This window comes from Hemiscyllium ocellatum, chromosome 15 (genome assembly GCF_020745735.1).
Source record: "Hemiscyllium ocellatum isolate sHemOce1 chromosome 15, sHemOce1.pat.X.cur, whole genome shotgun sequence".
NCBI lineage: Eukaryota > Metazoa > Chordata > Chondrichthyes > Orectolobiformes > Hemiscylliidae > Hemiscyllium > Hemiscyllium ocellatum.
The window spans coordinates 59,934,242-60,215,852 of NC_083415.1; the positions used below are offsets into that span (position 1 = coordinate 59,934,242).

Sequence of the window (281,611 nt, forward strand, 5' to 3'; positions counted from 1 at the left end):
GGAATATAATTCGTAGGATATATTGTCACTTTGATGAGGTAGTTAGATTATCTATTTATTTGAATTCACTCCTCTGAAATGTCATTAGCTTCCTACATAATGCAACATTCCAGGGGGCCTTGCAGAACATCCCAGTGAATTTCATTCTCAGAAGTTACATTACAGCCAGTAATGTAACTTGCAGTCTTTGCCTTATTGAAATTTTGGACAAGTCATTTTTTTATGTCCATAAGTAATTCGGCGCCTGATCCATTATCGCGAAACTACCCGTTCACCTCTGTCCTATGTCCTATTGAAATCCTGCACTGACCCCTGGACAGATCACAATGCTTCCAAGTTTTGTATCATTTACAAATTTTGAAATTGTGCCTATACACCAAATTCTAGGTGATTAATATGAAGAGGGAGATGGTATGGGGCAGAGTAACACTAGGCACATGAACACACAAGATGGCCGCTGAGCCATCAGTTGGCCAACTTGACACCAATCACAATATATAGCAAATAGCAGAGCAGATACAGACACGCTGCTTCAGGCCACCAGACTGCCAGCACAATGCATTCACAACCCAGTTGACTAGTTTAAGGCAGGTGGGGGAAGAGAATACATATGAGTAATGAACACTGCTGGCCGAAGTGTCTGGTCCAGCCAACATCTCTTATAGAAATGCTAACAGCTTGATACAGACTTCATATGAAATGCTAATATCCAGAGCTGCAGTAATCATCCTTAGGAAGAGCAATTAGCGCCCATTACTATAGCAATGGATTTCCATGCAGACATTGAAACTGACAACAACCACGCGGAAATGAACAAAGGCTGCTTTGGAACTGACAAAGACTGTATTGAAATTATCAATGATTCTGCAATGATTGCCATAAACAAACTATGTTACAAAGATAATAATCTCATCGCTGACCTATTGTATCACAAGATGTATAAAGGTTTCTTGACTTGTGCTCCAGGCCGAGAGAAGACATGCAGCTGACCACTGTGCTGTTGGGGTCTTTCTCTCCCCAGAGCTCCGGTTTTTCCCTATCATTGAACCCCGATTCTGACTCCGAGACTGGTGTTTTTCCCACAACAAATATATATCAGGAAGAGGCAAACTATTTCTTCTGATGTGGTATAGCCTAGAATAAAAGATTACTTGGTTCAATGTCCATTGTGAATATAATCCCTTTCCTGCTTTAGCTAATTTCTCTGGATTTAGGTTTTTTGTACATATATGGGAACACATCCTCTATCTTAAATTCATGAATGGCCAAAAATGTTTTCTCTGACCTTATCACACAAATCAAATTATGATTCATAATGCTTTGTAAGTCATTTTGATATTTTTGTGGAAGTTATTATGTTAACAAATCTTTTAAGCACTTCAACATTATCCAACATTGCTAAAAGATCAACTTGCGAACCTTTGTGATTTAAATTGGATTAATGAATATTATACTTGTGTTTGGTAACAGGAGGAGGAGAATCTAGGACAGAGAGATTGTACTGAGATGACCCACATCAAAGGGCAAAGTACCACAGAGCAATGGAAGTAAGGGCTCTGTATTTGAAAGATTGAAGGAAGCAAATTCAGGATTTTCTTTTGGAAAGTAATTGGATAAATAATTAAGAAAGCAAATAATGTAGGACGATGAAGGAAAGAGCAGGAAGTGATATAATCCAAAAGTCAGTACAAATCATCAAATCCTTACAGGCCCTTCGACCTAACAAGTCCACACTGACTCTTCGAAGAGTAACCCACCCAGACCCATTCCCCTAACCTATTATCTTATATTTACCCCTGACCAATACACTTAACCTACACATCCATGAACATGATTGGCAATTTAGCACAGCCAATTCACCTAACCTGCACATCTTTGGATTGTGGGAGGACATCCATATAGAGATGAGGAAAATATGCAAAATCCACACAGACAGTTGCCTGAGGCTGGAACTTAATCCGGGTCCCTGGTACACTGAGCCACCGTGCCTCAGATGATGATCTGAGTGACCATTTTCTTAGACTTTTAAAAATTCTCACTTCTGCAGAGTGAGGACAGACTAAAATTCCAGCATTTGGAGAAGTCAGGACAATTCTCCAAGAGGAATTTGTCAAAGGTATTCAAAGTCATGAGGGGTTGACCATGAGCCCATAAGACATAGGAGTAGAAATTAGGCCATTCAGCCCAGCCATTCAATCATGGCTGATAAGTTTCTCAACCCCATTCTCCCACTTTCTCCCCATAACCCTTGATCCCCTTGACACAGTAGACAGGGACAAACTTTGCACTTGCATAGGTGATTGACCAAAGAGGTAGCAGTGACAAAGGGAAAAAAAATTTTCTATACAGTGAATGGAATGCCCTGTTTGACATTTCTTGGTAATAGGGATCAATTCAGTTGAGATTTTTAAGAGGGATCATTATCTGAGAATAAAAGGTATGCAGAGCTAGACGAATGGGGGGTGGGGATGGAGAGGATGGCACTCCCTGGGGAATTTACCAAGCCTGTCAGATCAATTCCTTTCAGAAACCGATAGTTTCATTAACTCCCCTACTTTTTCTGATAGAGGGAAGGGACATGATTAGAGAATTAGAGCCATGCCATTCAGGATATGGGACAAATGAACATAAAATACTGTAGATGCTGGGAATCTGAAATAAAACAAAGTGCTGGAGAAACTCTATAGAGTGAGAAATAGAGTTAACGCTCTGAATGTAATATGGTCAAATGGTACTGGTCCCACTGTATGATTCGTTGCCCCTTTGATACAGTGCTGGAAGAGGGATCCGGTCAATTCACTGACACATGGACTGAGGCTAGAACAATGCACATTTGTAGACAAGATAAAGAAAAGGCTATTCGGCCCGTCCACATGATGCTGTGTCTGTTGCGTTCGAATGGCAATGAAAACAACGTTTAATTGAAAGAGAACTGAAGTTGAAAAAGTAGGGGAAAACAACGGAAAGACAAAGGAAATAGAGGGGAGAATGTGGTTGCGAACATCTATTTTTGTAGGAAAACAACCTCCCATACGCTTCGGTGTCATTGCGACTGCAAAGAAACTACACTTCCGCCCCGCAATAGACGGGAATCATTTCCGCCCCGCACGGGGTCAACAATCACTTCGGGTTCACTGGTAGCCTTTAGCTGAATGTCACGTCCGCCCCGCTGACGCGTCACACGGTGGGGTGTCTGACAGGGGATTTCCGGTCTGAGGCGGAAGTGAACGGTGCAGCGGCGAGACATGGAGGAGGTGCAGCGGCGGCACCCGAGGCGGTAAGAGCACCGGAGAGGGAGAAAGGGTTTGTGTGTCCGGGACGGTGGAGACAGGAAAGGGGAAGGGAAAGGGGAAGGGGAAGGGGAAATGGTCGACGGCAGTGGTGGGTCAGGGCAGAGATAGCCCTCTTGCGGTTCCTCAGTTTCCTCACACTCCCCCCTCTCCCCCCGTCCCCCTCCCCCCATCCCCCTTCCCCTCTCCCCCCCATCCCCTCTCCCCCCCCATCCCCCTTCCCCTCTCCCCCCCCATCCCCCTTCCCCTCTCCCCCCCCATCCCCCTTCCCCTCTCCCCCCCATCCCCCTTCCCCTCTCCCCCCCATCCCCCTTCCCCTCTCCCCCCCCCCCCCATTCCCCCTCCCAGCACCTCACTCCCCTTCCTTCCTCCCCCCCCCCACCACCCCCAAATAGGACAGATAGAGTCTGGATGGGCAGAGTGGTCTCCTATGCTAAAATGTGATTCTAGCAAAATGACAACACTGCAAATAGTTTTGTAAAGCCTGTGTCGTCGAAGAAGAATATGCACAAGTGCTGTAGAATCCCAACAAGTTTGGCAGCATATCTGGAGACAGCAGCAGTTAACGTTTTGATTCTTCTTCAGAACCCGGTTCCCAAGAAGAGAATCATTTGTCCTGAATCATTAACTGTGTCTTTCTGTAGTTGCTGCCAGATTTGCTGAGTACTTCCAGCGCTTTCTCTTTCTGTTAGATTTTCAGCGCCCAGAATGTTTTGCTTTAATTAAGATTATGTGCTGTCTGACCTGACACCGCAAAAAAAAATTCCTTTCCCAACCAAGAAATTTCCCGAAGGAAGTTGGGGGGAGAACCTATCTGAGTCATGAAGGAGACCTGATAAATGTCAATAAAACACACTGACTGGATGAAACGTCCCTGGACATTCTGGGGACTTATTCACTTCCCTTTCGACAACTCCTTGTGAATCCACTTTCATTCAACAACTAACTCTGCAAAAGGGAATGATTCCTCACATCTTTTAAACAAAACATTAATAGTTCAGACTGATGGGCACTGTACCAAATTCAAACAGTCAAAGAAAATTTAGCAACATTTCATCAAAGCATTGTTATCAGCTCCTGCTGTGCCCACTACACCCTTAGTGTTTCTTCTGTGCTAGTGAGCACCGTAGCACATCTGGTTCTGGTCTAACGTGGCGTTTCAGTAACTTGTTTGAATTCTTTTGAAGTCAGAGGGTGGCTGCAAATGTGGGGTAGTCACTTGGAAGGAGAAGATGCTTGGTCATAGCAATAAATAAGTGTTAATTTAAATTCTCTTAATATGAGGGCGAGGATGTTGTGCTACATGGATTTTTGAAAAAAAAGTTGACAAGATACCACATAACAGACTTCTTAGTGAGATTAAAAGGACAGTGGCAGCATGGAGCAGAAAATAGGGATGATTGTTTATCAGACTGGTCAGACACACAGCGCTATTCCCAAAGATTAGTTTTAGAATATAGTCCTTTTTTTTAAAACAAGTCTTGACACCTGTACTTGGTTATGCTGGGGAAAATTTCAAAGCTGCAATTGAAATGTAACTTGAGGATAGTAATAGACTTGAGAGAATAAACAGGCAGATATGGCAGATGTAATTTATTCCAAAGAAAAGTGTAGACAGATTGGTTTTGGTGGAAAGAATGAGAAGTGTTGTAAACAAAATGGTAAAATCTTCAAATTGGTGCAGGGACAGAGAATCCTTGGGTGTGCTTTTGGACATGTTGACAAGGCAGTTGTGACAAACCTTTACAAACCGATTAAGCTGCAGCTGGAGTGGTGTGTCCAATTCTTGGCATCATATATGAGAGAGGATGCCCAGGCATCTGAGAATGTACAGGTGGGATTTACTGGCAAGTTGCTGAGGGGGTCTCTGTTATGGTTAAGAGATTGTAGAATTGTTTGTATTGCAGAAGGTTTGGCGGAGATTTGATAGATGTGCTCAAAATTGGGGGCAATTAGGAGAAAGTGTTCACTGGCAGGTATGTTGACGGTAAATAGAAAGCACAGATTTGAGGTGAACGTCAAAAGAAATAGTCTGAAGGTCTGGGGAGGTAGAGTCAATAGTAACTTTTTAAAGGAAAATTGGATAAATGCTTGAAGACAGTAGTATACAGAGCAATGGGGAAAGAACAGGCAGAAAAATTAAATGGATGAACCAAAGAACATCAGATTTTGGTGAATTGAAGCAAAATAGAAATTGCTGGAGAAACTCATTAGGTCTGGCATCATCTGTGGAGAGAAAGCGTTAATGTTTTGAACCTGGTGACTCTTCACTGATAGCTTAAGAAAGATGACGTTATGCTGAAGATGGTGGTGGGGGGGGCGCAGTGAGTGGGGGTGTGTATGGAGGAGGAATTGGAGAAGGTGAGTTGATAGGTTGCACTGGAACTCAGAGAGATATGAAATGGCTAGGTGAACAAGGGGATTGTTGATAGTAAGCCAGGACAGAAGAGAAGCTGAATGAGTAATAATGAGAGCTGAAAGAAAGCTTCCAACCCTTAGCACTCATTATCACTTATTCAGCTTCTCTTCTGGCTTACTGTCAACATTCGAGTAAAAAGTGAGGTCTGCAGATGCTGGAGATCAGAGCTGAAAATGTGTTGCTGGTTAAAGCGCAGCAGGTCTGGCAGCATCCAAGGAACAGGAAATTCGACGTTTCGGGCATAAGCCCTTCATCAGGAATCTGTCAACATTCCCCTTGTCTGTCTACTCCTTTCATGTCTCTGTCTGTTTCCATCTATCTGTGCACCTCTTTTCTTTCTCTCACTCGCTCTTGCACTGCTGGACCTGCTAAGATTAAATGGATAGTTTTACCAAAGTACTGTCGGAGGTACGATCGGCTGAGTGGCTTCCTCCTTTGAATCATTCTAGTTAATTAATGTGATAGACTCCTAACTGTACCCCTCAGCTCAAACAATCTACACGTGGACAAGAATTTACTTGTATGAATCAAATTTCTGCAAATCTAACAGTTGTTTTGGAGTTCAATTTCCCCAGCCCTCTGTCTCATGGCAACTCAGGCTCTTAATATTATGAGATGGCTCAGGTACCAAGGTGACTGGTACATGTAGTTGCAGGAACCTTCTTTATGGAAGAGGGAACTCTGACTAAGTGGGCTTTGTTTGTAATTGTGTGAGAATTACAGTCTCCTGTGGAATACAGGAATGCAAGTAGGCCAGCCAGTCCTTCCAGCGCATTCTGCTTTTCAGTTAGATCCCAGCCCATCTGTATCTCCATTAATCCATAATTATAACTCCATTTGGGAGTTAGCTGTATTTTGGAAAGTCCAATAAGAAAAGGGTATACACAGTGAATGGTAGGTCCCTCGTAGTACTGAGAAACCAAGGGACCTTAGTATGCAAGTCGATAGTTCCCTAAAGGTGTTAGCACAGGTAGACAGGGTGGTGAAAAAGGCAGACTGAGAACTTGTCTTCATTAGCTGGGGCGTTGAACATAGGAGCAAGAACGTCTTGTTACAACTTTATAAAACATTGCTAAGGCCACAGATGGAGTACTGTGTGCAATCCTGATTGCCATACTACCAGAAGAATGTGATTGCTTGGAGAGGGTGCAGAGAAGATTCACCAGGATGTTGCCTGTTGAAAGTCTGATATGGAGTGAGATTGGATAGGCTGGGTTTGTTTGCCGTAGAGACAAAAGACTTGCTGAAGAGGTGTTATACCCAAAATGATGACTTCTCACCTGCTGCTTGGCTTACTATGTTCATGCAGCCTCCTGCCTGTCTACCTTGTTTTCCTTGGAGCAGAGGAGGCTGGGTGAGGTATACAAAATGATGAGAGGCACAACCAGTGGATCTTGAGGATCCTTTCCTCACGGCATTATGTCTAAGACCAGAGGAGTGAAAGCTTAAGGTGAGGAGTAAGTGCTTTAGAGGGGATCTGAGGAATTTCTTTTCACCCAGAGGGTGGTAGATATATGGAAAGTACTACCTGAGGGGGTAGTGGAGGCAGGTGCTCTCACAGTATTTAAGGAGCTTCTGGATAAGTAATTAAAATGCTCGGGTATAGTAGGCTATGGATGAAGTGCAGGTGAATGGGATTAGTGTAGTTTGGTGTTTGATCAGTATAGATGTGCTGGGCTGATGGGCCTGGTTTAATGCTGTTTGACATTCCCACTCTCTTTCATTTACCCATTTTGATTGTGTAGCCCTTAATATTCTTTGCTAACAAATCCATTAACCTCGGTCTTGGAATTTTCAGTTCCTCCACAGCTTTGCGGGGAAAGAGTTCCAGATTTCTGCCTTTCTGTGAAGAGCTGCTTCCAAGCATCTCTCCTGAATGGCCTGGCTCTAATTCTCACACATCACGTCACTTCTCTGCATCAGAAGGAGTAGGGGAGTTAGTGAAACTCTTCGAAGAGAAAGTGAGGACTGCAGATGCTGGAGATCAGAGCTGAAAATGTGTTGCTGGAAAAGCTCAGCAGGTCAGGCAGCATCGAAACAACAGGAGATTCGACGTTTCGGGCATAAACCCTTCTTCAGGAAGGGCTTATTCCTGAAGAAGGGCTTATGCCTGAAACGTCAAATCTCCTGTTCCTTGGATGTTGCCTGAGTTAGTGAAACTGTCAGTTTCTGAAAGGAATTGATCTGACAGGCTTGGTAAATGTGTCACAGTGCTATGATTGCTAATCTGGGACAGTAAAAGGGTAAAATGGCTTTCTATTCTGCAACATTAGCAGTGACGCAGATGTCCTTAACTTCCTGTTCTTAAAAAAAGAGGAAGAATAGCTGCTGTTGCTGTCATTGATTCATGAGGTGAACAGTGTCACTGCTGAAATGTTGGTTAATATTTAATCTGTATCTGAAGTGTTGGTGTGATATTCACTTGTGTCTTTATAAATCATCATTATTTAGCTCCTTTCCTCATGAATATAGGGTCCAGTTGGAAAGAGGATTTTTGAGCTATTTTAAATAAGGAACAAACATTTATTAAAGTGGCTCCATCCGGGGTGTCACAGAGCACTCCATGCCCAAAGATGTACTTCAAGAGTGGAGTCATTGTTGTAATGCAGGAAGCATAACAGTACAAGGCTCCACCAACAGCTGTGAGATAAATGATTTTGAATAGTAATTTGGCACAGATATTGTCCAGGGCAGTGTTGCAATCTCCTGTATTCTTGATGAAAAATTACATAGGAATTTTTTTTAATATCCACTTGGTCAGATTGGATACTCAAATCTGGCATCTATTACAGTGCAATAGTCCCTCAGTGCTACACCAGGAGTCTGTGTTTCCTTTTAAACAGGGTATTTGTAAGATGGTATGCAGTTAATTACAGTGGATGTCTAGAGAGACTTAGGGCGTTCAGGTGTATAGATATTTAAAATGTGCAGAAAATAATCAAGAAGTCTAATGGAATGCTGGTGTAGAGAATTGGTGTGTGAGAGCACAGGTTATGCTGCAGCTATACAAAACCCTGATTAGAGTCCTCTTGGAGAACTGAGAGAAAATCTGGGCATCACACCTTAAGGATATACTAGACTTGGAAACAGTGCAAAGTAGGTTTACAATAATATCTCAACTTCAGTGGCTATGAGGCATGTTTTATCTGGAATTTAGAAGGTTAAGGAGTGATTCGATCAAAGTCTTCAACATATTAACAAGAAACGATAGGGTAGATAAAGATAAATTATTTCCACTGGTTGGACATAGTCTGAGAATTAGGACCAGACTAACATCCGGAAGAGATGTTACTTCGGAAGCACTTCTGCAGACACAGGCACACGCACCTCTCCACAAGTGGCAGTGGACGTTGGATCAGTTGTTAATTTTAATTCTGAGATGGATAAAGTTTTGTTAAGCAAATGGGTATGGACCTAAGGCAGGTATGTGGAGTTAAATCAGAGATCAACCATACTCGTTGAATGATGGAACAGGCTTGAGGGGCTGCAGAGTCTACTCATGTTCCTAAATGTTATTGGGTCAATGTCTTCAATGCGCATATCTTTAAACCTTCCTCAATGAATTGTGGCTGACATACCTATAGACGGGACAAACCTTTCTGTGGTATGTAGGTTGCTGTGTGTCCCCAAAGGCAGATTGCTGTCAGCAGCAATTTAGCAGTCTCATTAGCTTGTCTTTGAATTGCAACTCTATACAAACTGGTAGTGGTGTTTTGTCACTACATCTCTGTGGAGCCTTTGCAGTTGAGAGGAATGGTTTACTCATGATGCCCAAGTTGCGGTTTGTCATTTGCACTCATTCTCCTTGCAGTAGATATTCCTGTGTTTTAATATTGCTATAAACATCTATGTACGGACAAATCTTGTACTTGTTCAACACACTCAATTCCAAATCAGTGAGGTTTATTATAGTTAATTTACAGAGTCTGAGGTACTTTAGTGACATTCACTTTAACATTGTTGTAGTTTAGAGGTATGAATCGTGATGGTAGCACCTCTAATGTTCTTTCCATCACATGACCTGCTCTTAAGGTCTGACATTAGTTATTGACAGGCACATGCTTCTAACACAGTCTGTTTGACTGTGTTGTGAATGCACATTCCTTGACCATCGAATTCTTGTGTGAGAACTCCCAAGTTCAAAACTAGAGGGCATAATTTTAAGGTGAGAGGAGAAAGATTTCAAAGGGACCTGAGGGGCAACCTGTTCAAACACAGGCTGGTCGTATGTGGAATGAACAGTCAGAGGAAGTGGTGGATGCAGGTACAATTACAACCTTTTAAAAGAAATTCTGACATGTACATGAAAATGAAAGATTTACAGGGATATGGGTCAAACACAGGCAAATGGGGCCAGTTTGGTGAGGGAAGCCTGGTTAGCATGGACGAGTCGAACCGATGGATCTGTTTCTGTGCTTTAAGACTCAACTCTGGCCTGGCAGGGATGTAACCCAATATGTCAGAAGATTCCGGTTCTCACGTGTACAGAAGAACTCATAACTGGCCCTGAAAGGGTATTGTCAGTGGCCTTTGCTATTGCCATCATCAGTTCATTATTATGAGCCTTTTTTATTCATCAGTTAGGAGTAACATCACAATAGCTTGGAGTTCAGACCTTGTATCTTTAACATGACAGCTGACACAGAATTCAGTGACCTATTATATTCAATTCTGAGTGAATGTTGTGGTTTTGGGAAGAGACATTTGTGGCTAGGCATTGCCTATCTCATCCAAGATTCTTATTTTAGTCAATAGCATATGTAACTAGTCAATGATTATAACAGAATGAATATATATTGTAATTGGCTATGCCATTGTCCAAAACCACAGAGGTTTTATTGGATTCAATTAGGATAAATTAGAAAGGTCACTGATCAGAAAGAGTTTAAATGAGGTTGAATCAGATTTTTTAAAATCTTGGTGTTTTTTTTTCCCAAAATGAGCTTCTTGGCTTATATCAACACTGTCATTAAGATCAGCCTTTGTTATTCCTAGACTTGACTATTCCAATGCACTCTGATTGGCCTTTCTCAAATCTTATTGTTATCAAAACTCCCTTGCTTGTGTTCTTACTATCACCTAGTCCCAATCTGCTATTGTCCCTATGTATGCCGATCTACGTTGGATCCTGGTTCAGGGACAACTCTGTTTTAAAGCTGTTGTCCTTGTTTACAAATCCTCCTCGCCCCTCCCTTTCTCTGTAATCTTCTCAGCTGCAGAACACTCCCACATTATCTGTGCTCCTCCAATTCTGACCTCTTGACCGTCCCCAATTTAAATGGTTCCACCATCGGTTTCTGTTACTTCAGATACGCAGGTTCTAAGCTCTGTAGTTAACTCCCTAACTTTCTCTGTCTCACTCACACTCTTCCTTTATGACGTTCCTTTAAACTATCTATTTTGACAAAGACTTTGGTTAGTGTCCTAAAACTGTCATATGGGGCTACGTGTCAAATTTTAATTTATAATGCTTCTGTTAAGTAGTTGCTTGATTATCCCAAGCACACGGGCGGGCAGTATTTTGTTCGGTTAATCGAATTCCGGATAATCGAATGCCAGATGACATCATCTAGCCAAGAATCGGGACTTTGCAGTCTTCCTGGATAATCAAATGCCATAGAGTCATAGAGATGTACAGCACAGAAAGAGACCCTTCGGTCCAACTCATCCATGCCAACCAGTTATCCCAACTCAACCTAGTCCCACTTGCCAGCACCCGGCCCATATCCCTGAAAACCCTTCCTATTCCTATACTCATCCAGATGCCTTTTAAATGCTGTAATTGTACAAGCCTCCACCATTTCGTCTGGCAGCTCATTCCATATACGTACCACCCTCTGTGAGAAAATGTTGCCCTTTAGGTCTCTCTTTTTTTTTTAATCTTTCCCCTCTCACCCTAAACCTATGCCTTCTAGTTCGGGACTCTCCTACCCTAGAGAAAAGACTTTGTCTCTTTATCCTATCCATGTCCCTCATAATTTTGTAAACCTCTATAAGGTCACCCCTCAGCCTCGACGCTCCAGGGAAAACATCCCCAGCCTGTTCAGCCTCTCCCTGTAGCTCAAATCCTCCAACCCCGGCAACATCCTTGTAAATCCTTTCTGAACCCTTTCATGTTTCACAACATCTTTCCAATAGGAAGGAGACCAGAATTGCATGCAATATTTCAACAGTGGTTTAACCAATGTCCTGTACAGCCACAACATGATCTCTCAATGCCTATACTCAAAACTCTGACCAATAAAGGGAAGCGTACAAAACGCTGCCTTCATTATCTTATCCACCTGCCACCCTACTTTCAAGGAGCTATGAACCTGCACTTCAAAGTCTCTTTGTTCAGCAACACTCCCTAGGTCCTTACCATTAAGTGTTTAAGTCCTGCTAAGATTTACTTTCCCAAAATTCACTACCTCTCATTTATCTAAATTTAAACTCCATCTGCCACTCCTCAGCCCATTGGCCCATCTGGTCAAGATCCTGTTGTACTCTGAGGTAACCTTATTTGCTGTCCACTACACCTCCAATTTTGGTGTCATCTACAAACTTATTAACTATACCTCTTATGCTCACGTCCAAATTATTTATATAAATGACGGAAAGAGGTGGACCCATCACTGATCCTTTTGGCGCTCCACTGGTCACAGGCCTCGTCTGAAAAACCGCCCTCCCCCACCACCTACTTTGAGCCAGTTCTGTATCCAAATGGTGAGTTTTCCTTGCATTCCATGAGATCTAAGCTTGCTAACAAGTGTCCCATGAGGAATCTTGTCGAACGCCTTACTGAAGTCCATATAGATCACTTCCAACGCTCTGCCCTCATTCCTCTGTACCTTGGGAGGTTTTAGTTTGCTTAAGGCACTGTGTAAATGTAATTTGTTATTGGAGGATAATGTTTATACATCATGTTGTCATGTGGGACATACTGTCTGAAAAAGCAGTGGGAATGGGGAGATCCTAGAATAATAACATGCACAGTAGGATTGGATAAATACTTGAAGGGAAAGAATTTGTAAGGACATGGAACAGAGCAGCAAATGTGATTAATTGGTACTTCACTCGAAGACTAGGCGCAAGCTCACTGGGTTGAAGGGTCTCCTGTACTGGATAATTCTTAGATTTTTATGATACATAGTTTTAAAAGTGGCATGAGATTTGAATAGGAAAGTACCAAGACTTCAATTAACATAAATGCACCTCCTGTTCCCCAACAGTGTCCTTTCAGGAATGTGATTGGGTACTGTGATGTATGGAATTTTGAGATGGGCGATCCTGGAGCGTTTCAAAGTGTTTCCCTCCAGGAATATGGCTAAGAAATTTCTTTCCACTCCCCCAGGCCTTAACATTGGGTACATTAACATTGAGTACAATATGAACTGTGACCAGAATATTGCTGCATGTTCTGTCCATTGTTCCTGTAGAAAACAAAATGTTTGCATTATGACATAAATGACTAAAAGCTAGAGTTAATTGTCAATATCATGAAGCCCATCTGAATTGTTAACTCTTACTTAACCAGGTTCTTAATTTATTTAAGTTCCCTCTCTTTTCCTAAGGGTCCAAAATCAGTTCCAACAACAGCTTGCATTTCTATCAGCACTTTAACAGAACCATTACACTGAGCTACATCTGACATGAGTGCAGGTGACTAAAAGCTTAGTTGAAACAAGCTGATTCAAGGAGGACTTTAAGGGCAAAGATGCAGGGATATTTTGGTAGGGAATCTAAGTGCTTAGAGTCTAGCATCTGAAGCCATGTGTATCCGGAATGGAGTGATGAAAATTGGGAATGTGCAAGAGAGCTGAAGGAGGAGCAATTAGATGTTGGAAAGCTTTAAAGCTGGAGGTGGTTACAAAAATAGAGAGGGAGAGAAAACAGAAGAATTTAGAAATCAGGAGGAGATCTCCAAACTGAAGTGCTATGGTGATGGGTGAACAAGATATATAAGTCCTCAGCAGGGGCCTCACCTTCATTCCCCTACGCCCTCGGATCAATGAGTTCAACACGCGGCGAGATATTGAACAATTCTTCCGCCGCCTTCGCCTCCGTGCCTACTTTCACAACCAAGACTCCCGCCCACCCTCTGACGACCCCTTCTCCCGCCTCCAACACACCCCATCCACCTGGACACCCCGTGCTGGCCTCTTACCCGCACTCGACCTATTTATAGCCAACTGCCGCTGCGACATTAACCGACTCAACCTGTCCACCCCTCTCACCCACTCCAACCTCTCACCCTCAGAACGTGCAGCCCTCCACTCCCTCCGCTCCAATCCCAACCTCACCATCAAACCGGCAGACAAGGGAGGCGCGGTAGTAGTTTGGCGCACTGACCTGTACACCGCTGAAGCCAAACGCCAGCTCGCGGACGCCTCCTCTTATCGCCCCCTTGACCACGACCCCACCTTCCACCACCAAACCATCATCTCCCAGACCATCCAGGACCTCATCACCTCAGGGGATCTCTCATCCACCGCCTCCAACCTCATAGTCCCACAACCCCGCACCGCCCGTTTCTACCTCCTGCCCAAAATCCACAAACCTGCCTGCCCCGGCCGACCCATTGTCTCAGCCTGCTCCTGCCCCACCGAACTCATCTCCGCGTACCTCGACACGGGTTCTGTCCCCTTTAGTCCAAGAACTCCCCACCTACGTTCGGGACACCACCCATGCCCTCCACCTCCTCCATGATTTTCGCTTCCCCGGTCCCCAACGCCTTATTTTCACGATGGACATCCAGTCCCTGTACACCTCCATCCCCCATCACGAAGGACTCAAAGCACTCCGCTTCTTCCTTTCCCGCCGCACCAACCAGTACCCTTCCACTGACACCCTCCTTCGACTGACTGAACTGGTCCTCACCCTGAATAACTTCTCTTTTCAATCCTCCCACTTCCTCCAAACTAAAGGAGATGCCATGGGCACCCGCATGGGCCCCAGCTATGCCTGTCTCTTCGTAGGATATGTGGAACAGTCCATCTTCCGCAACTACACTGGCACCACCCCCCACCTTTTCCTCCGCTACATCGATGACTGTATCGGCGCTGCCTCGTGCTCCCACGAGGAGGTTGAACAGTTCATCAACTTTACTAACACCTTCCATCCCGACCTCAAATTCACCTGGACTGTCTCAGACTCCTCCCTCCCGTTCCTAGACCTTTCCATTTCTATCTCGGGCGACCGACTCAACACAGACATCTACTATAAACCGACTGACTCCCACAGCTACCTGGACTACACCTCCTCCCACCCTGCCCCCTGTAAAAACTCCATCCCATATTCCCAATTCCTTCGTCTCCGCTGCATCTGCTCCCAGGAGGACCAGTTCCAACACCGCACAGCCCAGATGGCCTCCTTCTTCAAGGACCGCAGATTCCCCCCAGACGTGATAGACGATGCCCTCCACCGCATCTCCTCCACTTCCCGCTCCTCCGCCCTTGAGCCCCGCTCCTCCAACCGCCACCAAGACAGAACCCCACTGGTTCTTACCTACCACCCCACCAACCTCCGTATACAACGTATCATCCGCCGTCATTTCCGCCACCTCCAAACGGACCCCACCACCAGGGATATATTTCCCTCCCCTCCCCTATCAGCGTTCCGCAAAGACCACTCCCTTCGTGACTCCCTCGTCAGGTCCACACCCCCCACCAACCCAACCTCCACTCCCGGCACCTTCCCCTGCAACCGCAGGAAATGTAAAACTTGCGCCCACACCTCCTCCCTCACTTCCCTCCAAGGCCCCAAGGGATCCTTCCATATCCGCCACAAGTTCACCTGTACCTCCACACCCATCATCTATTGCATCCGCTGCACCCGATGTGGCCTCCTCTATATTGGGGAGATGGGCCGCTTACTTGCGGAACGCTTCAGAGAACACCTCAGGGACACTCGGACCAACCAACCCAACCACCCCGTGGCTCAACACTTTAACTCTCCCTCCCACTCCACCAAGGACATGCAGGTCCTTGGACTCCTCCACCGGCAGAACATAACAACACGATGGCTGGAGGAAGAGCGCCTCATCTTCCGCCTGGGAACCCTCCAACCACAAGGAATGAATTCAGATTTCTCCAGTTTCCTCATTTCCCCTCCCCCCACCTTGTCTCAGTCGGTTCCCTCAACTCAGTACCGCCCTCCTAACCTGCAATCTTCTTCCTGACCTCTCCGCCCCCACCCCACTCCGGCCTATCACCCTCACCTTGACCTCCTTCCACCTATCACATCTCCAATGCCCCTCCCCCAAGTCCCTCCTCCCTACCTTTTATCTTAGCCTGCTTGGCACACTCTCCTCATTCCTGATGAAGGGCTTATGCCCGAAACGTCGAATTTCCTATTCCTTGGATGCTGCCTAACCTGCTGTGCTTTAACCAGCAACACATTTTCAGCTGAACAGGATATATAGCCTTGCAAGGTCACTACTCAATATTTTTGTCTGCATTGTAGACTGAATATGTGAATAACTGTTGATAAATTGGAACTGCTGGGCTCCTTTACAGCATGATTACCCCTGTATAATTGAGGGGTTTGAATGCCATAATTAACTCTAAACTTATCTGACTATTAATAGTGCCACTGATTCATGCTTACTCAAAATGTTGGACTCTGCAGAGGGTGATGGGAGTCTAGAATGCACTGCCTGGGCGGTTGGTAGAAACAGGAATCCTCATAATCGTTTAAAACATACGTGGATGAGCACTTGAAATGCCATAACATTCAGGGTTATGGGCCAAGTACTGAAGAGTAGGATTAATGTAGGTGGATTCACACACAATTGATGGGTCAAAGGGCCTCTTCTGTGCTTAATGAAACTATGCCTCATCTTTTTCTGACACTGACCTTTGAGTTATGTGTTGAGGGGCACAGAGGCACTTCCTCTCCGCTGCGTTGCCTAAGTGAAGCTGTCTGTAGTAAAGTGTCATGGAGACAAGTGTCCAAAACACTGGTTACAGTTGTTTTTAAGGAGTGGCTAGGCAGTGAATGTTAGTGGGCTATCTGGGGGGTGTGGGCCAACATTTTTTGGATGGCATTTGGATATTTGCAATGGTACTGATTCAGCAGGAATCATGGATAGTTGGATGTGGTAATGTTATGATATTGGACACTCACATGAGTGGTCATTCTTTGTTCGTTTGTGGGATCTGAATGTCTTTGGCTGGGCCAGCATTTATCGTCCATCCCTCGATGCAGTTGAGAAGGTGGTGTTGCGTTGCTGCCTTAAACTGCTGCACTTCATTTTGTTGAGGTAAACTGACAATGCAGTAAGGGAGGGAATTCCAATATTTTGACCCAGCGACATGGAAGTACATTGTCATTTCTTCCAAGTTAAGATATTGGGTGGCTTGGAGGGGAACTTACTGGTGGTGGTCTCATGAATCTGCTCTCCTTGACCTTCTCAATGGTAGGAACAATGAGGTTAGGAGGTGCTGTTGAAGGAGACTTGGTGAATTCCTGCAGCACATCCTGTAGGAAATACACCCTGCCACTGCTGAATGTTGATGATGCAGGGAATGGATGTTTATGGATGTGGAGCCAGTCAAACAGATTGCTTTGTCCTGGATTGTGTCGAGCTTTTTGAAAGTTGTTGGAGCTGTGCTTATCCAGGCAAGTAGCAGGAATTCCATCACATTCCTGACTTGTGCCTTATAGGTGATGTACAGGCTTGGGAATCAATTGGTGAGTTTCTTGTTGCAGGATTCCCATCCTGATCTAATGGCCACTGTCCCATTCAGTTGCTGGTCAGTGGTAACCCTACATATGTTGATAATGTGGGATTCAGTGATGGTAATGCCACTGAATGTCAAGGAGTGATGGTTAAATTCTCTTTCATTGGAGATGCTGATTGCTTGGCATTTGTGTGGTCAGTTTGATACGTACCATTTGTCGTCCCAAGTGTGAATGTTGTCCAGCTCTGAAGAGTCGCAGGAGTTGCTGGAAGTTGTGCTGTCGTCAGTGAGCATCCTCATGTCTGACCTTAGGATGGAGGGAAGGTCATTGGTGAAGCTGCTGCAAGTACTGGTGCAATTCCTGCAGAGATGTCTGCAGCTGAGATGACTGACCTCCACCAACCACAGCCATCGTCTTTTGTACCTGGTATGACTCCAATCAGCAAAGAGTTGCCACCAATTCCGATTCACTGCAGTTTTGATAGGGCTGCTTAATGCACAGGCGGATGTGGCTTTGATGTTAAAGTTGGTCACTCTTGGCTCATCTCTGGAATTCAGCTCTCTTGTCCATGTTTGATCTGAGGCTGCAGTGAGGTCAGGAGCAATGTTCCCTCTAAACTGCTAGGAGTGTGTGCTTGCCAATTGATGTGCATACATATATCGGAGGTCAGCACAGCAGCAAGAGAGATCAGAGGAAACTTAGGTTAGGAGGGTGGTCAATCTGACATCACCCAAACTCTGCATCTGTGAGCAGTGTGCTGCCTGATAGCATTGTTGATGGCACCTTCCATCTCTCTTTCAATGGTGGGAATTTGTGATCTAACTCTAGGATGATTGAATAAATCTTGCTGGATTGTGATTTTAAAGAAAATATCCACTGTGGCTTTGGAAGTTCCACCATTAGTCTTCATGCAGCCGGTGACCAACTCATGCACACTGGCCACTGCCAGCAATAATCCCCCGAGTGCTGAGGGCCATTTAATTCCTGTGGTCAGCCCAGTTGCATTATTACTGTAAGTTTATCAACAGAACCAGTGGCTGATTAATGGCAAATTCTGTGCCTTTGTCTTCTGCAATAGCGCATATGAGGTTTCGTTTTGTAAAAAAAAATCTATTCTTTGGATTCTTAAATTATCAGCATTAACTGACATTTGTAGAGCACCTTTTCTGTCTTCATATAGCATAGAAACTGGCCTTTGGACCACTATATCTGTTCTGTGTGCCGACAAACAAAACTAGACTAATTCCATTTAACTGCACCTGGCTCATAGCCTAGTATGGTAAAAACAATGACTGCAGATGCTGGAAACCAGATTCTGGATCAGTGGTGCTGGAAGAGCACAGCAGTTCAGGCAGCATCCAACGAGCAGCGAAATCGACGTTTCGGGCAAAAGCCCTTCATCAGGAATAAAAGCGAGAGGAAGAAAACTTCTTCAAGGCAGGCATCCTTGCAAGAGGAGCCTAGTATGCCCTAGCATTTTCGGTGCTTATCCAGATGCTTGTTAAAGGTTGTGAGAGAACCTGTCTCACAACGCCCTCAGGCAGTAAGTTCCATATTTCTACTACCCTGTGGGTGAACACTTCTTATTTCTCAGATCTCTAAGCCGCTCTTATTCTTCATCTTAAACTTATGGCCCCTGGTTTCAGACACTTCTCCCATTGGACAAAGATTCTCATGAGCTGATTGGCGAACGTTTCCCCAAAGTAAGTGGGAACAGTAGAAGTAAGCAGAACTGGAGGAGATTGCAGAGGGCTGAGGGTAACGGAGAAATTTGAATATAGCAATGAGCAAGTTAAAGCAAAGCTGTAGCTGGTCTTTGGTAGGGCTGAATGGTAAGGAGTGAAACGATATGATGCGTCGGTGGGAATGTGTAGTAATCAGATTGGTCAGGATCTTATTGAATGGTGGAGCAGACTCGAGGGGTTCAGGGGCCTACTTCTCTCTTAATTAGTATGTTGAGATGTAATTTTGAGCAACATGCTGTTTGCCTTTGTTTTTCGGAGGGCTTGCAGCCAAATAAACAAAAAGAATTCTCAACTGCTGCAGCTATTAGGTGCCATCACTTCCTCTTTTGACACTTCAGATTTGAGGAGTGCTACAAAGGTTATATGTTGGTCAATACTTATCCTGTTTTCAGCTCAGTGCTGCTCTTTGTAAGCAGAGTTCAAGAGAATAATTGGATTTGCAAAACTGTTAGATAAATATTAAACCTGACCGATTTTGTATCTGTGTCATAACTGCTGCAGTACTCAATGTCAGTCTTCAATAATTAGTCGGGTTAACTATGGAAATGAGCCACGAGGCAAATAAGAGAGAGACTTGCATTCACATGGTTCTAGTCAAAACATCAGGACTGTCCAAAGTGCATTGCAGCCATTACGCACTTTGAAAATGTGATCACTGTTGTAATGTAAGAAACTTGACAGACAAATTCTCGCAGACTCCAGGGAGATTGAGCAGACCCTCTTTCCTACCGATATTGTTGCAAAGGACAACCATTGGTTATGAGTGGGTGAGTTCCCTCCTTTTCAGGTAGTGTTAACTGCATGCTTATTATATTGAATTGTATGCAGATTATTGGACTTAAATGGGGATCCACTTGTGTCTCCCATATGTAGGATTGAACAACTATGATTATTGGATTAATAATATGCATCTGTGGACATAAATCACTATAAAATGTTCAAGACTGACTCCAGTTCTATCCTAGAGACTGGTGCTGGAAAAACACAACAGGTCAGGCAGCATCCAAGGAGCAGGAAAATCGACATTTTTGGCAAAAGCCCTTCATCAGGAATCCTGATGAAGGGCTTTTGCCCAAAATGCAGATTTTCCTGCTCCTTGGTTGCTGCCTGACCTGCTGTGCTTTTCCAGCATCACACTCTTGACTCTAATCCTCAACATCTGCAGTCCTCACTTTTGTCCAGTTTTATCCTAACTACATGGTGTTCTGGAGTGTAACACCTGGATCCAGAGGATCTTTTATGTCCACTGTGAGAGCAGGTTGGGCCTCAAGTTAATGTTTGATCCGAAAGGTGGCATCTTTGTCTGTACAGCCTCCTTCAGTGCTGGGCTGGAATATCAGCTGGGACTTACATATTCAAGACTCCGGAGTAGGGCTTACACACTCAAACTTTACACCCAAGGTAGACAATGCCGTTCTGGTACTAAGGCAGGCAACCTGGGGATAGCTAGGTAAAGAGACCAAGAAACTGCAGATGCTGGAATCCAAAGTAGGCAAGCAAGAGGCTGGAAGAACACAGCAAGCCAGGCAGCATCAGGAGATGGAGAAGTTAATGTTTCATGCATGATCCTTCTAACTTCTGCCCTCGCCCCCCCACCTCTACCTCTATCTGCAGCTCCCTCTATACCCACCCCCATTCCTGAAGAAGGGTTATGTCCGAAACGTGGACTTCTCCACCTCCTGATGCTGCCTGGCTTGCTGTGTTCTTCCAGCCTCCTGCCTGTCTGCTACAGCTAGGTAAACGACTGAGAGTATAAAGAGAAATTCAATTTTTGCCGATTTGGGATATTGATTCTAGCACTGCTTTGTTGAGACCATTAAGGTTTTGCTGGTCAATGACAAAACTGTACTTGCTAACAGGACAAAAATTGGACTGAAATAGCAAGTACAGTCAGTTGCTTTGAAATGATGCCAGTTTGTGGGCATTTTAGGTGGAGTGGGTGGAGGTTGAATTTAAAAATAAACAGGAATAATTAAATGAATTCCATTTGCACTGTGCCTTAACTTGGTATAGTTTTGCATCACTGTGTACAGCCAGATAAAACGTTTAGTTTTGCTTAACATGTAATTACGTCTAGTTTGGCGTTCCACAGGGACTGGGAGGTTTATAGGGAGTAAAGTATGATTCATGTCATTGTGGTTTAGCCTCTGCATTATCTCCAAGTAAGGGTGGGAGATCATAGGAAGAGCTCTGTGATGTCCGCCTGCTTGATGGGAGTGTACACTACTGATAGAGTTCTGGAATCCTCACTTGAAGCCCAGTTTCCAGGGTTTGTAACTGTCAGAAGCAGTGTCATTCTCATGTGGGGCTGGCTGATAAGCAACTGACTACATTTCCTTAATGTCTTCCCTCAGCCTCCAGAGGAGGCTATGGCCATCAGGCTTGCCAGCTGTTGACGCCTCTGGGCAGTTGATAAAATAAGCAGCATCAAAAAGAAATGTACTGTCCTCTTGTCACGTGCAACCTTTGACAGCAATTTCCACACGTAGGAGCTCTGTAATGACCTCGACTTGTGTACAATTTGTGCGGCAATATTTTGGGACATGAAGCAAGAGGTAGATGTGTGCCAGGATGTGCAAATGTAGAAGCATGTGAAGAGCAGATCATGTCAGTGAAGATTGAATGAACAATAAATGGTCTACTCAAGTATACTGTGATCTGGTCTGCTACTTATGTTCTGAGCTGCAGAAACACCATTTTTGGTTGCAGACAAATATCAGGTGACATCTCTATTCACAGGTTCAGTATCCCAAGAGACAGCAGATGGTCTGTAATCTGTTCATTGTAAGCGAATTGTATGATCAAAGTAGAAGGCTGTCAGAAGCAGCATGCATGTACTGAATAACATTGAAATAATGGCTGTTGCTGTCTGGGAAACCAAGGTGAAGAGTCTCGGCCCATTTTTATATTTAAAAAAAATGCAGAATTGTAACCAAAGAATTGTGAAAAAACGACAGCGCAGAAACAGTCCCTTCTGCCCAGCTGGTCTGTGATAGTGCCTCTGTAATACATGAACTTCATCTAACCCTATCAACATATCCTCTCATTTCTTTGTCTATCATGTTTTGTTGAGCTTCCCCTTATGTGCTATTCACCATAGCTACTCCATGTTGTTGCCAGTTCCACATTCTAAACACTCTTTAGACAAAAATCTTTTTCTCCTAAATTCCCCTTTAGAAGATAGTCACTGATAAATCAATTTATGGCCGTTCGTTTTGGTCTCCTAACAAATTGAAGTTCCTTATTTATTTCCCACCCACCAACTGATCCCTTAAAGGCTTCTATCAGTCACTTTTCAGCAGATTATTTTATAAAGCGAAGAGCCACAGCTTGTTTGAAATTCAGTCAAAGTATTGGTGATGCAAAAGGAACAGGATATTTGATTTGTTTCCTTGCTGTTTCTGTGACCTCACTGTTGGTAGTGTTTTGTTGCACTACCCCAGTTATTGCACTTCAGTGCTGCAAGCTGTCTTGCGTTGCTGTGAAGTTATGAACCACAAGATCAAAAGTTGACAGTTAAATGTGATTTGATTGGGCACCATAGCTGAGCAGTCAAATGTAGGCGATTTAGATGAAGAGTCGAAGTGTGATAACTCAAACTTTGCTGATGGTGCAACTGGATTGAAGAGTGAGCTGTGAGGAGGGTGCAGAGGTGCTGGTGTGATCTGGACCTGCTGAGTGAGTAGGCAACTGCAGTGTCATGTGGATAAATGTGAAGGTATCCACTTTGGTAGCAGGAATTAGAAGGCACATTATTGTTTGGCTGTAAACTGAGAGGGGGGATTGTTCAATGACACCTAGATGTACTCGTGCACAGATTGCTGAAAGCAAGTGAAGTGAAAGAAAGCAAATTGTATGTTTGTCTTTATAGCAAGGGAGTTCAAGTACAGGAACGAAAATGTCTTGCTGCAATTATACATGGCATTAGTGAGGCCTCACCTGGAATATTGCATGCAGTTTTAGATTAGATTAGATTACTTATAGTATGGAAACAGACCCTTCGGCCCAATAAGTCCACACCGACCCTCCGAAGAGCAACCCACCCAGACACCTAACACTACAGGCAATTTAGCATGGCCAATTCACTTAACCTGCACATTTTTTTTGGACTGTGGGAGGAACCTGGAGCACCCGGAGGAAACTCACGCAGAAACGGTGAGAATGTGTAAACTTTGAACCTGGGTCTCTGGCACTGTGAGGCAGCAGTACTAACCACTGTGCCACCATGCTGCCCTGAGGAAGGATGCTCTTGCTATTACAAAGGTCCGCCAAATTGATTCCTAAGATGGCAGGACTGACATATAAGGAGAGGTTGGATTGGTCAGGATTGTATTCACCAAAATTTAGAAGAATGAGGGATCTAAAACCCATAAAATTCTAACAGGACTAGACTGGTAGATGCAGTAAGGATGTTCCTGAGGGTGGAGGAGTTCAGAACCAGGCATCCTAGTTTAAGGAGAAGTAGTAAACCTTTTTAGGACTGAGATGAAAAATTGCTTCACCCAGAGAGTGGATGTCAAAACATTATTTTTCATATATGCCTATAGCTCTTGTGGCTGAAGGGATCAGGGGATATTGGGCAAGGGTAGGATTAGGGTATTGAATTCAATTCGCCATGATCATCATGAACGTTGGAGAAGGATGAAGGGGTCTGATGGCCTACTCCTGACCCTATCTTTTATATTTCTTTAAATCCTGTGTGTGCGCTAATGTTAACCAATTGAGCCACCAGTGTGGCTCACGTGTTACTGGAAATGACATCTAACACAGTGACTCATTCTCTGCAAATAAGAGGAACTTGTTCAAGCCTAGCCTTTTTTTGAATTACTTGAGGAACTTGCAGTTCCCTGTTACTTCCTTCATGGCAATACCTCAGCCAGTGAGAGTTGACTTGCCAACCTATCAGCATTCTACTCTCCTGCAGTATAAATGGTTGTGATCTTTTTGAAACTTAACGTTCTTGTTTCTTATTTGCCCTGATAACTACAAGATGTAAAGCTTTTGCAGCATGTCTTATCTTTTCATCAATATTCCCAGACAAGAATGTTGTCTTTCTAGAATAGTGCACTCAGTCAGTGAAGATTCAGTTGCATAAATTGCTGTGAGGTGTTTTAGCATGTCATCCTCTGTGCTCGGCTCTTGCCAGATTTGAGTCTGGAATTCTTTCACGTTTTAGGAGATTTGAATGGAGGGAATTTTTCCATCAAATAAATAGAACTGTAGGACAAAAACCTTAAAAGGCAGTCCTTTAATCATGATCACAGTGATGACTGATTTTTTTTAAAAAAATCACCTTTTTTAGAGTAATTTTGCCATAGCTATCCAATTTGGAAGCTAAATTATTGAACCAAATATTTAAACGTGACTGATAGTTAAATTGTCAGCTTCAGTTTATTGTTATTTCTAAATTTTGAATAGATCTGAACTTTAAGGTCAAAAAACACTTGATGAATGGATGTCCAGGAATTTTCAGTCCTTGTAAAGAATGGATCTAATGGGAATGAAGGGGTATGAGAGATCTGACAAGAAAGTCAGGGGCGGCACGGTAGCACATTGGTTAGCACTGCTGCCTCACAGCGCCAGAGACCCAGGTTCAATTCAGTTCCACACAGACATTCTCCCCCTGTCTGCGTGGGTTTCCTCCAGATGCTCAGGTTCCCTCCCACAGACCAAAAAATGTGCAGGTTAGGTGAATTGGCCATGCTAAATTGCCCGTAGTGTTAGGTGAAGGGGTAAATGTAGGGGAATGGGTCTGGAGGAGTTGCACTTCAGTGGGTCAGTGTGGACTTATCGAGCCGAAGGGCCTGTTTCCACACTAAGTAATCTAATCTTAAAAAAAAAAGTGAGATTGAAGTTAAGCAGAAGATAAGGCATTCATCACAGCAATGCCAATATAAAATGGGATGACCAGAGTTGTGACTAAAGAAGGATTGGGTACTGACATTAAATTTACTTCTGTGTTCCTTCCAAAAATTGATTTTTAAAATGTTTATTTTTTTCCACACTCGTGACAACAGGTCTCTGAAAAAATTAAGCGAAGACAGTTTGACTAAGCAGCCAGAAGAAGTCTTTGATGTGTTGGAGAAACTTGGTGAAGGGTAAGTACTGAACGTTTGTTGAGACGTTGGGCTATGTCATAATTTGAGGCTGAACTGCAAGGATTCGTTTTGAGCTTTTGAAGCAGATTAACAATTAAAACGAATAAGATATGGGAGAAGCCTTGGAGAAAGTGAGTCATTTCAGATAAGTTGGGTTAGTTAGAATCATAGAGTCATAGAGATGTACAGCACAGAAACGGACCCTTTGGTTCGACACTTCCATGCTGACCAGATATCCTAAATTAATCTAGTCCCACTTCCCAGCACTTGGCCCATATCCGGCTAAACCCTTCCTATTCATATACCCATCCAGGTGTCTTTTAAATGCTGTAATTGTGCCAGCCTCCTCCACTTCCTCTGGCAGGTTGTTTCACACACGCACCTCCGTTTGCATGAAAAAGTTGCCCCTTAGGTTCCTTTGAAATCTTTCCCCGCTCACTCTAAACCTATGCCCTCTAGTTCAGGATTCCCCCAACCCAGGGAAAGGACTTTGTCTATTTACCCTATCCATGCCCCTCATGATTTTATAATCTGTAAGGTCACCTCTCAGCCTCTGACACTCTAGGGAAAATAGCCCAAGTGTATTCAGCCTTTCCCTATAGCTCAAACCCTCCAACCATGGCAACACATTTGCAAATCTTTTCTGAACCCTTTCAAGTTTCACAACATCTTTCCTATAGGAGAGAGATGAGAACTGCCCACAATATTCTAAAAGTAGCCTAACCAATATCCTGCAGCACCGCAACATGACCTCCCAACTCCTATATGCAATTCTCTGACCGATAAAGGAAAACATACTAAACACCTGCTTTGCTATCCTATCTATTTGCGACTCCTCTTTCAAGGAACTATGAACCTGCACTCCAAGGTCTCTTTGTTCAGCAACACTCCCTCAGGACCTTACCATTAAGTTGTGATAGATGCAAATTAAGCAATGGATTCAATCTTATAGTAATTGGAAGAGTATAGTAGTGTGTTAGGGTAAGGTATTGCTGAAACTGAAAGAATGTACAAGACAATTGAGACAAGCTGACCTGTACAATACAAAAACTTGGGCAACTTTAAGATGATACAATGAATGGATACGAATGTGATGCAGATGCTGAGGTGCATGTAAGGAGTAATGGGAAGGAATAAGTTCAGGAACCAGCACAGCATGCGTCAGTGAAGATTGAGGGAGCATTGAAGGAAGAAGTTGAAAAGATATTGAAATGACATTGTCTGGCGAAAACAGAGGGGAAACCTGGTGAGAGAAGTGCTGGGAAGAAGGAGCAGTTGAAGACCGGAGACCAGACAGAAAGGTACACTTGCCATATGACGCTGATGCAGGAGGCTATTTGTCCCATCAAGTCTGTTTCACTATTCTTGGAGATCATGTTGTATGATCTGATTATCCTTAAATCCACTTTCCTGCCTTAACTCTGCAACCTTTGATAGCCTTAATTGTTAAAAATTGTCTATCTCAGTCTTGACAATACATAACAACTCAGCTTTGACAATCCTCTGTTGTAATGAACTCTTCCAATTCAGTGAGATTATGCCGTCTTGGCAAGTTTTGAGAAGATTTGTAGCTCAGGTTGAGGTTCTGGATGTAGGTTTGTTCGCTGAGCTGGAAGGTTCATTTCCAGACGTTTTGTCACCCTATTGGGTAATATTTTCAGTGGGCCTCTGGGCGAAGCACTTGATAATTCCTGCTTTCTATTTATATGTTTGGGTTGGTGGTGGCATTTCCTGTGGTGACATCATTTCCTGTTCTTTTTCTCCAAGAGTGGTAGATGGGGGTCTAACTCGATGTGTTTGTTGATAGATAGAGTTCCAACTGGAACTCTATCAACAACACATAGAGTTAGATGCCATCTGCCACCCCTGTATTGTCATCCTGATTTCCCTCTTAAGTATACTCCTATTGCCTTTATACTCTTCTAAGTATTCACTCGATCTATCCTGTCTATACCTGACATATACTTCCTCCTTTTTCTTAACCAAACCCTCAATTTCTTCTGTCATCCAGCATTTCCTATACCTATCAGCCTTCCTTTTCACCCTAACAGGAATATGCTTTCTCTGGACTCTCATTTCTGAAGGCTTCCCATTTTCCAGCTGTCCCTTTACCTGCGAACATCTGCCCCCAGTCAGCTTTTGAAAGTTCTTGCTTAATACTGTCAAAATTGGCCTTTCTCCAATTTAGAACTTCAAATTTTAGATCTGGTCCACTCTGTTCCATCATGTAGTCCCAACATGTTCAACTGCTCCTCATAAGAAAATTCACCCGTTTCCTGAATCAACCTTCTCCCAACTATCTCCAATGCCAAAATACCTTTCGCAGTGCAGGCAGTCCCTGGCTTGTGAAGGGGTTCCACTCTGGAGCTGAGCTTAAGACAATTTGAATATAAGACGGAACTCAATACAAGACCATGTAAAGTAGCTTTTTGTAAGTACAGGAAATGCTAGTCTGTTGGGTGTTCAAAATTGCACCCATGTGTGGGACCTTTCTTTTAAGTATGAATGTTTGTAAATTGCGGACAGTCAATTTGCTTCTGCATTTCCTGCTGAAAGGATGCTTGCTTTTTGTGACTCATGCACGAGGACTCTCAAATCTTTGTGTGCACTTTCTCCATTGAAGTAAGATTTATTCTTTGTGTCAAAGTTACATTTTTCAACATTATTTCAAATACCACATTTTTGTCTACTCAACCTGCCTATGTCCCTCTGTAGACTCGTGTCATCGTCATTACTTGCCTTCTCACCTACTTTTCTGTCATTCATAAACGTGATAGTAAATTTATTTTCTCCATCTGTCATTAATTTATGTTACAAGTAATTGTGGCCCTGGCTACGATCCATGTGACACTGCACAAATTAAAGGTTGCTTTGGAAAATGCTCCCTTACTCCAACTGTGTAACATCCACGATGCTGAGGAGGTCGTAGATAGCACGTCTAGTGAATTGGTCACACCACAGATGAGAATTGTTGAGGGAGATGGTGAATGGGTGACCAAAAGCCAGAGAAAGAGTAGGGAGATGTCCCCTGCGGTTATCTCCCTCCAAAACAGGTGTATCGTTGGGGATGATGGTTCACCAGGGGAGGGCAGCAGTTGCCAGGATCATGGCACTGTGGCGGGCTCTGCTGTTCAGAAGGGCAGGAAAAAGACTCGTAGGGCCATAGTCATAGGGGGTTCTATTGTAAGGGGAGTAGATAGGCAGTTCTGTGGCTGAAAACCAGATTCTCACACGGTATGTCACCTCCCAGGTGCTCAGGTCAGGGATGTCACTGATCAGCTGCAGAGCTTTCTGAAAGGGGATGGTGAACAGCCAGTTGTCGTGGTGCATGTAGGCACCAATGATATAAGTAAAAAATGACATGAGGTCCTGAAAGCAGAATTCAGGGAGCTAGGAGAGAAGTTAAAGAGGAGGACCTCAAAGGTATTGAAATCAAGATTGCTACCAGTGCCATGTGCTAACCAGTGTAGAAATGAATGTATAGACAGGGTGAACACGTGGCTTAAGGGATGGTGTAAGACAGAAGCGTTCAGATTTGTCGGACATTTGGTCCAGTTCTGGGGAAGGTGGGACTATTACAAATTGAATGGTCTACACCTGAACCAGACTGAAACTAATGTCCTTAGAGGAGTTTTTGCTACTGCTGTTGGGGAGGGTTTAAACTAATGTAGCAGGCGGCTGGGAACCAGAAGAGAAGACTAGGAGACAGTGAGGTGGAAACTAGAGATTGTAAGGATCATGAAGTTAGCATTACCAAGGGGAAGAGTAGGCAGAGAGCAGATGAACGCAAAGGAACTGGTGGTCTGAAGTGCATTTACTTTAATGCAAAGAGTATAGTGGGTAAGGCAGATGAACTTAGGGCTTCTTTGGTGCCTGGGAATATGACGTTATTGTGATCACAGAGAATTTGTTGAAGGAAGGGTATGAATGGCAACTAAATGTTCCAGGATATAGATGCTTCAGACAGGACAGGGAGGGAAGTAAAAGGGGGACGAGTTGCATTGCTGGTCGGGGATGTTATCTCCGCTGTGCTAAAGGAAGACACGATGGAGTTCTTGAGCAGTGAGGCATTATGGGTAGAGCTGAGAAATAAGAAGGATGCAGCTGCATTGGTCGGGCCTCCCAACAGTGAGCGTGAGGTAGAAGAACAAATAGGTCAACAGTTTATGGAAAGATGTCGGGGCAACAGGGTGGTGGTGATGGGAGACTTTAATTTTCCCAAAGTTGACTGGGCTATACTTAGCGTCAGAGGTCTGGATCGGGCAGAACTTGTAAGGAGCAGCCAGCAAAGTTTTCTAGAGCAGTATGTCAATAGTCCAACTAGGGAAGGGGGCTGTATTGGACCTGGTGTTGGGGAATGAGCCAGGCCAGGTGGTAGAGGTTGTGGTGGGAGATTCCTTTGGAAATAGTGACCACAAATCTGTTTTACAATACTCGTATTCCCATTCTGAGTAAATAGAAATACTTGCCAATCCTACTCAGCAATCACCAGTTATATTTAGCAAAAGCAGTCAAATACCCCTCCTCTTCCTCCATTGTATAACTTCAAACATTCAACTCTGGCTCTACTCTGTAGTAGGTCACACTGAGTTGCCTCCTATATATTCCCAACACAGAGGGTCTGTCTGAGTCGGTTATTGTGGATCTGCTTTCAGTGGTCCTTAATAAGGCTGTAAGGTCTAGGATCAGAGGCCATTGAGCTCATTGAGTCTGCTCTCTCATTTAATGAGATCATGGCAGATTGAACACCCCTCAACTCCACCTTCCTGTTTTTTTCCCCTATAATTCTTGATTCCATTAGGCTGTTCTTTCAGTACATCACTTGAAAGTCGACGTCCTCAAACCTTGCAGCTGCAGAATGTTAAGGTGCAGGTTTCAGTTTATTATCTACAAATTACAATCTGAAGTAGGTTTGCACAAATTCAAGACTTAGACATGTTGCTAGCCAGCAAATGCACACAATTGGTCCGAGGAGAGATTTAAAAGCAACGTGTTTGGCAGAGGAATGTATGGATAACTGAGAAGACGTGATGGAGAAGAGTCATATAACCAATATTGCGGTGACTCCAGGTAAATTGGTAGCAGACAAAAGATGGTGATAATGTTTGGGCTGCTGTAGGCCGGAAAAGGTTCATTCAATTCAAGTACTGTAAATTATTCCTTCTGTGACCTTGCTTGCTGTGACAAATAGAGTCATAGAGACGTTGACACAGAAACAGTCTCTTGGTCCAACTCGTCCACGCCGACCAGATATCCATCTATCCAAACCCTTCCTATTCTTATACCCATCCAGATGCCTTTTAAATGTTGCAATTCACCATTCCTCTGGCAGGCCAGTCCACCCCGCCCTATAGCTCAAATCCTCCAACCCGGGCAACATGCTCATCGACTGTTTTCAAAATGCTCCAGCTGGAGCATTCCTTTTGCTTATTTTTAGTATGTATGTGTTTTTCTTTGCTTATTTTTAGTATGTATGTGTTTTTTTTTCCTTGGTGAAGGGATCAGTGGCCAGGGAGCATTGATTTCAGATAAGGGGCAGGAGGTTTGGAGGATACATGAGGAAAGATTCTTTTCCACCCTGAGGGCAGTGGGAATCTGGAACTCTGTCTGTAAGTGTGTCAGAGGTGGAACACCTCATAACATTTCAAGTATTTGGATGTGCACTTGCAATGCCAAGGCACTCAACGCTATAGCCAAATGCTGGAAAATGGGATAGAATAGTTCTGCGCTTGTTTTGACGGGAATAGGCTTGATGGGCTGAAGGATACTTTTCTGTGTTGTCGACCTCTGATTTTTGTTTCAATTAATGAGTATGTTTTATAATTGTATGTATTTCACACAGGCACGGAAGGTTGAGTATTTTGAACAAGAATTATCTAAGTCCTGATCAGTGGCTTTGGCTTGAATAGTGAGCTATTTCCTCTTAGCTGCAAAATCCTTAAACTTATTTTACTAATAAGTAACGAATGAGAGGCATGGTTTCACCAGATGGATTTGATCCCCTCCTTAACTGTCGTCTATGACCCACAGTGACTGATGAAATTATTTCATGATCAAATTTGGGGAAAGGTTAAATGATAACAATGAAAACATTTAAAAGACATTTGGGCAGGTACATGAATGGGAAAGGTTTAGAGGGATATGGGCCAATCACAGGGAAATGGGACTTGTTCAGTTTAAAAGACCTGGTTGGCATGGACAGGTTGGGCCGAAGGGCCATTTTCCATGCTGTATGACTTTAATATCAATGCTAAACTAACTACGCATCTTTTTCCATCAATTGAGTTTGTCTGTCTTCCAGCACAGAGACTGAAGCTAAAAGCTCCTATGGTCTAAATTATTTTTGTAAATACATGTCTCACCTATTTTGATTTTGTCCGTTCTTCCTGTTACATTGGGAAGAGGTTAGAGACTTGCAATGCCTTTCACCACTTCAGGGTGTTCAGTGTTTTACAGCCAGTTAAGTATATTAGATGCATTGTCACTGTTGTGATGTAGCTAATGAGGCAACCAATTCATGCACAGCAAGCCCCAATAAACAGCAATGTGATAATGGCCAGATCATATTTTAAAACAAAATTGTCTTTGTTGAGAAACAGAGAGGCCCGGTCACTGGAACAGCGACTTTATTTCTCTCATTAACATTACAGGAGCATCTTGATCTGCCTGAGAAAGCTGGCAGGGTCAATGTTAAATGACTTTCTCCAGTGCAGCATTCGCTCTGCAGCACACATGGGTGTCAGGCTAAGCTCTGTGGTCACATCCCTGGGATGAGCCTGGAAAGCATGCCCTTCTGGTTTGGTAGTGGGAGCGCTACATGTGCAATTTCACAGTGATTGACTTAATTGAAGTCTTAATCCATGTTGGATGTGAACTTTGTCTGGAAAAATAAATGCCAAGAGATGTGTTGCAGTAAATGTTTCCAGATCATTTTAAATTACAGAAAGCCCTCCCAGAACATGTGATGTCTGGAATGTCTGCAACTTTTGAATTTAAAACCACTTTCTTTTCAACCCTCAGATGAATGCTTCAGTTTTAAATGGCTTTGCGTTTTATATTGATTCAAACTACTTCATTCCAAAAGAAATGCATATTTACAGTGACTTTATAGAAAAGAATGGGTTTACCTTAATACAATAATCTCCCTGTGTCCCTTCTCTTCCCTACTTAGGAGCATCAACTTTTGCTACTTGTCGTCTTAGTGTGATGAGGTTTGATGTAATTTCTGGATATGCTATGTAAACAAGGGTTTGTCATGCAAATAGTACCATTTGTTTTTTAAAAAATATATCATTATCACATTGCTGGCTGTGGGACCATACTGTGTACAATTTGACGACTGTATTTCCTGCCATCCCACAGTGGGTTTAATTCAAAACACTTGATTGACTTAGCTGATTGAGCTTAGTGATATCATAGAAAGTGCTGCCTGAATGCAAATCTTTGTTTCAGTGTTGTTTATTTGACCACCTGGCTCTAGTCTCCAACTACGTAGCTATTTCCTGTCTTTCTCTCAGCCTATTGGTAGTGAAGCCCTCATTTGTGCTGCTGTTACTGTCGAGTTTGATTACTTCAATATTTTCCAGCCCAGAATCACAGTCTGCTATCTTGATTGTATTCAAACCTCAGGCACCCGCACATTAATTCGACAACCAAGGGGTTGACTCTTGCCTTCGATCATCTACAATCCAATTAATCATGTATTTTGAGAATAGGCGTAGACATTAAGACCAAAACATACATACATACATACATACATACATACACACACACACACACACACACACACACACACACACACACACACACACACACACACACACACACACCACCAATGGACCAAGTCTTCATTTCAGCTGTTCTTGTTTCAAGGGAATTTTAATACCCGGGTGCAGGTAGATGGGACTAGATTGGGTAGGGATATTTAGTCGGCATGTACAAGTTGGACTGAAGGATCTGTTTCTGTGCTGTATATCTCTATGACAGTATAACCATCAATTGCCCACTGTGTTTCCTGACCTACAGGATCTCCTAATTTAAACAGTACCTTGAACTTAAAATTCACTCTTGTATTCAAATGCTCCATGGTCTCATCCCTTCCCTTTCTCTCTAACTTCCCTCAGCCCTCCACTCCACAGCCTCTGCGCTCCTCTAGTTCTGGCTTCTTGAGCATTTCCAATATCTTTCATTCTATAATTGGCAGCCATGCTGTCACCTGCTTGGGTCCTGAACTCTGGAATTTCCTCCAAACTCTGCCTCCCTGTCTACCTCTCCTCACTTGAGGTATCTCTTAAAGCTAACCTCTTTGATCTGTCTTTTGATCACTTATGCTAACTTGGGGATCAGTGCCATTTAAAAAAAAACATCTATGAAGAGCCTTGTGACATTGTATTAAAGGAGCTTTATAAATGCAGATTGTTATAGTGAAATGCCTCACTGGGTTAGCAAGCAAGAAATAAGCCCCACTATTCCTAGAGTTGGAATAAAAGTTTTTGCAATTCTCTGGTTAACTTGGTTTTCAGACTCAGGTCAGAAAGCATGGGCCAGGTTTCTACACTTAACAAGTATTATTATTTATTACAAATGAATAGATTCTGGCTACAAATAAACAAGTATGAGGCGTTAACAAAGAAGTCTAGTACTTAAAATTCCAATCCCATATAAACACCCCGCTGTACACACATATCAATGCACACAAAATATGTGTTCTGGGCAGAAGGAAAGACTGGGAAGGTAGTTCCGAGCGCCCTGTCAGCAGGATTTGCTGAGATGATCCTTGTACTTAGCAGAATGCTGCTTTTTGATCTTTCTTCCTTTAGTACTTTTCACTTGTTTAAAGAAGACACAGGGTGACTGGCCACTGCTTAATGTCATTTAAAAGTTCTCATCAACTGGAATGGGAAAATAAACTGTCTATTTTCAGGCCTACTATAGGGAAAGAGGTACCTTCTGCCTTTGTGGAGATCCATTTGCTTCTGATTATCCCATTCATACCTGCAAGCTGTTTAATTATCTGGGTGCCAATCACAAGCTGAAAGCCTTTTCATCAAAAACTAGCCATTAGTTGACAGATCAGCCAGCTTTTTGTTGCCAGCCAAAGATCCATTTGTACACACCCTTTGGCTCTAATTTATCTGCACGTTCAGCTCCCACTACTGCTTAAATCAGCAGCTACTTATGATGAGTATCATGTGACTTGCTTTTAAAAGGCACAGCAATCTTTAGCCTTAAAACAGTCATAAATACAGAAACTAAAAAGATAGTCTTTCGGGGTCAGACTGAGGGACAGGGCTGGGAGCATGTTGTTTTTAATTCGTGAAGCATTATGAAGGCTGTACAGCCTTAGCAGAACTGAACGGGAGACTAGATGAATAATTTCAATTGTCATTGAAGTTTATTAAGCTTATTGACTGAGTTGTGTCTGATTGCTCTTACTTGTATCCATGCTGGCAGGACTGCATTACCGGTGTTGACACTATTTGCTGTGTTGATGAGACTTGAAAGCTGAGAGGAGGAGAGCTTTCCCAATTTGCCTCAGAGCACCTGAGGGGGCTAAGTTTTAAGCATCTCCTGACACTCCAGCACAGTAACAAGGGAGTGTTGAACTATCAGCCTAGATTTTGTGTTGAATGTTTTTGGAGTGGTACTCAAGCTGGACCTCTTTCACTGAGCTCTGGCTGGCACCTACCAAAACATTGAGTGTCTGCCCACATCAGGTTAAGGGAGGGAGTGGGTTAACTAAAACTGATAGTTATAAAACTGATTTAAACCCACAACGTTTTTTGTGGCCTCTTCCTTAATATGTAGCTTCACAGCAGAATTGCAGAGAACTTCCTAGGGCAAATTAAAAACAACATGCTCCCAGCCCTGTCCCTCAGTCTGACCCCGAAAGACTATCTTTTTAGTTTCTGTATTTATGACTGTTTTAAGGCTAAAGATTGCTGTGCCTTTTAAAAGCAAGTCACATGACACTCATCATAAGTAGCTGCTGATTTAAGCAGTAGTGGGAGCTGAACGTGCAGATAAATTAGAGCCAAAGGGGGTGTACAAATGGATCTTTGGCTGGCAACAAAAAGCTGGCTGATCTGTCAACTAATGGCTAGTTTTTGATGAAAAGGCTTTCAGCTTGTGATTGGCACCCAGATTCATTAATTGAAAATGAAGGGACATTATTCTGAAGAGTATATTCAGATCATGGCTGGACTCGCCCTGATGAATTCCAGTGTTTGTTAATGGCTTTTCAGGGGTTGCTTCTGTTTTCACTGTGTAACACAGTTGCACTTGGAGAAGGCACAGTCAGACAGCTTCCCTTAAACTGTAGCTAGATTTGGCTTGCGGGTTTCCTGTTGCAGAGGAAAGATCAGGGGTTTTGCAGAGAGGCTGTGCTGACAAACCCTGCAATGGACACCCTCTGCGCTTTTCAGCAAGTGCGTTTTGCAGCAAGCTTTTGATTCTGTTGGTACTATTGCAAAAGTTATCAGCAGGCCCATAATGTTTTAATCAAAACTGCTTCCTTTAGACGAGTGCAGAAGTAATATTGTATAAGGAGCCGTTGTGTTTATTTTAAACATGTTTTCGATTGTGATCTGCAGTGCTTTGCTTGAAAAGGCAGTAGAAATGCATTCAGCAGTAACTGTCAAAAGACAAATTCATAAATATGCAAAGGGGAAAAGCAAAATGGCAGGCTAAGGGCAGAGGCTGACACTATTGGAGAGCTCTTTCAAAAAGCCAGTGCAGGCAAGGTGGGCTGAATAGCAGTCTGTGTGCTATGGTTCTACACAGACCTCTCTCAAACAGCAAAGTGATAGCCAGATGATCATTTTTGCTGGTGTTAGTTAAGGGATAAAAATTTTATGTCCACTGTAGTGTGCAGACAAGGTCGCATCCACAAAATGTCACCTCTGGCAGTACAAACCACCTTCATCATTGCACTGGAGTGTCATTCCAGACATTCAGCTCAGTCTCTTGGCTGAGAGTTCTACTCTGAGCCAGGGACTGAAATATGTTAAGTACCTGTTATCTGCAGCTGCTTTGACCCCTGCAGGTCCACATGCTGTAGGTTGATCCACAGTATCCTTACGGAGGGAATTCCAGGATTTTGACCCAGTGATAGTGAAGGAACAGCAACTAATTTCCAAGTCAGGATGATGACAGACTTGGAGGGAACTTGAAGGTGGGAGTGTTCCCGTATATCTGTTGCCCTGGTTCTTCTATATGGAAGTGATCGTGGGTTTGGAAGGTACTGTCCAAGGAAATTTGGTGAATTTCTGCAGTATGTCTTGTAGATACTGCACACTACTGTGACTGAGCATTGGTGATGGAGGGAGTGAATGCTTGTGGATGTAGTGCCAATCAAGCCGGCTGCTTTGTTCTGGACTACTGCAGTGCTGTTGTTGGGGGTATACACACTTCTATAATCCCAATGTGATCATTGAACATGTCAGATCCCAGACTGAAACATAGGAACCAAGTTAGGCCATTCAGTTTCTCGAGTCTATTCTGCAGTCCAATGCGATCATGGCTGCTCTGTGGCCTAACTAATTTACCTGCCTTTGACCTATACCCCTTAATACCTTACTTGGTAAAAATTTATTCATCTCCAATTTAAAAGTAACATTGCCCTTTGTGGCAGAGAGTTCTGAACCTCCATGTGTTGAAGTGCTTCCTAGATTGTTTTGTTTGCTTTTAACAAGGTAGTCTCTCACTGAAACAAATGCACGCAATGTTGCAGGTTTTGTTTTAACAATGAAACAGAAGTTTATTAACCAAAAGAAATGAAGATAAAATTGAATAAGCCAAACAATTTACCATGGCACAGATTCAAAGATCTAGCATAGTGAAAGTATAATCCAAAGCACCCTTGTACAGTACCCACTCCAGGAAAAACAAAATTCATACACTTCAATAAGCTTATGGTAATTGTGACTAACTCCTGGACAGGAAATGCTGATAGCTGCTTCCTGGAGCTTTTAGGTACTTGACCTTAAATGTACTTAGTTTTAAGTAACTTCTTCAGGGTTTCATGCCAATGCTTCTGTCTGGGGACTAAAGTAATCTAAATGTGATAACTTTGGATGGAGTCTGATGGATGCATACAAGGCTTTGAGCTAACTGTGGGAAAATGGGAGTAGAATAGCTTTTGGCTCGTATAGACTCGATGGGCCACAACCTGTACTCTAGCTCTCTATAACTCTGTGACTATATTCTCGCCTCGTCAGGCTCATTACTCTATGCAACCATCCCCATCCAAGAACTGTCCAAACTACAGCAAACAGTAACAGGCACCTATGGGACCAGGAAAGTGCCAGTTGATCAAGTATTCCTGCAAATTTATAAATTTTTAAAAACTTAAAATGGCAAGTACAGAGTTCTGGATGTAGGTTTGCTGGAAAATGAACCTTCCCGCTCAGCAAGCAAACCTACATCCAGAACCTCAACCTACGCTACAAATCTTCTCAAAACTCACTAGTACAGAGAAGTAAATAATTACTGGTATCACCCCCTAACATGATGCTACAGACTTACCGAATGATCAAAAACATGAGCAAGGTGATTTCTGTGCAATCGATTCCCAAGATGGCTCAGGGAAATGGCCCAGTAAAGATAGTTGCTCACCAAAGCAAGGAGAGGATAAGCAGTATGGACAGTGAATCAGAGCGGTGAAACAAGGAGGGAGGGAGGGAGGTCATTCAGCTGATTGTGCCTGCACTTGCCCTTTAAAAGGAGCTATTCAAATAGTTCCACTCACTCCTGTCCTTTTCCCCAAGTAGTCTTCCACTTCTCTTTTGGATCACTGATCACCTATCCAGGTCATCATAAGTCACCGCATCAAAATATTTCTCATCTTCTTTGGCATTTTGGTTAATTACCTTAAACTCTTGTTACTGAACTTCTTGTCACTGGCAACTGCTCCTTTTTTCTCGTTTTCATATACTTGGAACAGCTGCTTTTTGTAATATCTACAAGTGCTCTTACAAACAACTGAACGGGAACAGTTTTCTCTATCTATCTTCATTTGAACAGCTGTATTCAACCTCTCCCTAATCTCCGCCTGCTCTCAGGGAAAAGGGCTCTTGTGACACAGTGGTAGTGCTCCTACTCTGAATCAGAAGATCCAGGTCCAAGTCATATCTACAACAGAGATGTCACAATGAATCTGAATGGGTCCATTAAAATATCTACTTGCTCTGAGGATTCTCTTATGGCACAATGGTAGTGTTCCTACTCCTGGACCAGGATGGTCATTGCTCCAGAGTTATGTATTAACAAACCTAATCAGGTTAATTGGAAAATATTTACTCAGTCTAAGGAAGGGCTGTTGTGGTGTAGTGGTAATGTACCTACTTCTGAACCTAGAGGTCTGGGTTCAAGTCCCACCTGCTCCAGAGGTGTATAACAACATTGTTGTGGTTCTGTTCGCCGAGCTGGAAGTTTTTGTTGCAAACGTTTCGTCCCCGGCTAGGCAACATCATCAGTGCTTTGGAGCCTCCTGCGAAGCGCTTCTTTGATGTTTCTTCCGGTATTTATAGTGGTCTGTCCTTGCCGCTTCCGGTTGTCAGTTTCAGCTGTCCGCTGTAGTGGTTGGTATATTGGGTCCAGGTCGATGTGTTTGTTGATGGAGTTTGTGGATGATTCATCCACAAACACATCGACCTGGATCCAATATACCAGCCACTACAGCGGGCAGCTGAAACTGACAACCGGAAGCGGCAAGGACAGACCACTATAAATACCGGAAGAAACATCAAAGAAGCGCTTCGCAGGAGGCTCCAAAGCACTGATGATGTCGCCTAGCCAGGGGAAGAAACGTTTGCAACAAAAACTTCCAGCTCGGCGAAGAGAACCACAACAACGAGCACCCGAGCTACAAATCTTCGCACAAACTTTGTACAACAACATCTTTAAACAGGTTGGTTATAAAATAAACCTGATCCACAGGAGGGGCACTTATGGTACAGTGATAGTGTCCTTTCCTCTTAGGGGAAGATGTGCTCAAGTCCCACCTGCTCCAGAGGTCTGTAATGAGGTCTGTAATAAGACCTCTGAACAGGTTGATCAGAAAATAACCCTGACATAGTTAGGGGGCTTGTAGTGCAGTGGCACAGCCCATAATCACTGAGCCAGGAGGTCTGGGTTCATGTCTGACCTTCGCCAGAAGGGTGCGATAGCAACTCTGATCAGGTTGATTAGAAAATTTTTTTTTAAACCTGCTCTAAGGAAGAGATCCTTATGTCTGGAGGCCTGGGTTTGAGTCCAGCCCACTCCAGAGATCTCTGAATGGAAGGCTTATTAGAAAAAATAGACCTGCTGGAATGACAATAACCTCAGTTTCCCTAATTGCTTCGTATCACTGAAGTCCGTTATTTGTGAACCTGTTATAACATCACAGGCCTCCTATGGTGCCTAGTATTAGGCATAATACTTCAACCGACACCTCGCACTGATTCATAAAGATTTACGATAACTTCCTTGTTTTAGGTCTCTATTTATAAAGCGATGAACCTCCTTTCCAAAGAGAATCTCTACTGTCTTGGCATCCAACCTTGAAAAATGTCTAATGTCTGCCTCTTCTCCCTGCAATCCCTTTAACAGTTGACATTGATGCCCACTGCAGCATCTGAATTGGTTTTAGCCAATGCCACGGTTCTGGTATATTCACCCATTCTGATGTGACACAACAATGGTCACCCATGAGCCAATCATCATAGTAAAAGAACAAGCAAGTTGCTGGAATGACTGAGGGTTCACAATGAGATGTCAAGGGCAGCATGGTGGCTCAGTAGTTAGCACTGCTGGCTCTCAGCACCAGGGAACCATGTTCAATTCCATCCTTGGGTGACTGTCTATGTGGAGTTTGCATGTTCTCCCCGTGTCTGCGTGGGTTTCCTCCCGGTGCTCCGGTTTCCTTCCACAGTCCAAAGATGTGCAGGTTAGATGGATTAGCCTTGGTAAACGTGCGGGGTGTGATGGCAGAAAAGTACAACAGGTCAGGCAGCATCCGAGGAGCAGGAGGGGCAATGTTTCGGCCAGAAGTCCTTTATCAGGAATGAAGAAGAAGGGCTTTTGCCCGAAATGTTGATTCTCCTGCTCCTTGTATGCTGCCTGACCTGCTGCGCTTTTCCAGCTCCACACTTTCAACTCTATTCTTCAGCATCAGCAGTCCTTGCTTTCACCTTGGTAAATGTGAGGTTGAGGGGTAAGGTGGTGGTGTGGGTCTGGGTGTGATGCTCTTCTGAGGGTTGGTGCAGACTCAGTGGGCCAAATGGCCTCTTTCTGCACTGTATGGATTCTATGATTTGATACTAAATAAAGCCATGCCTGGTGTAAGCGCTCCCTTTCATTCTGTTTCTCAGATTTGTGGCAATGTCAATACCTGTGTCTGCTCATTTTACTGTCAATAATCACTGAATTACAAGATACCACTGAGACGACTTTGATACAGGACAGTGATGCCAACAGTTCGGCTTTTGTGAAATGCTTACAACCTCTGGATGAGTTACGAATTGTTGGGATTAAAAGAGTTAAACATGGAAACATAGCAGCTAGGAGCAAGGTTTGGCCCTTTGGCCTTTTGAGCATCTCTACCATTCAGTAAGTTTTCCTAACTGCACCCCATACCTGTTAGTAAGGGACATTGGGCTCTGCTAGTTTTATCATCAGTCGCCGACAGCAAATTGATCTTGTTAACACCAGTGTGCTGATTATTTGGACTGTGGACTCTCATTCGTTGATTCATAATAGAGTTAACTGTCTACTTTGTATATAAACAGAAACAGTCGAAAGGTGGGAGGGGTGGGGGGCTTGCTAGGTCTGTATTGTCTGCACTTCTCTATGTAACTGTGTTGTTTAATGTACAAATGTCATTGTCACTGTCTTGTTAAATGTGGAGCTGGGATTTGAGGTTTGTCCTCATCTCCCTGTAAAATGGTCAAATGGTAGGGTTTGGGGCTTAGCTTTGCTGCTCCTCTCCCTTGTAAAATTGCTGTCTCTTGTACAGCTGTAAATGTTTATTGTAAACTGTTTTGTAATTTGTTTAATAAAAAAAAATAAACAGAAACAGTGAGTGTTGCAAAGCTGCTACCTGTTGGAAGGAGCTTTACTGAAGACTCATGGTTGTCTTTGGCATTTCCTGTTTACTGCACAGATTGCGTTTAAATAATCTGAGGGTTGTAAAATATTTTGTTCTGAGACCTTGGAGGATTCTTTTCAACTGCAATTTATTTATTTTTGGAGCATAAAAATAATGGATGATTGAAATATGAACACAATCGTGAGAATGTGTGTAATAACAAATCTCATTGAGCACTGTAGTTAGATGTGTGGTTTTCCCCTGTTTCCTCTTGTGTCAGATTCTGAAGTGAAAGTTGTACTAAGCTCTGAGAAAAGAGAATCATAGAATCTCTAGTGTGGAAGCAGGCCATTTGGCCCATCAGTTTCTCACCAACCCTCCGAAGAACATCCCACCCAGACCCCAATCTCCTCAATCCCTCTAACCCTGCATTTCCCACAGCTAATTCTCGCTATGGCCCATTTAGCATGGCCAATGCACCTAACCTGCACATCTTTGACTTTGAAACCAGAGCACCAGAGGAAACCCATTCCTCCCCAGAGAGAATGTGTAACCTCCACACAGACAGTTGCCTGAGGCTGAAATCGAATCAGTGTCCCTGGTGCTGTGAGGTAGCAGTGCTAACCACTGAGCCACCCTGTTGCCCTATTGGAAAGCAGGTTGCATGTAACAGTGACAGAGACCTATGTAATTGTCTGATCACCTGTTATGACTGAGAGGTGGGGGAAATGTAATGATCAAGGACCCTGAGAAAGACTGGTATCAAAGATTGTTGCAATCATTCCCTCTTATTGGAGGCTGAGAGCTGATAGGATGGCCTAAATCTGTACTGCTGGATTAATATTAATGCTTTATGTTCCCTCCCTTAGGTCCTATGGCAGTGTATTCAAAGCCATTCATAAAGAATCAGGCCAAGTGGTTGCAATCAAGCAGGTCCCAGTGGAATCGGACCTGCAGGAGATTATTAAAGAGATTTCCATCATGCAGCAGTGTGACAGGTGAGGCGCAAAGTGTTGCCAGTGGCTCCGCGCCTTGATTGATACTTTTTAAAAGTGGAAAACCTAATTGCAGTGACGGAGCACAACAAGAGATTTTGTTCTGAGGGAACGAAAAAAAGCATTATAGTCTATTCTTGATCAGCTGCATCAGTTGTTTCCTTGTGTTGCACCATTCCATGTGAAGCACAGAAACAGGAGTAGGCCTTTCAACCCATTAACTAGGAGAAAATGAGGACTGCAGATGCTGATATCAGAGTCAAGAGTGTGGTGCTGGAAAAGCACAGCCAGTCAAGGCAGCATCCGAGGAGCAGGAGAATCAATGTTTCGAGCATAAGCTCTTCGTCCTAATCATTAGAACTGCTGACTCTTCACTGTACTAACTATTCTTTAGTTATGTGTAGCATCCTGTGACTTTTAACAGTCTTTCTCTTTCTCCACAGCCCTCATGTGGTGAAGTATTATGGAAGTTATTTTAAGAACACAGACCTATGGATAGTCATGGAATACTGTGGAGCCGGTTCAGTATCAGATCTTATTCGAATAAGGAATAAAACGGTAATTTCATGCACCTGCCTCTATCCCAGGGAAATAAGGATTGTGTCTGCCTTTATAAGCAGGACCTGTACTATCCCAAGTTTGTTACAAAGGATAAATGCCTTTGAGGTAGTTCAGTGTCATAGGATTGAGTATCCTGCTATCTTTCCTCTTCTAACTCTATACTATTGTTACCATCTATTCCCTCCTCCCTAAAGTGCTCGTCAGGCCTCCTATTAAATACCATTGGTGGTCGACATTGTTCTGTCCGTGTTTTTTAAAGCAGGTGAGTGAAAAAGAGAAACCACAGGCAAAAGAATCAGTCCCGTGTAATTATGTTGCAATGTGTCTTTCATTTAAGATAAATAATTAAATACAGGCCAGATTAATTGACTTTGTTCTTGATGCAAAATGTGGGGGAGAAATTGATAGCCAATTCTGCTCTCTCAATAGGCTGTTTGTTTGATCAGAAATAAATTAGTGTCCCCTATGACAATAGCACATGATCAAAACCATGTGACCCATACACTTCACAGCTTTCTTTTTACAACTGCTTATTTCTTTAAGAGCTGGGAGAAAATTGCACTCTGCATGCACAGATAGTAACCTTATTCATGGAATGCAGTTTGAGATGTCTGTCGACAATAACTGTGTCACGTGGTTTGTTTTGCCATTCGCAGCTGGCGATTTTTGATAGCCATGTTTGCATTTGGGTCAATTACTCTGTAAACAAGGCAGCAGGCTTCTGAATGAATAGATTTCCAGGGTGGTGCTGAGGTGCTTTATTGGTCTCCAAGATGTTAGCTGGCTGTGTTCTTTGAAAACATGTTGTAAATAGAGTATATATTGACACCATACTAATAATGTGTGTATGTGTGCAATGTCACTCCATTACTGTCAGTCCTTTGTTGTACTGATGTGCAATATGTTGTGAATTCAGAATTTAGGCAACAGTGTAATGCAGTCAGTCCACAGCCTGACTACTTCAAGTCATACCCCTCCATTAGTTTTACATTCAGTGTAACAGAAACAGCTAGCTCTGTACATGGGAGCTTTCTCATACTTCATCCTGAAAGCTTACTTGATTGGTTAGTCAATGTTACGGCCAGTTCGGGTGGAGTGATTCAATTCCCCATTTAAAATCCTCTAATGATCAAAACAAAGATTTTGAAATCTTTTTGGGAGGCAGCGGTGTGGCATTTTAATTAAAGAATAATCTCTATGAAAATTAAGGAGCCAGTTACAGGTTTTCTCTGTTGAAAGAAAGAGCAATTTTATTACTTGCTCTGAGAAGAATAATAAAACATGACATCAAGTACACATACAAACACAAGTATAAAGTTTAAAAAGGGAAGAGTATCTTGTATTAAAAAAAATCTCAAAAGCAGTTTTTAAAAAAAGATTGTTGAGGCTTAAGCTGCGACAGTGGTTGTTTGATTTGTGTATCTTCTGCAATAATGAAATCTATTCATATCTTTGAGTTCTTGGCAAAGGAGTGGTACTCTGAGATGCTTTTCATCAGCTGTTGTTTTGAGCAGGTGAAAGAATCTAAAGGAGAGAAAGCCATCTAAGTTCTGCTCTCATGAATCCATCATTTGCTCTCTCTGCTTTTCTCTCCCCTCTCCCTTTTTCTCTCCCCTCTCCCTTTTTCTCTCTCTCCCTCTTTTTCTCTCTCTCCCTCTTTTTCTCTCTCTCCCTCTTTTTCTCTCTCTCTCTCTCTCTCCCTCTTTTTCTCTCTCTCCCTCTTTTTTTCTCTCTCTCTCTCCCTCTTTTTCTCTCTCTCTCTCTCCCTCTTTCTTTCTCTCTCTCTCTCTCTCTACCCCCCTCTCTCTCTCTCTCTACCCCCCTCTCTCTCTCTCCCCCCCCTCTTTTTCTTTCTCTCTCTCTCTCTCTCTCTCTCTCTCTCTCTCTCTGCCAACCCGACGCCTGCACCCCCTCACACACAGTCTTCTAAAATACTTGTCACTTGTTTATTCCATTCCTGGCTTCATTGTTTCATTTAATCTAGGTTTTTTTCCTTCCTTCATGGTAGCTCAACATTTATTGCCCTTGTGAAAGTGGTAGTGAGACATTGTTTTCAACAATTGGAGTCCACGTGGTGTAGGTTTATCTACTGCTAGGAAAGGAGTTCCTGGATTTTTACTTAGCAACATTGAAAGCCGGTGTGTTGACCGATACCAGGTAGTCCGTTAGATTTTAATTCTTTCATCAAACCTTGTAACAGTAATATACAACTGACATAAGGTATTTCACCAGGCTTTAACAGTCCACCATGTTACTGGTCTCACAGGTTGAGAGTGGCACTTTCCCTAAACTAACCAGGAAACCAGCTGCCAACAATGGCTTCATGGTCAACATTGCAATTTTCTGATTTTCGCAGTGTTTTTATTAATTGAATTCTGATTTCTCCAATCTACCATAGTGAGATTTGAACCATGTCCATGGGTCATTAAAATAGGTCCCTGGATTTCTGGTCCGGTGACAAAACAACTACCCTATACCTCTCAGCCTAAATATACAGATGCCCTTCATTCTGTGAACATCCAGAAAGATGTGTATCAAACACCAACTACAGACCTGTGTTTTAATACCTTTTTATAATGGTGATAACTTTAGCTTAGTAGTGGTGGTGTTGATAGCGAGGAAGGTTATCTCAATGATCCAATGGGCCGAGGTGTGGCAGATGGAGTTTAAGTTAGATAAATGTGAGGTGTTTGCATTTTGGAAAGGCAAATCAGGGCAGGACTTATACACTTAATAGTAAGGTTCTGGGGAGTGTTGCTGAACAAAGGGACGTAGAGGTGCAGATTCATAGTTCTTTGAAAGGGCAGTCTCAGGTAAACAGGATAGTGAAGGAGTTTGGTGTGCTTGGCTTCATTGGTCAGTGCATTGAATACAGGAGTTGGGATGTCATGTTGTGGTGTGCAGGACATTGGTGAGGCCAATTTTAGAACACTGCATTCAATTCTGGTTTCTCTGCCATAGTATAGATGTTGTGAAACTTGAATGAGCTCATAAAAAATTTACAAGCATGTTGACAGGGTTGGAGAGATACAGGGAGAAGCTGAATAGGCTGAGGCTTTTCTCTCTGGAGCTTTGGAGGCTGATGGGTGAACTAATAGAGGTTTATAAAATCATGAGGGGCATGGATAGGTTAAATAGACAAGGTCTTTTTCCCCAAGGTAAAGAAGCCCAAAACTAGAGGGCATAAATTTAAGGTGAAGAGGGGAAAGATTTAAAAGGGACCTAAGGGGCAATTTTTTTCATGCAAAGGGTGGTGTGTGTATGGAATGAGCTGCCAGAGGAAGTGGTGGAAGCTAGTACAATTACAGCCTTTTAAAGACACCTGCATGGGTATATGAATAGGAAGGGTTTAGAGGGATATGGGCCAAATGCTGGCAAATTAGAATAGATTTATTTAAGATATCTGGTCAGCATGGATGATTTGGACCGAAGGGTCTGTTTTCAAGCTGTACATCTGTAAGATTCTAACTATAGCTTATTGATGGTTTCATGAGCTTGCCTCAACTTGGTCAAGTGATCACTGTTGCCAAATTAAATTAGTGTTTTTCCTCCTTTGAAATCATCTTCGTCTCAATTGTTTAAATATCTTGCTCAACACAAAATTTGTCTTAATACCTGGTGCAAGACTATTCTTGGAACCATAGTCTAGATTAGAGTGGTGCTGGAAAAGCATAGCAGGTCGGGCAGCATCTGAGGAGCAGGAAAATCGACGTTTCGGACAAAAGCCCTTCACCTGGAATCACTTTGCCTATTCTTGGAACCGTTCTTAGCATCAAAATAAAACAAAATAAAACTCTTTGTTTAATTGGAGATGGCAAGCTAAGTTCTACTGACAAGTTAATTTAATTTTATTGTGAAGTCTGAGATGCCATGCTTTGAAAATGTAAGAGAAGCTGAAATAGACCAAGAAAAACTGTTTGATGCTGTGTATTTGAATAAATACTGTGGCTTGAAAGGAGACCTGATAATATGAGACAAATGATTTGTGTGGGAAACTCTCCCTCTGTGAATTGTCAGTGAGATATGAATTAAAAAGCAAAGTACTGTGATTGCTGCAAAACTGAAATAGAAACAATGTTAGAGACAGAGACAGGTTTACATTCTGGATCATCAGAATTGGGAAAACTCCGATATAATAGACTTTAAGGGATAGGTAGGACAAGGATTAAAACAAAAGTCTGATAGGCTGGAAGAAACAAGAGCTGAAATGACTGACTAATTTTACTGGGTCAAAGGGAATAATGGGGAAAGAAATAAAAAGAGATGTGCCTACAGTAGTTGTGCAACTGACCAAGGTTGTATGATTTGTAAAGAACTAGGAACTAATTGTTCAGTGAATATATATTCTGCAGTATCACTCTTACTCCTGTTTGGGAGTCATGTGCGAGCCAGTTGTGGCTTAGATCTTCTGGTCCTTGCATAGTAGGAGACTAGACGTTTTACTCAAGACGTTTCGGAACCCAGTGGAAGTTCTGATGCAGTGACTCTGTTGGAATTGCTAAGAAGTTTAAACTTCTCACTGGCAACTCCCTTGATCCTGGAAGCTTCTGAAAATGTCTCAGATTCAAAGCTCAATTTGAAAACTTTAGAGTTTTGACGTGCTTTCCTGAATAGTTACCCAGGAGATGTTAGATAGAAAAAAACAGATTTAACTCCTAGTTAACTACGTAAATATAGAACTGACCCTGTGGCCATGAACTGCCCTAACCCAACTTAGCTGTTCACCACCACCTGGATTCCACACCTCCCAATGTTCCCTTAACTTTCCCCATGACCCTCTGAATCCCTCCTCCACCCATCACCTGACTGCCCATCCTGTCTTGCCACCTTATGCATTCACCTATTCACTCGTATGCTCCCTTACTAATGTGCTGAGAAACTTTAATTGTCCCAAAATGTTTTTAACACAATCCAGAATATAGCAACTAGTGCAGTTAAAAGGGACTTGACTTGACCCAACAGTACGAGAAAACAATTTAAAAGAAGACTTTTCTGAAATTCTAAGAGTTGTCCAGAAATCTGGAGTTTGGTCATGCCACAGTAAAGTAGGAGCAGAGCAGTAATTCGACAGTGATTGCTGTGTTCAGGCCAGTCTTATGGCGAGCTGAGGGAAATGTACAGTTGATAAAAGCCACAGCATTATTAAACTAAAATGCGATTATTTCTAATTTAAAGCAATACTTCTGAAAATAAAAATCAGAGGGAATTGAAGTGAAAAACTGACAAGCATAACAAAATAAGTTTACATCCCGAAAATGTCAATCTCATAATTGCTTTCCACCTTTCTTGTTGCTCCTTCTGATTTTCTACTTGTTTCATCTGTAACCCAACTCAAAATGTGCTTATAAGTTGGACAATTGGTTCTGTTTCTCCTATTTCAATGTGTTGCTGTGGAAAGTGGGTAATTACCGAAACATTTTCCTGTGCTCAGATTTAATCTTGCAGTATAAACCAGAAAAATCTGACTGGAATTAATCTTGATGTGAAGGTGCTGGTGTTGGACTGGGGTGGACAAAGTTTAAAAAGCATACAACACCAGGTTATAGTTGTAGACACAATTGTGTCTTATGATCCTGCTCCACAGCTACATATGAATGAGCAGTGCTTCAAAAGCTAAGTACTTCCAAATAAACCTGTTGGACTATAACCTAATGTTGTGGAATTAATCTTGGCGCCTTTGTGCTATAGTTTTGAAACATAGGTTAAATGGTAGCTAGTGTATGAGAGGTCAGAGAAATAAGATACTTGGACAACAAATCCACTTGTGTATTTGTCGAATTTGTATGAGAGTGGATTGCACGCTGGAATATCTGCTGCAGTCTATTTCCTCTTTTTGTGGTATTCTGTTCATTGGCCAGAACAAACCAAAATGGTCAATTTCTTTGCCCCAACCCCAATGAGAATGTTAGATACTTATGATCTCAACATCTTAGCCCTACTCAGCCCATCTGATTGGGTAGCTGATTAAAGATTTGGTGCTTGTCCTAACGCCACCGCAATTACTATTTGCATTTTCACAAGACCATGGAGAGATTAGAAAACAAGGATTACTGACTAATAGGAGTGAATAATGAAAGGCGCGGCTTCATCAGCAAAGTCTTACTCCTTGATTATGTCACTTGGTGATCTATTGTTCCAGTTATGTGTTAGTTCTTGAGCTAATTCAGAGGAAGCGCTTCACGCCAGAACACTGTTGTCAAAACCAATCCCAACTTGCATAAATAGTGTAAATAGTGACAGCTGGCAGGCCGAGTAGATGTTTTAGCTACACAGGTTATTAATGTTTGTTTTCAAACGGCTTTGACACGTGACCAGAGAAATTCCAACTACGTGAATGATATTCAGAACACCAGCGACATGAAAACATTACAGAATTACTTCATCATAAGGAATCAAAGAATCCTTAGTGTGCAAGTAAGCAGTTCAGTCCATTGAGTTCACACCAACCCTCTGAAGAACTTCCCACCCCCTGCCCTATCCTTGTAACCTTGCATGTAATTTGCACAAGACCGTGGAGGGATTTAGAAAGCCAGGACTGTTGACTTAGTTATGAAAGGCATGGCTTCTTCAGAGAAGTTTTATCTCCTTGATTATGCCACCAAGTGATCTATTGTTCCTCTTCTACCCTAATGTCAGACTATTTTGGTATAGGGTTGAGAGAAAACACATTTGGTGATGTAGATTAGTGCTGTTGTTCTCAGGAGCAGTGTGCATTTAAGGGCAAATTGTCAGCATAATGGAAATTTAACCTAAATCCGTACTTGGGATGGAAACTCTTGGAAGATGTCACTTAACCTTTAAAATGAGTTAATGGCTTAGTTTTTAAATGAGAAAAGTAGTTAAAGGCCTAATCAAAAGCCACCATCAGAATTGGAAAGGCGAGATATATCAAGGGCCTGTTTTGTAACAGTCTCAGGATGTTGAAGGAGAACAAAACTGAAAAGCGAAAGGAGTTCTGGTTTTACAGAGATGTTGAATTGTGGAGGAAATTGGTATGGATTGAGCTACCAGAGGATGTGGTTACAGCATTTAAAAGGCATCTGGATGGGTATGTGAATAAGAAGGGTTTGGAGGGACATGGGCCAAATACTGGCAAATGGGACTGGATTTATTTAGGATATCTGGTCGGCATGGAAGAGTCGGAGCAAAGAGTGTGTTTGTGCTGTATATCTTTATGACTATGAAACAGCATAAAATGTTTTCAGTTCAAAAGTAAAATGCAGGGAGGAGAAAGGAAAACTTTCTAAGAATGTTGGAATAGGAGTAGGCCATTTAGCCCCTCAAGCCTGATCCATCCTTCTGGGAGATCAGGGTTTGTCTGTGGTCTGACTCTATATATTTGCCTTGAATAGTCTTTGCCAAACAAATTATCTCCGATTTTAAAAATAACTGATCCAGATTCCTCTGCTGTTTGTGCACCAAACAACATCTCCCTTTTGTGTATAGAAGTACTTCCTAAAATCTCTCCTAAATGGTCTGGCCTTAATTCTCAAACTATGCTCCCTAATTCTAGAATCCCCAACCAGTGGAAATGGTCTTTCCATATTTGCCCTGTTGTCTCCTCTTAATATCTTGAAGACTTCGATCAGATCACTCGTAGTTCATCTCATTAGTTTGTATCTGTTTGAAAGAAGCCGAGAGCTGAGAGGATCATTGACTGTGGTACTCATAAAAGTAGAGAAAAAGACACTGTTGCGATGGGGTGTTTAGAAGTTACAGGTAACCAGGATGACTGTGATCCCAAGTGCCTGAGGCTAGTGAGAACTACCTTAGAATGGCCTTCAGTATTTAAGTGAAGTATTTGCCACAGAAGGGGCAGCAACTTCCTGGAAGCAGTTTTAAGAATGTTGGCAATGTGGGAGTTTCAAAAAGGTGGTCTGAGTAAATGTTGAGGTAAAGCTAGGTCAAAGATGAAAATATAGAAGGTGGTTTCTGTTGGTTAAATGCAAAACGGAAATAATATGTCTGCATCGAAGTGTTATCATCTCCTTTCCCTATTCAAGAGCTTCAAGGAGATGTGGGTGTTGTTTTCCAACCATTGCACTTGAGATTGTAGTCTTGGAATTCTGGAGGAAACATCAAAGCAGAGCAAATTGGGTTTTCCTATGTTACAGTGGTGACTATAATTCAAAAATGCATTGTTGGCTGTTAAACATCCTATGATATAAATGAAAGTATTTTGATAAAGATAATATGTGCTTACAGTACAGATTGGGAGAGAGGGTAGAGTACAGGGAACCTATGAAGGTAATTCAATAGGATGAAGCATAGATGATAGATTCAGAGAGAAAGCCAGGAGATATGCATCTTGCAGTGGGATAAAATGTGATTATTGTGTATATTTGTGAGAATTACCTAGAAGCTAAATCTTATCAAGAACTTTGAAAGAAGGAAACAATGGTTTTTATAGAACTCATCAAAACTGTAGCACTTACCACGGCATTTGAAAGGCAGTGAAGTAATTGTGAGGTGTAATCATTGTTGTAATATAGCAAATACGGCAGTAAACTTGCTGCGGTTACCCAGTAAACCATAGCTAACAATGAAAAACCGTTGAAGTGTCCAACAGTTGCCGTAAAACTGTTGTTTTTTTTTGTTCAGTTAACAGAGGACGAGATCGCCACAATCTTGCAGTCCACATTGAAAGGACTAGAGTATCTACACTTCATGAGAAAAATCCACAGGGATATCAAAGCTGGAAACATCTTACTCAACAATGAGGGCCACGCCAAACTGGCTGATTTTGGAGTTGCTGGTCAGCTTACTGTAAGTAATCTCTGAACTGAAGCATGGTAACAGCACATGACAGTTTTGTAAGCAAGTTATTTCCCCATGGCAAGTTTGTTTTTGCTTTGTCTATCTTACTAGGACAGTAAAGGAGCAAAGCTCCAAAGTTAAAGAAGTACTGACCAGAATCAAGACCATTTTCATGCCTAAAAGGGTGCAGGGACTGCCCTCCCCAGGATGGATTAATTGGAGAGTATGAGTAAATTCAGTGTTCCCATGTTTGAGGATAACATGATCTGGAGATGGAGCCATTATAGCACACATTCTTTGACCTTTGATGAACCTAGGGTTGGTAGCTGATGAGAGGGTGTAATTTCTTCCAAAGCACTGGCCATTGCAGCTTAAGAGTATGAGTTAGAAGCTTCAGAAAAGCAAAGTAAAACATGATGTTTTTATATATTTATAAGCTAATCTCCAGCTATTTAGGTGTAACTGTTTTATAGATTAGATCCAATCCAGGCAGACTTTAGGAATTATGTTATGAGAATACTTACACAAGTTTGTATCCCCTTCAATATCGATGGTTGAGGGTAGTCTCATTGAAGTAGTTAAAACATTACAAGACTTTGATAAAGCAGATGCAGAAAATCTCTGGGGGTGTCACGAAGAAATAAAATAAAATGTAAATAATTAAGCAAGACTCTGGAAATCTGGAACTCTTTCCATAAGACACATTTGTGGCCCCATCAAAAGACTATGATGAATAGATTACCTATTATTCGATGAAGATATCATGGGAATCTGGAACAAAGGTGGGTAAGTGGAATTGAGATGCGGATTACTCAATGCTATTAAATGGTCAAACTGACTGTAAGGGTCTAGTGAACTCCTGCTGTTCCTGTACTTGTCATGGTATTGATATTATCATTTTTCACAGAAGGTAGTGGTTTGAGTACCACACTAGGACTTGAGAACATAACTTTAGTGTGGGCTCTTTAGTACAGTGTGGAGTAAGTGCTATAATACATGAATAATTAGAAAATTGTGGGAAGTATAGCATACTTGGGAGGGACAGATGGCTTTAGATTTACCTACCTTCAACGGTGGGGACTTCCTTGCAAATTGTCTATCTATTATAGATTATTCAATCGTGCTTGATTTAGAGAGACTATTGACAATGATATTGTTCTATGATGCAGCGACGACGATGTTAGGAAGTGAAGTAGATATGCTTTAGACTTTTTTGATTGTGGTTTCAGAATATAATACAGAGCAGTATCTCACCCAAATGACTATCATTTGAAAGGGAATACAGTCTTAGATTGCACAGAAAACATGATTTCCTTCCCATGTATTTTTGTGAGCCTACTGAGTGCATGCAGACAGATAATTTCCCCCATGCTACTGGAATGAATCAACCATGTCTGTATGCTACTGCACTTACAAAAACAAACCGGAGTGATTTTCTTTCATGAAGATCCTACCCAGTTAAAAGGTAAGTTTACTACTTGGTAAACCTAGCTCATGCCAGTTAATTCAACCAATCAAAGCAATCAAACCTGGATCTTTGCTAATCAGTAACTATCAAACGGGCACTGGTTACCTGAGCTCTTTGTCATTGATGAGCAAGTTACATGAAACAACTTGGTTAATTCACAAGAAATAACACAATCTGTGAATCGTGTCAATCTATTAATGTTCTGGAACAATATCTAATTTAGAGTCAGAGTCCTACAGCACGGAGACAGGCCCTTTGGCCCAAACTGGTCCATGCCGACCAAAATGTCCGTCCACACTAACTCCATTTCCCTGGATTTGGTCCATATCCTTCTAATCCTTTCCTGTCAGAGTATTTGTCCAAATGCCTTTTAAGTGTTGATGTATCTGACTCAACCGTTTCTGCTGGCAGCTCATTCCATATGCGTATCACCCCCTGTGTTTAAAAAAACGTTGCCCCTCGGGTTCTGTTTTATTCTTTCCCCTCTAACCCTAGACTGATGTCCTCTTGTCCTTGATTCCCCAATCCTGAGTGCATTCACCCTATCCATGCCCCTCATGATCTAATATGCCTCTATAAGGTGCCCCCTCAGTCTCTAACACTTTAAAGAAAAATGTCCTAGCTTGTTCAACCTCTCCCTATAACTCTGACCATTGTGTCCAGACAGCATCCTTGTAATTTTCTTCTGCAGTCTTTCCAGTTTAATAACATCCTTCCTACAACAAGGTGACCAAAACTGAACTCAGCACTCCAAGTGCAGCCTCAGCAACACCCTGTATAACTACAACATAACTTCCAAACTTCTATACTCAGTGCCCTGACTGATAGAGGTCAATGTTCCAAAAGCCTCCTTCACTGCCCTGTCTGCCTGTGACTTCACTTTCAGAGAGCCATACACCTGAACTCCAAGGTCCCTCTTAGGTCCTACCATTCATCATGCAACTTTGACTTTGCAAAATGCCAGACCTCACACATTTATATCAAATTCTTTTGGGCTGTTTGTGTTGTCTGTCTATATTCTCCACTTGGCCACAAGGTGATGCTAAACCAAAGTATTTTCAGTCAGGGACCAAGCGATCTTTAAAATTGAGATTAGTTTGTTTGGGTGGATGTAGTATAAATATTTTCAGTTGTCTAGCTGTCAGACTTTGGATATAATCACACAATAACCACTACGAATTCAGGAAATTCAAAGGAAGATGTGGAACTCTGTTTTTGGGGAGTACTTGTGTAGATGCATTTCATTAGAAGCCAGAGCAATGCACAGTGAGAAATGAACAGAAGGTAACAGTAGAGTGTGATGAATAGAAGAGAAGTGAGTCAAGACTCTTAAGTATGAGCATTGATGTAGGCTGGTTAGACTGAGTAGTCTGTATCTGTGCTGTAAATTTTGTGCAATTCTACGAATCTGCCCGAAACATCCTGCACTACTACATTTCCTAACAAAGATCTCTGAATAATAATTGGGCACTGTTATTATGACTTATTTCCACCCCCTCCACCCATCAGGGTGTGAAGCTAATTGTTGGCCTCTACTTTAACTCCAGGTCTGCAGTTAATGCATTTATTGGAAATTTGGATTAAATTCAGCCCTTTTAATAAATAATTAATCAATCCATTGTTTCAAAAATGACAGCAATGTATATCTGCCTATAGCAGTTCTGCACAGAGTTTATTTTCAATAACCTGGAAATCACTGCACAGTGGAAGCATATTGAATAGTACATTTCAATAGGAAATTGAATATTTAATTAGAAATGAGTTTTTTATGTTTATGGGAAAGAGCAGGCGAGTGAGACTAATTGAACCACTCATCCAGAATGTAATGGATATAACGAGTCAAATGGCCCTGTCTTGTGTTGTGCACTTCTATGATTTTAAACTCTGATGTAACACACCATTTGGAAAAATTCTCTTTAATAAATTATCTGTCTTTATTCAGGATACAATGGCCAAAAGGAACACGGTGATTGGAACTCCATTCTGGATGGCACCTGAAGTGATTCAAGAAATTGGTTATAACTGCGTGGCAGACATCTGGTCTTTAGGGATTTCAGCAATAGAAATGGCTGAAGGAAAACCGCCATATGCCGACATTCATCCAATGCGGGCAAGTAATGGCAAAGCATTCAGCCACATTGGGATACTTAAGAACTATATGCGCTGCTGTCATGACTGAAGTGTTCACGTCCCATCCTACACTGTTTAGTTTACACTATTCTCCACAGCACGTAGTCCGAAAACACACTCCCAAGTGGGAAGAAAGTAATGTGACTTTCAAAGTTAAGGATACTATTCAGCTCCTCCAACTTGTTCCACAGTTTAACTCGATCATGGCTGATTGGATTTACTTACAGTACTGAGCTGGCATTGGGGCCAGTAGAAAGCAATGCTACAATGTGACCTCTTTGCCCCAAATAATGTTTTGACATTTGCAGAGAGCACAAATGAGAAATCTTAAATTAATTAAATGCTCTTGTTTACAACGTGGTTAGTAATTCTAACAGAGTGCCCTTATCATTGTTAGAATGGAAAAGGAAACAAGAAAAGTTGAAATAAAAGGTGCAGGAAGTGTGTTGCGAGTCTGCATCTGTTAAAGGAGGTGTCAGCTGTGGCTCAGTCTGCAGCATTCATATTTCTGAACTAACAGGTTGCATATTCAGTCCCATTCTAAGCCCTAGAGCACAAGTATCTAGGCTGGTACTGCATCACAGTACAGAGGGATTGTTGCACTACTTGAGTTGTCACCTGCACTTAAGACTAAGATCCTATCTTCCCTCTAAGATGGATGTTAACGATGCTATGGCACCATTCAGAGATGATTGGATGTCTCTGCATCACAAATTCATCCCTCAGTCAACCTAGCAAAACAATTTTCTGGTTGTTAATCTATCAGAAGTCTTGCTATGGGCAAATTGACTAGCAGATTTCCTACATTACATAAGTTCAAGATTATTCCAATTGGTAATAAAGAATTTGGGATATCTGATGTGAAAGGTGCTAAAGAAACAGCACTTTTTTTTTTGAAAGAGTAAACAACACCTCAACATTTTGTCCAAGGGTCCCCAACTTTCAGTCCTCATGGACATTATACAGGATTCTGAGTGTTACTGAGATGTTTCCACTGTTGGGCAAATCTTGAGCTAGGGGATATAGTTTCAGAATAAGGGGACATTCATTTAAAACTGAAATGTTAGGAATTTTATCTGAGGGTAGGGATGCCTGAAATTCTCTACTCCAAAGAATTGTGAAGCCTCGATCATTTGAAAGTATTTAAAATTAAGTTAGTGTTTTGAAATATCAGGGAGTTGAGGGTTATGAACTGGCACAAAAAAGGAGTTTTGAGACCTCGGATAGTTCAGCACTGTGCCTCACAGCACCGGGGACCCAGGTTCAATTGCAGTCTCAGGCAACTATCTGAGTGGAGTTTGCATGTTCTCCCAGTGTCTGCATTTGTTTCCTCTGGGTGTTCCGGTTTCCTCCTACAGCCTAAAGATGTGGAGTTTAGGTGGATTGGCCATGCGAATTTGCCTTGTAGTGTCTAGGGATGTACAGACTATGTGGATTAGCCATGGGAATGCAGAGTTATAGGAGTAAGGTAAAAGAGGTGGATATGGGTGGAATACTCTTAGGTGGAGTTGGTGTGGCTTAATGGGCGAAATGGCCTATTTACATACTGTAGGGATTCTGTCATTTGAAAAACCATCATTTTATTGAATGGCTGGGCTGGCTTGAGGAACTGATTGGCCTCCCCTTCCTAACTCTTATGATAAAAGCTGGAATCGTAGAAAAACTTTTTTGCTTTTGCTACAATAGCTGACCACTTTGTGTGTTTGCTGAACTTTCTTCATTTCACATTTTAAAATTTGTTTTTGGGATGTGGCCATTGCCATTTATTGTCCATCTGTAATCACCCTGGAGAAAGTGGTAGTGAGCTACCTTCTTGAACTGCTGCAGTTCATGTCCTGTCGCTTGACCCGCAATGCCCTTAAGGAAGGAGTTCCAGGATTTTGACCCAGCAATACTTAAGGAATGGTGTTATCGTCCAAATCAGGATTGTGTACCTCTTGGAGGACAGCTCGCAGATTGTGGTGCTCCCGTGTATCTACTGCCCTTACCTTTCTTAGTGGAGGCCAGAGTTTGGAAGGCTGTACTAGGGGAGCCTCGGGGAGTTGTCATAATGCATTTTATAGGTGGCACACACTAAACCTTTTTGGAGGGAGTGAATGTTTAAGGTGGTAGATGAGGGTTCCAATCAAGTTGGCTCTTTTTGTCTTGCTTGGTTTTGAGCTTCTTGAATGTTGGCCTGTAAATAAAGACCTAGCTTCACATCTACATCAGTTGAGCTTCATATGCCCCAAGTCTTTTGGTTAGGGATTCACATAACTTTCCAGAGTTAGAACATGTGCAAACTTTTTAAGTTTGAATCTTTAGAAATGTTCACTGCAAATGTTCTGTAGCACTCGAGGCTGTAATTGGTGAGAAATTATCTTCACAAAGCGTTATAAAATAATGTATAAGTTATAAATATCACATTAAAGTAGCTAGTTACTGGATGTGACACCAGAGAGCTGACCTTTAGATCTTCTACAGTGGCATTTTTCTTCAACGAAGCTCAGCTTTGCATATTTAATGAGATGTTGCAAGTGACCTGAATATATATTCTTCCCCTATTCTGCAGGCTATTTTCATGATTCCCACAAACCCACCGCCAACATTCCGGAAACCAGAACTCTGGACGGATGAATTTACAGATTTTGTAAAGCAGTGTTTAGTTAAAAACCCAGAACAAAGGGCTGCTGCCACACAGCTGCTGCAGGTACGTTGTAATTGAAATAACATTCTCGCAGCAAGCATGTTAGCTGTTGCTCAGTCAGTAGAGCTCATTCAGAATGTTGTAGACTCATGCTTATATTAATTCATGGAATGCGGGCATCAAAGTGGATTCACTGGTTCGATTGAAAGCTTGTTATAATAGAAGTCTTTGCTCAACTGAGGAATTTTGCACAGGACAGTATCACAATGTTGAGAAACAGTCTGTTATTGTTGAAATAGGAAAGACTGGGAATGACTGGTAGGTCTTTGCTGGAGGCATGCAAGGTCTGATTGGGAGAATAGACTGCAGACCACTCCAACATGAAGCTGCAGAGGAACCTGATGATTCTTGAAATTGATTTTTGGGAGTGTCACTGGGAACCTCATGAGAGCTATGTTAATTGAAGTGCTGAGCTAGAGCACCTATGAGCAGGGATATGGCATTCTGAAAGAGCTTCAATGTATCGTGCATTATGATGGATTCTGATGCCAATAACAAGGTGTATTCAAACAGTTTAATTTGGCTCCACCTGGGAGCTGTCGAATAGAGGGTATTTTCAATATGCTGAACTTGATTTATATGCAATTCTAGGCTTTTCTTTAAAAAGCAGCTTTTGTGATGGGGATTGGATCCAGGTGCTGGATGGGAGGCAGGTAAGGGCAGAGATCATGATGGTTTAAATTAGGCCTGTAGTGATGTGGTTTGTGTTGATGTTGTTGTATGTTGGGCAGGTTACTCGCTGTGTTGCAACATTCTGTTGGTTGGTCACTTGCTGCTCGAATACTGCGCTGGAGGTGTTGAAAGTACCAGTCCATGAAGAGTAAATCATTGCCTTAGCTATAAACAACTGCATGTTGTTAATTGCATGTTTCTTTGGAGCTTTTACAATACAGCACACGTTATAAAACTGTCCGTCTGTGTTGCCTGTTCTCTCGATATTGAGAGACTTGTATGGATTTATTTTGGTCCCACTGTGTCTCCAACTTGGCTGGAATTCTAATCAAGCACTTTAGATTAATCCACTCTGCCATTCATCATCTCTCTATCGATGAATTAGCTAGCTTGAAAGGGTTAGTGATGGATGGGACATAGAATGTCATTACTTCATGAAGCAACTTGCAGAACTAGCTATTCAGTATTGATTCACAAGGCAACGAAAGCACATCTTCCATTGATAACCTGATCTGACACCTTGTGCACAGTAGGGAATATTGACCTAAGTTGGAGTTTCAGGTATCCAGATGGTGTAGGTGCATTTTCCCAGTATTTCAGGTGCATTTTGATCATATGGGTCACTGCACATTCCTGGTGTTAATGAATTGGCACTTCAACTCGGATGACTTCAGCGGTGGGAAGACCCAGGATTAAAACCAAACTTAAAAACTGGATTTGGAAACACAAACTGAGCAAGAATGTTCAAACATCATTAAAGCATAATATTTGGTTGTTATTGTTTGGTAGTTAGTGGGACTTTGCCGTGTGCAAAACAGCTGCTGCATTTTCTACATTTCAACACTGACCTTCATTAACTGTAAAGCGCTTTGGGGCATACTGAAGTTGTGAAAGACGTCGAGAGCAGCTTATCTTTTTCCTGCCCTTGACAGGAGTGCAGCTCATCTTCTAAGGGCCAGGGCACTGAGGCAGCACGATTCTAATTATCAGAGTCAGTGGGATATTTTCAAGTGAACTCTGCTTAGTGGAAAAATTCAGTTGTTTGATTGTGGGACATCTGCTGCACTAACTCTGACAGTAGGACCAGGGATGAAATGCAGTTTCAACATTAAGTGCATTTACAGGATAAATGGTTGTTTCTTGACAGTTGTAATTTATGGGAGTAGGGTGAAGTAGCAGATGATTTCTAAACTCATTTTGATTGTCACGTGTACTGAAGTAGAGTGAAAAACTTTGTTTGCGAGCAGTGCAGGCAGATCATAGTAAGCGAGGATGTACAGCTCAGAGGATTAGACAGGCATAAAGATTACATTGCAAAGGGTGTAAAAGAGAGATCAACATTATTGGAGGCTAGAGAGTCCATTCGATAGTCTAATAATGGCTGGGCAGAAGCTTTGATGTTAGAACTGAGGAAACCATACTGTAAACTCTGGGATCATTTTGAGATGTCCTGAGATTGTGAAAAATTCTGTAGAAGTTTGTGTCTTTATTTTCTTCAAGTGTAAATTTATTGCTGAAAAAGGAGACATGTTATCAAAGCTTTTCATCTTGCACTCATCAGGACAGAGGCAAGAATGCCAGAGTTCAAAGAGAGCAGCAATTTATACTTCAGGAGAAATGGATGTTAGTTGGTGAGTAAGTTGATTCTGATTGGTTGAGGCATTACCATAGAGAGAGTGCATTGGAGCTAATGTCTCCCATTTTTTTATTTAATTTTAAAAAGATTAAATGCCTGGACATTTTTTTTGCTGCAGTGGAAAGGTCCTGCATGTGAAGATACAAAGCTTCCAGCAAATGTTGTGATCATCCTATATTGGTTATTAGTGTAACTCTTAGTACGTCTGGGTATGAACAGCTTGTCATGTGAGGAGTGGTTGAGGAATCCGTACTCAATGGAGTTTAGAAGGTTAAGGGGGGTGGATCTGATTGAAAGTTAGAGTACTGAGAGGCCGAGATAGTGGATAAGGAGATGGTTTCCACTCATAGGAGAGATGAGGGCACAGCCTCAGAATGCAGGGACGACTCTTTGGAACCCAGATGAGGAATTTCTTCAGCCAGAGGGTGATGAATCTGTGGAACTCTTTTCCTCAGAAGTCTGTGAAGGCCAAGTCACGATGTATTCTACAACAGAGGTTCCTGCTTAGTAAGAGATCAAGGTTTACGGGGAGAAGACAGGAGAATGGGATTAAGAAATGTATCTGCTGTGATCGAACGGTGGAGCAGTCTAGCTTGGCCCAGTGGCCTCATTCTGCTCCTGTATGTTGTGGTTTTGTGTTCAGCAACTGCTGCCCAACAAGTACAAACCATTGTATGTAAAATTATAAGTAATTAACAATGCATATTAATAACTGACAATACATATTAATGAAAAATGTTTGCACTTGTGCTTAAAAACCATTAAAACTATTGAGTGCGCCTGATGACTCATCAATATTAGGAAAAATATGGACTTGGGGCTCTAGAGAAAAGGTAAAGCTGAGTAGTGCTGAAAATGTGTTGCTGGTTAAAGCACAGCAGGTCAGGCAGCATCCAAGGAACAGGAAATCCTGATGAAGGACTCTGGCCCGAAACGTCGAATTTCCTGTTCCTTGGATGCTGCCTGACCTGCTGTGCTTTAACCAGCAACACATTTTCAGCTCTGATCTCCAGCATCTGCAGACCTCACTTTTTTCTTAAAGCTGAGTAGTGACCTATTCAAGGTGTTTCAAGTTAAGAAAGTGTTTGAGAGGCAGCTTTCACTTGGGGAGACTAACACTAATGGTCACAAATATAACACAGTCACTATTTCAGGTACTATGTTTTATATTGTTGATCATTCCTCTCCAAATTTCATGGTCCTTGATAGTGGTTAATATTTTACATCTATTCTGCTTGTGCAACTGTTGGAAAATCTCCTCTTTCTTGCTCTGCTCGCCTCAATTTTACCAATCACTCCCAGTTGTTCAAGCTTCTCCCTTCTAAGTATCTGCCCAAAGAATTGGTTTTTTTTGTCTACAAAAATTCTTATTTGCTTACTACTTCAAAGTTTTCACATGAGTTGGGTGTAGTCAATAAGGAATCCGGAAGCAACTACTTTTCCCAGAGGGAGAGAGAGGTGAGCACTAATTGGAGTCATTGAGGAAGATAACAGGTTTAAGGAGAAATTGGATAACTGCATGATGGAGAAATAAATAAAAGGATATATGAAGTGGGGGTAAGACAAAATAATGTGGAGGATTTTGTAGAGCATAAACACTGCATTTGGGCCAAATGGCCCATTTCTGTACTGTTTAAATTATGTTTGTATTGACTATTCCTAATGGACTTGTGTAACATTTAGAAGTTTCCAAACTCATAGTTGAATGGTAGTTAAAGAATATTCACACTCCAACTTTGCAATACTCACTTCTGTGCTGCATTTTGAGATGCCAAACCACCATACTCTTATTTGATTGGCTGGGCAAATTTTTCTTCTGTCAGAATTTTTCAAATGCATCTTTTTTTTACCTTCCAGCATCCCTTCATTAAAAGTGCCAAACCTGTGTCAATATTGCGGGATCTCATCAATGATATGATGGAAATTAAGCTCAAGCGTCAGGAGGAGCAACAGCGAGACTTGGATCAGGACGATGAGGAGAACTCGGTAAGTCTCTGCCAGATTTCTATTGATTCATCTTTGCTCAAGTTGTACTAAAAGTGTCAGCTTGTTTCAGTGAGTGGTACTCTTGCCTTTGGTCAGAAGGTGAGAGTCTGAGCCACATGCCAGAATTTTAGTCTTGCACTCGAGGGGGTTGGACTAATGGTTAGTTGTAAAAGCAGTCAGGCATTTGTTAGTGGTAGAGTTCAACAAATCATGAGACTGTAATGCAAGGCCCACTTGGTGGTTCTTGTAGCATCAGTGGGGTCCACCAATGTGATATTTTTCTTGCTTTTTCAAAGTAATATCGTACTTGGAACCACGATAGATAAGTGATCAGCCATGAGCTGAAAATGTGTTGCTGGAAAAGCGCAGCAGGTCAGGCAGCATCCAAAGAGCAGGAGCTTGATTCTGCTCCTTGGATGCTGCCTGACCTGCTGTGCTTTTCCAGCAACACATTTTCAGCTCTGATCTACAGTCCTCACTTTCTCCTCCAAGTGATCAGCCATGGTCTAATTTGAATGTTAGATCAAGCTTAAAGAGTTGAATGATCCACCTCTCCTCCTATTTGATAATTAATCCATGGTGAGCACTATCTGTCATAGGACATGCCCCAGTTAGCTAGTAGTAATGGACAAAACAGCACCGTTGAATTTCTATAAAGTCTACAATAGGAAAAGATCTATGAGCACTTTTGAGTGTTTCAAGTTAACACAGAACCGCATGAGGAGATGTCAGAATAGATGACCAAAAAAGGAGGAGCATCTTGAAGAAAAAGGAGATAGTGTTTTAAGAATTGAGTTTTGGAACTTTGGGCTTTGGCATCTGGAAACATAACCAACAGTGGTGGAGCATTTTAATTTGGGGATGCTCAGGGACCAAAGTTGGAGTAGTACAGGTATCTTTGGGGGATTATCGAGCTGCAGAAGATTCGAGGTTGAGAGATGAAGTCATGGAAGGATTTGAAAGCAAGATGGGTTTTTAAGATGTTGCTTAGCTGGAAGCTAGTGTGATCAATGAGCTGCATAAGATATTTGCTGGATGCTCAAGTTTCATCCTGAGTCGATCCAGTCTCCCAGTGCTCTAATATTTACTCTTGACTATGTTTGAATTATCTTTGGCTGTTCATGGTGTCAGGCAACCTCAGAACCTGATCCAGAGTCTAGTCGTAAATGCAAGCTCCCATTAAATGTAAACGAGGGCCCTACCCAATACTTGATATTGCTCAAAAAGCCTTGGAGATTCGCAGATGTGGACAATGTCAGTGTCCAGGAGCCAAAGAATATCTTATTATGCAGTAATTCCATTTTAAACTGGAGGAAGACTATAACCCAGGAAGCAATCTCAGACAGGAAGACACCACTTAGCCTCTTGATCCTCTTCCACCATTTATTCTAATCATGGCTGATGATCTTAGCTATTTCTGATTGGCCTGGTTCCATGTCTATTATTATCTCATGCCTCTCAAAAATCTGTTGATCGCAATGTTGAAATTTTCAGTTGGATTCCCCCAACCTCTAATCTACACCCCCATACTCAGGCAAATTGAAGAGTTCCAGATTTCTACTGCCAGCTCCAAATGTAAGGCTATTCCTCCCCTCCCCCATTGCACCCCCAACCACACCCTGTCTCATCCCACCAAAGGAAATAGTTTCTCCCTACCTATTTGACTAAATCCTTTCATCTTAAACACCTGGGTTTTAGGGCTCCATGATATCCTGTACTCAAAAAAAAAACAAATGCTCCTAACAGATTTACACATTGCCCCTTCAGATCAGTATTGTAGTGTGACTCCCAGCACTGAAGACAGGTCTCCACATGTAAGATTAGATTAGACTTACAGTGTGGAAACAGGCCCTTCGGCCCAACAAGTCCACACCGACCCGCCGAAGCGCAACCCACCCATACCCCTACATTTACCCCTTACCTAACACTACGGGCAATTTAACATGGCCAATTCACCTGACCCGCACATCTTTGTGACTGTGGGAGGAAACCGGAGCACCCGGAGGAAACCCACGCAGACACGGGGAGAACGTGCAAACTCCACACAGTCAGTCGCCTGAGTCGGGAATTGAACCCAGGTCTACAGGCGCTTTAAAGGTCTGGCTAGATCACCCAGACTGTTCTCTTGTGGACGTAATTGTGTTAGCTGTTATTCTGGTTGCTTTTGCTTAATGAGTTTGTAATTCTTCTTTTGTATAGAGACCAATATATAGAAAATTTGTGTTACTGAGTAAAAATAGGCATAAGATGGAGGTGAGGATAGCCTGTTGGTTGTCTTGTGTGAAGTTTTGCATGAGGTTTTACAGTGCTTTTAAAAATGAAAGTTGCATGTTGGTTTTTGAAGGAAGGAATGTTGTGCAAGAGATGTGTGTGATAATGCATAGTTTTTGTTGTATTGTCAAATCATCTTGAAGCACTTTGCACAACAAATTAGTTTTACCATGCAGCAATTGTTTGATAAATGCAGCAGTTCAGCTGTACATTAATATTGCTGTTGTTTGGTGTGTTTGGATTTGGTTTTGTGCAAATGTGTGCATGCATATTGACGGTGGTGGTGTGTGAGCGAACCTTCACTTGCCAAGGTAAAATAGCAGTGCTGGAGAATGAATGTTTTCCATTTTATATACCATGTGCCAGCGTCTCACACTCTTTCATCAGATGTAGAATACTTACTTAGCCAGAGAAAGAGGTTCCCCATTAATGCTGGCTCCCCACCAGTGTAATATTTATCATTTTCAACACCACTCATCTGTGATCTACTGAGTTTGAACTTTCAGTTGAAACTGCTCAGACTAATTTCACAAATTGTTTTGCCTTTGCATTTTAAAGTGAATGGTAATGCACGTGTCTTAGATCCTATTAACTCAAACTATTGTTTCTTTGCTAATGTCTCTATCGAACATCAAATTGTGATGAGGAATTAAAGTTTAATATTCATTTCCACAATTTTTATTTGTGGTCATGATGATGTTGAATGTATGGTTATGAAAAAAGCAGTCTTGGATAGTTCATCTAGGTGGTATTTTTATGGAGGGGGGCATTACAATAATATTTCCTTTTGATTGCTAGATATAGATATAACTTTAATTCTATTTCCTAATGTATTATTCAATTTTACAACAAAACGATGTTAATTTTCAAGAACTGTTGACTGATACAGCACAAAAGAGGGCTGATTGGTCCATCATGCCTATGCTAACTCTTTGAAAGTGCTATCAAATTAAATTCAGTCCCCTACATTCTCTCCATTTTGAGTATTTAGCCAATTGCCTTCAGAAAGTTCCTAATAAATCTGCTTTCTCAACTTTTTCAGGTAGCATATTCCAGTTCAAAATGGCTTATGTTTTCTTAAAAAAAAAATCCCCGTGTTTTTCGTTTTTTTTCCCTGATTAATCCTGTGCCCACAGGTCACCAATCCACTGCCAGCTGGATATCATTGTCCCCTTTTCTCCCCTTAAAATTTGACTTGAACTGCTATAAAGAGAACGCATTGAATTTCTCCAATCTTTGCAGTCAACTGTGGCCAGTCGCATTTCGACTATTAAGAATGAACAAAATTGAATTTAGTTAGGAATTTTTTTCTCTGTCTGAGAAGGCTTCAGCATTAGGATGGTGTACGCGTATGATATTGTCTAATTGTTTTTCCGTTTATGTTCTCTTAAATTCATGGTCAGGATGTTTCATGCTGTTGCCCAGATAGCTACTGAATGAAAGACCAATATTTGTTGAGTCTGACGTGTATTTGCAGAATTAAACGTCACAAGTATATGTCTCTGAACTTAACCACACCACAATTTTCAATACCTGGTCCTCTGTGGGTATTTTCTAATTAACTTGTTCAGAGATATATTCACACACCCCTGAAGCAGGTGGGACAAAACTCAAGCCTGCTGGCTCTGAGGTAGGGATACTACTACTAGACCACAAGAGTCCACCTTGAGCCATTGTATATGGAACCCTGAGTAATGCCCACCACCTGCCTCCAAATAAATAATTTAGATATGATTAACAATGCAATTGTGACAATACAAGAATTTAAGAGGTGCATTTTGTCCTGGGGTTTTTGTTTGTGAAGTAAGGTTGGGAGAGAGGTGCCAAGCAGTTTACTCAGAGCCTTGTGTTTGTGAGATCTTGTTTATTTTCTTTAAAGATGGAACACTAGAAGCATCCTGAATGGGCGGGTAAGCTCTCTCAGAACCAGGGTTTTAGTTTTTCAGTTGTTGCTGGGGTCCTGAAGCTCCCTGCTACTCTTTTTTTTTCTCACAGTTTTCTCTTGTTTTATTTCCCTCTTGGACTAGAGAATTGTCTGAGAGACAATCTATTTTGTTGAATTTGCCTTTTCCACGGGTGCGTTTATTGGATGTTACTGTATTAGATCAGTTACTATTTAATTGTTAAATAATTTATTATTCTGTTAAGGTTTGTGATTGGTTATTTCAATTTCTTCTTTCTTTTGTTGTATTTTATCTATAGTGTATGAATAAAGTGTGTTTTACTTAACGTCAAGTAGTTTGACCTATATCTGGAATTCAATGCCTTACACTTAACTTTAATCTACAGCCTAATCATTTCCTTTCTTCTATAAAAATTTGAAGGGTTTGGTCTGGACGATAACACAATTATGATTACAATATCAAGCTGCTTTTTGTATATTTGACACAGGAAGAGGATGATGTAGACTCAGGTACCATGGTTCGAGCAAGTGCAGAGGACTCTGGGACCATGAGAGCGGCCAGCACAATGAGTGAAGGTGCGCGGACAATGATTGAGCATGACAGCTCGACGCTGGACTCTCAGATGGGGACCATGGTAATTAACAGTGGAGAGGACGAAGAGGATGGAACAATGAAAAGTAAGACTGAGTGTTTCTTTTTGAGGTTTATTATTAATCGTTGCCTGCTTATGTGCACCAAAGTACGAACTAAAAACTTATGAAAACACTAACTGGATTCCTTCTGTAATTATGTTAAAAGTTCTCTTTTAAAAGAGAACATTGTGTCATTATCATGAAGCACTATCAGATGTAGCCAGTAATGCTATTGACCCTCGGTCAGACATTTGTGGGTTGAAACCCTACTTCTGAGCACCAAATCCAGCCAACACCTCAGAGGTTAAGGCACAAGGAAAGTGCAATAAGCCCCACCAACCTGACTGCTTTAACTGAACTCTGCTTCCCCATTTTAACTGCCTTCTAACTGGGCTCCTCGATCCATTTCGCCTCAAATCAAGCTAAGTGTTACACTTTGGTGCTGTTTATTTCAGTGTCCTTCCCTGCCAATCTTCCACTAAGATTTGTAGGAATTGTAGAAGTCGTTTAGTTGTACTTTGGAAAATCTGAACTGGAGAGAGCACAAGTGTTTTTCATCTCAATAAAGAGCTTGATTTTAGTAAATTATTCATTTATGGGAAGTGTGCATTAGTAGAGAGGGCAGCATTTATTACCCATCTTGATTGGTTTTGGGAAAGTGGCTGAGAAGGTCAGTTCCAAGCTAGCCACATTGATGTTGATGCTTATAGGTCATGATTCAGGCTTCCTTCCTCAATGGATGTCAGTGAATCATCTGGGCCTTTACAAAAGTCGGCTCGCCCTACAATCATCGTCACTTATGTTATTCCTGTTTAAAATTTTAGGTGTGTTTAATTAATAGAACTCAATGTGCATACTGCCAGGTCTTGGGATTACTAATTCAATAACATAACCTTTGTGGCCCTTCACTTTGTCAGGATATTCCAAAGTGTCAGTCAGGGAATTACTTTCTACAACGTAGTTACTGTTGCTGTGGACCCGACCATAGCCAGTTTGGTGACAGCTAGCAGTGTCAGAGTCAAAAAGTGAATCTAATTACAAGCATTAATTGAGAGTTCATTGTTGTCCCAAATATTGGGACACAGATATTTGGTCTCTTGGGAATCAAAGGATATGGGAGCGGTTAGGTAAATGTAGCTGTCAATCATTTACAGTTCTGTTGCATGTTGGAGCAAGGGGCTTCTTTTTTTTCTTGTGTTCCTGTGAGGGCCTGAAAGGGGATGAGGTAATGTATGGGGTTTGATGTGACCAATCTGTTTACCTTCCTTATCAGAGTACAATAAAATACTGTAGAGTAATCGCACTTTACATTGACATGCAGGCATCTAGAATGAAGTATTCCTTACTCTCCTGAAAATCATATATAAATATTAATAAGCTCTCTGCCTGACATTCAGCTCTGATCTGAGAGGCTACATTTCATTCTGACAAATGTGTGCAGTGTACTTTATGTTGGAAACTAAACGTTCTGGAGCTGAATGGTAGTGTTTTAACACTCATTGATCATGGTGAGAGCTGAGAAAATAACAGCTTGCATTTATGCAGCACCTTGAATGTGGTAAAACACCCCAACCAGCTGCAGAGAAGCGTTATCAAGTAATATTTTACATGGAGCCATGCCAAGTGATAGTGGGACAAATGACCAAAGGTCTGTCAAAGAGAGGTTTTAAGAAGCATGTTAAAAGGAAGGGAGGCAGAGTGTTCAGGAAGGGAATTTGAATTAAGGGCCGAACTCGCTGAAAGAGAGGATTGTAAGGCTCAAGAACGCAGGCGATAGGGAGGTTCTGGCTCATGAAGTGATTTCAGGAGTGTTTTTACTACCTCAGCAGTGAAAGATTTTCTATTACTTGATGGGATGTTGGTGTCTCTTAAAAGACTATTTGTTGCCCATCCTTAATACCCTTAAACTAAGTGGCTTGCTAAGTCATTTCAAAGGACAGTTCAAACCCACATTTGTGGGTTTGGAGTCACGTTTCAGTGCGTACATAGGAGATATGGCTAGTATGTTTGCAGGTGACACCAAAATTGGTGGTGTAGTGGACAGCAAAGAAAGTTACCTCAGTGTACAAAGGGATCTTGAACAGATGGGCCAAGGAGTGGAAGATGGAGTTTAATTTAGAGAAATGGGAGGTTCTACTTTTTGGAAAGGTAAATCAGGGCAGGGCTTATACACTTAATGGTAAGGTCGTGGGAAGTGTTGCTGAGCAGAGGACTTGGAGTGCGGGTGCATAGTTACTTCAAAGTGGAGTTGCAGGTAGATATGATAGAGAAGAAAGCGTTTGGTACGCTTTCCTTTATTGGTCAATGCATTGAGTATAGGAGTTGGGAAGTCATAATGCAGCTGTACAAGACATTTGTTAGGCCACTTTTGAAATACTGTGTACAATTCTGTTCGTCTTGTTATAGGAAGGATGTTCAGACAAGATTTACAAGGATGTTGCCAGATTTGGAGGATTTGAGCTATAGGGAGAGGCTGAATAGACTAAGGCTGTTTCCCTAGAGTGTCAGAGGCAGAGGGGTGAACTTCGAGGTTTATAAAATCAAGAGGGGTATGGATAGGGTAAAAAGACAAGGTCTTTTCCTTGTGGTATGGAGTCCCCACACACAAAGCCATGGTGACTACCCCTAATCATCCTTACCTTTCCATTTACATGTAAATCCTGTCCGCCAGGATTCCCTCCAACAACTCTTCCTCCACCAATGTCAGACTCACCGGATCGATAGTTCCCTGGCTTTTTTTTTACCACCTTTCTTAAATAGTAGCACCACGTTAGCCAACCTTCAGTCTTCTGGCACCTCACCTGTCACTATGGATGATACAAATATCTCAGCAAGGGGCCCAACCATCACTTCCCTAGCTTCCCACAGAGTTCTAGGGTAGATTAGATTAGACTTACAGTGTGGAAACAGGCCCTTCGGCCCAACAAGTCCACACCGACCCGCCGAAGCGCAACCCACCCATACCCCTACATTTACCCCTTACCTAACACTACGGGCAATTTAGCATGGCCAATTCACCTGAACCGCACATCTTTGGACAGTGGGAGGAAACCGGAGCACCCGGAGGAAACCCACGCAGACACGGGGAGAACGTGCAAACTCCACACAGTCTGTCGCCTGAGTCGGGAATTGAACCCGGGTCTCAGGCGCTGTGAGGCAGCAGTGCTAACCACTGTGCCACCGTGCCGCCCACGACTTGATCCACTTTTATGTATTTTAAGACATCCAGCACCACCACCTCTGTAATATGGACATTTTTCAAGATGTCACTTATACCCCACATTCTATATCTTTCTTGTCCTGCTACACAGTAAACACTGATGCAAAATACTCATTATCTCCCCCATCTCCTGCATTTCACACACAGACTGCCTTACTGATCTTTGAGGGGTCCTCTATCTCCCTAGTTCCCCCTCTGTCCTTAATGCATTTGGATTCTCCTTAACCCTATTTGTCAAAGCTATCTCATGTCCCCTTTTTGCCCTCTGGATTTCCCTCTTAAGTATACTTCTACTGTCTTTATACTCTTCTAAGGATTCACTCAATCTCTGCTGTCTATACCTGACATATGCTTGCTTCTTTTTCTTAAACAAAACCTCAATTTCTCTAGTCATCCAGCGCTCCCTACGCCTTACCAGCCTTTCCTTTCACCCTAACAGGAATGTACTGTCTCTGGACTCTTGATATCTCATTTTTGAAGGCTTCCCATTTTCCCACCATCCCATTACCGTGAACATATGCCCCCATCAATTTTTGAAAGTTCTTTCCTAATACTGTCAAAATTGGCCTTCCTCCAATTTAGAACTTCAACTTTTAGATCTGGTCTATCTTTTTCCATCACTACTTTTAAACTAATAGAATTATGGTCACTGGCCCCAAAGTGCTCCCCCACTGACCCCTCAGTCACCTGCCCTGCCTTATTTCCCAAGAGTAGGTCAGGTTTTGCACCTTTTCTAGTAGGTACTTCCACATACTGAATCAGAAAATTTTCTTGTACACACTTAACATATTCCTCTCCATCTAAACCCATAATACTATGGCAGTCCCAGTCTATGTTTGGAAAGTTAAAATCCCCTACCATAACTACCCTATTATTCTTAGATAGCTGAGATCTCCTTACAGATTTGTTTCTCAATTTCTTGCTGACTATTAGGGGGTCTATAATACAATCCCAATAAGATGATCACCCCTTTCTTATCTCCCAAGGCACCCAAATAACTTCTGGATGTATTCCCAGGAATATTCAACCTAAGTGCTGTCATAATGCTATCCCTGATCAAAAACACCACTCCCCTCCCTTCTCGCCTTCCTTTCTATCCTTCCTTTAGCGTTTGTATCCTGGAACATTTAAGCTGCCAGTCCTGTCCGTCCCTGAGCCATGTTACTGTAATTGCTATGACATCCCAGTCCCATGTGGAGAAAGATATGGTTTGGGTTGAAAACCTCATTAGAAGTAGGTGAAGTCAGAGTATTACCTGTTTAGAAGCAAGATGAGGACCAGTTTAGCAAAAGGGGGAGTGGAGGAATTGGGAAGGTTGCGGGGGTGGGGTGGGGGTGGGGGGGGGTGGGATGGAATATGTAGAATTATCAGGAAAGAAGGAAATGGAAAGGGTGTGATGTAGAAGGATGGAGTAATTAAAGGACAAGGGATGACAGTGCAAGGGCAACAAGGGGATAGTTATGGAACGAGTAAAGAATCAAAACATCTCTGTTGGAGATGTCAGAAATTAAATTCTGTCTTGAAATATTTTCAGTGTTTAAAAATAAAAACTGACATTGTAAGGCTGTTACCCTTTAATTTTGCTTCTATATTATTCAGAACAGTACTTAATAGTTCCTTTCAGGCATGAGTTAAATAAATACTGGAAGGAGAACAAAAAGAACGACTGAGTAGGGGAGAGGAATGACTTGGATTGTTCCACCAGAAGCGTTTGCATGGAGTGTCCTCATTTTGTACCTTAGTACTCTATCTGAGTGCAGTTACATTACTCCACGTCTGTGAATTATGCACCATTCTATGTATATCTAAATGAGCATTGTGAAGCTTTGTGATGCAAGGAGACTGTGAAATGTGCAGATACAAGTTTAGATTTTTGACCACACAGTGGCGCCAGATCTCAATGATGGACTCCAGTCTTCAATGCAAGAGAAACTGAATCTCACGCATCGTATTATAGTCATATGGCATGAAACCAAACCCCTCGGTCCCACACTCCCATGCTGTCCAAGCATCCCAAACTAAACTAGTCCCAACTGGTCCATATCCTCCTCAAACCGTTCCTATTTGTGTACCTGTCCAAATGTTTTTTTTAAATGTTGTAACTGTACCTGCCTCCACCACTTATTGCATAAAAATGATTTTTTTTCTTCCTTTTGTTTCCCTTCTCTCTCCTGAAGTTGCATTTCACTCATTGTTGGAGTTAGAGTTCATTAAGGATCAGATTGTGGAGTACTTAGAGATGCATGGTAAAATAGACCCAAGTCGGCTCAGCTTCATCAAGGGGTGGTCATGCGTGACAAACATGTTAGAATTCTTTGAGGAGGTAATGAGCAAGTTAGAGAAAGAAGAGCCAATGATCCATTTGGATTTCCAGAAGGCCTTTGACAAGGTGTCAGGAGGCTGCTAAATAAGATAAGAGCTCATTGTGTTAGGGGGAAGTTACTGGCATGGATAGAGGATTGGCTGACTGGCAGAAGGCAGAGAGCAGGGATAAAAAGGATCTTTTTTAGGATGCTGTTTTCAGGATGGTAACTAGGGGAGCTCTGCAATCTGGATGAAGAGACGTTGTTGCTAAGTTTGCAGATGACACAACGATAGGTGGAGGGGCGGATAGTATTGCGGAAGGACTTGGACAGTGTGGAGAGTGGGCAAAAAAATGGCAGATTGTATTCAATGTGGGAAAGTGAGAGGTTATGCACTTTGGAAGAATAGAAGCATAGACTTATTTTCTGAATGGACAAAGGGATTGGGACTCCTAGTTCAGGATTCTTAAGGTTAACATGCAGGTTCAGTTGGCAGTTAGGAAAGCAAATGCAATGTTAGCATTCATTTCAAGAATACTAAAGCAGACATGTACAACTGAGATTGTATAAAGCTCTGGTCAGACCTCATTTGGAGTATTGTGAGCAGTTTCAGCTCCCATATCTAAGGAAGGATATGCTGGCCTTGGAGGGGTTCCAGAGAATGTTTACAAGAATGATCCTGAGGAACAGTTGAAGAAGACTCTGGATCTGTATATGATGGAAATTAGGATGGGAAGGGATCTCACTGGAACTCTGGGAATACTGCAAAACCTGGATAGTGTCTGGTAGGAGAGACTAAGGTCTGAGGGCACAGTGTCAGAATGAAGGTATGGCTCTTGAGAACGGAGATGAATAATTTCTGCACCTTTCAGAGGGTGGTGAATCTGTAGAACTCATTGCCGCAGAAGGATGTGAAGCCAAGTCATTGAATGTCTTTAAGACAGAGATCGGTAGGATCTTGATTAGTAAGGGGATCAAGGGTTATGGGGGGGAAGGCAGGAGAATACAGTTGAGAAACATCAGCCTTAATTGAATGGCAGAGCAAACTCGATGGGCCAAATGGCTTAATTTTACTCTCATCATCTTCTATCATATCTATCAAGGCTGCTCTGTTTGCATCTACTTAATATTGCAGTCCCTCATTTGTTTCCTTTTCTGTAGCTCAGCTCTTGCATTAAAGTTTATCATCTCCATTTCATGCACTTACTGACCTCCCAGACCATCCTGCAACTTCATTAGATACTGCCCACACAAGTCCTATTAAGCAGGACCTTTACAAACACCCCATCTCATTCTGGACAGGAAAAGACCCTGGTTCATGCACTCTGTAAACAGATGTTGCACATTACTATTCACAATGTGTGTGCTCTCCATCCCATTGACAAGCCACTGAACCTTCTGGGAGAGACTGAAATGTAACACAGTTTTGAAGGGTATAAATGTGGAATTCAACATTCCATATGGGCATTCAATCTTTTTTTTTTGGAAATCAATCCATCCTTGATAATTCACTGCAGTACCCACCTAAGAGGTGATCTCTGCCCTTGTGTGTCCTATTTCATTCTTTCATTTGTCCAACCTCAACCATGACATTTTTTTCAGAACCCATCCTTTTAATACTTTCCAGTCAGCATCCAGCTTATAATGACTGCCTTCCTGAGTGCACTTTATGATGAAGCTTAAAGTTGCATTCTTTTGAAGAATACGACAGTGAAATAACCACTGCACTGCAGTCCTCTGAATGTTCTTCCTCCTTTTAAAAGCAGAGTTCTCCTCTTGGGGAAGCTGCTAATCTCTGGGGCAGGAGTTCACTGCGCACAAACTCACAGCTACTGTACAACAATTGCAATGAAACCAGAAATTACCATTGATCCCTCCTGCAAAACCTTGATTAACAAATCATTCTCTTTCACGGAATGTGTGTTTGTTTACCTGAACTGCTACAGAGAATGTCAACTTTCGCCTCCATGTTTATCTGAGGTAACTTTAATTTATATCATGCGACTGTTCGACAGCAGGTGCACTCTGCTTCTTGCATTGTGAAAATGCAACATGCTGACAGATCATATGAAGCAATTACTTTTAGACATTGATTAATTTGTAGAGTTATAATTGCCTGATAACACATTACTATGGCTGATCAAGACTCGAGCAATCCAGATGCCAAAAGTTAAATGAAAGTCATGGTATTTTTCTAGATTAGTAATGTGTATTTGTACAGTTGTTTTTAAAAGTGACTTTTAACATAGGAAGAGTTCCCAATGAGTATTATCAGACAATATCAGACTGAGCCACATGATGAAATATTAGGACAGGAGAGTCAAACCTCAATCAATGAACCAAGTTTTCAGGAACATCTTACATGAGGGTAGCGAGATGCAGAGTTATACAGAGGGAATTCCAGAGATGGGGTCCTTGGTGATTTGAAGATGATTAGGAGTGCATGAGGTGCCTTCAAGATGGTTGTTGGGTTTGAAGGAAATTAGCAAGATGGGGACAATTGAGGCCATGGAAGAGAGGGAATCTGAAAGCAAGACTGAGGAGAGTTTTGTTTTAACCTGGAGCTGTTGCATGCATGGGGGATAATTAAAGAATTTTACAATACAGGACAGAATAACAGATTTGAATGAACTCGGGTTCAGGTCGAGATGGTGGCTGGAGAGGCAGTCATCATTATCATCCAACTGGATTTAAATCACCTTAACTAATACGAATTTATTTCATAACTTTGTTAAATCTAGCACAGTGCACACTTAAATTCATTTTTCTCCTGATTAATTTATTTTCATCTTTCATTTTGGAGTCCTCTGTGACTGCACCCTCATGACTCAAGCCATAGCCCAGTCTGACGTAGTTTTCCCTCTAACATCCTTACCCGTTATCAGTTATCAGTTGGATATGGGATCCCTCAGACAGGATAGTTTCTGCTCTAGATGCATCACACTCATTCTCCCTGCCAGAGTCTCAAACAAAACTCTGGAATTGTTGGCTTGATTTGCAGCCAGTCTCCTCGAGGTCTTTCCATGCAAGGGTGTGGATATTGGTGCACACTGAAACGGCGGAATCAAATCAGACTTGTTCTGTTGAGAATTCTCAATCTGCAGTCACTCCATCAATAATGCAGCAGATCAGATCACGACTCCACTTTAGTATCCGTAATGGGAGCATTTGATTTCACCTTTGGGGAAAGCTGCCTGTGCTGAGTTAGCCACAGGATGTACAGGGGATCCTGAATTTATACCTTATTTACCATTAATTGGTTTTCTAACCAGCCCTACTAGGCATTTCCATAAGGAAATATCGATTCCTGCGGAAAAGCACCTGTGATTTGATGAGAAACTGACCCCTCCCCATCACCTCAGCTCTAGCTTCCAATCTCTTTTCTCCGGCTCTGACATGACCTGCTGTGACTACTTTGTCAATACTCTTCTTATGAACTTTCCCCTCCTGGACCTAGTGCTGTGATCATTCCATCCTCCACATTTGTCATGTTGCTGATAGCCTTCAAGTGTTGAAGTCAAGACCCATCCTATCATTTCATGCTATTCAGTCTGGCCTTTGTAAGGGTTTCAATGCTGACAGTCAAAGCAACCAATTGTATAGCACAGATAGAGACCACTCATCTCATCGTGCCTATTCTAATTTTCTGACAGAATTATGCAATTAGTCACACTTCCCCTACTCTTTTTTTCAGAACCCTGCGATTTAAAAAAAAATTTCAAGTATATATCCAGTGTCCCTTTGAATGTTATTATTAAATCTGTCTCCACTGTTCTTCCAGGCAGTGATTTCAAGAATACTACGTACAGGACTGCTTTTGGCAGTTGTACATTACTTTTATTTTTGAAATGATGTATTTGAGGGAGAATAAAATATTTATTAATCGAATTCAAACGAGATTCTAAACAACTGCACTAAGCCTAGAAGTGGAGCTGACACTGATAAATACGGGGTAGAGCCTGATTAGCTTTGTTGGCCTGGTGTGAAGACAGCCCAGAAACCAGTAGCTGTCTTTGCTATTCTGTAATTCTGTGTAGAAGGAAGTGTAGTTGTCTGAGAGGACAAGGGCAAATTCTTGGAATTTCACAACTGGTCCATGTCAACAGTGTCCATAGAATCTGAGTTCTTAGTGTAACCTGAGGTTATTTGGCTCATTGTGCCTGCACTGGCTCTGTTATCTCATCTCCTGAAATTATCCCCATATCCCTGCACACCATTACAATCCAAAATAAAATCCAGTGAGAGTTTTGAGAAGATTTGTAACTCGGGTTGAGGTTCTGGATGTAGGTTTGCATGCTGAGCTGGAAGGTTTATTTCCAGAAAATTCATCACCCTATTAGGTAACATCTTCAGTGGGCCTCCGGGTGAAGCACTGTCGACAATTCTTGCTTTCTATTTTTATGTTTGGTTTTCTTTGGGTTGGTGATGTCATTTCCTGTTCCTGTTCTCGGGGTGTGGTAAATTGGGTCTAACTCGATATGTTTGTTGATAGAGTTCCAGTTGGAATGCCATGCATCTAGTAATTCTCGTGCGTGTCTTTGTTTGGCTTGTCATAGAATGGATGTGTTATCCCAGTCAAAGTGGTGTCCTTCCTTATCTGTATGTAAGGATACTAGTGAGAGAGGGTCATGTCGTTTTGTAGCTAGTTGATGTTCATGTATCCTGGTGGCTAGTGTTTGCCTTGTTTGGCCCACTGAAGATGTTACCCAGCAGAGTGACGAACCTACATCTAAAATCCAATGCCTCTCTCGAATGCCTCAGTTAAACAGGCTTCCGGCACATTTCCGGGCAGTGCATTCCAGACCCTAACTGCTTGATGCGTGTAAACATTTTTTCTCTCATCCCTCTTGCTTCATTCACACAGGATGGCCTGGTGGCTCAGTGGTTGGCCCTGCTGCCTTACGGCTCCAGGGACCTGGATTTGATTCCACCCTCTGGTGACTGTGTGGAGTTTGCATGTTCTTCCCGTGTCTGTGTAGATTTCGTCCAAGTTCTCTGATTTCCTCCTACAGTCCAAAGATGTGCAAGTTGGGTGGATTGGCCATGCTAAGTTGCCTGTAGTGTCCAGGAATGTGCAGGCTAGGTGGGTTAGCTGTGGGAAATGCAAGATCACAGGGATAGGTTAGGGGTGTGTGTCTGGGTGGAATGTTCTTCAGAGGGTCTGAATGGCCTGCTTTCACACTGTAGGGGATTCAATGATCACATTAAATCTGTCACCTCATTCTTGTTTCTTTCACAAATTGAAATAGCTTCACCCTATTTACTCTGTTCAACCCAGTCATGAATTTGAAAGCCTCAAACAGATCTCCTCTTTCAGCTTTCTTCTCTTCAAGGAGAATAGTCCCAACTATGTTTATGCTCTATCCTTTTTATCTAACTCTGCCATCAAAACTTTTCCTCCTTTTTTCCCTCATGCGTTTGCCTAGTTTCCCTTTAACTATCGTCTTTGTGTTGTAAAGTTGTACACTGTAACCACTCTCTCGATAGAGGTTTCTCCAAAGTTCTGTATATATTGAATTTATCAATGGCTATTTTATAGTCTCATTAGCTTTTGACTGTCCCACACATCAGATGTGTAGAAGGTAGTGTGATGGGTATGTCATTACGTTAGCAATCTGTGTAGACCCAGGCATTTCCTCTGGGCTATGCGTTCGAAGCCTACATGGCAGCTGGTAGAATTTAAATTCATGATATGCTGCTTGCCTTGTAATTTACTTCCCTTTTTCTCATTGTGTTTTCAGCCCTGACTCTGTAGAGGTTGTTTCATCTCATTATGGTTATAAAAACAGTCAATCATTTGACTAATCACTATCTTGACTATAGTTTATGCCTGGTTTGAGCAACACATGAAGTAGATCACCTTGCTTTCTGTGTGTGTACTTTAATTGTTATATTACTTCATGAGGTGTGCTAGACCAGCATTTGCTGCCTGTCTCTAATTGCTTGGAGGACAGTTAAGAGTTTCCTCCTGTCCCTACATTACATTGCACTGCCTGGAGTCTCTCAGTCCAAATTGAGTGAGCACAGTAGATTTCCATTCCTGAAGGACATCAGTGCGCCATTTGCATTTTTAATCAACCACTGATTGCGTGGTCTTTTTAAAGCCGTTTATTTTTATTCCAATATTGAATTCAAATTCAAATATAACACTCCGCTGTGGTGGGATTTGAGCCCGGTCTCCAGAACGTTACCCCGAGGATCTGAATTACTACTCCAGTGACACTGCCACTTTGCCATTACCTCCCTCTAGTTGAAGAAGACATTTATTAATCGGATGTTTTTCACACTAGTTTTGTAGTCTAATAATCTTGTGATAGCGAAAAGAGACCTGCATTTACAATGGCTTATATCTGTCCTTAATGCTGAAAACAGCTGCAGCAATTAGCAGCAGCGTCAAATCTTCTGCCCATCATAGGGTCAGATGTCGGGATGTTTGCTGATGATTGTATATTCTTCAGGACCATTCACAACACCTCATTCTGAATCAGTCCATGCTGCATGTGGTAAGACTTGGACTATATTCAGGCTTTGCCTGATAAGTGGCAAGTAACATTTGTACCATTAAACTGCCAGACATGCACCATTGTACAGTGAATCTAACCCCTGTCCCCTTGACTTCCATGCATTTCCATCACAGAATCATCATTTCCATCACCATTGACTAGAAGCTGAAGTTGACCAGTCATATAAATGCAGTGGCAACAAGGGCAAGTCAGGGGCTAAGATTTCTGAGGCACTACTTCAAGCCTACCCACTGTTTACAGGACACAAGTTAGGAGTGTGGCTGAGCTGTCCAATCACAGCAACAGACAAGCTCATTGTTGGAGACTCCGGTTAAGACAACCTTTGATGTTGACACAGAATTACAAAGAAGTTACAATGTAGAAAGAGGCCACTTGGCCTATCATCTCTGCACCAGGCTGCTTGTTAGACAGCTGCTTTTGCTGTTGTTGTCGTCTTGCACTACTTCAGTCAATGCTTGTGTTGGTGATTAGTCACTCCAGCTCTTCTGCATGGATAACATTATCAAAGCAGTCCATCTGTATGTAGAGAGGAAATTGAGCTGCTGGCAGGTGATTCTAGAGCAAGGGACAATCCCTTAAAATCAGACAAGCCATTCAGGAGAGAAATTAGCACTTTACATCAAAGTTAGAAGAATTGTGACATTCTCTCTCACCACAAGACAAGATGCTAGATCAATTAATTTTAAATCTGAGGTCCACATATTTTGCCATAGTCAAGGGTATTAAAGAATATAAAGTCACAATGGAGTTAGGATAAAGATCAGTCATGACCTTGCTAAAAGGTCGAACAGGTTTAAGGGACTGAAAAGTAACAAAACCTTGTGTTTAAACAGCATGTTTCACCAACCTGAGATTTCCAAACCACTTTACACCTCAGCAAGTAACTTTTTAACTGGATGCACTGCAATAATATAGGAAATGCAGTCGGCCATTTGTATGCAGCATGCTCCTCCTAACATCAGTATGATGACGGTCAGATAATCTGCATTTGTGATGTTGATACAAATAAAGATTTGACCCGGCAGTAGCTCAAAAATATTGGAAATCTGAAATAGTCAGAGAAAATGCTGGAAATACTCAGGTCAGGCAGGTGATGTGGAAAGAAATAATTAAAATTTCAGGTCAGTCATGCTTCACCAGAAGTGAGGGGGAGGTTGAGAAGAGTTAAGAAGAACATAAGGGACAGTATGTGATATGGTATAGAGTAGGTGTCTTTGTGACAAAAGGAGTAAAGGAATAATTAAAAGCATGGATAATTTTCTAGTTCTTCAGGAATGTTCTATGGAATCTTTCGTGTGTACTCCGGACAACAAATGTGGTGTTGGTTTAATGTTTCATCCAAAAGAGGGCACCTCTAATAATTCAGTCTTCCTGTACGTAGTACTATACTCAAGTGACAGGATCAATCACTGTGTTCAGATTGTGAAATGGGACTTGAACCCATTCTGATTCAGAGGGAGTACTAGCACTGAGCCACGTGTCACGCTTAATGAATGACCTCCTCCTACGTTTCTACATTTACCTGCAATTGCAATTCATCTTGAAGTAATTGAATGTGTGTAAAATGTGGGTGACATTTAAGAGATGTGGTTTGGAGTTGAGAAGCTATTTAAATACCGTACAAACCTTTTGATGTCCAGGCTTTCTTTGTATGCATCTCTGAGACTGCAGTAGGGAATCATTTTTTAAAACAAATTAGCCAGTTCAGTGATTTGCTAATTTGGAAATATATAAAAAAGCTACTTTCATCTGCACGATCTTCACTACTTCATGAGCCTGTAATTAGTGTTTTGCAGATGTTGCAGTAAGCACAGGCATTCAGTTAATGAAGGTCATTAATGAACAAGATTATCTCTCTGTCACAGTTTTGTATAAAGTAGAGATATTTGTGTTATTCCAAAGGCATCCAACAGGGACCAATTTTCAGCATCAGAAACTCCCTGGAAATTATTCTCAGTCTAGTCTTTTTTGGTATGGCTGTTTATAGACCAATTTTATAATGTGTTTTATCACGATCCATAGAGTGCAGTGTAATAACGATCAGAACTCATTAATCTGAAGGCAATCTGGATTTTAGCAAATGGTCTGTAAAGATCTTAAGGAAATCCTGATTATTTGCAGAGAAAACTATCGGACCGTCTGGAGCAATATCTTTGTTTTTGACTGTGGATTAAGTTGTGCATGGCTGCAGCAGGAGAATGGTGTGCCAGGAATAGCCCAGTGATGAAGAAGAGCGACCTTTCTTTTATCTATTGGCTATCTTGTCAATGCTGCTAATTGAACTTAATGTACACAGTTTTTTATTTTCTTGACCAGTGAGGGTCACTGCTTTTGTGTAATCGCTAAACAACTGATGTTTCTGTGTCCTTGTGCTTGAAATCTCCAAACTTACCGATTCAAACAATAATGTTTCAAGTCCAAAGTGATTCTTCTCTCAAGTTAACTGTATTTCTGTCTTGCATTTGCTGTCCGACCTGTTCAGTTTATCCAGAGAACAATAACAGACTCCCCTTCCTAGATGTCACAGTAGAACGAAAAGCCAATGGAGAGCTGCAGACCAGCATCTACAGGAAAGGCACACACGTTGACCAGATACTCAACTACAGGAGCAATCATTCCAATATCCACAAATGAAGCTGCATCAGCACATAACGTAAACGAGCCACAACACACTACAGCACCCGGGGCACGAAAAGAATCCGAGGAGAAAAACATGTACAGTGTATTCAAGAAAATTGCAGTCTGCCAATTCCTGCTCAGCACACCTAAACGAGACACAACAGGTCCAGAGACTCTAGCCACCTGCCATACATTAAAGACATCTCCGAGATGACGACCGGACATCTCTGGCCTCAAGGCATCATGGTAGCCCACAAACCTATCACCATACTGAAACCACTCCTGATGAATTTAAAGGACCCTGTACCAAGAACCAGCAGAATAAACATCACATACAAAATACCCTGCAAGGACCACAACCAATATTACATTGGACAAACAGCCGGAAGAGAGCCACCAGGATACATGAGCATCAACTAAAAGACATGACCAACTATCACTGATACCCAGAGATACAAACGAAGAGGGACACCAGTTTGACAGGGACAATACATCCATCCTGGGACAAGCTAAACAAAGAGACACATGGGAATTCCTGGAGGCAGAGTATTCAGGTTGGAACTCCATTAACAAACCGATAGATTTGGACCCCGTTTACCAATCTCTCAGAAACAGAACCGAAAATTATTTCACCCCTCGCAACAAAGAGTCAGAAAAACAGCAAGCAGGACAGAGCACCAGTGTTTCACTGGAGACTCCCTGATGATATTACCTAGCATGGTGACGAAACATCTGAGAACACATCTACCAGCTCAGTGAGCATGCTTACAACCTGAGCCACTATTTGAGCTCCAAATCTTCTCCAAAATCTCAAAGGACAATGTAAAGCAGCCGTTCATAAGTTTGGGAAGTGTTTGCGTGTTGGGCCTTTAAAACTGTATCCCTGTGGGAGATAACATTACTAAGTTGACATTTGGAAACAGAAGAGATCCGTACTTTTTATAAAATGAATGGAGTGTATTGCCACTTTGAGCTGGTGTTAGTTGTCTCCTCTGGGGATCTGTCTGACTCTTCCTGCTTTCTCCTTTCAGCATGATTTAAATAGCTTTCTTGTTTTGTCTCAACTGAAAAATGTGTTGCTGGAAAAGCGCAGCAGGTCAGGCAGCATCCAAAGAGCAGGAGAATCGACGTTTCAGGCATGAGCCCTTCTTATATTGTCTCAAGCCTGACTCGTGTTTAGTGGCAGAAGATGCACCCCATTGAATATCTACAGAAGAGGCACAGTTCTTGGCTATCAACAAGAATTATTGCATGATAGCAATAAGTACAACTACATTTGGTCAGGCATGATTACTTAGACCTTCAGGAGCTACTACAGATATCTCCCTCTGAACACTAGAGTAGAACCCCTTGTCTCCAACCACAGACTGAGGCACATCAGTAGAATGTAAAATGGTGCCATTTTCTATACAACAGGCTGTTATTTCCTGTACATGAGTGGACTGCTTCGCTGTTGCCAAGGGTGTTGAAAATTTGGTGTGGGACTGAAGCCATGCATTGGCTGAGCCCCATGAGAGGACTGGGTTTCCTTTCTCAAAGGTTGCCAGTGGACTAATGCCAGTTGAGCATCACCTTACTGTGTGGTTATGTTGGTGAACTTCAAACTCACCTTCACTGGATTTTTAATTCTTTAACTTGGTTTTGCTTGGGACTGGGGTTATACTGCCGGATACAAATTTATTGCAGTGTTTGGCTTATGTTTGCATACTTTGTGCATTCATGATGCTGAGAATTTAAATACGGGAAAATAAATTGGTGAAAATAGATAACTGAATTTCATGATCCACAGCAATCTCTTTGATTGTAGTCATGCCTCTTTCCAAAGCTCTTTGGCTCATTGTGACTGTACTAGTCACCACGTATCTGTGCCTTCAAGCACCCCATCTTGACAATTCTGTTTGTGTCTGATCATGTTATTTTAGAAGGGATAAGGAGCAGAAGTAGACCATTCATCCCCTTGAGGAGAAAGTGAGGACTGCAGATGCTGGAGATCAGTGTCGAGAGTGCGGCGCTGGAAAAACACAGCAGGTCAGGCAGTATCCGAGGAGCAGGAGAATTGACATTTCGGGCATAAGCTCTTCATCAGGAATTCCTGATTGGAAGGCTTATGTCCAAAATGTCGATTTCTCCTGCTCATTGGATGCTGCCTGACCACCTGTGCTTTTCCAGCAACACACACTCGATTCATCCCCTTGAATCTGCTCTGCCATTCCTAAAGATCCTTTGGCTGATCTGATTGTAGCCGCAAATCTGCATTCCCACCTGTCCTTTATAGTCTTCCCCGCCAACACTTGATAATCTCTCGCCCCCTCTGGATGATGATCCCTTCTCTTCCACCACCCTCCAATTGCAGGGCTGTGCTTCCACCACCTTCTCAGGAGAAAGGTTCTAAAGAAATAATGTGCTGTCTTAAGTAGAAATTGTCTGAGGTTTGAGTTCTTGTTTAATTTCCTACCTTTCAAGTGCTTCAAATTCTGTGGTACGTGTGTATGATTTAGAAAGAAAAATAATTACTGTTTAATTGCCATCAAAGAGAAAAGCTCAAACTAAGCCAAAAGTCTATTTTTCAAGGTTAATAATCCTTGTTCAAAGGGAAAGAGGTTAAGATGCTTTTTAGTGACTAAAGAGACTGTCCAATAATACTACCATCGCAGTTATTCACTTTACATGGCATTTCTACCAGACCGTTTCGATTTTGAAACACTTTCATCCTTAAAGCATTTATCTACAATGCGTTGTTGCTGCTGCACTATCAAAGAGCAATTGCATTGTGATTTTTCTTCTTAAAGCACGAGTGGTTCAATTTATTTCTGAGAGAAGGTTTAATTGCAGCTGGCAGCATTGAAGGATGAACAATTTGTTAAAAATATCAAATAGTTTTGGAGGTCAGCGCACACTGAAGCAGTTAGTCATGTTGCTGTGTCTGTATGGAAAATGGTTGAGTATTAATACTTTGAAGGTTTTCTTCTTCAGCTTCCTTTGCACTGTTAAATGATGCTAAATGACACCAGTCAGGAGCAAGAGAGCTGCTTAAAGCAGGGCAAACAGCAGTTACTTAACAGTTTTGTGTCTGATGTTTGTGTGCAGATTACTACTTTTTTTAGAAAAAAAATACATTTTAAAAAGCATAGGATTTTCAACCAGCATCACCAGACTAACGGCTTGTTTTTGTTTCTGTGTGATCCTTTGTGCGCAAAAGGGTTTTTGTATTTGCCTACAATCCACTTCAAAGCAATGCATTATATATGATGTTTCATGAAATTTTACCAAGCAGTGTATTATTTGCGTAGAAGTCAACCATGTGAGATAGCTTCTATTTAATTTCTAGTTGTGCAATGAAGTCTCAACCTAGATTTTATGTGCTACAAAAGCTTGCAATTATACAGTAAGTTTTGTTGTAGTAAAACATGCTATGTTATTGAACAAAATTTGCCACAAGGAGCATTTTGGGGCAAATGCTCAAAAATTTGATAAGAGGTCCGTTTTACCAGAAAAAATATTGCATTTATTTAACACTTTTCAAGACCATGGGATATCCCAAAATGCTTTACAAATAACAAAGCACTTCTGAAGTGTAGACATGTTGTAATATTGAAAATGAGGCACCTAATTTGTATGCAGCAAATTCACACAAAACAGCAATGTGATCATGACTGGATAATCTATTATTGTGATAGTGTCTGAGGAATAAATATTGGCCAGGGCATTAGGGAGAAAGTCACTTGTTCTTTTGAAGTAGTGTCAGGCAATCTTTCATGCCCATCTGAGGGGGCAGATGAAGGCTTATTTTAATGTTTCATGCCAAAAGTGGCACATCCAACAATGCAACACTTCATCAGTACTGCAATTTGAATGTCAACTTTGATTTTACATTCAAGTCCTGGAATGGGACTTGAGTCCAGAATCCTTTGATTCAGAGATGAGCCATCCACTGAGGCATCTCTGACACAGAGTACTTTGAAGAGGAAGCAGAGATCATGTGGCCTCATTTCCCGAAGGCATAGCTGCTAATGGTGGAGCAACTAAAATCAGAGCCGCTCAAGACAATTAGAGGATCCCAGCTAACACACAGATTTGTTAAGCTGGTGGTTGGGGAGGGGTGAAGTCATGAAATGATTTGAAAGTACAAGTGACAACTTTTTTAAAGGAAGGGATGTTGTTCAGTCAGCATCCTGTGTAGTCAGCAAGTACTGAGGCGATAGGTCAGCATTACTAGAGCTAAGATGTCAGAGGCTAACCAAGAATGCTTTGGAAAAGACGTAACAGGAATGGGCAAGGTTTTGAGCATATCAGCTGAGGATGAGCTAAGTTAGGCAATAGTTGGAAGCAAATGTTGTTGTCTTGGATATGTGGTCAGAAACTCTTCCTGGGGTCAGGTAGGTCACGAAGGTTACAAGCGACCTTTGGATTCGGATTCAGACCCATAATCTTCTAACTCAGATGAGAGTGCAACTTACCAAAGAATTATCTGTTATCCTCAAAGAAGAAACTAGAAAATCACCTAAAGATGATCATTGTTTATTGCTTAAAAACTCTAGAGATGAAGAAGTGCTTTTGATGAGTACAGGTGGACCAAGGCAATGGGTTGTCTTGTGCCCTTCTCTATTGGATGATGCAATCATTGTTTTCAATATTCTGATAACTGGAATCAGTTAATAGAATGATAAAGAGCAGAAAGAGACCATTCAGTCCATGGTTTGGAGCTAGAAACTTTAGTTCCCAATGTGAGGGAGCTGTAGTTTCTGCAGTTAGCCAGGCAAGGTGATGACTATGAAGATTTACATCCAAATTGAAATGTGCCTTAAGGGAAACAGTGATTGAAATTATTGAAATTAAATACCTTCATTCTTCATATCAGCATGACAACTAATTTAGTACCATGTTAAAAAGGGATTGGTAGACATCCTTGTACTGCAATATATTACTAAATTACCCACTTCAGTACAAGCTGTGCCATAGCCAAATGCTCATGTTAGGTTTACATAATTTATAATTATTTCAGATTTCATTATCGGTGCATGAAAATTCAGAGTGCAGTTCCATCATTTCGAATCAGAAATGTAATTATTGCTGACCTGTTTAAAAAGATCCTCCATTCTATGGTCCAGATTTTTCTTATAGTTGCATAAGCCACTTTTTTCCACCCAAGCCCAAATACACTTAATTATTCCTTGTTGTTAAGATTTGATAATGTTTTTCAGTACACTTCAGACACACCATCAAGGTGAAGCAGTGCTTTCCCTGCATGTCATTCAATCCAGTCTACTGTATTCGCTGTTCACAATGTAGTTTCCTGTACATTGGGGAAGCAAAGCATTGTCTGGGTGACCACTTTGCAGAACACCTACGTTTTCGGTCTGTAAAAATGATCTTCCAGTTGCCTGCCACTTCAACACATGACCATATTCCAATATCACTGTCTCAGGCTTGCTGCAGTGCTCCAGTGAAGCTCAACTCAAGCTGAAAGGACAGCACATCATTTTCCTTTTGGATGCCGTGCAGCCTTCATGACTCCATATAGGGTTCAACAATTTTAGGGCCTGAGAACCTTCCCTATGTCCTAACCCCAACCCCCCCACACCAGACCTTGCCATCACGTGGGCTGCTACCACACACAACCCATTTTCGGCAATTAATAGTCCCCATTAGCAGTTATTCATTCTCCCACACTGACCTTTACCCAACCTTTTGTGTGTCCAACTGGTTTACTCTCTCTTTGGGCTCTAGCTCCACGTATCGTTTACTCCTCTATGCTCCCTCCTACCCTCGCCACCACCCCATCTTCTGCATAACCTGTATAAGGAAGGGTCACTGGACCTGAAACATTAACTCTGCTTTCTCTCCACAGATACTGCCAGATCTGTTGAATTTTTCCAGCAATTTCTGTTTTTGTTTTTTACTTAGAAACAGTTCGTTCAATTTTTTGAAATTGATCATCTTTGTCGTTTAATAGGTTGGTTGCATGTTTGTGTTGGCATGTGGAATAGTGCAGTTCAATTATCAGTATTCCAATTGTGTTGTGACATTACCCTACCATGTACTTTTGGTATTTTTAAAGATCCCTTCGGTCAACATTCAGCATTCTCTTTTCTAGGACATAAAACCTTTGTATTAGGTGGTATAACTTCTCAATTCTGGTACCATTCTTGTAATTTATTTTTCATTTGCTCCACTGCCTTTATAATATTATTACAATACGGGGACCAAAATGGTGACTAGTTCATGTGCAAGCCATGTTGGTGTGGATCAGGCAGGTGATGATATCAGTTCCAGGTTGTTGCTTTGGCTGTTTTTAATGGTAAAAGCTGTGAAGCCAGGTGGTGCTCAGTCATACAGGGTGAGACCATATCAGGCATATTATTGGTCTCCTTATTCAAGGAATATCATTAAACATTTACAAAGCAGTGCAAAGAAGATTTACTAGACTAATACATAGTATGGGCAAGTTGTCTTCAAGGAAAAGTTAAAGTCCAAAGTCATATGACACCCGCTTATAGTCCTTCAGGTTTATTTGGGATCACAACCTTTCAGAATGGTGTTTCAATGTCAGGTAAAGCTTGGCTTGCACCCCTCCATCAAAGAAAAATTAGATGTGCTCGTTTTGTATCCTCTGGAGTGTTGAAGGATTATAGGCACCTGATTGAAATATGTAAAATCTCAAGTGGTCTTGATTGGCTGTGGAAAGGGTCATACTGCTAGTGATGAAATGTTGAACTAGGAGTCACTGTTTAAAAATCAGTGGTTGCCATTTAAGACAGATGAGAATTTTTTTTCTGAGAGCCTGAGTCTTTGGAGCTCTCTTCCTTTTCCTGTGGATACAAACTATTTTGAAAGCGGAGGTAGACAGATTATTGGTAAGCAAGGGGTGAAAGGTTATCAAGTTGGGCAGCAATGTGAAGCTGAGGTTACCATGATCTTATTAAACGGCAGAGCAGCTCTTCGCTGCCTGCCATAAGGATTAGAGATAAATTGGTTTATGATTTTAAAATGAGACATTGTAACAAGTAATGAAGGTGCCCTAGTGTTTTCCATTTCACAATTTCTTTTGAAGTGATGGCTTGGATTTTTATCTTTAGCGATAAGGCAGCTGCTGTTAAGGGCTGTGAAGCTAATTCATTGTTTTGCTTCATGGCTTCTAGGGAAACATTATGGAATATTTTGCGAATCTACAACTGAGAAATAAAAACAAACTCTCCTTTGTAACTTTGAGGCCCTACAAGGCTCAGCAACAAAATGATGATAATCATAATACAGGAGGAAATAGTGACAGCTAGCCAAGGCATTGTCAAATTATGAATTATTTTATGAAAGAGGATTTAATAAAATATATGCATGATAGAAGTATTTAAAACTATATTAATGACTTAAGTGGGATAAATGAGCATACAAAGCCAATATTTGTAGATGATGTAAAATAGGTGGCTAAGGATGGCACAGTCTACGGATTCCTGAAGAAGGGCTTATGCCCGAAACGTCGATTCTCCTGCTCCTCGGATGCTGTCTGGCCTGCTGCGCTTTTCCAGCACCACACCTTTCAACTCTGATCTCCAGCATCTGCAGTCCTCACTTTCTCACTGTCTACAGAGGGGCGTAGACAGTTTACGCGAGGGGGCAAAAGCTGGGTAAATGAAATATAATATGGGGAAATCTGAGGGTATGCACTTGGAAAGAATTGAGGGACTGAGTGTTATTACAATAGAGAAAAACTGTTGTAGCAGAAAGGGACTTGGAAGCCCTTGTGCATAAATCACAAAGGGCTAGCATACAAGTTCAAGTAGTCGGGAAGGCATGTTGAATGTTTGCCTTTAGTTTAAAGGAAATGGAATATTAAAAAAAATTCTAAAACTGTACAAAGGACTAGTCAGACCGCAGCTCAAATACTGTGAACAGTTTAGGTACCTTTTTAAAGGAAAGATGTATTGGCATTGGCAGTTGTTTACAGAAGATCCCAGGTATATAGGGATTGATTATTTTTGAGCACAGGTTGAGTAGATTGGGGTCTGTACTCATTGGAGTTTATAAGAATGAGAGACCTTCATTGAAACATACAAGATACTTACGGCAGTTAACAGGATAGATGAGGAGAGTGGGCAGAATCTCAGAATGAGGGTCCGCTCACTAAATTCACAGATGAGGATTTTGTTATCTCAGATGGTAGTGAACCTGTAGAATTCTTTATCACAGAGGGTGATAGAGGCTGGATTGTTAAGTTTATTCAAAGCTGAGATAACAGATTATTAATTAATAAGGGATTCAAGAATTATAAAGAAATAGTAGAGATTAGATTACTTAGTGTGGAAAATGGCCCTTCAGCCCAACAAGTCCACACTGACCCTCTGAAGGGCAACCCACCCAGACCCATTTACCTACATTTACCCCTTCACCTAACACTATGGGCAATTTAGCATGGCCAATTCACCTAACCGACACATTTTTGGACTGTGGGAGGAAACCGGAGCACCCGAAGGAAACCCACACAGACACGGGGAGAATGTGCAAACTCCATGTGGAGAATGATTAGCTCAGCCATGATCAGATTGAGTAACAGCAGACTTGGTAGGCTGAATGGCCTACGTATGCTCCAATGCCTTATAAACTTTGCAATGTATTTAAGTTTGTGATCAGACAGTGCTTTTAGGAATTTGCAACAAATAATGCAATAAGATGGCACAGTGGCTCAGTGGTTAGCACAGCTGCCTCACAGTACCAGGGACCCAGGATCAATTCCAGCCATGGGTGACTTTCTGTGTGGAATTTGCACATTCTACCTGTATCTGCCTGGGTTTCAGAGACCATTGGAGGTATATTAAATATGGGATATTGGTTGACTCGTAACTATTGTGGGTCAGCAAGTGTAAATGTGACTAATGAGGGTTGCTCATGTTGTCCCCCTGTATAAGAAGGGTAGTAGGGATAATCCGGGTAACTACAGACCAGTGAGCCTGATGTCAGTGGTGGGAAAGTTGCTGGAAAAGGTACTGAGGGGTAGGATCTATTTATATTTAGAAAAGAATGGGTTTATTAGTGATAGGCAACATGGTTTTGTGCAGGGGAGATTGTGACTTACCAACTTGATAGAGTTCTTTGAGGAAGTGATCAAGTTGATAGATGAAGGAAGGGCTGTTGGTGTCATATAAATACACCTCCTCCCACCCTGCCCCCTGTAAAAACTCCATCCCATATTCCCAATTCCTTCGTCTCCGCCGCATCTGCTCCCAGGAGGACCAGTTCCAACACCTCACAGTCCAGATGGCCTCCTCCTTCAAGGACCACAGATTCCCCCCAGACGTGATCGACGATGCCCTCCACCGCTTCTCTTCCACTTCCCGCTCCTCCGTCCTTGAGCCCCGCTCCTCCAACCGCCACCAAGACAGAACCCCACTGGTTCTCACCTACCACCCCACCAACCTCCATATACAACGTATCATCCGCCGTCATTTCCGCCACCTCCAAACGGACCCCACCACCAGGGATATGTTTCCCTCCCCTCCCCTATCAGCGTTCCGCAAAGACCACTCCCTTCGTGACTCCCTCGTCAGGTCCACACCCCCCACCAACCCAACCTCCACTACCGGCACCTTCCCCTGCAACCGCAGGAAATGGAAAACTTGCGCCCACACCTCCTCCCTCACTTCCCTCCAAGGCCCCAATGGATCCTTCCATATCCGCCACAAGTTCACCTGTACCTCCACACACATCATCTATTGCATCCGCTGCACCCGATGTGGCCTCCTCTATATTGGGGAGACGGGCCGCTTACTTGCGGAACGCTTCAGAGAACACCTCTGGGACGCCCGGACCAACCAACCCAACCACCCCGTGGCTCAACACTTTAACTCTCCCTCCCACTCTACCGAGGACATGCAGGTCCTTGGACTCCTCCACCGGCAGAACATAACAACACGACGGCTGGAGGAGGAGCGCCTCATCTTCCGCCTGGGAACCCTCCAACCACAAGGAATTAACTCAGATTTCTCCAGTTTCCTCATTTTCCCCTCCCCCCACCTTGTCTCGGTCGATTCCCTCAACTCAGCACCGCCCTCCTAACCTGCAATCTTCCTGACCTCTCCGCCCCCACCCCACTCCGGCCTATCACCCTCACCTTGACCTCCTTCCACCTATCACATCTCCATCGCCCCTCCCCCAAGTGCCTCCTCCCTACCTTTTATCTTAGCCTGCTTGGCACACTCTCCTCATTCCTGATGAAGGGCTTATGCCCGAAACGTCGATTTTCCTATTCCTTGGATGCTGCCTAACCTGCTGTGCTTTAACCAGCAACACATTTTCAGCTATAAATGGACTTTAGTAAGGCGTTTGGTAAGGTTCCCCATGGTAGGCGAATGGAGAAAGTGAAGTTACATGGTATGCAGGGTGTTCTAGCTCGGTGGATAAAGAACTGTTTGAGCAACAGGAGACATAGTTTCTCGAAATGGAGAAAGGTGCCCAGTGGTGTTCCACAGGGGTCAGTGCTGGGGCCACTGTTGTTTGTGATATACATTAATGATCTGGAAGAGGGCGCTATTGGTATGATCAGCAAGTTTGCAGATGACACGAAGATTGGTGAAGTAGCAGAAAGAATAAGGGCCTGTCAGAGAATACAGGAGGATATAGATAGACTGGAGAGTTGGGCAGAAAAGTGGCAGATGGCTTTCAATCCAGACAAATGTGAGGTGATGCATTTAGGCAAGACTAATTCTAGAGCAAATTATACAATGAACAGAAGAGCCTTGGGAAAAGTTGATGGGCAGAGAGATCTGGGAGTGCAGGTCCATTGTACCCTGAAGGTTGCTGCACAGGTGGATAAAGTGGTCAAGAAGGCATATAGTATGCTTGCCTTCATTGGACGGGGTATTGAGTATGAGAGCTGAAAGATCATGTTAAAATTGTACAAAACATTGTTTCAGCCACATTAAGAATACTGTGTACGGTTCTGGTCGCCACATTACCAAAAGGATGTGGACACTTTGGAGAGGGTGCTGAGAAGGTTTACGAGGATGTTGCCTGGTATGGAAGGTGTTCTCTATGAAGAGAGGTTGAGCAGGTTAAGATTGTTTTCATTAGATAAAAGAAAATTGAGGGGGACCTGATTGAGGTTTACAAAATCTTGAAAGGTATAGACAGGGTAGGTAGAGATCAGCTTTTTCCCAGGCAGGCGCAGTAGATTCATTTAAGATGCGTCTGGACAAATGCATGAGTAGGTGGGGAGCAGAGGGATACAGATGCTTAGGAATTGACCGCCAGGTTTAGATAGTGAATTTGGATCGGCTCAGGCTTGGAGGCGAAAGGGCCTGTTCCTGGGCTGTAAATTTTCTTTGTTCTTTGACACTTGTTGATTTGGCTTCAAGCAGCAAAACCAATGAGAGTTTACAGAGGGACATAGGAGACTAATCAGGTGAGGAATGGACCAAGTATAAAGGAATACAAATTCTTATGAAAAACATTATAAAACCAATGCAGGCATGGAAAGCATTTCTCGCTCTCTTGCACGCTCTTTCTTTCATCTTTGTGATTTCTAATCCACGCCATCTGTGTTATACGACTCAATACACTTTTGGAGTTAGGAAGGACAGAATTTGCCATTGTATCAAAGGGCATTTTTCAGTATTTTAATTGGACACAGTATGAGTACATCCCATTGCTGCTCACTGAGCTGGGAGGTTTGTTTTCAGACGTTTTGTCACCATTCCAGGTAACATCAGTGAGTCTCTGGTGCAGCATTGGTGTTTGTCACTCTCTTTTTGTTTGTGCTTAGCTTTCCTTGGGTTGGTAACTTCATTTCCTGTGGTGACAAAATGTCTGAAAATGAACCTTCCAGCTCAGAAGCAAACTTACATCCAGAACCTCAAACCTGAGCTACAAATCTTTTCAAAGCTCACTAACATCCCAATGCACTTGGCTAGATCCCAGTTTGGAAGATGCCTGTTAAGTGTGGTCGCACGATAATTCCACCTGCCGATCGTTGGTTTTGACTGAAATCAGTGTTGATGCTGCCAGAGGTGGACATGGGTGTGTTAGTTATTTTGCAGAATATAGTTTATAGTAGTTATCTGCAATGAGAAATGACATTGGTAGATTTAGGCAGTGTGCTGTGTTTCTAAATTACCGCTTTGTTTACTGCAGGAATGCTGCTCTTCCACATTTATTATTGGTAATTGCTTTATAGAACCAGGTTAGGACATAGGCCATTTTGGACTGAGATGAGAAATTTCTTCAGAGCCTGTGGAATTGTCGGGCACAGAAAGCAGTTGGATTTTTTCAAGGAGTTAGATATAGTCAGAAATTACATGACATCAGTTTATAGTTCAACAGGTTTATTTGAAATCATGTGACTAAGGGGCAGCACTCTGAAAGCATGTGATTTCAAATAAACCTTTTGTACTCCAACTTTGTCAGTTAGATAGGGCTTGGATGGATTACTTGGGGCTAAAGGGATCAAAGGGTATGGGGAGAAAGTGGGAATAGGTGACTGAGTTGGATGATCAGCCAAGATCATACTGAATGGCTGAGTGTTTCATGTTTCCATGTTTCCTATTACCAATTGGTCATGATTTAGAAACCTGTTGTTTCCCCTTGTGTGAATTTTTAGAGTTATAGTAAGCTGAGATCATATGTTAGCTATGTATGGTGAAGACGGTTGGCTTATTTAAGATCAGTATTTTGGAACAAAACTCTCATTTCTTTGAACCAGTCACAAAAAAGTGGCTAATTATTGGTGTATGTATCACCACTGTTGATTTGTTGTAAAAATCCATGTGGTTTACTCGTGTCCTTTGGGTAAGGATGGCCATCATCCTCACTGGGTCTGGCCTAAGTATAGTTCTAGGCCCACAGCAAGATAGCTTACATTTAACTGCCCTCTAGTCAATCATGGATGAGCATTCAGTGCTGTCCTAGCCAGCTATACCCACATTCCATGAATTATTTTTGTAAATCAGACCTGTTTTTGCCTTTGCAGCTAACCTGATTGTCTATTTCATGTAGTGATAGTTGCTTGGTGAAGAATGCTGAAATGAGCATCCTTAAAGCTTTCGAAGGACCAGCATAGGCAGTTTGGGCCAAGTGACCACCTCCTGTAGTTTATCTTTTGTGTAAACCTGTGTTCTCTTGGCTGCTATCATCGTTTGCTGGTGCTACATTGAAAGCATGACAAAGTTGTATGAGCTGGCAAGCTTGCATACACAATAAACTCTCAGAATGCCAAACTAGAAATTCCCACTCCTGTATCAGGCAGAGTTTTAAATTTTATTTCATTGAATTGCAAGAGGGATTGTACAAAAATGGCCAAGTAATTAATGTAAATAAGGAATTTCGGTGGCCTAGCCCCATGATGAAATTAAGAAGCAATGCAAATTATTTTTAGAATGAAATTGGAAATTTTAACTGCATTCACTGTTCCTAATCAAATTTTAATTTTTTGCCTTTTTTTGACAAGTATCCATTGTGTTTTGACATCGTTAAAGAAGAATAATGGGCTTTACCGCCCCGATTCTCGTTATCTTCACATGTTTGTGTTCCTGTGTGTGCATTTATTTTGATGAATGAAGGGCTGAATTTTACCAATTAGCTTCTTCCTCTGGGTGATTGTAGAGCAATGTAACATGCTAACTGCTGTAGAAAATTCATATTTCAATCAGCTCGTAATTCAAACTGTTGGGTAATATTGGGATATTCATAGAATCCCTACAGTGTGGAAGCAGGCCATTTGGCCTTTTGAGTCCACACTGACCCTCTGAAGAGCAACTGACTCAGACCCGCCCCATGACCCCCCCTCCCTATAACCCTGTATTTCCCATGACCAATCCAACTACCCTGAACATCCCTGGTCAGTCGGGGCAATTTGCCATGGCCAATCCACCTGGCCTGCAGGAGGAAACCAGAACACTCGGGGGAAACCCATGCAGACCCGGGGAGAATGTGCAAACTCCACACAGACAGTCGCCTGAGGTTGGAATTGAACCTGGGTCCATGATGCTGTGAGGCAGCAGTGCTAACCACTGAGCCACCGTGCCATCCTTATACTTCTCACAATGAAATATTTTGAAGCATCGCATGTACCATGTAAACTGTGGCAGTTGTTTGAAAGCAATATTAAATGCAACTGAACAGGGAGCTAATCTCAGTAGAGAGGGTGATGGGTGAATGAGACTTTCATGCAAGTTTGGATGCAGGTAGCAGTAGTCAGCTTTAGGATGTGAAATGTCAGAAACCAGTCACGATGGATGTGGTCTCCCAATGGTCTCCCTCTAATATATCTCCAATTGAAGCAACCTGTCACTACTATCCTGTCAGAATTTCGTTATAAACATCAATCACTTTTTTACATTGACTTCACCTGACAAAGGAGCAGCACTCTGACAGCTTGTGATCTGAAACAAACCTGTTGGATTAAAATCTGGCATTGTGTGGCTACTGACCTTTTTTAACATTGGATAGTGAACCTTTTCACTTCATACACTCATCCTGTATTCCTGATTCAGATTGCTCTTTATTGGCACTCGTGTAGATCTTATGCCAGAGCTTTCCAAACTGGAGGGTGGGACTCACACGGAGTCACATGTTCTCAGGCAGCAGTAGTAACCCCCCACTCTGCCAACTCTCGGAGCATTGCTATTCCAACATGTAAGGAATGGGCCAAAACTAAGCAACATCAGTTAGCACTTCTAATGTTATGAAAGGTCCCAAGGTAATTTGGAGGAACATTATAAAGCAAAATCTGTCACTGAGTCACATAAGGTGATAACAGGACAGATGACCAAAAGTTTGGTCAAAGATGTAAGTTTTAATGAACAATTTGGAGGAGGAAAAAGAGCCAGAGGTTGAAGGGAGTGATTCAAGAGCTTAGATCAATGCTTCCCAAACCTTCTCACCGTGTGACCCTATTTTGAGGCTTAAAAGTTGTTGGGATCCTGCAGTGGGTGGTAAGGGAGGGATGTGGGATGTGCAGTAAGGCGGTGAATTCAGCTGTGTGGGAGATCTGTGGTACTGAAGTTGGTACTTCAGTACACTTCGTATATGCACATTTCTTTAGTTCCTCAGGACGTGTATCTCTATTCAGTTAGGTCACTGTTGATCTGTATCTTAACTCCATCTACCTGCCTGGTTCCGATACCCCTGCTTGATGATACATTTTTTTTTCCTGCTGTTCTTCACCTTGTGCCTTTCTTGAGATACAGGAATCTGGTCCATCACTGACTTTGTAGCCAGCAATGTCCTCCTTCTGTGATTTATGAAGAACAGATGGCATGAAGTGCAATCATGTGGGCAACAGCTGCCTGATATTCTTCCCAGCACAAAATGGGGGCCTGTTAGCCATCAAGTCAGTGCTGCTCCTTTTGAAAGGAACATCCAATTTCGTAACAGACACCAGGCTTTTCTCATAATTCTGCAGAAGTGTCCTCTTCAGGAACATGTTTTAGGCTGACTGTCCCCTCCTACATAACTAAGTTGTCTTCTTAAGATGGATAAGAATGAAAGTGAGCATTCCATAAATCTCCGCTCATTTTGAGTCTGTGTTTGGCATACAGAGCTGCAATGTTCATTCGCAATCTGAAATATTGCTCTATCCTGAATATTCAGTTTAACTACTGAGGCTTTTCCATTCCCTTGCTACCTTTTAATTCCGTCTTTTTTTATATATATTACAAAACAGGAAATGAGGAGACCATGCAGCAAAGCAAACCATCCTTTCTGGAGTACTTTGAACAGAAAGAGAAAGAAAACCCAGCAAACAGTCATGGTAATCGCAACGCACTTCAGAACTCCTCTGATAACTGGAAGGTACCGCAGGATGGGGACTTTGAATTCGTAAGTAATGGAGGATTCAATTTGATAAAGGAATAGGAAAGTTCTACTCAGTACTTTTCCCCTCTCAGATGAGGATAAATAGACAAGTTCTTTTCCCTGGGTTGGGGGAGTTCAGAACTAGAGGGCGTAAGTCTAGGGTAAAGGGGGAAAGATTTAAAAGGGATCTAAGGGGCTCCTCTTTCGCACAGAGGGTGGTCCGTGTGTATGGATTGAGCTGCCAGAGGGTGTGGTGGACGCTGGTACAATTACAGCATTTGAAAGGCATCTGGATGGGTATATGAATAGGAAGGATTAAGAGGGATATGGGCCAAATGCTGGCGAATGGCACTAGATTAATTTAGGATATCTGGTCGGCATGAAAGCATTGGACTGAAGGGTCTGTTTCCATGCTGTACATCTCTATGACTGCGTGGCTGTCTCTTTTTTTTGATTAAGGCTTATATCTGTAGGCTAGACTGACACTTGAAGCTCAAGTGCAATGTTCAGGAAGTGTGTTGATGAGAGCATCAATATATGAGAGATTTGAACTGATGAGATGATGTTGAAGGTGCCCTAGTCACAGTTCATAAGGAGCAAGGCATTTCTCTGCCCAGGCCAACAATTTCAATGCAACTATTGGCTGCAATTTTGGGGGAAAAAATGAAAATGTTCTTCGCAAAACAATGCTATTGCATTCCAAAATTATCTCGCTGCACATTTGGATGTTGGCATTGTGAAGAGAGGCTTTTCAAATATCATCCCTATCTTGTTTGTCTTGTCTTCCCCATATACATTTCTTCCCAACGCAAGTGTATAGTGAGAAATTAGTTATTTTCATGAGCACTTTTCATAACTACTTCATCTTTTTTAATGCATGGGATGTGATACACTGAGGGTACCTGGTTTCTTTGTACAAATTATGAGCAGTGGTTTAAAATAGAGGAAGAAAGATTTGCTTCAAAGTCCTGCCTGTGGCCATATGCTGGAGGTGCAATAAACTTGTAAATAATTTAAATTTTCTGTAAGATTGCAGATATTCATAGATATCTATTTAGAATTTGTAACAAAGAAACAGACTGTTTGGCCCAACTGATCTCTGAATCATAGTTGTGCTGGTGTACACGTGTAACACAGTGTTTTCTGAACTTAATTTGCTTTATCCTATCACAATACCCCTATTTTATAGTGATGAAAGGAATGTAAGAATTTGGTGACTCAGTGGTTAGCACTGCTGCCTCATTGTGCCAGTGATTTTGGTTCGATTCTACCCTCGGGTGACAGTCTGCATGGAGTTTGCACATTCTCCTGTGTCTGTGTGCATTTCCTCCAGGTGCCCCAGTTTCCTCCCGCAGCCCAGAGATGTGCAGGTTAGGTGGATTGGCAGTGCTAAATTGCCCAGAGTGTGCAGGGATGTGTAGGTTAGGTGGGTTAGCCATGGGAAATGCAGGGTTATGAGGATAGAATGGGGGGGCAGTGTGGGTGTCGGGATGGGATGCTGTTCAGAGGGTCGGTTTGAACTTGATGGGCCAAATGGTCTGCTTTACACTGTGTCTCTGTGCACGGTGGCACAGTGGTTAGCACTGCTGCCTCACAGCGCCAGGGACCTGGGTTCAATTCCCACCTCAGGCGACTGACTGTGTGGAGTTTGCACGTTCTCCCTGTGTCTGCGTGGGTTTCCTCCGGGTGCTCCGGTTTCCTCCCACAGTCCAAAGATGTGCGAGTCAGGTGAATTGGCCATGCTAAATTGCCCGTAGTGTTAGGTAAGGGGTATATGTAGGGGTATGGGTGGGTTGCGCTTCGGCGGGTCGGTGTGGACTTGTTGGGCCGAAGGGCCTGTTTCCACACTGTAAGTAATCTAATCTAATCTAATTAGGATTAGGCCTTTGCATCAACCTTCAACATGCTCTGACGTTCAAGAAGATCGTGGCTGATTTTCTATCACAGTTGCCCTTTATCACACTATCTCCCATGTCCCTTGATTGCCTAGTAGTTGAAAGATCGGTCAGTCTCAGTCTTGAATATACCAACTGATATCTGTAGCCTCCTTGGGTGGAGAATTACAAATGTGTACTTACCAACATCCACTTTAAAGGTATTTGTCACAAAATTTGTTATTGCATCCACTTAGTGACATGTTGGTTTGCAAAGCAAAATTGTTGTACAGTCCGCATTATAAGGTTGTGGACACAGTATAGAAGAGATTTGCTGAAATGGTTTTGGGCATGTGAAACTTCAGTTATGATAGATTAGAGAGGTTAGCTCTGTTGTTCTTGAAAAGAAGAAAGTTAAAAGGCACACTGATAGAAGTTTTCAAAATTTTGAGAGATCTAAATAGAGTTAATAAGGAGAATCTATTCCTAGTCAGAAAAATATCAAGGATGCAAAGGTGCAGATTGAAAATGATTTGCAAATCTAACAAAGATAAAATGAGAAAAATCTTTTGCATGCAGGTGGTTCTGGTTTGCAATGTAGTGCCTGGCAGTGTGGTGGAGAGGTGGTCAATTGAGGTATTCAAGAGAGTATTGGATGATTATTTAAATAGAAACTTTGCACAAGGGTATGGGGACAAAAGCAGGAAAATGGCACTGTCATAATTTTCACTGAAGAATGGTTATAGACACAGTGGGCTGAATGGCCTCCACTGAGCGTGTTCTGTGGTTCAGTGAAATCAGAAGGTGAATGCTTGCACCTCTCTGAAATCTTTAATAAGCCCTATGGCTTGATCTTTTCTGACAAGTTTGAAACTGTAGCGTAGTGGTTATGTTACTTGACTGGTAATTCAAAGACTTGATATTGACAGCTGTTAGGGAATTTAAATTCAGATTTTTAAATAATAACTTGTCGATAAAATGTTGGTGTTAATATTGGTGACCATGAGCTGCCAGATTGTCGCATAAACCTATCATCTCACTAATATCCTTCTGGGTAGTAAGTCTGCTGCCCATGCCTAGTCTCTTCTATATGTGATTCTAGAGCCATTGCAATATGGCCCTTAACTATCCTATGAATTGGCTGAGCAAGACACTCTGCTGTCAAGAGCAATTACAGATGGGCAACAGATGCTGATTTTGCCAGTGACGCCCATATCCCACGACTGAATATTTTAAAAAATGCTCCATTGACAGATGCTCCTGTATACAATATAGTTCGTTTTTTTAATTCCTTTGACCAGCACGTGTATTTTTCTTGGACATAAATATCATTATTCTGTTTTGTTTTTAAAAAATGCTTTGAGTGTTTTTAGACATTTTACAGAAAGCAATAACAGTGGTGTCAGTTTGATTGTTTCCTGATTAGTCTTCCAGACCACACTCCTATCTTATCACTGGTTGCAGTGAAAGATTGCATGCCTCTCAGCATACGAATGCTCAATAAATACGACGGCTGTTATTATGCCTATAACTACTGCCACAGTTGCTGTGAGATGGCTTGGAGGCTAAAGGCATTCAGAGTTACTGAACCGAGTTGGCTGCATCAGAGCTGAGATAAACAGGATGCTGACAAGTCTCTAATAGAACATGAGGATTTTTTTTTCCATCACTAGCAAGGCCAGTATTTCTTGCCCATTCCTAATATCCCTTGCGAAAGTGATGGTGACCATCTCCTTGAGTCACTGCAATCCATTACCATAAAGGTATGCGCAAAGTGCTGTTCGAGTGCATTCCAGAATTTTGATCAAGCAAGCACTGAAGGAACATTGATATATTTCCAAGTAAGGATGGTGAGTGACTTTGAGGAAGAACCACAGGTGGTAGAGTTCCCATACATCATCTGCCTTGTCCTTGTAGATGTGAGAGGTCACAGATTTAGAAGGTGCTGTCACAGGAGCCTTAGTGAGTTACTGCAGTGTGATTTGTCATTGTGTGATGCTGATAAAGGGAGTGTGCGCTTCATGTGCTGAATGATATAGCATGCTGTTTTGTCCTGAATGATGTTTAACTTCGAGTGTTGCTGGAACTGAACTTATCCAGGAATGAACGAGTGAGTGTTTCATCACAGTCTTGACTTGTGCCTTTTAGATCCCAGAGAGAGATTTTGGCGAGCCAGGTAATGAGTCACTCATCACAGAATTCAGTCTTTCATCTGGTCTTCCAGCCCATTATTTGTTTGGCTAGTTCAGTTAAATTTTAGTGTTGTAGGCAGTCTCTGATAAATACAGATGAGTGGAGCCCCTGTGTTAATTGCTGTTTAGCCCAAATACCTATAAGAAAGTCCTTTTGATAGGAATATATCATGAATACCAAATGACGTCAACAGGGTCCCATATTTTGTGTCAGTAATAGGATTCCACATAAACAGAGTCCCGTGTTAATTACTTGAGAGAGAGAGAGAAGGTATAAGGCCATTTTAAGAAATTTCCTGAGCAGACCTATTTCCTTTAAAACAACTTCCCAAACTATACCTTTGCTGCTTTGTGTGATGTGCTAATCCTTTAAGGTCAGTACTGTAAACTTGGCAGGGAACTGGACCTTGCACTCCTCTGCTTGATTTGTCGGATAAACATGTGACAAATTGAACTTTCCTAGTGCATTTGTAAGGCAGCAAAGTATGTTCTGAAGGCTGAGGATACATTCGAAAATGTCAGAAAACTCAGGAAAATCTCAGGCTCTGCTGCAGCTAACCAACAGGTTTCAAATCAATGGCTCTGGTAGTTGCATGTTTGCCTCTCAGTCGAGGGTTTCATTGTGTGCAGTTGGTTTACTTTAATGGGGGAAACTCATCTGTCCTCCATTCAGGTTGAAACCTATGTTTATTGGATTGGCATTGTAGGTTATATGATGTGCATTTCTTTAAATATAAAGCTCATAAGTATATAAAGGCCACGTTCCAGTTCTCCTCCTCACAATGGCAGTCTAGGTTCTGATGTCTGAAAGCTGAGAGCTCCAGGCCTGTATTTTCATGGAATTGTGCTGACTCCAGAGACAATGGTAGAAGAGACCTGATTCACAGATCCTGCTCCCAGCCCTGGCACCAACACGGTTTGCTGGCAATGTACAAGGCTGAAGGCAGTGGGCCCTCATTCCTGATCTAGCTGTGTACTGTAAGAATTGGACATCTCCTCTTACTCTCCTCTTTCCCCCCGCCACGTACGATTTTCATAAAAACTGGCCAGAGCACGTGGCTCGCAATCACCAGAAGCTTCGTCTACCATCGTCTGGATTTGGAAACCTACTGACGAATCGATTGTATTGGTCTTATCCATGTTTCCTATTTCATACCTTTTTAAGCTCCTGAATTCCCTGTCAGATACGTTGTTGGCTATCTTAACAGTCCTGAAACTTAGCCTGCAATAGAGAAAAACACCCTCTGTGTCCACTTTGTCAAACATTTTGTAACTATAAAAATCTCGATCAGGTTACCCCTCATTCTTCTCTTATTTTTAGAGATCAGAGCACTGGTCTGTTAAGTCTTTTTTCTGTAATTTTTTTTGCACATTTTCCAGCGCCTCTAATATCCTGATTCTTCTAGAGTGTTTCTCACAATTCTTCGGTAGATTTTTCTTAAGGTTCAAGCATTCGTGTAAAAATCTTCCATCCTTGAATTTCACCTATACTTCTGCAGGGAGTAAGTGGTGACCGAGCCTCAAATGTGACGAATTTTCATGCGGTGCTTCGGATAGTCAGAATGACTGGGCCTAGTTGGCACTCAGCACCAGAAGATTGTAATGAAACCACTTAAAATCTTTATGTGTGCTAAATCGTTGTTTTATCAATTTGCCCTTTCAGTACTGGGAGCTGTGTAATTTCATGAGGGTAGTATGTTGAATTCTTCAGTAATACGGTTGAAGCTTTATAGTGTTATGTTCAGTTGCCTCTGACATGAAGGTCAGTTGATCAAGGAGTTCTGAGCACCTAAATGGTGCCTGCAGGTATTGTTAATGAAATCATTACAAACTGCAGCTAAATCCAGAATTTAAGAGCATTTACTTTAGAAATGCTCAATATCCATTTCCTCAGGGATGTCTGGAGTTATTTCTGCTTTGACGAGATCCTGCTGTCAATCTAACCGTTTAATTACAAAGCTTTGTAGGTGTTAGTTTAAGTTCAACGGTCATGAGTGAAATTGTTCAAATGTCTTTAATTCCTAATGTGCTGAGAATACAGACTTGCTTTGCCACTCTATAATCCAATCATCTCCTCAACATATTGGCTTATTGAGAGCTGCGATGTTCAGTGATCCTTTCACGTGGCCCATGTTTATGGTTACTCAGCAGGAATCAGTAGTTAATGATCAGGAGTTAGAGATCTGCCTGATACTTTTCTCTCAAAGCTGGTTAACATGACAGGCTCAACATTGGATCTTTTGCTTTGCATTTTCTCGTATTGCACCAGGGTGAAAGTTTATCTCAGCAGCCATTAAATGGCTCAGTAAAAATTCACGGTTTCTTCCCACTTAACAGATTCGCCCGTCTCCTGAAGGCTCATGGGGATCTGCATATAAATTAGGAGCAGGAGCAGACCACTTGATTCCTTGAGCCTGCTTTACCAATTCAGTAAGATCATGGCTAATCAGATTGCTCCAGACTGGACAAATGCAAAGTTTTGCACATTTTTCTCTCTTTTTCCAGATCTTTACCCATTCCCTTAGCCTTCCATATCCCTTATAGCCTGCTTATGTTCATTTGTTCACAACCTACCTTCCTAAATACCTTTCTGTCATCAGCACATTTAGCAACCACACCTTTGGTCCCTTCATTCAAGTCTTTTTTAAACTGAGGTGTTGAGGTCCTAGCACTGTGACACATCATTTGTTGCAATTCACTAAACACAAAAAGGCCATTTATGCCTATGCAATGCTTCCTGTTAGCTAGTCAATCTTCTACCCATGCCAAGATGTTACCCCCATCAGTGAGCTTTTATTTTCTGCAAAGCTTTGACATGACTTCTCATCAAATTCCATCTAGGGATTTTGTTCCTATTTATAAGGATGTTGCCAGGGTTGAAGGGTTTGAGCTATAGTGAGATGCTAAATACACTAAGGCTGTTTTCCCTGGAGCGTCAGAGGCTGAGGGGTGACCTTGTAAAAATCATGAGAAGCATGGATAGCTAAAGAGACAAGGTCTTTTCCCTGGAGTTGGGGGAATCCAGCACTCGAGGGCATAGGTTTAGGGTGGTGGAGGCTGATACAATTATAGTTTTAAAAGGCATCTGGATGGGTACGTGAATAGGAAGGGTGTAGAGGGATATGGGCCAAATACTGGCACGTGGGACTAGATAAGGTTCGGTTATCTGGTTGGTATGAACAAGTTGAACCGAAGGATCTGTTTCTGTGCTGTACATCTCTATGACTATGAATGTGACACAGAAGAGTGCACAGGGAATCAAGCTCGCCCATCATTTTGAACCTGAGTTCAAGAAACATTCACCCACCTTTTGTCCATTTAGGAATGAAATTTATTCTTAAAGTGAATGGCAAATACTGGTTAACTCCTAAGCGCTGACCCAAAATTACAAAGCTGGATGAAGGCATTTTCAACATGGTACCCTGTAACTGGTGGACTGTCACTGGGGCCACAGTACGTATTAATACCTTGGAGGAAGGGAATTAAAATGCTATTGCCAAGTTTGCACATGAAGCAAATGTAGTTGGGAAGTCGAATAGTGACCACGACCAAGGGATAAGTGAGGTGATTAGGAAAATGTGATGTTAGGCACTTTGTCAGGAAGTGTAGAGTTTAAATGGAAAAAGGTGATGTATGTATGTAAAAAAAAAGTTAGGTGCAAATTTAGCAGGTAATAGGGAAGGCAAAATGGGATGTTGGCTTTTATTTCAAAGGAGAAAGTGAGGTCTGCAGATGCTGGAGATCAGAGCTGAAAATGTGTTGTTGGAAAAGCACAGCAGGTCAGGCAGCATCCAAGGAACAGGAGATTCAACGTCGAAACGTCGAATCTCCTGTTCCTTGGATGCTGCCTGACCTGCGCTTTTCCAGCAACACATTTTCAGCTTTTATTTCAAAGGGAATGGAGTATAAAAACAAGCAAATCTTGCTCAAACCGTACAAGCCGCTGGCCAGATCACAGCTGGGATACTGCAATAAGTTTGGCCCCCTTATCTAAGGAAAGATATAGTAACATCTGAGGCCGACCAGAAAAGGTTCACTAACCTGATACTGGGTATGGAAGGACTGCGATATTTGGTTGGGCCTGTACTCATTGGAATTTTGTAGAATGACAGGTGAACTTATTAAAACATATGAGAGGACTTGCTGAGTTGCTGTTTCTCAGAGTTGGATGTCTAGAACCAGTAGGCATAATCCGAGTAAAGGATCAAGATGGGGTTAAGGAAAAATTTCTTCTGAGGACAGTGAAATTGTCAAACTATTTGTTTGTAGAGACTGTGTAGCTAAGCATATCCAAGGCTAAGATGGATAGATTTTTAATCAGTAAGGGCATCAAGGGATAATGGAGAAAATGGCAGACAAGTAGAGTTAAAGCTTATCAGCTTAACCATGATTTCATTGAATGGCAGAGCTAATTCAGTGGGCTGATCGGCTGCCTTTTACTCCAATGCTTCATGGTCTTATAAACTTGTCAAGAACAGCTAAACAAGTCAGGTTTTCGTTCATTGGAACTCAGAAGAGTATGGAGTGATTTAATTGGATCATAGAAGATTGGCATACCAGATGTTGAAATGTTTCCATTGGTTAGAGGGGGACCTCAAACTAAGGGAGGGACCTGGTTATAGAATAAGGGGTCAGTCATTTAAAACTGAGATGCAACTGAATTTCTTCTCGAGGATAATGAATGTTTGAAATTCCCTACCCCAAAGAATCTGTAGAGGCTATATCACAAAGTAATTAAAGAGGAGGTAGATACATTTTTAAAATTCCATGGTGTTGACAATTATGCTAGACTGACACTCAATGGGTTGAGACCTGTGGTAGATTCGTCGTGCTTGTTAAATGCAAGGGTAGGCTTGAAGGGCTGAATGTCCTCCTTGTTTCTTATTCTTGTCTGACTCTTCCAACCTGTATGTAGGTCAAAGTTCTCCGTGATTATCATCAAACCTTTTTGATGAGCTTTCATTATTTCCTCTTTTATACTCTATCCCACTATATAGTTACTGTTAAGGAGCCTGTGCAGCACACTCACATGGAGACTTCTTGCCTTTATCATTTCTCATCTCTAACCAAACTACTACTGCATTCTAGTTTTCTGAATTCAGATCATCTCTTTAACAGACCTATACCTAACACTTTTCCCAAGGGGGATCTTTTTCACACCGAGGTGGTGCATGTATGGAATGAGCTGCCAGAGGAAGTGGTGAGGGCTGGTACAACTACTGGTACAGCATTTTAAAAGGCATCTGTGTGGGTATATCAATAGGAAGGATTTGGAGGGATATGGGTTAAATGTTGGCAAATGGGACTAGATTTATTTAGGACATCTGGTCAGCACGGACGAGTTTGACCGAAGGTCGTCTTCTGGACTGTGCATCTGAGTCCAACTTCCTGTCCTTTGAATATTCAGTTCTGATCCATATCATCCTGCTCAATGTATCTGTTTTGGCTATAAGCTCGTAGGGTCTGTTTCTATGCTGTACATCTCTATGCCTCTGCCATTTGAATTATCAGGTGTTTTATTTCACTTGCTGTGACACAACATTTAGTTTAGCCACATTATTATTTTTGCAACCTTAAGCCTTATCTATTGATTTACTCATAAATTTTAAATTAGGAAATGAGAAAATTAGCATTTGTGAGAAAAAATTGGCTTTAGTAAGAAGTGTGTTCTGGAAAAATTAATGAGACTAAAGATTCTTAAATCCCCAGGACCTAATGGTCTTTATTCCAGAAGGTGAAGGAAGTGGCTGTAAAGAGGGTCAATTCATTGGTGATTATCTTCCAAAATTCTCTAGATTATGGAATAATTCCTGCAGATCGGAAGTTGGCAAATGTCTCTGCAGTGTTTAAAAAGGAAGCAAGAGAAAAAAACTGAACTATGAGCCTGTTGGCCTTACATCAGTAGTCAGGAAAATGCTTGAACTTAGAAATTACTGATCAACTGTTTGGATGTGTCATGAGACAGCTCTGGAGCAGTTGGAACCTCAACTTGTGTCTTCTGGTTCAGAGGTAGGGACACTACCACTGCCAAAACGATGGGTTCAGTAGATACCTGACTGATACACCAATGGGTGTGATCAGCATCAAATTTTGGAAGATAATCACCAATGAATTGACCGTCTTTACAGCCACTTCCTTCACCTTCTGGAATAAAGACCATTAGGTCCTGGGGATTTAAGAATCTTTAGTCTCATTAATTTTTCCAGAACACACTTCTTACTAAAGCCAATTTTTTTCTCACAAATGCTAATTTTCTCATTTCCTAATTTAAAATTTATGAGAAATCATATTTTAAAAACTGCAAGTGCTTTTGAGATGTTGGAAACAAAATTGATAAAGGAAAGTTGATGAATGTAGTATTCTTGGATTTTCAGAAGTCTTTTATTAAATTCCACCACTGGAGGCTGGCTAAAAAAAATTTAAAACAGGATATGAGGTAATGTACTGCCATGACACAGCAGGAATAAATGGATCTTTCTTCTGTTGACAGGCTGTAATGAGTGAGGTACCATGAGGATCCATATTTGTACCTGAGCTGTTCACAGTACATATCAATGATTTGGAGTTGGGGGCCAAATGTAATAATTCCAAACTTGAAGATGATACGAAGCTAAGCGGGAATGTGTGTTGAAGATTTTGTCAGATTTAGTGGACAGGCAAGAACATTGCAGATGGAAAAAAAAATGGCAAAATTAGGTTATCCACTTTGATAGGAGAAACAGATATGGAGACAATATTTTTCTTAATGATAAGAGGCTAGTAAATGTACACAGAGACACAGATGCCTTTGTCATTTGCATCTCAAGAACTTCTTCAATTCAGCCTTATGTTGTCAGATTTACATTTGTCCACTGAAGGTGAATCAAGATTTTGATTTTTGTGTCAATTTGATGAAACCAGAACGTTGGGAGGAATGTTGGATAAGTTTGCAGCTCCTGAGTGACAGGGTCAGATTTGCTTCATACGCAAACTGAAAAATAGTGAAAAGTCGAGGATTGAAACCGTTGTAATTTTTTTAAAACAGTACAAAAGATGCATTCGTGAAACATGGGTACCCCAGAGGCATGAAAGAGCTAGTTTTGATTATGATTGCATTTAATAATCAGGTATTTGAGCTTTTGTTTGTGCAGCAAATTGTATAAATTTGTATAAATCTTTCCTCAATCCCTGCTAATAACTTGACAGTCTTTGTATTCTTAGGACACTGCATCATTCATATTGCCAGAGCAACAATTGATTTAATAGGATATTGATGCAAGGTATGAGGAATTGCCTTTGTTGTAAGGTTTGCAAGGTGTTTCATTGTCTATAGATTGAAGCAGTCCCCACTGATAAGAGGACCATGTTAAAATAAATTACATAATGGCAATAGACTATTTGGCCCAACAAATCTGTGCTGCTCTTGGTGCTCCACATGGACCAACCCCTGCCCCTCTCCTAATCCTATTGACATATCCTTCAATTCTTTTCTTTCTCATGCATTTTTCTGGTTTGGCCTTGAATTCATTTTTACTATTCACCTCAGCTCCTGCCTGTGGCCGTGAGTTCTACATTCTTGCAATTTCTCAAGGTTTACTCGACATAGACAATAAATACTGACCCTGTCAGTGATTCCCACACCCCACGAGTGAATTAAACAAAAAAACACTCGTGGGTGTAAAAGTTTCTCCTAAATCCCTTGCTATATTCCTCCTGATCCTACGGAATGCCAGGTGTTAATGTCTTAGATTAGATTAGACTTACAGTGTGGAAACAGGCCCTTCGGCCCAACAAGTCCACACCGACCTGCCGAAGCGCAACCCACTCATACCCCTACATTTACCCCTTACCTAACACTACGGGCAATTTAGCTTGGCCAATTCACCTGACCCGCACATCTTTGTGACTGTGGGAGGAAACCGGAGCACCCGGAGGAAACCCACGCAGACACGGGGAGAACGTGCAACTCCACACAGTCAGTCGCCTGAGTTGGGAATTGAACCCGGGTCTACAGGCGCTGTGAGGCAGCAGTGCTAACCACTGTGCCACCGTGCCGCCCATATTTTTATTTTTATTTTTATCTTATTTTTGTGGTCACATAAAGTAAATCTGAGTAATAAATAAAATGGGGTAGAGAGAAGGCTATGCTTTTGCTGTCTTGTTTGTGCCACATTAGTTGATTTTGGCCTGATCTCTCATATGAGCTGTCACATGCCAGAGAACTGAGAGCAACACCTATGGTTGGTTGCCAGTTCAGTACTAATGGGGTGCTGCATTTTCAGAGTTAGACGTGAAAGGAGCTCTTACCTTTCTAATATTTATCTTTGAACTGACTTGACTAAAACACAATAAAAGTTGAAACAACAGATGCTGCCAGACCTGGTGAGCATTTCCAGCAATTTGTTTTTGCTGTTGTTGACTAAAGCAGGGTTTTTGCTTCATAGAATCCCTATAGTGTGGAAACAGGCCATTCAGCCCATCAAGTCCACTCACTCTCTGAAAAGCATCCCACTCAGATTCCCCCCACATTTCCCATGGCTACTCCAACTAGCCAGCACCTCCCTGGACACTTTGGGGCAATTTATCTTAGTTAATCCACCTAACCTTTATATCTTTGGACTATGGGAGGAAACTGGAGCACCCGGAGGAAACCCCCACATAGAGAGAATGTGCAAACCTCACATTGACAGTGCCCCTGGGTCCCTGACATTGAGGCAGTAGTGTTAACACAGAGCTAACCTGCCATTTTTTTATCATGTTGCTTGTATTGGGAGCTTGCTGCATTTAAATTGGCTACTGTGCTTCTCGTGTACTTCTGGCTCCAAAGCACGAAGCGATGTCGAGAACTTGTGGATGAAGCTATATCATTGCAAGGAATCCTTTTAGTTATAGCAAAGTAGCCTCCTAAACCCCAGCATTGATGAGGCACTCTTTGTGCCACCACAGATTGTTACTTAATGTTATCTTCCTTAAGGAGAAAAATAGAGTGGAGCAAAGTATTATCAGTCAGAGGCTGTTGTGGGTGACACAATGAGATGCATCCTCTTCCTGACTCTGCAGAATCTCTCATTAAAATCAGACTACATTTAAAATGGCTTTTGTTACAATTGGGAAACTGCTATCTTATTAAAATGATTGCTGAGCTGGAGACAGCATCCCATTGCATCAGTCCACACATTTCACTTCAAACTTGATTAAAAGGCACCCCTGACCCTCAAAACAAATTGCCTAATCTATCTTCATGCCCTACCTCAACTGTCAAAAGAGCCTGTCTAGTTGAAGTGTGCATTTGTTGCTGGGGAGTTATGTTTCAGGGGAGTACGTTTACCAACAGATAGAAATACTGAAATGTCATGAAGCAAATAATGTGTGAATGGATGCATCCATAAATTCCATTAGAAGCTCAGAACTGTTACTCCTGTTTAAGCATTGTAACATTTGAATTATTGTTGTAAGATTTTTTATGAAGTCCTGCCTGTTTGATAAGTAAAATATCATAAAAATTGAGTTGCAGATGATTTTATTCAAATCCTTCACAATCTCCATCCCCCATCTCTCTCTCTCTCTTCTCCCCCCCCCACCCCACCAAAACAGCAACCAAGAAGACATTAATTCATGTTGAAACTCTGCTCCTATGAATGTTAGCAGTCTCAAACAGCTAGCTGTGAGCTGAGAATTTTAGTAATCGTGACTAGCATCAATTTTGAATGTAATTGCAGATTCCCACGGAGTTTAGTAGGTATCGTTAGAGTTTGGAAATTTTTGTAAGATCATAATAGGAACACAGGTAGACCATTTATCTCTTGAACTTCCTTCACCATTCATTAAAATCATGACGGCCTTGATTGTGGCCTTAACTCCATTTTCCTGTCTGTCTGCCATAATCCTCAACTCCCTTGTCAGTCAAAAATCTGCCTAACTCAGTCTTGAATGTATTCAATGACCCAGCCTTCATTATGCAGTGGCGTAGAGAATTCCAAACACTAAGGTCCTCCAAGGGCAACCATGTCTCCTAGCTTCCATCATACATGTGTTGAGAGATTTGCTTTTACAAAATAATCTCTAGAGTCTTGGGTCACAAGTTAATAATTATTTAGAGACCCAACATTAGGAGACCCAGCCTGAGAACCCTTTACCCCTTATCTTGAAATACTTGTCTCCTTGGTTCTAAATTTCTCCACAAGAGTAAATGTCCAGCATCTGACTTGTCAAGCCCCCTCAAAATCTCATGTTTATAATTGGATTAATTAATTAGATTATACTAACAATAATCATAAAAGCAATTATTGTTGATTGTCTAACATTCTAATTCCTCCACAGCCTTGCCCCCTATCCATCAATGTAACTTTTTTCATCTTTGCCATCTCTACATTCCTCCAATTCTGGGATCTTGAATGTCCTCAAATTATTTCATCTGTCTGGATCTTGAGATCTGGGGTTTCTTTCTTAAATTTCTCTAAATCTCTTTTGTCCCTTAAAGACACTCCTCAAATCCTCCTGCTTTAACCTAATCATGGCTTGGTGTCAGAATTTCTCTACTAAAAGTTGTCATGGGACATTTATGGTACTATATAAATGAAAGTTGTCATACTCATGAATCAGTATTTTTAGATTTAGCTTTGTGTGGTCTTAACTGCTTATTATTCCTTCAGTGGATCTCTTTGACACTAGATGCTTTATCTGCCACTAACTAAATGCAAATTTCTGTATAAATGCTGATTGCTTTTTGGAATATTTCATTGAGCTGCCTTTTAATGCTGATACAAAGGTCTCCCATCTCAGTAGTGTGGTGTTTCATTTGAGTTCAATCTTTATTCTCAGACTAAGTTGATAATATAGGCAGAATCTTCTGTGCAGTGTGAGGAAATATTGTGTTATCGGAGGTGATGCTTTATTGAATACAATATTAATCTGGATTGCTTTCTGTCAGTTCAAATGATAGTATGAAATCTCATGGCGCTATTCAAAGAGCAGGGGAGTGCAAGAGAAGTTTGGATGAAAGAACTTTTCCAGTCTGTTTTTCTGAGTATTTCTAAGTATTTTTGAAGTGCATTAAACATACTGCATATCTACATCCCCAAGTGATGGAGGTATTTTGAAAAAAAGAAAAACATTTGTTTTATGCTGGCTTCTTACGACTCTCAGCTGGAAAATTTTAAACCATTCCTTCAATAGCCACCTCTAGAGAGTTAATGTCTAGTGTTAGATCTTAAACACAACGAAAGCACAGAGTGCAGCACTTTCCATTACATGGTGTAATGCTCCTGTTGTGACAAAACAGCATTTAAAGTGAGCAATACCTCAGCTTCAAGCTACGACCATCAGTAAGAGACAATCTAATCACTGCTCATTCAATGGTGCTATCCTCACTGAATCCCCCACTAGAGAGAAATCAGGAGGGCAAAACGGGGACATGAGATAGCTTTGGCAAATAGAATTAAGGACAATCCAAAGGGACTTTACAAATATATTAAGGACAAAAGGGTAACTAGGGAGAGAATAGGGCCCCTCAAAGATCAGCAAGGCAGTCTTTGTGTGGAGCCACAGAAATTGGGGGAGATACTAAATGAATATTTTGCATCAGTATTTACTGTGGAAAAGGATATGGGAGATATAGACTATAGGGAAATAGATGGTGACATCTTGCAAAATGTCCAGATTACAGAGGAGGAAGTGCTGGATGTCTTGAAACGGTTAAAAGTGGATAAATCCCCAGAACCTGATCAGGTGTACCCGAGAACTCTGTGGGAAGCTAGAAAAGTGATGACTGGGTCTCTTTGAGATATTTGTATCATCGATAGTCACAGGTGAGGTGCCGGAAGACTGGAGGTTGGCAAACGTGGTGCCACGTTTAAGAAGGGCAGTAAACACAAGCCAGGGAACTATAGACCGGTGAGCCTGACCTCAGTGGTGGGCAAGTTGTTTGATGGAATCCTGAGAGACAGGATGTACATGTATTTGGAAAGGCAAGGATTGATTTGGGATAGTCAACATGGCTTTGTGCGGGCGAAATCATGTCTCTCAAACTTGATTGAATTTTTTGAAGAAGTAACGAAGAAGATTGATGAGGGCAGAACGGTAGATGTGATCTATATGGACTTCAGTAAGGCGTTCAACAAGGTTCCCTATGGGAGATTGGTTAACAAGGTTAGATCTCATGGAATACAGGGAGAACTAGCCATTTGGATAAGAACTGGCTCCAAGGTAGAAGACAGAGGGTGGTGGTGAAGGGTTGTTTTTCAGACTGGAGGCCTGTGACCAGTGCAGTGCCACAAAGATCGGTGCTGGGCCCTCTATCTTTTATCATAAATGATTTGGATGTGAGCATAAGAGGTACAGTTAGTAAGTTTGCAGATGACACCAAAATTGGAGGTGTAGTGGATAGCGAAGAGGGTTACCTCCGATTACAACCGGGTCTGGACCAGATGGGCCAATGGGCTGAGAATTGGCAGATGGAGTTTAATTCAGATAAATGTGAGATGCTGCATTTTTGGGAAAGCAAATCTTAGCAGGACTTTTACACTTAATGGTCAGGCCCTAGGGATTGTTGCTGAACAAAGAGACCTTGGAGTGCAGGTTCATAGCTCCTTGAAAGTGGAGTCGCAGGTAGATAGGATAGTGAAGAAGGCGTTTGGTATGCTTTCCTTTATTGGTCAGAGTATTGAGTACAGGAGTTGAGAGATCATGTTGCACCTGTACAGGACATTGGTTTGGCCACTTTTGGAATATTGCATGCAATTCTGATCTCCTTCCAATCGGAAAGATGTTGTGAAACTTGAAAGGGTTCAGAAAAGATTTACAAGGATGTTGCCAGCGTTGGAGGATCTGAGCTACAGGGAGAGGTTGAACAGGCTGGGGCTGTTTTCCCTGGAGGGTTGGAGTCTGAGGGGTGACCTTATAGTAGTTTACAAAATTATGAGGGGCATTGGTAGGATAAATAGACAATGTCTTTTCTCTGGGATCGGGGAGTCCAGAACTTGAGGGCATAGGTTTAGGGTGAGAGGGGAAAGATATAAAAGAGACCTAAGGGGCAACTTTTTCACACAGGGGATGGTATGTGTATGGAATGAGCTGCCAGAGGATGTGGTGGAAGCTGATACAATTGCAACATTTAAGAGGCATTTGGATGGGTATATGAATAGGAAGAGTTTGAAGGGATAAGGGCCGGGTGCTGGCAGGGGGGACTAGATTGGGTTGGGATATCTGGTTGGCATGGACGAGTTGGACCGAAGGGTCTGTTTCCATGCTGTACATTTCTATGACTCTGAGATGCTCAACTGGAGTTGCCACAGAAACAGTGGCTACAAGAGCAGGTCAGAGACCTGGAATACCCTGGCACATAATACCACCTGACTCCCCAAACCTATTTGTCATCTATGAGGCACAAGTCAGGAGTGTAATGGAATACTCCCCGCATGCCTGATGGGTGCAGCTCCAACAACTCTCAAGAAGTTAAATGCCATCCAGTGCAAAGCAGCCCACTTAACACCATCCACTCCCTCCACCAGCAATGCTCAGCAGCAGCAGTGTGAAACATCTGCAAGATGCATTGCAGAAAGTCACCAAAGATCCTTAGACAGCGCCTTCCATCTTGAAGGACAAGGGCATTCGATATAAGGGAACGCCATCATCTTCAAGTTCCACCCAAATCACTTAACATCCTTACTTGAAAATATGTCGCTGTTCCTTCACTGTTTGTGAGTCGTAATCCTGGAATTCCCTCCATAAGGCTATTGTGGGTCAACCCACAGCAGGTGGACTACAGCGGTTCAAGAAGGCAGCTCACCCCCACCTTCTCAAGGAGCAACTAGGGACGGGCAATACGTGTTGGCCAGCCAGTGATGCCCACATCCCATAAATGAATTTTAAAAATCAGTGCTATATTTCCTTTATTGTGATACACAAGACTGAGCTATAGTTAATAACTAGACAACTCAGCAAAAAAAAACTAACTCTGTATGCTACAGGTTAAAGGAGAAATGTTCCTCATCAGTCTGTGACACACACATCCACACAACGGAGGTGTATACCAGCGTTTGAGGAGGAAGCTAATGATTTGTTTTTATCATCAAATCCCTACACGTGGATACAGGCCATTTGGCCCAACACATCACACCAACCGTCCAAAGATTAACCCACCTAGACCCATACCCCTACCCTATTACTCAACATTTGCTCCTGACTAATGCACCTAACCCACACACCCAGAACATTATGGGCAATTTAGCATGGCCAATTCACCTAACCAGCACATCTTTGGACTGTGGGAGGAAACCCACGCAGACACTGGGAGAATGTGCAAACTCCACACAGACAGTTACCTGAAGCTGGAATTGAACCTGGCTCCCTGGCACTTTGAGGCAGCAGTGCTAACCAGTGAGCCACCATGCTGCCCTTTACATGTATTTTTATCTTTAGAGCTTGGAACCTTAGAGAGCAAGCGCTATCCTCTTTTTTTTTTGAAACGTGATGTGCTTTTTATGCATACACTCATGCTTGCCTGCATCTTTGTGTTCCACAGACTTTGTCGGTGGAACCACTGTTCACTGTTTCCACAAATGATTCAGACTCAGCAATCAGAGGTTTCAAAAAGTTTTGAATGATACAAATTAGACTGTTTAGTTAATTCAGGACAGAAGTCTAATAAAGCACAAAAGATGCTCATAAAAGTGCAGAATGAGCCATTGATTGGAAAATTAATTTAAATTCAGTTAAGTGTCAGTGCATTTGAGAAGAAGCTGCTGTTCTCCACAATCAATAAGCATCTAAATAGGTAGAGGAACAGTAGGATCTAGGGGTCACAGATGCACAAATCTCAAAGTATCTCAACCAGGCCAGATCCCCCTCAAAATATTTTAAGAAGGTAGCCTGGACCATAACGTTTTCTTATTTTAACAGCAGATGTGAAGTAGGTGTTTCAGATGTGATGCAACTGATCAAATCACTCAGCTTTAAGCAAAATACTATCGCTAAAACATGAACAAAGGAAAGCACTATTGGAAAACTTAACTGACCCAATATAATAACCATTACTAATTAACTGTTCCAATACAGTAACGTTCCACAAACACACTCCTTGGCAAAAAGATAAATTCAAACACATTCTTGCAGGAAGGAATAACATTCAGAGATTTTAGGGAAAATCTGTCAGGAATTAAGTTTGCAACACTTTTGGACTGAAAACATTTTGTGACTGCTACAACTTAAAACACTAGAGAACAACTGAACTGGGAGAATTGCCCACTTCCCTTCCATTGTTAAGTCCTTCCCTTCCCCTCCTAGACTCTTCGGGCACCTTTGCCTTTGCAACCTCTCTTCAAAAAACAGAGGACAGCAGGTAAGTGCTGCATATTGCTTGTTCTATTGTTTAGACCTGTTTTTTTTTAAAAGGTTACTTTTAGAGGGATGGCAGTGAAGACAGTGCAATGTTCTTCTTGCAACATGTTTGAGGTGAGGGATGCCATGGTCGTCCCTGCTGATTACACTTGCAGGAAGTGCACCCATCTCCAGCTCCTCCAAGACCGTTTTAGGGAACTGGAGCTGGAGTTGGATGAACTTAGGATCATTCGGGAGGCAGAGGGGGTCATAGATCGCAGCTTTAGGGAAGTAGTAACTCCAAAGATTGCAGACAGATGGGTGACAGTATGGGGGCCTGGGAGGAAGCAGCCAGTGCAGGGACCCCCTGCGGCCGTTCCCCTCAAGAACAAGTATACCGTTTTGGATACTTGTGGGGGGGACGACTTACCAGGGTAAGCAATGGGGTTCAGGCCTCTGGTACGGAGCCTGTCCCCGTTGCTCAGAAGGGAAGGGTGGAGAAGAGCAGAGCAATAGTTATTGGGGACTCGATAGTTTGGGGCACAGATAGGCAGTTTTGTGGGGGCGAGAAAGACTCACGTTGCCTCCCAGGTGCAAGGGTACGTGACGTCTCTGATCGTGTTTTCTGGGTCCTTAAGGGGGAGGGGTAGCAGCCCGAAGTCGTGGTCCACATTGGCACCAACGACATAGGTAGGAAGAGGGGTGAGGATGTTAGGCAGGCTTTCAGGGAGCTAGGTTGGAAGCTCAGAGTTAGAACAAACAGAGTTGTTGTCTCTGGTTTGTTACCCGTGCCACGTGATAGAGAGTCGAGGAATAGGGAGAGAGAGCAGTTAAATGCATGGCTACAGGGATGGTGCAGGAGGGAGGGATTCCGGTTTCTGGACAACTGGGGTTCTTTCTGAGGAAAGTGGGACCTCTTTAAACAGGATGGTCTACACCTGAACCTGAGGGGCACCAGTATCCTTGGGGGGGCTGTTTGCTAGTGCTCTTTCGGGGGGTTTAAACTAACTCTGCAGGGGCATGGGAACCTAGACTGTAGCTTTAGGATACAGGACCTGGAGTGTAGGGAGGTTAGGAACATGGCATCAATCTCGAAGGAGGGTGCCTGTAAACAGGAAGGTGGCTTGAATTGTGTAAACTTCAATGCGAGAAGTATACGAAATAAGGTAGGTGAACTTGCAGCGTGGGTTGGTGCCTGGGATTTCGATGTTGTGGCTATTACGGACACATGGGTAGAACAGAGACAGGATTGACTGTTGCAGGTTCCAGGGTTTAAATGTTTTAGTAGGGTCAGAGGTGGGGGTAAAAGAGGGGTAGGTGTGGCATTGCTTGTCAAAGATAGTATTACAGTGGTGGAAAGGACGATGGATGAAGACTCGCCATCTGAGGAAGTTTGGGCTGAGGTTAGAAATAGGAAAGGTGAGGTCACCCTGTGAGGAGTTTTCTACAGGCCTCCTAATAGTCCTAGAGATGTAGAAGAAAGGATTGCGAGGATGATTCAGGAGAAGAGTGAAAGTAATAGGGTGGTTGTTATGGGGGCCTTTAACTTTCCAGATATTGACTGGGAAAGCTATAGCTCGAGTACGTTAGATGGGTCGGTATTTGTCCAATGTGTGCAGGAGGGTTTCCTGACACAATATGTAGACAGGCCAACAAGAGGTGAGGCCATACTGGATTTGGTTCTGGGTAACGAACCAGGCCAGGTGTTAGAATTGGAGGTAGGTGAGCACTTTGGGGACAGTGACCACAATTCGGTGACTTTTACTCTAGTGATGGAGAGGGATAAGTGTGCACTGCAGGGCAAGAGTTATAGCTGGGGGCTGGGAAATTATGAAGCGGTGAGGCATGATTTAGGATGCGTGGCTTGGAAAAGTAGGCTTCAAGGGAAGGGCACAATCGATATGTGGAGCTTGTTCAAGGAGCAACTATTGAGTGTCCTTGATAAGTATGTACCTGTCAGGCAGGGACGAAAGGATCGTGTGAGGGAGCTGTGGTTTAATAAGGAATTGGAATCCCTTGTTAAAGGGAAGAGGGCGGCCTATGTAAAGATGAGGCACGAAGGTTCAATTGGGGCGATTGAGAGTTATGAGGTAGCCAGGAAGGATCTAAAGAGAGAGCTAAGAGCAGCAAGGAGGGGACATGAAAAGTCCTTGGTAAGATTAGGGAAAATCCAAAGGCTTTCTATAGGTATGTCAGGAATAAAAGAATGACGAGGGTAGGAATAGGTCCAGTCAAGGATAGTAGTGGGAAGTTGCGTGTGGAGGCTGAAGAAATTGGGGAGACACTGAATGAATACTTTGCGTCAGTATTCACTCAGGAACAGGACATTGTTGCTGATGTGAATATTGAGTCACAATTAATTAGAATGGATGGCTTTGAGGTATGTAGGGAAGAGGTATTGGAAATTCTGGAAAGAGTTAAAATAGATAAGTCCCCTTGGCCTGATGGCATTTATCCTAGGATTCTCTGGGAAGCAAGGGAGGAAATTGCAGAGCCATTGGCCTTGATTTTCATGTCCTCGTCTACAGGAATAGTGCCAGAAGACTGGAGGATAGCAAATGTCGGGTTCCCTTGTTCAAGAAAGGGAGTAGGGATAACCCTAGTAACTATAGGCCGGTGAGTCTCAGTTCTGTTGTGGGCAAAGTCTTAGAGAGAATTGTAAAGGATAGGATTTATGAACATCTGGATAGGAATAATGTGATCAAGGATAGCCAGCATGGTTTTGTGAAGGGCAGGTCGTGCCTCACAAACCTTATTGAATTCTTTTGAGAAGGTAACTAAGGAGGTGGACGAGGGTAAAGTGGTTGATGTGGTGTATATGGATTTTAGTAAGGTGTTTGGTAAGGTTCCCCATGGTAGGCTACTGCAAAAAATACGGAGGTATAGCTTTGAGGGTAGGAATTGGCTGGCTGGAAGAAGACAGAGGGTAGTAGTTGATGGTAAAGATTCATCTTGGAGTGCAGTTACCAGTGGTGTTCCGCAAGGATCTCTTTTGGGACCATTGCTATTTGTCATTTTTATAAATGACCTGGAGGAGGGGCTAGAAGGTTGGGTGAGCAAGTTTGCGGATGATACGAAAGTCGTAGGAGTTGTTGATAGTGAGAAAGGATGTGGCAGGTTACAGCGGGATATAGATAAGCTGCAGAGCTGGGCAGAAAGGTGGCAAATGGAGTTCAATGTAGCTAAGTGTGAAGTGATTCACTTTGGTAAGAGTAACGAGGAGGATTACTGGGCTAATGGTCGGATACTTGGTAGTGTGGATGATCAGAGGGATCTTGGTGTCCATGTACACAGATCTCTGAAAGTTGCCACCCAGGTAAATAGTGCTGTGAAGAAGGCATATGGCATACTGGCTTTTATTGGCAGAGGAATTGAGTTCTGGAGTCCTGAGGTCATGTTGCAGTTGTATAAGGCTCTGGTGTGGCCTCATCTGGAGTATTGTGTGCAGTTTTGGTCGCCATACTATAGGAACGATGTGGAGGCTCTGGAACAGGTGCAGAGGAGGTTTACTAGGATGTTGCCTGGTATGGTAGGAAGATCGTATGACAAAAGACTGAGACACTTGGGGCTGTTTTCATTGGAGAAAAGAAGGTTTAGGGGTGACTTTATAGAGGTGTACAAGATGATTAGGGGTTTAGATAGGGTTGACCATGAGAACCTTTTTCCACATATGGAGTCAGCTATTACGAGGGTGCATAGCTTTAAATTAAGGGGTGGTAGGTATAGGACAGATGTTAGGGGTAGATTCTTTACTCAGCGAGTCGTGAGTTCATGAAATGCCCTGCCAGTAGCAGTAGTGGACTCTCCCTCTTTATGGTCATTTAAACGGGCATTGGATAGACATATGGAGGATAGTGGGCTAGTGTAGGTTAGGTGGGCTTGGATCGGCGCAACATCGAGGGCCGAAGGGCCTGTACTGTGCTGTATTTTTCTATGTTCTAGAATAACCTTTTTAAAGTGACAGCAGCATCACACTAGGATTCGTAGAACAGAGACAGAGAGAAACTATGTTAAATGTATACAAAACCTTAGTTAGATCCTATTGGAGTGCTCTGAACATTCTGCAATCCATCATTAAATAAACAATGTCAAGGTGCAAGCCAAAGTTCAAGGAAATGCTTACTGGACTGGTACTAGTGCTGAATGGTTTTGTCCATTAGAAAGGTTGAACAGATATTTACCATTGAAAGGAAGCCATTCTGATAATCACGAATCCATTAGTTGATGAGTAAACATGCAACCAAATCCTACTTTTCTGCTTTTGATTTGAAACCTTGGAGGTTTCAGCCCCTTAAGCATATGTGTGTTGTTGTCTAGAAAATAGAAGACTGAAGTGTGATCTAATAAAGGGGTTTTTTCTTTCTTCTGTCGAAGTCCTGTGGGGTTTCATGATATTAGATCTCCCTTATGCCCTTTGTTCTGAAGAAACCAATACCAGATCCTCAAGGCTTTCCATGTTATCACTTTTAAAACCATAATTTGTAGCTGTGTATGTTGGATCTCTCTGGATTTTTTTTCTCTAAATAACTTAAGTTTGATCCTTATGAATCAGTCTCAAATACTTACGAGCAATATTGTTGGCTCATTGAGTATATTTAAGGTTGAGATCGAAAGGCTCTTGAGCATCGAGGTGATCCAGGGTTACAGGGAGAAAGCAGGAGAGTGGAATTGAGAAACTTATCAGCCATGAGAGCAGACCTGATGGGCTGAATGGCCTGATTTTTGCTCCTATGACTTATGGTCTTATGGACTTGAAGCAGAGTTCAATCTCCACATTTTGACGTAAACATAGGTGAACATGTTGTGATGAGGACATAGGAATCTGCAAAGGGCTGTAGATAGATTGATCGAGGGGGCAAAACTTTGGCAGATGGAGTTAAATGTTGGAAAGTATGAGGTTATGCTGCTTGGTAGGAAGAATCAAAAGAAGAAAGTGAGGACTACTGCTGCTGGAGAGTTAGAGTCCAAGTGTGGTGCTGGAAAAACACAGCAGTTCAAGCAACGTCCAAGGAGTAGGAGACTGGCCATTGCAGACAGAAGCTCTACATCAGGAATCAAAAGCCAGACTATTTAAATGGAGAGAGTCTCCAAAAATGTACAGCAGAGGATTTTGGGTGTTCTTGTTAGCATTCAATTGCACCAAGTAAAGTGAATAGAATTTTATTGCTTGAGGTTTGGAGTTTAAAAATGCAAAAGTCTTGTTCCAATTGCGTAGTGTGTTGGTGAAGATGGGGAAATTAACCAAATAGCAAACTTTCACTTCTCCTCCTTCAGAGCACCAAAACCCATTAAGCAAACTACCTGAAAATGTAGCATATTCAGAATGAGCAATAAACTCCTTTAGCTGCTGAGAATGCTGCTGGAAATAATTAATACAGAGTACTTGATATTCTCCTGTCTCTGACTGACAAATCAGGCTGTGTACCTCAGGCTGCGCATTCAACTTTACTGGGAAATAAAGCTGACAGATTCACCTGATTGCAATCTCACTGAAACTCAATAACTGTTCCAAATTAAAAACTTTTGGGATGTTACACTTCAGCCTGTGTCAAATCCATGAAATTGGCTACTTGTGGATTCCTTTGTTCTTTACCTGTGCTGCTCTTATTATCTTTGATAACATTCCTGTGAAGCACTTTGGCATATTTTACTATGTTAAAGTTACCATATAAATGCAAATTGTTTTCAATGGAGCTGAAAGCTTTAAGGCTTCCCCCAAACATATTCTTCCATTCAGTTGGATCGTGGTTGATCTGATTGTGGTCTCAGCTTTATTTTCCTGACTAGCCCAGAATCTGAAGTGGTTTGGCAAGCTATTGTGTGATTTGGGGCAGGTAGGGATCTGCAAGATTCCATATTAGGAGAATGAACATTAACTGAAAACAAACATATTACTAGTATAATACGAAACAATCTAAGTGTAAGTCCCAACAAAAATCTTGACCAGTGATTCTCCATCAGTTAATACCACGAAGAAGCAGTGTTTGTTTCTTGTACCTTTTGTAATCTGAATATTTGCCTTTGTAAGTTAATTCGTTTACCCAAAACACATTCAGATTTTGAGAGCTGATGTACTCATTGTTACGTCTATTCAAGAGTTTAAATTGGAAGAGCAAGGTTGAAACAGTTTATGAATTGAATTGATTCTGAAATTACACAACACGAGACTATGTTCTGGTGAACTTATGCTGTACCCTATCTGAGGCTCTTGTTTCTTTTTGATTACTGAGAGAGCTGGGGAGCTACTGCTGGCCTTGCAGTCTCTAAGCACAAGAAAAGAAATTTGGCTCCTTACTTCTATCCAGTAATCTTTTGGAAAGTCAAAGGTCATATCAATTTGGTGACTTTGCTTGTCTAGTTCCAACATGTTGTGTATTAAACATTACTTGCATGCTACTTTTGATAGCTCAAACAATCCCATCTCTAACTCTTTCCGTCTCCAGTGGAAGTACCTTTTAGTCTGCCTTACTGTCTCCATCTTTGGGTTAACCATAATCATCTACATTGAAATAAACACACGTTGATTTTGTTATGTCTTTCTTGAACCACGTTCATCTGTTGCACCCAACCAGAGTTAATTAGCCATCTTAATTCACTTGTTTGAGTTCAAGTAGAATGGCAAGTTGGATGAGGTACTAAACTGTAGATCCATCTTCCAATTTCAGGGTGTAAGGGGGAACAGTTTCACTAAAAATAATATGGTTCTATCATTATTTCATGTTGAACTTGTCCTGTGCAAGACTTTGAAGGTTGGCCAAAATATCAATAATTTGGTTACTACATTTTCTTCATATAACTTGATAATTGTGACATATCATGTATTGAACCTGAAGATCAAGTAGATAATTTAAAGGATTATTGAAATTTATGAATGTTGATTGGTACGAATCCTGTACCTTGATTAAGGAATTTTTTTGTTTGCAAACTGTCAATATCCAAGAGATTTAGGTCTCCAGAATTATTCCGCGAACTTGAGGGTTTAGACATTTTTAAGGAAAAAAAGTACCTCCGCTGTAAGGAATTAAATTATCTTAAACTTCTGTTTATTTTGCAAATGTTAATTTGCTGGGTCGTTTGACTCTATGACTATGCCCTTAACCTCTGTGTTGACACTGGCAAAAAAGGCTAAGAGAATCATAGAGTCATGAGCCACCTCTGTGTAAAAATGTTGCCCCTCACTTTTTTTTTAAAATCTTTGTCCTCTCATTTTAAAAATATGCCCCCTGGTCTTGAAATCTCCCATCGTAGAAAAAAAGATACCTACCATTCATCTTACCTGTACTCCTCACAATTTTATAAAGCTTTGAAAGGTCAGCCCTCAACCTCTTACACTCCAGTGAAAGTAAGTCCCAGCCTCTCCTTATAATTCAGACCCTTCATTCCTAGCAACATCCTGTTAAATCTTTTCTGAACTCTCTTCAGCTTAATAACTTCCTTCCTATAACAGAGTGACCAGAACGGGACACAGTACTCCAGAAGAAACCTCACCAACGTCCTGTACAACCTTAACATGATGACCCTACTGGTGTAGTCAAAGGGCTGAGCAAGCTTCTTAAGCATTTGTGACCATATGTTCTGCTTTTAACTCAGCTGCAGACCTTTCCACATAATCTCCTGGGAGCACTGCCCACCATCTGGTAGCATGTGAACAAGGTAGCATCATCAGTCTATCACATAGAGCAGCACTTAAATGCATAACCTGAACATATATGGGTTGGGACAGCCTATATTCACTGATAAATCAAAGGTCACCTATTTGAAATATTTGACGTGAAAAAGCAAGGAATGATCTATTTTTAAGGAGTGAGTTGTGAGCTTTGGTTGAGTGTCCCAGCTAAAGGAGCTGTAGAACCAGATTCGATAGTAACTTGCAAAGGGATTTAGCTGTCTACTTGAAAAGAAACATTTGCATGGGAATCAAAATAATTGGTAGCTGTTTTTACAAGGCCAGCACAGGTGCAATGGACTGAATGGTCTCTATGCTGTATGATTTTGAATTGTACCAGGTGGAGTATTGCAATGGAAGTGTGACTGGATGGAAAATTGAGAAGATTTGTCTCACAGAGAACAATTGATTAATGGTTCAATACATGTTGCATTTTTTGGACTTGGACCTCGAAGCAACAAGCACTTCAGCTTTAATGTAGTAAATTGATTCCAAGGTCCTTCATGAAATATTGTATATTAAAGTGTGACATTGAACCACCTAAGACGACACAAGGTTTGCTCAAAGGTTCATGTTTTAAGAATCTTAAAGGAGGGTAGAAGGTGGAGCAAGGCAATTCCAGAGTTTGGAGCATAGGCTAACAAAAGGCATGGCCCCCAGTTGCGGAGGAATTATAATTGGGGATGCTCAGCAGATATATCAGAGAGGAGATATTTCCAAGGATTTGAAGGTTGGGGAGAATTGAAGAATTTGAAAACCGGGGTGAGAACTGTAAAATGACGTTGTTGAAGCCAATGCAATATAATATTCCCCCTTCCACAGATGTGACAGCACAATGAACAAAGTATTGTGATGATTGCATGGCTTATTTCAAAGTAGCACCAGTTCTAACTGGCAGGCAGTTCTCGATTGCAGTGCAAGGCTGTTGTGAGAACTGTCATGCCACGGCAGTCGGGACACCACAAGTTCGATCTGGAAATAGCATTAGTTTTCAAACACTAGTTCTGTGAAATCACCACCGTTTTCCTCATCCAGATTCCGGTCTCAAAAATTGTGTTCAGTTGTTTCCAATGTTCTTTTTTCCCTTTGTAAAAGTTTTTGAAGTTTTCAGTACTTATGTGCTTTGAGTGTGTAGGTGTGTTGTTTCTGTAAAACATTACATAGACTAGAAAATAATGTATACTTATGCATAAAATGTCTATACATGCTCATATGACAATTAACGCTGTGTACCATGATATATTTTGCTGGATTATTACATTTGTATGAATGAATGGTTCCAAATTTTTAATTCAAACTTTCTAGTATATGAAGGTCTGGAAATATGAGATCTATTTCACCTCCAACAACTAGCATATAGCGAGGATGATGGGGCTCACTGTTCAGATGTGCTTGTTATCTGCTTTTGTATAATTGTCTCCTCTTTTAAAAAACAATTTAAACCACATAAAAAGGAGCCATATAATTTCCACAATATTGTTCTCATGATTGATAGCCACTTGGAGCAGATCTCAGCCATGGTTGAGTTATGCTGTCTGGCAGCGATAGAAACTGAGTCGCTGTTAAAAAAATGACCCAAGCCAGGTACTCAGTAAATCACAACCCAGTCTCTCAATAGTCTGCCAAGATGGAACAGTAATTTTCTCTCTTTGGTTTGGATTTTTGACTTTGACCTGTATTTTCACTGGCTTCTCTTTCCAGGGGCTAGCTTTTCATAGATTATTACTGTCATGAGCAATATCTTTAAAGAAGAGGGGAAATGGTCTTTCCTCTCATATTCTTCTTTTGGTTTTGATTAGTCTACTTTGCAGAGCTCCAACATTGTCATTTTGCATGTCATTGAGTTTAGTTGCTCTCATTATTGGCAGCCATACCTTCAGCTCTGGAATTCTGTCCATAAATCTTCCCACTTGTCTTGCCCCCACACCTTTTCCTTCATAATACTCCCTAGCACCCAGCTCTTTCACCAAGTTTTGATAATTTCACACGGCTCAGTTCCAAATCTACTTTTATGACACGGCTCTGAAGCATTTTGGGATGGTTTGTTCCTGTAATAGTGCCATGTAAATATAAGCTGTTGTTGCTTGACAAAGCAAGGTTTTTACGCTTTCCTTGACAGTCACAAGCCTAAATGCCCAATTATTATTATCTTTTTCAAATTGCGATATAATTGCTTAGTCTAATCCATTCATCTCACTAATTTCCTTCACTGCACTATTACATTTTGGCTTGGGCTCGGAGATTTTCTTGGCTGAGAGCAGCTGACACATATTGGTGATTCAGGTTAGCACAAGGAAGGCAGTTTCTGATACAAGGGATGGAAGAGTGTGGCAGACATTCTGACAAGCAAAATTAAATGGCTTGAAATTGAACTAGTTGAATAATTCAAGTTGATTTAACCTTGTGTAAAGTGGGAAGGGTTTTGCGTTAAGTCATTGACAGCAATGTGCATCCTTCTGTCTTTTTGCTGCCGCCACCACCACCACACAAGTTACCATTCACCTTTCCAATCTGGAGGACTTGCATTTAGATGGCATCTTTCTTAAGAACACAGAGGAGAGCAGGCTATTCAGCCCATTGAGCAGGACCTACCATTCAATTAAATCCTGGTGACCAGCTACATGCCTTGCTTCCTTTGTAAGTGTAATCTGGAAAGAAGGTCTGTCAACCTCCATTTTTGAATCATTGGCCCCAAGCATCAAGATCTTCCCATGGATGGCTCAGAAACTGTGTCTGAGAGGCAGAGCACCAAACGGTGAGCCCCCATGTTGTTGGTGACATTGGAGTAATGTAATAGTGTCGGCTGGTCATATTGGCACCTCCGATCCCAATGATCAAATGGTTATTTAAATATGTCATCAATCATGCCAAGATTCTGCATGGCTATAAATGACTGCAACTTGATTTGACTCAGTGGCGCAGTTATCCCTCTCACACTGCACTTTGCTAGTAATGTAATGTAATCTTGCTTTTATCAAGAGACTTTGTAGTTTCGGTCATGCCTTCCAGCTACAGAAACTAACAGTATTATCTTTCCAGATCTGCCATGAACTTACTGAATGGCAGAGAAGACCCCAAGGACCAAATGGCTTACTCCTACCCCTAAATCCTATGTTCTGATGTAAATAGATCCTACTTGTAATTGTGCTTAGAGGCTGTTTAAATAGACTTTGAATAAATAGGTGGTTCACCTTGAATTTGATTCTGTTGACGCTCAGTCCTGTCCAGCCTCCTTTAACTCAGACTGGCAAAGTAGTGTGAATTCTCCCCCTTCTCTGTGCAACATTGTAGGACTATTCAATTAGAAGCAAAAAAAATAATTTCATGCTTGAGAAGGATGGATGCTTGCGTACATTGGAGACAAAGTAAATTGCGTATTTTAATTGTATTTCAAATTGACAACTTCTTGCCTCCTTCATGTACCCTTGCGTGATCATGAACAGTTCTATGTCAGAGCGAAGCAATCTCCAGTGCTATGCCCTGAGCTGGTAATTCAAATGTAATTCCATCGAAAGATATCGATGTGTTCTGGGGGAGTTTAGAGGCAGAGGGTGACAGGTTGGGGTGGGATGAATGAGAAGTATAGACATCCAATAACATTTCACTGCAGTGGGTGGTAGGAGCCCTGAGCTATGGGATGAAGCAGTGTCATCTGTCATTACAATCAGAGCCTGGTAGAGAATAATTTGAGTGGCACACATTCACTGGCGGGGGAGATGTAAAGCAGCATTTAGCTAAACACTGCTTGAGGCCATCTGCATGAGGTTTAACCCTGGTGACTCAGAATATTTGAAGGTTATTTTGTCATTTGACAAGCAAACTGAATTGATTGATTTTTGATGTGCTGAAGAGCAGCTCCTCGCTATTGTGTTGCAGGGAGGTGAATTTTCAAACACGTAAAATAGATTTTATTTAAGAGGGATCAGCTTCATAATGCAGGGAAGGTCGCACTGTTTTCAGTTTGCAGGTACTGCATAGAAAGCACGACCTCTCTTTAGACTAGAGGAAATTGGGCTATCTCGCCCCACCACCAAAAAAAGGCACTGGTTCCATCTTTGTGCAACTTCTGTGTCTACTCCTCATACCTGGAAGTCAACTTTCATTTCTATAGTAAAAATCAGAAGAACTATGGATTCTGTAAATCAAGCAAAAACCAAAATTGCTGGAAAAGCTCAGCGGGTCTGACAGCACCTGTGGACAGAAATCAGAGTTAACGATTTGGGTCAAGTGATCCTTCCTCGGAATTTCTCTCTCCACAGAGGCTGCCAGATTTGCTGAGTTTTTCCAGCATTTGTTTTATATGGTGCCTTCAGTGTAGAAATAATGTTTCAAGGTACTTCCCAGGAACGCGATAAGGAGTTGAAAAGGACCCCAAGTCATTTGTTAAAGATGTAACTGACACAAAGATTGGCTGAGGAGTGACAAAATGATGAAAGTGAAAGATGCACAAGAGACCAGAAGTGGAGTGTCACAGACACCTTGGAAGATTGTATGGCTGGAGGATGTCACAGATAGGGAGGGGCATGGTCATGGTGGGATTTAACAGGCAAGTGAGACTTGATATGAGTTAGGATGCATAAAGCAGAGTTTTGTTTAAGCTCAGGTTCGAAGGTGGGTGGGGAACCAGCAACATATGGGGTGGCTATATTTCAAGAGACAACTAGTGAAGATTACAAAAACATTCTGGTGTGTTATCTTCTGCAAAGCTTATCCCACAAAAAAAAATAGCTGATGAATCATTGGAATGCAGATATTTGAAATTCTGTTGTGTGCCAAGCGAGCTTCACCAGTGACTGTTAGCTTGAACTTCATCGTTGAAATAGTTACAAAAACATAGACATCTCCGTACCTTTCCCCAAACCGTATACTCGCTGCACTGCGATTGAAGGTGCATCACTAACTCTTGATCTAATTTATCCAGCATTTCAAAACGACAGTTTTCTCTGAAGGAGTTCTTAACCAGGATCCAATGTCCTCTAAATACCTCTGCCTGCATTCGCTTCCCTTCTCACCTCTGTCACAATAATGGACTTAAGTTTTTGATTTAGCCCTCCATCTGAGCTACCCAAAAGCAAGAGCCACTCCCACAGAACTGGTTAAAAGGGAAAGGGTGTCACAAAATAGGAGACAGACCACATGAGAATATTTTCTTGATTGAAAGAGGCACAGCTCCATGCTATTAACTACAATTTGCATTTATGTAGCACCTTGAACGTAGTACAGCATTTTAAGGCATTTCACAGGAGTGTCTGGTAGAAGCAACACTTCTATTTTAAAATTCCCAACTCATAGATGGGCCAATGGGCTGAGAAGTGGCAGATGGAGTTTAATTCAGGATAAATGCGAGGTGCTGCATTTTGGGAAAGCAAATCTTAGCAGGACTTTTACACTTAATGGTCAGGCCCTAGGGATTGTTGCTGAACAAAGAGACCTTGGAGTGCAGGTTCATAGCTCCTTGAAAGTGGAGTCGCAGGTAGATAGGATAGTGAAGAAGGCATTTGGTATGCTTTCCTTTATTGGTCAGAGTATTGAGTACAGGAGTTGGAAGGTCATGTTGCACCTGTACAGGACATTGGTTAGGCCACTTTTGGAATATTGCGTGCAGTTCTGGTCTCCTTCCTATCGGAAAGATGTTGTGAAACTTGAAAGGGTTTAGAAAAGATTTACAAGGATGTTGCCAGGATTGGAGGATCTGAGCTACAGGGAGATGCTGAACAGGCTGGGGCTGTTTTCCCTGGAGCGTCTGAGGCTGAGGGGTGACCTAGAGGTTTACAAAATTGAGGGTCATGGATAGGGTAAATAGACAAAGTCTTTTCCCTGGAATGGGGGAGTCCAGAACTAGTGGGCATATGTTTAGGGTGAGAGGGGAAAGATATAAAAGAGACCTAAGAGGCAACATTTTCATGCAGGGGGTGGTACGCATATGGAATGAACTGCCAGAGGATGTGGTGGAGGCTGGTACAATTGCAACATTTTAAGAGGCATTTGGATGGGTATATGAATAGGAAGGGTTTGGAGGGATATGGGCTGGGTGCTGGCAGGTGGGACTAGATTGGGTGAGATATCTGGTTGGCATGGACAGGTTGGACCAAAGGGTCTGTTTCCATGCTGTACATTTCCAAGACTCTCTTTCAAAATCTTCCTTGACTCTACCCATTCCTGTCTTAGCCTTACGCAGCTTTATGACACTTAAAGATTCTCATCTCAAGCTTAGACAAACCTTCACCAGTTTAACCTATAAAATTCCCTCCCTTAAACTTCAGATTCTCCGTCCTTTTATGATGTTACATAAAACTGCTTCAGGTGAGCTTTTGATAACATGTCTTTAATTAAAATTTGATACCAAACGACATCATAATGTTGAGATTTATTGCTTTAATGGCATTGTATAAATTCAACTTCGCTCACTCTCGTAAGAAATTAGACATAAAATTGTTCCTTCACTTTTATCTCGTGGCAATCCAAAGATGTGTGGCGATACTTTCACGACTGACTGTAGCAGTGAGTCTCCTGCCAGTAATGTCACCAGAATTTATCAACTCAGAATAGTTGAATGAGCCTTTTGGATTCTGACTACCTTCCAAAACTATGGAATCCTACTCTGCATTTAAGATAGTGTTACAACATGTATTTTACACTTTCTTGATAGCTTTCTTTTAAAGTTGCAGTAGTAGAGGACGTGAGGACTTCTTATATTTGCTTCTCACGTCCCTTTCTCTGTCACACTCCTTTCAGTTGATACACGGCAATTTATTCTCACTCCTTACACCAGCATGTGGATAATTGGCTAAAGTGCTTTGTGATATTAAATGGTCAGTCTAAGGCTGATGCATGACTTGTCTCTCAACGTCATAAGTGCATTACAAGGCTGCATTTCAAAGCATTGAGATAGATGATATGTATCAAGCCAGGTACATTTATCCCATAAATATCTTGGTGCATTGGGCTTGAGTTACTTCAAAAGGTCTCTGTATTTGGTGCTGTGGATAAGGTTAAAAGTGCAGTGAATTCCCTTGGGTGGATGCTGGCAAATAAGAATGTGAGGAGTATTGAGGAATTGATCAGAATTGTACCAGGGAAAGAGAATGAGAGCATTAGTAACTTAGACAGCTTTCACAAGGAACTGACATTTGCATTGATACACTTGGGATTAATTAGATTTTGAAATTGTTCACAACCATTTTAGTAAGAAAAGCTTTTGTGCTGATAACATGTACCTTCGATGTTGAGAAGTTATACTTATGACATACTGACATAACCAAAGCTAATTGATTAACTAAACTGGCATGTCATAGTGAACTTAATATAATCCATTCTGAAATGGTTTGACAGTGAACTTTTAGTAATATCCACAAACATAATCTCATGCAAAGTTGCCATGTCTCATTCGTCCGTCATTCTGTGCTCATTGACCTACATTGGCTCCAAGTCTGACAATGCATCACTTTTAAATGCTCATTCTTACTTTCAGACTCTTTCTGCACCACCACCACCAATAGCCCCACTGCTCCATATCTTTGCAACCTTTACTGCACCTATGACCTTTAAGACAGTGTTTCCTAAAATGTTTCTTGCTGTTGGCTCATTTTGAGGCTCGATACTTATTATTGCTCCCTTTGTGCAAACTGAGTGTGGAGTTGGAGGGAGGCAGCGATCCAGGACAGGACATTGCTGCTTCAGAGGTGGTAACATTGAAGTTTTGGTCTGTTTGGGGTCCAGTGTGTCAATTCCAAGCCTCGCACCCTCAAACTTGTCCTCAACTGAAAACACTGCCACCTGTCTCCGAGGCACACCGACAGAGCGTGCACATTTACCAAGGATGGCCTCGATATTTAGAGAACAAGAACTTGCATTTACAAAGCATCTTCATTGTGGTGTAACGATCCAAGAATGTTTGATAAAGTTCCCATGAACGATCTTTGAAACCAAACTGCATTTGTTTGCCCAAAAGCTTGGTCAATGAAGTTGTTTTATATAGCATCTTAAAACAAGAGGAGTTGGAGGGAACGCATACTTTAGGACTCAGATACCTAAATCAGTGTACACTGGAGGAGTGCAGAAATCAAAACGCAGGCAGTTCCAATGCAGTATGGTTTCAAAGGTTGTTTGATAAAGTTCCCGTGAACGCTCTTGGATCGTTATACCACAATGAAGATGCTTTATAAATGCAAGTTCTTCTCCAAATGCTGAGACCATCCTTGGTAAATGTGCACGTTCTGTCAGGTGTGCCTGAATAGTGACCAATGGTAAAGCTGTGAATGAGGAGACAAGTGGCACTGTTCTTAGCTGAGCACAAGTTTATGAAGGTGGAGGCTAACCTGAAGAAGGTTGGAATTGGCACGTCTAGGGGTAACAAAGGGAAGGGTGAGCTTGAGCAGGTGGGGATCAGCAGTGTTAGAGGTGGGAATAGGCATGTTAGAGCTCACCCACAAAGAATGGTCTTTTGTGATAGTTGACGGCAGCATTACTTGTGGAAAGTGTACAGCCACACAATGTTTTTAGATTTCCCAACATTGAAGATCTAAGCAATCAACCATATTTTTTCTTCAAATGTTGTCTATGTACATGCATGGTCCATGAGGAGCCATTGGACAGCAGTTAGCTTTCTCCATTACGTACCCAAACTGATACAGGTTGGAGATGGAGACTGGTCTTGGCCATGTCTGAGAAAACCGAACCAGCAGATAATGTCTACCATCTCATTCAAAATATGGTACCTCTGACAGTGCAACACTCCTTCAGAATGGTGTGGAAATCTCTGTCTGAACCACATACTTTTTAAAAAAAAAACTTGCATTTACATAACACCCCTCTCAATCTCGGGATGTCCCAAAGGACTTTTCGACTGGTAGTAATATGTTTTTATGTTGTTGGTTAGGAAATAAAACTGGCTACAGTAGCAGGGAAAAATCCCCAATCGTTTACATCTGGTAGGAGACTTAGGTTATTGTGGAGAGTGGAAATTAACATTTAATGTGATAAGATTCTCCAATAGCCTGGCACTTTCAAAAGTACTGGAAAGGTGGTGGAGACCAACAAGGTCCAGATTGCTCCTTGTTTTTGTTAACTAACCTCAGACAGGTTGTCTGTCTGCGTGCTGTAAAAGGCTATAGAGAGCCTAGCCAGCAGTCAGAGGAAGGCGAGCGTTTCAGTTGTCCATCATAAATTAGTCCCATGGGGGAAGGAATAGGCCCAAATAAAAACAAGCTAATCTCTGTTATGCCAAAGCTGTGGACTTGACTGACAATCATTGAACATATTAGACTGCCTTCAATGAATAAGCAAATAAGTTGGTTCGAAAGGAATGATATTTTAACTTGAAAGATGATTGACGTAAATGTTATTCAAGCTTTCCTTATTATGCACAGAAAATACTGTTGCTCAAGTCAGTTATCTTAGTGTGCTAAGTTTGACCTTTTGGAGTACATCTTGGCTGTAAAGGTTATTCCCTGTTTATAGAGACAGGGCAGAAATTAACTGAATCATGTGTCAGGTGTTCTGCCATTTGGGAAATCTGATCCCCTTGCAATAAATGGCAGATCTTTGCAAAGCTTCTCCGAATGAAGATCGAGCCGAATAAATACCGCAGGTTTCAATCTCCTGAAAGTTTTATTTAGGGATCATTCTGAAGAACATTGTTAAAGAGCCAGAGAGGTTTGCTGGGACAAGTGGACATAAATATTTTGGGCAAATTGATTGATAATGGATAATACACTTTGCTTTGCAGTCATCAAAGTGGCTTGATGGCCTCCAAAATGCAGTGCACTGGGAAAAGCTGGATTGTTCCCTGAGAATGACTACATTTTAAATTGTGAGGAGTCTTAACAGGGCAGACAGTGTAGTATGTCCATTGGAAAATAACAGGTGGTGTACTACTGATGTGTAGGAAGAGACTAAGGACAATGAGGGAATGGCTCTGTCTTGACACAGAATTTAATGGTAAAAATCCTTCCAGTATATCAATACTAAAAAGACAAACCAGTATTAAACTTTGGTTAAACCGTGCTAAGAGTATTATGCATAACTCTTGGTTCTTAAATTATAAAACAAAATCAAGCCACTGGAGACATTACTATAAAGGTTCACAACAATTATACTAGAACTGCAGGTAGATTGTACAAAAGCTGAACAGGCTTTTTAAATTTGAAAAAGAGAAGTCTGAGAGGTGACCTGATAAAGGTTTTTGAAAGGGTTTGTCAGGCTAAATGTGGAGGAGATTCTTGCCAGAGCTATACGTCACCACTCATAAATCCAGTCACATATTTGCAAGATACTACTTTTTATCTAAAAAGTAGTGAGAATGTGGTACTTGTTTCTTCAAAGAGTGATATAGGTGAATTAACAGATATACATTTAAAAGAAAGTCCAATAAGCACATGACAAAGAGGAATGTGCTGATGGGATTGGATAAAGTAGAATACTTATGTGGAGTGTAGGCGTTGGCACGGAGCAGCTGGCATGAATGCCTTTTATTCTCCACAATACACTGGACTAGCAATCTGGAGAAAGTGAGGACTGCAGATGCTGGAGATCAGTCAGAAAAGGTGGCGCTGGAAAAACAGCAGGTCAGGCAGCATCAGAGGAGCAGGAGAATCAGCATTTCAGGCAAAAGCCCTTGATCAGTTCCTTGGAAGCTGCCTGACCTGCTGTGCTTTTCCAGCACCACACTTTTCAACTAGCAACCTAGAGAGCCAGGCTGAAAGTTTGAGGACAGAACAGCACAGCAACTGACGGAATTTAAAAATGACTAGTAAGGTCTGGATTTCAAAGCTAATTTCAGTAATGATGTCCATGAAACTATGATTGGTTGGTTGGCATTAAAACGCATCTGGTTCACTAATGTCCTTTAAGGATTAAAATCTGGGATTAGCCGTCACATGATTCCACACCTACACTAAAGTATCTTCCTCTTATCATTTAGTTCAAGGGCACCTAGGGACAACAAATGCTGCCTTTGTCAGTGATACCCACATCCTTGCAAAGCAATTAAAGACAACGCGCAAGGAACCCAGTGCCACGAGCTGTTACAAATTGATTAAGTGCTTTTAAGAATCATCTAGGTGTATTTGCTCGAAGTCACTGAATTTTGTGTTGTGCAATATTTACCCAGTTTCTACGCTAGCAGAAATCCCTGGACAAGTGAGTTCATTTCTTTTTGTAAAGTATAGGTTACTTGCAAAGAGCCATCCATAATAACTGATTTGATATTCGGAACGTTAAGGGGTTTGGAAAGGTTTTCTGAGATTTAAATACGCAATTCAGATTCTGAGGTCAGACTTGATTTAGTGTCAACTATTTCCTGATTTCATGTATAAAACAATGGGATTTTATAAAGAATATGAGAAAACTGTTTGGATTAAACATTGTTTCTTAAAAAAAAAACAAAAGTACTGAAATGAACACTCTGGGTCAATGTGTCACTTATTCTGATACTGAGCCAAACCAATCACAGAAAATTTGCTTGTGCATAACATCCAAATCTGAGCACCATATTTTAGGCAGAATGACAGGACATTGATAGGATCCTAAGGGACTTTTGTATTGCAAATAGGAAGAAACTGCTTTCCACTGCCAGCTGTATTAGTGACTAGAGGGTCCAAAATTCAAGAGTGTGTTGGGGGGAGGTGGGAGGGCTCAGTTGGCTGGACAGCTGGCCAGTGATGCCAGCAGCATGAATTCAATTCCCACACCAACGGAGGTTACCATGAAGGACTGTCCTTCTCAACGTCTCCCCTTGCTTGAGGCATGGTTTAGTCTGTGGGTCACCATCACTATTCACCTCTCTCTGAGAGGGTGGGACGAGATGACTTTACCTTTCAGAATTAAGAGAATTGACAAAAGAATCAAAGGAATGATGGGAATTTTATAAACAGTTGTGATGATTTGGAACACAATGCCTGAAACGGCAGTGGAAGCAGACTTGATCGTAATTGTTAACAGGAAATTGGGTAAGTACTTCACTGGACCTTTTAGATAAAGAATTGAGTTAATTAGATCATTCTCTTGGATGGCAATGGTCCAGCACAGATGAATAGTCGAACACCTGCCTCCTGGGCTATGAGATTGTGTAGGACCTTTCATGTCTTCAGGATATTCCAGTATGTTTTACAAGCAATTTGTTATTTTTTTTGAAGGTTGTCATTATTGTGATGTAAGCAAGTACAGCAGGCCCATTGACATGTGGTAGGATTCCACGGACAGAGTGAAATGAAGGATGGTTGAGGAATGAATCTTGTCTACATACTGTGAAGTGCACTGATATGCTGCTTAAAACCATGGCTCAGAATCTTTTACAACCATCTGAAAGAGATTTGGAGTCTTGGTTTAACATTCCATCAAAAAGCTGGCACTACTAATGATGCAGCATCTCACGGCTGTACTGTCGTGTCAACCTGTACCCAAGTGTCTGACTCAGAGCCAGGTTTGTTACCTAATCTGTGGCCAGTTATCTGATCTTAGCTGCAGTAGACATCAGCATACCAAGGCTGAGGATCACTGGGGGTCAATTTGGGTGAAAGCAGATAATGATTCTTTAGTTAATTTTTTACATGCCCGCGAACGCACGTGTAAATGCTTAAGTAGCTAGTCAGTACTCACCAGATCACGTTCTGACAGTGGCGGGTGGTTTCTGGTTGAGATTCAGGGAAGGACTACCAGAAAAACTGGTTCCAGTGAGAGTCAGCAGAAAGGCAAAGAATATTGTGGGAGCACGATGGTACAGTGGTTAGCACTGCTGTCTCTCAGCATCAGAGACCCGAGTTCAATTCCAGCCTCGGGCAACTGTCTGTGTTTGCACATTCTCCCTGTGTTTGCGTGGTTTTCATCCGGGTGCTCCAGTTTCCTCCCACAGTCCAAAAATGTGCAGGTTCGGTGAATTGGCCATGTTAAATTGCCCGTGGTGTTAGGTAAAGGGGAAAATGTAGGGGAATGTGTCTGGGTAGGTTGCTCTTCGGAGGGTCAGTGTGGACTTGTTGGGCCGAAGGGCCTGTTTCCACACTGCAAGTAATCTAATTTAAACTTGACGAATCTATTGTGCAGCTGAGAGTCTCTGGAAAGTAACATTCTCCCTTTGTAAACCCAGTGCAAACAATTACAGGTATATGAAAGCTTTGTTAAAAGGAAATCTTGCAGACTAGCCTGGGTAAGGTAGTTTGAAGCAAGCGGTCACGTCTTGAAACCATGATTCTCAACCAGAGGAAGGAACCTTGAACTTGTGGCAGTCCGAGAAAGAAGAGGAAGGAAACTGAAAGGATAAGCCAACACCTTATCGGGGAAAGAATGTAAATCAATATACATGACATCAATGTTGTTTGCTGCTAAAGAGCAGCATGTGTTGAGTCATTTTCGCACAGAGGCACTATTCAGGCCATCAAATCTCTACTTTGTCGAAAAATCTATTCCGTTCCATTTCCCCCCCCCCAGTCTATCCCTGTATTCCTGCAAGTTTCAAAGGCCTATGTAATGTCCCTTTGAAGTCAATTAAATTATTAAAGATGTTAACATCAGGGAAAGTTAACCCTTCCAAGTCCAACAAGCACGTACAGTGAAATATTTTAACTTTTTTGCTTGAAAGCACTGTTTCAGAAAGAGAGTCTACATCATTATTTTGCAGACCGCCATATCAGCTAATTCAATCCTGACCCAGTGTTTTGGGCATCTCCAGTATTCAGCCTGCAGCTACACTGAAACAGAGATTGCAAGCGCTCATTTTTTTTTAAGCTGTTCCTCTCTGTTGCAAGAATGAACCTTTAAAGTTTTTTTTGGACCGTGGATATCACAGCCAAGTCGCAAGCTGTGGGGGAAGAAATAGGGGCGAACACTACAGCATGTTTTATTTGCAAGGAGCTGAGAGCTTGCCAACTGCAAAATGTTTTGATTTAAGATGAGCAAGAAAGTGGATTTTATTCCTGCTCTCCTCCCTCATCGTTTGTCGTCATTCATCATGTCATGAACTTCAACATGTAATTGACTGGGTCTCCAAAGGGTTTCACAGCAAAGCAGACACCAAAGATTGACACCGCATCGCTGTGGCTTTGTCAAAAAATTACTGTTTCAAATTGAAAATGTCCCAGTGGAGCCTTTAGAATGCAGCCATGTCCCATAGCACTGGGAAGAATCTCATTAGAAATTAGCCCCCAGGCAGCAGAAACCAGGCTCTCCCCAGCACCTCTGTAAATCTAATTAAATATATAACACATTGTTTAAAATAAACATGTTATTGCTGTTTCAGAAGGAGATGGTATTTGATTTGATTCAGGAGAGATTTGACCTTCCTGAGAATTGACTGCTTAGTAACAGACTGTTGGATTTAATGGTACTGGGGTGACCAAAAAGGAGTTTACACTTTGAAAGTACCCCGAGGAAGAACAGTACGGCTGTCTCATGTCACGGTAGGAGGGGTTCATTTAGCTGTCTTGGTCCAGGTTACAAAGATACGTCCTCCTGGGTAGAGGTCTCATTTGAACCTGTGTGGCTGGCACCCACCCCCTACAAGTTGGTACAAGTGGAACCTGCAGCAGGAGAGGCAGGGATAATTAAAAAGAACAGAAACAGCCTTTTTATTTTATTGGCTGAGCTGCATTTTGTATTGATGTACCTTTTTTAATATAGTAAAAATTCCTAAACACTTTACAGTGGCATTTATCAACAATAACTTTGATACCGAGCTATTTAAAGTGATATTAGGACAGATGACCAGTAGCTTGGTCAAGGAAGTACGTTTTCATGAGGAAAGGGACGATGAGAGGTTTATGAAGGAGGACTCCAGAGCTTCAGGCCTGCATAGCCGTTGGTGGTTGAGTGAAGAGTGGATGAATTGGACTCACTTTGGAACGTGTGGATGTTGTGCCCCATGTGTGAAACTCTGATCCAACAAGAATTCCTGTAAAACTTTAAAAAGTATGAGAGGCCAAGGCTGTTTTAGTCAGGGTTGGGTTTTTTTTTATTCCTGGGATTTAGGCATTGCTGACAAGGCTGCTATCTATTGCCCATTCCCTTTCCCTAGTTGAACCTTGGAGCTCTGTCTTGAACCACTGCCGTCCACATGGTGTGTGGGCGCACCCTATGCTGCTGGAGGAAGGGTTACAGGTTTGACTAAGTAACAGTGGAGGAATAGCAATCTAGCTCCAAATCAGGGAGATGTACAAAACATTGTCTAGGCCCCTTTTGGGACATTGCATGCAAATCTGGTCTCCTTTCTGTCAGAAGGATGCTGTTAAACTTGAAAGGGTTCAGAAAGGATTTACAACGATGTTGCCAGGGTTGGAGGATTTGAGCTACAGGGAGAGGCAGAATAGGCTGGGTTGGTTTTCCTAGAGCGTTGAAGCCTCTGGGGTGACCTTATAGAGGTTTATAAAATCATGAGGGGCATGGATAGGATAAATAGACAAGTCTTTTCCCTGGGGTGGGGGAGCCCAGAATTAGAGGGCATAGGTTTAGGGTGAGAGGGGCAAGATTTAAAAGGGATCCAAGGGGCAGAGGGTGGTGCATATATGGAACAAGCTGCCAAAGCGAGTGGTGGAGGCTGGTGCAATTATAGCATTTAAAAGATATCTGGATGGATATATGAATAAGGAAGATTTAGAGGGATATGAGCCACGTGCTGGCAAATGGGGTTAGGTTAGGTTAGGCTATCTGGTCGGCGTGGATGAGTTGGACCGAAGGGTCGGTTTCTGTACTGTACATCTCTATGACCCTGTCTATGTGTGGCTTAGAGGGAACTTGCAGCTGGTGGTGGAAGCTGTTGGAGCAGTGTTTGAGTTGCTGTAGTGCATCTAGTAGATGTTACACACTGCTGCTACTGAGTATTTGTGGTGGAGGGAGTAAATGTTTATGGTGTGGATTTGGTGCCAATCGAGCAGACTGCTTTATCCTGGATGGTGTCACGCCCAAGTTGTCGAAGCTGCCCTTGATAAGACCACGAGATGTACCACAATTTAAAGTAGGCCATTCTGTCCTTCTGATACCACATCCACCATTCAAAACTCATGGCTAATCTGACCATTCTCAACTCTACCCATGCCTTTCCACATGTACGAATTCCTTGGCTAAAAATCTCTGTCTTTGTTTTTCTTTAAATATTCTTAATGATCCAAACTTGAGAGCTCCCTGTTCTAAACAATTCCATATCATCACTAACTTCAGAGAAGAAGTTTCTCCTTTATAGCTGTCTGAAATGGGTGACGCCTTACTCTGAGTTTACATCCTCTGGTCCTAGAATCTCTCTCAAAGGGAAACAATCCTGTCAAGGCTCTTAAGAATCTTACATGTCTCAATTAATTTACTTCGCATTCTTTTCAACTCCAATGAGCACAAGCCCAGCAACTCAGAAAATTCCCTCCATATTCATAATTGACCTAGTGATCTTTCTCTGGACCACCTCCAGTGTTAGTAATCTTTCCTTCATTAAAGGTTCCAAACTGTTCATGGGTGTAGTCAATGTAATTCTAGCAAACTACCCTACTTTCATATACCATTCTCTCTGAAACAAAAGCTAACTTCCATTTGCCTTCCTGGCTACTCGCTGTATCTGAATGCTAGCTTTTTCTGATTCGTGTATCGGTGCCCTGAAGTCTTTCTGTGCTACAGCTTTATCTACCTTTCCTTCATTTAAATTATGTTCAGCTCTTCTACTTTTCTTGCCAACCTCCCATTTTCCACATTATATTCCATCTACTAAGTTTTTGTCCACTTAATTTGTCTATATCCCTGTGTAGGAGAAAGTGAGGACTGCAGGTGCTGGAGATCAGAGCTGAAAATATGTTGCTGGAAAAGCGCAGCAGGTCAGGCAGCATCCAAGGAGCAGGAGAATCGACGTTTCAGGCATGAGCCTTTCCTGAAGAAGGGCTCATGCCCGAAACGTCGATTCTCCTGCTCTATATCCCTGTGTAGACTGTGTCATCCTCACCTTGTACTGTTCCACCCATTTTTGTCATCTGCAGACATAGCACATTTAGTGCTGTCATCCAAGTCATTAATATGTATTTTAAATACTTGTGGCCTCATCATTAATCTTTGTACTGCTCCACTAGTTATGGATAGTTATCTTAAAATGCCCTCTTTATCCTAGTTCTCTCTTCAGTTAGCTAGCCAGTCTTCTGTCCATGCTAATATACCACCTCCAAACGTGAGCTCTTATCTTAAGTAGCTTTATGTGTGGTACCATACTGAATGGCAATGGAAATCTAAATGCATTGCATCTATTGGTTCTCTTATTTATCCTGTTTGTCACCACCTTAAAGAATTCTAATAAATTTGTCAGGCATGATTTCTCCTTCATGAAGCTATTTATCAGAGCAACTGCAGAGTATTCTATCATTCTCCTGACTTGAAGATGTTGAGCAGTCATTGAAGAATCCAAATATATGTGTTTCTCTTGCAAAATTGCCCAGGCTGTATCCAACTCTTGTAACCGCAATGTCTATATGTCTTCTCCAGTTCAGTTTCTGGTCAATTTCAACTTCCTCAGGATGTTGAAACTGGGGGAATTCAGTGATGATATTGTCATTAAATGTCAAGAAAGAAGTAGTTAGATTGTCTCATGTTAAAGGTTATCTTTGTTTTGTGTTGTAAATAGTACGTGCCAGTTATCGGCTTAACATGAATGTGCAAGTCTTGCTGTGAATAGTGCAACACTGCTTTCTGTATGAGTATTCCAGCCCAGGGGGTGAAGTGGGCGCCGGAGATGTGCTTGGAGCAGACAACCTGTCAAATTGGTAATGAGGTACCAGTCTGCAAATACAGCAGGGTCAACACTTTAGAGGGCAGGCTTACATTTTCAACTGTTCTGTTACTAATAGCTCCAGGATAATGTTTTATAAGTACAAAATGTTTGAGGTGCAATTGAATTATTAAAATGGTTTCCTAGCTGTAATTGTTAGTGTTAGTTCCTGTCCAGTATGTGTGTGTTGAACTTTTGCCAATTCAGGAACTGCCTAAAGCAGTCCAGGAGTTGGTTTTCTGAACCGTGCAAACTTTACCCCTTGAATACCATTCTTTTACCCTGAATGATTTTCGAGAGTAAGCACAGATTCCCCCCCCGTACTTAGTGAAGTTTTGTACGTATGGGGTTTCCTTTTATGGGGGATAAATGGTCTTTGTTTATTTGCCACCTGGCTCTGGTTTGCTTTTGTTTCCTTCTGTCTGAGATTTCAGCCAAAGCACAGCATTAACAGGAGAGAAGGGAATATCCTCCTTAATTTTTATTAGTTTGTGAATGCAAGTGGCTCATTTTAATTATCAGGTGATCATAAAAGGCTTTGTGTGCTTTTAAAAGGGGAAAAAATCTTGGTTATAATTCCTTCTCTCAATGTGACTTTAAGGTACTGTCAGTATTTGTTCTGGAATCAAGTGGTAGTTTTTTTTTAAAATGTTTCTCTTGTGACACTTCGGTCTTGCAGGTAGTTCTCGGAAAAAATAAGAACCGTTACCCTTTGAGAATCCTCACTGATGGTATCCTTCAGTGCAGTTGATAAGTTGTAAAAGGCATCATTTTGCCCAAGAGCCCAAACCCCATATAAAGGAAGGCTGTTGGCTCCACAATCCTCTAATAGGACGTTAAACTGGCTAAGTAGCCAACTCATCACTGGCGCCTGTTGACACCATAGAACCACTGAGGAATATTTAACTATATTGGAAAAAAAACTTCATTCATAATTCATTCATGCTGCTGCACCATGCTTCAAATGCTCGCGTCCTTCATGATCTCATTGAAAGACAGTACACTCAGTTCTTCTCCATTTCACACACTGAATCACAGCAAGTTGCACTTAAAAGTAAACCTGATAAGTCCTCTATCCCTCAGTACAATGGGAAGTAAGCACCAGCCACGCAAATGGCATGTCTTTGAGTATGCCTTCACTTTCAGTTGCTCATGCTCTCCCTTGCTCATTGTCTTGCCCTTTGTCATACTCTTGTCCACTGTCGCCCCCTGCCCACACCCACCCTTTAAGATCAGATGTTTAAATTTGATATATTGATAGACTGGGAGCCAATAAGCTGTCTAAATTAACCATGCAAACAGATGAAGTTGTGTTTGTTTTTAAGTATTGTGTAGAATTTATAGCTGTAGAACAGGCCATTCAGCTCTTAGCCATTGCAGGTGTTTATGCTTCAGTTAGGCTCTGCCTATTCTTAGCCTTCACATCTTTCCATTCTTCATTCACACCATCCTGAGTAAAGGCATTTCTGTTGAACTCTATTATTGGATTTATTAGTGACCTTGGAGAGTAACATAGGAACAATAGGAGACCATTCAGCCAATCAAGCATGTTCTGTCATTCAGTTAGTTCATTAATCTTTATCTGGATTCCAATTACAGCAATCCTTTCATTTCATTCCCCTTTGTTCTCTCACTTTGGGCCCCATCTCTATCACTGTGTCTCATTCTCTGCACTACCATCCCTGAGACATAGACTTTCGCACAGGCACACACAGACACTTGCATGTGCACGTGTAGACATGGACACTGTTGTCAATTAGAACATAGAATGTAGAACATTACATCGCAGGACAGGCTCATCTGCCCTTTATGTTGCGCCGACCTGCGAAAATAGTCGGATGCCCATCTAACCTACAACATTCCGCTGTTATCCATATGTATGTCCAATGCCCATTTAAATGCTCTTAACGTTGGCGAGTCTACTACTGTTGCAGGCAGGCCGTTCTATGCCCCTACTACACGGTGGGCGGTACGGTGGCACAGTGGTTAGCACTGCTGCCTCACAGCACCTGAGACCCGGGTTCAGTTCCCGACTCAGGCGACTGACTGTGTGGAGTTTGCACGTTCTCCCCGTGTCTGCGTGGGTTTCCTCCGGGTGCTCCGGTTTCCTTCCACAGTCCAAAGATGTGCGGGTCAGGTGAATTGGCCATGCTAAATTGCCCGTAGTGTTAGGTAAGGGGTAAATATAGGGGTATGGGTGGGTTGCTCTTTGGCGGGTCGGTGTGGACTTGTTGGGCCGAAGGGCCTGTTTCCACACTGTAAGTAATCTAATCTACTCTTGAGTGAAGAAACTCCCCGATATCTGTCCTAAATCTATCACCCCTCAATTTAAAGCTATGTCCCCTCATGTTAGCCTCTCTCTGTTCACCCTATCTGACCCTCTGATTATTTTATGTGTCTCGATTAAGTCACCTCTCAACTTTCTTCTCTCCAATGAAAGTAGCCTCAGTTCCCTCAACCTTTCCTCATAAGGTCTTCCTCCATACCAGGCAACATCCTAGTAAGTCTCCTCTGAAACTTTTGCACACTTCCACATCCTTCCCATAATACAGTGACTGGAACTGCACACAATACTCCAGGTGCGGCCTTACCAGTGTCTTGTACAGCTGAAGCACGACCTTGTGGCTCCGCAACTCAATCCCCCTACCAATAAATGTCAACACACCATAAACCTCCTTAACAATCCTATCAACTTGGTTGGCAGCGTTCAGGGATTTATGCACTTGGACACCAAGATCTCTCTGTTCATCTACACTGCCAAGAATTTTACCATTAGTCCAGTACTTTACATTCCTGTTACTACTTCCGAACTGAACTACCTCTCACTTTTCCGCATTAAACTCCATTTGGCACTTCTCAGCCCAGCTCTGCATCTTAATCTGTCCTGCTGTAACTCACAACATCTTTCAGCACTATCCACAACTCTGCCTACTTTAATGTCATCCACAAATTCACTAGCCCATCCTTCTATGCCACATCCAGATCATTTATAAAAATGGCAAAGAGCAGTGGCCCCCAAAACAGATCCTTGCAGCACACCACTGGTAACTGTGCTCCAGGATGAACATTTCCCATCACCCGCCACCCTCTGTTGCCTTTCAGCTAGCCAATTTCTGGTCCAAACCGCTAAATCACCTTAGATCCCAAAACTGCATATTTTGTGCAATAGCCTACCATGTGGAACCTTACCAATGCCTTACTGAAGTCCATGTTCACCACATCAACCGCTTTACCTTCATCCACCTGTTTTGTCACCTTCTCAAAGAACTCAATAAGGTTAGTGAAACACAACCTACCCTTCACAAAACCTTGTTGACTATCCCTAATCAAAATATTCCTTTCCAGGTGATTATAAATCCTATCTCTTATAACCTTTTCCAGCACCTTACCCACAACCGAAGTAAGGCTCACTTGATCTAGAATTCCCAGGGTTGTCCCGACTCCCCTTCTTAAACAAGGGAACAACATTTGCTATCCTTCAGTCTTCTGGCACTACTCCTGTCGACAATGATGACATAAAGATTGAAGCCAAAGGCTCTGTAATCTCCTCCCTGGCTTCCCAGAGAATCTGAAGATAAATCCCATCCAGCACAGGGGTCTTATCTATTTTCAGATCTTTCAAAATTGCGAAAACCACCTCTTTGTCAACCTCAATCCCATCTAATCTAGTAGCCTGTATCTTCGTATTCTCACTAACATTGACGTTTTCCAATGTGAATACTGAAGTATACCAATAGAAGGCCTTAGGGTTTTCCTTGATCCTATCTGCCAACAACTTCTCATGTCCCCTCCTGGCTCTTCTTAGCCCCCTCTTTCGATCTTTTCTGGCTAACTTGTAACTCTCCAGCCCCCTAACTGAGCCTTCACGCCTCATCCTCCCATAAGCTGCCGCCTTCCTCTTGACAAGAGCTTCAACGTCTTTAGTAAACCATGGCGTGCTCTCTGGACAACTACCTCCCTGCCCAATAGGTATATATTTATCGAGAATCTGCAGAATAAGCTGCATATTTCAAGTGTGCCCACCCCTTGCAGTTTCCTCCCCCATCCGCCATTTCCTAGCTGCTTTCGGTTCTGACAAAGGTTCAAGAGATCCAAAATGTTAACTCTGTTTCTCTAGTCGCAGATATTGCTAGAGTTTCTCCAGCAATTTCAGTTTCTTGAATAATCTCTCAGTTTCGGCTTTGAAATTTTCACTTGACTACCAGCCTTAGCAGTGTGGGAGAAAGGTCCATATTTCCACTCATTGTGTAAAGACATTTTCCATGACAATACCCATGTGTGGATTATGTGCCCTTGTTCCGGATGTCACAACAGGGGAAATAGCTCAAACATGCAGCGAAGAAAATAATTTGCCTAAAACCTTTCGTTTGCACTCATTAGAACACATGCAAAAATACCACATTTCATTCAAATACCCTTTTGCGCAGGCAGCCTGTAGTTCCTTGTTTTCACCATAGGACTACTTCAGCCAATCAGCATTGATTTACCAACCAATCAGACCTTTTTCTCATGTCATATAAATTGTGATTATTTTGAAACTTGTTCTTGCACAGATCCTAATGAGTGTAAGAGCTTTGGCAACACGTCATCTCTTTTCAGCAAGAGTCGATTAGTTCAATAATCTTACGCATCAGTTAGATCCCCTTATTTATATTAATTTGTGTTTCCATTTAGTGGCACTAGAGATAAAATAAAACTAAATGTCTTTTCTCTTCAATTGAATTTGCAGTTGAAGAGCTGGAGTGTCGAAGAGCTACAGAGAAGACTCAGCTCACTGGATCCCACTATGGAGCAGGAGATTGAAGAGATTCGCCAGCGCTACCAGGCCAAGAGACAACCAATCCTGGATGCCATTGATGCCAAGAAGCGACGGCAGCAGAACTTCTGAGAGAGTTTCCATCACCAGGATGATGTGCTGAGCTCACCTTCATAAGCACTCAAGACTCTGAGAGGAAAATCTATTTACAGAGCACAGAACATGCATTCTCTTTGTCAAACACATTCGGTCCCCCCACTCTCCCCCCACACACACACACACACCTACCCTCCTTTACCACATTTGTTTTCTCTCTGTCTGCCTGCCCCTCTGTCTCTCTGCCTGCCTGCTTCTCTCTCCGTCTCTCTGCCTGTCCCCTTCTCTTTGTGTGTCTCTCTCTTTCTCTCTCTGTGTTTCTGATGCACATGTGTAATTTCACATGTTTTCTCTGTTTCTCTGACTCTCTTACACAGGCACTCTTCACATGCACACCCTTACTCTTCAAACATGTTACCCACTCGCTCACTCATCTCTCTCACACAGACACACTCATTTTTCTCTCCCCACACATTGCAGAGAAGCACTCTCACATACGCACGCATTCATACCATCCAACTCACCCCCCCCCCCAACCCTACAACACACGCGTGCAACCAGACTTTTATCGCTCAAACAAGAACTCAAAGTTCTTATGCTGTGGATTGTTATGGCAGCTTTCACCTTTAACTTCCAGGAGTATAGGTCAAATCTGCCGCCAGGATAAACAATGTTTTTAGTTTATTTTTTAAAAAAAAACTATTTTTCTAGAATTACCTTCATCCAGAAATCAGCATCTCTCTGGAAAACTTTCAGCTTTATATTTAAAACAGAAACAAAGGAGTCCTCCGACTACTGGCTTCAAAATTATCAATAAAATCGCTGTATTTCAGAGCTTCGGCATCAACTCTCCATCCCTGACCTCTTTCATCATCAAAAGAAAACCTGGCTTTGCTCAATAGAAAGGACTGATAAATCTAGGCCATGGAATAGAATAGAGTTAGAAATCTGTGAAGGAGAGGGAAGCCAATTGAGCACAAAGTGTCTCCTTCAGTCTCTGTACTCGTTGTTTTCTTGGTCTGTCTGCAGTAGTCTCTAACAGCATTGCATAAAATCAGCCATTTCCAGAGGCGACCCATATTAACACTGGCTTAATTTGGTTCTCCAACTTTTGACCGTCATCTGTGAAGGTGGACAAGTCTTCCCCCAAGTATCCAACGTTTGGAAAGATGAAACTTGCATTTATGTAGCGCCTTTAACAGTCTCAGGATCTCCCAAAGTTTTGCAGCCAATGAAGTACTTCTAAGTGTAGTCACTGTTACAATGTAAGGAACATAACAACAATTGATGTACAGCAAGTAACAATGAAATAGTGTCCAGATTGTCTCTAATTAGCCATGTTAGATGTGCAATGAATATTGACTAAGATACCTCCCCTATTCCTCTTCAAAATACGCCATGTAAACTTTTACATTGAACAGTGAATGTGGGGGTCAGGGGGGACTGTTTAATGTCTCACCTGAATGACGGCTGTGACAGTACAGCACTTCCTCAGCAATATGTCAGTCTAAAGTTTGTGTTCATGTCAAGAGAGAGTCTGGAAACCACCAACATCCAACTTAAAGATGGGAGTTCTACTGAGTTACAACTAGCATTATTTTTCCCAGCATCAGAGGACTGGCATCATCCATTGCTGACTATTATATGCATCTTGAAAGATGTCCACATGTTGTCCCCTTTGCTAATGGTGTTACCAAGCAGAAGTGTCACACTTCATAAAGTAGCATTACTGGCTACACCTGCTCTGAGCCATCAGTATTGATCGCTTGTTGTCAATAGTAACCCATTCAATAGTTTTAGAGTTCATAGATATGTACAACATGGAGAGAAACCCTTCAGTCCAACTCATCTGCGCTAATCAGAAATCCCAATCTGACCTAGTCCCCCTTAGCCCATATCCCCCACAATGCTTCCTATTCCCATACCCATCCAGATTGCTTTAATTGTACCAGTCTCCACCACCACCTTTGGCAGCTCATTCCATACATGCACCACCCTCTGCATGAGAAAAGTTGCCCCTAAAGTCCCTTTTTAAATCTTTCCCCTCTCACTTTAAACTTATGCCTTCTAGTTTTGGACTCCCCTACTCTGGGGTAAAAAACCAACCTTGCCTATTCACTCTACCCGTGCCCCTCATGATTTTATATACCTCTATAAGGTCACCCCTCAACCTCTTCCTATAACACAAATCTCCCAATCCTAGCAACATCCTTGTAAATGTTTTCTGAGCCCTTCCAAGTTTAGCAATGTCCTTACTGTTAGCAGGGAGACCAGAATTGAACGCAGTATTCCATTGAGTAAGTACGTCATTCCCAGTCATTGGTTCTTCGAATGTGTAATAGCCCAAAAATTCTTATAAATGCAGAGTGGTGAATATTCGCAGATGATGATGATGATTGAGGACTACGGTTAATGTTTGGTTGGAATCCCCTATTAAAATGTGGAACTGGCCCAGGGGAATACAGAGTTGCTCTGTCATTGGAGAGAGGTGACTGGGCATGAATTTAACCTGAAAGTCGTCGTTCCTCTGCCAGAGAACTGCTCACCCTCATGGTGACCTCTTGGTATGCAAAGTGAACCCATGTGCTAGCGTTTCTGCATCACCAACTAGCTATTCAGAAATGCTTCTCTTCCTCCATTGCTAAGTGCTTTGTCCAAATGTGGTGGTGATCAGATTTTCAGCATCTGATTTCATTTTTTTTTAAACCACAATCATTTACTTAAATTGGCCATTAATCTAGCTAGTGGAATAGAGCTTTTCCAGGCACACAGTTTGATTGTAGAAGCACGCAGATAACATCTGTTTTACAATTTTTTAAATGTCTCCAAATTAAACATTAGTATTTTTTAGGTCAATGTGATTTACTTGATCACGTGGATGTTTGTCAAGCACAATTAATGTTTCAATCTGACCAAATCTTTATTAATTAGGACTTAATTGTCCCAGGGAAAGCTGCAGGATTCCAAGTTTTCATAACATTTGCAAAGTATAATTGAGATCGGTGTGTCTAGGTTGCTGCCAGTGTTGCTTGTGTGCATGTTTGCTCCTGTTATGCAGCTCTCTGTTTCAAAGTCACAACTTTAGAACCAATGTAAAGGCTGCTTACCGCTATCGAATGACACCCTTTGGTTAGAAAACCTACCGCTCCTGATTGTAGCCTCTGCTGTCCAAAGTGACTCAGTGGCTCTGTATCACCTCTTCACCTGATGTGAGCCATAGATCAGAAAGGCCCTGAACTTCAAACCCAATCCACTACATTTGCTGATCTCAGCTGAGTGATACGAGCCCATTTAGTTAATGGCCGGGCTACATTGCTTGCGTTCTAGTTTGAATCTCCTGTTTCCTGTCCAGTGACCACCATTGCAGAATGCACCATACACATCAAGTGATAATACTATACTTTGGCCTCCATGGCCCAATAATCTGGCTGCCCATTAATAATGGAATTAATAAACATTGTATAATGAGCAACATCAAACTGCAGAAGCTTACATGAGCAATTAAATGGAAAATAATTACAAATATGTTTCAAAAGAATGCTATCCTGGTTAATTGGGATTCATGTGTCCATGATTGTTTTATAGTGTAATAGTTCCCACTGTGAAGAACTTAGGACATTATCCAATTAATTATGTGCTGTCTTAGCGCTATTTACAAAATGTTCGATAAATGCTTATTACTAAGCAATGGTATCTACAAATATCATCAAAGATCAGTGTTTAATGGCACTGTTCAACAGGTTGGTTAGCTGGCCTTTTCTCTCTAACAATCTAATCCAAATCTATGCTTTGCTTGTAATATTCCACTGATCTGTGCATTATGAAATGAGAGTCTCTCATCATTATAACAGCTAGGATCAGCCACAACATACTCTCCATAAACCAAAGGCATCTTTGGCTTCTCACGGTGCTATACAAATGCAGGTTGGTATTGAAAGGCATGTTGAGGCTTGTAGATTTCAATTCTTTCGAACGTCTCCAGTGTTCAGATGTATCATGGTTCATCTGTATCTGCCCACTTTGGTTTCATGACTCTGAATACTATTATCAAACAAAAATCTGCCAATCTCAATTTTGAGCATTTTAACTGATGCCTAATCAAATCTGCTTTTTAGGGGAAAGTTTCTGGTTTCCACAGCTCCTTGCATGGAGAAGTGCTTCTTGACATCACTGTTGAGTGACCTGACTCTTATTTAAAGTTCTTGCCCCCTTTGGACTCTCCTCCCCTCACCACCTCACAGTTTAAACTCTCATCAACCGCCACCCTGCCTCCCAAATGAAATCATTTCTCTCTGACTTCCCTGTTGGATCCTTTGGTCACCTTAACATACCACAACTGGATCATTTTAATTTATCGCTGCCTTCCAACTTCATTTAAAGGATGTCAGAAGAAGAGTAAGTATAACTATTAGTCTAACAACCTGAAATAAAGAACCTTGAAACTCCATACTGAAGACATTGTGTGTACAAAGCTGTTTAGCTGGACTTGAAAGTCATATTCCCAAGTCCAACTGTGGTGGCCAGTAAAGGTCATAACAATGCCACAGAGAGGCCCCCCTGCTGCTAACCATAGTGGTATAAGATGATGGCGTGAAGGATTCAAATCATAACTCATTCTATTTATTAAATATTGTTCCCTTAAATTTTGGAAATCCATTTTCAAAGTATGACTAAAGATGCATTGAGCATTTCAATTATTCAATTTTTTGAAACTCCGTCTCAAATTTGATTCCAGAATCGATCGGTGATGTGAGAAAATTGAATTTGATGCATTTTTAAGTGAGTAGTTCCTCATTAAGTCAGATCTACACGAGATGATCTCTGCAATATATCAAAAGAACAAGAAACAATATCTTTTTTCAAAGATGTACTGGACTCTGATAAATCTCTCTGGATTAAATGAATGCAAATCTGATTTCACACTTTTCAAAGCTTTTAGATTCTGAGTCAGCGCAGTGTGGTTTTGGGTGAATGGAGTTGGACGCAGACTTTCCTCCCAGACTCATCATAGAAATGGCATTTTCCTTTTTAAATTTGTCACCTAGCTTGATATGTGGGTAACAGCAAGGTGCTGGATTACTGGGTTTTTGTCGTTTAGTTAATAGAGCCATGGAGGCAATATGTCACACATGTTTGGTCCTCTGTCCCATTTTCTCTGTTTCATCCATGTAGCCCTGCAAGTTATTTTCCTCCCCTAAACTTTTGCACGAATAAATTCTTTCTGGAATTTCTATAATTATTGCGCCCCCAAAATGCTAACTCTTTGATCTAAATCCAGCTGTCTATGTTGGAACTTTTCTTTGTTTACCTTGTCCAAACTAAGTAGTCTCCCCTCGATCACTTTTGTTTGAAGGGGAGCAATCTCCAACCTAACCTTGTTGCTAAATCCGCTCATCCCTGGAACCATTTCTGCTAAATCCCCTCCACACCCTCTCTATATTGAGGGTCACTAACACAGACAAGAGGTAGCCTGCTGGTAAGCTTTATGTTGAACATGGGTTTAAGACCTGAAGGTGGCTTGCTGTTGATAATTCCAAATTAGCGAGTTTTGAGAAGATTTGTAGCTCAGGTTGAGGTTCTGGATGTAGGTTTGCTCGCTGGACTGGAAGGTTCATTTTCAGACTTTTCTTCACCCTTCTAGATAACCTCTTCGATGAGACTCCGGACGAGGTTTTGTCCAGAGGCTTACTGAAGATGTTACCCAGTATGGTGACGGGACATCTGAATTTAAACTTTCCAGCTCAGCGCGCAAACCTACATCGAGAATTCCACGTTGCTCAATGTGTTAAAATTGTTATAATTTGAATTAGATAATGCAATCAGCACAACAGAAGTAGGAATTTAGTGCTTTAAAGGTTTTTTCGAGATAGTTTGAATTATGCAACTTAAACCAAGCAGAGGAAAGTTTATGCCTACTATTTCAAGCAAGGTTTTGTTGCTGTCTCCAGGGTAGGCATAAGCTTGCAGGCTGAAAAGTTATCCCCCTCTCATCATCTGTTTTGAACATTCATCTCTGTTTTCTTAATGGTGGGTGGATCTCTTTAATTTGTCTGCTTTTTGCCTTTAAACTGCATTCAGTGTCCAATAGCCTCTGCTCCCTCCATGTACCTTTTATTCTGCTGAGCTTGTATTTTTGATCTCATTCATTTCCTTACTCCTATAGGGTTAACAAAGCTGGAACTTCTTAATTCTTTCCACGTCCTGCGTGCTTTTCTTAAAAAAAAACCTCAGCTGTAGTTCAAGTTGCCAGTAAGTGTTAGAAAGAACTCCTGCTTTGTCTAAGATCTGGGTGCATCTTGGTTGGAGTGGGATTGAATTGTCCGGTCCCAACAAGCACAATACTGTAGATGCTGGAATTCTGAATTGAGCAGAAATGTTTAAACTACTCAGGTCAGGCAACATTCCTGGGAAGAGCAATGGAGTTAATGCTTCATATTGATGACCTTGCTGTCAGAAGGTTACATCATCAGTCCAGATTTGAAACTATATTGCTGTCCTTTTGCCATTACTGGGCTGGACCTCTGCAAACCCTCTACCTGACACTGCAATGGGAGCAGTTCCATAAAGCACCCCTTCACTGTGCCTCGAGGCAAGTTAGGGATGGGGCAAGAAGTTGTCCATCTCCATTCTAGAATGGCAAAGCATATAATGGCAGCTAATTTTAAGCAGGTCTTTGCTGGGCTGAGTTGGAGCTGTCAAGAAATGAGCTTTTGTTGAGTCTGAGGATTGCACCTTCCAAGGGGAAAGCACATTACATGTGTCAGCGTGTCCTATCAACTTGCATTTATATGAGCACCTTACCTTAGACATCCTGAGGAGGGTCGCTTCAATAAATGTTGGCCAGCTGGCGTTGCCCACATCCTACAAATGAATTTTATTTTTTTTAAATTAAAGCATTACCAAACTGAATTGACACTGGACCTTGTCAGGAGATATGATGAGAGATGGCCAAAGGCTTGATTAACAGAAGTAGGTTGAGAGGAATGTCTTAAAAGGATTTCTGTGTGGGAATTCCAGGGTTTCATAACAGAAAACATGAGCAGATGAGCTGTGAAGCTTGCATTCCCACATTGTTGGTGCGTGGGTGGGGTGCTTAAAATAACCAAGGGAAAGATGCTTTGAATATACAGTCTGCCCGTGCCAAAAGGCACAAGTGTTTTGGTTTCATTTTAATCTATTGAGTCCTTTAAAAATGTCAGGAGTGACTCATTTTTCTTGTGCATTGTCTGCAACTTGAAGATATAATGCTGTCTATGTCTCAGTGTGTTGATTTAGAAATTTAATTCCAAACTCTGCTGTTTTGATGGAGTTAGGATTGGGAAGAGAGGAAGAAAAACAGAATTCAGCTCAAATTTGGACTATTTGAAAATCCATTTATCCAAATCAATGAGATGTCATTCTGTTTTCAATTAAATCTGTGATGCAAATCCTGTGTTATTGTATCTTTTTTATAAAAGCACTGAGGTGGAAAATAATATTTTGAATTTCCAATTTAAAAATACAAACTGGTATTCTAAAAGATATATTTTCACAGCAGGTTCTGATGAGTTCTGGAACTGAGATTAAAGCTGTCAGTTTTTTTTCCCTGTGCATATATGTTACAATGGTCAATTTAGATGTGTATGTTTGTGGAATGAAACAAAATTTGTAAATTTTGCTTTTTTAAAAAATTCTGGATTAATGTTATGGCCACTTGTTCTGTAAACTTTGTCTTGCTATATTTGAATAATGTCAGTTAAATAAAAAAAAAGGAAAAGATATAATGTGTTTCCTGATATTATAAGTTTGCACCAAATGTAAAAATTTGTGTTCCGATCTGTGGGATACATAACTAAAATCCTTAAAGACCACAGTAGCAAGCACATGGAATGTGCCACCCTGGTATGGGCACAAGTATTAGTTATTGATTCATTTCAAATTAGTAAATAAAATCCTGGAACTCTCCAAACAGACCTGAGAGAGCACATTGCAGCAGTTCACAAAGTCCACACACACCACCACCTTTTCAAGGATCTTGCCAGTGAAGGTCAGATCCTGAAAATGAATAACCAGAAAAGTTCGTGCTGTGTTCCGGTGACTTCAGCTGTGACATTGCAAGGGTTATAGTTCACATTCTTGCGCTACAAGGGTAGAATATTGGCCACAGTCATGGTTGCTGTCAATTAGGCCCTACTGAGAAGTGACCACACATAGAAGTCTAGAAAAGATAGAGTTTAACTAATGGTAAGAAATAGGAACAGGATTAGGCAATTCAGCCCCTCCAGCCTGTTCCACCGTCCAAAAGGATCATGGCTGATCAGACGGTCCTCACATCCATTTTCAAGAATCTGTCTATCTTAGGCTTAACTGTACACAAGGACTCTTCCCACACAGCTCTCTGTGGTAAGGGGTTCCAAAGAGAGACAACGTACTGAGAGAAGAAATTCCTTCTCATCTCAGTCTTAAATCAGTGCCCCTTTATTCTGAGACTCTGCCCTCTGGTCCTAGACTCTCCTGTGAGGGGAAACATCCTCTCAGCATTTTCTCTGTGAAGTCCCTTTCTGTTTGAGTGAGATCACCTCGTTCTTCTGAATTCCAATGAGTAGAGACCCAACCTGACTAACCTTTGCTCATAAGGCAATCCTTCCTCACTGAAGATCATCCTAGTGAACCCTTTTTTTGAGTTTCTGAACTGCCTCCAATGAAATGGTATTTTTCCTTAAGGAAGGAACCAAACGTGCTCTCAGTACTCCAGGTGTGGTCTCATCAGCACAGTGTACAGTTGCAGTAAGACTTCCCTACTCTTATACCCCGTTGAAATAAGGGCCAACATTCCATCAACCTTCCCGATTACCTGCTGCCCCTATGTGCTAACTGTGTTTCATGCACAAGTTACTCTGCGTTGCAGCTTTTCTCCATTTAAATAGTACTCTTGCAGCCTGGTACAAAACCTCTGCAGGTGTATTATGATCAGATTCCAGTGATGCTCCCTGATTTGTTAAGGTTCCAAGCTCGGTGTCCCCTCTCAGGCAAAGAGAGGGTGGGTATTCTCCAAATTTTTTTTATTAATACCCTGCACCCCCACCTTGGTTGCACAAGGTTAATTTGAAAAGGTTTCCGTCCCTTTTGGATGCCTTTCTCCCAGATCCAGGTGAACTTATGCTCTAAAATGAGCCAATTTATCCAGGGTTTTTTTTTGGAATTAAGAGAAGAATTAGTTTTGTATTTCTGCAGTAATTAATAATGCAATACCTGCACACATCAAAAGTTTCTAATGCAAGTAGAAAATGAATTCTATGGATCAGTCTTTTAAATGTTCATGGAGATCTCATAGTGGAATGGTAAGACCAAATGGAAACCGGGTGACTGGTTTGTGGAACACCTCCACTGTGTCTGTAAGAATGGCCCCGGCTTTCCAGCCGCTTGCGATTTTAATAAGCTACCTTACTCCCATGCTAGTATTTCTCTGCTTGTTCTGCTGCAATGGTTCAATGCATCTCAACACTTAAAGGCTGTAAGGGCAAGTCAGGGAAAGATAGACCGGTGAGCCTTTCGTCAGTGGTGGGTAAGTTGGAGGGGATTCAGAGGACAGGATTTGTATGCATTTGAAAAGGCAAGGAATGATTAGGGACAGTCAGTATGGCTTCGTGTGTGGGAAATTGTCTCTCAATAACTTGAGTATTTTGAAAAGGTGACACAGAAGCAAAGTGGTAGATGTTGCCTATATGTATTTCGGCAAAGCGTTTGACAAGGTTCTACATGGTAGACTGAAAGGTAAGGTTAAATCACATAGAATCCAGGGGGACCTAGCCAATTGGATGCAAAATTAGAACATAGAGCTTATAAATTGCCTTGACAGTAGAAGACAGGGAGGGTGGTGCTTAGAGGGTTGCTTTTCACACTAGAGGCCTGTGATCAGTGGTGTACCACAAAGATCGGTGCTGGGTCTGCTGCTTTTTATCATTTACATAAATGATTTGAATGTGAATATAAGGTATGGTTAATAAATTTGCAGATGACACTAGAATTGGATGTGTAGCGGACAGCAAAAATGATTATTTAAGTAGAGCGGGCCCTTGATCGGATGGGCCAACGGGTCAGAGTAGCAGATGGAGTTTAATTTAGATAAATGTTAGGTGCTGCATTTTTGAAAGGCAAATAGGGCAGGACTCATACAATTAATGGTAGGGCCTGGGGAATATTACCTAACAAAAAGACCTAGGGGTACAGGTTTATAGTTCCTTGAACATGGAGTTGCAGGTAGATAGGGCAGTGAAGGTGGTGTTTGCCTTTATTGGTCAATGCATTGAGTATGGGAGTTGGGATGTCATCTTGCTGTACAGGAATTTAGTGACTGGCCTGCTGTGCTTTGACCAGCAACACATTTGCAGCTGTGATCTCCAGCATCTGCAGACCTCATTTTTTACAGGAATTTAGTGAGACCACTTTTCAGTTCTGGTCTCCCTACTATAGGAAGGATGTTGTAAAACTTGAGAGGGTTCAAAAAAGATTTACAAGGATGTTGCCAGGGTTGGAGGGTTTGAGCTATAGGGAAAGGCTGAATAGGCTGGAGCTATTTTCCCTGGAGTTTTGAGGGACTGCCATTGTAGAGATTATGTATTTATGAAGGGCTTGGTTAGGGTGAATAGCGCAGGGTAAGGGAATCCAAAACTAGGGAGCATAAGGTTTAAGGTGAAAGAGGATAGATTTAAAAATGGCCTGAGGTGTAACTTATTTTTTAAGATTAGATTAGATTACTTACAGTGTAGAAGCAGGCCCTTCGGCCCAACCAGTCCACACAGACCCGTTGAAGTGCGACCTTCTACAGTTACCCCTTCACCTAACACTACGGGCAATTTAGCATGGCCAATTCACCTAACTTGCATATTTTTGGACTGTGGGAGTAAACCCACGCAGACACTGGGAGAATGTGCAAACTCCACACAGTCAGTTGCCTGAGGCGGGAATTGAACCCGTGTCTCTGATGCTGTGAGGCAGCAGTGCTAACCACTGTGCCGCCCACAGGGTGGTGCATATATGGAACAAGATGTGGATGGAGGCTGGTACACTTAGAACATTTAAAAGGTGTCTGGATGGGTGCATGAATAGGAAGGGTTCAGAGGGATATGGGCCAAGTGTTGCAAATGGGACTGGATTAATTTAGAACATTTGGTCGGTATGGACGAGTTACTGAATTTATACCAGCTGCTATATTGTCTCTATCACAGACTTCTATTAAAAACACATTTTGAAATTATGAATGCAGTATTTTGCCAAACAACACAACACCTTTCAATATCCTTTAGGGAAAACTGGAGGTCTTGTGATGGAGTGTGTATCCCACCCTCTGAGCATGGAGCTCCAGATTGTGTGTTCCATCCCAGCAGTCAGTGGCCAAGGAAGGTATGTTCATAATGCAGTCAACCAGGTTGAGTGCAAAACATTCTGACACGTGTCAAAGGCAGATGATAAAAGGGGGCAAGATTCCTGGTTAACCATGTAATGGGAAGAATGTTAATTCCTCTACCATTGTAGTCATAGTTCCTGTTTGCAACGTGCAGATAAAATAATGCACATTTCCAAAACAACTCAAACCAGAGTGAACTGTAATATCCCACCAGCAAGAGGACAATGGATATGGTAATGATGCAGATTCAATCCAACATTGATGGTAATGGAGAGTCCAGCCAAAGATGGGTCCTGATATTTTCTCTATACCCAATATCCAGCAGTGATATCTTGCGGTTGAGGAATAAAGGTGTCAAGGTAGAGGTTCCAATTGGTGAACCAGACAAAATGCAGCGACGTTGTGTATATTTTGCGAGGTCTCTTGTTCCGCGAGGTGAAAGTCAAAGTAGGGGAAGTTTGTGGAGGAGTGGTCATGTCACTGGACTACTAAACCAAAGCACCAGGCTACTGTTCTGGAAACATGGGTTTAAACGGCAGGTGGTCAAGTGTGAATTCATTTTTAAACAATCTCAAATTAAAACGAGCCTAATAGCAACCATGTGCTACTGCCATTTGTTGGAAAAAAACCCATTCAGTTCATTAACATCCTTTGGGGAAGGAAATCTGTTATCCTTACCCTGCCTCGTCTACATGAGACCCTGACCCATAGAAAGATGATTGACTCAGCTGCCCTCTGAGTAATTAGGAATGAACATTAACTGATGGCCTAGCCACTGATGCCCAATTTTGTGAACTATTTAAATAAGGGCTAACTGCAAATGCACAGGGCATGGGTGAGACCACAGCTGACATACTGTTTCTGTCTCCTTATTTAAAGAAAAATAGATATTTATTAGGAATTGTCTATCCAATTCCTGCATTAAAGGGTCTGCCTTATGAGGAATGGTTTGAGTAGGTTGGACCTAGACTCATTAGTGTTTAAAAGAATGAGAGATGATCTTATGAAAATGTAAGTTTTAAAAGGGGCTTGACAAAATAATAGCTGAGAACCACTTCCTCTCGTGACTGGACCAGAGCTAGAATCCCAATAGTGCAGGAGCAGGCTATGGACCTATCAAATCCACACCAACTCTCTGAAGAGCATCCCACCCAGTTTTACCCTTCCCTACCCTATAGCCCTGTATTTCCCATGGCTAATCCACCTAGCCTCACATCCCTGAACACCACGGGGCAATTTGGCATAGTCAATTCACCTAACCTGCACATCTTTGGACTGTGGGAGAAAACTGGAGCACCCGGAGCAAACCCACACAGACGCAGGGAGAAGGTGCAGACTCCACACACACACAGTCACCTGAGGGTGGAATCAAACATGAGTCCCAGGCACTGTGAGACAGCAGTGCTAACCACTGAGCCACCGTGCCCCTCAGGGGGAGCCACAGTGTTACTTAAGACACAGATGAGGAGGAATTTCTTCACTGCGCACAATTAATTTTTAGGTACTCTTTACTGAAGAGAGCAGTGAATTCTTGATTATATTCAAGGTTGGGGTAGATTTTTGATCAATAAGTGAATCAAATGGGGCAGGGGTGTGATGGCAGATGGGATTAAGGCCAATCAAATCAGCCACAATCTTTTTGACTAGTGAGTCAGGCTCAAAGGGTTAAATGGCCTGCTCTTATTTACTATGTTCTAAACACCATCTAATCCACCATCTCTGATTTTAAATAACTGCAAGTTACTTTAGAATATTTGGTATTGTGTAGTTAGTAAAATTAAAGAAGCTTACATACAGAATCTTTAACATATGGGACAATGCTGATCTTTGGTCTAAAGAATCAACTTAATTCTAAGAGTTGCCTCCATCGCCTTAAATGGCAGAAACTCAAAACACGGTGATTCATTCAGTCTACGGGATGTACAGATTTGCAACTGAAGGACAGTTGAACTGTAATTTTTTTTTAATCAAATGCAAACAATTGTGGAAAGTCAATTTGCATTAAGCATAGTTTGCACGTAAAATTCAATGTACCAATAGAACCCAGTGGAAACCTCCAGCCAATGTTGAGACATAAACTGATATTATCAGGAAATATATTTACTATCCTGTCCACTGAATCCATTATCCACAGTGTGAATTGTCTCTTGGCTCAAATATTTTTCTTAAAAGGTTTTTTTTTTAAAAAAACATCAATAACCACGCTAATGCTATCTTGGCCAAACAAATAATTCCACATCAGTGTGATTTAAGGCCCCAAAAGGAATGTTGAACATTGTATACTGAGTGAGGCAAGGCTCAGTGGTTCTGGCAGAAGACACTTTGTAAAGGATAGAAGATCAACAATGTTCAGAGATTGACATCTTTGAATTTTAAGGGTGTATTTGATATTTCTTAGTTAGCACTATCCATTAATGATCTGGATGAAGGGACTGAGGGCATTTTTGCCAAGTTCATGGATGACAAGAAATTCAGTTGAAGGGAAAGATAGTGGTGGGGAGGCTGCAGAAAGGCTTGGATAGGCCAGGAGAGTGGGCAAAGAAGTGACAGATGGAATACAATGTGGGAAAGTGTGAAGTTATGCCCTTTGGTAGATAGCATAGATTACTTTCCAAATGGGAAAAGTCTACGGGACTTCAGCGTCCTCATTCACATTGTCTTTAGGTGTTGTGTGTCTTGAAAAACATTAACTTAAGTCTCCAGGGCCTGTTGGGATCTATCCCAAGGTATGGAGGGAGGCAAGGGAGGAGATTGCTGGGGCCTTGATGGAGATCTTTGTATATTCTTCAGGCACAGATGAGGTGCCTGGAGAATAGCTAATGCTGTTGTTCAAAAGGGCAACAGGGATAATCCAGGAAATTATAGACTATTGAACCCACAGGGAAATCTTTGAAAATAATCTTAGGGACAAGATTTTCTTGCGTTTGGAGAAAAACAAACTTAATAGGGGTAGTCAGCTTTGTGCAAGGGAGGTCTTGTCTGACAAATTTAATTGAAATTTTTGAAGAAGTGGCTAAGATAATTGCTGACAGTAGGGCAGTGAATATTGTGTACGTGGACTGACAAAAGTATTTGACAAGGTCTTTCATGCTAGCTGGTCCAGAAGATTAAACACATGGGATCCACAGTGAGTTGACAAATTGGCTTGGTCATAGAAGGGTAGTGTTATAGAAGGGTGTTTTTCTGACTGGAGGTCTGTGATCAGGGCTGTTCTGCAATATATACATGATTTGGATGAAAATGTTACTCATCTGATTAATAAGTTTTCAGATGACACAAAAATTAATAAAGTTCTCGAAACCAATGAAGGATATCAAAGGATACAGTAGGATGCAGATCAATTGGAAACTTGAGTAAAAAGTGAGGTCTGCAGATGCTGGAGATCAGAGCTGAAAATGTGTTGCTGGTTAAAGCGCAGCAGGTTAGGCAGCATCCAAGGAGCAGGAAATTCGACGTTTCGGGCTTAAGCCCTTCATCAGGAATGAGGAAAGTGTGTCCAGCAGGCTACGATAAAAGGTAGAGAGGAGGGACTTGGGGGAGGGGCGATGGAGATGTGATAGGTGGAAGGAGGTCAAGGTGAGGGTGATAGGCCGGAGTGGGGTGGGGGCGGAGAGGTCAGGAAGAAGATTGCAGGTTAGGAGGGCGGTGCTGAATTCGAAGGAATCGACTGAGACAAGGTGGGGGGAGGGGAAATGAGGAAACTGGAGAAATCTGAGTTCATCCCTTGTGGTTGGAGGGTTCCCAGGTGGAAGATGAGGTGCTCTTCCTCCAACCGTAGTGTTGTTATGTTCTGGCGATGGAGGAGTCCAAGGACCTGCATGCCCTTGGTGGAGTGGGAGGGGAGTTAAAGTGTTGAGCCACGGGATGGCGGAACGCTTCAGGGAACACCTCAGGGACGCCCGGACCAACCAACCCAACCACCCCGTGGCTCAACACTTTAACTCCCCCTCCCACTCCACCAAGGATATGCAGGTCCTTGGACTCCTCCATTGCCAGAACGTAACAACAGGACGGTTGGAGGAAGAGCGCCTCATCTTCCGCCTGGGAACCCTCCAACCTCAAGGGATGAACTCAGATTTCTCCAGTTTCCTCATTTCCCCTCCCCCCACCTTGTCTCAGTCAATTCCCTCGAACTCAGCAGCGCCCTCCTAACCTGCAATCTTCTTCCTGACCTCTCCGCCCCCACCCCACTCCGGCCTATCACCCTCACCTTGACCTCCTTCCTCCTATCACATCTCCATCGCCCCTCCCCCCAGTCCCTCCTCCCTACCTTTTATCTTAGCCTGCTGGACACACTTTCCTCATTCCTGATGAAGGGCTTATGCCCGAAACGTCGAATTTCCTGTTCCTTGGATGCTGCCTGACCTGCTGCGCTTTAACCAGCAACACATTTTCAGCTCTGATCTCCAGCATCTGCAGACCTCATTTTTTACTCGAAGATTTTAACCTACTGCGAATCCTCTTGCAAGGATGCCTTCCTTGAAGAAGCTCTCTTCCTCCCTCTACAAGGATTTCAGTGAGTCTCTCTCTCACTGCACCCCCCAGGTCATCTCCTCTGCACAGAAGCTCTTCAGCCACATTCTCAAACAGACTCGTTACCACAGCCACATCTCCTTCCTCAGCACCTGTCTACGGAACCGACTGATCCCACACAGACTCCGGACTACATTCTGACCAACAAAATTTGGACCCAACCAGGACAACCTGTACCTACAACAAATCCGAAGCCTCCAGCAACAGAACTCCCTCTGGATCCTCCGCTCCACGCTTGCAGCCATGCGTCGCTACCTACATTCCCTGCAGTCAGCCCTACCCCAGCTCAGGACAACACTCTCACAAACTTGCAAAGGACCTCTACTGTTCTTCATCTACAGAAGAATCCATACACTAAACAAACAGTTCTTCCTAGCCATATCAGAAATTAAAGACAGTAAATACCGAAAACTTTCATGTACTTACCCCCACACTTGTGGTTCCTCAACTGTTCCAGAATCTTCCATCGGCCTCTGCAATCTGTCGGATGCCATTACCCACGGGGCCACTACAGCGCCCGCGGCACCAACGGCTGACGACGACCGTGATGTCACTTCCGGCCCCACCGACCTCGCAGGCTCTGCGATCGCTGCCCAGACAACCGCCCCGGCAATCGCCGCCCAGACAACCGCTTCCACGATCGCCAGGAAGATCACCGACGGATTCGCGACCCCCACGGCTATCGGGACCTCCCTTACCTCTCTCCAAGGCCCCAAGGGATCCTTCCCTATCCGCCACAAATTCACCTGCACCTCCACACACATCATCTATTGCATCCACTGCACCCGATGTGGCCTCCTCTATACTGGGGAGATGGGCCGCCTACTTGCGGAACGCTTCAGGGAACACCTCTGGGACGCCCGGACCAACCAACCCAACCACTCCGTGGCTCAACACTTTAACTCCCCCTCCCACTCCACCAAGGGCATGCAGGTCCTTGGCCTCCTCCATCGCCAGAACATAACAACATGACAGTTGGAGGAAGAGCGCCTCATCTTCCGCCTGGGAACCCTCCAACCACAAGGGATGAACTCAGATTTCTCCAGTTTCCTCATTTCCCCTCCCCCCACCTTGTCTCAGTCAATTCCCTCGAACTCAACACCGCCCTCCTAACCTGCAATCTTCTTCCTGACCTCTCCGCCCCCACCCCACTCTGGCCTATCACCCTCACCTTGACCTCCTTCCACCTATCACATCTCCATCGCCCCTCCCCCAAGTCCCTCCTCCCTACCTTTTATCTTAGCCTGCTGGGCACACTTTCCTCATTCCTGATGAAGGGCTTATGCCCGAAATGTCGAATTTCCTGTTCCTTGGATGCTGCCTGACCTGCTGTGCTTTAACCAGCAACACATTTTCAGCAATTGGAAACTTGGGCAGAGAAATAACCGATGGAGATTAGTCTGGACAGATGTGAGGTGGTGCATTTTGGGAGGTCAAATGCAAGAGGAAAGAATACTGTAAATGGCAGGACCCTTAGAAGCATTGAGATACAGAGGGATCTTGAGGTGCAAATCCAAAGCTCCCTGAGAGGGGAAACATAAGTAGCTAAGGTGGTAAAGAAGGCATATGACATGCTTGCCTTCATTGGTCAAATCATTGAGTATAAAAGTTTGCAAGTAATGTTGCAGCTGTATAAAACTTTAGTTCGGCCACACCTGGAATATAGGTGTGGTCACCAGTTCAGGTCATCACTCCGTGGGAAGAATGTGCAGGATTTGGAGAGAGTGCAACATAGGTTTACCTGAATGCTGCCGGGATTGGAGAGTATTCACTGTAAAATGAAGTAAGACAAACTTGGATGGTTTTCGCTAGAGCTTCGAAGGCTAAGGGTTGACCTGATAGAGACTTGTAAACTTATGAGAGGCATAGGTAGGGCGGCTACTCTGAGTCTTTTTCCCCAAATACTGGGGTCAAAGGTTTAAGGTGAGACGGGGAATGTGTAAAGTAGACATGCAAGGAAGAATTTTTTCACAGAGGGTGGTAGGTGCTGAACTCACTGCCAGGGGAGAGTGTCAAAGCACATATGGTAACAAAGCTTAAGAGACATTTAGGCAGACACATGAACAGGTCAGGAATAGAGGGATATGAACCAAGGACAGGCAGATAGGATTAACTTAGAATGACATCATGGTTGGTGCAGACGTGATGGACCAATGGGCCTATTCCTGTGCTGGACTGTTCTGTGTTTGATATTCTAAGGTTAACATGCAGGTTCATTTGACAGTTAGGAAGGCAAATGCAATGTTTGCATTCATTTCAGAAAGGTTAGAACACAAGAGCAGGGAAATACTGCTGAGGCTGTGTAAGGTTCTAGTCAGACCTCATTTGGAATATTGTGAGCAGGATCAGGCCCCTTGTTTAAGGAAGGATGTCCTGGCCTCGGAGGAGTTCCAGAGAAGGTTGACAAGAATGGACCCAGGGATGAAGAGATTGTCACATGCAGTGGTTGAGGACTCTGGGTCTGCACTTGATGGAGTTTAGAAGGATGAGGGGGATCCAATTGAAACTTACAGAACACTGAGAGGCCTGGAGACATCGAGAAGATGCTTCCAATACTAGGACAGACTAGGACCCGAGGGCACAGCCTCAGAGTGAAGGGACAACCCTTTAGAACTGAGGTGAGGAAGAATCTCTTCAGCCAGGGATGGTGAATCTGTGGAGCTCATTATCACAGACGTTTTTGTAGGCAAGATCACTGTATTTAAGATGGAGGAAGATTAGTAAGGGGATCAAAGGTTATGGGGAGAAGGCAGGAAAATGGGATTGAGAAACATAGCCATGTCTGCATGGCAGAGCAGACTGGATGGGCTGAAAGGTTAATTCTGCTCCAATATCTTATGGTCTTCTTGGTTAAGGTGCACCTGCAGGGCATACAGAAGCTCAGCCTGAAGGAAAACATATTTATTATATAACTATTCTAATTAAATAGCGTGTAATTTTAGTTACTAGCCTGGAGTGAAGTGTGCAGGGTGAGGTTCGAGGATATGGGTAATTGAATGGGGATGCATAGGGTTCAGTTGTAATGTGACTTGTTTATATAAGCAGTTACAATTAAACACTTGGGAGTTGAGTGAAAGCTAGAAACAGGAAAGGGTAAGTCTGAGCTTTCAGCAACAGCGTAAAGCAGGTTATTAGCAAATCAACAACTTGTTTCATTATCAGCTCCGATTTTTATTTCCATTGAAGTGAACGGTAGTCGATTCTTGTATCTCTTACACTCCTCCATTTTTTCTATAACCAAGACACCATGCAATTTCCTCCTGAATTCACGTCTTTTGCATCTCCACGCTCTCCTTTCATGACTGACTTTAAACCGATAGCAACAAATTGTATTTACGGTTTGCAATTATATAGCGTCGCCACATCTTCCATCTCTCACAATGTCAATCATAACTCTGCTGTCTGCATCCTAATTTGTGCCATGTCCTGTTCATTCATCACCCCTGTGCTTGCTGACGTACATTGGCTCCTGATAAAGCAGCATCTCAAATTTCAAGCACTTATCCTTGTTTACAATTCCCCATTGCTGTCACCTCCTCCAGCTCTGCACCAATCAGATCTCTGTGCATTCTCTAGTTCTGGCTTCTAACCCATTTCTGATTTCCATCAATCCACTGTTAGAAGAACCTTGAGTTGCTGAGGCAATAACCTCTCGAATTTCTGTCTTGAACCTCACTGTTTGTCCACCTTCACAGCCACTTCTCATATCCCGCCTCTTTGACTAAGTCTTCAGCCATCTGTCTTAATATCTCCTGATATGGCTTACGGCCAATTTTTGTTAGAAAACATTCTTTTGACACACTGTGGAACGTTTTGATACATCAAAAGGCATTATGCAAATGCACGTTGTTGTATGAATTTGACAGCAGCTGTCGTCCACCCATAATATCTGAGAGAACGAGGAAACCCACAGCGTGATGGTAGTGTGGCTTTAAAAAGTGTACTTTGTCCTGGTTATTTTTATGAAGAGAGGTTAAGAAAGAAGTGCTGAATGATCTACTCAGAACCAATAAACAGCTTGTGGGCCTTGGTTTTTTTTTAAAGTTGGAACAATAGAAGCAGCCTGAATGGGTGGGATAAAACTCCACCAGGATTTTTAGTTTTAGTTTTTCAGTAGCAGTTGCTGGGTTTGGGAGCTGCAGTACATCGCTTCCTGCTACTTTCTGATTCTCTCAGAGTTCTGTCTTGATGTTTTTCCTCCTGGACTGGAGAATTGCCTATGAGACGATCTCTTTTACTGAATTTGCCTTTGCCAAGGGTGCGTTTATGGGATGTTGCGATATTGGAACAGTTACTGTTTAATCGTTAAATAATCTATTATTCTGTTAAGATTTCCAGTGGAGTTATTATTCCAATTTGTTCTTTCATGTGTTGTATTTTAGCTACAGTGTGCGAATCAAGGTGTGTTTTGCTTCAAGCCTGGTAGTTTGACCAGTTGAATTATATCTTGAATGCAATGTCTGGCATTTGCCATTAAAATAAGACAACATTAGAGTCTTAGCTGTCTTTGCAATATATATTTGAGGTGGTTTGGTTTGATACATAATAACAGTGCAGTCCACAGAGTCTGAAATTCACTGAGTCTGAAAGAACAATGAAACCCAAGCCTCCAGTGTTAATTTATATTTAGCATCTTCCTGCCTCCCAGCTACTGCCAACACTGCTGCTCCACTGATTGCAGAATATTGGAATAGTCAGATCCTGAAGTACTACTGGCTATATCTGAAATGTCTTTGACTTTTGCCATTCACACTCAATGTAAGTACGTCATCCTTATGACACTTGCAGCCAATGTGTCACACCAGCACTTGTTTCAAGCAACTAATGAGGTGACTGAAAGTTCCACATAGGGAGATAAAGGAATGTAATATGAAAGAGTTGACCATAGGTAAGGAATAACGAACAATTAGGGAACCGTTTTAATAATATTTAAAAGGTATCTGGATGGGTACATGAATAGGAAGGATTTTGAGGAATATGGGCCAAATATTGGCAAATTGATTGTTTTGATTTATTGTCACGTGTACCTAAGTACAGTGAAAAGCTTTGTTTGCAGCCAGTTTAGGCAAATCATAGTGAGTAAGGACATACAGCTCATAGGGTGAAAGAAATACTTGGACAGAGTAAGGCACGCAGGTTACACCACACAGGACATATGCTGGACAAGATCAACGTGAACAAGATGAGCTTTATTTGAAGTTAGAGACAGGGAAGAAACGGTTCCTGAACCTGCTGGTGCATGTGTTCAAGCTTCTGTATCTTCTGCTTGATGGAAGAGATTGTGGGAGAGCATTACTGGGGTGGGATGGGTCTTTGATGATGTTGGCAGCCTTTCACATCAATGAGAGGTGTAAATGGTTGGGAGGTTGGCATCTGTGATGGTCTGGGCTGTGCACACACCTTCTGTAGTTTCTTATGGTCCTGGGCAGAGTGGGTGGGACTAGATCAGTTTAGGATATCTGGTTAGGGTGGATGAATTGGATTGAAGGGTCTGTTTCTGTGCTGTATAACTCTCTAACTCTAATTCCTAATTCTCAATGGCTACTTATTCCCTTGGATGTTATCATCATTATAAAAATGATACAGCCAAGATTTACTAAAGGAATTAAGGATAATGTTTGATTATATAAAGAGGATCACAATATTGCCTAAAACAATTGTCTGAGGAATGGGAAAGTTTAAAAATGAAGGCTGACCAGACCATTCCTAAATGCAGCAAAACTTGGACAACATTCATGTTTGGGCTGACAAGTGACAAATGACATTTGCACTACTGAAGTGGCAGGTGTTGACCATCTCCAACAAGAGATAACCTAACTATTGTCTCTTGATATTCAATGGCATCACCATTGTTCAATCCATTGCTATCAACATCCTAGACAATGCCACTGATCAGAAACTGAACTAGACTAGCCATGTAAATACCTGGCTATAACATCAGGTCAGAGGCTGGGAATCTTGCAGTGAGCAACTCACCTCCAGACTCCAGAAAAGCTTGTCCAGAATCTACAAGGCAGAAGTCAGGAATGTGAAGGAATGCTCTCCACTTGAATGGATGAGTGCAGCTCCGACAACACTCAAGAAGCTTGACACCAGGCAGGATAAAGTAATTTGCTTGACTGACACCACAAACTACAGATATCCCTACTGTTGGGTTTTGGTGGTGCAGAGAGTGAACATGCATCATCTACAAGATGAACTGCAGAACTTCACTAAGCCTCCTTAGGTGGCACCTTCCAAACCCAGGGCCACCTTCATCTAGAAAGACAAGGGCAGCAGATACGCAGGAACACTACCTCCTGCAAATTCCCCTCCAAGCCACTCTCCATAATGACTTAGAAATATATCACTGTTCCTTCAGAGTCGCTAGGTCCAAATCCTGGAATTCCCTCCCTCAGGGCATTGTGGATCTACCTACAGCAGGTGGATTTCACCGAGTCAAGAAACAATTCACCCCCACCTTGTCAAGGGGCAACTAGGGATGGGCAATAACACTAGCCCAGCCATGACACTCTGCATGAGTGAAAACAAACCATAATAAAAATAAAGAAGTATAAAGAATGTGAAAGTAAGTTCATAAGAAATATCTGAGGGGATACTATCTTACAGAAAATGTTACTAGATGAGAAATCCAGAAAATAGGAATTGAATTAATTAACAATTCTGCAATTGAGAACTAGACCATGAAACTATCATCAACTGTTATTTAAACCCATCATGGTCACTAAGTCACTTTAGGAATGGAGATCTGTTGGCCTACATATGACTCCAGACCTATAGCAATGTGGTTAATTCTTAGCTGCCCTCTAACTTGGCTTCATAACTCCACATGTTCAAGAGCAATGGACACAGGCAACATCTAAAAAATGCCAAAAATGTCAGACCTTTTGCAAGTAAACAAAAAGGCAGACAGAAGGAAACATTATTGTAGCTCCTTTCAAGGCAGAGGGAAGTGAACTTATAATGAGGAATAAGAAAATATCAGAGAAACAGAAAGTACCTTTCATCATAGCGCAAGATGCAAAGAACGTACTGAAAATTATGGGGATCCTGGGATCTAATGAGAATGAAGAACTGAAAGTGATTATTATTTAATAAGGGAAAAACACTGGAAAGACGGATGGAGAAAGTGAGGTCTGCAGATGCTGGAGATCAGAGCTGAAAATGTGTTGCTGGAAAAGCACAGCAGGTCAGACAGCATCCAAGGAACAGGAAATTTGACGTTTTGGGCATTCCTGATGAAAGGCTTATGCTTGAAACATCGAATTTCCTGTTCCTTGGATGCTGCCTGACCTGCTGGAAAGACTGATGGTCTAGCATGACCAAATCTAATGTGACTCTGTATTCTGAGGAAGGGTCATATCAGACTTGACACATGATCTCTGTGTTTCTTGCTCACAGATGCTGCCAGACCTGCTGAGATTCTCCAGAAACCTTTGCTTTTGTTTCCAATATCCAGCATCCACAGTATTTTGTTTTGAAGCTTTGTCTTTTTGTCATTTCCATGCTTTCGGACCTTTCTGTGAGGCATCAATCTCCAAAGTAGTTGTCGCCTGAAGGTTGTGAAATTGTAAGTTTGATGTTTCCAAATCGCGATGGTTTCAGTGTTTTGGAGAGATAAGTCATGACATTTTTGTGTCATTGGAAAGGCAGGTCTTTTCTTTCAAAATATTTCCCTTAGTCGTGAAGACTTGTGAGTGAATTTGGGAACAAGACGTACCTAGACATCTTCAAAGGCCATCCTTACTTTGAGGATTGCCATGGTTTTTATGCTATCTATTTTCCCTGGATTACATGTATCCCAGTCTTAGAATAAATAGGATTGAAATATTTGATATGTGACATCTTGGTGTGACATGTCTGACTGATCATTGAACACTAATTCTGCATTGTGCATCACTTGCATCATTCAGTGCTGTTTGTGGCTAAGTTCTTGTTGTCCTCCCTTCTACTGCAATGTCATTGGTGATACAGATACCTCTTGGTGCAGTGGGTATAATGCTGTCCGTTTGAGCTTGAAAGAAATCCTGGCTAACATGTAGCCTGAAGGGATATTGTTGAAAACATTATTCTCCAAATGAGGTATGGAAGCAGTGAACTCTTGTGATTCCTTTACAAGATGTACCGATCAATAACTATGTTTTATACCAAACTTTGAGAAGAACTTCACAACTGAAAATCTGTTCTAAAGTGATTATTTTGTAAGGGCACTGTTTCAAAGATGTATTTTGGCATCATAGATCAAGACTCTAGAAGTCATTCTTCTTTCTGATGCCTATTATTGAGCTACACCAGTCCGTGTGGTCCTGTAATCTTTTAATGATTTCATCTCCCAAAAATCAATACCCAAATCCTCTTCCCACTGGAACTCCCCAAAATCCATCCCCCAATTCTCTTCCCCCATCCCCAGATCCATACTCCAATCATCTTTGCCCCCAAGATCCTAGATCCTTCTCCCCCCACCGCCTCCAAATCCATCCCCCACCCCTCTTCCCACCTCCTCCAAATCCATCGCCCACCTCTTCCCACAGCCTCCAAATCCATCCCCCACCCCTCTTCCCACCGCCTCCAAATCCATCCCCGACCCCTCTTCCCACCGCCTCCAAATCCATCCCCCACCCCTCTTCCCACCGCCTTCCAAATCCACCCCCCATTCCTCTTCCCACCGCCTTCCAAATCCATCCCCCACCCCTCTTCCCACCGCCTTCCAAATCCATCCCCCACCCCTCTTCCCACCGCCTTCCAAATCCACCCCCCATTCCTCTTCCCACCGCCTTCCAAATCCATCCCCCACCCCTCTTCCCACCGCCTTCCAAATCCATCCCCCACCCCTCTTCCCACCGCCTTCCAAATCCATCCCCCACCCCTCTTTCCACCACCTCCAAATCCATCCCCCACCCCCTTCCCACCGCCTTCCAAATCCATCCCCCACCCCTCTTCCCACCGCCTTCCAAATCCATCCCCCACCCCTCTTCCCACCGCCTTCCAAATCCATCCCCCACCCCTCTTCCCACCGCCTTCCAAATCCATCCCCCACCCCTCTTCCCACCGCCTTCCAAATCCATCCCCCACCCCTCTTCCCACCGCCTTCCAAATCCATCCCCCACCCCTCTTCCCACCGCCTTCCAAATCCATCCCCCACCCCTCTTCCCACCGCCTTCCAAATCCATCCCCCACCCCTCTTCCCACCGCCTTCCAAATCCATCCCCCACCCCTCTTCCCACCGCCTTCCAATCCATCCCCCACCCCTCTTCCCACTCCATGACAAAATTAAGATGAAGATCCATCCTAGACTCAAATTGTTGGCTCCCTTTCTCTCTCCAAAAGGCAAACCAATTGTTTTTGTTTCACAAATTCTGTCCGTAGTAGAATCAAGCACTGAGTAGGCAACAGTAGCTTTAGCCATTGGAATTGTGTAGTTTTCAAATCTATTAATTGAGCAAATGATTTATAGTAGAGACTGACCCTAAACCACTGGAGATGATTTGGCCATTTCTTTGCTGACTGAAGAAGTTTACATACATTGGGCCTGTTTCAAATTAACAAAATAGTTGGCATCACATTCTGGTTCATTTCTCATGGTAATGCCTTGACCAGTCAATTTCAATCTGTCTGGTCTAAAACATGAAAAAAGTCTTAAAACAAAACTTGACAGTTAACTCTCATTTGTTATCTAATTGATGCATTCTCAATGGCAATGCTTGTGCTAATCAGAGTCTAATTTCCAATTAATCAGCAGTCTCTACTCATACAGTATTAATGTTGGTGTTATCTTTTATTGGTAAACTCTTTGAAATATATATCTTTTCAGCAACACTCAAGCTCTGTTCTACCAAACAGCTACTTGGTCATAAGATATTCCATTCCCTTTGCAATAAATAGCAACATTCCATTTGCCTTCCAAATCACTTGCTGACATGGATATTAACTGTGCGATTCACGTATCAGGACACCCAAATGCTTCTGTACCACTGAGTCATGTAATTGTTTTCCATTTAAAGAGTGTACTGCTTTAATACTCACCCTGCCAAATTCACATTTTCCTATACCCATCTGGAAGGGTTTAGAGGGATATGGGCCAAATGCTGGCAGATGGGACTAGATCAGTTTAGGATAGCTGGTCGGAGTGGATGAGTTGGAGCAAAATTTCAATGTATAACTCTATGACAGATTGGTGCAACTTGAGGGCTGAAGGGCCTGTACTGCGCTGTCATGTTCTATGACTCTATGATTTTAAAATTATCTATTTATGCCTACTTTTTGTTTCATGTTAGATAGCACATCCTCAATTCACGATATTTTACCGTTCACTTTGAGTTCTTATTTTGTGCAGTAATATTTGATGTGACACATGTCAAATGCCTTCTGGAAATTAAATATAAGTTCTCCTTTATATACATTACTTGTTATGTCCTTAAAAGAAAATCTACAGTAAGTTACTTAAACATGATCCCCCTTTCACAAAATCATAGAAAGTTTCCCTGGTTTCTTTGAGATTTTATGAGTGACCCCAATATCCTCATTAACAATAGATTCTAATGTTTGGCCGATGACACATGCAAGGTTAGCTGGCCTGTAATTTCCTGCTTTCTGTCTCCCTCTTGCTTCAATACAGGAACCACATTCACTGCTTTTTAATCTGATTGGACTTTTCCAGAATCAAGGGAGTTTTGGAAAATCAAGACCAATGCATCAACTATTTCAGCAGCAAAGTACATCAGGACCCTTTCCCTGCTGACTGTAATTGCTTTAACTTCCTCCCTCTCTTTCACCTCCCAATTCATGAATTATTTCTGGGATGCAAAATACATCCTTTAAAGTGAGGACAGATTCAAAATAACTGTTTAATTCATCTGCCATTTTCTTATTTTTCATGATTAGTTCCCCAGATAAACTCTCTAAAGGGCCAGTTTTCACTTTATCTTGTGGCAGAAACACTTACTGCTTTTATATCTTCAGCCAGCTTTCTCTCGTACTCTTATTTCTCCCCCCCTTAATACTTTTGTCATTCTTTATGTTCTGTCCAATTCTCTGTCTTCTCATTAATCTTTGCAAAATTGTGTTTGTTTCTTCTCAATTTGTTTAAGTTTTATTGTTAACCATGGATGGTGCACCCTTCCCCTGGAACCTTTCTTCCTCACTGGAGTGTACCTTTTCTGAGTACTCTGAAATATCTCTTCAAATGTCTGCCACTTCATCTCTGCTGACCTATCTCTTAATAAAATTTCCCAGTACACTTTCGACAGCTCTGTCTTCAATGGGCCTATAATTGGCCTTCATTTAGGTTTAAAAGACTAGTCTTAGACCCACTCTGCTGTCCCTCAAACTGAATGAGACACTCCAAGATCAGAAGCAAGAATATATTAGCAGGTGTAAGGATTCTGATATCCTTGAAGACTCGTCACTGAAGGTTAGCATGCAGAGCAATTAACAAGGCAAATATTATGTTATTGCAAGTGTTTTGGTCTCATCGCACCTGAAATACTGTGTATAATTTTGGTCTCCTTATTTAAGAAAGGATATATTTAATTGCCTTAAAGATTTCACAAAATTGATTTCTGAAATGAAAGAGCTGTCCCTCAAGGTAATATTGAGGAGAACCTGCTCTTGAGCTCTGGAGAAGAATGAGGAATCATCCCATAAAACATTGTAGAGTCATAGAGGCCTACAGCACAGAATAAGGCCCTTTGGCCCCTTGAATAAGCACTTAACTATTCTAATTCCTTTTTTAAGTACTAGGCTCATAGCCTTATATTCCTTGGCATCTCATGGGCACATCAAAATACTTATTTAATATTATAAGGGTTTCTGCCTCCACCATCCTTACAGGCAGGTAGTTTACAAATACCCACCAACCTCTGCGCAAGATGTTCCTCTTTAGTTTCAGTTCATTTTGTTACTCCACATATCCAGGTACAGGCGAAAAAGGTTTGGCTGCTATCCACTAAAAGACAACCCTTTTTCATCAAATTAGATCACAATCCTTGGTACTGCAGACCAGGAAAGTATTGAACTGAGAGACAATTGAGGGAAAAATGTATAACACAAAAGAAAAAAACTTGCATTTAAGTGGCATCTTTCACAACATCAAGGATGCTCCAAGAGTGCCCTCCTATTAAATGTTTCTGGAGCAGAGGAAATGCAACAGAAGGTTTGCGGACAGCAAGCTCCTATAAAAACCAATGTCCTGTCAAGGGGTTTGTTGGTTGATGGATGAATATCAGCCAAAGGAGATTGAGAGGGTAGACACTGTTTCCCGTAGTTGAAAAGCTGAGACCTAAAGAGTATAGTCTCAGGGTTTGGTATCAACCACTTTGGATTGAAAATGTTCCTAATTCTTTGGAATTCTCTACCTCAGGCAATGGGAACTGTTGAGTAAATTCAACACCAAGTTTGATAGTTTTTGGACACTAAGGGAATCGTGGGACATGTTGGGAGAGTAAAGTTGATGTGGAAAAAACTTAGCCATGATCCCATTGGATGTCAAAATTCCAAATGGCTATTTCCAGCTCCTGTTTCTTCAGATCAACACTGGTTTAGTTAAGAGTTCTGAATTTGTTTTTCTAACCAAGAAGGTGATGTTCAGGATAAGTGAGAGATTTATTCTTTTCATTTCTCACCATGTAGTGTCAGCCAAGGCTCAGATTGTACCATTCTTTCCCCTGAGACAGAAGTCATAGCTTCAAGTCCCATTCTAGCAACTTGAATGTTTCCAAATTGTCAAATTGGATTAAGAGCAAGTTATCAACCTTGGCTTTGTAACTGCTGAGTCAAAAGGTTGCGGGTTCAATCCACACTCCAGGGATTAGAGTAAATTATCCAGGCTATAGTCACAGTGCAGTGCTGAGAAAATGGATTGTTCTGATAGTATACACAAGAAGAAGCTCTACACAGTCTACCTCCTCCGCCCAGTCCAGAATAATGCACGGGGCAATCTCCTTGCCGCACTCTGATAAGTTAAACTTGGCTGCACTAACCTTTAAAAGGTTTGTGTGTGTATCATAAGTTTCCATTTGTGGGGAATTCTGTTTTTAATCCACGAACCTGTCAAAAATATTGTAAGTCCGAATTGTAAAATTGTTGTGATATAAAGGAGTGTTAACAACTTGCATTTATATAGCACCTTCAACGTAATAAAACAGCCCAAAGGTCACACAGGAGCATAAAAGAAACAAAATTTGACCCCATTTGCCATGTTAAGAAGTATTAGAAGGAGCTTGTTTAATGATGTTCTGATCAGCCCTGACAGTCTGCCATAGATACAGTGATTGTTTATTTTGTTTTCCATATTTGTGCATAAAATAGCAATAGCTATTTTAGCTCCTACAACATAAGAACTAGATGTGAGGTGATTAAAAAAGCAAAGTTGTTATATTCCCTCACTCTCATTAGAAACAGGGATGATCTGTGGTAGGTATAGGACAGATGTTAGGGGTAGATTCTTTACTCAGCGGGTTGTGAGTTCATGGAATGCCCTGCCAGTAGCAGTGGTGAACTCTCCCTCTTTATGGTCATTTAAGCGGGCATTGGATAAGCATATGGAGGTTATTGGGCTAGTGTAGGTTAGGTAGACTTTGGTCGGCGCAACATCGAGGGCCGAAGGGCCTGTACTGCGCTGTATTTTTCCATGTTCTATTTTCTATGATTGGTGGTTGTTTACCTGAGGATCAGTTTTGCCGCAGATGACGGGAGAGGTTAAGAAGATGTAACCTTTAACGTAACAGTAACCAGTGTGGGAATTGAACCCATGCTGTTAGCATTACTCTACATTGCAAACCAGCCACCTCAGTTAACTAACACCCCCTGTCGATATTCATCTCTTCCCCTCATCTGCGGCATGGTGACTCTTAACGTTGTGTCTCTCTCTACTGAGAAAGAGCAACCCCCTCACCCCAGTAAAATAGTCCTGAAGGATTCAGTAGATATTTATTCCAGTTTCTGACATCTATAAACATTACAATCTGAGGCTCTGCTTGATTGGAAAGTACAGCATGCTTCCCTCGGCATGTCATTCTACAAGTGGTCCTGGTAAGATGGAAACTGAGACCTCAATACCATCAGGCCCTTGCATATAGTAATGATATCGTAAGCATATTTCTTAAAGGTGTACGACCTACCTTCTGTGAGGCATAACACAATAAATGACATCACTTTTAAGTACAAAGAACAAAGAATAAAGAACAATACTGCACAGGAGCAGGCCCTTCGGCCCTCCAAGCCTGCACTGACAAATTTTGCCCTTCCATACTAAAACGGTCTTCACTTACAGAATCTGTATCTCTATATTCCCTTCCTATCCATGTATCTTGGTGTTTCTTGTACACTGCCATTGTGTCTGCTTCCACCACCTCCTCTGGTAGCCTGTTCTAGGCACTCACCACCCTTTGAGTGAAAAACTTGTCTTGCACCCCCCACCAATGCACCTTGAACCTGTGTCCCCTAGTAACTGACCCCTCCACCCTGGGAAAAAGCCTCATACTTTCCACTCCATCCATGCCATTCACAATCTTACAAACTTCCATCAGGTCGCCCCTCAACGTTCTACCCAACCTTTCTTCATAGCTAAAATCCCCCACACCAGGCAACATCCTGGTAAACCTTTTCTGTACCCTCTCCAAAGCATCCAAATCCACACAAAGCTGCGGTGCTTTAAAGGAAGAAAGAGTGGCAAAAAGATTTAGACAACAATTTCATGAGTTTACAATCTCTGAAGGTACTGACTGTGGAATGATTGAGAATAGGGAATGAGCTGGAGGTCAGAATGAGATAAGTGCAAAGGTTTCACAAGGGTCGTAGTGATGGAGGAGATTATAGTGATGGAGGAGATTATAGAGATTGGAAAGGGGTGAGGCCATGAAGGGATTTGAAAGCAAGGGGAGAATTTTAAAATGGAAGTGTTGTCGGACAATGATCCAGTGTAGGGGTGGAGAGAGATTGGGATTTCGTGTCAGTTGGGATACATGCAACATTCCCTCTAGACTGCAGAGCTGCATGGCTCTGCAGCAACTCTGTGGTTCTGTGCAATGCTGATACATTGACTTCTGCTTGCAAAAGCACCTACTGGGAAGTAGCTTGGAAGCTAGTTCAGTGGAAAGGGATAATCAGAGGAAATGTTGGCAGCAGAGCTTTGGAAGAGCTTACTTTTACAGACAGGGAATGAGAGGAGGTCACTGTGAGGTAAGTCACAGGAGAAAGGGATTGCCACTTCCTCAATAATCTCAATCACTTCACCATAACGTGATACATAGATTGAACCCATCTAACAAGAGTCCATTTTAAAATACAGAAGATGCTGGAAATCAGAAACAAAAACAGAAATTGCTGGCAAAACTCAGCAGGTCTGGCAGTGTCTGTGGACAGAAAACACAATTAGTGTTTCAATTCCAGTGACCCTTCTTTACTGAATGTTAACTCTGCTTTCTCTCCACAGATGCTACCAGACCTGCTGAGTTTTCCCAGCAATTTCTGTTTTTGTATCAAGGTTTCATGTTCGTTTTTCATGTTAGTGAAAGAGTTCAAGCAATTCATTGGCTGGTATTCTTTTGTGAATAGGATTTAAAAATAAAACCCTCTGGAACAAATTGGATTAACAGCAAGGGATCCAGGATTCAGTCACACAACAACATGAAAATCAATTACTGTCAGACCATAGATGTAGGAATGAAAATAGGCCATTGAGACTGCTCTGCCATTTGATGCGATCATGGCTGATTTGATAACCCTCAACTCCACTTTCCTGCATTTTCCACATAATGCTTGAATCCCTTACTGATTAAAAATCTGAAATCACAGGCTTTCACTTTAGACTTCACTGATGAAGGGGCAGTGTTCTGAAAGCTTGTGATTGCAAATAAGCCCGTTGGACTATAATCTGGTGTTGTGTGAGTTCTGACTTTGTCCGTCCCAGTCCAACACTGGTACCTCCACATCATTAAAAATCTGTACATTTCTACCTTGAATATTCTGAATGACCCAGCCTCAATAGCCCTCTGTGGAAAGAATACCACAGATCCATTATCCTCGGGCAGAAGAAATTCCTCTTCATTCTACCTTAAATGTGTGACCCATGCCACGGGTAACACATTTAAGATAGAGATGAAGAGGAATTTCTTCCACCAGAGGATGGTGGATCTGTGGTATTCTTTCCACAGAGGGCTATTGAGGCTGGGTCATTCAGAATAATCAAGGTAGAAATGTACAGGTTTTTAATGATGTGGAGGTACCAGTGTTGGACTGGGATGGACAAAGTCAGAAGTCCCACAACACAAGGTTATAATCCAAAGGGTTTATTTGAAATCGCAAGTTTTCAGAGCACTGCCCCTTCATCAGGTGAAGTCAAAGGTGAAAGCTTGAGTTTGATGAAGAGTCATATTGGACTTGAAATGTTAACCCTGACTTTCTCTCCACAGATGTGATCAGATCTGCTGAGTTTCTTTTGTATTTTCTGTGTTTGTCTCAGATTCCCAGTGTCTGCTGCATTTTGCCTTTATTCCAGTCGTTGTGACTCCAACATGTTGGAGATTGTGTATCTGCTGGGTCTGTAACAGCTGGTGAGAGGCTGGGAGTTTTGCAGTGAGAAACTAACCTCTGTTCACCATTTACAACACACAAATCAGGACAGTTATAGTAAAGTTTCCCTTAACAGATGACCGCAGTTCCAACAGCACCATCCATGACATAGCAGCCCACTTATTTGGCACTCCATCCACTACCTTCAATGTCCATTCCTCCAAGCCCTGACACTCTGTCACAGCAGTGCGTAAAATTTACAATTCATCCTGACTCCTTTTACAGCACCTTCTAAACCCACAACCATCTAGAAGGATAAAGGTAGCAGATACATGGGAACACCACCACCTGCAGGATCCCCTCCAAGCCATTCACCACTGTGACTCAGAAATACATTGCCTTTCCTTCAGTGACGCTCGGTCAAAATCCTGGAAGTCCCTCTCTAACAGCACTGTGGGTCTGTCTACAGCACACAGACTGCAGCAGTTCAAGAGAGCAACTCAGCATTACCTTCTCAAGGGGAAATTGAGGCTGTCAGCCAATCCAGCAACTCCAACATCTCAAAAACAAAAGGATCACAGACTGAAGTGATGTCCACCCTGGTGGAATAACTTATGGACATTCCCGTTATTCTGACCTTGATTCTTTGTTCTTCCAATGAAATATTTGAGTGCATTTTTGTTCAGTGACAGACAGCAATAAATCCAGATATAGCACTGATGGCATTGTTTATTGGATACAATACTGATATACAATCCTGCATAGCATGCATAGATAATGTTAAATGCATGTAAATTCACTTGCAAGTACTAGGACGACTTTATTCTGAATATTATTGTTATTATTTATTCTGAATATTCATGTATCTCTATGGTGCTCCAATCGAGATGGAAACTATTAAATATCTATGAATGTTATTCCCAGTGTATCTGTAAGGTGCATTACCACACATTTTTAAAAACATTTTTGGTTTGTTCTTCACAGCTTAATTTATTTCAACAGCTCTTGGCTTCAATTCAATCTTTAATTAATCTGAACATTTCCAACCCTTGGGAAGGTTTGATCCCTCTTCTGTCTTTCATCCGCAGTTTCTCAAGGGTCAGGGGACCGTACCGCTGAAGTTAAACCCCACTCTCCTGTTCAGAAGATTCCACGAGTGAACACTTGCTTTCTCAAAGTTAATCACCAGTTTCTAGGGATGGGCAATAAATACTGACCTTGTCAGCAATGCACAAATCCCACAGAATGCACAGAAATGTGCCATTTTAAACTTGACTTCTCTGACCCCTGTCCCTTGTTCACCTTCATCAGATGAGAGCTGATTAAAAAAAAGGGATTTATGCTACAGTTGTATAAAGCTCTGGTTAGATCCATCTGGACTAATGTGTGCAGGCTAGACATTGCATCTCTGGAAAGATATATCAGTTTAAGAGGGCGTACAGGACAGACACATTAAAATGACACCAGAGTTAAATTCTGAGGTTGCATAGACTAGGCTTGTATTCCCTTGAGTTTGGAAGATTAGGGCAGATCTGAGTGAGATATTTAAGTAGATTAAATGAGCTGACAGGATGGATAGAGCGAAACTATTTCTTATGTTTCGCACTCCAGAACACAGAGCACAAACTGTGAACTTAGAGCCAAGCCATTCAATGGTGACATCGGCGAGCATTTCTCCACATAGTGGAAGCCAATTGAAATTTCCAAACTGACATTGACAGATTTCAGGCAAGTGTATGAATGGATGTGGGAGCAACACTAGTAAGTGAATGAACATGCAGATCAACTATGATCCAAGACAACAGTGGAACATCTCAAAGGGCTGAATGGCCTCTTCCTGTTCCTGTGTGACTCACTAGGCAACGAGTGAAGGGGAAAGCTCCATAGATTTCAAGGACAAAGGGTGAGAATCATGAAGACCCAATTGTATCCTGTACAAGATTGTCTCCCTTCAGGTCATCAGTATTACACAAGCCATACTGTTCCACAAAGAGAACTCAATGTTTGGAGTTTAATTGCTTGACATCAGGTGTGGCTCTGTTGTTTCATGCATCTGTTCCTGAAGGCTGTTGGTTTAGTTCTGCTCCATCTACAATGATTGTAACAAATATATCCTGACATTTCAGTGCATTGTCGAGAGAGCTCTACACTGTCAGAGGGGCTGCCTTTTGTGTGGGACTTTAAGCCATGACCAAGTCTGGCCTCCCATAGCGCTACTCAAATAAGAGCAGGTGAAGTCTGATTGATTTCTGGATCAGTGGTGTTGGAAGATCACAGCAGTTCAGGCAGCATCTGAGGAGCAGTAAAATCGACGTTTCGGACAAAAGCCCTTCCTGATGAAGAGCTTTTGCCCGAAACATCGATTTTACTGCTCCTCGGATGCTGCCTGAACTGCTGTGATCTTCCAGCACCACTGATCCAGAAACTGGATTCCAGCATCTGCAGTCATTGTTTTTACCTAGAAGTCTGATTGGTGCCTGGGCCGATGGGGAAGTGATGACCTAGTGGTATTATCACTGGAATGTTAAACCTGAGATCCAGGGAATGTTCTGGGGACTTGTGTTCAAATCCCACCACAGCAGATGGTGGAATTTGAATTCAATAAAAATCTGGACATAAGAGTTTAATGGTGACCATGTATCCATTGTTAATTGTTGGGAGGGGGTAGCGGGAGCAATCTGGTTCACTAATGTCCTTTGGGGAAGGAAACTGACATCCTTACCTGGTCTGGCCTACATGTGACTCCAGATTCACTGCAATGTAGTTGACTCTTAACTGCCCTCTGGGCAATTAGGGATGGACAATAAATGCTGACTTAGAAAGAGGCACCCTCATCCCATGAATAATTTTTTAAAAATCCTTCAAGCAATATCACTGAAACAGATGATATATAATCTTTCCCACATTGCTGTTTGTGGGAGTTGATGTGAGCAAATTGATTGCCACATAGCCTACATTACAACAGTGATTACACATCAAACATTGCTTTGGGGTAGTCTGTGAAAGGCTGCCAAATAAATCTAAATCTTCATTGGATTCTTCAAAACATTTTGTGTTTTCTTTCCAATAAGGTGTAAAATGATAGCATATGCAAGAAATGTTGGCTTAGTTAGCAACACTCACAGCCCCATGACAGAATAAAGAAGAATGACACATTCCCAAAGGAAATGAACCAGCCTAGGCAGCAAGGGTTCTGAGAGGGGGCGGGGTGGGGGATAGAAAGGGGGTCAGGCATAACATAGTTTCATCCTCAGATAAACACTCCCTTATAGTCACCCACAATAGTAGGAGCTGGATGTCTTCAGTCGCTAGGTGAGTTTTAACAGCTCTTTTATCAGACAACTTTCTAGTTTTCTTGCTACATCTTACGGTAAGAAGAAACCTTCACCTCGGCTCTAATGTCACCAGAATGTGGATCTGGAGGAGGGACAAAGGAGGGACACATCCTCATGTCTCTAAGTGACATTAACTAATTGGAGTCACACAGAGACAGTTTTGTTCTATTTGTCCAGGCATTATCACAGCCCAATGGAGAATGCCCCAGACTCATTTTCCTAACCCAACAGCTATCAATAATCTGATGAAGACACAATTGTTCCCTGTAGCATTGTCCATATTGGCCCCATTTACAACGTGTGTGCCTGTGCATGTGTGTGTATGTCTGTGTACATCTGTGTGTGTGTCTATGTGTTTGTATTTCTGTGTGTGTGTATCTGTGTGTCAGTGTGGATGTGTCTGTGTCTGTATTTCTGTGTGTGTCTATTTGTGTGTGTGTGTGTGTGTGTGTGTGTGTGTATGTGTGAGTGACTGTATATGTATCTGTATGTGTGTGTGCCTGTGTGTGTGCCTGTGTGTGTGTCTGTGTATATATGTCTGTATGTATGTGTATGTGTGTGTGTGTGTCTGTCTGTGTGTCTATGTGTCTGTGTGTGTGTCTGTGTATGTGTCTGTGTGTCTGTGTATATATGTCTGTATGTGTGTGTGTGTCTGTGTGTGTCTGTCTGTCTGTGTGTTTATGTATGTGTCTGTGTGTGTGTGTGTGTCTGTCTGTGCATGTGACTGTGCCTCTGTGTTTGTGTGTGTGTGTCTGTGTGTTTCTGTGTGTGTGTGTGTGTGTGTGTGTGTGTGTCTGTGTGTTTCTGTGTGTGTGTGTGTGTGTGTGTGTCTGCGTGTTTCTGTGTGTGTGTGTGACTGGTCAGGGTTGGGGACGGAAGACAGTTGAAAGGAGATTTGATCGAAGCATTCAAAATAATGAGGGGTCTAGACTGAGTAGGTTAGGAGAAACTGTTACCAATGGTGGAAAGATCATGAAGCAGAGGACATCAGCTGAAGATGAGGGACAAATGATAGTGACACAAAGAAACTTTTTTAATGCATTGACTGGCCACAGTCTAGAATGGGGTGCCTAAGAAAGTAACTAGAGCCAGATTCAATTGCAATTTCGGTAGGAATTAGACAAACACCAGAAGAGGAAAACTAATATTGCAAGGAAACATTTAGGGGACTGGGACCACTTAAATATTCTTACAGAGAACTAGCAGAGACTTGAAGGGTAGAATGGGCTTCCTTCTCTGCTGTAACCATTCTATGATGTTCTCTGTATGTACATAAATATGCATATGGATGTGCTGTTGGAATTAAATAGCCTGTAACTGAGATTCTAATCACTTATGTTAATAGTTAAATATAATAGTATTGTTATATTGTAGAATATTGTTTCAAGAAGGAGGTAGATAAAGCTCCTGTGGTTAAAGAGATCAAGAGATACAGTGAGGAGGAGGGAAAGTGAAGTTAGGGTAGTGAGTTCAGTGATCAGCAATGATCATATTGAATGGTCCAACAGGCTGGAAAGGTCAAATTCTATCTTCTATGTTACCATGCTATTTAATTTTGGAATGGTGCGATCTGAAGGGAGGTCTTGAGGCACAGTGGGTTGGCGTTCCTGTCTTTAAATCAGAGACTCTGGGTTCAAGACCTTCTCCAGGACGTGATGGTCACAGAAGCTGCTGATGATCATCCTAAAGATCTTCCCAACACACGCCCATCGAAGACAGGCAGTAAGAACTGTAAGGACTCTGGATCAGCTGTATCATGGAGAAAAAATTGGTGAGGAGAAAGTGAGGTATGCAGATGCTGGAGATCAAAGCTGAAAATGTGTTGCTGGAAAAGCGCAGCAGGTCAGGCAGCATCCAAGGAACGGGAGATTCGACGTTTCGGGCATAAGCCCTACTTCAGGTGCGCTTTTCCAGCATCACATTTTCAGAAAAAATTGGTGACTCTACCATCACTATCCAGATTATAACATGCATGTAAAAATGTACATTCCTCAGAAACTCAGCTTAACTTAGGGGATAGGGTGGCTCTATTGGCTGGCAGGCTGGCAGGAATATGGGATGCTGGGGCTGGATTCAGGATCTACTGCTTGCCTCCAGGGTGGAGAGCATGATGGGTTGAATAGGATCTTGACTCAGGCAGAGAACTGGACAGAACAACAGTCCAATAATTTCTGATGCACTCAGTCAGTTCAGCAATGATTGAGTGATCTTCGTTGTCTGACAAGAATGATATGGATATCGGGGAGGAATAGAATCAATTGTGTTATATCAATAGCCATCAGCAGCTTTAACCTCATTATTATTTCAAGACTCTGCTCACGATGGTTTTAAATCATTTTCATTGATCTGATAGTTTGCAATAACTTTTACAAGGGAAAAAGAAACAGCAAAGGTCATTATGGTAATTGGAAGATTTTATACCTTCTGACACTGAAAGCTGGCTACTTATAAGCTTGGCATCCAATCAGAAAATTGGATTCTTCTCTGGTATTGATAACTTGATGGAACGGTTTAATTTTTCACACCAGATGGGTAAATGTGTCTTGCTGAGGGAGGAGGTTTCGGATATGCAGATCGCATTCAAGTACCAGCTGCTAAAATATGAATCACAGAATGATAGAGCACAGAACAGGGCTATTTGGGCCATCGAGTCTGTGACAACACTTTGAGAAAGCTAGCCAATTAGTCTTCATTGAAAATATATCGCTGTTCCTTTGATGTTACTGGGCCAAATCCCGGAATTGATGAAGGGCTTTTGCCCAAACCATCAATTTTCCTGCTCCTCGGATGCTGCCTGACCTGCTCTGCTTTTCCAGTATCACTCTAGTCTTGACTCTCATCTCCAGCATCTGCAGTACGCACTTCTGCCAAATCCAGGAATTCCCTCCCAACAGCATTGTGGGTGTCCTTACATCCAAGTCCGGAGTGGTTCAAGTTGGCAGCTCACCATCACCGTTTCCAGGGTGACTCAGGAAGGGGGCAATATTAGCCAACAATATTGTTGTCTGATGAATAAATTTCAAAAATTTCTGATCCTTGCATTCAAAATTTGGCCCTCTTTCAGATCCACACGCTTCTGAGATTGTTAAGCAGCTATTGGGGTAGGGTTACGGATCTCCAATTCTAGCTTTTAGCACATCCTTATTTCCTTTATTGGCTTCCAGCATCTACAAACATCCACTCCCTCCACCACCAACACTCAGCAGCAACAATGTGTACTATCTACAAGAAGCACTGCAGAAATTCACCAAAGATCCTTAGACATCCAAAATGCATGACTACGTTCATCTCGAATGAAAAGGGGAGCAGAACTGGTAAATGAAATGATCTGGGATCTGACTAACAGTCAAGGTCGTGTGATGGGAATGTGTTTATTCACAAAGTCCAAGTGAATGTGGCAACATACAATTATGTGTTCTATTCTGGAGCGACAGATAGCAGCTGCACTGCAGAAATTCACTCAGGTTCCTTAGACAGGACCTTCCAAACCCACGACCACTTCCATCTCAAAGGATTAGGGTAGAAGATATATGGGAGCACCACCAACAGCGAGGTCCTGTACAAACCACTCGCCATCGACTTGGAAATGAATTGTTGTTCCTTCAGTGTTGCTGCATCAAAATCCTGGAATTCCCACTCTAATGGCATTGTGGATCTATGGACTGCAGAAGTTTGAAAAGGCAGCTCACCACCAACTTCTTGAGGGCAACTAGGAATGTGCAGTAAATGCTGCCCCAGCCAGCAACACCCACATCCCACCAAGGAAATTTTAAAAATCCCAAGTTCTGGAATTTCATCTCTGGACCACTCTATCTCTCCACATTGCTCCTCATTTAAGATGCTCCTTAAAAAATGACCTTAAAATGCTACCTGTCCTCATTTCCCAGGTTATGTGGCTTGATATCAAATTCACAGAATCACAGAGGTGTTCAGGATATAAGGCCAGTCAGCCTATCCTGCCTGCCCTGGCCTGTTAAATTATGCCAATCTGAAGTGCTTTACATAGCTCAACTGGGTTAAAGGTGCAATTTAAAAGCAAATTTACGTTCTTATTGTTGGGGGACGTTTAGATTTTAGACTGTAAGGGGTAAATGCACCCTCCATATTGACAGCAACTTGGAGGCTATTATTAGCAGGACCTCCGTAACCTTCTGTATAAACAAGAGACAATGGTCATGAAAATATTCCAGGAGGTTCTTGGGGAGAAGATAGTATAGGTCAGTCACTGGTAAAGGAAGAGATGGCAGCATTGAGGGTGAGATTGATTATTCACACTCTGACTGGGTGAAGCATACCAGAGGGGAATTTGTTTTATTTGCTGTGTCTGAAAGAAGATTGGAATGAGGATAATGAGATGCTAACTTTATAAAGATAATCAATTTTTATGAATGCTCCAGAGCTTTCTTTCAGTCGGGTAATTGAGGCAGATCTCTCCTTGTGTTTCTCAAATCAAATGACCATAAACTCAGTTCCTAGCAGTTAATCACTGAAAATTCGAGACAACACAAATTGTTTAGGACTGGTCAGCTCTGAATCCAAGTTATTGAAATGAGGATTTCCACATAACCACACGACTACTCACTCAGATCTCCCTGTTGAAAACTATCGTGATGGGGTTGCAGTTTAGTTATTGCAATGTGCAGTTAGTAATGGACAATAAATATTTCATGGCTACATTTGATATTGTGAGGGAAAGACCGGGTTAGTGTAAGAGTTTAGCATCTTGGCACAGGGTTGACCCAAGGTAGTGCCAAACAGCAAGAACCAGATGATTGTATCATTTATTGCACCAGGCCCTCTAGAGTATGGCTGATTTTGAGTCACATTTACAGTTTCCTCTGGAGAGATTGAGGGCTGTGGTTGAGGCAAGCGAGTTTATTTCTTTTTTGACAACAGTCCTTATTCATTCAGAATCCTCCTTGGAAAAGACCTGCAATCTAATATAGATTCTATAAAACTTTTGCCCTGTCCTTTGGACAGTCTTACTTCGCAATTGGTGCTTTGTTCTCCAGTCTGTCGGAGACCCGAGATCCATGGTCATGTGTCGGTTCCTGTTCCTCCTCCACCTCCGACATTTCCCCCTCTGTCCCTCCATCGTCCTCTGTCTCACTTCCCTTCAGGCGACTGCTCCTCACTGCCTCTTCCAGCGCCTTCTGCTGTCGGTAGAAGTGGGAGAACTTATTGAAGATGATGGTGATGGGTAGTGCCACCACTAAGATGCCCCCTAGGATGCAGCCCGAAGCGGCCAGCTTGCCCGCCACGGTGATGGGTACTACATCCCCATAGCCCACCGTGGTCATGCTCACCGTCCCCCACCACCAACAGGCTGGAATGGTGTCCAGTCCGACGTCTTCATCCTTCTCAGCTGTATATGCCATCCCAGAGAAGACACAGACTCCTACGCCCAGGTACAGCAGGAGGATCCCGACCTCTCGGTAGCTGTGCTTTAAAGGAGAAACAATGAACAATCAGTACCACAGAATCATCACAACAAGCTATAAATCCTACTCTTGGATATGGCTGGGGTAAGGTGATTTGGAGGATGTGAAAGATGAGGTGCCTCAATCATTAAGTTCTCACCCTTGCGTCCAAATGCCTCCATCACTTCCTCTATCCCTACTTTTGTCACCTTATAGAACCCTTCAAGATCTCTCTGTTCCTCTAGTTCTGGTAATCCCTGAGTTTAATTACTTCAGTATTTACAGCTATGCCTTCAGTACCAAGCCCTTATTCTCTGGGAGTCCCCTTTAAGATTTTTGGATATCCGCTTCTCTGTCCCTGTTCAGAACCTAACCCTTTGGTCAATCCTTCCCAATTTGGATTCATGTCATACTTTGATCACATTCCTGTGAAGCGTCATGAAATGATTTGCTGTCTTGAAGGTGTTGATGTTTTTATACAAGTCCTAACTTGCAGAGGAGTGTATGGGGCAAAGTTCACATCAGACCAGTCATAAATACAGGCTGATATTCCAGTCTGGGATTGAAAAGTGATTGTAACCTGAGTGAAGCAGTATACTGTGCATTGCTGCTGAGCAATATGCCCCTTATAAATGAGAGTAAATGATTTTACTTGCACTAGCAGATTGTCCTGTATGATTGTACAAGGGCAGTGGTGTCTCATTGTATAACGATACACACCAAATGATGCATGTTGTATTACTGTGCTCCTGAGGGGAACCTGTGGATTTGCATGTACATCTCTTCACATACAAATTAGGAACAGCAGGAGGCCATTCGGCCCCTCAGGCCTGCTCCACCATTTTGTAAGATCATGGCTAATCTTATTGCGGTCTCAACATTACTTTCCTGACTGCTACCTTTGACACCCTTATTAGTGCAGAATCTATCTACCTCTGCATTAACAATGACACTGCCTACACCACGCTTGATGAAGCAAAGTCCACAGACTGGATAGGCTAGGATGTTTTTACACTGGAGCATAGGAGATTGAGAGATGACCTTACCAAGGTTAATAAGATCTTGGGGGTCTAGATAAGGTGAATGGCTGGTGTCTTTTCCCTAGGGTGGGGGATTTCATGACTACAAGGCATATTTTTAAGGTGAGACGATAAAGATTTAAAAAAGACATGAGGAGCACTTTTTTTAATACAGAGAAGGGTTCATGAGTAGAACGAATTTCTCGAGGAAGTGGTGGATGCAGATACTGTTACAATGTTTAAAAGACATTTGGATAAGTGCATGAATAGAATTGTTTGGAGGGATATGGACCAGGCCCAGGCAAGTGGGGCTAGTTTAGTTTGGAATTCCAGTCAGCGTGGTGTGGTTGGACCGAAGGGTCTATCACCATGCTCTGTGACTCTCCCAGTCATGATCATATGGACTGGCGGAGGAGGCTCAAATATCTGAATCCCTGTTCCTATTTTTTGTGTTTCTATGACAGGAAGGGTTCAACTTTAGCTTTGTCACAGACATCAATGACCTTGATAAAAGTGTAGTGTTACAGCACGTGAGGCAGGAATCTGATTGAAGAGATACACACTTGGCGTTTCAGAAAAGATGGAGATGCATCTAAATGTAAAACTTTAATATTATCTAAAGTGACTGTTGTCCAGCATTTTCTCTCCAAAACCCTTTATCTGTTTGATTAGATTCCAGCCAGTAATGGACTCCTGAGTGTATTAATCAGGATCGAATGCATCAACTCCTCAATTAGATTTCTGAAATTCTTTCTCATTATCCTCTAGTGAGGAGTCTTTTAACATCAATATAATTGGTGCTATTTTGCTAGAATGTCTTTAGCCAGAGTAATAATGTTAAATTGGATCGATGATACTAATGCAAATATCTTCAGATGGAAAATACACAAATTAATAACTTTGTGGTTTCTAATCATAGAATAAAAAGTGAGGTCTGCAGATGCTGGAGATCAGAGCTGAAAATGTGTTGCTGGTTAAAGCACAGCAGGTTAGGCAGCATCCAAGGAACAGGAAATTCGACGTTTCGGGCCAGAGCCCTTCATCCTGCTGAAGGGCTGTGGCCTGAAACGTCGAATTTCCTGTTCCTTGGATGCTGCCTAACCTGCTGTGCTTTAACCAGCAACACATTTTCAGTTCTAATCATAGAATCCCTATAATGTGGAAACAGACCACTTGGCCCATCAAGTCCACACTGACTTTCTGAAGAGCTTGCCACTTTCCTCACCCTCCTATCCTGTAACCCTGCATTTCCCATGGCTAATCCACCTAGACCTCACATCCTGGGACACTATGGGTAATTTAGCATGGCCAACCCACCTAAACCTACACATCTTTGGACTGTGGGAGGAAACCCATACAGACATGGGGAGAATGTGCAAACTCCACATGGACAGTCAGCCAAGGCTGGAATCAAATGCACTGTGAGATAATAGTGCTAACCACTGAGCCACTGTACCACCTCGAATGTGATGTTTCTATCATTCAGTGTATCCAGGTTTATATCAGAGATTCCCAAAGTAGGTTGAAAGCTGATATTTTGGTGGTGAGTCCTGGAGCAGCAATGGACTTACGACAGCTCAGCTCTGTCTCTACCTGAACCTGCTGTCTCACAGAAACACCCCCTCCAGCCCTACAGTCTCCCATTCTCACTCAGAGATTGCAACAACTTTCAAACCTCGAAAAGGGATCACAGAGGAGAAAGGTTTAGGGATCACTGGCTTATGTTATTTGGTTTCTTTCTGGTGTTATATGGTTCAATAAACCAGACTTCAATTGCTCCTTTATATAAACAAGCAGAGATTATAAGACAGAAATATAATTTTTATATAATTTTGTAAGTTTTTAATTCATTCATGGGATGTGGGTGTCACTGGTTAGGGCAAATGTTAATGGCCCATCCCTAACTGCCTGGAGGGCAGTATGTCATAGAGTCATAGACAGTCATGTACAGCATGGAAGCAGACCTTCCTGCCCAACTCATCCATGCTGACCAAATACCCTAAGCTAATCTAGTCCCATTTGCAGCATTTGGCCCATATTCCTCTGAACCCTTCCTATTCATATACCCATCCAGATGCCTTTCCTTACCTGATCTGGCCTACATGTGATTCCAGACCCACAGCAAAGAGGTTGCCTCTTAAATGCCCTCTGGGCGATTGGGGCTGGGCATTAAATGTTGGCCTCGCCCCCATCTTGTGTACGAAGAAAAAGAAAGGTAGGTCGACCACGTTGCTGTAGGCTTGAAGTCATGAGTAAGGATTTCCTTCCCTAAGGGATAAGAGTGAACCAGGTGGGTTCTTACAATGATCAACAATATTAAATCAGCATTTTATTCCAAATCTTTCTGAAATTCAAACTTGGTTTCAAACCCAGTCCCCAGAGCATGCCACTAGGGGAATTACTAGTCTAGTAACATTACCAGTACACCATCGCCTGCCCTGAATGCACTTAATCACAGAAGAGAATTCAAAAAGGAAAACTGACTTCACTGTCAGCAGTTGCAATTTATTTTAAAATGTCAAACGATTAAGAAAATAAATTGGAGAAACACAGCAGGTCTGGAAACATCTATGGTGGGCAAAACACATGGCTCCCTGCAGCCTCAGAGTGCCAAGTGTCTGGGTTCAATTCCAACCTTGTGTGGTTGTCTGTGTGAAGTTTGTATGTTCTTCCCTGTGCTTGAGGGGCTGTGCTCCAGTTTCCTCCCACTGTTCAAAGATGTGCAGGTTCAGTGGATTGGCCAGGCTAAATAAAGGGTTATGGGTGGGATGTTCTTTGGAGGGCTGGATGGCCACTTTCTCTACAAAATGAAGCTTTCCAGTCCTTGCACCTGGAAACATGAACTCTGTTTCTCTCTCTACAGATGCTACCAGACCTGCTGATTTTCTCCAGGTGCTTCTGCTTAAGATTTCCAGCACCTGCAGTACATTGTTTTATAAGCAATTAGGAGATTTCCAATCTAACCTTTAAAGTTGCTCCCAATGACCGCAATCCTGTTGAGTGGCGTGCTAACTTGAGCACCCTAAAGATCCTCATCAATCTCAGGACTTGGACCACCTTCCCCAGGTTTTCCAGATCTGTTGTTCGTCCGAAGATCAGATGAACCAGCAGAGTGAAGTAAAACGGTAAGATGGAGACTATGTCGATCATGTTGAGCGGGTGAAAGCAAAACCTCTTAAAGTTGGGGCTCAGGAGCAGGCGGGAACAGACCTCCATGGTGAACCAGGCTATGCAGAACTGCTCCACGATCTGTAACCTGGGATCGTCGATCTCGTTGTCGTACTGGTCTAGAATCTGGTACTCAGGCATGCTGTGGATGCACATGGTGGCAATGGAGCCCAGAACCACACTGATGGAGAGGAAGCTGAAAAGCCGACTTGGGATGGAGTAGCCTGGATTCTCCAGGGTTAGCCACAGCTGCTTCCTGCAATTCCCATACTTTAAGCTCCGGAATATCAGCAAATCCCGGTTGAAGTCCGAGATCTCATCTGGAGAGGTGTCGATGCTGCTCACGTCACTCTCGTCATCCCAGTTTTTCCGCCTGCTCTCGGTTTTGCGCTCGTGATAACGGTACCTGCAGCAGGAATCCAGGAAGAACTCATTGATGCCCCAGTACTCAATCTCCTGCGAAAAGGAAAAAACGCAGAGCTCATCCATCATGTGCAGCTTCCCGGTCTGGTAAAAGTTTAACACGTATGGGAAAAGCCCAGGGTGTCTGTCGAAGTAGAACTCCTTCTTTGACACATCGTAATCATCACATATCCGGAGGATGGACTCTTCCGAGTCACAGGTCAACAGCTGTCCGAGTCTGGTGTTGGGGAACCGGGACAGGGTGCTGGATCGGAGCTTTCTCTTCAGGCCTCCCACATTCACATTAATCGCCTGATCTTCAAACTTCGGATCCCAGGAGCGGAATGTCTCGTTAACCATGGTAACCTCTCAAGCAGATCTGTATTGCAATGGGAATGGGGGAATTTAAAAAGTACTGTGTTATTATAAAACAATAGCATGATTGGAAAAGGCTATGAAATGGCATAGAATTAACAGCACAGAATGAGGCCATTTGGCCCTGTGGATTCCTGCTGGTCAAAGTCCAAGTTACTGAATACCAGGTTATAATCCAACAGATTTATTTGAAATCACAAGATTTTGGAGTGCTGCTCCTTTGGCAAGTGGAACACCTTAACTATATCTACACTAGAGAATAATTCTTGAAGAGGGTTTGCAATGCCTGAGATTTTAAAGTCCTAATAATGCCAACATGCTTAATCATTGCTAAGATAAAACTTTATTGTTTCATATACAGTGCAGAAATGATTAACTTCTTCTCTTTTGCAACTTCCCAATCAGTGCTCTGCTGGTTGATGGCACCTCACTTAAACACGAGACAACGGAGAGATGATTGAACAAGGGGTGAATGAGAAAGGTGAAGAGACTTTTATTTTCAGATTAGCTTTGAGGGGCAGGATAAAAGTCCTTCCTCAGAAGGTGGGGTTAGAGTTAATTGATGAATCCTTCTTTTGGATATCGTTAGCTCAGTAGACTGGACGGCTGGTTTGTGAGGTTGGGTAACATCAACAATGTGTGCCCAATTCCCCTACTGGGTGAAATCACTGTCAAATCACTCTGCCTTGTCAACCTCACCCCTTGCCTGAGGTGCAGTGACCCCCAGTTAGACTCACTCTAACGAGAGAGCAGCCTGTGAGATTATCTTTCATTCACCGGGTGTGGATACTCATTGACCTTGAGAAGGGGTAAGACCATAAACAAGAGTAGGCTGTTCGGCCCCTTGAGCCTGCTCTACCACTCAATAGGATCATGGCTGATCCAAAATTCCTCATGTTTACTTTCCCGGCCTTTCCAATAACCCTTCATTCCCTTCCTGATCCAGAATCTCTCTGTCTCAGTCTTAAATATACACAAAGACTCTGCCCCCACAGCTCTCTGTGGTAAGGAGTTCCAAAGACTCACAATCCTCAGAGAGAAGAAATTCCTCCTCATCTCAGTCTTAAATTGGTGCCCTGACAATGCCCTCTGGTCCCAGACTCTCCTGTGAGAGTAAACATCCCCTCAGCATTTACCCTGTCAACTCCCTTAAGAATCCAATATGTTTCAATGAGATCACCTCTCATTCTTCTCAACTCTAGGAAGCAGAGTCCCAGCCTGTTTAACATAATCTCCCCACACCAAAGATCATACTAACCTTTTCCAAACTGCCTCCAGTGAAATATCTTTTCTTAAAATAAGGGACCAAACCAGCTCACAGTACTCCAGCTGTGGCCTTCCCACACCTTGTACAGTTACAGTAAGACTTACCTACTCTCATACCCCAAGCCTCTTGAAATAAAGGCTGACATTTCATTAGCCCTTCCTGATTACCTGCTGCCCCTGTGTGCTAGCTTTCCGTGTTTCATGCACAAGTCCCCATAAGTCCCTTTATGTTTCAGCTATCTGCAGTTTTTCTTCATTTATATCATCTTTTGTCCTTTTGTTCTCCCATCCAAGATGGACCACTTCACATTTTTCTACCCTATACTCCATTTTGCCAACTTTTTTACCACTTACTTAACCTATCAATATCTCTCTGTAAACTTGATTTGGAGGTGCCGGTATTGGAGTGGGGTGCACAAAGTTAAAAATCACACAACACCAGGTTATAGTCCAACAGGTTTAATTGGAAGCACTAGCTTTTGGAGCGATGCTCCTTCATCAGGTGGTTGTGGAGGACACAATTATCTCTGTAAACTGTGTGTATGCCTTTTGCCTTTCTACTTTTTTTTATGTTGAATGTGAACTTGGCCACAGTATATTCATTTCCTTCCTTCAAGTCTATAATACATGGTGGTGAGCTGCCTTCTTGAACTAGGCAAAAGTGAGGATTGCAGATGCTGGAAATCAGAGTCTAGATTAGAATGGCGCTGGAAAAGCACTGCAGGTCAGGCAGCATCCGAGGAACAAGAGAATCGGCGCTTCAGGCAAAAGCCCTTCATCAGTAATGGAGGCAGGGAGTCTCCAGTGGAGAGATAAATGGGGGGGGGGGGGTGCAGTGGGGCTAGGGAGAAGGGAGCAAAGAGTACAATAAGTGGATGGGTTCACCAGTTTCCTCATTTCCCTCCCCCCACCTTACCTCAGTTCCAACCTTCCGCCCTCATGACCTGTCCTATCTGCCAATCTCCCTTCCCACCTATCCAGTCCACCCTCCTCTCTGACCTATCACCTTTATCCCCACCCCCATCCACTTATTGTACTCTTTGCTACCTTCTCCCCAGCCCCACTGCCCCCCCCCCCCCCCCCATTATCTCTCCACCCTGGAGGCTCCCTGCCTCCATTTCTGATGAAGGGTTTTTGCCCGAAACATTGATTTTCATGCTCCTTGGATGCTGCCTGCCCTGCTGTGCTTTTCCAGTACCACTCTAATCTAGACTGCCTTCTTGAACTGCTGCAGTGTATTTTGTGTAGCTGGATGCACAATGCTGTGATGGACGGAGTTCCAGATTTTGACTCAGCGACCGTGAAGGAACGGTGACATATTTTCGTAGTGACCTTCACTTCCTGTTTTGATAAGTAAGGGAGAGTGCAAGGCTATCAGGACCTAGTGGTAACAATGATGTAGAGAATGTGGAGTATTCAGATCACTTGTGATCTTATTGGAGAGTGGTGTAGGTACGAGGAGCCGAGTGATCTATGTTTGCACCTAATTTGTGTATTCATATAAGTCGGAGATAATATAATAATGCTGATCTTCAGAAACTAAAGGCTTGATAACTTATAGGAACCCTTATTACCTTTGCTTTCCGATGAATTCTTGACTTTTGTCAGCTGGGGATGAAAGATGTTGAACAGGTTGGAAACAGTTTCTTAGCTGTTGGGAGGGAACACTGAGAGGCCCTTTGAAGTCTGATTTCCCTAACAAGGTATCCTGACAACAACACCTAACTCAGGAGTTACACAGAAGATCAAGGAGAAACCTAGGAATGCAATAAAAATGAGCTGCAGCCTTACTGCTGAGCAGGGTTGTTTTTTTGGGATTAAAGATGTTTTTGCACTCTGAGTAAACAGAAGACCAAAGATCTACCCACGTTTTGTAAGGAAAGTAAGACTTCCATTTACATAGCACCTTCCATGATCTCAGGGCATTCCAAAATACTTTACAGCAAATAAAAGTATAATGTAAAGCATAGTCCTCATTATAAGGTAGGAAATGTGGCAGCCAATTTGTAGGCAGCAAGATTCCACACACAGCAATGTTGTAACAATCAGATAACCGGTGTAAGTGATGTTGGTTGAGAGACAGACATTAATCAACTGAAGTAGTTGGTGCATATCAATTGTCTTTGAGAACATGCAGTGATGCTGGGCTGGTGAACTGAGACTAAGGAAGTCAATAAACCCTCTCCACACAGAAATGCTGTGTTTCTTAGTTTCTATCTCACCAGCAGTATTGGGATTCTGTGCATCACTCCCTCAGCACTGGACCCACGATTCAATGATAATGGTGCTATCCAGTGAACTAAGGCTGGTCAATCACTGTGATGGCCAGATCATAAGGAAGGTAGGGTACATGTTGCACAAGGGATGCAGTAGGTTTGTACTGAACACCAATGTATTGTTTTAATTCAGATAACACTGATTTGGATGAAAAATATATTGCAATAAGTTATCCTGATTCAAAACACCCCTGCTTTTATAGTGAATTATTTACCTTCTGCCCTTTATTTTAAATGCACTTCAGATGCAAAACAGACAATTTAAATATCCTGACACCCCACCACACTTTGGTGCTACTGTTGTGTTTTATGAAGGAGTCTAAGGTCTGGAATTGTGGAGAGAGACTCCCACATGAGCTGCTCCTGTCCCAACATTTTCAGAGCCAACATTTAAGGCAGGTTTCTCTTCAGAACCCCACCTGGACCAGGGATTTCAATTTAGAAGAAACAGGGGCTACAAGAATGCATAAGACTTTCTCTTAAAAGAAAATATTTCTCACTCATTGCATTATTGGAAAAGGGGATTTGAATTTTAGAACCTTATTGTGACCTTTCACAGCATTGAAGGGCAAATATCGTAGACTTGCAGAGGTCTAAAGCATATAAAAAGACCCTTCGGCCCATCACATTCACATCAGTCCAAAACAACCACCTAACTACTCTAACCCCATTTTCTAGCAAAAGGGGCATAAATCAGTCAAGCGGTCACGAAAATAAGAACATGGGGCAGGAGTAGGCTACTCAGCCCCTCAAGCCTCTTCAGCCATTTGATAAAATCAGAGCTGACCTGCTTGCTTCAATCAATATACTCCATTCATTAAAACCCAAATCCGGGAGAGGATGTCTTTTTTAAATACTTATGTGCTGCGGTCAAAAGTTTGGGGGAGTTGGTCAAGGGAAGAAGATTACAAACTGGACTTTGATGGTCCAATTTGCCAGGGGGAGATGTGTCACAAAGAACTGAGTTGGTTCCTGTGTGAAATTGACCTCAAATCAATCAGGTTCAGCCTGATTGCCTCAATGATCTAAACTATAGGTCATAGTTTTCTTGTTAGACCTCTTGCTGCAGGGTGGGGAAGTTGTGGATTCAAGTCCCATCTCATGGACTTGAGTGTGAAATCGAGTCTACTCCACACATTGGCTCAGTGATTAGCACTGCTATCTCACAGTGCTCGGGACTTGGGTTCAATTCTAGCCTCAGGTGACTGTCTGTGTCGACCCCTTGCCCCCTGTTGTCTGTGTGGGTTTTGTCTGGGTGCTCCGGTTTCCCCCGACAGTCCAAAAAAAGGTGCAGGTTAGGTGGATTGGCCGTGCTGAAAAGCCTCTAGTGTCCAGGAATGTGTAGGCTAGCTGGATTAGCCATGGGGAATGCAGGGTTACAGGGATAGGGTGGGTTGGGGTGGGATACTCTATGGAGTCTTGTTGTGCACTTGATGGGCCAAATGGCTTGCTTCCACACTATAGGGATTATATGCTTCACTTGGATTAAGTGCAATGAGAGTGTGGCACTGATACAGCTGTTGCCTTTTGGATAAAATGGAAAGCTCAGGTCGGTGCAAGTGATCCCTCAAGTTTGTAGAAAGGGATAGGTATGTTCCTCCCTGGTGCCCTGGCCAACATTTACCTTCCTGTCACTGATACGTATGGTCATCCTCTCACCTCCTATTGAGGGATCTTCCCATCTCTAGATTTGCTGCTCTACTTCCCACATTACAATGGCTATTAAACCACAAATGGTTCCAATCTACATCATTGGTTGTACAGCGTGCCTGAGATTGCGGAATATGCTTTTTCTTAAGAGTGGGACAGATTAGAAGATGGACATTCAGCCATCTTAGACTGGCTCCTTAAAAGAAATAGGTAAAAACAATGACTGCAGATGCTGGAAACCAGAGTTTAGATTAGAGTGGTGCTGGAAAAGCACAGCAGTTCAGGCAGCATCCGAGGAGCAGGAAAATTGACATTTCGGGTAAAATCCCTTCATCAAGAATACAGGCAAAGTGCCTGAAGGGTGGAAAGATAAAATCGATGAGACATTGGGGGCCGGGGAAACAGAAGTCTTGGAGGAGGTGGAGGGTGTGGGTGGTTTCTCGAACGTATGTGCGGAGTTCCTGGACTAGGGGGGGATAGGATTGTGTCGAGGTAGGTAGAGGTGAGTTCAGTGGGGCAGGAGCATGCTGAGACAATGGGTCGGCCAGGGTGGTCAGGCTTGTGAATCTTGGGAAGGAGGTAGAACCGGGCAGTGCGGGGTTCCCGGACTATGAGGTTGGAAGCTGTGGGTGGGAGATCTCCTGAGGTGATGAGGTTCTGTATGGTCCGGGAGATGATGGTTTGGTGATGAGGTGGTAGGGTCATGGTCGAGGGGGTGGTAGGAAGAGGTGTCCTCGAGTTGGTGTCTGGCTTCAGCGGTGTAGAGGTCAGTGCGCCAGACTACCACTGCACCCCCTTTATCCGTTGGCTTGATGGTGAGGTTGGGATTGGAGCAGAGGGATTGGAGGGCTGCGCATTGCGAGGGTGAGAGGTTGGAGTGGGGGAGGGGGGTAGACAGGTTGAGGCAGTTAATGTCCTGGTGGCCGTTGGAAATTAAGAGGTCGAGGACTGGTAATAGGCCAGCACGGGGTGTTCAGGTGGATGCAGTGTGTTGGAGGTGGGCGAAGGGGTCCTCGGAAGGTGGGCGAGAGTCCTGATTGTGAAAGTAAGCTCGGAGGCGGTGGAAGAAGTGTTCGACGTCACGGCATGTATTAAATTCATTGATGCATGGGCGGAGGGGGATGAAGGTGAGTCCTTTGTTGAGGACTGATCGTTCTTCCTCAGCCAGGGGGAGGTCTAGAGGGATGCTCCTTAGAAGAAATGTCCAATTAGTCCCCATCCTTGCTCGATAAGATGAAAAGTTACTCCATGAAGAATGTGTCCAGTTACTGGTGAATGTACTTTGACCGCACTCTCAGTCAGTGGATACAGGATCACAGCAACTGAGGTGATAGCCTACTGGTATTAGGACTGGCCTATTAATCCAGAGATGAGACAGTGTGGTGCTGGAAAAGCATAGCAGGTCATGCAGCATCCGAGGAATAGGAGAATCGACGTTTCGGACAGGAGCCCTTCATCAGGAATCCAGAGACCGCACTAATGTTCTGGGACCTGGTTTTGACAGATGGTGGCATTTAAATTCAATGAGAATCTGGAAGTAAGATTCTACTGAAGACCATTAAACCATTGCTGGTCTAATTACCTAATGCCCTTGGAAGGAAATTTGCCATCCTTACCTGGTCTGGCCTGCATGTGACTCCTGACTTTTAGCAATGTGGTTGACTCTCAACTGCCCTCTGGGCAATTAGGAATGGGCAATTAGTGATGTCCTCATTCCATGAATGAATGAATTAAAATACACATTGCACTCTTGTTTCCTCTGCATCTGTTGCCAATCATCTTAACTCTGTATCCATCAGTGACTGGTCCTTCTGCTCTGGAAACACTCTCTCCTTATTTAGTCTTTTTGAAAAGCATTCATAATTGTGAACCCCTCCATCAATTAAGCCTTCTCTGGTCGAAGGAGAGTTATCCCAATGCAAATAAATACAAGATTTTTTTTTATTATTGTAGACATCATCTTTGTAGTAGATATGAAAGGATGGTCAGAGAGATGTCAGTTCATGTTTCTTGTCATTTTGCTTGGGAAATACAAAACAGCAGATCCGGGAAACCACTTCAAGTCGAATATATGTCAAAAGGCATTCAGACCTGAAGGTGTTCTGCACATCAAAGAGGTTTAGACCAGTGTTGAAAGCTGCAATGCCAAAATAGGTTTATCAGTGAGCAGAGAACAGGCATATGCATCCTTTCCACCATCCTCCCCCATTCTTCACTCCCAACCCAGTACATGGAAGTAACTTTGAATTACATAGAACTACAAAGAAATTGACATAACAAAACAGGCCATTCGGCCCAGCTGTTTCTTGTCAGTGCTTATGTTCCACTGGAGCCTCTTCTCATCCCTTTTCCTCTCACTCTATCATCATGTCCTTCTGTCCCTTTCTCCCTCATATACATATAGACCTTTCCTGGAGAATTTTCACCTCAGCCATTTAACATGACATTTTCATCACTATCTGGGCAAAAACATTTCTCCAGAATTCCTTCTTGGATAAATTAGTGACTAGCACTGAAAATGTGTTGCTGGAAAAGCACATCAGGTCAGGCAACATCCAAAGAACAGGAGATTCGACGTTTCGGGCATAAGCCCTTCTTCAGAAATCTGAAGCTTATGCTCGAAACGTCGAATCTCCTGTTCCTTGGATGCTGCCTGACCTGCTGCGCTTTTCCAGCAACACATTTTCAGCTCTGATCTCCAGCATCTGCAGACCTCACTTTCTCCTCGTAAATTAGTGACTATCCTACATTTATAATGTAAATGTAAATGCCGCGTGGGTGGCACGGTGGCACAGTGGTTAGCACTGCCGCCTCACAGCGCCAGAGACCCGGGTTCAATTCCCGACTCAGGCGACTGACTGACTGTGGAGTTTGCACGTTCTCCCCGTGTCTGCGTGGGTTTCCTCTGGGTGCTCCAGTTTCCTCCCACAGTCCAAAGATGTGCGGGTCAGGTGAATTGGCCATGCTAAATTGCCCGTATTGTTAGGTAAAGGGGTAAATGTAGGGGTATGGGTGGGTTGCGCTTCGGCGGGTCGGTGTGGACATGTTGGGCCAAAGGGCCTGTTTCCACACTGTAAGTAATCTAAAAAAAAATAACTTTTTGTTTTCAGTCCCAAAGTGGAAACTGTTTCTCTACATTCACTCGTGAGTCACAGAAGCAAATCGTACAGAAGAGACCCTTTGGCCCATTGAGTCTGCACCAACTAAAAACCCCACTAGTCCCACTTTTCAACATTTGACCCATAGGTAGAATGTTATGAGATTTCAAGTCCATCAAAGCCTTTCACGGTTAATAGATTGGGCTATTTTCCCTGGAGCATTCAAGACTGAGGGGTGGGGTGAAAAATCAAGGTCTTTTCCCTGGGGTGGGGGAGTCCAAAACTAGAGGGCATAGCTTCAAGGTGAAGGATCTGGGGGTGACGTTTTCACTCAAAGGGTAGTGTATATGGAATGAGCTGCCAGAGGATGTGGTGGAGGCTGGTACAATTACAACATTTAAAACGCATCTGATGAGTGTATGAATAGGAAGGGTTCAGAGGGATATGGGCCGAATGTTGACAAATGGGATTAGATAAATTTAGGATATCTGCTCAGAATGGATGATTTGGACTGAAGGGTCTGTTTCTGTGCTGTGTATCTCTATGACTCTCTGGGTCTATCAATTAGTCATCACTTTTCTGGGAAATCTTCCCTAATAGTTATAAACCTCACAGCTCTGTTATCATCACCGTTATTCTGTGCACAAGAACAAAAGATAATTACAGAATATGAAGGCTATTTAATGTATTTTAATGCAGCAACTATAATTGCTCTGAAAATGATTCCCTGTTGAATATTTGGGCCTTGCTGGAGGAGTGAAGATACTTTGTTTTGTTCCCCTTACCCCCTCCGTTCTGATTACAGTCAGGAAATCCTTAGAGCAGAACAACTAAGAGGATTGAGAGAATCAAAATCATGAAGGGTTTTGATAAGAGCAAACAAGGAGAGAGTGTTTCCGCTGTCAGAAATCTCAGCCACATGAGGATGCAGACTTATGCTGATTGAAGAAAGAAGCACAGGCAACATGGAGAAACAGTTTTGTTTTCTGAAGAAGTGGTTATGATCTGAAATATGCTGCTTGAAAGGCTGGAAGCTGCAGATTCAATAGAATCATAGAGTCATAGAGATGGACAGCACAGAAACAGAGCCTTCGGTCCAAGTTGTCCATGCCAACCAGATATCCCAACTGAATCTAGTCCTTGCGCATTTGCCAGCACTTTGCCCATATCCCTCTAAACCCTTCCTATTCAAATATCCATCCAGATGCCTTTTAAATGTTGTAATTGGACTGGCCTCCACCACTTCCTCTGGCAGCTCATCTCATGCACATAACACCGTCTGTATGAACAAAATTGCCCCATAAGTCCCTTTTAAATCTTTCCTCTCTCACCCTAAACCTATGCCCTCTAGTTCTGGACTCCCCCAACCTAAGGAAAAGAGTTTGTCTACCACCACCCTCTGTCTTCTACCTTCGAGCCAGTTTTGTATCCAAATTGTTAGTTCCCCCTGTATTCCTTGAGGTCTAACCAATCTCCCATGGGGAACCTTGTCAAACACCTTACTGAATTCTATATAGATCACATCTACTGCTCTCGTCTCATTAATCCTCTTTGTTACTTCTTCAAAAAAACTCAATCAAGTTTGTGAGACATGATTTCCCACACACAAAACCATGTTGACTGTCTCTAATCAATCCTTGCCTTTCCAAATACATGGACATCCTGCCCCTCAGGATTCCCTCCAACAACTTGCCCACCACCGATGTCAGGTTCACTGGTCTATAGTTCCCTGGCTTTTCTTTATGACCCTTATTAAATAGTCAGTACCACCCTAGCCTACCTTCAGTCTTGCGGCATCTCCCCTGTGATTATCGATGATACAAACATCTCAGTGGCTTTTCAGACTGGAGGCCTGTGACCAGTGGTGTCCCACAAGAATTGGTGCTGAGTCCACTACTTTTCATCATAAGAGGTATTGTTAGTAAATTTGCAGATGACACCAAAATTGGAAGTGTAGTGGACAGCAAAGAAAGTTACTTCAGAATACACAGGATCTTGATCAGATGGATCAATGGGCTGAGGAGTGACTGATGGAGTTTAATTTAGATAAATGCGAGGTGATGCATTTTGGAAAAGCAAATCAGAGCAGGAGTTATACTCTTAATGGTAAAAGGCTGGTATCATTACAGCATTTAAAAGGATTCTGGATGGATATATGAATAGGAAGGGTTTAGAGGGATGTGGCCAAATGCTGGATTAGGTTAGGTTAGGGGTGGCATGGTTGCTCAGTGGTTAGCACTGCTGCCTCACAGTATCAGGGACCTTGGTTCGATTCCATCCTCAGGCAACTGTCTGTGGGAAGTTTGCACATTCTCCCCATGTCTACGTGGGTTTCCTTTGGGTGCTCCGGTTTCCTCCCACAGTTCAAAGATGTGCAGGTTAGGTGAATTGGCCTTGCTAAATTGCCCCTAGTGTTTAGGGATGTGTAGTTTAGGTGCATTCGTCAGGGGTAAATGTAGAGGAGTGGGTTTGGGTGCAGTACTCTTCTGAGGGTCAGTGTGGACTTGAAGGGCCGAAGGGCCTTCCACACTGTAGGGATTCTAATTCTAATATCTGGTTGGCATGGATGAGTTAGACTGAAGGGTCTGTTTCCATGCTGTACATCTCTATGACTCTATTTATTCTATCCATGCCCCTCATGATTTTGTAAACCGCTATGAGGTCACCCCTCAGCATCCGATGCTCCAGGGAAAACAGCCCCAGCTTATTCAGCCTCTCCCTATAACTCAAATCCTCCAATCCTGGCAACATCCTTGTAAACCTTTTCTGAACCCTTTCAAGTTTCACAACATCTTTCTTATAAGAGGGAGACCAGAACTGCACAGAATATTCTAACAGTGGCCTAACCAATGTCCTGTAAAGCCACAACATGACCTCCCAACTCCTGTACTCAATACTCTGACCACTAAAGGAAAGCATAGCAAACATCTTCACTATCCTATTAACTTCCAATACAAAACAGATACAGTCAGTTCTGCTGTAATGCAGTAGTTCCATTCTCGTGCAATCCCGTGTTATAAGAAAATCGCATAATAGCAGCACCATTTAAACTAATGGGGCTGGAATCGCATTATAACCAATGCACGGTTTAAAACTTGGTGCTTTAGAAATAGTATCCCCAATCCATCAATTGTGTTATAGCGAATTCATGTTAATGAAACATGCATTATAGCAGAATGGCCTGTGTCAGGTTTCGTTTCAGGATGTGCTTGGTGTGGACTGGTTGGACCAAAGGGTCTGTTTCCACGCTGTATGACTCTATGATTCTGTCTGGGCACAACATTTGCAGGGTAGGAGGAAACAGCAGAAACATAGTACTTCCGGATGGTTCTTTCAAAGAGATGGCACAGACATGATGGGCTGAATGGCTTCCTTCTGTTCTGTGTGGTTCTATTAGCAATTATTCAATTGCCAACAATGCAACATATGACCTTCCCTTGTTCACCATATTGCAACAACTCACACTATTGTATGTTTCAGATCAAACGAAACACAGGAACTAACATCCATCATAGCCTCTTAATCTTATCGAGATACCGGGCAAGACCGACAGTATTAAGATATTGCCAAGTTGAAGGTACATACGAAAACTTATGCAACTCAGAAGGAGGTCGATTTCACTGATCACAGCTGCACTTTTTCTATGAAGGAGCCAGTAATTAATATCACAAATATTAATTCTATCCAAGAATTCATCTAATTTCCTTTTGAAATCTAGTGTTGAATCTGCTTTTACTATTCTTTAGGCAGTGCATTCCAAATCACAACAACTCACTGTGTTAATAACTTCTCCCCGTCTCTCCTCTTGCCAATTATCTTAAATCTATATTCTCTGTTTACTTACCATCCTATCATTGGAAGCAATTTCTTCCCAGTTAGTCCATAACAATTGGGTGGATCAATTAGGTTACATCAAAACTTATTGAATGCCAATATCGTTGTTTTACTTCATTTGTGATTTGTTATAAATAAATTTGTGAAGCACAGAAGTGTTACAAACAGAAGGAGGCCATTTGGCCCATCATGTCTGCACTGGGTGTCCAAATAAGCATTTCTTTTAGCGAATTAGCCATAGGAAATGCAAGGTTACAGGGATAGGGTCAGGGATAGTTTGGTGGGATGCTCTTCCAGGGTTGAATGGCCTGTAGGGATTCCAAGGGATTCTATGATAGTGCCATTTTTCTGTTTTCTCCCTATAACCCTGCACTTTCTTCTTTTTAAAATAACTGTCAAACTCTTTTATTAAAGTCTTGATTAAACCTGCCTCCATTATACTCTTTGGCAGTACTTCCCAAACCCTAGCCGCTTGCCACACAAAAACAATATTCCTCAAGTTACTTTTGCTAAATATTTTACCAATTACTTTACATTGATGCCCTCTTACACTACAATTTTTCATGAATGGGAATAATGTTTCCAGATCTACTCTGTCGAGGCACCCCTTGGTTTGGAGTACCTCCATCAGGTCTCCCTTCAACCCTCTCTTCTCCAGGGATACAATCCTAACTTAGAATCATGGAGCTGTACAGCATGGAACCAGACTCTTCAGTCCAACTTGTCCATGCAGACCAGATATCCATCTCCACTCTTGGCTCATAACTCATCTCTGCCACAACTCCATTGCAAGGAGAGACAATGGCCCAGTGCCATTATCACTAGACTATTCATCCAGAAACCCAGGTAATACTTTGGGGATCTTTCTGTAATAATGAGTTCCACAAATCCACCACCCTCTGGCTGAAGAAATTATTCATCTCAGTTCTAAAGGATTGTCTCTTTATTCTGAGGCTGTGCCCTGGGGTCCTAATGTCTCTTGTTGTGGAAACATCTTCACCACGTCCACTCTATCCAGGCCTGTCAGTATTTTGTAAGTTTCAATCAGGTGCCACCTCACCCTTCTAAACTCCATTGAGTACAGACCTAGAGTCTTCACCCACTCATCATATGACAAACACTTTATCTCCAGATTCATTCTTGTAAACCTCATGTGGATCCCCTCCACCACCAGCATCTCATTCCTTACATATTGAGCTCAAAACTACTCACAACATTCCAATTGCAGTCTGACCACAGCCTGATACAGCCTTAGCAGAACTTCACAAAAGACGTAACCAGCTATCATGAACTTACATACAGACAAAGAAGGACACCACTTCGACTGGGACAACAAATCCATCCTGGGACAGGCAAAACACAGACATGCATGGGAATTCCTAGAGGGCCTGGAATTCAAACTGGAATTCCATCAATAAATTTGGACCCCATTTACCAACCTCTGAGAAAAAGAACTGGAAATATCACCCACCTTAACAGACCAAGGCACATTAGTAGAAAGCAGGATAGAACACCAGCATTTCACTGGAGGCTCACTGATGATGTCACCTAGCATGGTGATGAAACGTCTGAAAATGAACCTACCAGCTCATCGAGCAAACTTATAACCACAACCACATCTCTACTCTTGTATTCTAGTCCTCTTGAAATGAATGCTAACATTATATTTACCTTCTTAACCGCCAACTGAACCTGTATGTTAACCTTAAGAGAATCCTGAAATAGAAATCTCAAGTCCCTTTGTACTTCAGAGTTTTGAAGCCTTTCCCTATTTAGAAAATAGTCTATGCCTCTATTCTTCTTAACAAAGTGCATCAGCTCACAGTTTCCCAAATTGTATTTGATCCCTCGTGCACAAATGCACCAGATCCCTCTCTCCCTCCACAGCGTTTAGAGTTGTAGCCTTTATTTCATATTGCCTCTCCATTTCTTACAACCAAACTGAATTATCTCATATATCGTCACATTGGAACTTTATCTACCACTTATCCAACAACTCCACCATCTTGTTACACCCTCTGAAGTCCTACACTACTCTCCTCAGAAATGGCAATGTTTCCAAGTTTCGTATTCTTCTTAAATGTTGAAATTGTGTCCTGTGCACCTAGGTCTTGATCATGAATATATATTAGCAAAAGCAACACTGACTCTTCTAGAATTCTACTACAAACCTTCCTCCAGCCTGGAGGCCATCCATTTACCACTACACCCTGTTTTCTATCACTCAGTCAATTTCATATTCAACTTGTTTTATTCCATGTCCTCTAAGCTTACTATCCAGTTTGATGTGTGGTACTGTGTCAAATGCCTTCTGAAAGTTCATGTACACATCAACAATGTTGCCTTCATCAACCTCCTTTTGCAATCTTTTCAAGAAACTCCAGCAAGATAGATCAATATGATCTTGCCTGAGGAAATCCACAATGGCTTTCTTTAATAACCCATGTTATTCTGTGAGTACATTACTTTTGTCCTGACTTTATCAGTGGTGGTGTTCTGACTGGTCTGTAATTGTTGGGTTTTACTTCAGAATCTATTTTGAACAAAGGTACAATGTTGGAACATCTCTAGTCTCTGCCACCACCCTGAATTTAAGGAAGACTGAAACATTTTGGTAGTTTCCTCACAATTTTCACTCTCACGTCTCGAAGTATTCCTGGATGGATCTCACTGGTTCTGGTTCCTTGTCCACTTCAAGTGGACCCTATCCGATATTGCTTTCTTATCATTGGAATCCTTCTAGTGTCTGAATTTCCTCCTCTTTCACTGTGATCAGAGCAGAAATTTGGCAAAGTGGCAAAGTATTCATGTGGTACCTCAGTTATGCTTCCCCCCCCCCCCAGGTAAAGGTTTCCTTTATGATCACGAATCAGCCTTGTCGTCTTTTTACAACTGCTTTACTGTTTACATCATAATCAATTTTGGAATTCCCTTTTATGTTAGCTGCCAGTCAGTGCTCACAATCACTCCTCGCTTTCTCTCCTCCATTGTGTCATGCATTAATGAAGGCTTATATTGTACTGATGTGAATCAAATCAATCATACGCAAGAGGAGGCCATTCAGCCCATCATGTCTGTGAACTGCTTTGGAAGTGCAATTCACACTCTTGCTTTCACCTCATTGCTGTTACCTGAATTCATTTTGAATGTTAACTATTGAATCTGCTATCTTCCACAGTACATTCAGATTAACAACTCAATCCTTTAAAAATAAGCAGGAGAGGGCATTCGAGTCAGGAAAGCATTCCATAGTTTTGTTGTTTGGGAATCAAATAAGCGAAACATATTAACAAATGACCAGACTGTGGTAGAGACATCAATAGGATTTGTTTTGTTCTCACCCAATGCTCAGACATAAATCCAGCAAGACTTGATCAGCTACGGTAATTCTGGCTAATGCTTTACTTCACCCACGAGTCTGGATTCACAAACAATTTGGAGCATGGAGAATCACTGTGGTTCACTCTTTATTGACAACCATCAGAGGGACCAAGTATTTATTCATATGTCACATTAAAAGCTTAAACAAGTAATGGCTGCTTGTCATAATCCCTGAGCATAGAATTATTGCTGTTAATTAGTGGTGGCTAATTATATTGTTTAGGGGATTGATGGGGGAGAAACCTCTGGGACAATAGCATGACTGAGCTGATTTAGCACCAGAGCTGATATGATTAGTTGGTTGGATGATTTATTCATTGATTTCAGTTTTGTAAATTTTAGCTCACCCTTTTGGCACAGTTTATTTTGCAAGATAAATAACGAAGGCCATTCTCAATATTCAGATGGTAGTGACCAGGAAAATGAGAAGCTTCAATCGATTGTCATTATTTTAGCTGCTTCCTCCCATTCCCCTTGGTTTGTTTACAGCCAGCCCTAATGCTCCACCACTGTTATCCATTCCTTCAGCTCCCCAATTTGCCAGGGTCCAACTCAGAAGGCTGAGTGATTGTTTGAAGGGGGGGGGGGCAAGAGAAGGATCAGAGTAGGAGGAGAGGAGATGGAAGGGGGTGGAAAGAGGGGAGAGGGAGGTAAAGAAGGCAGGGTAAGAGAAGTGAGGGAATGAAAAAAGGATGAATGGGGGAATGAAGGAGAAAGAGGGGAAACGAAGGGAGAAGGAAGATAAAAACGGGAGGGCAAGATGGAGGTTGAAGAGAGGAGGAAAAGGGGGAAGAAAAGGGAGGGGAAGGGAGGACAGGAGGGGACAGAGAGGAAGGGAGAGAGTGGAGTGAGAATAGGGAGAGAATAGGGGTGAAGCGTGGTGAAGGAGGGTGGGAGAAAGGAAAGGGCAGAAAAGTGGGGGAATGAGAGAAAAGTTGAAAGAGAAATGAAATGGAAGAAAGAGAAAGGAGGGGAGAGATGGTGAGGAGTGAAAAGGGAGCCCCATCTCATCAGATTAATCAGTCAGACCCTGGGACTGAATGTAGCTGGAAAACACCAAACCTGAAAGTGCAGAGATGGTGATCTTCACAGCCTGAGAGCAATCCTTCCCGCAGCTGATCCCATAATGGCAGGGACTGAGATCCCACACGGTTAGTGAAATAACTCCCTAGAGGCTGGTATCCAGTCACCAAGTCCCCCTTTATTTACACACGGAGAGCCCTCGATACTGACCCAGCTCCCTCAGAGCCAGCTCTCAGAGTGATCAGAACCCCTGACACTTCTGTTTATATCTGTCAGCCAGGGCTCCCTGATTGGATCAGATTAACAGCTCCAACCTGGGAACTCATATTCGATGCTACCCACCTGCTGGAAACAGGGAACTGAGATCTCTTGCATTAGTTCAGTTCAAAACTAATCGGCAATCTCTCCCCAGTTTGCATCTCTAATCTGTCACTTTGGAAGCTCCCGATGTGTTTTCTTTTCCAACTATTATTCACCCCCCCCATCTCCAAATCGTCAACTTTCCAAATTTAACGGCTTGAAGGCTGTAGTTGTTTCTGTCTTTGCACGGGTTATGGGGGGAGAGTAAGGGCTATGGGGGGGGGGGGGGGGGAGTTGATACTCACACCGACGTCCCCCCCTCCCCCCAACTCTGCTCCTTATCCCTGGCCTTGCCCTAGTCTAGGGAACAGATTAGAGTGGTGCTGGAAAAGCACAGCAGGTCAGGCAGCATCCGAGGAGCAGGAAAATCGACGTTTCGTGCAAAACCCTTTCACCAGGAACGGAGGCAGGGAGTCTGCAGAGTGGACAGATCCAGCATCTGCAGTCCTTGCTTTTACCTGTTCTCGGGAACAGCGCAGTCTCATTCTCAGAGAAACGCTGGGCGGTCTGTCAATGGAAACCGCCACTTCTGACCCCAGTTTAAGTGAAACGCGCTCATGTCACCCCCCGGTTCATGTAAATCCCACTGACTCCTCACCTAGACTCGGGCAGGGCCAGGGATAAGGAGCAGAGTTGGGAGGGATGGGTGGGCACGTCGGTGTGAATATCATCCCCCCACCCCCTCTCCATAGCCCTTACCCTCCCTCCGACCCCGTGCAAAGACCGACACAAAGCTACAGCTTTCACTCCGCTTTTCCTCAAACTTGGCATTACATCTTTATCTCTCTCTCTCTATTGTCCTCTCAACCTTTCCCACATTCCCGTCTGCTCTTTGAGATCCTCCTCTGACCCTGTTCCGTTTTGGGGGTGGCGGTTGTGAGAAAAATCGAGGAAAACACTAATAAAGTCTCGCACTCGCCGCTTGCAGCAGGAGAAATAAGATGTGTGTTTTGGAAAGGAACGGTAAGGTTAGTGGAGTTAAGGTTAAACTGCTTCCAAGAAAAGAAAGTTTTTTTTAACAATACAATGATCATAAATTCCCCCTTGAGACTAACAATCACAAGCGCAATATATATAAAAAATGAACAAAGTTAAAATTTGTTAGATAGTCACAAATACAAGGAGGAAGTTTAGAATTTTTTTACCGTAACAGTTGCTGGTTATCAGTCTCTCCCTCTCTCTCTCTGAATTAACCGAATATTCTGCCCAACATTGCAAATAATGAAAATGTCTTGATCTCCCTTGGACTTTCTGGTGCTGTGCAATATTTCCTGTGTCCCTCAGGAATGTTTAATCCCGGTTTTTATTTCCTTTATCCTACGCCCGTCCCGTACGCTCCTGGCTGCATTATAACAATTCCAATTGCAGGAAGTTTTCTGTTCGGTCGGTACAAACAGCGAATGTGGACCCGCACGCTGGGACTGCTCGTCTCTGTTCGTTCCTGCTGATTTCCCTCTGCCAGCAGGATGAGAGTTTTCCTTTCTGTTCTGTTTAATCCTGGGTTTGAGGGATTTCCTGGCTGAGGTTAGTCCCAGTGCTGATTCCCAGCCTCTGGGCTGGTCTGGGTTGGGATGTGTGTGGGATTCCCGAGTCTCAAGTCCAGCTCACAGCTCCCACTGTCTGTCCGATAGTGCGGCCGCCGCCGATACTGAATTCAGGATCTCACTTGTGAATGGGGCACTAGGAATCTTCACTCCCAGGAGTTGGACATGTGGGAATTTCCCATAAGTCATCGCGACAACAGGGACCACACAACCAGAGATATCTAAAACAAAAAGCCCGGATCAAAATTTATAAACCTGCGATTCAGTTGTAATCTTTACCTCTCACCTTTATACACGAGTATACAATAACTTGTAGATTGCGCCTCAAATATCATACCCAAAATAGATAAAGCATGGATCCATGGATATTTATATTCAAATATATACATTATGAAACCAAACATATTCAAATACATCTAGAACGATTTTTTTCAAATCCACGCATGAGTTCACATATAGTCAAAACATTATATATTTAAAACAATATATATTTAAACCTACATGCACTTGAAGCCAAACGAAATGAAATAATGTATGGTCAAATCTACCTATTTTATGTATAGTTAAATATATTCAAATTTTAATCTATTTTATCTATACTTATTCAAAACGATTTATATTCAAATCCATATATTAAGTGATCTGCATATATTTAAATCTATACATATTTAAAACGATTTAAATGCAAATATGATATATTGAATCCATATATCATGATCTATATATTCAAACCTATGCATATTCAAATCCATTCATATTGAATCTATATATCATTAAAATCTATATATGTAGATTTCAAATATATTTGAATCCCTTTCTATAATATATCCACACATACTCAAATCCATATATATTCAAAACTATATACACTGAATCCATACATATGTTTAGATTCATGTTTACAGGTAACTGCATGTTATCATATAATTACTTGTTTCAGCATTATGTCTATATTGAATACATCTATAGATTATTCAATCAGCTGCCGATTGGGTCAAATTAATTTGGAGTGAAGTGCAGAACCGAGGGATGTGAATGCAGTGGATTTCTGACTGAGCTCTGAACCCAATGATCTTAAACCCAGGGCAGTCTTTCCAGTGACAGGAGCTTTTTACCTGGTGCACAGGCAGAGGTGGCGGGGCGCCTGACCTTGGACAGGGAATAACAGCAGTTACTCCTTTGGAGCGGTGAGGGAGCGACAGGCTTCCTCTGGACAGTCTGAGAAAAGGCCTCCTGTGGCGCAGTGGTAGTGTCCCCACCTCTGAGCCGGAAGGTCTGACTTCAAGTCCCGCCTGTTGTGGAGATGAGCACTAACAGCGATGAACATATATCATGTAACAACATCGCTGAGCAGGTTGGTGAGGGAACATCAGAGACTCTCCTCCGACCCTGTTTGCGCCGCATTTAGACAAATTCATCCGTCGTAGTTTAGGCGGAACGAACCTGTCTCTGAGCGAGATCCCAGCAACTTGTAAAGGTGGCTCACGGTCTACGAAGAATCAAAGTGAATTCATCTCTCTCTCTCTCACACACACACACACACACAGATGGCCATGTGGGGGTCAGAGAGAGGGCGGGGGTGAAACCGAGAGAATGAAATTGAAATCCTCACCTTATCCCAAGAAATTCGGGCTTCCAGTGGATCCAGGTTGGATAGGATAGGGGACGGTTGGAGTTGTCCCATGCAATGGCGTATTGGGAAAGTTTATTAAACAGCCAACGCCAGGCAATTCCTAGAAGCTGGAATCTTCCCCAGGGAGCAGTAGCCAGACAGGGAGGGGGTCGGTAACTAATGGGGAGGGAGGCGGGGGGGTGGTTGAAGGATCTGCCTGGGATGCAAACGGAATGAGGAGTAATCGAACTGGACTTGTGGAAGACTAGAGGGAATCTCCCAGAGTGGCGTGCAGCCTCTCAAATAGCGCTGGAGGAAAGGTCAGGAGGAATCGTGACTGTGGGATTGTGACAATGTCATTCAATATCGAGAGCACGGTTAATTCACTGGGCTCTCGGTTCGAGGTCACTGAGGGGGACAGGGGTTTGAGGAAGGCGACATTGTGTGGGACAAGTCAGTACTCTCACACCTCCCCCCCCCCTTCAGAAAGTGGAACTCCTAAAATCTGCCTGGATTCTCAGACATCATCTACAGCCTCATCGCTGCCTCCTCCACCCTCGTCTGTTCACTGACGGTGGAAAAGGAAGTCTCGCTCAATCTGATTCGATTCATATCTCTGATTTTAGTTTAAATTGTGCTTTCTTATGTATCCGCCAATTGACAGAGATAGAAAGAGAGAGAGAGAGACAGGGACAGAGGTACATAGAGACAGACAGGTGCAGGTACACACAGCTTGGGCTAGAAACAGAGACAGAAATGGAGACACAGAAAAAGAGACGGGGCTGAGAGACATCACAGAGACAGAAATAGGGACAGGAGCACAGAAAATTAGAGGCAGAGAGAGAGAGAGAGGCAGGGACATAGACACAGAGAGAAATACACACAGAACCATACACAGAGACACAGAGAATTTGAGAGAGAGGCAAAGGTATATAGAGACGGAGGGAAATATAAAGACAGAAATAAAGACAGGCAGAAATAGAGAGGCAGAGGGTACACAGATATAGAGAGGGTAAAGAGATGCACAGAGGCAGGGACAAATGCGGGGATAGAAATAGAGACTGAAAAAAAGAAGAGAGAAATAGAGACAGAGCAATAGAGCAATAAAACAGAGATAATTGAGAGAAGTGGAGAGACACAGCGACAAAGAGACAGAAATAGAGAGAGAAAGAGATTGGGGGGAGGGGGGGGGGGAGACGGGAACCGAGCGGGTAAAAAGAAACGGAGAAACAGAAAGGCAGAGAGGGGTACAGGTACACGCAGACAGCGCAAGATAGATAGCTAGGGGTTGAGTGACAGAGGGAGACCCCCCCCCCACACACAGAGACAGATGGTGCATTTACTGCAGGAGTGAGCTACAGGAAAAATCCACTTAAATGGATCATCAACAAAATCACTTCTGCTAATGAAAGAAGAGAATAAGATGTTTGCCATCCATCACCCTTGTGTTAATCCGCCTGCGAAGGTGTGTGAAGCTGAGGGCGTTTTCCTCCTCTCCTTCTCCCCATTCCCTTTATCTTTGTTCTCTCACGCTCTCTTTTTGTTCTGTTCTTTGGAGCTTGGGGAGTCTCTCCTGACGTCACATGGAATGTGGCGCTGGTCACGTGGCGGCGGGGAATCCCCGGCAGGGAAACCCCCCCCCCCCCTCTGTGTATCCAAGGCTGCAGCTCCACCGCCCTCAATTCTCTCTGTCTCTGTACTGGAACATCAACTCTGACCATCATTCCCCAGCTTATAGGCTCAATTCAATGTCAGTATGCCAATGTATTTGTACTAAAATAAAACTGGAATGTGGCAGGAACTAATGAACAGTCATGCTGTTTTTGCATAAATTTGTATTTATGAATTTATTTATTCATAAATCTCTATAAGTAGGTATCAAAGATCCAAAACTGACAGACTTTGTTGAAAAGAGTGGAATTTTGACCATTCTCCATTACAGCTTCAATCCAGTTATAACAAAAAGCCACTTTCTAATCTTGAAAGGAAACGATTTACATCCCCATCAAAGACATTCGTCATATTTTGGCAGAAAGACATTAGCCTGCAGCCTTTTCCCACCAGTAATGGGGCTGTTCACACGCTCACACTAACACCCAGCAGATCTCTGTGTGTTGTGTGTGCAGGATGTCACGATTTCTCCTTACTGTAATTTTAAAGGTATTTTAAAGCATTTCCCCACACAGTGACTCAGAGAGGGGCGGGCAGCTCAGTCAGAGGGCGGTGAGTACCACCAGGCTTAGGACATAGGAGAAGGAGCAGGAGTAGGCCATGTGGCCTTCAGCCTGTCACACCATTCGATGAGATCATGGCTGATCTATGGCCTAACTCTATATATCTGCCTTTGGCCCATATCTCTTAATTACTTTGCTTAACAAAAAAAATCTATCTCAGATTTACAGTTAATAACTGACCTAACATCCACTGCTATTTGTGGGTGAGAGTTTCAAACATTTACCATGCTTTGTGTGTCAAAGTGTTTTCTAATATCTCTCTTGAACAGTCTTGCCCTATTTTTCAGAGTAATCCCCCTGGTTCTATCATCCTCAAACAGTGGAAATAGTTTGTCTTTATCTACTCAGTAAACTTCTTGAAGACTTTAACCTTAAAGTTCTAATATCTTAAATTCTAGAACGTTAATCGCTGAATTCAATCGGATGTACAAGTGGAAAGGTTGGGAAGCTGCTGACTAAATGAAGGAATTACTTAGCAAGTGAAGAAATAGAACCTGTCACGGGTTGATGACCTTTCAAACAGGGTTCTAATGTTAATCCTGTTGCTTTGCACATAGATGTCGGATTTACTGAGCATCGCCAGTGTTTAGATCTCTGGCCTCAGCAGCACGTTGGCATGGTCCTAAGTGGGTGCTGTAATGGGGAGCTTAACCTCCTTCCCTTTTGGGGGGTAGATGGTACCTTATTCAAAAGTCTTTTGGTGTTATCCTGGGTGCCCTGGCCAATATTTACCCTCAATTCACAGAATGAGAGGAATTCTTATCGGGCCACTCAGCCCATCATGTCTGTACAGCCTCTCACAATGAGCATCATGACTCAATGCCATTCTCTTTGTTTCTATTTGAGTGATTGCCTGATACGTTCTTCTGTTTGAGTAAATGCCTGATACTCTCCTCATTCCTGAAGAAGGGCTCAGTTTATCTCAGCCTGCTTGGCACACTCTCCTCATTCCTGAAGAAGGGCTCAGTTTATCTCAGCCTGCTTGGCATACTCCCCTCATTCATGAAGAAGGGCTCATGCCCGAAACATCGATTCTCCTGCTCCTTGGATGCTGCCTGACTTGCTGCGCTTTTCCGGCAACACATTTTCAGCTCTGATCTCCAGCATCTGCAGTCCTCACTTTCTCCTAAATGCCTGATACCCCCTTAAATATTTCAATTGAACCTACCTCCTCCACTGAATCCCCGAACCACTTGTTATGTGAAAAGGTTTTCTCTCAGTACTGTACTGGAGTGTCAACCTTGATTATTCTACTTATATCTTGCAGTGAACCCATCTGACTAGGAGGTGACAGTGCTACCAGCTGAATAGGTCATGACTTGATTAATTGAGTTTTACATAAAATGGAGAAAATAACATAGTTATATTTATATACTTCCAGATGATTCCAAGAGTTTAGCAACCAATGGGGGGATGATAGCATGGTGTAATCTACCTGTTCCAACATGCTATAAGCAATTCTGAGGAAAGTAAACTTCAAATCAGGACCTTCTGTCTCAGAGGTAGGGACACTACAACTGCACCAGAAGAACCCTATTGTCCTTTCTACACTGATTCTATTATCAATGGTGGCGTTTTGACCACTTTAGATCTTGACAAGAAGTGAGACTTTCTTATATTACAATGTGTAATTTATTGCACACTGATGATTGGTACTATTAAAGATAAGTAGTGGTAATGTCACTGGGTTAGTAATCTTGAGGCCTAGGCAAATGCACTGGGACCTGAGCATATGGTGGAATTGGAATTAAACTAGTAAATCCAGAATAAACAATGAAGGTGACCATGTAACTATCATTGATTGTTGCAAAAGCTAATGTCTTTTTGGGAAGGAAATCTGCCATCCTAACCTGGTCCAGCCTACATGTAACTCCAGACCCACCTCAATGTGATTGACTCTTTGCTGCTCTCTGAAGTGGTGGTGGAGGGTTGTTTTTCAGACTGGAGGCCTGTGCCAGTGGAGTGCCACAAGGATCGGTCCACTGCTTTTCATCATTTATATAAATGATTTGGATGTGAGCAAAAGAGGTACATTTAGTAAGTTTGCAGATGACACCAAAATTGGAGGTGTAGTGGACAGCGAAGAAGGTTACCTCAGATTACAACAGGATCTTGATCAGTTGGGCCAATGGGCTGAGAAGTGGCAGGTAGAAATAATTTAGATAAATGTGAGGTGCTGCATTTTGGGAAAGCAAATCTTAGCAGGACTTATACACTTAATGGTAAGGTCCTAGGGAGTGTTGCTGAACAAAGAGACCTTGGAGTACAGGTTCATAGTCCCTTGAAAGTGGAGCTGCAGGTAGATAGGATAGTGAAGAAGGCATTTGGTATGCTTTCCTTTATTGATCTGAGTATTGAGTACAGGAGTTGGGAGGCCATGTTGCGGCTGTACAGGACATTGGTTAGACAATATATTACATGCAATTCTAGTCTCCTTCCTATCGGAAAGATGTTGTGAAACTTGAAAGTGTTCAGAAAAGATTTACAAGAATGTGGCTAGGGTTGGAGGATTTGAGCTATAGGGAGAGGCTGAACAGGCTGGGGCTGTTTTCCCTGGAGCGTTGGAGGCTGAGAGGTTTATAAAATCATGAGGGGCATGGATAGAATAAATAGACAAAGTCTTTTTCCTGGGGTGGGGGAATCCAGAACTAGAGGGCATAGATTTAGGGTGAGAGGGGAAAGATATAAAAGAGACCTAAGGGACAATCTTTTCATGCAGAGAGTGATACATGTATGGAATGAGCTGCAAAGGAAGTGGTGGAGACCAGTACAATTGCAACATTTAAAAGGCATCTGGATAGGTATATGAATAGAAAGGGTTTGGAGAGATGCTGGCAGCTGGGACTAGATTGGGTTGGGATATCTGGTCGGCATGGATGAGTCAGACTGAAGGGTCTGTTTCCGTGCTGTTTATCTCTATGACTCTATGGCTGTAAGTGGTCAAGACAATTCGGGGTGGGCAACACAGCCTGACCTTGGTGGCAGTGCCCACACTCCATGGAAAAATGAGAAAATGGATTGCCTTTGACTCTCAATATGTAGATAGACACAGAAACATCAAATGAAACAGTGACTAGCTAATTGTTTTTTGTTGCTGGGTTTGAGTGAACTCTGGAAAGGAAACAATGGAATCCCTTCTGCTCATGTGAGCTCTGTTTAAAGTCACTACTTAAAAAAGATAACATCTCTAACAGAGCTGCACCCCTTCAACACAAGCTTTGCATGTGTTTATGAGTATTGTAATTTAACACAAAATCTTAATGGATGGGAATTGTAATGGAAGTTTGTGCAATGGACCTCAAGGGCTGGATACTTTGGAATATAAGTTTTCTGTGAAGATCTGCAGCTCGAGTTGTGGTTGAGCTGTTTTTCAGTTGGCCAATCTGGTTGATTTGTCTGCAAGTGTTTTGTCTCCCGACTGGGTGACATCTTCAGTGCTGTGTAACATTCAGATGAAGTGCTGGAATTGTGACCTGCCCAGAATTTACATGGTTCTGTCTGTCTAGGCAGGTAGTTGTATTTCTGGTGTTGTGCTGTCGTGGTTTGTAAATGGGGTCTATTTTCAATGTGTTTGTTTATGGAACCAATGGTTATATACCAGGCCTCCAGGAATTCCTGAGCTTTGGAATTATGAAAGGTGGACTTGAAAGGGCTTTGTACATTGGAATGCTCTACAACTGGAATGAAAGAATAAATCTCTGTTCCGGTTGTGGTATCTTTGGCAAGGCCCGCATTTGTTGCCTATTTATAATTGCTCTTGAATTGTTGGCTTGCTTGGCCAGTTAGAGTTATGTTCCCTCTCATTTGTCCTGCCATTATGCAAACCTCCAAGATCTTCTGGAACCAGAAGTTAATGTACCCACAGACCAATCAGTATGCACAGACCCTTCAAGGGAATATTGTCTAAGAGACAACCACATGGTATGGGTCTGGAGTCACATGAAGGTCAGACCAGGTAAAGATGATGAAGTTTCTTCCCTAAAGGTAATGAATGAAACTTTTTACTTAGGGCAGCTGACAGTAGTTGCCATAGCTGTTATCACTGAGACCACCTACTGAAGACTGCAGGTGCTGGAGATCAGAATCAAAATATGTAGCGCTGGAAAAGCACAGCAGGTCAGGCAGCATCCAAGGAGCAGGAAAGTCAATGTTTTGAGCATAAAATGTCATAGCATGCAAACCTAGGGGCCAATGCTGGTAATGAGATTAGAATAGATGTTTTTGATGATGGGTGCAGACACAATTGTCTGAAGGGCCTTTTTCCATGCTGTAAAAACTCTCTGAACATTATTTCCATTGTATGTTGCCCTGGGCTTATGCTCAAAATGTCGTTTCTCCTGCTCCTTGGATGCTGCCTGACTGGCTGTGCTTTTCCAGCACCATGTTTTTTGTCATTGAGACGAACTGCCAATTCCAGATACATCGATTCCACCAAATGCAGGGTGAGTTTGAACCCAATCCCTTAGAGCATTAGTTAGGCCCTGTTTCAGTGGCATTGCCTTTGCACCACTGTCTGTCATTGCACATGGGAGAGCCAGGCCATGGGAATGTGTGTGATGCATTGGGATTGTGTGCAGTCAAAGTGAATGCAAAGTCATTTTCTACATTAGAATTCTGTGCAGAATGGGAACAAATGTAATGAGGTTTGCTCTACTGCAATTCTGCCTTTATGGGGTACCTGGTTTTTGTGGAGTTAAGTGGTTAAAAGCTGCAGAATGATGGGAAATAAATATACGAGGTTGGATCATTTCATTTTAATTTCCTTTGAATGTGCTTCAGTGACAAACAAATGATTCCATTTCATCTCAGTTCTCAGTTCCAATTGATATATTTTAGTATTAATAGCTCATTGTTATTTTCCATATATATAATCACTTGCAATTTCTGAGTGCTTTCAGTTATCAGGCAACATACAACGGAAATAATATTCATAAAGTCGTAGAGTTTTTACAGCATGGAAAAAGGCCCTTCGGACAATTGTGTCTGCACCTATCATCAAAAACACCGATTCTAATCTCATTCCCCGCATTGGCCCCTAGCCTTGCATGCAACGACATTTCATTCTAATAGTCCTGGAATGAAAACCAAAGGAGAGAATGTAGGTAGTGATCCCATGACCTCATGCTTCAAAGGAAAAGACTTCTTTTCTAATAATGGAATTTTATCATCTCTGAAATGATCCTCGGATGAGTGTAGGAGCAAATTACTGCAGATGCTGGAGTCTGTACAGAAAACAAAAAATGCTGGAAATTACAATGGGTCAGGCAGCATCCTTGGAGACAGAGCAAGCTAACGTTTCTAGTTTAGATGACTTTTCATCAGAGCCTTTCTCATATACATGTACGTCCTTCTGTAAGAAATTGATGCCAATGATTTTTTCAAGTTTGATGTGAATTATATCATACACTTTGAAAGATCAGAGATTATTTTAAAAACAATCTTATTCCAAACTTCACAAATGGATGTACATGAGGAAGACATTCATTGCTTTTAGACTGGGCTGGATCAGTGGTGCTGGAAGAGCACAGCAGTTCAGGCAGCATCCAAAGAGCAACGAAATCGACATTTCGGGCAAAAGCCCTTCATCAGGAATAAAAGCAGAGAGCCTGAAGTGTGGAGAGATAAGCTAGAGGAGGGTGGGGGTGAGGAGAAAGTAGCATAGAGTACAATAGGTAAGTGGGGGAGGGGATGAAGGTGATAGGTCAGGGAGGAGAGGGAGGAGTGGATAGGTGGAAAAGGAGACAGGCAAGTAGGACAAGTCCGGACAAGTCATGGGGACAGTGCTGAGCTGGAAGTTTAGAACTAGGGTGAGGTGGGTGAAGGCGAAATGATAAAACTGTTGAAGTCCACATTGATGCCCTGGGGTTGAAGTGTTCCGAGGGGGAAGATGAGGTGTTCTTCCTCCAGGCATCTGGTGGTGAGGGAGTGGCGGTGAAGGAGGCCCAGGACCTCCATATCCTTGGCAAAGTGGGAGGAGGAGTTGAAATGTTGGGCCACGGGGCGGTGTGGTCCAACTCAAGGACACCTCTTCCTACTGCCCCCTCGACCATGACCCTACCCCCCATCACCAAACCATCATCTCCCAGACCATACAGAACCTCATCACCTCAGGAGATCTCCCACCCACAGCTTCCAACTTCATAGTCCAGGAGCCCCGCACTGCCCAGTTCTACCTCCTTCCCAAGATCCACAAGCCTGACCACCCTGGCTGACCCATTGTCTCAGCATGCTCCTGCCCCACTGAACTCATCTATACCTACCTCGACACTGTCCTATCCCCCCTAGTCCAGGAACTCCCCACATACATTCGAGACACCACCCACGCCCTCCACCTCCTCCAAGACTTCCGTTTCCCCGGCCCCCAATGCCTCATCTTCACCATGGATATCCAATCCCTCTACACCTCCATCCACCATGACCAGGGCCTCCAAGCCCTCCGTTTTTTTCCTCTCGAGACGTCCCCAACAGTACCCTTCCACCAACACTCTCATTTGTTTGGCCGAACTGGTCCTCACTCTTAACAATTTCTCCTTCGAATCCTCCCACTTCCTCCAGACCAAAGGGGTACCCATGGGCATACGTATGGGCCCCAGCTATGCCTGTCTCTTTGTTGGCTATGTAGAACAGTTGATCTTCTGTAGCTACACTGGCACCACTCCCCACCTCTTTCTCCGCTACATTGATGACTGCATTTGCTCCATTTCGTGCTCCCGCGAGGAGGTTGAGCAATTCATCAACTTCACCAACACATTCCACCCTGATCTTAAATTTACATGGACCATCTCTGACACCTTCCTCCCCTTCCTGGACCTCTCCATCTCCATTTATGACAACTGACTTTACACTGACATTTTTTACAAACCCACCGACTCCCACAGCTACCTGGATTACATCTCTTCCCACCCTACCTCTTGCAAAAATGCCATTCTATATTCCCAATTCCTCTGCCTCTGCCGTATCTGCTCCCAGGAGGACCAGTTCCACCACAGAACACACCAGATGGCCTCCTTCTTTAGAGACCGCCATTCCCTTCCCACGTGGTTAAAGATACCCTCCAACGCATCTCATCCACATCCCGCACCTCCGCCCTCAGACACCACCCCTCCACCGTAACCAGGACAGAACGCCCCTGGTGCTCACCTTCCACCCTACCAACCTTCGCATAAATCAAATCATCCACCGACATTTCTGCCACCTCCAAACAGACCCCACCACCAGGGATATATTTCCCTCCCCACCCCTTTCCGCCTTCCGCAAAGACCGTTCCCTCCGTGACTACCTGGTCAGGTCCACGCCCCCCTACAACCCACCCTCCCATCCTGGCACCTTCCCCTGCCACCGCAGGAACTGTAAAACCTGTGCCCACACTTCCTCCCTCCATCCAAGGCTCTAAAGGAGCCTTCCACATCCATCAAAGTTTTACCTGCACATCCACTAATATCATTTATTGTATCTGTTGCTCCCGATGTGGTCTCCTCTACATTGGGGAGACAGGGCGCCTCCTAGCAGAGCACTTTAGGGAACATCTCCGAGATACCCACACCAATCAATCACCTTGGATGCTGCCTGAACTGCTGTGCTCTTCCAGCACCACTAATCCAGAATCTGGTTTCCAGCATCTGTTTTTACCTACCTGAAAGTACAGGAAGCTCCTCAATGCAGTTCAGTGAGATTGCAATGAGTCAAATCTCATGGGATCTGGCCATTGTTTTGTGTCAACTGGGGCTTCCAGCCAGTCAATGAGGCCCCTACATAAATATTCTTTCTACAAACTTATTCTATGTCAAAAGAGTCCCAAATGAAGACACCATAAAGCAGAAAATACAGTTTAAAATGCTGTTCTTCTCAATTTTTTCACATCTTTCAATGGCCTGATGTTGTCCATAATAGACAGAGAGCAATGCTGGGAGTTAGCTCTGGAAAAGTTAAGTAATCTTTTTCTGCTTAGTGTGATTGAATTTAAATATCACCAGCTTCCATGGAGAGATTTGAAACCTTTGTCCTCAGACCATAGTCTAGGCCTCCAGATTACAAGCAACAATGACATTACCATCTGTCCCATTAAGGACAGGCATTGAATACTGGTCCAGCCAGTGATGCTTGCATTCCATGAAATAATTTTATAAAAGAACAGGCAACAGATAAAAGGACTTAGGACAGAGAGGGACCGCATGAGTGAGAGTTAAAGACTGTGTTTACTTTTTAATATTTTATATTTTGATCAGTTCCAGAAAAAGGGACTTAATGTTGCTCTTCTCAGTTCTAACAAAGCATTTTAACCCAATAAGTGAATCCATCATTCTTCTATTTATACCTTGGCCTCACACACTCTATTAAGCGATGGCGCGTTTGCAAAGATGCCATAAAAAATGTATTACAAATGGTGCTTCTAGTGCATTCCCAAAGAGACTGCAGTCAGTTCGGATCAGCACAATGCAAGCTCTTGCAATTCCTCAGGAGGCTGCCCAGCTACAGTTCATGTGGCTGTTAGCATTCAATTAAGAGCATTGTTGCACATGGCTGGTTTACTATCTGCAGAAGTTGTTATCACCTGGTACAATGCCCCTGTTATTTTAGGAAGGTAATTCCCATATCAGAAGGTAAGACTTGCGTTTATATTGAACTTTTCACAATGTCTACAGTGCTTTACTACCAATCAGGTACTTTTTGTTACGCCATACTTTAGGAAACAACTGCCAATTTGCACACAGCAAGTTCCCACGAACGCTGTGTTAATGATCTGTTCTTGTGATGGTGATTGAGGGATTCATATTAGCTGACAAGCCATTCATCGTTCCCCTGCTTTCCTTTGAATAGTTCCAATGGGATCTTGAACAATGCACTTTTCAGAATCCCAATTTGACATCTCATCTGAAAGACAGCTCCTTCAACAGTGCAGCACTCTCTCAGAATGGTTCTGAAGCGTCAGCCTGCATTTGTCTGGGGTTGAATTTTCATTCTGGGGATAGACTCTGACATCCACAATAGCTTTGAGTTCAATCTCACATGGCACAGTCCAGATAAAAACGTGGACATAAGCATTAAAAAGCAGAAGTAGGCTATTTTGCCCTTTGAAACTGCTTTGCCATTTATGTCTGGATCTGAATCATTCCACATTCCTGCCTACAGTTTGTAGTGATCGCAACAAAGTCAGCCAGGTGGACCTCAAAGAATATGAGTTCCCTGATTGGGGCTGTTAATCTGGTACAATCAGGGAGTCCTGGCTGACAGGTACAAAACAGGAATGCCAGACATCCTGTTCACTCTGAGAGCTGGCTCTGAGGGAGCTGGATCAGTGTCAAGGACTCTCCACGAGTAAATAAAGGATGACTTGGTGATGAGATACTAGTCTCTGTGGAGTTATTTCAGTGGAGGTGAGAGCAGGATTAATGATGTGACCAGGCAAAAGCAACTACTAGCTGAAGCCCAACGGGATTTCAACTGGCTTTATCATTGGCAAGTGAATCATATGAGTCGCAGGATACACCAATGGAAGTGGATACCTTTGATAGTCCGCCTGAGCTTGGGGAACACCACTTGAGTGGAGGCAGTCACATAGCCTCACTCAGGACATATCCTGAACAGAGGGATTCTAGGTCAGCCCACTGCAAAACCCCAAAACAAAGCCAAGCCAATTTTCTTCAGGATCTGGGCCAGCAAGCCACTGTAGTTGCTGCCGGTATTCAGATGTGAGAGAGCAAAATAGTCCCACTAGACCTAAATTGAATAAGAGAATAAGAGAATTCACAGGCCGATATCCAGGAGAATGCACACCCTGGAAAGCCCACCTACATCTGGTTTGGAACAGTTACATTGCTTAGCAACATCCAAATCAGAACCAATCAAATTAAACATCTGGTTTAATGGTCACTGATTCTAATGGAATTTGATACTTGTGCAGCCATTTCAGTGATCGCAGAACCAGTCTTTAACAAAATTCACTCTGGACCTCAACTCTTAACTTTGGGCAAGACCTCAGCAAGACTGAACCTACACTGGGGAACATTTACATATTAAGGGTACGACTTCGGTTCCAGTCTCTTGGGAGAAGCAGCTGGTTCAGTTAGAACTGACTGTAATAAAAGGCTTGGGCCCAAGCTAGCTGGGGCAAAATTGCTAGAAAAAGATTAGCTCAACATTTTTCAATTAGGAGATGGCTGTCTGAGTGAAGTCCTGATTAAATATCCTGCAAGTTTTTTTCAGGAAGGTCTAGGGACGATCAAAGGAGCCAAGACCACCTCGCATGTTGACTAGGAAGCAATTCCACGATTCTGCAAGGTCCGCCCAGTGCCATTTGCCTTATGGGTAAATGTAGAGGCAGAAATCAGAAGGCTGGAAAATGAAGGCATCATCAAACCAATCCAGTTTGTGGAACGGGCAGCACTGGTCAGACCAATTGCGAAGCTTGATGGGTCGGTTTGCCTTTACGGGGATTTTAAACAAACAATAAACCACTTTTCACTTCTGGATAAATACTCAATCCCTTGCACAGAGGACTTTTACACAAAGCTGGCAGAGGGACTGTCCTTCATGAAGCTGGACATGAGTAATGTGTGCTTACAATTGCGGTTAGATGAGGATTCCCAGACATATGCTACAATTAACACCCATAAGGATTTGTACCAATATACGAGACTGCCATTTGGGGTATTGTCAGCCAATGCAATTGTTCAGTGGATGATGGAAAACATTTTGCAAGGTCTACCCCAAGTCACCATTTATCTAGATGATGTGCTAATAACAGGGAAAACCGATAAAAAGCATTTAGAGTCCTTGGATATAGTCTTTTGATGTTTTTTCCCAGGTGGACATATGCAGTAGAAGGGAAAAATGCCAGTTCCAGGCATCCCAAGTGACTTATTTGGCCGACAGAGTCAACAAGACTGGGTTATACCCATTGGAAGATAAAGTGAGTGTGATCCAAAGGTGCCTCAGCTCCTATGTCATTACTGGAGCTCAGGGCTTTCCCTGGGCTAGTGAACTATTACAGAAGTTCAGAGATAACCTGGCCTCCAACTTGGCACCTTTGTATCAACTCTTATCAAAAGGGTCAGCCTTGGAAATATTTGTTTAACCAAGCCATAGCTTTCAGGGAAGTGAAGAAACAGCTATCATTCTCTAAGGTTTTGGCACAATACGATCCCAACAAGATCTGGTATTGACATGTGATGCTGCCCCAAACGTCATTGGGATGGTATTAGCTCCCAGGTGGCCCAAAAGGAGAGGAATGCCCAATATCTTATGTATCCAGGACTCCTAGACAGAAAAGGACGGTTTGGGGGTTATATATGGAGCTGAAAAATGTGTTGTTGGAAACGTGCAGCAGGTCAGGCAGCATCCAAGGAGCAGGAGAATCGACGTTTCGGGCATAAGCCCTTCTTCAGAAATTATGCCCGAAACGTCGATTCTCCTGCTCCTTGGATGCTGCCTGATTCTGCTGCGGTTTTCCAGCAACACATTTTTCAGCTCTGATCTCCAGCATCTGCAGTTCTCACTTTCTCCGGGTTATATATGGAGTCAGATGTAAATTTGTAATAATATAGTCCTCAAACCCCGCTAAGTCTGCTTAAAGAGGACAAGGCAATGCTACCCACAGCTTCAGGCCGAATTCAGTGGTGGGCTCTAATACTAAGTGTCTGTAATTACAAGGCAGCTCACCACTACCTTCTTATGGGCAAATAGGGGTGGGCTATCAATGCTGGCCAGCCAGCCAGCGATGCCCAAGTCCCACACATGAATAGTTAAAAACAGAATAAACAAGTTGGAACACTTCTGGGAGGCCAAGTAGCAAATGCAGATAGCAAATACACCACCAGTGGTACCATGGAAGAATCCATGATGATTTTACAGTTTTTGGATAGACTTCTAGTCACAGCTGACAATATCAGATGCAGAAAGATCCAGTCCTGGTAAAAATGAAATATCTGTTAAACCAAAGTGCCATCACAACCAGAATTGAAACCTTTTTGGTCCTGGAGAGACCAAATCACAGGAGAGGATGGTTGATTATTATGGGGTGTAAGAGTGAGTGTCCCCAGCAAAGGTTGCTTCTGAAACTCCATCAGGGCCATACAGAGGTGTCCAAAATGAAGATGTTGGCAAGACATTATGTCTGGTGGCCAGGATTGGATGCAGACATTGCCACGTGTGTGCGACAGTGCCCAGAATGCCAACAAGTACAAAAATGACTGCCAGCAGCTCCCCCACATTTGTGGGAATGGTTGAATAAACCCTAGACTTGGTTACATATTGGCTACACAGATCCTTTCATGGGCTCAATGTTCTTAGTCATTGTGGCCGGATATGCATACAATTCAATAGTCAAACATGGAGATAGAAAAACTGCACACATCTTTTGCAGTATAGGACTCCTGGAAGTGTTGTCACAGATAACAGGCCACCATTTCCCAGTCGGGAAATTGAGTATTTCCTAAATTCGAATGGTTTTCACCAATGAGCATATTCAAGACAGCCCTCTCTGGCATTTCTCACTGTTAGTGACATCAGAGGATATGAAGATAGCACAGGAAAATGGGGATGACAATGTGACACTATGCTTCATGCTGATCACCTATCAGTGGCCAATAAAAGGCTGGGGAGAAGGCCAAGTAGTAGTCAGGGATAGGTTGAAGACTGGAGAGACAGTGGAACATTCTCAAACACTCTCAGATCGACAGCTGAAGGAACCACTAACCTGAAAATGATCAGACAGAGCGAAGATGAGACCTGGTCACTGTTGCCCAGCTATGATCCTGGAGGTTATCACTACACAGGATAGCAAATGGCCATATGTGGGATCTGGTGTTGACTACGGTTGCAGGAGAGTCCTGTACATGATATATATGACATACCTTTCTTGACTTGGGACAGCCATGTTGACATGGACCCAGTCCAGACTGACGTGGGTCAGTCTGATGTATACGCCATCAGGAAATCTCAGTTCATTTGGGAGCAATGATCACTACCCTTAGAAGGGTAAGGCAGCAGATACATTGGGCTACTACCACCTACCTTAAAGTTCCATTCAAAGGCACACACCACTCCCTCCCTAACAGCTCAATGGGTGTACTTACACCCTTCTGGAAGGCAGCTGAACACCACCTTCTAAAGGGCAATTGGGGATGGGCAATAAATGCTGGCGCAGCTAGAGAGGTCTCTTAATTACACTAGATTGATGTAAATTGCCTTTATGTCAGTGCAGGACCCAGCCTGGCTGAGGATGGCTCAGGATCAAGATTGTGGTGTTTCATCAATATGACAGATGTTGGTGCCAAACTGTCACATCCAGACTCTGACTTTTTTTGCTAACTTAGCCCTATGTCTTCAGAGTTGAACTTGAACCCACCAAGTTCTGACTTTGAGGCAAAGGAGTTATCAACTGAGCCAGAGCTGGCATTGGCTAGGTTAGAGATTTGATGTTTTTTAACATACAGGGGGCCCCCAATTTATGAATGTCTGACTTACAAACTCTCATACCTATGAATATAATCTCAAAGAGGGATGGAATTTTAAAGATCCAACATATGAACATTTCCTTTACTTACAGTAGGTCCCTTACATTATCCAGCTTTGTGTTCTGACTTACGTACAAATGGACTTGCGAATAGACACCAGAATGGAATGCATTCACAACCTGAGAACTGCTAGTACTTCACTGAGGGCAGATGGGCCATTGGTGTGCCATCCTGTCTGAAAGATGAAAACCACATAACAGCAGGTTACAGTCCAATGCGTTTATTTGGAAGCACTAGTTTTCGGAGCGCTGCTCCTTCATCTTGTAGTTGTGGAGTAACACACACACAGACACACACACACACACACACACAGACACACACACACACACACGTCAATGGGGTAAAGTTATATTTGCAGAATTATATTTGCAGGTACATTCTGTTTTGCTCACAAATTCCTCAACCTGCAGGCAGTCAATACACGTAATATTTTGTAAATTCCCACTTTGGAAATATAACCAGTCTGACTCAAGATTGGGATACAGACAGACTCTAACCTCACACCTTTAGTGCATTGTCAGAGCTGAGATGTCACCTTTTGTTATAAAACCATAAGTTATCTTGAGAAGGTGATTTAAAAGAAGTTTTGGGATTTACGCATTAATGAACTGAAATCTGCAACCCATTCTAAAAGATGAAAGACTTTAAAACAATCCAGGTTTGTTCAATATATCATTTCAGTTGCATGACACTGTAATCTTTTGCTATAAATTCTGTGTCTTATGACCTTATACTCCACAACCACCTGATGAAGGAGCGTCACTCCAAAAGCTAGTGCTTCCAAATAAACCTGTTGGGCTATAACCTGATGATGTGTGATTTTTAACCTTGTCCATCCCAGTTTAACACCGGCTCCTCCACATCATGGCGTTCATTTGAAGAGGCATTGAAGAGTACGCTGGTGATTTCCTCACTGGTGGTCCAGGTTATTTCTGTCTGGCTCCAAGCCCTGGCAGGTGTTTGGAAGCCCTGCTATAAATGAGCTTCATAACTCACAGCAGAAAGATCATCATTCAGTGCTGCTGTGAGAGGTCCTTAGATTAACTGCGACAATTTAATGGTTTTGATAGAGAGCCAAGATAAGGAGGAAGCCTCCTTCGCACCTGCTTATCAGCATAACCTTAGGAAGAATGACAATTGAAACTGATGGCCAAGCACTGACAAAATTGAAAACCCATGACAGGTATAAGTTATCAAAAGAATTGGAGCTGGGATTTAAATATTCAGTACTCTTTTTCTCAAGGATATGTTGAATGGATTTTGGTTTTCGCCTGAGGCTAGTGGCTCCTCTTCAACCCCCTCTCCCACTCAAAACGTCAGAAAGATTGAGTACTTGTTCCCAGGATCCTGTCTACACTGCTCCTATAATCTGCAGAAAGGTATTTGTATGTGGTTCCTGAGCACTGTTCCCCATTCGGCCCATGCCATGTTCTACACATCATTACTCTGCTGCTTTAAGAATACGTGGAGAGTTGCCTCCTGTCTGGCTGTTGGAGCAGAGCTTTGATTAATTACACAAGCAGAGAGCTGATTCAAGTCAATCACAGTGAAGGTAAATGATCTGCAGTGTTTCAAACCACTCCATAGCCCTGACGCGGTCTACGTCTGCAACCTTTTACAATGACATAAACTTCTAGAAACTTGTCATTGCACTGTCTCTGAGTCCTTCTTCACTGAGTACCACTCTCACTTTTACGTCAGAACATTTTGAGCTTAAGTCTAAGGATAGAGACTTGAGTACACACCCTGACTCAGTATTTTCTAATCATTACACATCTCTGAAACAAGTGGGACAGGAACCCAGACCTCCTGGTTCAGAGTTAAAACATGATCACTGTGTCATGAGAGCCCCCCTGACTGTCATTCTATCATCCCTCTCTGAGTGGTGCAGTTCATGCGGGGGTTATTAGTTGGGGCACGGTTGGTTTTGGTGGCTGGTTCGCAATTCAGCATTTGCCAATGGCATGGGTTCAATGCCTGCACCAGCCGAAGTTACCCTGAAGGACTGCCCTTATTAACATCTCTCCTTGCCTGAGGTGTGGTGACCCTCAGTAAGGGGAGAGCAGTCCAGTGGTCTGGTAGAGCTCTGGTGATTTCACCTTTTCTTCATTAGCTGCCGAGAATGGGTGGACACTCTTAAAAGCAAGATGTGACTAGTGACGTCTTAGAAAAATCTCAACTATTCAGCATATTTCAGTTTAAAGGTTTATTTATTTAGCAATCAAATACTATTGCAGCCAAAATGCCAAACTGAGGTAAACTTTGCAACCTTTCATTTCATACAAAATACAAGAACACCAAGCGTAATAGAGTTAATAAGGTTCAATGTCTAATAGTGTAACAATAATTCAAGGTTCTCTATTATGTAGGTGAGATATGGCATTGGTCTATTTATAAATCTTGTTCTTCTACTTCGTTTCTCTGATTTGTGTATCTGGGAGACACGGTGTGACCAGTCTGCTGGTAGTAAGTCAAGTTGGAAATTTGTTGGAAATGACAGAGTTGAATTTGTTTGTTCTTGAGAGTCTCCAGAACATAATGGTGTAAGGTGCCCGAGTGACCCAGGGTACTTAAAGGGCAAAAAAGACTTTGCAAGCCCCTTCATATCACCTACAATGGCATTCCTTAGCTGCTTTGTGATTCCTCTGCGCCATACCAGTGTCCCGTATTGCAAAGGAGGGAGGATAAAAGAAGTGAAAATGCTGACAAGATCAACGCTTGAGGGGGAATGCTACTTCAGCTCCAGCAGCAAATTCAAACAACTGTTAGCTCATCCAACAATACATCTGTCGTGTATATCCCAATTTAGAACTGAATGTGTGAAGATATCCAACAGTTTTGATGGAGTTTTAGGAAAATAATAAATTCTAATCAGCTGGTAATATATTGTAATATATAGTATATAATAATATATACTTGAAAAATATTGCTGAGAAAAGGTGCATTTTGTTCAAGTTTTGCATCTAACATTCATCAGGGCAATTTGCAAGAATATCAATGTAACATCATTGTAAGGAGGAACATTTTATGCTTGACATATTTATATTTTATTTATTTATCATGCATTATATTTTAGGACAGAGTGTTTATTGCTTGGCAAGTGGATTCCAGTTGCCAGTGGTGTTGCCTTGAAGGATGTCATTCTTGCAGACATCTTGATAGGAAATTATGATGCTGAATTGCGTTATCAATCAGTGATGGTCTAGTTGACAGGATAAAAGCTACTTATACAAGATTATGTAATTGTCGCCAGCAATCACTCATTAACAGGCACGCTTGCCTACTCATGAATTTCCGTGTCATTGGTCATGTGTTCTGTGGGTCCTTGTGTGGTTGATGAGCTTGATCCCACAGCTACATCACCAACCATATTTGTTTCTGGGAGTTGGAAGTAATCCTTGGCATTTTTGCCACCAATGATACAATGAGGAAAGGAAGGATGTGCATTTATTCGATCTCTTTCACGATCACTGGCCTACCAAAAGCACTTTTACAGCCAATAAGATACTTTCAAAATGTATACACTGCTATAAAGTAGGCATTTGCTAATGTTCACTGAGGTTACTGGCAATAACTCCCAAAGCTTTCTTTTAATAGTGCCATCAGAGCGTTTTGCATTGACCTGAGAGGTCAGGTGGGACCTTAGTTTTTTCAGTGCCTCAGCCAAAAATTCACACTTCTGACAGTACAGCTCTCTTTCAGTGCTAACCTAATAGTGGGCAAAAACTATAGGTATGTGGAATTAGGTCACGGATCAGCAATTATTGCATTGAATAGTGAGGAAGGGCTTGTTGGGCTGAATGGTCTACTCCTGCTCCCACGTTCCTACATGTAGACCACAAAAGGAGGTATAAGATTCTTAAGTGGTGTATCAAACGGAGTTGTGCAGTCAAATACAGTCTATGAGCGAAGGTATAAGATGTTGCAAACAATGAGTTGTGTTGGATGTAGGTTTGCTCACTGAGCTGGAAGCTTCATTTCCAGATGTTTTGTCACCTGACTAGGTAACATCTTCAGTGGACCTCATGCGAAGCAATGCTAAAAATTCCTGCTTTCTATTTATATGTTTGGGTTTCTTTGGGTTGATGATGTCATTTCCTGTGGTGATGTTATTTCCTGTGGTGAAGTCACTTCCTGTTCCTTTTCTTATCGGGTGTTAAATGGAGTCTAACTCGATGTGTTTGTTGATAGAGTTCTCGTTGGAATGCCATGCTTCTAGGAATTCTTGTGCACGTTTTTGTTTGGCTTGTCCTAGGATGGATGTATTGTCCCAGTCGAAGTGGTGTCCTTCCTCATCCGTATGTGAGGATACTAGTGAGAGAGGGTCATGTCTTTTTGTGGCTAGTTGGTGTCCATGTATCCTGGTGGCTAGTTTTCTGTCCGTTTGTCCAATGTAGTGTTTGTTACAGTCCTTGCATGGTATTTTGTAAATGACTTTAGTTTTGCTTGTTGTCTGTGTAGAGTCTTTCAAGTTCATTAGCTGCTGTTTTAGTATGTTGGTGGGTTTGTGGGCTACCATGATGCCAACATCACCACAGGAAATGACATCACCAACCCAAAGAAACCCAAACATATAAATAGAAAGCAGGAATTTTCAGCATTGCTTTGCCTGAGGCCCACTGAAGATGTTACCTAGTCAGGTAACAAAACATCCGGAAATGAACCTTTGAGCGAGCAAACCTACATCCAAAACCTCACCCTGAGCTACAAAACTTCTCAAAACTCGCCAATGAGTTGTGTCACTGGGTTTTATAATCCTTCTCTCATGAGTGGTGATAATAAATAGTACTTCTCAAGTCTGGTGATGTGAAGGTGCAGGAAGAATGTCTTCGAGAGGATTTCTAAACTATTTGTTCACAGGATATGAGCATTGCTAGTTACACCAATATTTGTCGCTCATCTCTAATTATTCTGGAGAAGGTGGTAGTGAGCTGCCTTCTTGAACCGCTGCAGTCCCTTCAGAGCATAGGGACGCTTCAGAGCTGTTAGGAAGAGGGTTCCATATCTGTGACAGAGTGAAGGATGGTGTGTAGCTCAGAGAAGAACTTGCAGGTGGAGTTCCCATACATCTGTTGCCCCTGTCCTTTGGCTGGTGAGGTCTTGGGTTTAGAAGGTGCTGTCAGAGGAGTTTTGGTGAATTACTGTAGTGCATCTTGTAAATGGTACTCACTGATGCTACTGTGCCCCAGTTAGTGGATGGAGTTAATGGATGTGATGTCAATCAAGTGGGCCATTTTTCTCTGGTTTTAAGTTTCTTGAGTAGCATTGGTGCTGCACCCTCCAGGCAAGTGGGGATTATTCCATTACATACCTGACTTGTGCCTTGTAGATGGTGGACAGGCTTTGGAGAGACAAGAGGTGAGTTACTCACAGCAGTATTCTGAACCTGCTCTTGAAGGCACAGTATTTATATAACTGGCCCAGTTTAATTTCTGGGCTACAATATTGATAATGGAGTTTTCAAAGATTGTAATGTCTTTGAAGGACACTGGGTGATAGTTGGATTCTCTCTTATTAATGATGTCATTTCCTGGGATTTGGTGCAAATGTTACTTGCCCAAGCCTGGATATTGTCCAGCCAGTGATATATATGGACATGGGTTGTTGCAGAACCATGAATTGTGTTGGATGTTGTGAAATTATCACCAAACATCCTCATTTCTGAAGCCGGAATCAAATCAGCTATTGATGACATTCATAGAATCTCTACAGTGTGAAAACAGGCCCTTCAGCCCAACAAGTCCACTCCAACCCACTGAAGAGTAGCCCACCTTGACCCATTAACCCTACCCTAGATTTACCCCTGACCAATGTACCTAACCTACACATCCCTAAACACTATGGGCAATTCAGCATTGCCAATTCACCTAAACTGCACATCTTTGGACTATAGGAGGAAACCCACACAGACACAGGGAGAATGTGAAAACTCCACACAGACAGTTGCCCAAGGCTGGAATCAAACCTGGATCTCTGGCTCTGTCAGGCAGCAGTGCTAACCACTGAGCCACCATGCCATCCATTGGCTTAGTGATGTCTCAAAGGATGTCTCGAAGTGCTTTCCAACATTTGAACCATTGCAATATCGGGAATTCAAGAGGACACAGCAAGCTCCCATCATCAACTGTGCAATAGTGACTCTGCTTTTGTGACATTAATTGAAAGAAAATTATTTGCCAGGACACTGGGGAGATTGCCCCTCCCTCCTTGATAAAATAGTGCCATCGGGTCTATTACGTTCCCATGAGTGGGTGATGAGGCTTGGGTTTAATAACTTATTGGAGTGATGACACCTTCAGCAGTGGAGCAGTCCCTCAGTGCTGTGCCTGCAGTGTTAGCCTGGACTAGTGATGAAACCCAGATGCTAAATCAAAGCTCCTGCTGTTGCTGAGGTGGATGTGAGAGGTCCCATTGTACACTTCAACTGAGGACAACGGAAGTCATCACAGTATCCTGATCAAAATTAATTCCTCAGCCAATATGAACAGACACGCACACATGCACACAAACACACACACACACACTCTCTCTTTCACAGACACACGCACACACACACAGACACACACACACACACACACACTAATTTGTCCTCAAGCCTCCTCTGCCACTCAGTAAGTCAATAGCTGGCTTCAGCTGCACTTTCCTGCCTGCCCTTGATAATCTGCGACTTTCTTGTTAATCAAGATTTGACCTACCTCAGCCTTAAAATTATTCAATGACCCAGCCTCTATTCCTCTCTGGGTAAGAGAATTCCACACACTCATGACTCTCTGAGACAAAAGTTTTCTCTTGATCTCTGGCTTAAACAGCAGCCAGTTTATTTTTAAACAGTGTCTCTTACTTTTGGTCTCATTAGGGGAAACATCCTCTCAGCATTCCCCTGTCAAGTCCACTCAGGATCTTAAATGGTTCAATACGGTCACCTTCTATTCTTTTAAACTCTGCTGGGGACAGGTCTAACCTCCCCAGCCCTTCCTAATAAGATAACCCCATCATCCCAGGAATAAGTCAAGTCGACAACGAGAGGTCATGGATCATTGTTTTAGGATAAGGGACAACAGATTTAAGACAGGAATGAGGACGAATTACGTCTCTCAAAGGTTCATGGTTCGGTGGAAGTCACGTACCCCAGAACGCAGTGGACAATAGCACACTGAGAGATAGATTTTTAATTAGTAATGGGTTATGGGGAGCACTGCAGGAAAGTGGAGTTGAGGCCGAGATGTGATCAGCAATGATCGGATTAAATGGTGGAGGAGGTTCGAGGGGCTGAATGGCCTACCCTCAGATCTTATGTTCTTCATTCTTATAAAGTGTCTCATGAACCATCTCTGAACTGCTTCTAATTCATTATGCCTTTTTTTAAATAAACTGTACTCGGTGCACCAATTGTGGTCTCACCAATACAACTGTAGCAAGCATCCCAAAGTGTGTATATTTCAATTCCCTTGCAATAAACAACAACAGTCCACTTGCCTTGCTAAGCACTTGCCGTATGTCACTAGAAATTGGTTGTCTGTTCATTAACACATTGATGCTTGTGGGAGTTAGCTGTGCACAAACTGCACTTTGGATGCTGCCTGAACTGCTGTGCTCTTCCAGCACCACTGATCCAGAATCTGGTTTCCAGCATCTGCAGTCATTGTTTTTACCTTTGTTTCCAACATGACAACAGTGACTGTATTTCATCATTGGCTGCAAGTGCTTTGAGGGTGTCCTGAGGTGAGAGAAAGACACTATATAAATGCAAGGGGTGAGACACAATTGCAATGCCTGGTCCAATAGAGGATGCTTTCCTGTGTTTTGAGGCAATGCAACTGAAACTTTATCCTGGATATAGTGGTACAACTGACCCTGCGTCCCCATGTGGAATGGAAATGGTTCACCAACTCGATGCTAACAATACTCACCTCATCTATCACAAAATCAAAAAGAAATTAAAAAGCGAGAGAGAGAGAGAGAGAATCCTTGGGTACTTACTGATTGAGACAACCATAGATGTTAAAGTACGGTGGATCCAGGTCTTGCTAATTACTGATTTCGATTCTGCTGTTAGGAATGTGAACAGAGCACAAAAACTGAACAGGAAAGGCAGAATTAAAGCAAGGTGGAATTATTAAGAAAACAGCCAGCGTTCTCTACAGAGACAGATTCACTGCGCTCGCTCAGTACTGGGCTAGTTTGACTTTCTAAATATACACCTATATCAGCTTGAATTACAGGCTGCATCTCAGTTAATCTACAGGGAAGAGGGTTGCGGGAAGTGGACCTAGTTAGATGTGAGAGGGAAAGACAAATGGTGTCAGGGTTTTGAGGAGAGGCAAAACAGCAGGAATATTGTACCAAAGTCGAAATTCCGGGGGTCCTGATCCCATCAACAACTTTCATTCCTCCAGCTTCGCTTTTGGATTCTGCACTGGAACACATATCAGGCAAAATCTCCTAGCGAGCTGCACAGGACTACATGAAGAGCTGTGATTGGCTGGTTGTGAGGAGAGTTTCATGTGGGGTTGTTGGGTGAGAGGGGTAAAGAGGGGAATTCCAGGGTTTAGGATGCTGGAAATCCAAACTGGGGGGCAGGAAATGCTGTAAGTGTCTGTGGAACACTGGAAGAAAGTGGAGATGTGACAATTTTTCAGCAGGTTCTGAGCCAGGGAACAGGATTACAGTGTTGGGAGAGGAGATTACCCCTGATGAAGACAGTTGGTATGCTGCAAACATTAGTAACCCTCATGAGATAAACCCTCCCCATCAGGACGCAAGGGACTGCTGGAGGGGGGGGGACTCTTGTGCCACAGTGGTAGTGACCCTACCCCTGAGGGAGGAGACCCAGGTTCAAGTCCCACCTGCTGCAGAGATGTGGAATTAGAGTATAAGAAAATAGTCACATAGGATTGTCATTGGGAGGAGGTAACAAGTGCTAAGATGTAGGAGTTTGTTGTTAAACTGTAATGTGTACTCAGCCTGACATTTCACTGGAGACTCTGGTGACTAAGATGCAATTTAACTAAGTATTATGTAATAAACTGAGTCTCTCCTGCCTAACACTTCATGTGGGTAGCATTTAGTATCAGTAATTTAGTGATCGAGGTAATCTTGCCCTTGGTTTTCTTTAATTATTGCCCCATTGAAGCACAGAATGTTCTTGTAGGACACAACAGAATAAAGGTAGGAGGGCTGTTCCCCCTGAGTAGCGGTGGAGCTAGAACCAGTCTCAAAAACTGGGTGGCACGGTGGTTAGTACTGCTGTCTCACAGCGCCTGAGACCATGGTTCAATTCCTGACTCAGGCGACTGACTGTGTGGAGTTTGCACATTCACCCTGCGTCTGCGTGGGTGTGCTCCGGTTTCCTCCCACAGTCCAAAGATGTGCGGGTCAGGTGAATTGACCATGCTAAATTGACCGTAGTGTTAGGTAAGGGGTAAATGTAGGGGTATGGGTGGGTTGCGCTTCGGCGGGTCGGTGTAGACTTGTTGGGCCGAAGGGCCTTTTTCCACACTGTAAGTAATCTAATCTAATGACCATTTCGGACTGGGAAAGGAAAGATTCCTTTATTTGAAGAGTGGCCCTGCTGTGGAATTTGCCACCACTGAAAGTTATGGAAACTGGGTCATTGAGTATATTTAAGAAAGAGATTGATAGATTTTTTAGACATTAAAGGGATCAAGGGGTTTTGTGTTGAAGTGGAATATGGTGTTGAGGATAGAGGATCAGGCATGATCGTAGTGAATGCTGGAGCTGGTTTGAAGGGCAGAATGGCCTACTGCTGCCCTAGTTTATATTGTTTCTGTGTTACCTCAGAGTAATTGGTGGTATCTTGATTAAAGACAGTCTGTTTCCAATTGGGGGAAGGGATGTGATGAATAAGGGGTTTGCCCGAGGACAGCCAATACCTATCCTTCTTTGAGACCCCCTGGACACCTCTTCTCCAACCTGAGAGGTAACACTCTCTCCCCAACAGTCTGGAAAGCACACCAACTTTGTCAGGAGGCAAAGGAAATTCAGCATGTCCACAATGAATCATACCAATATTTATTTATGCACTATAGAAAGTATCGTTCCTGGATGCATCACAGTGTGATATAGCAACTGCTCTTCCCAAGATTGTAAGAAGTTACAGAGAGTTGTGAACACAGCCTAATCCATCACGCAAACCATCCTTCCATCCATTGGCTCTGTCTACATTTCCTGCTGCCTGGGGAAGCCAGTCAACATAATCAAAGACCCCTCCCGCCCTAGTTATACTCTCTTCCACCCTCTTCCATGGGGCAGAAGATACAAAAGTTTGAAAACACATATCAATAGATTTAAGAACAGCTTCTTCCCTGCTATTATCAGACTTATGAATGGACCTCCCATATATTAGAGTTGATCTTTCTCTGCACCTTCTCTGTAGCTGTAATGCTATACTCTGCATTCTGGTCTATTACCCTGATGTACTCATGTAAGGTATGATTTGTCTGGTTAGCATGCAATACAGTACTTTTCACTGTATCTCTGTACATGTGACAATAATAAATCAAATCAAAAACATCACAGACTCCGGGGACCACCATTACTTCCAACTGTCATGGTCTCCTCTTTGATGCTGCTGGCCACTTACTGGTTGGGACTTCCAGCTCCCTTGCCATTCCCTGCTACTTCCCCACCCCTTGGGGTCTTGTGTTTCAATGTCCCTTTCCTGGAAGAAGCAGCAAGGGTCTCTCCCCAGCTCTCCAGCCAGCGGGCAAGACCCCTCTCATCACAACAAACGTCCCCCTGGATTTCTCTTCCATATGGCCTGTGTTCTGATGGAAAAGTTATGGTCCCTTGTCCGAAGCTACCTCAACAACAAAGAAAAATCAGAGTTGTGGGAAGTTGGGAAGTTGATTTGCAGATGTCTTGTCCTCTGTCAAGGTGACATCTTCAGTGCTTTGAGCCTCCTGTGAAGCGTTGCTGTAGTGTGTCTTCTGGAATTTATTTGGTTCAGTTCCTGCTGCTTCCGGTTACTGGTTCCGGTCGTTCATTTTAGAGGCCGGTGTATTGGATCGAAGTCTATGTGCTTATTGATGGAGTCCGTGGATGAGTGCCATGCCTCTAGAAAGTCTTCCGCGTTGGGACCCTCCAACCACATGGGATCAATGTGGATTTCATTAGTTTCACTAGTCTGTTTATTCTATCCATGCACCTTGTGATTTTATAAACCTCTATAAGATCACCCCTCAACCTCGGACGCTCCAGGGAAACAGCCCCAGCCTGTTCAACCTCTCCCTGTAGCTCAAATCCTCCAACCCTGGCAACATCCTTGTAAATGTTTTCTGAACCCTTTCAAGTTTCACAACTTCCTTTCAATACAATTGCATGCAATATTCCAACAGTGGCCAATCCAATGTCCTGGACAGCCATAACATGACCTCCCAACTCCTATACTCAATGCTCGACCAATAAAGAAAAGCATACCAAACGCCTTCTTCGCTATCCTATCTACCAGCGACTCTACTTTCAAGGAGCTATGAACCTGCACTCCAAGGTCTCTTTGTTCAGCAGCACTCCCTTCTTCAATCAAGAACACATACCGAATTATCAACACCATGCTCACAGGGATCAGATTTACACAAGAGGAGGAAACCAACTATCAACTCCCATTCCTGGATGTGATGCTGGAAAGAACACAGAACAGGGAATGCACCACAAGGGTGTAAAGGAAGAGGCACACTCTGACCAGGTCCTGCACTACAACAGCAACCACCCAAACACACACAGGAGAAGCTGCATTAGGAGTCTATTTAAAAGGGCTACAACATACTGCAGCACTCCCGATCTGCAAAGGGAAGAAGAACACCTCTACAGAGTATTCAGCAAGAATGGATATCCCCAGAATTCCATCTGCAGATGCCTAACAGACAGACAATGTGACGAGGACATGCCCCGACCTAACTCGCTAGCCACGCTACCTCACATAAAAGCCATCTTGGCACTGACAGCCAGACGTCACTGCCCACTTGGATCTATGACAGCCCATAAACTGACAGACACGCTCAGACAACAACTCACTAGGACAAAAGACCCGATACATCACATGCAAGACTGATGTAATTTACAAGATTCCATGCAAAGACTGCATGAAACACTATATGGGAAAAACAGGCGGACAATTAATAATCCACGTCCATGAACACCAACTCACCACTAAACGCTACGACCAGCTGTCCCTAGTAGCCCCACACACAGAGGAGCACAAGTTTGACCAGGACCGCACAATGATTATAGGACAAACTAAACAGAGGACAGCCAGAGAATTTCTAGAAGTATGGCACTCATCCACAGACTCGAACAACAAGCACATAGACCTTGATCCAATCTACCGGCCACTACAATGAGCAACCGGAACCAGTAACCGGAAGCAGCAGGAATGGAACCAAATAAATTCCAGAAGACATAGTGCAGCAATGCTTCACAGGAGGCTCCAAAGCACTGAAGATGTCACCGAGAGAGGGGATGAAACGTCTGCAAATCAATATCCCAGCTCGGCAAACATTCTCACAGCAACAGCAACTGGCACCCAAGCTATAAATGTTTATGCACAGCTTGAATAGAGAAAAATGTTTACCTCTGTCTACCTTATAAATTACTTTCTAAAGCTCAAAAGCTCTGAACCATGTATTAACCTTATTTATTTTAGGGAATAAAAGCCTAGTTTTCATAATCTGTGGCAATGAGATTTGAACTCAAAACCTAGGAGTATGAATTTGGATCTCTGGAATCCTCCTATAGTTACATTCCCAGGCAACCTCCAATCATATGAGGAACTGGTCTTTGGTGGGTAGCACTCACCAGCTGGTCTCTTAATCACAATGGCAGTCTGATGAGGGTTGCCAACTCTGGTTGCATGAATTCTTTGGAGGTTTTACCACATGACCTCTGACCACGGGAGACCCACGGGTTCAAGGGTGAACTTTCCTCAACTCACAATGATGGCTCGAGGCTGTTGAGTGGATCAGAAAAGCTGTTCCCTGTTGCAAGAGCAACAAGAATGAAAGGGAGACAAGGTGAACAAAGGGAGGTAATGGCCCAGTGGGATTATCACTGGGCTATCAATCTTGGGATGCTGCTGGGGAACTGGGTTCAAGTCCTGTGATGGCAGATGGTGAAATTCAGTACCTGAGATGTTAACTCTACTTTCACTACCAGATCTGCTGAGCCTTTCCAGCATCTGCAATCTTAATGATAACCATAAATCTATTGGTGATTGTCAGAAAAATCCCACCTGGATCACTAATGTCCTTTAGGGAAGGAAACTGCCATCCTTACCTGATTTGGTCTACATGGGACTCTGGACTCATAGCAAGGTGGTTAACTCTTAACTGTCCAGTGAGCAATAAATGCCGGTCCAGTTAGTGATGTCTCATCACATCAATGAATAAGAAAAAGGATGCACACACCCCAGCTGTGGGGGTGAGTGGGTTGTTGTGGATGGTAATGGAAGAAAGGTTGAGGACAAGCATTGTAGCCTGAAGGTTGTGGAATTCAATATTGTGTCTTTGAGGCTGTGCAGTGGCCAAGCAGAAACTGAGGTTATTCCCCAAGTTTGTGATGTGGCTTGCTGGAGCATTTCAGCGAGCACAGGACCAGCAACACCAAAGTGATTGGACTCGAAAGAGTCCATTTCAGTGGCTGGAAGAAATGTTTGAAATGTAGTCGTGTTCCCCTCCAGCCCCCGAGAGTTTAATGCTGTTAATTTTAAACTTCGGGAGTGAAGTCTGATTCTCTGAGCTGATTCTCAGGGTGAGAATGCGAGACTGGATAGACATGATCCCGTGGGTCCACCTAAGAAGAGGGTGAGGCAGCTAAAGGTAAGAGGTCATGTGGTAAAACCTCCAAAAACACATACAACCAGGGTTGGCAATCCCCATTCTTAATTAATTTCTCCTTAATTAAGAAATTAAAGAGATTTCTTAATGTGGCAACTGATTGCTGGTGGCTATGAAAGCTTCAGAATACTGCAACAACCTGCTAGCACCTTCAGTGCAGTAAAAGGCTCCAGGGAGGGCCATGGGAATGTTGTCAGGCAGATTAGACAGTGAACCACATGAAACGGGTATACAGGGTAAAGGAGAAGGAACCATTCCCTTTGATGGAGGGGTCAATGGCCAAGGGTATAGATCTAAAGGAAGAGGTAGGAGGTTCAGGGGAAATGTGAGGAAAAACCTTTTCACCCAGAGGATGGTGGGAATCTGGAAGTCTCTGCCTGTTAGGTTGGTAGAGGCAGAAATCCTCATAACATTTAACAATTATTTAGATGTGCACTTGCGATGCCAAGGTGTATGAGGCAATGGACCAAGTGTTAGAAATGGGGTCAGCATAGTTAGGTGCTATTTTTTGACTGACACAACTCAATGGGCCGAAGGGTCTTTTTCTGCACTGTAGACCTCTATGACTCTAAGAGATATTCAGGGAGGTGATTGTAAGCTTTAAGGAGTCCGTTAAAAGGGGAGCGAAGTAGAGAGGTAGAAGGTATGGGGACGAAATTCCAGAGTATAAAGGTGAAGTCGCGATAGTCTTGCCAGACCACAGGTTCATTCGAGAGAGAAGACTGATGGCAGTGTGTCCTGTGGCTCAGCAATATGTCAGGAGAGTGATGAGATTGAGAAGAATGGTCCTTCATGATAACCAGAGTATAGAAGCCTTCACAACTGAAGGAATACCACTGCCGTGACACTGTTATCTTTGCGGAGTATTCAGCAGCATAAATCTTAAAGTAGTAACCTCAATTTCCATTCTGGCTCATTCAGTAAATTATAAAGAGCAGTAGACATTGCCCTCTGCTGGAACTAGGCAGGATTGGCATGAATCAATTCCTTCCCAAATTAGTGACAGTAAGATGCAGAAGTGAGACAAGAGATGAGTACAACGATGATGATGACACATTGAAATGTTACTATACCAGCTTCCTAAACTATTGGTCTAGGGGCAGAAGTTCAAATCTCACCATTGCCATTAAATTCAATTAATTAATAAATGCTAAATTGAAAGATATTTTGAGTAATGGTGCCATGAATCGCTCCACCGATTGTTGTAAAAACCCATCTGATTCACTGAAATCCATTAGGGAAGGAAATCTGCTGTCCTTTCCTGGTCTGGCCTACATGTGACTCCAGACTCACAACAAACACGCCCTGAAATGGCCTTGAGAGCCACTAAGTTCAAAAGCATTTAGGGATGGGCAAAAAATGCTGGTTTTCCCAGTAATGGCCGTATCCCATAAAAGAGTAAAGGTCAAAAAGATTATGGGTTCATGCTCCTTTACAAAGATGAGAGGTATAACCTAGACTAAATGCACTGCTGACTGAATGCTGCGCTGTTGGCAATGCTATCTTTCAGTGAATGTCAACGATACCAATAATCTATTGTCAACAAAGAGTTGTGGAGCTGTCATTGGTGTCTCAATCAATGATCCCCCTTAACCAATATCAAAAACACAAATGATCCAATCTCTGCACATTGATCTGTGTGAGATTTGGCTTAAACTGTATTCAGCTGTGGAATTGCTAAACCATTTCTGAATCACCACAGGTACACAGAAACGAGGAGCAGGAGGAGGCCATTCAGCCCCTTGAGCCTGCTCCACCATTCAATATAATCATGGATGGTCATCCTACTCAATATCCTGTACTTGCTTTCTCCTTACCCACTTTGATCCCTTTCACCCACTGAACTATACCTAATAGCTTCTTGAAAACATTCAATGTTTTGGCCTAAACCCTTTTTTTGTAGCAGAGAATTCCACAGACTCCCCAGTCATCAGGAACATCCTTTGTGTGTATAATCTGTCTTGTCTTGTTAGAACCTCCCCTCCCTGTATTCAGTCATCTATACTCCAGCAAATATGATCTGAACCAATCCACTCTTTCTTTATACGTCAGTCCTGTCATTCCAAGAAACAATCTGGTAAGCTACCACTGCACTCCCTCTCTATCCAGCACATCCTTTCTCAGAGTCAAGAGAGTGATGCTGGAAAAACACAGCAGGTCAGGCAGCATCTGAGGAGCAGGAGAATCGTCATTCCGGGCATAAGCCCTTCATCAGGAATCACAGTCTTTCTCAGGTAGGGAGACCATACTGCACTCAGTACTCCAGGCGTAATGTCAGCAAAGTCCTGTACAATTGCAGGATGACATCCCTGCTCTTGTAATTTCATCCCCTCACTATAAAGGCCAACATACCATCTGTCGTCTTCACTGCATCATTACTACTACACCTTCAGTGACTGGTGTACCTAGGTCTCGTTGCAACACATTATGGGCGGCACGGTGGCACAGTGGTTAGCACTGCTGCCTCACAGCGCCAGAGACCCGGGTTCATTTCCCGCCTCAGGTGACTGACTGTGTGGAGTTTGCACGTTCTCCCCGTGTCTGCGTGGGTTTCCTCCGGGTGCTCCGGTTTCCTCCCACAGTCCAAAGATGTGCGGGTCAGGTGAATTGGCCATGCTAAATTGCCCGTAGTGTTAGGTGAGGGTATGGATATGGGTGGGTTGCGCTTTGGCGGGTCGGTGTGGACTTGTTGGGCCGAAGGGCCTGTTTCCACACTGTAAGTAATCTAATCTAATCTACATTACTGATGGTCCAGAGTCACACAATGCTAGGCCAGGAGCAGATTTCTTTCCCTAAACGGTACTTACGAACAGGATGGGTTTTTACAATAATCCATAATAGCTGTCACAGTTATCACCTATCCAGTCTAGATTTATTGATCAAATTTAAATTACACCAGCTGCTGTCATGGGATTTGAACCTGTGCCCCCAGCATGTAGGCTGGAGCTCCTGATCACTAACCCATGACACCAGCACAATGTCACTATCATCCTCTACCCCCACCCACCCCCCAGCCAATATTGATCCAATGCAGCACCAAACTATTTTAACATCAAAAAGTTAAGCACATCCAATAAATTCTGAATAAAAAAAAAGAGAGATCAGCAGAAGTTGCTGAAAATGCTCAGCAGGTCTGGCAGCATCTGTGAAGAGATCCCCTTGGACCTGAAACACTAACTTCTTCTTCACCTGGAATATCTTTGGATTTGCTGTCCTTTCCCTGGGAGCTTGGTATCTAATGCATGTGAGTGAGGTAATTACTACTTGTCTTGTCAAATTCTGGAATAGTTACTGTTCTGAGGAAGTTCCCTGAATACAAGTGACCCCTCCTCTGAACTTTAATGTTTTTTTCCTTCAAACGTTTACCCCACGTTTCTTTCAAAGTTGGTGGCCATTGCTTATCTTGTTAAACCTCGTCATAAACCTCTCATAGGTCTCTCAGTCACCCTTCAGCCCTCGGGAAATACCAGTAAAAGTGGAGATTGGCACAGATTGGTCTTGTATACTTCAAAATGGACACCTAATACATTATGCTTATTTCCTAATATTAGTGATTTTTAATGTTTCTCTTCTCTGAGCTCAAGAAAAAAAATCCCCTGTCCTGTAAGTTGTAAATCTCAGTTCTGGTATCATTTTGAAAATAATTACATATGAAACAGGGGCGGGGGTGTGTGTGGGTGGGGGTACCATTTGGCTTCTTACAAATCTGCGTTATCGTTCAGTGCATCCCTAAAGTGAGGGAGCAGGCCATTCAGCCCACAGTGACCCTCTGAACAGCATCACATCCAGACTCTAAAACCCTGCACTTCCCATAGCTAATCCAATCTATACATCCCTGCACACTATGGACAAATTAGCGTGGCCAATCCACCTAACCCGCACATCTTTAGATTGTGGGAGGAAACCTGCACAGACACAGGGAGAATGTGCAAACTCCACACAGACAGCCACCCAAGGGTGGAAATGAACTCAGGTCCCTGGCACTGAGAGGCAGCAGTGCTAACCACTGAGCCACCCCAAAGCCATTATGCTGCCCCAACGAGATTTAATCCTGGCCCCAACCCTACATTCCTTCCTGGTCCTCATAATCCTTGACTCCCTTGTAGCTCAACAATCCTACCTTCACTTTGAATATATTCCGTGCTCTGTACTTCCTTTAGTGCCTATCATTTTTATTGTAACAGAGAGGCCAGAACCAATGGACATTACTCCAAGAGTGGTCCAACCAAGGCTTATGTATGCTGTTAAATGAAGGGGAGTCTAAGGATCCCACTTAATCTTGATGTTGTTGCTTGATACTTGTTAATTCTGGGTAATAACTTTCATTCACCTGAGTAAACATCACTTCCAAACTAACACGGTTAGAATATTTCAAACAGCCTGCACTTCTGGATTTTAATATTTGCCATGGGAAAGTTTGTGGGGGGAAGTTCCAAGTAGGTTGGGCCACGCTTATTTACAGCAATGAATATTTCACTTCTGAGGTTGGGTTTGCGAGAAAGAAAGGACTAATTCTCGTCTTTCCCTGACTGTAGTCAGTAAGAATCCAGCCAAGATACGCAAAAAAACCTCTGTGTTATTTCAACAAATTTTGACAGAGTTTGCTGAGTTTTTACCAAGAGGCAGAAGTTTTTTTTGAAGCTTTGAGACGTTGTCTGATTTAACTGTTTTCAATCATTCCTTCAGGTGTCCTTGCTCTATCCAACCCTCAGCAACTATCTGCAGATTATTTCCCAGGATACTGCCATGAACAATGCCTCGGGGCAATAATTGTAAGGTAGAATAAACTTGAGGGAAGGGGTCTTGTGGCTCAGTGGTAGAGTCCCTATCTCTGAGCTGGGAGACCTAGGTTCAAATCCCACCAGCTCATGAGGTGTATCGTAGCGTCTCTGAATAGGTTGGTCCAAAAATACAAACTCAAAGGGGGTGAATGGTGTATTACTGTCCCTCTCCTTCCTGGTGAATCAGTGATTTATGTGTACTTTATTAACTAATAATATATAAGTTGCTAATAAGGCAGGCTACTCTACACTGGAGTATCGAAGGTAGATCATGCAACCATTTTGTGGGACACCCCTATTCAGTCCACAAGCCTGACACTGTGTTTCACATGGCTTGCCATTTTAATTCTTCACTTTGCTTTCCCTCGAATATCTCCATCCTTGAACTGTGGTCGTGTTCCAAAGAAGCTCAAAGCAGATTTCAGCTTTGACTAAGCACATTACAATCTTCTCGACTTTACAACTTCAGACCAGAATCTTCGGCCTCTTCACAGGGGATTGTCATCACTGACTAGGCCAACATTTATTATCCATCCTGAATCACCAAGAATCAGCCACATTACTTTGGGTTTGGTGTCATAGGTAGGCCAGACCAAGTAAGGGTGAGCGATTTCCTTCCCCAGAGGGGATTAGTGAATCAGATAGACATTTACCTCAACCAATAACTACTTGGTTGCCATTTGATCTTTTTTTAAATTTTCCAGATTTTGTTGAACTGTCCAGATTTTGTTCACTTGAAATTTTGCCGCCTGCCATTGCAGGATTTGAACCCATCTCCCCCGAATATTAGCCTAAGGTTTTGGATTACTAACCCACTGACATTACCACTAAACCACCACCTCCCCGCCTGAAATAGCAAATTGGGCCTTGGTTAAATGTTATATTTGAAAATCAGTACCTCTGTCAATGTAGAGCTCCCACAGCAGCATTAGCCCAGCGTTTGGTGCTCAGCTCTCAGGTTTGGGATTTGAACCCATGAACACATGCCACTTTACCACTCAAGCCAATTCTGCCAATGCATGTGATCATGGCAGAACAGTGACTAACCTCCCAGATATTGAAGAACATTCAAAACCTCTTTCTCTGATAAGATGGTTCCTAATTTTATTCCGGAGAGGTCTAATTTTTAGACAGTACTTCCCAGTCCTGGATACCTCAATTTTCATAAATAATCTATTCTCTACTCTTAGGGCTTTCGGATCCTGGAGCAAACTTGCAACGATGTCACCGAGCTGCTCCCCACTGGGTTTAAATAGCACAGTGTAGGATGGAGTTAAAGTAGAGCGAAGAGGATATGTAGGGAATGTACATGTAGAGAATAATCTTTCAATAACGTAACAGTAAAGTTAGAGCCTGTGGTGAATAACTCAGATCACCATGTATGATAATGGTTCATATTAATATGTAATAAACAGGATTCTAAAGAAGTTAAGCTTGAAGAAGTTCTTGACCTTATCTTATTCCAGACCATCCTGTCCAGGACTCAAATTCTCAGAAGTGGGCCTTAACATCTTGTTCAATCGAATCACTCCTTGACCTTTCCTAAATTCCAAGGACAGCAAGGGTAGTTTATGGAATCCCTCTTTGAAATTTAAACTTTAGTATTTAGCTACCACTCTAAGCAAACTCTGCACTCCTTCCAAAACCATTATCTTCTTCCGAAAGTGTGATGTGCAAAATTGCCCTCAGAGACTCCAAGTGTGGTCTAACTAGGGGCATAAATAGATGTTGTGTGACATAGTCTTTTCACCCCCTAGATAGAGAAGCCACCATTCCATTAACCTTTTTGTTTATTTTCTTTAATGCTTTATTGATCTGTTTACCTGAGCTCTCCACAAGTCTCTTTGGTCCTTCATTGTTTCAACATTTCACTATTCGGAAAGAAATTTATCCTTTGTTTTGGTTCCCATTAGCCCTATAATAACATCCATTTGTCACCGTTTTACCCAACCGTGTAATCTCTTGTTACTTTATTGTGTTGGTCTGTCCTGCTTGCAATACTGTTTATCTTCGGTGTCACTGACTTGGATATGTGGCTTTCTGTGCCATCATCTGTGTCATTAATAAACATGACAAATAATTACAGATCCTTCGGGGACACCATGATGGTGCCAGTTAGAGTGCCTATTCTTTAAAGAAAGAAAGACTTGTCCTCATACAGCACCTTTTGTGCACAGAATCACAGATGTGTTATGGTGCAGAAACAAACAAACTAGGTACTGGAGTATGAGATTCCACTCTTTGAGCCTGCTTCAGCATTCACCATGATCATGGCTGATACTCTCAGTTAATACCATGCTCCCCATTTTCTCTCTCCCATTATTCCTTGATGTCTTTCTTGAATATATTCAGTGACTTGACCTCCACAGTCTTCTGCAGAAGTGAATTCCACAGGTTGACCACCCTCTGAGTGAAGAAATCTTTCCTTATCCCAGCCCTGAATGACCTACCCTGTATGCTGAGACTGTGACCCTGAGACCCTCCCCAGCCTGGGGAAGCATCCTCCCTGCGTCTTGTCTGTCCAGCTATACTCTATACATTGTGGGCGGCACGGTGGCACAGTGGTTAGCACTGCTGTCTCACAGCGCCTGAAGACCCGGGTTCAATTCCCGACTCAGGCGACTGACTGTGTGGAGTTTGCACGTTCTCCCGTGTCTGCGTGGGTTTCCTCCGGGTGCTCCGGTTTCCTCCCACAGTCCAAAGATGTGCGGGTCAGGTGAATTGGCCATGCTAAATTGCCCGTAGTGTTAGGTAAGGGGTAATGTAGGGGTATGGGTGGGTTTCGCTTCGGCGGGTCGGTGTGGACTTGTTGGGCCGAAGGGCCTGTTTCCACACTGTAAGTCTAATCTAATCTAATCTCAATTACGTCCCCTCTGATTCTTCTGAACTTTGCTGAATAAAGGCCCAGGTTAGAGTGGCGCTGGAAAAAGCACAGCAGGTCAGGCAGCATCCGGGGAGCAGGAAAATCGACGTTTCGGGCAAAAACCCTTCCTCCTGCTCATCGGATGTTGCCTGACCTGCTGTGCTTTTCCAGCACCACTCTAATCTTGACTCTGGTCTCCAGCATCTGCAGTCCTTGCTTTCACCCTGAATAAAGGCCCAGTCAAACCAATCTATCCTTATGTTGCAGTCCTGCAGTCCCAGTATCAGCCTAGTAAACTTTGTCTGCACTCCCCCAGTGGCAAGTATATCCTGTCTAAAGTTGGGAGATAAAAGCAGCATGCAATACTCCAGGTTTGGTCTCATCGAGGCCCTGTACCACTACAGTCACACCTCCCTATTTCTAAACTCAACTCTTCTTGCAATAAATACCAAAGTATCATTTACCTTCCTCATTGTGTGCTGCCCCTGCATGTCTACTTTCATTAACTGGTGTAAAAGACACCCAGATCCCTTCGGACATTGACATTTTCCAATAAATCACCATTTAACTAAAACACTGCCTTTTTGTTTTCCACATCCAAGTGTATAACATCACAATTAGACGCGTTAATCTGCATCTGACTTATGCTTGCTCACACGTTCAACTTGACTCAATCGCCTTGAAATCTCCTTTCATTGTCCCCGCAAATCACAATCTCAACTAGTTTTAGGCCATCAGAGATTTCACAGTTGGGGGCCATTCAGCCCATTGTGTCTGCACCTGCTCTCCAAATGAACATAACGAGTTAATGCCATTCTCCCTGCCTTGCCCCCATTCCTGCGTACACTATATCTATTTAACTTATCACCCGAACCCCTTTGAACGCCTCAGTAGACTGCACCATTCTTACCACCTGATGTCTCTGAACAGCCGATGATATACTTTTGAATAGTTAAAATGCAGGAAAGTCAGCATGCAATCTTGACCAGTGTGCTCCACAAGCAGCAAGCGATAATGACCAGTTTACCAACTGATTGAGGGAAAGGCATTCAGCAGGAAACTGGAGAGAACTCCTTTAGTGTGTCATGGAATCTTCAACTTTCCTCAATTGGTAGGTGGGCCTGAGTGTAACACCTCAGTCAAATATCAGGCCAGCACTTCCTCAGTACTGCGCTGGGAACACTAGACTTGAATTTTGTGATCAATATGCTCATGTCCTGCAGTGGAAATCAAAACCAGACCCTTTTGCCTCAGGGACGAGAGTGCTAGCTACTGGATCATGGGTTGTTCTACTGGGTCAGAAGTGGGAATGTTTGATTGAAATGCTATACTTTATTGGAGCTTTATTGAAGTATATTAGTTAAATGGCGATTTATTGTGCAGTGTGGAATGAAGGGGTTAGTTACCTGGTCTAACTAGTGCATACTTGGATCAAATGTTTCTTTATCGAAACTTGGCCTTGACTTCCAATCAACGCTTTTAATCGATGCCGGTATCACATGACCAACCAGATTCTGTCTGGAGGAGATTCTAGATCCTGTGTTTATTTTCTCCAGAGGGAACAGAACCTCTGACACTCCTGTATCTTTTTCACCTGACAGCGGTGGAGCTTATTCTCCCCCTGCACCCCAGGGGTGTGTGTGTGTGTGTGTGTGTGTGTGCGCGCGCGTGTGTGTGTGTGTAGGTGTGTGTGTGTGTGTGTGTAGGTGTCGGACACAGTGAAGAACAATAAGTGCGTAAATCTTTATTTATATTTCACCACCAGGAAGAAAGGAAACACCTGAGTGGCCAGTACAGGCAATGCCCTTCTCAGAGGCCGATGTTGCGTGATCAAACAGTGAAGGAGAGGGCAAGGATTAACTCAAAATAGATTTGGAGGGGGTTCCATGCTTATTTTTTTTTTCTTTAGGGAGACACTGGTCCAGCTCCTACAAGAGCCAGCTCTCAGAGTGAACAGACGCTCTAACACTCCTGTTTTTTTTCTTTATTTTTCTCTCCCACACGACCACCTAACTGCAGCAGGGCTTATTTGGTTCCTGTGTTTATTTATTTTTTCTTTTTTTCTTTTCTTTTTTCTTTTTTTTCTTTTTTTCCTTTTTTTTCAAATTGACCCCCACACTACCGCCTAACTGCGGTAGTGCTTATTTTTGCCCAGCACCCATGTTGTGTGCGTGCAGGTGTGAGACACAGTGAGAGACACAAAGTGCACAAATCTTTATTCAATTTCCACCACCAGGAAGATAGGAAAACACCCGGGTGGCCGATGGGTTCCTGTGTTTATTTTTTTTTGAGTAATGAGCTCAGGTTTATTGGTTCAAGTGGAGTCTTTTATGTCCTGTCCGATTTGGAGCATTGCACCCATCCTCAGGATGTCAGTGTTGGATCTTCAGTAGTGAAGCATTCATTTCACTGAAACCATCCCAGTCCCGTCACCAAACAGCAGGCAGCAGTTGCACAGAAGGTGGACCTCCGCTTCCATTCCATTTTGCTGCAACCTCTTTGGATTCATTCCCACCCCCATCCCCTTCCCAAACATCTCCAGAAGTGTCTCAGGTCAAGCACTGTGACCTCAGTCAGTGAGAGCTATCAAGGCTTCAACGACATTTCCCAAGTGCTCTCGTAAGCCACGCGTTCCTGTGTTTATATTGGTCAGCTGGGGTTTCCTGATTGGTCCAGGTTAACAACCCTAATCAAGGATCTCATAGTCAATGCGATCAACCTGTTTCCAATCACTACAGAAAGATTCCAAGGTGCTAATGTCCGGTTCATTGGGAATGACAAAGAATTCTACACCCAGCATGATCTGCACTTGTGATTTGGGTCCAAGTGAAAAATATTTTTGATTCTGTCAGTCAGTATTTCACTGTCAGTCATTCCTGCAACTCTAATAACCCTCATTTGAAAGTATTCCATTTTTATCTGACTGTGAGATGTACCACAGAGATATTTCATGGAGCAATTCACAAATATATTACAAATTACAAAATGTGTGTTATCAGTAGAGGGCACTGCCACTCCTCCAACCAAGTTAGCAAGGGGAAGCTGCAACTAAAATGTGAGCATTTCCAAAGTGCCACAATTCTCCTTTTCAGGACGTATGTATGTACATGGACCACAACTCACAGGTACATAGTGCTTTTCCCCATTGTAAATGATCCTATCCAGATACTTCACAGGAGAACTGTCAAACAAAATTTGATATTGAGCCACATAAGAAGAAAATATAGGAGGGGACTCAGAGCTTGGTCAAAAGGGTAAGTTTTAAAGAGCGTCTTGAAGGAGGAGAGAGAGGGTGGAGATGTAGGGAAATTCCTAGACAAGTGGAAAATGGAAGCGTACAGAAGGTCCAGGCAGCTAAGAACAGAACAGGCCCTTGAGGAATATTGGAAGAGTAGGACCAGTCTTAAACAAGGAATCAAGCGGGCTAAAATAACTTTAGTGAACAGAGTTAAGGAGAATCCCAAGGCCTTTTATTCATATATAAGAAGCAAGAGGGTAACTTGAGAAAGGGTGAGTCCACTAAAGTATAAGGAAGGAAGGTTGTGTGTTGAACCTGAGAAAATGGGTGAAATTCTGAATGATTACTTTGCATCAGTGTTCACTGAGGAGAGGGGCATGATGAATGTTGAGATTAGAGATAGACGTTTGTTTACTCTGGATCATGCTGACATAAGAAGGGAAGATGTGTTGGGTAGGCTACAGGATATTAAGGTGGACAAATCCCCAGGACTGAATGGGATCTATCCCAGGTTGCTGAGGGAGGCGAGAGAGGAAATAATTGGGACCCTGACAGATATCTTTGTAGCATTCTTAAACACAGGTGAAATGCCAGAAGACTGGAAGGTTGCTAATGTTGTCCCCCTGTACAAGAAGGGTAGTAGGGATATTCTGGGTAACTACAGACTAGTGAGCCTGATGTCAGTGGTGGGAAAGTTGCTGGAGAAGGTACTGAGGGATAAAATCTATTTACATTTGGAAAAAAAATGGGCTTATCAGTGATAGGCAACATGGTTTTGTGTGGGGGAGATCGTGCCTTACCTACTTAATAGAGTTCTTTGAGGAAGTGACCAAGTTGATAGATGAAGGAAGGGTTGTAGATGCTATATACATAGACTTTAGTAAGGCATTTGATAAGGTTCCCTATGGTAAACTATTGGAGAAAGGGAGGTCACATGGTATGCAGGGTGTTCTAGCTAAGTGGATAAAGAACAGGTTGACCAACATGAGACAGAGAGTAGTAGTTGAAGGGTGTTTCACAAAATGGAGAAAAGTGACCAGTGATGTTCCACAGGGATTAGGGCTGGGGCCACTGTTGTTTGTGATATACATACATGATCTGGAAGAGGGCACTGTTGGTATGATCAGCAAGTTTGCAGATGACACAAAGATTGGTGGAGTAACAGAAAGCATAGGGGACTGTCAAAGAATACAGGAGATTATAGATAGACTAGAGAGTTGGATGGAGAAGTGGCAGATGAAGTTCAATCCAGACAAATGTGAGGTGATGCATTTTGGGAAGTCTAATTCTAGAGCGAACTATACTGTAAACAGAAGAGCTTTGGGAAATGTTGATGAACAAAGACATCTGGGAGTTCAGGTCCATTGTACCCTGAAGGTGGCTGCACAGGTAGGTAGAGTGGTCAAGAAGGCATACGGTATATTTGCCTTCATCGGACGGGGTATTGAGTAAAGGAGCTGGCAAGTCATGTTAAAATTGTACAAGACATTGATTCAGCTGCATTTAGAATACTGTGTACAATTCTGATTGCCACATGACCAAAAGGATGTGGACGCTTTGGAGAGGGTGCAGAGAAGGTTTACGAGAATGTTGCCTGGTATGGAAGGTGTTAGTTATGTAGAGAGGTTGAGTAAGTTAGGATTGGTTTCATTAGTAAAAAGGAGATTGAGGGGGGGACCTGATTGAGGTCTACAAAATCATGAAGGGTATAGACGAGATGGATAGAGATAAGCTTTTTCCCAAGGTGAGGGATTCAACAATGAGAGTCGCGTGTTCAAAGTGAGAGTTGAAAAGTTTAAAGGGATACATGCGGAAAGTACTTTACACAGAAGGTGGATGGTGCCTAGAACACATTGCCAGCAAAGGTAGTAGAGACAGGCACGGTAGATTCATTTAAGGTGTGTCTGGAAGATGCATGAGTAGTCGGGGAGCAGAGGGATACAGATCCTTAGGAATTAGGCAATGGGCTTAGACAGTGAATTTGGACTGTCTCAAGCTTGGAGGGTTGAAGGGCCTGTTCCTGGGCTGTAAATTTCCTTTGTTCTTTGAATCGGTTTTGTGAAACCAACCTGGTTCACCTTTAGGGAGTGAAATCTGCCATCCTTACCTGGAATGAATGATGCAGAATTAGTGCCTTATAAACAAACCAATATAATCTCCTTGCCTTTGTACTCTTTGCCTATGTTAGTAAAGCCTTAGATATTTTATGCTTTACCAATTTCTCACTCAACCTCTCCTGCCATATTTAACATCTAGTAACCACATATACCACAGTCTGTCTGCTCCTACAACCTCTTTAGAGTTGTACCCTTTATTTTAATTTATGTCTTCTGTTCTTCCTGTCAAAATGTATCACCTCATAGTTCTCCTCATTAAACTCATCTGCCACCTACCGGCCCACTCTTGTCAACTTGTCAATGTCATGTTGAAGTTCTACACTGTCCTTCTTATAACAGACTAACACTTCTAAATTTCATACCTTTAACAAGATGTGATGTAGCAAGCGATTTGGGCCTGGAAAGCACAGCATTAGAGGGTAAGAGAGAAAACTTCCACAGTGGGTTTTCAAAAGGAGATTGGATAAGCATCTGTAGAGAAAAGATTGGATGAACTGGGGGAAAGGGAATGGGATTTATTCTGTCAGAGAGTAGGCACAGACATTGGGACAAATGGCCTTCTTCCATGCTGTAAGCATTCTTTGAATTCATTCCATTAATGTCATCTGAGCGACTGTATTAATATGCAGACTCAATGCCCATGTATAATTACCCTTAAGAAGTTGGTGGTGAGGTGTCTTCTTCAGGTCACTTCCTCGGGCAGATTAGAGTCAACCACAATGTTGTTGGATCTAAAGTCATATTTAGATATTTCTGACAGCAAACCATATCAAAATGGACAGTAAGAGCTTCTTTAAATATATAAAACTTAAGCGAGACCAAGTAAACATTGTTCCTTTGGTGAATGAGACCAGGGAAATAATAATGGGAAACCAGGAAATAGCAGAGGACTTTGCGTCAACTTCACTGTACAAGACACTAATAGATCCCAAACTTATTAAAGTAATCAACAGGAGAAAGTGAAACAGGGGAGAAGGAAATAAATATACTAACTATCATTGGAGAAAACGTGCTAATGGATCTAAAGGATCTCAGGTCTCCTAAAGCTGATGGGATTGCATCCTAGGATATTAAAGAAAGTTGCTGTGGAGGTAATGGATGCAGTGGGAATAATCTTTCAAGAATTCTTAGATGCTGGAAAAGTCTCAAATGTCTGGAAAATTAATAATGTGACACCATTATTCAAAAAGGGCCGGAGCAAAAAGCAGGTAATTTAGGTCAATTAGGTTAACATCTATCATTGAGAAAATGTTAAGAGTCTATTATAAAGGATGTAATACCAGAACATTAAGAAATTCATAATATAATCTGACAGAGTCAGCATGGCTTCATGGAGTGGAAATCATGCCTGACAAATTTGTTAGAATTCTTTGAGGAGGTACAAACTGTATAGATAAAGGAGAAGCAAGATATATATATATTAAAGGTGTTCAAAATGGTACTGTGCTTAAGACTATTTAATAAGATTAGAGCCACTGAAAGTATATTAGATAAAGGATTGGCCTACTAATCAAAGAATTAGGATAAGGGGATCATTTTCAGAATGGTAACCTGTAAGTAGCAGAGTGCCACAGGGATCTGTGTTGGAGCCGCAACTATTTACAATATATATTATAACTTGCATGAGGAAAGTGAATGTACCGTTGCCAAGTTTGCAGATGATACAAAAATAGGTGGGAAGGTGAGCGGTGAGGATGACAAAAGAGTCTTCAGAAGGATATAGACAAATTAAGTGAGTGGGCAAAAACTTGGCAGATAGTGGAAATGTGGGAAACTGTGAGATCATGCACTTTGGCAGGAGGAATAGCAGAACTGAATGCTATTTAAGTGAAGAAAAACTACAGAAAACTGCAGAACAGAGGGATCAGGGATCCCTTGTGAATAAATCACAAAGAGCTAGCATACAAATTCAACAGGTAACAGGGAAAGCAAATGGAATGTTGGCCTTTATTTCAAAGGGAATGGAATAGGAGGGTTTCACACAAACTATACAAGGCACAACTCAGCACCGCCCTCCTAACCTGCAATCTTCTTCCTGACCTCTCCGCCCCCACCCCACTCCGGCCTATCACCCTCACCTTGACCTCCTTCCACCTATCCCACCTCCATCGCCCCTCCCCCAAGTCCCTCCTCCCTACCTTTTATCTTAGCCTGCTTGGCTACTCTCTCTCATTCCTGATGAAGTGCTTATGCTCGAAACGTCGAATTCTCTATTCCTGAGATGCTGCCTGGCCTGCTGTGCTTTGACCAGCAACACATCTTCAACTAGTCAGACCACAGCTGGAATACTGCGAGCAGTTTTTGGCCCCTTATCTAAGGAAGGATTGGAGGCAGTCATTCTGTCCATTTTGATATGGCTTGCTGTCAGAAATATCCAAATGTGACTCTAGATCCAACAGTCCAGGCTGTAACCGAGTTTGGAGGGATTGTGTTATGAAGGATAAGTTAAGTAGATTCAGCCTATACGGGTGTTTCGTGGAGTGAGAGGTGACCTTATTGAAACACATAAGATTCTTATGGGACTTGATGTGATAGATACAGAGATGTTATTGCTGCTTGTGTGAGAGTTTAGGACCAGAGCGCACAATCTCAGAATAAGGGGTTGCATATTAAGACAAAGATGAGGAGGAATTTCTTACCTCAGAGTGTTGTGTACTCCTGGAATTCTTTACTGCACAGGGCTATAGAGGCTGGGTCATTAGGTATATTCAAAGCTGAGATTGACAGATTTTCAGGAAATCAAGAGTTATGGGGAAAAGGCAGGAGAGTGGTGTTCTGGGTTATCAGGTCAGCCATGATCTCTTTGAATGGCAGATCAGACTTGATGGGCTGAATGGCCTACTTCTGCTGCTGCATCTTATGATCAGAAGATACAACATAGGGCCATTTGCTTAGGAGCAGCAGTGTACGGACTGCAGAAATTCACAGCACCTTCTAAACCCATGACCACTTCATCTAGGAGGCTAAGGGCAGCAGACACATGGAAACATAACCACCTGCAAGTTCCACTCTAAGCCACTCACCATCCTCAGTTGGAAATAATTCGCAGTACCTTCATCGCCACTGGTTCAAAAACAGTGGCCTACAGGCATTGTGAGTCTGCCTACAGGACATGGTTTAAAGAGGTTTAAGAAGGCAGCTCACCACCACCTTCTCAAGGGCATCTAGGAACAGGCAATAAATGATGGTCCAGCCAGTGACACCCATGGCCCACAAGTGAAAACAAGGATGTATCAAAAAGCAGAAGTAGCTTGTCTGAAACAATGTTCAGCACCATTTGCGACTTCTTAGATACTGAAACAATCTGTATATGCAGCAACAACAGAACAATATTCAGGTTTAGGCTGAATAAAAATATGCAATTGCCAGGTAATGACTATCTCCAACAAAAGAGAATCTAACCATCTTCTCTTGACATTCAAAGACATTAACTTCACTGAATCCCCTACTATCAGTATCCTGGGGGTTACCAATGACTAGAAACTGAACTGAACCAGCCACATAAATACAGATGATGTAATAGGAGATCAGAAATCTGCAGTGAGTAACTCATGCCTGACTCTCCAGAACCCGCCCAACATCTAAAACGCACAGATCAGAAATGTGATGGAATACACTTCACTTGCTTGGAGAGGTGAAGCTCCAACAACACTCAAAATGCTCAACTGTATGTAGGAGTAAGCATTCCAACAGATTGGTACCCCATCCATCACCTTCAGCATTCACTCCCTTCAGCATTAATGCATAGTGGCAGCAGTGTAATGCAGAAGATGCACTGCATCAGCACAGCCAGCTCCTCCGAGTGTTCGTAAACCTGGCGGATTGTAACAGTTCAAGAAAGTGGCTCAAATCTACCAAATCAAGACGAGTTGACCCATCCAGGGACACCATGAACAAATAAACATAAGATTTAAGACTGACTATTGTATTGGGTAGTTAAAGTCAATAGCACATCTACATTTCAAGGGAAGTTGATTGACCAATAGTATTGCTGCTAAGCTTTTAATCCAGAGACCCAGCTAATGTTCTGGGTAACTGTGATTCAAATCCTGCTGTGGCAGATGATGGAATTGAATCCCAGTAAAAATCTGGAATTGAGGGTGTAATGGTGACTAGGAGACTATTGATGATTGTCGAAGAGAAAGCCCATCTGGTTCACCAATGTCCTTTAGGGAAGGAAAGCTGACATCCTTACCTGGTGGGGCCTCCATGTAACTCCCAGATCCACAGCAATGTGGTTGACTCTTAACTGCCCTTGAGACAACGGGGGACAATGGGCCACAGCCCTTGAATTAATTTTAAAAACTTTAAAAAAGAAACAAGATTAAAAATGAAGGGGAAAGGCATAGATGGAGTTAGATAGAAAGGAGTCGAATAAGGCTAGCATCAGAATTGAATGTTTTGGCCGAATGGCCTGTGTTTTATTTTTCCTGCTATTAGCCACATTTATCCAAATGATACGGGACAGGAGTTCATTGTCATAGAAATTAGGACATTCCTACTCATCCTGGCTCTCCACAGAAATAAACTTTATTTTTAAATACTTCCACCTCGTCTGGTGTCCTCCGATGGTCATTTACGGGATCTTCATCCCATGGACTAAACTGCATGAAAATCCAGTATTCCCAAATTCAACAAGGCCTGATGCCTGTTCAGGGCAAACCAATTTCTGACATAGATCCTACAAGTTGTTTCTTAAAGGTCTATTACCAGCTTGTCGGAGGCTGGAATGTGAAGTGAAAGATGGGCCCTATAAATTTGGTGTGCATATGGAATGAGCTACCAAGTCATCGAGTCATACAGCATGGAAACAGCATACTTCAGTCCAAACAGTTCATGCCAACCATAATCCCAAAGTAAACCTGTCCCACCTGCCTGTACTAGGCCCATATCCTTCCAACCTTGGGATATGGATAGGATAAATAGACAAAGTCTTTTTCCTGGGGTCGGGGAGTCCAGAACTAGAGGGCATAGGTTTAGGGTGAGAGGGGAAAGATATAAAAGAGACCAAAGGGGCAACTTTTTCATGCAGAGGGTGTTACGTGAATGGAATGAGCTGCCAGAGGATGTGGTGGAGGCTGGTATAATTGCAACATTTAAGAGGCGTTTGGATGGGTATATGAATAGGAAGGGTTTGGAGGGATATGGGCCGGGCGCTGGCAGGTGGGACGAGATTGGGTTGGGATACCTGGCTGGCATGGATGGGTTGGACTGAAGGATCTGTTTCCATGCTGTACATCTCTATGACTCTATGACTCTATATTCATGTCATGGAGTCATAGAGCTGTACAACATAGAAGCAGACCCTTTGGTCCAAATCATCCATGCTGACCCGATATCCTGAGCACTTGGTCTATATCCCTCTAAACTCTTCCTATTCATATACCCATCCAGATGCCCTTTAAATGTTATAATTGTACCAGCCTCCATCACTTTCTCTGGCAGCTCATTCCATACATGCACCATCCTCTGTGTGAAAAAGTTGCCCTTTAGGTCTCTTGTAAATCTTTCCCCTCTCACCTTAAACCTATGCTCTCTAGTTTTGGACTCCCCTACCCGGAGGAAAAGACCTTGGCTATTCACCCTATCCATGCCCCTCCTGATTAAACAAGTGTCTTTTAAACTTTGTAACTGTACCTGTATCCACCACTTCCTCTGAAAGTTCATTCCACACACAAACCACTGTGTAAAAAAATTGCCCCTCATGTTTTTTTTATAACTTTCTCCTCTCATCTTAAAAATACGCCCCTTAGTTTTGAACTTCCTTATTTGTCAGTCACCTTATCTATGCCCTTATGGTTTTATAATTCTCTGTAAGGTCACCTCCCAACCTCTTTCTCTCCAATGAAAAAAGCCCCAGCCTATCCAATCTCTCCCTATAACTCAAATCCTTCATTCCCAGCACCATCTTGGTCAGTCTTTTCTGAACTCACTTCAGCTTAATATGCTTCCTATAACAAGGCGACCAGATGAAGTGGTAGAGTGGGTACAATTACATCATTTAAAAGACATTTAGACAGGTACATAGATTGGGAAGATTTAGAGAGATATCGGTCAAATGCAGACAAATGAATCTAGTTCAGTTTAGGAAATTGGGTTAGCATGGGTGAGTTGGGCCGAAAGGTGTGTTTCCGTGCTGCATGACTCTGTAATTTTAAATTGGACTTTTTTGCACCTATTTCCTCCCTGGATAACCCTTGTTTGATTTTACTCCTCTAACCTCTTGGCAATGTAACCATGACTGGAATGTGAAGTGAAAGATAGCCTCTATAAATTTGGTGTGCATATGGAATAAGTTACCAGAGTCATCGAGTCACACAGCACGGAAACAGACCCTTTGGTCCAAATAGGTCATGCCAACTGTAATCCCAAACTAAACCCCTCCCACCATAATTCAATGTGACTGGATCTCTGGTCCAAGCCGTGTGTGAGAAAGCAATTACAGACATACAGTCATAGAGATGTACAGCACGGAAACAGACCCTTCGGTCCAACTCGTCCATGCCGACCAGATATCCTAACCCAATCTAGTCCCACCTACCAGCACCCGGCCCATATCCCTCCAAACCCTTCCTATTCATATACCCATCCAAATGCCTTTTAAATGTTACAATTGTACCAGCCTCCACCACTTCCTCTGGCAGCTCATTCAATACACGCACTACCCTCTGTGTGAAAATATTGCCTCTTAGGTCTCTTTTACATCTTGCCCCCTCACTCTAAACCTATGCCCTCTAGTTCTGGACTCTCCGACTCCAGGGAAAAGACTTTGTCTATTTATCCTATCCATGCCCCTCATGATTGTATAAACCTTTGTCACCCCTCAGCCTCTGACGCTCCAGGGAAAACAGCCCCAGCCTGTTCAGCCTTTCCCTATAGCTCAAATCTTCCAATTGTGGTAACATCCTTGTAAATCTTTTCTGAACCCTTTCAAGTATCACAACATCTTTCCGATATGAAGGAGACCAGAATTGCACGCAATATTCCAACAGTGGCTTAACCAATGTCCTGTACAGCCACAGCATGACCTCCCCACTCCTGTACTCAATACCCTTACCATTCCAAACATCTTCTTCACTATCCTATCTACCTGTGACTCCACTTTCAAGGAGCTATGAACCTACACTCCAAGGTCTCTGTTCAGCAACACTCCCTAGGACCTTACCATTAAGTGTATAAGTCCTGCTAAGATTTGCTTTCCCAAAATGCAACACCTCACATTTATCTGAATTAAATTCCATCTGCCACTTCTTAGCCCATTGGCCCATCTGACCAAGATCCCGTTGTAATCTGAAGTAAACCTTCTTCGCTGTCCACTATGCCTCCAATTTTGGTGTCATCTGCAAACTTAAATTGTTTTATTACAATGTATAAAATGTACACTTCAACTCACACTGGGGAAATCAGTTCCACCTTGAAATGCTTGCCAAACCACCAAGAAAAGTGAAAACTTTGCAAAACTTTGGCCACTTGACATAACAGAGGAGGATGAGTTTTACAAGGCAGGGCATAAAATGGAGATAAATATTGCTGTGGAAAGCTCCATCTGACTGCCAGATTCATTGAGAAAGAGTCACTCACAACAAGAGCATTCACTGTTCTCCAGTCTTGGCATTTCTCAGGCTGGCAAGCAAGAGGGAATGCCTGGGAGGAAGGGTTGCCAAAGTTGCTCGAACATTCCTAGAAGTTTCATCTTCCCAATGAAATATTCTTGACTGTCAGTTGGCAGTGAGTGTTTTCACAAGCAGGAAACAAAAGTGCTTTAAGAAAATTTGATGAAAATACACAGCGGGAAATTCACTGGAGGTGGTGCTCAGATATTGATGTGCACTTGCTGCTGCCACTTGTATCTGACATGGATTGTGAAATGCATCATCTTGACAAGAGTGGTGACCTCTGCAAGAGCCAGGTGTAGCTGAATGTGTCCTATCATAATGCCACAAAGACCAGTCGGCTGATCAGCTGGAGGAGGCTGTTTGTAGGCAAAGGGACATCTAGTAAGTGGGAGGCTTTCCAAAGTGAATTAATGAGGGTTCAGTGTCAGCATGTTCCTGTTAGGGTGAAGGGTAAGCTGGCATGAGAATGATGAGAATTATTGAGGCACTGGGCAAGGAAAAGAAGGGGGCATATGACAATATATAGGAGCTGGCATCAAGTGAATTCCTTAAGGAGTATAGAGGGTGTCGGATTACTATTAACAGAGAAATCAGGAAAGCTAAAAAGGGACATGAGATGGCTTTGGCAAATAGGTAAAGGAGAATCCTAAGGGATTCTATAAATACATGAAGGGCAAAAGAGTAACTAGGGAAAGAATAGAGACTCTTAAATATCAACAAGTTTGTCTATGAGCAGAGCCACAAGAGATGGGCGAGATCCGGAACGCAAATTCCTGTCAATATTTACTGTCGAGAAAGGCATGGATGCCAGGGAACCTGGGATATAAATAGTAATATCTTGACAAGGGTCCACATTACAGAAAAGAAGGTGCTGGAATTCTTAAAATGCCTTAAAAGGTAGGTAAATCCCCAGGACCTGAGGAAGTGCATCCCAGGACTTTGTCAAAGGCGAGGGAGGAAATTACGAAGCCCCTAGTGGAGATATTTGTATCATTGACATCCACAAGTGAAGTGTCCGAAGACTGGAGGGTGGCTAAAGTTGTGCCACTTTTTAAGAAAGGCTGCAGGAAAATGCTTGGAAACTACAGACCAGTGAGCCTAATGTCTGTGGTGGGTAAGTTGTTTGAGGGGATTCTAAGAGACAGGATCTATAGGCTTTTGGGGAGGCAAGGATTCATTTGGGATGGTCAACATGGCTTTGTGCATGGGAAATTGTGTCTCATGAATTTAATTGAGTTTTTTGAGGGGGTAATCAATAAAGTAGATGAAGCCAGCACAGTAGAAGTCGTCTATATGCACTTTAGCAAGGCCTCTGACAAGGTACTGCATGGTGGGTTGTTAAGTAAGGTTAAATCTCTAGGGATCAAAGGAGAGTTGGCCAGTTGGATATAAAATTGGCTTGAAGGTAGAAGACCGAGGGTGATGGTCGAGGGCTGTTTTTCAAACTGGAGGCCTGTGACTAGTGGTGAGCCATGGACATTGGTGCTGGGTCCACTGTTATTCATCATTTATATAAATGACTTGAATGTGAATTTAGGAGGTGTGGTTAGTAAGTTTGTAGGTGACACCAGGATTGGTGGTACAATGGATAGTGAAGAGAATTATTGGGGAATAGAACGAGATCTTGATCAACTGGGCCAGTGGATTGAGGAATAACAGATGGAGTTTAATTTAGGTAAATGCAAGGTGTTGCATGTTGGTGGGTCAAACTAGGGCAGAACATACACAATAAATGGGAGGGCCCTGGGGAATGTTATAGAACAAAGAGATCTAGGGATAGAGATTTATAGTTCCTTAAAAGTGGAGTCACAGGTAGACAGGGCAGTGAAGAAAGCTTTTGGCATGCTTGCTTTCACCGGTCAGAGCATTGAGTATCGGAGTTGGGACGTCTTGCTGCATCTGTAAAAGACATTGGACTGTGTGCAGTTCTGGTCACCCTACTATAATAAGGATGTTATTATACTAGAAAGATTTACTAGTATGCTATCTGGATTGGAAGGTCTGAGTTATAAGGAGAGGCTGGAGAGGCTAGAACCTTTTTCCCTGGAGTGTGGTGGACTGAGGGGAGACTTAAAGAGGTTTACAAAATCATGGGGACAAAGATAAGATAAATAGCCAACAGCCTCTCCCCGTGGTAGAGGAGTCTAAAACCAGAGAACATAGGTTTAAGGTGAGAGGGGGAGATACAAAAGGGTCAAGAGGAGCAATTTTCTTCGCACAGAGAGAGGTGAGTGTCTGCAATGGACTGTCAGAGATAGTAGTGGAGGTAGTGATTTCATTTAAGAAACATTTGGACAGATAGGTGGATCAGATAGGTGTGGAGGAATATGGACCCAATGCTGGCAAATGGTACTACTTTAAATTGTGAAAACTGGTCAGCATGGGCAAGTTAGGCTGAAGGGCCTGTTTCCATGTTGTGGACCTCTATGACTCTATGACACCACCTCCATTTTCCAGGGTTGGTCCAAGTAAGTCAAATTTGCGAGTCACTCTCAACAGATCAGATATTCAGCTGCAAGATTGACCCTCTAGCTAACGGTAACCAAAGGGCCAGGCTCCCAGCAGTCAAGAAAAACAATTTTGAAATGGGGTTTGCTGTTGTGAAGTTTCCAAAGATGTGTTTTTGAAGATGCTGTGATACAAGTTAGCAAGTAGGTGTTGCTGTATCATCTCAGATGGGTCTGAGGAGTTTGTGACCTGTCTGTCTAAAACCTGGAGCAGCTGCTGGAATAGCGATAGCATTGCCGGGCTCATAACGCAGAACCTGAGGCTAATATTGTAAGGATGTGGGGTCAGATCCCACTGCGGTACAGTACTGGTGAAACTTGAATGGAATTCAGGAACTGGGAAGAACTAACCTAACAGGGATCATTTTCTAAAAACAACAATCTGATTCTTTAATATTCCCCATTAAGGAAATTTGTCATCCTCACTTGGTCTCATCTATACCTGACTCATAACTGCCCTCTGGGCAACAATTGCTGGACTTGTCAGTGATGTCCACATTTTATGAATGAATTAAGGAGGTAGAGAGGACGCAAACTCTGCAGCATATGCTCCACCAATCTGAAGCCAGATTTATCCCTGTTCCTTCTCAGTGACCAGAGTGTGCCCAATAACCCAGTGTGTATTTTCACTCCCTTTCTTCTCCAGACTGCCCCATTCATGTCTTTTGTTCTTTAACGAGCTGTATGCTCTACTGACAAGTCCAGGATTTATCACCCATTCTCCAGTTGCTGTTGTAGGCAGTTCAGAGTCAGTTACACAGATGTGGCCCTAGAGTCACAAGCCAGACCAGGCAGGGATGACTGATTTCCTTCGTTTTAGCGAACCAGCTGGGTTTTTAATGCCATTTTGATGGTTGTCATTAATTACTTAGATGAGGTTGCATTTCAGGTTCTTTTAGTCAGTTACCAGAATTAATTTTATTTGATTTGAATTCCACCAACCAATGTGGTCAGACTTGGAGCCATGTTTGCAGACCATTAACTTGGGCCTCTGAATTATCAGCCCGATGGCATTACCATTATATCACCATCATTCCCACTCCCTGCCCTTCACCTGAGACTCTGTAGCATGTGTGTCCTCACCCTCCAGTGAACTGACACAGCAATAATTTTTTACCTCTGGAATGGAGTCCTCTTATACTCAGAAGCTGCTGACCCTTCTCTAACCTAGACTCCTGTACAGGCAGTGCAATAACCGTGTGGCTGGCAGAGGGCTTGAGGGGGGAGGGGGGAAGGGGGGGTGAGAGCTGCAACTGTCAGGTCAAGTACAGTCCATCTTTATCAATTTGTTTTGTTACTCTCTCTCCTTCTCTTGCTTGGTATCTTTCCCCTTAGGCTCCTTGGTCATAGTGGGGAAAGTCAGCATGAGGGAAGTGGGGGGAGGTGGGAAGCAGGAGATTCAATCCCACATGATCTGCGGCTTGTTGATTATTCCAGAGAAAAGGACAAGATTGAGCTGGACAGTAGGAGAGAGGGGAAGTTGGACAGTAACTTACCAACATTTGAATATTCTTGTGAGGGGAGGGCAGATGCCATGGGCTCTATTGCAGTTGACCCCCAGTATATAATAGGTAGAGTTTTACTATTTGCTAACAAGTGTGGCATGGTGGCTCAGTGGTTAGCATTACTTCCTCAGAGCATCAGGGATCTGGGTTTGACTCCAGCCTCTGGTAACTATCTGTATGGAGTTTGCATGTTCTCCCCGTGTCTGCATGGATCCCCTTTGGGTCCTCTGGCTTCCTCCAGCTGTGTAGGGTAGGTGGATTGGCCATGCTAAGTGGCCCTTAGTGTGTCCAGGGATGTGCAGGATGATAGGTGTGGGGTGGATGGGCCAAATGGCCTACTTCCCCACTGTATAGAGATTCAATGATTGTTGTACTTGCTATAATTACACAGGGCTTTTGTGTGACCACATCTGGCATAGAGTGCGGTTTCTTTCCTCATTGTACAGGCTTGCAAAGATTCAGCTAATTGAAGAAGGAGCCAGTCCCAGGATGAGAGACTGAGCAATTGCACCAATATTCTCTGGGATTTATGACGATCAATCTGTTTGAGGAATACAAGATTTTTGAGGGACTGGTGGGATAGCCTCAGAGATTATTTTCACTGGTCAGGGAATTGAAAACACAGAGGCAAGGTCCAAGGATAAGAGGAGTTTAGGATCATTTAGGACTGAGATTCAGGAGAAATTACTCCACTCAAAGTGTTTTGAAATGTTGGGTTTGATGGTCGTGTTGCTCCATCTTTGACTAACTTTTAAGGTTGAAGCGGCAAGAACATCCATCAACAGACACATCGACCTGGACCCCACTTACAAACTACAACAGCTGAAACTGACACCCGGAAGCGGCAAGAACAAACCACTATAACTACCGGAAGAAACATCAAAGCAGCGCTTCACAGGAGGCTCCAATAGCACTGATGATGTTCCCTAGCCAGGGAACGAAACGTTTGCAGCAAAAACTTCCAGCTCGGCAAACAGAACCACAACAACGGACACCCGAGCTACAAATCTTCAACCAGACTTTAAACACTTACGGGCGAGAAACACTGAGACAAGCCAGGAGATGGGAATCCTGCGCTAACTGCCTAAGCGCAACACATGAACAACTCCGGTTCCTCCACGAATGCAGAAAAAATCAAATCCTGCCACAATGTGTCAAGTACAGACCTCCAGTAAATAATCCACAAGCCAGGGAAACAGCCAAGAAGAACGGATTCAGGATGGTCCAGGTAATGATCACAGACGCTCACAACCGACTGCACAAATACAAGCAAGAAATTGCGTGCCAAAAGTCGTTAATTTTAAAAACCACTAATCAGGAATGGACCCGGACCATAGAACAGGCTATCACTATAGGACAGAACAGGACAACACTTCGCAAAAAAACGGCACTAAAAGAAAAAATGGACAAACTAACCCACAAACAGGAGGACACTACAACACACACCTGGGTTAAAAACCTCTCCCACAGACAGCTCACAGACACGGAAAGAACTATACTGGCCAAGGGACTCAAATACAACTACAGGGATGCCAACACAGCAGACTTCCTAGCAGCACTAGAATGCACACTCAGGAACAATGGACTGACAAAAGAGACACAACAAACAGTGAGACAAACGGTCGTACCTATGATGATAAGAAAACGACATACACATAACCTCAACACCAAGGAGAGGGAAGCACTGAAAGCACTGAAAAATGACAAGAACATAATCATACTACCGGCAGATAAAGGCAGAATGACAGTCATCTTAGATAAATCAGACTACATCAATAAAGCACAACAACTACTCGCAGACACCAACACCTACCAAATGGAGGATTCCGACCCCACACCACAACTCACCAATAGAATAATCAACACACTAAGGAATCTACAAAAAAACGGACAGATAACCAAAGCGGACCAGCAAAGAATGAAACCTGAAAGCAACAACACCCCCAGATTCTACGGACTACCCAAAGTATACAAACCAGACATCCCACTCAGACCCATAGTATCACTACCAGGGACACCAGCATACAAATTGGCCAAAGAACTACGACAAAAACTGAAACACCTAGTCAGCGGATCCAAACACTCCATACAATCAACACAGGAATTCTTGGACATCATCAGGAATACACACATAGACAAAGAAGAAACCATGGTATCATTCGACGTGACGGCACTGTTCACATCAATTGACAAAACCCTAGCCAGAGAAACAATAGCCAACCTACTGGACATACATAACAGAACACAGGAGGCCGAACCTATCAACAAGGACGGCACTCTTAAACTACTAGACCTGTGCCTCACCACACACTTTACATTCAACAATCAGATATACGAACAAATCAACGGAACACCCATGGGATCACCAATCTCGGGACTCATAGAGGCAGTTATGCAAAGGTTAGAACATACAGCCCTACCACAAATCCAACCCAAACTCTGGATCAGATACGTCGATGACACCTTTGTAATCATCAAAAACACAGAAATAGAAAAAACACACCGAATCATCAACGCCACACTCACAGGAATACGATTCACAAGAGAAGAGGAAAAGGATAGCCAACTCTCATTCCTAGACGTGTTAGTAGAGAGAACACCCAACGGAGAATTCACCACAAGGGTACACAGGAAACCAACACACACAGACCAAGTCCTAAACTATGAAAGTAACCACCCCAACACACACAAACGAAGCTGCATCAGGACACTATTCAAAAGAGCCACAACACACTGCAGTACACCAGAACTGCGAAAAGAGGAAGAGGAACACCTATACAAGGTATTCGCCAAAAACGGATACCCATGCAACTTTATCACCAGATGCCTAAGAGATAGACCACGGAACGAGGACATGCCACAACCAAAAGGACTAGCCACACTACCATACGTCAGGAGCGTCTCAGAACTGACAGCCAGACTACTGCGACCCTTAGGACTCATAACAGCACACAAGCCAACTTCCACACTCAGACAACAACTCACTAGAACAAAGGACCCAATAGCCAGCACGAGCTAAACTAATGTAGTTTACAAAATACCATGCAAGGACTGCACAAAACACTATATAGGACAAACAGGAAGACAGCTAACAATCCGCATCCATGAACATCAGCTAGCCACAAAACGACACGACCAGCTATCCCTAGTAGCCATACACTCAGACAACCAGGAACATGAATTTGACTGGGAAAACACTACCATCATAGGACAAGCCAGACAGAGAACAGCCAGGGAATTCCTAGAGGCATGGCATTCATCCACAAACTCCATTAACAGACACATGGACCTGGACCCCATATACAAACCACTACAGCTGAAACTGACACCCGGAAGCGGCAAGAACATCCATCAACAGACACATCGACCTGGACCCCACATACAAACTACTACAGCTGAAACTGACACCCAGAAGCGGCAAGAACAAACCACTATAAATACCGGAAGAAACATCAAAGCAGCGCTTCACACGAGGCTCCAACAGCACTGATGATGTTCCCTAGCCAGGGAACGAAACGTTTGCAGCAAAAACTTCCAGCTCGGCGAACAGAACCACAAGAAAGTTAACTGAATTCATTGAGTAACAGAGTCCTACAGCACGGAGACAGGCCCTTTGGCTCAAACTGGTCCATGCCGACCAAAATGTCCATCCACAGAATGACAACAGCAGGTTAGAGGTTAGGAATACTGTGACGAGTAACTCACCTCCTCTCTCCTCAAAGTCTCTCCACCATCTACAAGGTACAAGTCAGGAGTGTGATGGAATACTCCCCACTTGCCTGGATGGATAGAACTTCTACAATACGAAAGAAGCTTGACACATTCCAGAACAAAGCAGCCCACTTGATTGGCACCACATTCACTCTCTCCACCACTGTCGCTCAGTAGCAGCAGTGTGTACTATCTACAGAAATTCACCAAAGATTCCTAGACAACACCTTCCAAATGTTCCATTGAGAAGGACAAGGGCAGCAGATACACAAGAACACCACCATTTGCAGGTTACCCTGCAAGCCACTTACCACGCTGACTTGGAAACATACTCTTTCTGTGTTGTTGGGTCAAAATCTTGCAATTCTCTCCCTAGAGGAGAGTGGAGGTCAAAATAGAAAGCATGATTGGTCCTCCTCACAGTGCATGGAATTCTCTCCCTAGGGGAATTGTGGATCTACCTACAGCAATAGTTCAAGAAGACAGCCTCCCACCATCTTCCCAAGGACAACTAGGAATGGGTAATAAATACTGGCCAGCCAGTGATGTCCATGTCCCACGGGTGAATAAAACAGAATTATAAAGCAACTTACCTATAATAAAATATTCCAAGGTTTCAACAGGAAAATTGTAAAGCAAACTATATCACGGAGAATCTCGATAATTTGAGGAGTGACAGTCAGATTTTCACTCCACTCATTTTTAAAATTTCAGTTAGGACTGAGATCCTCACATCTACCTGGACTTGCTTTTCATTCATGCATGGGGTGTGGGTGTCCTGCCTAAGTCAGCACTTATTGCCCATTGTTAATTTTCCAGAAGGCTGTTGTGAGTCAAGTATATTGCTGTGGGCCTGAAGTCACATGGAGACCAGACCAGGTAAGGATGTCTTTGAAGTGAAATATAAGCCAGATACCAGGGTGATTAAATTTGATACTCTGAGCAGATTACCAAACCCACACAAAGTTCAAAATATTCTTCTTGATCTACAGTGTGATGCTCCAGACTGCAAAATTGAAGACTGATCTGCTAAACATTACCCAGAGCCAGAGTGAACAATTGCAATCAAAAACTGCCAATGATAAGCAATGATAAGATTTGCAAAAGGTCATTATCCAGGGATGGCCTGGCAGTATTAAACAAGTAGGAGAAAGTGAGGGCTGCAGATGATGGAGATCAGAGCTGAAAATGTGTTGCTGGAAGAGCGCAGCAGGTCAGGCAGCATCCAAGGAGCAGGAAATTCGACGTTTCGGGCATAAACCCTTCATCAGGAATATGATGAAGGGGTTATGCCCGAAACGTCGAATTTCCTGTTCCTTGGATGCTGCCTGACCTGCTGCGCTTTTCCAGCAACACATTTTCAGTATTAAACAAGTACCTGAGAAAATCTATTCAGTTTGGCCATACAGTGACAAATGTTATTTATCACAATAAGACATTTTTAATTCAAACCAGTTCTTAAACCAAAACCATTATGTTATACCTGGGATATGTGGGTATTGAACACACAATATGTTTATCATGGAAGTGACCAGGGATAAATCAGGATATACAATGATTTGTGAATGCATGAGAGATGGGCCAAATGTACCAATCCCCATGGAACAGGGAGTCTACATCCACATGTTCCATCTACTCCATGGATGAAAGTAGAAATGGTTCTACACACAGTGCATAGGCAAGACAACAGCCTTGTGATGGATCACTTTTGTAAATTTCTCATTGTTTGACAATTAAGCAATACAACAAACCTGCTTATTGCTGACAAGGTGAGGGTTACTTACAGTTTATTCAGTATCCCAAAATAGATAACGTCAGACAACGGATCACAAACACTAGCAAACAGTTTCAAGAAATGTACTTAGTCCAGAGTGACCCCCTACATATTGTCATCCCACATCCATGCTCAAACAGTCAAGCAGAACCTACGATCGATGATCAATGATAAATTAATGATCATTAAGCATTGAGCAACGAAGCAAGACTTTTGCATTTTTAAACAATCCAACAGGAAAAGGATTACCTTGGAGATAGTGAGGACTGCAGATTCTGGAAAGTCAGAGTCGAGAAAGTGTGGAACTGGAAAAGGCAGCATAGGTCAAACAACATCAGAGAAGCAGGGGAGTCGGGATTTTGGATCGGGATCTGATGCAGGGTCCTGCCCGAAATGTCGATTCTCCTGCTCCTCCTGATGCTGTTTGACCTGTGGTGTTTTTCGAAAAGGATTACCCTCTCCAGCATAGCTTACTCGGGGAGCCAGTGTCAACAACCATGGCCAGCAACCAATTCATTAACTGTCCGAGACCTTGGAACATAGGAGAGAGGAGAATGAAAGACAAACCTGACAAGTGTGCAACTGGAGAGCTCCCAAAACTCCACACTGGTAAGAATGCAAGTCTGAAATCCAAATCCAACTACTGGCATATGAGAAAAGAGTTCTAAAGTAAGCAACCAGTCCAGATCATTACTGATTGTGGGGCTATATCGCAAAGCATCAAATTCACTCAGATCAAGGTACAACACAAAGCATGTGAGTAGGATTGCTTTGACATTGATAAAAATCACACAACACCAGGTTATAGTCCAACAAGTTTAATTGGAAACACTAGCTTTCAGAGTGTCGCTCCTTCATTAGGTGGTTGTGAAGGATACAATTGTAAGACACAGAATTTATAGCAAACATTTACAGTGTGATGTAACTGAAATTATACATTGAAAAATACCTTGATTGTTTGTTGAGTCTTTTATCTGTTCGAATACTATGCTAGCTTCACTTTTATCATGTGTAAATCACGAAACTTTTTTATATATAAGTTGCATTATCAGGCTAACTGTAACAATTGGTATTAGCGAGATAATATGTTATACCAATTGTTACAGTTAACCTGAGAATGCAACTTTTAAAAAAAAGTTTTGTGATTTACACATGAAAGAAGTGAAACTCTCATGGTATTCGAACAGGTGAAAGACTCAACAGACAATCAAGATGTTTGTCAATGTATAATTTCAGTTACATCACACTATAAACTTTTGCTATAAATTCTGTGTCTTACAATTGTGTCCTCCACAACCACCTGATGAAGGAGCGTCGCACTGAAAGCTAGTGCTTCCAACTAAACCTGCTGGACTATAACCTGGTGTTGTGCGATTTTTAGCTTTGTGCACCCCAGTCCAACATCAGCACTTCCAAATTTTGACATTGATGATTGTGTGCTGATCTGAGTGAGAACAGTCAGCAACAAGACAACCAAAATTGTTAAACAAGTGCAATAAAGGGCAACACGTATCTCTCCAGACAGGTATGTAATCACTGGATCAGGGTGAATTGTCAAATCTCTAAAGTGTTATTTGAGGTTTGAAATATCAGTTAGTCAATTTCACCTCTGTATAATGTTCAAATTGACAAACGTGGCTATGTACTATCTGGGATAAATGTTTATCTTTGCAAGAAAGAGGGGGATCTTGTATTATGTTTCATGATAAGTACGTTAGTACACAGTTATGAGGCATGCTCATGGCGTCATCCCTGACTCATAGCACATGACCTTTGGGTATAAAGATCTCACATTGTCTCTTCTGTGGAGTATTACATCCGCTGAAATGAATGTCCCTCTGTTATAACTTAATAGCTTAACATTAACTCAGGCACTCATGATCACTGAAGAGTATGATGTTGATAGAAATAGCTAGTTGTAATAAATGTCAGTCAAATTCTTCAATACCACAATATCAATGCTCAGTTTTTTAGGTTAGGGAACGTAACATATGTTTTGCAGTATCAAGTAAAAATCACCCTGTTGAAGACAAACAGTTACTTGAACAGAAGGCAAAGTTTGGTGAGCACTGGGAGAAATAGCAGAGTTTTGGATGGCCTCAAGTTTATAGAGGGTCAAATATGGCAGACCAGCCAGGAATGTGTTGAATCAATTGAGGTTAGAGATAATGAAGGTATGAATGAGGTTTCATTGAGATACATGAAATTGATTGATATTCGGGAAGATAAAATAATTGGTAGGGGTATGTGCATGATGTCAGAGATCAGCGTTGGATCCAATGTGACAGGAAGATGTGAACAGACTGGCTTAATCGCAGACTGTTGACTGTCAGGTTTAGAGTCAGTAGCTGAGGATCAGAGTTTGGAGTCGGACTGAAAACAATGGCTTCAAACTTCTCAATAATTAATTGGCGATCATTTCAGCTGATCCAATGTTGGCTGTAATCTGATCGGCAGTTAATTCAGCAAGAATGGAGGAGTTGGGTAAAGTGCTGGCGAGGTAGGATTGAGTGTCACCAGAGAATGTGTGAAAACTGACACTGATTTCAGATAGTGTCACCAAGGGGCAGCATGTAGATGAGAAATGGGAGAAATGCTTGGGAGGGATAACACCAGAGGTGAAAGTCACATTTATGGTCATAGTAACACACACACACACACGTACACAGAAACACATATGCACACAAACTCTGGTTGACTTTTTCTGCTTTGGCGTCTTACATCCAATGTAACCACTGAAAACCTCTTTGAAAATTATTTTCTCTCTTGGGGGAAAATCATAAATTCCTGCAAATAATTTCTGACAAAGACTCCAACTCAAACTTGAGCTGGTAACCAATGAGATTGTCAATGGGACAAAACATTTGTTTTGTTTATTGCACTTTTTTTATTTAATGAAATAGATTGTCTTTATTAACCATGAAAAGTTATAGTTAAGTCCTATCATAGATTTGTGTTTTTCGTTTATTCCTGACACAGGAACCTGCTGTACATCTTATATTGCATTTGACAGGGACAATTTTAACATTGGCTGATGGAGTAGATAGTTTTAATCAACCTGCTCAGCGTTGGTAATGATGTACCTCAGAAGCAGGGATATTACAAGAACCCTCAGAAATTTATCTCAATTCAACAGGACACATTAGAGCAATAAACCATCTTGACCAATGGTGTAAAAAAGATCAAAGACCAATTATCCAGTTGCTCTATCTGAGGTTGTCAGTGGGAATAAGAATTTAGTGTAGCACATAATGTGGGCAATTCAATATATGTTGTGATATCTCACACACTGCCAATGTTAAAATAACCCCACTCCCCCTATGTGTCCAACAGACCAAACACAGATACACGTTGTAAAATGATGGTAACTATGTGTCTGAAAACTATGACAAAAACAGAAAATGCACAGTAAGCCTGTCAGCTACCCTGAGAAAAGAAAACAGGAATAGCTGGTGTTTCAGATATAAACCCTTCATCTGTTTACAGCTTTGGTTTCTCTATCCAAGGGAGGATATACTGGACTTGTCTTAGAGGGTGTGCAATGAAAGGCCAGTGGACTGATTCCTGATCAGGAGATTGCCCTACGAGAAGGCAATTTAGCAGAAGTGGAGAAGTTATGAGAGGTGATAGTGAGGTAGAACCGGGTGTTACCAGCATACATGTGAAAACTGACTAGGCCTACAATATCAAGAATTTAGAAGAACGAGAGGTAATCACCTTGAAGCACATAAAATTCTTAAGGGTGATGTCAGCCTGGGAGCTGAGAGGATGCTTCCCTCAGTTGGGAAATTTAGCATTGAATCACAGTTTCAGATTAAGGAGGTTGATGTTTCTGGGCTGAGATGTGGAGAATTTTCTTTCTCAAGAGACTGGTGAATCTTTAATATTCTTCACCTCCCCCCCTCCCCCCCCGAAAGCGGTGGATGCTCAGTCATTGAGCATTTTGAAGACTGAGATCAGTAGATGTTTGGATAATAAGGTAATTACTTGAGAATAGAGTGGCAAATGGATTACATACAGATTAGATACAATCTTGTTTTGAGACAGAACAGGCTTGAGTAACTGAATAACTTTCTCATACTCCTATTTTGTTATTCTTATTCACACTGAGTTTTTAATCACATTAATGGTGTTATAGAAATGCACATTGTTGAAGCTGAGTGAAACTTCAAGAGAGAGCTGGGGGCAGAGATCGAATCACGTAGAAGGCAAGTGTTCTAGCTAACACTGGGTCTATAGCTGTCATTCTCTAAAGCAGGTTGGAGAGGAATTTTAGCAGCATTTCTTCCTCTTTATTCACTGTGGGTTTTCACTCTGTTTCACGTTTAGCTTAATTTAGGAGTTTGCGAGGTTGGGATGGGGTTGATGGATGAGAATTGTCTAGGTCCAAGGCACTGTTGTGGGGCAGGGTTATCTGCTCCTTCACTGTCTCTCAGTTTGATTAGCCTCTCACCAGTTGTTTCCAGTGAGCAGCTGATCAGGTCTCCCATGCATTTTCAGGTTTGTTTTCCACCAGTCCTTCGTTTCACTCTACAGCGCCCTGATTATAGGTTTGTTGACAAAACCTACTGTGTATTTCCATTACCCTCCATCAATGGCTCACTGTTGCCTGCACTGACCCACTGAACTTTAATAATTCCTTTTAAATAGCGTGCAGTTTTAGACACCTATATTTTTAAACAAAATATTGGGAGTTCTTACTGCGTGCGCAAGTTTAATATAAAAAGTGGAAAGATATACATCTTGTAAAATGATCTTATAAAAATGGTCTTTTGCTGTTAAATTGCTCAAAGCAGTGGAAAATCGCGTCCTAAATGAATATCTTCTTTTATAAAAAAAACACCCAGAAAATGAGACGATAACACAAAAAGCTAAAATAACTTTAGTGACGCAGGAACACCTCAGATGGTGCAATGATGGTGGTGAGTTTTATGTTCACATTTTATTTCACTGCCTTTGGCAACCTGTTTTCCAAATCATCCAACTTTCCTGTCATCTGGGCCAGTGTCTCAGGTCAAGGAAGATCCCATGTCGTCATCAGGAACAAAACTGAATGGTAACCACAGACAATAATGGCAGAGAATGCACAGCACAGGATCAGGCCATTCAGCCCATCTAGTCCATTATTTCATGGGATGTGGGATTCACTGGGAGGGTCAACATTCATTGCTTGTCCCTAAATCGCCCTTGATCTGGTTGGTTTGTTTGGCCATTTCAGAGGGCTACTAAGAGCCAATCACATTGCTGTGAGTTTTGAGTCACAGGTAAACCAGGCTAGCTAAGGACAGCAGATTTTCTTCCCTACAAAGGTTTGATGACAGTTTCACAGTCTTAATCCAGGATAATGGATCATTGGCCCAGTAACATAGCCACTATGCTATTGCTCCCAGAGTTAAAATTATTGTTCTGTTAAATTATTACAAGGTAACTTGTGATCATTGGCTTCTAATGGATTAGAAACATTCGCACTCTAGCTTCCAAAATACAAGCCTTTTAGGTTTTTACATGGTGTGGATGTGGCTACTGTTACTTGGAATTTTAGTTTAGGTTTGTCATAATCTTCATTATCTAACATGGTCTCCTTTTCTATACCCACTCTGCACTGAAGACTCCTCACTTAATCTCATATCCTAATTCCTTCATACCCAGAGTACTTCTAACCTATACTGAAGTCTACAGTTGGTGATATCATTCTGTGATTTGACAGCACTTGAGAAACAGAGTGTGATAATAATTACATGAACAACTAAAGGAAGAAAAACAATTGTGCTTACTGTTGATCTGCACATAATAATAGTAGAAGCAATATAAGTTCCTTTCCAGGGACCTGATCTCTGTACATAAGAGGAAAATATTAAGGTTTGCATCTTTTTTGAATTACCCAAAAGCTTGGGGAGTTTGCATTCCCCATTGCAAAACCTTGCCCATTCAATGTTGATTTGCCAAGCAATAAACCAGCACTCACTACTCCTGTGGCATAAATTGTGGTCATTTGAAATTTGGCATTCTTGCATTTGTCCTGATTACACCAGAATGAAATACTTTGGTAGCATGGACAGAGTTCTATGTCCTGGTTTGCAGTTGATTGTTGGGAGGGAGGGAGGGTAGGGGAGTGGGTGGGTTGGCGTTGAGGGTAACAGGGGAACTGGAAATTTCCTTGGATGGCCTTCCCTCCAGCCTTCCATCCATCTCAGCATCTCCTCAATGTTGTAGTGGGACAGGTGAGGCCCTAGCCAGCCCATGGACCTCTTGTAGCCTTTTAATAAACACTCAAGACCATTTCCCACCCACCCAGCCTCAATTATCAGGCTGGCAGGAGGAGGTCAGTGACTGAGAAGGAGAATGTTGGGGCAGTAGTGGTGAATGGGGAAAGGCCACAAAGTGACCCATCCCTACCCCCTTGAACTCTTCATCAAAACCCTCATGGGCTCATCACACTCACCTACAGAGCTGTAGAGTTATAAATCATGGAAACAAACCCTTCAGCCCAATATGTTCATGCCAACCAAGTTTCCCAAACTAAACTACTCCCATTTGCCTGTGTTTGGCCTATATCCCTCTAAACCTTTCTTATTCATGTACCTGTATGAATGTCTTTTAAATATTGTAATTGTACCTGTATCTACCACTTTCTCTGACAGTTCATTCCACATACCAACCACCCTGTTTGAAAAGGTTGCTCCTCAGATCTCTTTTAAATCTTTTCCTCTCACCTTAAAAATGTAGCCTCTATTTTGAACTCCCCCACCCTAGGGAAAAGAGCTTATCTATGCCCCTCATGATTTTTAAAATCTCTGTAAGGTCACCTCTCAGCCTCCTAAGCTCCAGTGAAAAGGTTCCAGCCTATCCAAACTCTCCTTATACTCAACCCCTCCAAGCCCAGCAATATCCTTGTGAATCTCTGCTGAACACTCTCCAAGTTAATTATATTCTTCCTATAGCAAGGTGACCAGAACTATACACAGCACTAAAAGTGGCTTCACCAATATCCTGTACAACCGCAACATGGCGTCCAACTCAGTGGTCTGAACAATGAAGGCAAGAGTGCTAAGTGCCTTCTTCACCACCCTGTCAATCTGTGACACAACTTTCAAAGAGCTATGTACCTGAACTCCTAAGTCTGTCTGTTTGACAACACTTTCCAAGGCTCTACCATTAACTGTATAAGCCTTGTCCATGTCTGTCTTAACAAAATGCACTACCTCACATTTATCCAAATTTAACTCCATCTGCCATTCCTCAGCCCATTGGCCCAAGTGATCCCTTTGTAATCTTAGACAACCTTCTTCACTGTCAACTATAGCACCAATTTTGGTGTCATCCACAAACTTTTTAACCATGCTTATAAAATTTTCATCCAAGTTGTTTATATAAATGATGAACAACAGTGGACCCCACACCAATTCTTGCTGAACTCTACTGATCACAGGCCTTCAGTCCGAAAAACAACCCGCCATTAACACTGCCCTCTGTCTCCTACCATCAAGCCAATTTTGTATCCAGTTGGCAAACTTTCTCTGAGTGATCTAATTTAACTAACTAGTCTATCATGCAGAACCTTGTCAAATGCTTTGCTAAAATCCATGAAAACAACATCTACCCACTTTGCTTTCAGTACCTCCAGTACCCCCTCTTCTGTAATGTGAACTGATTTCAAGACAGCAACAATTATTTTCTGAGTTCCCTAGCCTCTATGTCTTGCTCCATTGAAAATGGTGATCTCCTATGGTTGCACTAATCCTAAGCTCCTAGGACTTAGACTCTCTGGAGGACTGCTTGTATTCCTAGATCTGTCCACTGTAGCCTCAAGTACTGATGGGAATACGGGCATGTAGCTTTCTGAGGTGGGAGGGTCCTGAGTGAGGAGATGGTGGAGAACCAAACCAGCAGTCAATCATTCCAAAAACAGAGAAGCCCTCCATCCTAAAACTCCTGGCCAATGTCTTTCTTTTCAACAACATTCAACTCCTAAATCTGAAGTTTGTTGATCCTTTCAGGCATTTCAAACCTATATGAGCTATTGCTTAATTCATCCCTTCTTGAACTGGTTCATTCCTTTTCCAGCACTGTCAATGTTCATTATATCCCACGCCATGGCATCTTCACCTTGCAGTCTCAGTTATAAAATACAAAAATAGCACATTCCACTTGTGTGAGGGATCTGTCTCTCATTGTCTTGTATAGAGTCATAGAGATGTACAGCATGGAAACAGACCCTTCGGTCCAACCTGTCCATGCCGACCAGATATCCCAACCCAATCTAGTCCCACCTGTCAGCACCCGGCCCAAATCCCTCCAAACCCTTCCTATTCATATACCCATCCGAGTGCCTCTTAAATGTTGCAATTGTACCAGCCTCCATCACTTCCTCTGACAGCTCATTCCATACCCGTACCACCCTCTGCCTGTAAAAGTTGCCCCTCAGATCTCTTTTATATCTTTCCCCTCTCACCCTAAACTTATGCCCTCTAGTTCTGGACATCCCGACCCCAGGGAAAAGACTTTGCCTATTTACCCTATCCATGCCCCTTATAATTTTGTAAACCTCTATACCACTCCAGGGAAAACAGCCCAAGCCTGTTCAGCCTCTCCCTATAGCTCAAATCCTCCAACCCTGGCAACATCCTTGTAAATCTTTTCTGAACCCTTTCAAATTTCACAACATCTTTCTGATAGGAAGGAAA

General features: G+C 42.6%; 2 protein-coding genes across 2 annotated transcripts; one reads left to right on the forward strand and one right to left on the reverse strand.

The window, feature by feature from the left end:
* The first annotated feature begins 3,220 nt into the window (after window positions 1-3,220).
* On the forward strand, window positions 3,221-154,782 carry LOC132823005 (serine/threonine-protein kinase 3/4). The gene is made up of 11 exons (XM_060836531.1): window positions 3,221-3,277; window positions 25,136-25,216; window positions 42,155-42,283; window positions 42,724-42,838; window positions 51,443-51,607; window positions 55,009-55,176; window positions 57,748-57,885; window positions 62,048-62,176; window positions 66,839-67,028; window positions 97,299-97,453; window positions 146,904-154,782. Exons 1-11 carry the CDS (start codon window positions 3,246-3,248, stop codon window positions 147,060-147,062), a joined length of 1,461 nt encoding a protein of 486 aa, XP_060692514.1. The 5' UTR covers window positions 3,221-3,245; the 3' UTR covers window positions 147,063-154,782.
* Window positions 154,783-169,167: 14,385 nt separating this feature from the next.
* On the reverse strand, window positions 169,168-193,158 carry si:dkey-43k4.5 (potassium voltage-gated channel subfamily S member 1). The gene is made up of 4 exons (XM_060836223.1): window positions 192,193-193,158; window positions 187,915-188,233; window positions 179,353-179,399; window positions 169,168-169,203 (listed from the first exon to the last, which is right to left on the reverse strand). Exons 1-4 carry the CDS (start codon window positions 193,156-193,158, stop codon window positions 169,168-169,170), a joined length of 1,368 nt encoding a protein of 455 aa, XP_060692206.1.
* Window positions 193,159-281,611: the final 88,453 nt, after the last annotated feature.

Excerpts from the sequence above, each read along its gene's own strand:
- LOC132823005 (XM_060836531.1), top strand. The coding sequence starts at position 3,246 with ATGGAGGAGGTGCAGCGGCGGCACCCGAGGCG. Across the intron at positions 3,278-25,135 it reads CAGCGGCGGCACCCGAGGCG|GTCTCTGAAAAAATTAAGCG; the intron begins GTAAGAGCACCG and ends TCGTGACAACAG. Across the intron at positions 42,284-42,723 it reads ATCATGCAGCAGTGTGACAG|CCCTCATGTGGTGAAGTATT; the intron begins GTGAGGCGCAAA and ends CTTTCTCCACAG.
- si:dkey-43k4.5 (XM_060836223.1), bottom strand. The coding sequence starts at position 193,158 with ATGGTTAACGAGACATTCCGCTCCTGGGATCCGAAGTTTGAAGATCAG. Across the intron at positions 188,234-192,192 it reads CATTGGGAGCAACTTTAAAG|CACAGCTACCGAGAGGTCGG; the intron begins GTTAGATTGGAA and ends TCTCCTTTAAAG. Across the intron at positions 179,400-187,914 it reads GGAAGAGGCAGTGAGGAGCA|ACAAACACAGAAAATACAAA; the intron begins GTCGCCTGAAGG and ends TGGGAATCTGAG.